The 288,358-nt window shown below is 42.8% G+C and overlaps 8 protein-coding genes, 1 long non-coding RNA gene and 2 pseudogenes across 13 annotated transcripts; 5 read left to right on the forward strand and 6 right to left on the reverse strand.

Annotated features, from left to right (window-relative positions):
- Positions 1 to 14,775: 14,775 nt before the first annotated feature.
- Positions 14,776 to 54,108, reverse strand: LOC106585357 (cell surface hyaluronidase). The gene is made up of 24 exons (XM_014171452.3): positions 53,889 to 54,108; positions 47,639 to 47,982; positions 47,303 to 47,443; positions 46,541 to 47,108; positions 37,370 to 37,539; positions 36,534 to 36,722; positions 35,152 to 35,321; positions 33,235 to 33,444; positions 32,610 to 32,815; positions 30,934 to 31,003; positions 29,890 to 30,018; positions 26,521 to 26,609; positions 25,719 to 25,850; positions 25,290 to 25,325; positions 25,009 to 25,164; positions 20,578 to 20,755; positions 18,912 to 19,127; positions 18,578 to 18,789; positions 18,153 to 18,335; positions 17,719 to 17,941; positions 17,494 to 17,595; positions 17,063 to 17,208; positions 16,643 to 16,749; positions 14,776 to 16,413 (listed from the first exon to the last, which is right to left on the reverse strand). Exons 2-24 carry the CDS (start codon positions 47,961 to 47,963, stop codon positions 16,220 to 16,222), a joined length of 4,152 nt encoding a protein of 1,383 aa, XP_014026927.3. The 5' UTR covers positions 47,964 to 47,982; positions 53,889 to 54,108; the 3' UTR covers positions 14,776 to 16,219.
- A 1,647-nt stretch (positions 54,109 to 55,755) lies between these two features.
- LOC145863972 (uncharacterized) lies at positions 55,756 to 60,599 on the reverse strand. Of its 2 annotated transcripts, XR_014382544.1 has the most exons (9): positions 60,441 to 60,599; positions 59,860 to 59,994; positions 59,601 to 59,723; positions 59,432 to 59,497; positions 57,784 to 57,845; positions 57,602 to 57,659; positions 56,481 to 56,553; positions 56,333 to 56,379; positions 55,756 to 56,129 (listed from the first exon to the last, which is right to left on the reverse strand). It is a non-coding gene; the product is annotated as an uncharacterized LOC145863972 (long non-coding RNA). The 2 variants fall into 2 exon arrangements; XR_014382545.1 differs by lacking the exon at positions 57,784 to 57,845 and having other exon boundaries at positions 60,441 to 60,597.
- A 7,427-nt stretch (positions 60,600 to 68,026) lies between these two features.
- f108b (Abhydrolase domain-containing protein FAM108B1) lies at positions 68,027 to 85,083 on the reverse strand. 2 transcript variants are annotated; one of them, NM_001173759.1, is made up of 4 exons: positions 84,670 to 85,083; positions 80,663 to 81,138; positions 70,292 to 70,471; positions 68,027 to 69,013 (listed from the first exon to the last, which is right to left on the reverse strand). In NM_001173759.1, exons 2-4 carry the CDS (start codon positions 81,127 to 81,129, stop codon positions 68,788 to 68,790), a joined length of 873 nt encoding a protein of 290 aa, NP_001167230.1. In that variant the 5' UTR covers positions 81,130 to 81,138; positions 84,670 to 85,083; the 3' UTR covers positions 68,027 to 68,787. The 2 variants fall into 2 exon arrangements, with proteins under 2 accessions (NP_001167230.1, XP_014027520.1); XM_014172045.3 differs by having other exon boundaries at positions 80,663 to 81,141; positions 84,670 to 85,069.
- A 326-nt stretch (positions 85,084 to 85,409) lies between these two features.
- Positions 85,410 to 99,630, forward strand: ci085 (CI085 protein). The gene is made up of 4 exons (NM_001141657.2): positions 85,410 to 85,546; positions 85,754 to 85,860; positions 94,774 to 94,887; positions 99,201 to 99,630. Exons 1-4 carry the CDS (start codon positions 85,445 to 85,447, stop codon positions 99,409 to 99,411), a joined length of 534 nt encoding a protein of 177 aa, NP_001135129.1. The 5' UTR covers positions 85,410 to 85,444; the 3' UTR covers positions 99,412 to 99,630.
- Positions 88,176 to 89,162, reverse strand: LOC145864003 (uncharacterized; annotated as a pseudogene).
- A 251-nt stretch (positions 99,631 to 99,881) lies between the features above and the next one.
- On the forward strand, positions 99,882 to 120,479 carry LOC106585711 (guanine deaminase). Of its 2 annotated transcripts, none has more exons than XM_014172232.3 (14): positions 99,882 to 103,248; positions 103,908 to 103,990; positions 104,117 to 104,288; positions 106,232 to 106,319; positions 108,808 to 108,913; positions 111,968 to 111,995; positions 112,188 to 112,295; positions 112,460 to 112,567; positions 115,021 to 115,118; positions 115,580 to 115,647; positions 118,713 to 118,859; positions 119,243 to 119,364; positions 119,573 to 119,600; positions 119,828 to 120,479. In XM_014172232.3, the coding sequence occupies exons 1-14, from the start codon at positions 103,120 to 103,122 to the stop codon at positions 119,896 to 119,898; spliced, it is 1,356 nt and encodes a 451-aa protein (XP_014027707.2). In that variant the 5' UTR covers positions 99,882 to 103,119; the 3' UTR covers positions 119,899 to 120,479. The 2 variants fall into 2 exon arrangements, with proteins under 2 accessions (XP_014027707.2, XP_045563164.1); XM_045707208.2 differs by having other exon boundaries at positions 111,968 to 111,990; positions 112,186 to 112,295.
- Positions 120,480 to 122,186: 1,707 nt separating this feature from the next.
- LOC106585353 (AN1-type zinc finger protein 5) lies at positions 122,187 to 135,520 on the reverse strand. Of its 2 annotated transcripts, none has more exons than XM_014171445.3 (6): positions 135,260 to 135,520; positions 129,557 to 129,721; positions 129,206 to 129,308; positions 129,026 to 129,102; positions 126,608 to 126,721; positions 122,187 to 126,207 (listed from the first exon to the last, which is right to left on the reverse strand). In XM_014171445.3, exons 1-6 carry the CDS (start codon positions 135,267 to 135,269, stop codon positions 126,059 to 126,061), a joined length of 618 nt encoding a protein of 205 aa, XP_014026920.1. In that variant the 5' UTR covers positions 135,270 to 135,520; the 3' UTR covers positions 122,187 to 126,058. The 2 variants fall into 2 exon arrangements, with proteins under 2 accessions (XP_014026920.1, XP_014026921.1); XM_014171446.3 differs by lacking the exon at positions 135,260 to 135,520 and adding an exon at positions 134,993 to 135,082.
- A 33,763-nt stretch (positions 135,521 to 169,283) lies between these two features.
- Positions 169,284 to 197,424, forward strand: LOC106585352 (transmembrane channel-like protein 2-B). Its single transcript, XM_082968382.1, has 19 exons — positions 169,284 to 169,320; positions 173,396 to 173,879; positions 182,696 to 182,845; positions 183,305 to 183,395; positions 186,058 to 186,139; positions 186,241 to 186,347; positions 186,512 to 186,610; positions 187,722 to 187,864; positions 187,980 to 188,127; positions 188,370 to 188,564; positions 188,985 to 189,164; positions 189,309 to 189,467; positions 189,686 to 189,814; positions 190,243 to 190,310; positions 190,408 to 190,647; positions 190,721 to 190,846; positions 190,947 to 191,025; positions 191,194 to 191,320; positions 196,783 to 197,424. Exons 1-19 carry the CDS (start codon positions 169,284 to 169,286, stop codon positions 197,010 to 197,012), a joined length of 2,874 nt encoding a protein of 957 aa, XP_082824508.1. The 3' UTR covers positions 197,013 to 197,424.
- Positions 197,425 to 207,282: 9,858 nt separating this feature from the next.
- Positions 207,283 to 218,558, forward strand: LOC106585708 (cytochrome P450 1A1). The gene is made up of 6 exons (XM_014172227.3): positions 207,283 to 208,163; positions 214,432 to 214,555; positions 214,919 to 215,008; positions 215,834 to 215,957; positions 216,105 to 216,191; positions 217,053 to 218,558. Exons 1-6 carry the CDS (start codon positions 207,303 to 207,305, stop codon positions 217,333 to 217,335), a joined length of 1,569 nt encoding a protein of 522 aa, XP_014027702.1. The 5' UTR covers positions 207,283 to 207,302; the 3' UTR covers positions 217,336 to 218,558.
- Positions 218,559 to 248,150: 29,592 nt separating this feature from the next.
- LOC106585300 (uncharacterized) lies at positions 248,151 to 249,286 on the reverse strand (annotated as a pseudogene).
- Positions 249,287 to 269,162: 19,876 nt separating this feature from the next.
- On the forward strand, positions 269,163 to 282,471 carry LOC106585707 (annexin A1). The gene is made up of 13 exons (XM_014172225.3): positions 269,163 to 269,306; positions 270,079 to 270,150; positions 270,537 to 270,627; positions 271,281 to 271,375; positions 271,553 to 271,666; positions 276,671 to 276,761; positions 276,855 to 276,934; positions 277,025 to 277,081; positions 277,167 to 277,260; positions 280,525 to 280,620; positions 280,994 to 281,052; positions 281,345 to 281,467; positions 282,067 to 282,471. The coding sequence occupies exons 2-13, from the start codon at positions 270,091 to 270,093 to the stop codon at positions 282,124 to 282,126; spliced, it is 1,020 nt and encodes a 339-aa protein (XP_014027700.1). The 5' UTR covers positions 269,163 to 269,306; positions 270,079 to 270,090; the 3' UTR covers positions 282,127 to 282,471.
- The last annotated feature ends 5,887 nt before the right edge of the window (positions 282,472 to 288,358 follow it).

Below are 288,358 nucleotides of genomic sequence, written 5' to 3' on the forward strand. Positions count from 1 at the left end.
TTCGCTCAGTGCGGATGTTGCCTGTAATCCATGGCTTCTGGTTGGGGTACATACAGTCACTTTCGGAACTACGTAATCGATGCACTTATTGATGAAGCCAGTGACTGATGTTGTGTACTCCTCAATGCCATTGGAAGAATCCCAGAACATTTTCCAGTCTGCACTAGAAAAACAGTCCTGTAGCTTAGCATCTGCTTCATCTGACCACTTTTTTATTGACCGAGTCACTGGTGCTTCCTGCTTTAATTTTTGATTGTAAGCAGGAATCAGGACGATAGAATTATGGTCAGATTTGCCAAATGGAGGGCGAGGGAGAGCTTTGTACACGTCTCTGTGTGTGGAGTAAAGATGGTCTAGAGTTTTTTCCCTCTAGTTGCACATTTAACATGCTGGTGGAAATTTGTAAAAATGGATTTAAGTTTCCCTGCATTAAAGTCTCCGGCCACTAGGAGTGCCGCCTCTGGATGATCGTTTTCCTGTTTGTTTATGGCGGCATACAGCTCATTGAGTGCGGTATTAGTGCCAGCATCGGTCTGTGGTGTTATGTCGACAGCTACGAAAAATACAGATGAAAATTCTCTAGGTAGATAGTGTGGTCTACAGCTTATCATGAGATACTCTACCTCAGGCGAGCAAAACCTTGAGACTTCCTTAGATATTGTGCACCAGCTGTTGTTTACAAATATACATAGACCGCCACTCCTTGTCTTACCAGAGGCTGCTGTTCTATCCTACCGATACAGTGTAAAACCAGCCAGCAGTATGTTGTTCATGTCATCGTTCTTCCACGACTCGGTGAAACATAAGATATTACAGTTTTTAATGTCCCGTTGGTAGTTTAACCTGTTGGGGCTAGGGGGCAGTATTTGCACGGCCGGATAAAAAAACGTACCCGATTTAATCTGGTTACTACTCCTGCCCAGAAACTAGAATATGCATATAATTAGGAGATTTGGATAGAAAACACTCTAAAGTTTCTAAAACTGTTTGAATGGTGTCTGTGAGTATAACAGAACTCATATGGCAGGCCAAAACCTGAGAGGATTCAATACAGGAAGTGCTCTGTCTGACAATTTATTGTCCTTCTGTAGCCTCTCTATCGAAAATACAGCATCTGTGCTGTAACGTGAAATTTTCTAAGGCTTCCATTGGCTCTCAGAAGGCGCCAGAACGTGTAATGAGATGTCTGCAGTCTCTGGGCTAAGTACAGCAGCAGAGTTTGTTACTGGCCTGCCTGGGGACAGTGACACTGGAGATGCGCATTCATGTGAATTCTCCATTTTGTTCTTTCAGTCTTTGAATGAATACAACGTCACCCGGTTGGAATGTTATCGCTATTTTATGAGAAAAATCGCATAAATATTGATTTTAAACAGCGTTTGACATGCTTCAAAGTACGGTAATGGAATATTTTGCATTTCTTTTTCACGAAATGCGCTCGCGCGTCACCCTTTGGCTTGTGACCTGAACGCACGAACAAAACGGAGCTATTTGAATATAACTATGAATTATTTCGAACCAAAACAACATTTATTGTTGAAGGAGAAGTCCTGGGAGTGCATTCTGACAAAGAACAGCAAAGGTAATCCAATTTTTCTTATAGTAAATCTGAGTTTGGTGAGGGCCAAACTTGGTGGGTGTCAAATTAGCTAACCGTGATGGCCGGGCTATCTACTCAGAATATTGCAAAATGTGCTTTCGCCGAAAAGCTATTTTAAAATCTGACACCGCGATTGCATAAAGGAGTTCTGTATCTATAATTCTAAGAAGACTGTGTTTGTCTATCGGTGACCAAGATGAAGAACAGATCAAATTTTATGACCAATGTATGCAGAAATCCAGGTATTTCCAAAAGGTTCACATACTTTTTCTTGCCACTGTATCTGAGAATGAGGGAACCTACAGCTTCAGTTGGTTATATCACTGGAAATAGAAAGACAAAATGATTTAGATAGACATGCCTAGATCTAGCCTATATGCCGAGACATCCCATCCATTAAAGACATTAAGTATAAGATAGACGATACTCCTTACATCTTTGGATCAATTCACGGATAGCTACATGAGCTCCTGATTCTGCACTCTCTTTCTTCAGTCATAGTCATGAAAAAATATTCTTCCCAGGGTTGAATAAATGGCCCATTCCAGAGAACCTGGCCAATCGTAGCTCTTTGTGTAAGAACAGTCAAATGGCCATAACATAATGATGAGATAATATTAGGAATAATGAGATGATGCAATGGCTGAATTGCCTTTGCTCTAGGAGCTGATTGGGGCCGTGGGAAGGAGGGCCTGATGGAGACCCCAACACTTCAGGAAAGCCTGGTCACTGTTATGACCAGCTCTGGAACCTATAATCGACACCATGTGTAGGCTCTTTTCTCTTTCTCGGTCTTTCACCTAGTGCCACAGAAAATATATCCTTTTCAACTATACTGAACAAAAATGTATACGCAACATGCAACAATTTCAAAGATTTTACTGAGTTACAGTTCATATAAGGTAAAAAAAAAAGGAAATCAGTTAACTGAAACAAATTCATTAGGCCCTATTCTATGGATTTCAAATGGCTGGGCAGGGGTGCAGCCATGGGTGAGCCTTGGAGGGCATAGGCCCACCCACTTGGCAGCCAGCCAAATTCTCTGGCAACGGCTCTGGTGGAAATTCCTGCAGTCAGAATGCCAATTGCACGCTCCCTCAACATTTGAGACATCTGTGGTATTGTGTCGTGTGACAAAACTGAACATTTTAAAGTGGCCTTTTATTGTCCCCAGCACCTGTGTAATGATCATTTTGTTAAATCAGCTTCCTAATATGCCACACCTGTCAGGTGGATGGATTATCTTGGCAAAGGAGAAATGCTTACTAACAGGGATGTTAAACAAATGTGTGCGTATGGAACATTTTTGTGCTTATGGGACATTTCTGGCCTTTTTTATTTCATTTCATTAAACATGGGACCAACAATTTACATGTTGCTTTTATATTTTCAGTCAGTGTATGTGTGGGATAAACATAGTGTAGCTGATGACAGGTAGATTGGGACATGGATTGGATGGTTTGCTGTTTCAAATTTCAGATTGGATTTACAGATATGATGTCTGAGTTGGTAGACGACATTATTCACACAAAATAGTGACATTCTGTAGATGTCCTTATGGAGATAATCACAAAAACCCTTCTTTCAGCATTGTCGACAAAGAGCAATGACAAATAATTACATTTGTATTAAGTTACTGCTGGCCTAATAAACTGGTCTCATCTTGTTTAAGGACAGGGTAAAGTATTTAACAGCCTGAGTCCCTTTCAGCTACACTGGCTGTGCTATGAGTGTCTAATACATCTCCATTAGCAGGTAGATAAGGTTAATGCACTGGCTAATGGGGTAGGGGAACTGATGAGGCATTTGATGTTAAAGGGTAATTGAGTAGCCCTGTCTCTCTCTCTCACACACTGTGTGTGTGTGTGTGTGTGTGTGTGTGTGTGTGTGTGTGTGTGTGTGTGTGTGTGTGTGTGTGTGTGTGTGTGTGTGTGTGTGTGTGTGTGTGTGTGTGTGTGTGTGTGTGCTCAAGTGCAAATGTGTGTGTAAAATCGAACAAGATTTGTATTTTTTTTTTTTTATTGAATTAAATGTATTTAAAACGACTACAATACAATTCAAAGACAATATGAATGTTCGCCCCTACCTGCACCGAGACGCTGGTAATAAGTCAACACTCAACCCCTCTGACGTTAAAAACTACAGACCGGTATCCCTTCTTCCTTTACTTTCCAAAACACTTGAGTGTGCTGTCTCTGACCAACTCGCTCGCCTTCTCTCTCAGAACAATCTTCTTGACCCTAACCAGTCAGGCTTTAAGACGGGTCACTCAACCGAGACTGCTCTTCTCTGTGTCACGGAGGCTGGACGCTTTGCCAAAGTTGAGTCTCTCTCCTCTGTTCTCATCCTCCTAGCTGCCTTCGACCCCGTGAACCATCAGATCCTCCTCTCCACCCTCTCAGGGCTGGGCGTCTCAGGCTATCCAAACTCTAGGATTGCATCCTACCTGGCAGGCCGTTCCTACCAGGTGACGTGGACAGGATCTGTGTCTGCACCATGTACTCTCACTACTGGTGTCCCCCAGGGCTCGGTTCCTGGCCCTCTCCTCTTCTCTCTATATACCAAGTCACTAGGCTCCGTCATATCCTCATATTGTATCTCCTATCATTGCTATGTGGATGACACTCAACTATTCTCCTTCCCCCCTTCTGACACCCAAGTTGTGACACATATCTCTGCGTGCCTGGTAGAGATCTCAACTTGGGTGTCGGCCCACCACCTCAAGCTCAACCTCAACAAAACGGAGCTGTTCTTCCTCCTGGGAAAGGCTTGCCCAATCCAAGACCTCTCCATCACGGTTGACAACTCAACGGTGCCCCCCTCCCAGAGTGCAAAGAACCTTGGCATGACCCTGGACAACACGCTGTCGTTCTCTGCAATCATCAAAGCAGTGTCTCGCCCTTTCAGGTTCATGCTCTACAACATCCGTAGAGAATGATCCTACCTCATACAGGAAGTGGCACAGGTCCACTTCCTGTGCAACTCACTGTTGGCTGGACTCCGCGGTTGTGTCATCAAACCCCTGCAACTTATCCAGAACGCTACAGCCCACCTGGTGTTCAACCTTCCCAAGTTCTCCCACATGTCACTGGTTTCCAGTCGAAGCAGAAAGAGGAACTGCCAATCCCTACCTTCAGGCAGGCTATGCTCAAACCCTACATCCCAACCCGAGTACTCCATTTCTCCACCTCTGATCTCTTGGCCCTCCCACTCCTTAGCTCCTGCTCAGCCCAGTCCAAGCTTTTCTCTGTCCTGGCTCCCCAATCCTGGAACCAACCTCCCGCTGAATCTAGGACAGCAGAGTCCCTGCCCATATTTCTAAAACATCTGAAACCCTACCTCTTCAAACAGTATCTTAAAAAAGCACCTCACACTGCACCTCCCCTCACACAGCACCCCCCCTCCTTCCAACCCCCAAAAATATTAAAATAATTTTGTGAACTAACACTCGCACTTGACTTTTTCCCCCTTACTAGCTTGGACTTTGCTGATAGCTATTTTATTTAAGAGAAATTGTACATACTATGACTGTGATATGTGGTTGTCCCACCTAGCTATCTTAAAATGAATGCACTAACTGTAAGTCACTCTGGATAAGAGCATCTGCTAAATGACTAAAATGTAAATGTAAGTCTCCTTTGAAAGTTTGAAACATTCTTCACATTGTGATTACAAAGAACTCAATAAACTAATATTATTTAGTATTCTGTTGATGTATCTTTGATTTGAGCTAAGACAGTTAGATAAAAATCCTTTCCTGGAGTCAAATGACCAAAGCGCCTTCTAGTGGCCTCATGGGTGGAATGCTATTAACATTTTTCATAATTTCATAATTAATAAAAGTTATTCTTTTTTTGTACAGAAAATATGGTGTTTCTATTTCAAACAGTTTTGTTATACTTCAGTCTTCTGTGATGTAGTATATAAAGTGTAATATTGGGATGCAAACAAAACATTTTGTAAATGTCAACTCTATATTTTTCTTAAGCCCATAACCGTGTGTGTGAGGTGTATACATTTGTTTCAAAGTAGATTTGTTTAAGACTACCAAGAAACACTCTGTGTGACCCTGATTTAACCCACTGCAGTAAAAGTTCATGGCTGTGTGAATTTGATGTTCCATTTTGCTCCCAGTGCAGATATACTTCCTGAAGAATCAATCTTGAGATACATGACATCACTGTTTTATAGTTGTTTATTTAGCCTAATCTGTAATAGGTATGAGAGGATTTCTGCGTTGACCATATGACAGGTCTTACAACATTGTACACTTATAAAGCTGTGAGTGGGTTGGCTACAACAGGTTCTCTGACTGCCATAATGCCATTCTGTGCCCTGTTCCAGAGAACAACCCTCCACTGACATTAAGCAGGGAAGAGATTTACATTACCCCTCAGTGTGGCATGTCCACGGGTGAGAGGGTGCCATGGAAACGCACCCGTGTTGCTGTCAGAACCATTTAATTATTCAGGACCTCACACATCAGCTAGGAAATTCGTAACACACTGCTTGTTGTACTCACAAATATGCATACATAACAACCTAGCAACAAATACAGACACTACTAGCAGCCTACAGCAGTTTCCACAACAGCATATATTTTTTGTTGTGGCCCTGGACAAGCACACCTGATTCTACTTGTCAACTAATCATCAAGCCCTTGACAAGTTGAATCAGGTATTTTTGTCTGGGGCTACAAAAAAAAAAAGTGTTGTTGAGGCTACCTGAGGACCAGGGTTGGGAAACACTGGACTACAGTATAGAAATAGTTTAGCTATGAATATCATGTATCAAGGTAAGACCCAAGTGCAAACAGTGTGAAGTAATATTGTTTATTGTAACACCGGGACAGGAAAACGACAGGTCAAGGCAGGCAGGGGTCGATAATTCAGAGTAGGAGCAAGGTACAAGACGGCAGGCAGGCTCAGGGTCAGTCAGAGTTCAGTAATCCAGAGGTAGAGCAAGGTACAGGATGGCAGGCAGGCACAGGCAGAGAGGTCAGGTGGGCGTGTACAGGGTCAGGACAGCCAAAGGTCAAAAACCAGGAGGACGAGAAAAAGAGAGGCTGGAAAAAGGCATGCGCTGACAGGACAACCGCTGGTAAGCTTGAACAAACAAGACGAACTGGCACAGACAGACAGAAAACACAGGTATAAAAACACAAGGGATAATGGGGAAGATGAGCAACACCTGGAGGTGGGTGGAGACAAGCACAAGGACAGGTGAAACAGATCAGGGCGTGACAATGAATATCGTCACATATGAGTGGCGATATATCGGTGTATCCATGATAGTCTAAAGGAGAATGATATGTCCAATAAATGGTTGTAAATTCATGTAAATTAGGTATCTAGAAGTTTACCGGTAATTAGAATAATATACACTACATGAGCAAAAGTATGTGGACACCTGCTCGTCGAACATTTCATTCCAAAATCATGGGCATTAATATGGAGTTGGTCCCCCATTTGCTGCTATAACAGCCTCCACTCTTCTGGGAAGGCTTTCCACTAGATGTTGGCACATTGCAGCTGGGACTTGCTTCCACTCAGCCACAAGAGCATTAGCGAGGTCGGGCACTTATGTTGGGCGATTAGGCCTGGCTCGCAGTCGGCTTTCCAATTCATCCCAAAGGTGTTTGACGGGGTTGAGGTCAGGGCTCTGTGCAGGGCAGTCAAATTCTTCCACACCTATCTGGACAAACCATTTCTGCATGGTCCTTGCTTTGTGTGTGTGGGGGCATTGTCATGCTGAAACAGGAAAGGACCTTCCCCAAACTGTTGCCACAGTCTAGATTGTGTAGCATTAAGATTTCCCTTCACTGAAACTAAAGGGCCTAGCCCAAACCATGAAAAATAACCCCAGACCATTATTCCTCCTCCACCAAACTTTATAGTTGGCACTATGCATTCGGGCAGGTAGCATTCTCCTGGCCATGGAAACCCATTTCATGAAGCTCCTGACGAACAGTTCTTGTGCTGCCGTTGCTTCCAGAGGTAGTTTGGAACTCTGTAGGGAGTGTTGAAACCAAGGATAGACGTTCCCGTTCTGTGCGCTTGTGTGGCGCTCTGTGCACTCGTTGTTGGTCCTAGACGTTTCCACTTCACAATAACAGCACTTACAGTTGACCGGGGCAAGTCTAGCAGGGCAGAAATTTACGCATTTACTTGTTGGAAAGGTGCATCCTATGACGGTGCCATGTTGAAAGTCACTGAGCTCTTCAGTAAGGCTATCCTACTGCCTATGTTTGTCTATGGAGATTGCATGGCTGGTGCTCAATTTTATACACCTGTCAGCAACGGGTGTGGCTGAAATATCCGAACCCACTAATTTTAAGGGATGTCCACATACTTTTGTATATACAGTGTCATTTTTATGACTAAAATAATGTATTAATCAGTGTATAGTCTAACATAAAACATGTGGTTGCCATTCTTACTGGCAAAGACAAAAAATAACCCCATGATGTTCATAAGGTACACTCTTAGAAAAAAGTGCTATCTAGAACCGAAAAGGCTTCTTTGGCTCTCCCCATACTTGAACCCTTTGAAATACCCTATTTTTTCCTGGTATAACCCCTTTGAGTTCCATTTAGAACCCTTTCCACATAGGGTTCTACATGGAATCCAAAAGAGTTCTACCTGGAACCAAAAAGGGTTCTAGCTGGAACCAAAAATGGGTTCTCCTATGGGGACAACCGAATGACACTTTTGGAACCCTTTTTTTCTAAGAGTGTATGTATAGGCCTAGTGTGTGTGTGTGTGTGTGTGTGTGTGTGTGTGTGTGTGTGTGTGTGTGTGTGTGTGTGTGTGTGTGTGTGTGTGTGTGTGTGTGTGTGTGTGTGTGTGTGTGTGTGTGTGTGTGTGTGTGTGTGTGTGTTAGAGTATATTACATGGCATAACCTTCAGTGCAAATGTGTTGTTGTGGGGCAGGGGCTGCTGCACACACTTAAGCGTGCACGTGACATACAGTTGACGTCGAAAGTTTACATACACTTAGGTTGGAGTCATTAAAACTTGTTTTCAACCACTTCCCAAATGTCTTGTTAACAAACTATAGTTTTGGCAAGTCGGTTAGGACATCCACTTTGTGCATGACACAAGTCTTAGTCACAAGTCACAAGTCTTCTGTAGCTTGTCAACTATGTGTCTGTCTATCCCTGTTCTCTCCTCTCTGCACAGGCCATACAAACGCTTCACACCGCGTGGCCGCTGCCACTCTAACCTGGTGGTCCCAGCGCGCACGACCCACGTGGAGTTCCAGGTCTCCGGCAGCCTCTGGAACTGCCGGTCTGCAGCCAACAAGGCTGAGTTCATCTCAGCCTATGCTACCCTCCAGTCCCTAGACTTCCTGGCGCTGACGGAAACATGGATTACCACAGATAACACTGCTACTCCTACTGCTCTCTCTTCGTCTGCCCACGTTTTCTCGCATACCCCTAGAGCATCGAGCCAGCGGGGTGGTGGCACTGGAATCCTCATCTCTCCCAAGTGGACATTCTCTCTTTCTCCCCTGACCCATCTGTCTATCTCCTCATTTGAATTCCATGCTGTCACAGTTACCAGCCCTTTCAAGCTTAACATCCTTATCATTTATCGCCATCCAGGTTCCCTTGGAGAGTTCATCAATGAGCTTGACGCCTTGATAAGTTCCTTTCCTGAGGATGGCTCACCTCTCACAGTTCTGGGTGACTTTAACCTCCCCACGTCTACCTTTGACTCATTCCTCTCTGCCTCCTTCTTTCCACTCCTCTCCTCTTTTGACCTCACCCTCTCACCTTCCCCCCCTACTCACAAGGCAGGCAATACGCTTGACCTCATCTTTACTAGATGCTGTTCTTCCACTAATCTCATTGCAACTCCCCTCCAAATCTCCGACCACTACCTTGTATCCTTTTCCCTCTTGCTCTCATCCAACACTTCTCACTCTGCCCCTACTCGGATGGTATTGCGCCGTCCCAACCTTCGCTCTCTCTCTCCCGCTACTCTCTCCTCTTCCATCCTATCATCTCTTCCCTCTGCTCAAACCTTCTCCAACCTATCTCCTGATTCTGCCTCCTCAACCCTCCTCTCCTCCCTTTCTGCATCCTTTGATTTTCTCTGTCCCCTATCCTCCAGGCCGGCTCGGTCCTCCCCTCCTGCTCCGTGGCTCGACGACTCACTACGAGCTCACAGAACAAGGCTCCGGGCAGCCGAGCGGAAATGGAGGAAAACTCGCCTCCCTGCGGACCTGGCATCCTTTCACTCACTCCTCTCTACATTCTCCTCTTCTGTCTCTGCTGCTAAAGCCACTTTCTACCACTCTAAATTCCAAGCATCTGCCTCTAACCCTAGGAAGCTCTTTGCTACCTTCTCCTCCCTCCTGAATCCTCCTCCCCCTCCCCCCCCCCTCCTCCCTCTCTGCAGATGACTTTGTCAACCATTTTGAAAAGAAGGTTGACGATATCCGATCCTCGTTTGCTAAGTCAAACGACACCGCTGGTCCTGCTCACACTGCCCTACCCTGTGCTTTGACCTCTTTCTCCCCTCTCTCTCCAGATGAAATCTCGCGTCTTGTGACGGCCGGCCGCCCAACAACCTGCCCACTTGACCCTATCCCCTCCTCTCTTCTCCAGACCATTTCCGGAGACCTTCTCCCCTTCCTCACCTCGCTCATCAACTCATCCTTGACCGCTGGCTACGTCCCTTCCGTCTTCAAGAGAGCGAGAGTTGCACCCCTTCTGAAAAAACCTACACTCGATCCCTCCGATGTCAACAACTACAGACCAGTATCCCTTCTTTCTTTTCTCTCCAAAACTCTTGAACGTGCCGTCCTTGGCCAGCTCTCCTGCTATCTCTCTCAGAATGACCTTCTTGATCCTAATCAGTCAGGTTTCAAGACTGGGCATTCAACTGAGACTGCTCTTCTCTGTGTCACGGAGGCTCTCCGCACTGCTAAAGCTAACTCTCTCTCCTCTGCTCTCATCCTTCTAGACCTATCTGCTGCCTTTGATACTGTGAACCATCAGATCCTCCTCTCCACCCTCTCCGAGTTGGGCATCTCCGGCGCGGCCCACGCTTGGATTGCGTCCTACCTGACAGGTCGCTCCTACCAGGTGGCGTGGCGAGAATCTGTCTCCGCACCATGCGCTCTCACCACTGGTGTCCCCCAGGGCTCTGTTCTAGGCCCTCTCCTATTCTCGCTATACACCAAGTCACTTGGCTCTGTCATATCCTCACATGGTCTCTCCTATCATTGCTATGCAGATGACACACAATTAATCTTCTCCTTTCCCCCTTCTGATAACCAGGCGGCGAATCGCATCTCTGCATGTCTGTCAGACATATCAGTGTGGATGACGGATCACCAGCTCAAGCTGAACCTCGGCAAGACGGAGCTGCTCTTCCTCCCGGGGAAGGACTGCCCGTTCCATGACCTCGCCATCACGGTTGACAACTCCCTTGTGTCCTCCTCCGAGAGTGCTAAGAACCTTGGCATGATCCTGGACAACACCCTGTCGTTCTCCACTAACATCAAGGCGGTGACCCGATCCTGTAGGTTCATGCTCTACAACATTCGCAGAGTACGACCCTGCCTCACACAGGAAGCGGCGCAGGTCCTAATCCAGGCACTTGTCATCTCCCGTCTGGATTACTGCAACTCGCTGTTGGCTGGGCTCCCTGCCTGTGCCATTAAACCCCTACAACTCATCCAGAACGCCGCAGCCCGTCTGGTGTTCAACCTTCCCAAGTTCTCTCACGTCACCCCGCTCCTCCGCTCTCTCCACTGGCTTCCAGTTGAAGCTCGCATCCGCTACAAGACCATGGTGATTGCCTACGGAGCTGTGAAGGGAACGGCACCTCCATACCTTCAGGCTCTGATCAGGCCCTACACCCAAACAAGGGCACTGCGTTCATCCACCACTGGCCTGCTGGCCCCCCTACCTCTGAGGAAGCACAGTTCCCGCTCAGCCCAGTCAAAACTGTTCGCTGCTCTGGCACCCCAATGGTGGAACAAGCTCCCTCACAACGCCAGGACAGCGGAGTCAATCACCACCTTCCGGAGACACCTGAAACCCCACCTCTTTAAGGAATACCTAGGATAGGATAAAGTAATCCTTCTAACCCCCCCTTAAAAGATTTAGATGCACTATTGTAAAGTGGTTGTTCCACTGGATATCATAAGGTGAATGCACCATTTTGTAAGTCGCTCTGGATAAGAGCGTCTGCTAAATGACTTAAATGTAAATGTAAATGTAAGTCATTTTTCCAACAATTGTTTACAGACAGATTATTTCACTTATAATTCACTATATCACAATTCCAGTGGGTCAGAAGTTTACAAACACTAAGTTGACTGTGCCTTTAAACAGATTGGAAAATTCCAGAAAATGATGTCATGGCTTTAGAAGCTTCTGATAGGCTAATTGACATCATTTGAGTCAATTGGAGGTGTACCTGTGGATGTATTTCAAGGCCTACCTTCAAACTCAGTGCCTCTTTGCTTGACATCATGGGAAAATCAAAAGAAATCAGCCAAGACCTCAGAAAATAAATTGTAGACCTCCACAAGTCTGGTTCATCCTTGGGAGCAATTTCCAAACACCTGAAGGTACCACATTAATTTGTACAAACAATAGTATGCAAGTATAAACACCATGGGACCACGCAGCCGTCATACCGCTACAGAAAGGGACGCGTTCTGTCTTCTAGAGATGGACGTACTTTGGTGCGAAAAGTGCAAATTAATCCCAGAACAACAGCAAAGGACCTTGTAAAGATGCTGGGGAAACAGGTACAAAAGTATCTATATCCACAGTAAAACGAGTCCTATGTCGACATAACCTGAAAGGCCGCTCAGCAAGGAAGAAGCCACTGCTCCAAAACTGCCATAAAAAAGCCAGACTACGGTTTGCAACTGTACATGGGGACTAAGATCGTACTTTTTTGGAGAATTTTCCTCTGGTCTGATGAAACAAAATAGAACTGTTTAGCCATAATGACCATCGTTGTGTTTGGAGGAAAAACGGGGACGCTTGCAAGCCGAAGAACACCATCCCAACAGTGAAGCACGGGGGTGGTAGTATCATGTTGTGGGGGTGCTTTGCTGCAGGAGGGACTAGTGCACTTCACAAAATAGATGGCATCATGAGGGAGGAAAAGTATGTGGATATATTGAAGCAACATCTCAAGACATCAGTCAGGAAGTTAAAGCTTGGTCGCAAATGGGTCTTCCAAATGGACAATGACACCAAGCATACTTCCAAAGTTGTGGCAAAATGGCTTAAGGACAACAAAGTCAAGGTATTGGAGTGGCCATCACAAAGCCCTGACCTCAATCCTATAGAAAATCTGTGGGCAGAACTGAAAAGGTGTGTGCGAGCAAGGAGGCCTACAAACCTGACTCAGTTACACCAGCTCTGTCAGGAGGAATGGGCCAAAATTCACTTATTGTGGGAAGCTTGTGGAAGGCTACCTGAAACGTTTGACCCATGTTAAACAATCAAGGTAATGCTACCAAATACTAATTGAGTGTATGTAAACTTCTGACCCACTGGGAATGTGATGAAAGAAATAAAAGCTGTAAATAATAATTCTCTCTACTATTATTCTGACATTTCACATTCTTAAAATAAAGTGGTGATCCTAACTGACACTAGGATTAAATGTCAGGAATTGTGAAAAAAATAGTTTAAATGTATTTGGCTAAGGTGTATTTTAACTTCTGACTTCAACTGACTTCTTATTACATTCACACAGAATTTAAAAGCCTAATTGGAACCTTAGCAACATAATATTCACGATTAGGAGGGAAATTAGACTACAAATGAATGAGATCAGTTTAACCTACTAGCCTGCCTATGAAATGATTTGGCCTACACCTGCGCTCAACTGTAATGGAAGACCGAATAATCAGCAGCTAGGTGTTGCTTCTGTGATTGGTGGCCATTTTGACAGTAAGTGAGAAGAACTGCAATACTTCAATAGCCATAATACAGAGAAAAGAAACAGTGAGTACACAGATACAGTGAGTACACAACAGTGAGTACACACCAACAACCTTTACAAAGGTTGTTGGTCTTCCAACAATTCAGTGCTCAAATTAAACGCGCAATCGGAGGTTCGCGCTAAACTATAAATTATGTAGCTGTGCGCTTGGGCGGACAGAAATTACGAATGAGTTACGTGTTACGTGACAAAAAGGCCATGTGGCGCTAGATTGACCTCTGTTTGTCCCTATTCAAAAAAAGTAATTATAAAAAAATACTTTAAAAAAACTATGATGGCATCATTGCAGTGCCCCTAACGAGCGGACACGGACTTCCTGCCCCCCAGACAACTCTGTATTAACTACGCAGTCACAGTGTTAGTACAGCCTCTGTGTGGCACAGTTGATAGAGCATGGTGCTTGCAACGCTAGGGTTGATTCCCACAGGGGACCAATACAAAAATGTATGTATTCACTACTTACTGTAAGTCACTCTGGTTAAGAGCTTCTGATAAATGCTTGAAATGTAGCAGGACCCATCAATCACAAATTAAGTATATGGAATTGCAGCCATGACCAGGTCAGCAAGAGAGCCTCTACGTGTAACGCTTATGCAAGTCAAATGACTGACTTGTGAAAGTCAAATGACTGACTTGTGAACCGATGCAGGTATACAGTATTGATTTCAACGGTGTAGTGGTAGTGTTGACGATGGGGTTTCAAGCCCCCTCTACCACGTTTCTTCCTCTCTCCTTTCCTACTATCATTAAAATATAAAACCTTCAATAATATTATGCGTATTCAAAGGTTCAGAATACTGTTTTGAACAATGAATGATCCCACATTAAGTCTTTGTGTCAGTTCTCATAGGAGTTTCATATTACATCTGTAGCATGAAAACTCATGTTTCAGATTGATGGCATGGCTTTGGTTAGATAGGACTTCCTAACTATTAGAACAAGCCTGCTCCCAAGTGGTAAGATTGTCAAGTAGCAAGTACATCATTAAAAATGCACTGTTCTTGATCGTCTCCCTACCTAAACTTTCTTGCCCTCTATAACCCAAGTCGACTCTATACAGCTGCCCCATTAGTCTCATAGGCTAGATCAGAGATTTCAGTCATCTGATTCCTTTGTGCATAACATTAAGTCATCCTAGAGGCATCCTTGATTTTGTTGAATACATCAGCTAAAATAATGACAAGACAATGATGACAGGACACTTTATCACAAAGTTATCATCTCTGCAATTTCAGAGGAGCACTGAGGATGTGAGAATTCAAATATAAAGGTTTGATTAAAGAAATAAACTCTCATGAGTATAGTGATTCAACATTTCAAATACAACTCACAGCAAATTGAAAGGCACTCCCACAGTATACAGACAGCTTCTCAATATCCCTCAATACTCATTCCTATTCAAAGTGCTCTATTTGGAGTGTGCATCTTAAAAGCATTGAGGGATAAAAAAAATTACATATCAAAAAACACTTATTTACAACAGAACAGTGGTTAAAAAGCAGGTCCTTCTCTTCGGAGGCTCTCTCACAATGGTTGCATTAATTTTAGCTCGTCCAGGGCACTGGGTAGGCGGAGTTTGCACATTTTTGACCATTTCTTCGATCTTAAAGTGAAATCTTCACCGGGTGAGCTAAAATGAATGCACCCAATCACATATAGAAAGTCACTAATCACCGGCACAGTGGGGGAGCCCTGCTCAAATCACCTGCTGAGGCCACAGAGGTACAGTAAGCCATGGTTTTGGTATGGACTACTAGTCTGTGTTCGTTTTAAGGCAATATTTACCTTGTAAAATGTCCCCCCGTAACACATACTTTTGGCATTTATACGTAATAAACAACATACATTACCATACTAAAAGGTAAATTAGTTGGAAACGCAGTTTCAATGGTAAGATAATGAGAAGAAAAAGAGAAACAAACCATCTCTGCTGCATGCGTAGCCAGCCCTAGGGGAAAGTGTCACTGTGTAGAGATCAAATAAATATGGAACAAAAAAGGACACATCCTGGGGAAAAAAGTTTGTTGGAAATACAACAATCTCAATGGAATCCAATACAAAAGGTTTTCATTAAGATACAGCTGCCCTTAACAGATCTAGTCGCTGAACAAAATGCCCCCAGGGACATGCAAAAACTGCAGAAAAAAGGAGCGAGGAAACAGACTGAAGTTTTTCCTTTGATTTGCTAATTCAGTCTTCTTCTAAATGATGTGTTTCATCTATGGATGTGGTGAGCAGCAGACAGGTCAAACGCTGGCCTGAACCAAAAACCCATCAGGGGTAACTGGATAGAAGTGACAGACCACACAAGTTTGATGTGGTTACTTACTTTGTTAATCTGCTCTTATAGTTCCATTCTGGGTCCATCCCCATTGATTCCCAGTTCCCAGTCAAATATAACACAAACACACACACACACACACACACACACACACACACACACACACACACACACACACACACACATACATACATACATACATACATACATACATACATACATACACACACACACAGTAAATTACCCCCCAAATTATTAAACATCTTTGCCAATAAAATAATAAATAAAAGTTCAGCAGTTCACATTCATTTGCTGGTTGGTTGTGTTTTGGTTAAATTGTGTTCACATTTGTCATTGTGGTCCTGTGGCGGTCCTCAGTAGCTCCAGGTCTCTGCGTGTGCTGGTCTGTGTGCAGCCGTAGGCCTCCAGGCCCAGGGGGAGGTAGCGCTCCTGCAGCCCCAGCCCCTCCTCACCCTGCCCAACCAGGATGGAGGCCCACGGAGGGGGGGCAGAGCCACCCTGGAACCCCCAAAACACCAGGCTCTCTGTGAGAGAAACACAAAGTGTCATGTGGAAAATACTGTAATGAGGTGAGCAGAGAAAGAAGAAAAAGTATACATCGCAGAGAAAATACATAGTTGGAGAGACAGCAGGAAGAAAAGAGGAATGAAAGAGGAAAACAACAATAACGAGGAACAGAGAATTGGATAGAAAAACCAGACCTGGCCTACAGTAATAGCACCCGCAACAGGGAACCATTTGAGTGACACCTACCTTTACTCTGCAGATCTGGTGCCTTAGTCATGCCCAGGGGGACCAGATATCGTGCAACACTGACCAAGCCATCGGGCTGCCCTCGTGTTCCCAGAAGCACTATTGACCTAGTCATGAGAAAATATAAGCAATTATGATTCATCGATTCCCCATCAAGTCAAAAACCTCTGATCAAAATGATAGAACGTCTACCAGACAAAGAAATGCTACCTCTTACAATTCTCTTAAAGGCACCTTGTTGCAACGAAACCAATAGAAAAGTGCCAAAAGCGCAAACCCCACCCAACTGGCACTCCAGGTTGACTAAAGCAATGCTCAAAGTATTTGAAAGATTTCAAATAGTATTTGAACCCAGGTCTGCAACAGACCACCAATCGCGTTCTAATTCCAACTAGCAAGGGCCTAATTCTTCCCCCTCACCTCTTTGGTAATCCAGTTTTAAGATACTCCTCCATTTTGGAGTCCATTTTGGAGAACGATCTCTTATTTGTGACTTTTCCAGAGCAGGCATCAACAGAGACCAGGAAGATGCCTGGCTGTGTGAAGGAGAATGTCTCACTGTTCACCTGAGAGAAGAAGACGTTGAAGAAAAGTGGGTAAGAGATACAGCTGGCATGCTACAACCACAAACCGATTCAAAATATGGGTGGTGCTTTTGTATTGATCAATAGTGTGCATACTATTAATAAATTAGTATTTCATTCATAAACATTTATAATGGCCGTTTGATGGAAGTTAAACAACAGCACACCAACAACATGCAAACACTCATTATGCACACTGTGATCGGTGGCACCGGGACACTATTCTATAATGTAATACTGTGTTATAGTTAAATCTGTGGCACTCACAGTGATAAAGGATTGTGTGTCTCCAGTCTGCTGCTCCTTGCTGCTGACCGATTTGATCTGAGTTTGGAGGTAGGAGTTCCACGGGTCACTGGAAAACACCAGCTACCAGAAAACACAGATTAAAGCAGGGCTTTTATGTCAGACAATACAACATGAGCTCATTCCTTTTCCAACAGAATTGCATACTAATGGAACAAAGACAGTGTGGGGGACTAGTAGGCTAACCTGGGAGGCCCCACAGTCCTTGCATGGTTGGGTGCTGAGGGTGGGCATGGGGACCACTGCCGAGGGAGTCTTGGTGTATTTGGGGTAGGCCTTGGCCGTGCAGTTACAGGTCAGTTTGGAGGACGACGTGCTGGCCATCACCTTCACTCTCTCGCAGCCCTTAACCGAGCAGTAACTGTGGCCATCGCGCCCCTGCCTCGCCCGCAAATACAGCCACAGCAAGCTGGGAGAGGAGAGAGGCCGGTGTTAATTGATGAAGGAGAGCGAGACGGACAGAGGGGCGAATCCTAACTTAAGCAAAATGTTCACTTAAAAATGTTACTTAGTCATACATTGAAGTCAATAGGAGACTAAGTAAAAATTCTAGAGGGAGAGAGAGGTACAGTAGATATAGCCATATGGATAGAGAGACATTAGGGTATAGTGACTCTCACCCCACACTGCGGTCAAAGAAATACTTCCTCTCCAGCAGCCTCTTCTCCAGGTCAGCGAGGGAGAACACAGGCCCATAGTCGCTGATGTCATCGAAGATGTTACTCTGGCGGTCGTTGATGTCAGCCATGACCTGGAAGGTGGTGTCATACGGGTAGCAGAGACCCACCAGCACCCAGTCACCTCTGGAGAGAAAGGAGGAGTCAACAGGTGACAATGAAGGTTAGAGATCTGTCTTACAAACTGACAAACACATCCTCTTATCGTACACACATTCAAACACACAGCAGAAAAATCAGAGACGTCCTGACCCAAATTCTGACCCAGTGTATCGAGACTGGAACGAGACCAAGACCAGTTTCAATGTGGACAAACACCCAGACCAACCACCTTAAAAGACACACATCAGTCCCAGTATGCCACTCACTGGTTGAAGTTAATGAGGGAAAGGACAGTCTCTCTGGGAGCTGGGCCGTTCCAATGCAGGGTATAGCTCTTGCTCATCATGAGGATAGGCTGGTACTGCTGGGACAGCGCCCCCTGGCTGTTAATACCCCTCAGCACCAGAGGAGCCTCAGGGTAGTCATCTCTACTGATGGACAGACTGAGGCTGGAAGCTCCCTGGGTCTGGATATACACCTGGAGGACACACATTAAAAAATGATAGACCAATAGAGCTTGGTCACTTCTATGCAGTGTATATCCTAAGCAGTGAATAAAGTCACTGGTGATAGGCATTAGGGCCACTGTCCCATCCGTACCTGAGAGTAGGTGCCACTGCAGACCACTCCGTTCCACTGGGTGATGTTGACACAGCCGGGGTGACGGATCAAGTAGTTGTCTGCTCTGCCTACATACGTGTCCCTGTAGCCCGTCACAGAGCCGTCCACGTCATGGAAGATGGAGTTCTTATCCCCGTCCAGATCATTCTCGTCGAACCACTGTCCCGGACGCCCGAAGAATGCCCTTAGACCCACCTGTCACAAACAATAGGTTTTAAAAGACAGACATGACAAAACACAATCAGTGACTTACAAAGACATGTATGGCCTAAAAAGTGATGACGCGCAATTTGGTGTGCAGGTTTCCTAACTTTGATCTTGTAGGTCTATAGTATTTGAGAGTTGAGCTGAATGTATATTATGCTCGTATTCATTAATATAGACTGCAGCAAAACGTTTCTAATGAATTCAACCCAGGTGTCAGTGATGAGCGTTCAACAAAAGTCCTTGAAAGCCATTTTGAAAAGGGATATTTTGAGTTTAGTCCAGCTTGAAAAGTTGAGTCGAGCTTGTCACCACATCCCCAACACTAGAGGGCTCTCCAATTCAGAATGACTTTCATCCAGAACCTCCCCTTCGCTCTCCCTATCTCTCAGCATGGGGTCTCCACCCAACCACTGCTTCCAGTAAAATGCCAACTCAGTAACTCTGAGCTCTCTGCTGTGTTCCAGGACAACAGAGATTCTTCCAACAGATTGGACCGAACGGCCACAATGGAAACAGACAGAGGGAAAGAGTGCATGCAGGAAAACAGTGTCTGATCCCTGCACTTCAAAATCAAAGCTTTCGATGTAAACACAAGTGGCATAAAAACTAAACTAGGCCCATCAGAACGGAATCATGACAATGTGCAAACAAGCAGACGGACGTTTCAGATGGATATTTTGCCTGATTTGGCAAAGGAAAACTCCATAGACACTAATGTTTCAGTCAGTGACCTTTATCAAATCATATCAAATATAAGTTTATTGGTCACGTACACGGTGTAGAAGATGTTATAGCGGATGAAGATAAATGCTTATGTTACTAGCTCCAAACAATGCAGTAAAATGTCAAACATATACACTAATAATACAATTTTATTCATTTTTATCTTGAAATGTCAGAACGAATCCAATGAATCCAAATAGCACATAACAGTTATGCAATCTATATGTATATACACCGGATTAATCTACTAAGAATGATATAGGGTGAGCTATGTAAAAAATCCAGTATATATAAATACATAAACGGTGTGTAGAAACTGTGTAACTAAAATGCAATGTACAGTAGTAGAAATATTAGAATATATTATTTAAATACATAGTACAAAACCCCATGGCAAAATGGATAGAATTGCAGGAATTTTGCTTCCGGACCAGAGTCCGGATATAATTATCACATTCTTATCCGACTTTTTGTTTGTAACATCATTATTACATCAGTATTTGAGAACAACAGAGAAGAGGCAATGGCCCTTCTCCTGAAGTGTGCACTCGTAAACTCCCCCTCGTAGATTTAAAAGGAAAGGACTGGTCTAAGGAATATGGCAGAAACTCCCTACACCATGCTTACACCAATCCAATGCTTTTCAATGCATGAGGGTCAGAGAATGAGTGTGCACTTCTAGGATGAAAGGTGGAGTGATGTGATGGCTACTCACAGTGGGCTGGAAGCTGAGCTTGGACAGGTTGTTGCGTGGCGTGAGCTGCCAGGTGTTCTTTAGGTTGAAGCCCACCGCGCTGGTGAAACGCTCCTTCGTCGGGATGTAATTTCGGAATGTGCTCTGAGTGATCCGCACAGGACCGTCATAGATCTGGAAGCCGCGGATCGGGAACGTCCTTTAAAAAATCCGTATGAGAGTCACACAACAAACATGACTAGAATCACACCGAGCTAACACAAACAAAACAAGTCACGTTACAGTCAAGACAGCATCAGCTGATCCAGAGCATCTACATTGAGTGTACAAAACATTAAGAATACCTGCTCTTTCCATGACAGACTGACCAGGTGAATCCAGATGAAAGCTATTATCCCTTATTGATGTCACTTGTTAAATCCACTTCAATCAGTGTAGATGAAGGGGAGAAAACAGGTTAAAGAAGAATTTTTAATCCTTGAGACAAGACATGGATTGTGTATGTGTGCCATTAAGAGGGTGAATGGGCAAGACAAGGCAGCAGCTACTCTTCCTGGGATCCAAACATAAAGCACTTACATTACATTAAATCAAATCAAAAGATAAAACAGTACATCATATAACATTATTACACTACTACATATCTACAATACAAAATGTTTGATACCACTATACAACAGTCACGCCCTGACCTTAGAGAGCCTTTTTATTTCTCTATTTGGTTAGGTCAGGGTGTGATTTGGGTGGGCATTCTAGTTTTTCTATTTCTTTGTTGGCCGGGTATGGTTCCCAATCAGAGGCAGCTGTCTATCGTTGTCTCTGATTGGGGATCATAATTAGGCAGCCCTTTTTCCACCTTTAGTTTGTGGGATCTTGTTTTTGTACTGTTGCTTTCCAGCCCTACAGAACTGTGCGTTTCGTTTTGTTTTTGTATTTGTTGTTTTTTCGGTGTCATCAATAAAAGAAAGATGTACGCCTACCACGCTGCACCTTGGTTCAATCCTTCCATCGACGAGAGTAACAACAACAACAACAATATCACAATGCATGTGTGTCCATGTGTCTGTGTCTCTTCACAGTCCCCGTTGTTCCATAAGATGTATTTTTTTCCTGTTTTTAAATCTGATTCTACTGCTTGCATCAGTTACCTGATGTGGAATAGTTCCATGTAGTCATGGCTCTATGTAGTACTGTGCGTCTCCCATAGTCTGTTCTGGACTTGGGGACTTTGAAGAGACCTCTGGTGGCATGTCTTGTGGGGTATGCATGGGTGTCCGAGCTGCGTGCAAGTATTTTAAACAGACAGCTCGGTACATTCAGCTTGTCAACACCTCTTTCAAAAACAAGTAGTCATGAAGTCAATCTCTCTTCCACTTTGAGCCATGAAAGATTGACATGCATGTCATTAATGTTAGCTCTCCATGTACTTTTAAGGGCCAGCCGTGCTGCCCTGTTCTGAGTCAACTGCAATTTTCCTAAGTCCCTCTTTGTGGCACCTGACCACACTACTGAACAGTGGTCCACAACCCGAAGAACATCCAGCCAACTTCACACAACTGTGGGAAGCATTGGAGTCAATATGTGCCAGCATCCCTGTGGAATGCTTTCAACACCTTGTAGAGACCATGCCCCGATGAATTGAGGCTGTTCTGATGGCAAAAGGGAGGGGGGCAACTCAATATTAGGAAGGTGTTCTTAATGTTTTGTACACTCAGTGTATAGCTACTTATAACACTGGAGAGAAACATTAGGCCTATTGCTAGCTTCATCAGCTTGTTGTCTTATCAGCGGGGAAAAAATGGTCATTGAAGTCTAACTAGATAACAGAAGGATATGTTGTTTTGTCTCACTGTGAAAAGCCTGGCTGTGACCAAACATCTAGCCGTTAGTGTGGTCAGGAAGTGTGTAAAAAGGACAGTACATCCCAGAGAGGGATGACAGGGCCGTCATGAATGAGAGAGTAGCTGGAGAAATCAGGGCATGCAGCAATTAGCTGTTACCATGATTTACAGCCTCCAGAGAAGGGGATATGCAAAGCAACAGATGTTATGAACTTTTATATCACCCTTTATGTAGTATAAATTTGCTTATAAATCATTTTGTAAATCAAGCAAAATGAACCCTAACTCACTGTGTGTCACTTGAAAAAACTACAGGCACCAGATTTTCATTTCCTGGTTGTATTTTTCTCAGGTTTTTGCCTGCCATATGAGTTATGTTATACTCACAGACACCATTCAAACAGTTTTAAAAACTTCAGAGTGTTTTCTATCCAAATCTAATATGCACAATCTAGTTTCTGGGCCAGAGTAGTAACCTGTTCAAATAGGGTACGTTTTTCATCTGGCCGTGAAAATACTGCCCCCTAGCCCCAACAGGTTTTAACTTCTACGGGATCGGTGTCCCCCTGGGACGGTTGAGCTAATGTAGGGTAATGTGATTAGCATGAAGCTGTAAGTAACAAGAACATTTCCCAGGACATAGACATATCTGATATGGGCAGAAAGCTTAAATTCTTGTTGATCTGGTTTTGCACCAAGTTTGGCGTGGATAATACAGGATCGGAGTCCCCCCGCGGGACGGTTGAGCTACTGTAGGCTAATGTGATTAGCATGAGGTTGTAAGCAACAAGCTTAAATTATTGTTAATCTAACTGCACTGTCCAATTTACAGTATCTATTACAGTGAAAGAATACCATGCTATTGTTTGAGGAGCGTGCACAATTATGAACTTTAAAATGTATTAATAAACCAATTAGGCACATTTGGGCAGTCTTAAACAGGTTAACATTCACAAGGCCGCTGGGCCAGAGTGATTATCAGGACGCGTACTCAGAGCATGTGCTGACCAGCTGGCACTGACATTTTCAACCTCTCCCTGACCCAGTCTGTAATACCTACATGTTTTAAGCAGACAACCATAGTCCCTGTGGCAAAGAACACTGAGGTAACCTGCCTAGATGACTACCGCCCCGTAGCACTCACATCTGTAGCCATGAAATGCTTTGAAAGGCCGGTCATGGCTCCCTCCAATTTGCATACCGCCCCAACAGATCCACAGATAATGCAATCTCTATTGCACTCCACACGGCCCTTTCCCAGCTGGATACAAGGAACACCCACCTGAGAATGCTATTCATTGACTACAGCTCAGCATTCAACACCATAGTGCCCTCCAAGTTCACTAAGCTAAGGACCCTGGGACTGAACACCTTCCTCTGCAACTGGATCTTGGAGTACATCACTGGGGCCGAGCTTCCTGCCATCCAGGACCTCTATAAAAGGCTCCTTAACAGCTTCTACACCCAAGCCATAAGACAGTTAATCAAATGGCTACACAGACTATTTGCATTGACCCCCTTTTTTAATCGGATTTGTTATATATTTTTTGCACCGACTCTCTTGCACAGGCTCGATGTACACTCACTGGACTCTAACCACACACTCACACATATTACACTGACACTCCAACACACACACACACATACACATATTTCTTCACACTCCACATACGCTGCTGCTATTCTGTTTATTATCTATGTATAGTCACTTTACCCCGAACTACATGTACATATTACATCAATTACCTCAACTAACCCGTAACCCTGCACATTGACTCGGGTACTGGTACACCTTGTATATAGCCTTGTTATTGTATTGTGTTACTATTTTTCCTTTTGTTTATTACTTTTTTTGTTGGTTAAAGGCTCTTAGGGATAGGCATCCCGTCAGCGGGACAGTTGTAAATCATGCAGCGCCGTGTGTCACGCTTGCAGATTTTAGAGAAACAACAAATGTCGGTCTTATGTCAGCTGTAAGCTTAAATTCTTGTTAATATAACTGCATATCCTTGCTTCAGGGCCTGAGCTACTGGTAGTTAGATTTGGGTATGTCATTTTAGGTGAATATTGAACAATAATGCCTAACCCTAATCTTAAATTAAGACCAAAAAGCAAATTTTTGTTCTCATTAATTCTTTTACATATAGCCAATTTTGACTTTGCAGCTAGCGGAAATCGCTCAGTTCTTCCTCAAGGACAAGACACATCCCAATAAACATTCAATGCTCTCTTTTTTTCTACTGAAAAATGTTTTCCGTTGCATACCTTAATGAACCCGAACCTGAGGACTGTCTCTCTGACTGTGGGTGGGTTACAGCCTGCTCCCTGTCCCTGATCCGAGTGCTCTTCCGAAACTGCTCTCCGTGACTGTAACTGTTTCTCAGACTGTAATTTCGCATTGGTCACTGTAAGCAACGCTTTGATTAATTTTTTCCTTTCAGTCACTGTTTATCAAAGGAGGCTTACTATGCGGATGGAGGAAATTGGTTCTCAGGAAACACAGAAGTGATAGAAACATTTAAAAAAAAATATCCTATTACAGGAAGTTAGTTAAAGCACACACACACGAGAACACACACACGAGAACACACACACACGAACACACACACACCTGTTCCTGGGTAGTGTCCTCATCTTGCCGTCTGCTCCTCCCTGGCCCCAGTACTTGTTCTGGCCTCCGTTGAAGCCACGGTTCCGGCTCTCTCCCACAAACAGAGACTGAGTCACTTCCTGACTGGAACCCTCGTCCTTAGGATAACTACCGTCACTGACGGAGGGAGAGGAAAGGGACAGGATGTGTTTTTGAGCATAAGTGTATGTGTAGTGGGGGTGTTAGGAATGTACAGACAGAAACACAGGTGTAGAAACAGACACAGGAGCCTTGGTACATACCTCGCAAAGGAGAGTCCCACCCCATTGTCTGCAAATCTATAACCAGAGAGAATGAACGTATCATTCATTCTGCATTGTAGATGTGCACTGTGTGAGAGCTCCACTGAGTAGGGCTAACCCAGAAGTGTAGGAGTCACCAGTTCAATGTCATCCATAGCCTTGAGGACTGAGAAAGAGGAACTCCTGGCCCTTTGCCACATCCGAGATGGCCACTTGATAACATGTTAGCTTAGCATGCTAGCTACTAATTCTAATGCAAGTTACCTACAGTAAAACCTGAGTCACTTCTGAGACACACTTCTCTGTGCGAATCATACAGGGACATCGAAAGACAGAAGCGATGAGATGTGACTACTGCACAGCACATTGATGAACAAGGATACAGTAACCACATTCATGGGCTCAGTGAGATGACATCACATCACTCACCCAGAGTTCTGAATGGTAATGTCACCGCCTCGTATCCAGGCTCCGAGGTCGTTGTTCTTAAAGGCGATGAGTGTGTCGATGAGAGCAGCCACCCTGGGACGGTTTGGGTCTGCATTCTCATGTGGACGGAACCTGAAACAGACCCATGTGTAATATGAGTATAGAAACACACACACTCTTGATCTCTCTTTCTGACACACAGATACACAGCACTCTCTTAGAAAATCCACACAGACAAACACTACGCACACAGACAAACACTACGCACACAGACAAACACTACGCACACAAACAAACACACACAAACACTACACACACAGACAAACACTACGCACGCATACAAACACACACAGACAAACACTACGCACACAGACAAACACTACGCACACAGACAAACACACACACACTCAGTCCTCACCTTCACACACAAACACACACAGCATAAGCAGTGGTCTTAGATGGCCTAAGCTATTTTCTTTCCATCTGTTGAAGAAGAGGCTTGTATTTGGACAGACTGGTGCAGATTGGAGCCTTGTTTTGTCTGTAAACACAAACCTGCCAGATCCTCCAGACTACTGTACAAGGAGAGTACCAACCAGTACAGACTATCAAAGTACAGTACAGACCAGTATAGACCATATAAACTACATACCATCTACAGTAAGTGCTGTAGAGATAGATACTAACTAAACCACAGCCTACTAGACCAAGTAAATATATAGACAATGATTGATCCAAATGATTGATCCCTGCATGTCGAAATGTAATTCTAAATGCAATGTAGTTTGACGTGTATTCTTACCTGGCGTTGTTGTCCAGACACAGGTACTCCCGGGGGTCTGCAGCACTGGCATTGGTGGTTTTCACACCTTTATCAATGAAGAGCCCAGCCTGGGTAACACAAACAGGTATGGGAACTACGGTCATAAAGGAGTCGGACAGTTTTACATGTTTTGCATGTGAGTGTTATAATAGCAACAGTAGCAACTCTGTAAAATAGATATATTGTCAAATGTACGGGATATAAGAATGTAGTGTGTAATGTGCAGTTCAAGTGTGAATGCAATGTAATGAGACTGTGTATATACCATAGGTATACACTACTGGTCAAAAGTTTTAGAATACCTATTCATTCAAGGGTTTTTCTTTATTTTTGCTATTTTCTACATTGTAGAATAATAGTGAAGACATCAAAACTATGAAATAACACATGTAGTAACCAAAAGTGTTAAACAAATCAAAATATATTTAATATTTGAGATTCTTCAAATAGCCACCCTTGGCCTTGATGACAGCTTTGCACACTCTTGGCATTCTCTCAACCAGCATCATGAGGTAGTCACCTGGAATGCATTTCAATTAACAGGTGTGCCTTCTTAAAAGTGAAGTTGTGGAATTTCTTTCATTCTTAATGTGTTTGAGCCAGTCAGTTGTGTTGTGACAAGGTAGGGTTGGTATACAGAAGATAGCCTTATTTGGTAAAAGACCAAGTCCATATTATGGCAAGCACAGCTCAAATAAGCAAAGAGAAATGACAGTCCATCATTACTTTAAGACATGAAGGTCAGTCAATCCGGAACATTTCAAGAACTTTGAACGTTTCTTCAAGTGCAGTTGCAAAAACCATCAAGCGCTATGATGAAACTGGCTCTCATGAGGACCGCCACAGGAATGGAAGACCCAGAGTTACCTCTGCTGCAGAGGATAAGTTCATTAGAGTTAACTACACCTCAGAAATTAAAGCCCAAATAAATGCTTCACAGAGTTCAAGTAACAGACACATCTCAACATCAACTGTTCAGAGGAGACTGTGTGAATCAGGCCTTCATGGTTGTATTGCTGCAAAGAACCCACTACTAAAGGACACCAATACGAAGAAGAGACTAGCTTGGGCCAAGAAACATGATCAATGGACATTAGACCGGTGGAAATTTGGTCTTTGGTCTGGAGTCCAAATTGGACATTTTTTGGTTCCAACCGACGTGTCTTTGTGAGATGTGGTGTGGGTGAACGGATGATCTCCGCATGTGTATTTCCCACCGTAAAGCATGGAGGAGGAGGTGTTATGGTGTGGGGGTGCCTTGCTGGTGACACTGTCTATGATTTATTTAGAATTCAAGGCACACTTAACCAGCATGGCTACCACAGCATTCTGCAGCGATACGCCATCCCATCTGGTTTGGGCTTAGTGGGACTATCATTTGTTTTTCAACAGGACAATGACCCAACACACCTCCAGGCTGTGTAAGGCCTATTTTACCAAGAAGGAAATTGATGGAGTGCTGCATCAGATGACCTGGCCTCCACAATCCCCCTACCTCAACCAAATTGATATGGTTTGGAGTGAGTCGAATCACAGAGTGAAGGAAAAGCAGCCAACAAGTGCTCAGCATATGTGAGAACTCCTACAAGACTGTTGGAAAAGCATTCCAGGTGAAGCTGGTCATCAAGGCAATGGGTGGCTATTTGAAGAATATCAAATATTAAATATATTTGATTTGTTTTACACTTTTTTTGGTTACTACATGATTCCATATGTGTTATTTCATAGTTTTGATGTCTTCACTATTATTCTACAATGTAGAAAATAGTAAAAATAAAGAAAAACCCTATAAGCTCACTCCTTATGAGAGAGGCATTTGTGGTCAGAGTGGACAATGGGCTCCCAGTTCACCTAACCTCATTTTGCTATTAAGCCAGAGAAACAGAAGCCTATTACAAATGCTAGTGTGCGTGTCTGTGTGCGGCGAGTGAAGTGGGTGTGCATGTGGAGTCCTTTTTATCCTCTTAAGGATCCGACCCTTTTTTCCCCCTGCCTAAAATGACAGTACTGGCTGTAGCTCAGGACCTGAAGCAAGGATATGCATATTCTTGATATCATTTCAAAGGAAACACTTTGACGTTTGTGGAAATGTGAAAATAATGTAGGAGAACATAACACATTAGATCTGGTAAGAGAAAATACAAAGAAGAAGACATGCATTTGTTTGCATTTTATTTGCCAACTGAGCCACACGGGCCCGTGTGGCTCAGTTGGTAGAGCATGGTGTTTGCAACGCCATGTTTGTGGGTATAATTCCCACGGGACCAGTACTGTATGAAATGTATGCACTCACTACTGTAAGTCGCTCTGGATTAGAGTGCCTGTAAAACGACTAAAATGTAAAATGTATCTTTGAAATGCAAGAGAAAGGCCATAATATATTAGTCTAGCCCAGGTGCAATTTAGATTTTGGCCACTAGATGGCAGCAGTGTATGTGCAAAGTTTTAGACTGATCCAATGAACCATTTCATATCTGTTCAAAATGTTGTATCAAGACTGCCCAAATGTGCCTAATTGGTTTATTAATACATTATAAAGTTCATAGTTGTGCACTCTCAAACAATAGCATGGTATTCCTTCACTGTAATAGCTACTCTAAATTGGACAGTGCAGTTAGATTAACAAGAATTTAAGCTTGTTGCTTACAACCTCATGCTAATCACATTAGCCTTCGTTAGCTCAACTGTCCCGCGGTGGGGACACCAATCCCGTATTATCCACGCCAAACTTGGTGCAAAACCACGCCCACGGGTAACCTAGCAACATTCAAAGCCACGCTGATTGGTCAGAGTTCGGACGTTCCCTCGTGCCTGCCATGCAACCGACTGCAGGAGACGAGCAGTTTCGCAGAATCGTTTGAAATGAGCTAAACGAAAGGCAAGAAACATGTGACTGTAGAAAACTAACATTACATGATTGTCAGTAATAGTGAATCAATGGCAATTCGGGAAAATGCAAGTATGGATGGCAATGTTTTGTTTTGGTGGGGATTCCATCTCTAATGTTCCTCCTTCTCTCGCGCGCCTTTGCTTCGTCACAGGAAACAACCGAACTCTGACCAATCAGCTCAGCTTTTAATGTTGCTAGGTTTCTTGTGGGTGTGGTTTTGTACCAAGTTTGGCATGGATAAAAAGGACGCGTGCATGTGTAAGGTTTTGAGTGAGAGCTGGCATACTGTATGGGGGAGAAATCAGACAATTGGAAGAGCTCTTACTACTTCGTGTATGTGATCCCTGCGGGAATTTAACGCCAAGACCTTGGTGTTGTTAGCGCCATGCTTTTACCAGCTGAGCCACACAGAATCACAGTGTGTTTGTCTTTCACACAGTGCTGCCAGTGAGTGGTACCTTAAAGTTGGAGTGCACACGGTTGTTGTAGAAGATCCCCAAAGGGGTCAGCTCTGCCCGGGTCTCTGGAACCAGCCCATGAGAGTCCCCTGTGGATGAGCTGTGGAACACATACCATATCCCAGCATCCTTTAGGATGACATGGGGAGTGGGGGGGGGGGGGGTGAATGGAGTGAAAAATAATAATGCTCCTGGAGTAATAATCAATCAAATGTATTTAGAAGCTCTTTTTACATCAGCAGATGTCACAAAGTGCTTATACAGAAACCCAGCCTAAAACCCCTAAGAATAAGCAATGCAGATGTAGAAACACAGTGGCTAGGAAAAACTCCCTAGAAAGACAGGAACCTATGAAGAAACCTAGAGGAACCAAGCTCTGAGGGGTGGCCAGTCCTCTTCTGGCTGTGCCCGGTGGAGATTTTAAGAGTACATGGCCATTAAGGCCAGATCGTTCTTCAAAATGTTCATAGATGACCAGCAGTGTCAAATAATAATCACAGTGGTTATAAAGGGTGCAACAAGTCAGCACCTCAGGAGTAAATGTCAGTTTGCTTTTCATGGCCGAGCATTCAGAGGTCAAGACAGCAGGTATGAGAGAGAGAGAGAGAGAGAGAGAGAGAGAGAGAGAGAGAGAGAGAGAGAGAGAGAACTGCACAGAGAGAGTACTGTCATTGAGTATTGCACAGAGAGAGTACTGTCATTGAGTATTGCACAGAGAGAGTACTGTCATTGAGTATAATGTATCAATATACAATTGTGCTTGAACTAGAACAGTAAGGTCTTGATGTTGAACTTAATCTCCTGGTTGAAGCCATCATTTATTGCTGTTGATGTAAAAGTAAGAACCTAATATCTCCCCAGATTTATCACTTCATCACATGAGATGAACCGGTAAGCCACAGCCTTAGATCCTTATGAGTGGCTAAACCTTAAAGCTGGGGGGGCTCACCAGATGTACAGTCTCAGTCCCCTGCTGATCGTTATTTATTCATTATTAAACAGTGTTGTTTTGTTGGTAGGCAGAGATGCTTATTACAGTCATACCTGGGAGCCTGCAGCAGCGTTGCTTATGAGGTTATTATTGGGGTTGGCGATCCAGAACGTAGACACTGCCCTAAAACAACACACACACACACCGAGCAGACACAGACAGACACACAGGGAGGATGAAAGGGCATTAGAGGAGATGTCTCCAGGCTAACTGATTGTTAATATAAGGATCTATTAATTTAATAAGAACAGTGACTCCTGTTATCCATGGAAAAATCCACCTCTCCCACATAAATCCTGTCCAGGGACAGTTCTGCCAACACACACACACACACACACGCACGCACACGGACACACACACACCTGTACTCTCTCTCTCTCACACACACACACACACACACACACACACACACAGTCCTCCAAAAACCTTGCCTGCTGCTCCCCAAACAGACCTCCTTTTCAACCTCCCCCAGAAACAGAAACACATCCCATGCAGCGGGGTGGTTGATTTTGCAGGGATAAGACGGCCCTATCACTCTCACACAGAGGACATGAACCCTTTCTCTTCTCTCAAGGTAGGCCTGTCCAACCCAGTAAAACCTGACACACCACACCCCACAGTAGACCTGTCCAACCCAGTAAAACCTGACACACCACACCCCACAGTAGACCTGTCCAACCCAGTAAAACCTGACACAACACCCCACAGTAGACGTGTCCAACCCAGTAAAACCTGACACACCACACCCCACAGTAGACCTGTCCAACCCAGTAAAACCTGACACACCACACCCCACAGTAGACCTGTCCAACCCAGTAAAACCTGACACACCACACCCCACAGTAGGCCTGTCCAACCCAGTAAAACCTGACACACCACACCCCACAGTAGGCCTGTCCAACCCAGTAAAACCTGACACACAACACCCCACAGTAGACCTGTCCAACCCAGTAAAACCTGACACACCACACCCCACAGTAGACCTGTCCAACCCAGTAAAACCTGACACAACACCCCACAGTAGACCTGTCCAACCCAGTAAAACCTGACACACCACACCCCACAGTAGACCTGTCCAACCCAGTAAAACCTGACACACCACACCCCACAGTAGACCTGTCCAACCCAGTAAAACCTGACACAACACCCCACAGTAGACCTGTCCAACCCAGTAAAACCTGACACAACACCCCACAGTAGACCTGTCCAACCCAGTAAAAGCTGACACACCACACCCCACAGTAGGCCTGTCCAACCCAGTAAAACCTGACACAACACCCCACAGTAGACCTGTCCAACCCAGTAAAACCTGACACACCACACCCCACAGTAGGCCTGTCCAACCCAGTAAAACCTGACACACCACACCCCACAGTAGACCTGTCCAACCCAGTAAAACCTGACACAACACCCCACAGTAGACCTGTCCAACCCAGTAAAACCTGACACACCACACCCCACAGTAGGCCTGTCCAACCCAGTAAAACCTGACACACAACACCCCACAGTAGACCTGTCCAACCCAGTAAAACCTGACACACCACACCCCACAGTAGGCCTGTCCAACCCAGTAAAAGATTTTACCCTTACTTCCATTACTCATTCTTCTTGAGCTATATTTTTTTCTCATTTCTGCCTCTTTTCACTTTCATTCTGTTCCTCTAATTTCCCCTCTGTCACTTGTTTACTCTTTTTATCCGCGGCCAGACGGGTGTTTTCTGAGTCTTACTTGCACTCCATGCTCGGCGAAGGTGTATAGTTCTTATACACTTTGTCTCGGATGCTGGTGCACATGGTCTCGTTGCGGTCGGTGGGCAGGAGCGTTCCTGGTCGGGTCACCAAACCCAGGTTGTGGAAGAACGTGTTCCTCTGCTCCATCCCATCCTTCAGGAAGAAACAGTGACCCAGGGTGTCATAGCCTACAGTGTCCTTCACCTGGAGAGGAGAAACATTTGGGAAACGCTACACACCAATGACAGGAGCAGAGCAGGAAAGCAGCTGGGAGTTGCTGCATCATGTTATCTGAATGTTGGTCGATTCACTTTCTCAACGCATTTGACATTCATTTATTTCATGACTGGCGTCATATGGTCCTCATTTCCCCAAGTTTTATCACACATACAGCACATACACACACACCAGGGCTGGAGTCAATTCGAATTAAAGACAGTCAATTCATGAAGTAAACTTAAATTACATCTATTTTCAATGACATCAATAAACTGAGAAGTTTTTCAAAAGTTTTTTATTTTTAAATATTTGTTTTTTTAAATCACTTCCTGAATTGACTGCCTTCAATTATAATTGACCCCAGCCCTGACACACACGTGCACACACATACAGCACACACACACCAGCAGGCCGTTGGTGGCGTGAATGGTGATGCAGCGGGAGAAGGAGTGGTGGATGGAGAGGCCGTCCACGTAGGCTGGTTCCCGGTAGCCCCCTCGCCAGTCAACATCCCCACAGCGGTGGAAGTGGACCGGGTAGCGACCCTGCTCCTGCTGCCCCATGTTCCTCAGCTCCACGTGGGACAGGTGCACCGAAGTGAAGTTCCCAAATATCTGAGGAGAAATGGGGTAGAGAGGAGAGAGAGAGAGAGAGAGAGAGAGAGAGAGAGTAAGCTGTGCTGTGTTGTGTTGTGCTGTGCTGTGCTGTGTTGTGTTGCATCATATTACTCTGGTTCTGCTGATCTATTGGTGGCTCTATTTTACAGTTACATCTGCTGATGAATGGAACATCATGCAACAACTGAGATGATCTGAGCACAAACAATGCTATACAGAGAGAGAGAAAGAAAGAGAAGAGTGAAACAGAGAGAGAGAGAGGGACAGAGAGACAGAAAGAGAGAGAGAGAGTGACAGAGAGAGAGACAGAGAGAGAAGAGCGAGACAGAGAGAGAGAAAGAGAGAGAAGAGTGAAACAGAGAGAGAGAGGGACAGAGAGAGACAGAAAGAGAGAGAGTGACAGAGAGAGAGACAAAGAGAGAGAAGAGTGAGACAGAGAGAGAGACAAAGAGAGAGAAGAGTGAGACAGAGAGAGAGACAAAGAGAGAGAAGAGTGAGACAGAGAGAGAGGGACAGAGAGCGAGAGAGAGACAGAGACAGAAAGAGAGAGAGTGACCGAGAGAGAGACAGAGAGAGAAGAGTGAGACAGAAAGAGAGAGTGACAGAGAGAGACAGAGAGAGACAGAGACAGAAAGAGAGAGTGACAGAGAGAGAGAGAGACAAAGAGACAGAAGAGTGAGACAGAGAGAGAGGGACAGAGAGAGAGAAAGACAGAGAGAGAGACAGAAAGAGAGAGAGAGAGTGACAGAGAGACGAAGAGTGAGAAAGAGAGAGAGAGAGAGATACACACAAATATGACCTAATGAGCAAATAGACACAAACACATGCAGTAAACTCAGGGAGGTCTTTCTTAGGTATATGGCCTTTTCCACATTGTCTGTTTTGTGTTAAGGAGATATTGGCCAATCCCTCAAGCTAACTGTAACTCACTCATTCACTCACCCAAACTCTCTCTCACACACACACACTACACTTGGACAGAACTCTCTACAGTCAAGAAACAAGGTTTTTTTTCCATTTACTGCAAAGGGGCTGCTTTTACATAAGGCAAGAGGAATGTTATTATGTATTTATCAGAAGAGGGCATGAGTATGTAACACATTATACAGGGCAAATATTGTACTTGTGCATCCTGGATACAGAGAATGTGTGTGTGTGAGGGAGGGGTATGTGCATCGACGTTGGTCTGAGTAAGTGTTTGAGGTTTCTGTGTGCTCAGTGGGGTTGTGAAATATACAGAGTAAAAAAGGACAAAGAAGGATTACAATACTGAAACACAAAACATTAAGAGTAGTGAGTGTTGCTCATCCATGCCCCCTCTCTCTCTGAGTGGTGCCTGGGTTGTGTTCATTAGGGCATGCAACAGAAACCATTTGCAACCAACATTTTGAAAACACACATTTCTTATTGGAGAAGGCCAGGTAGTCCCTCCCTGTTTCAGTCTGTTTTCTTCCATTAAGTACCTAATGAAAATTACATGTTGTTAGATCATGTGTGAATGATGAATGTCCTCAGTCATTCAGCGTCTGCTGAATGCTCTAATGACCCTCCGCCACAGCAATATGGTAATGTTCAACATGATTACACTAGACTGAATGGCATTAAATAAGCATATAACTCAGGCTGAAATGCACAGGGCAGGCAGGCTCAAGGTTCAACACAGACCCTATACTCACAGCTACACACGGTTACATAAGCACACACCTTGATGTGTCCGCCGTATGTGTCGTGGCCAAAGAACTGGCACCAGTTGTTTCCATAGCAGGTGTTTTCCATCTCCCCATAGATGAGTATGTTCCTGCTGAGCAGTGCCACCTCCGCTCGCATGTCCACCCCGTCCACAATCTCCCCCATGTGACCAAACTGGGGCTTCCCTGTGAGAGGGGACACATAGAACACAAACTTCATAGCATGTACTATTGTCATATATCACTGAAAGCAACAAATCCATTGTTGTATGTAAACATTTAGACATACATATTAATATGATATTTAAAGGTGTTCATATTAACAACAGTCAGCCAAATATATGGTTGTTTCGATACAGTAGGTCTAGATTTAATTGGATGGGGCCAGGTGAGTGACCTTAATCCCAAACAGAACAACGTCAGCACCTCTCTTTCTAGCCATGAAAACAATGAGATGAGAGAGATGAGATGAGACTGTCGGTTTGTCATTATTGTCTCCCAATATGGCAAGCCAACTGCTGCCATTGCGAACCACAGGACGTGTGCTTCACCTCACAAACATTGAGAGAGAGGAGAGAGAGACAGAGACAGAGACATACACCACACACAGCCCTTGCTCCAGGAAGGGAGGTGGCTTTTGTCGACATCAGAGCAGTAGGCCAAAACAGAGGTGTTGGCAGACAGGGGACTACACAGGGTGGAACGCCAGACCAGATTACAACAAACTGGTCTTTGTTACAACCAGGTTATGATGTCCTTTTCATAACAAGATCAAGACGTCATATTTTGGCTGTTATCTGGTCAAATTACAACCAGATGAGGACTTTTTTTTGGTCGTTATTGCTAAAAAGAAGTGAACAAAAATTCCTTACAACCAGTATACAATCTGACCATGATGTCATTGCAACCAGTTTTGCTCGCTGGGCTTGTGACACCATGGACAGTTTATAAAACCAGACTGTCATCCACACACACAGCAGAAAACAGGGTGATGGAGGGAGGGACAGAGAGAGAGAGAGAAATAAGTACATCTGAAATGTAAACTTTTGTGAGTGTAATGTTTATTGTTCATTTCTTAAACTCAGAGAAATAGGCAATGAGCCAGCAGGCCCCCTGTTTACCAATGGGGAGTGTAGCTGAAATTAAGAGAGAGAGAGAGAAAGAGAGAGAGTCCGCGAGAACAATACAGACTTACAGGCAATTTTCTTTCCCAAAATTGAAAACAAATACAAACATTTTGAAACCAAAACAGAAAAGGAGAAAATCCAATATCTAATATCTAATGATACTTATTTTTATATCATACCATATCCAGTTAAAAACACAGCAGTGATACTCAATATCAGAATTAAAGTAAGCCCCCATAAATGTACAAACACTACCTTCGTTTTCACTCACCTTGAACTCTGACCTGTCTGCTGGTGCAGTGGGGGCAGGGAAGGAGTGTGAACTCCTCTGCCTGATGCATGGAATAGTCAGTACTGGCAACCACAACATGGTTCCCGGGTTGCCAGGTGTGTACATCATCTTGCAGGTTGAGGACTACCTGGTCCACAGCATCCACCTGGAACCCAGATATGGGAAAACCTGGAAGAGCACAGATAAGATCTGTTGGATTAGCAGTTTTCTACCTGCATACCAAATAACTAATGGCGAAAACAGGATCTAGAGTCAGAAAAAGTCAAATTTTCCAGGCAATTTGGCTAAAACAAGGATTTGTGTGGTTTAATGAGATAACAAATCTGAACCATACCATACACCCAACATTCAAGCTAAAAGTTAGACGAAAACAATAACAAACTTCCATAGTGTATCTTGAACTGACTCTGTGGACCATTGAAGTGTGAGAGTAAGACTGTATGAGAACAAACATCCCAGCTTACTGGACATACCACTACCAAACCCAAACCCCCTCCTGGTGAGCTGCTGTTTGCCCTGGTGACAGGAGGACCCTGCCCGCACACGCTCAGGAATGTTCAGTCCAGCTGACTGATCAAGCCTGTAAACACTAACCACTTGAACCCCCCACACATACACCATCCAGGAAAAGCTGCAAGATCAGAGAATCTGAGTGTAAGCTTTGCTTTTACATGGCATTCCTGACTACTTAAAGCCTGTAGGTATAATGCACTCTAATGCGGTTATGGACATTTTAAAAGATAAGAAATGTAACAAGTTATAAACCATTCTAGCTGCAGGGTTTAAGTAAAGCCAAACTGGTTATAATGACCCACCGTTCCTCCATTCGCTGTACGCGGTGACAGAGAAGCCGACCCCGTCCACAGTGCTGAAGTTCTTCCGGGCCAGCGCCTTTCCTCCCGTGTCATGGTTCTCATGTTCCCGCACGTCCTCGGAACACGAGCCATTCCCTCCACCAATTACAGATACCAGTGCCCAGGCCTGCCTATGGGCAGAGACACAGAGTTTGAGCTTTATAGGTTGTTAAGAAATCGAGGTAACACTTAAAGCATCCAGGCAGATATGCTCTATAACTTGTTATAAGCCGGTATGAGCCTTTTTATTGTTTTATAATAAGGCTTGTTGTTATGTTATTTGTCTCTACACTCTTACAAAAAAAGGTGCTATCTAGAACCTAAAAGGGTTCTTCAGCTGTCCCCATAGGAGAACCCTTTCAAGAACTCTTTTTGGTTCCAGGTAGAACCCTTTACACAAAGGGTTTTACCTGGAACCAAAAAGGGTTCTCCCATAGTCCCAGTCGGTATTCACATAATAATAAGGAATTCCCCTCGACCATGCCCACAAATTGAGGAAAACAAACATTATTTCCTATTGTAAAAGAGGCAACTTCATAGTCAATTTGTTGTTATAAAGAAATAACAAAACATGCTGAAAAGCTGCTGTGTTATTCAACATAAATGCAACCAGGTAAAAAATCCCAATCTACGGATTGCAACGTCCCACGTAGGGAAATAGAGCCTGTGAGAAGAGCCCTGTGGCTTCAGGCTATTGGGCGTGGGAGACTGGGAGACTGGGAGACTGGGAGATGTGGGGACCCGGTGTCCAAGTAAGCTACACGTAGCTATGTGTGTGGAAAACATTTCATCACAGGTAAGACATTTAACTTGTTTAGTATAGTCCCTTTGTAACTCCACTCATTACTTGTAGCTGTATAGTCCTTTTTCTGTTGTTGTTGGTCTTGGCTAGCTAGCTAGCACTCCCTCACATGGCTGCAAGCACCATCATAAAAAGGGGGGTGAGTAGTGAGAACACTATGGAGTAGGCAATGTTGAAAAGTAATCTTTACAGATGTTGTACTTTTCTTAAATATAGTTTTGAAATTGACTAAAACAAACAGATATGACAAGAAAATGTAGCTTGAAAAACGTCACGTTTTTGCTGTGAGTCAATCGAGTAACCTAGGTAACCACAGGTTATTTTCCCCACAGGCGGGCAGGGCCGCAACGTTCTATCTAATACCGACTGGGACTATGGGGAGAGCCGAAGAACCCTTTTGGAACCTTTTTTTCTAAGAGTGTATGCATAACATATTTAACTGCACATTATTGTAGTCCTGTAGTCCTGTAGTGACCACTGTAAAGAAAGCATTGGGAGTATCAACAGGACAACATTCTTATGTATGATTTAGCATCTGTGTAAGGGCTAGTCAAGCAAAGGGTGTGACCAAACTGACATGAATAGTGTCAGTGTGTGTGTGTGTGTGTGTGTGTGTGTGTGTGTGTGTGTGTGGTCATCACATTCACCTCAATCATATAGACTGAGAATTGACATCAGAAATATTCGGGAAGTATTCGAGCGAGATAGCAGTGGATATCTCAGTCCAGCACACCACAATACCCACAAGGCAAAACGCAATCTGCCTCTGAAGTGGAGATAAGTCTATCAATCCCCTGGTTCAAGGCTTGGGTGTGGAGCAGGGGTCATGCAACTCTGGACCAGTGAAGGGTGTAGTGTGAAATGTCAGCATCAACACAACGTCAAAACAATGTCAAAATAACTACAAAACAATGTCATCACCTTTCATAAAATAATTTTGTTTTGTTACTCCTTAAAGAGTCTATTGACATGCATCAATCTAAGCAACATATTAAAAAAATCCCCATAAAAAGCTGTCAGTTTAAGTTAGAGATATGTTTTTTGTGTACGGGCTGCATCCGCCTATGTCGGCCTTACGCATCTGCGGTGAAAGATGGCCGATCTACAGCAGTGTTTGTCAGACAATGAGACATCCTGAAAACCGGACTTCTAACGAAACCATCTGTAGCGCCCGAATATGACCACTCTATGGAAAGATGAGACTCTCACGAACACGATGGTGTTCTCTGTTTTGCTTTACTTCCCACAAGTGTCACGGGAATCGTCTGAAGGTAACCCGTACAAATGAATGGAAGTATTGAGGTAGACAGACTTCTTACATCTCCTAGATACGGTATAGGACAGACTTACATCTCCTAGATACTGTATAGGACAGACTTCTTACATCTCCTAGATACTGTATAGGACAAACTTCTTACATCTCCTAGATACTGTATAGGACAGACTTACAACTCCCAGATACTGTATAGGACAGACTTACATCTCCTAGATACTGTATAGGACAGACTTACATCTCCTAGATACTGTATAGGACAGACTTCTTACATCTCCTAGATACTGTATAGGACAGACTTACAACTCCCAGATACTGTATAGGACAGACTTACATCTCCTAGATACTGTATAGGACAGACTTACATCTCCTAGATACTGTATAGGACAGACTTACATCTCCTAGATACTGTATAGGACAGACTTCTTACATCTCCTAGATACTGTATAGGACAGACACTTCAAAGCCTTGTTCTTTATGATTTCTTTTTTAACTGTCTTTTTTGCCATTTATGAACATGTTATTCAATGTGTTTCTATGGGCTATAGTAGGTAAGACCAAATTCTATATTTTATCAAATAATTGTTTTATTTTTATTCATAAAGGAGTCCTACAATTCCAAATCAAATAGTTAAATGATCCATGGTATGACCATCTTAAAACAATTCCATATGTTAGTGTCACAATGGGTGGCTTGAGGAAGCAGGAGAGGTGGAGTCAGGCGCAGGAGATAGATGATTCCGGGAATAATACTTTTAATAAATATTCGCACGGAAAATACAAGCACGGCGTGCAGGGTGTGCAAAATCGAAGGCACCACCCTCTAAGAAAGAAAACTAGGGATGCAGCCCAACAATAATTCCGTGGAAAAACACAGACCCTCACTAGCAACATCAGCCCAGACAATAAACAATCCCGCACAACCCACAAACCTAACTAGCTAGCCTAAATACCCCTCCCCACTAACAACTAATACAAAACAGGTGTGTAACTAACCTAGACCTAACTAACAGAACGTGAAACAGAGATCAGTGGCAGCTAGTAGGCCGGCGACGACGACCGCCGAGCGCTGCCCGGCCGAGGAGGGGCGCCACCTTCCGTAGGTGTCGTGACAGTTAGCTTAGTAAAACCCCCCAATGGCTTAGACTTTTAAACATCAAATAAGCTTTATGCCCCGTCATCAGAAATTCTCTCTTCACAATCACACAGTCATTATCTTCAACCATCATGTACCCTTTTCAGGCGTGGTAACATTTTTAAAACCTTTCCCCTTGTGTTACCTTTTTAAAACCTTTCCCCTGTACTTCTTTGGGCTTCACATCTGACAGGGCACTCCATACGATGACGTCTGGAAGTAGGCCCGACTGTCAGCTCTCTGTTGAGGCTGGTCCTAACGACACAATCACGGGCCAATACGCCATTCAGCAGATCAAAGAGCCTCTCTACCATTTACCCGCTGAAATACAAACAGGAACCATCTGTGAAAGCACCCTGTCCTCCCAGCAGCTATTACACTCAATGTGTGTGTGTGTGTGTGTGTGTGTGCAACTTCTGGTGTGCGTTTACTGTGAACACTGAGGCTGTACCTGCTTTAAGTTACAGTTATAACAGTGGCCAAGTAGGCTACTGTGGCTATTTGATCATAATGTAGCTCTACCAGAGTGGCCTACCATCAACAACAATGGAGAAAATGCATCCTATAACATTTTAACATTAGAAATAGCTGTTCTATCATTCAGCCTACAGTAGCAGCCAATGTGTGGTGTTCAATGTAGGCCCACATTCCATTAGAATTTTGGAAAAAACATGCAGGGCTTGACATTATCCTGTTTATCCACTTGTCCTACAGACAAGGAGGTGACTGAAAATGTGTTGTTTGATGCAAGAAACCACTTTACAAAATAAAGTTAATTAATATTCCCATACCATTATTACAGAGAATCAGACAAATTATGCCACCCTCTGCCTATTGGCTACTTAGATTATTAAAGCCTGTCTCAAAATACAACACTGCCCCTTTAAGACAGAAAAAAAAGGCTATTTACCTGACTTGCTTTTCAAAAATGTCAAGAAATGTACACGTTTTGTGCTCTTGTAGGAAGTAACCACTCCCCCATTGCTGACTAGAAATGAGCTATAACTGGGCTAATAACTCACTAACTAGCAAAGAATATGAACAAATGTGTACGTGTGGCTACAAGCAGCTCTCGTTTTGATCTTAAAACAAGCGCATCTACACACGACCTCTCATGCTGTAAACACAGTCCAGTTTGGCACAGATCCATATATGGTAATGGTCTATTTGCATATAAGGATACTGCAGCTGGTTATTGGTTATGCCACACCAGTCTGTAGAATAAGGGCTTAGTGTGCCTGTCATTGCAAAATAATCCTATTCCAGTGTGTTCTGCCTATAACAAAATCTCATGCATAGTTAATTTTGCATAATAAGTTTTGCATAGTTCGTTTTGTTTCGGTTTGTTGTGCTGAAAGTGGTTAATATTGGCAATTCACACAGTAGAGTGAAACGTTGATAATGTTAACTAAAGGGAAAAACTAGAGAGTTGAGTGAAGTTCAATCTCGTGCTTTTCTGCGCAAGCTGATATTTCTTCTGCACAGAAGTCCCAGGGGAGCTGCGCCGCACACGCACACAGCTTAGAGGGTACATTAGTCATTACCCTCACTGTATGGAATGGGTGTGTTTGATCATGGTGTGTGAGTTTGTGTGTGCGGGCTTGAAATTCATGATTGTTGCTGTTTGTTTCAGGGGTTCACCTGCAGGACTCTGGGGGCATGGTGGGGATAGGAATGCCCATAGGCAGTGTGTGTGTGTGTGTGTGTGTGTGTGTGTGTGTGTGTGTGTGTGTGTGTGTGTGTGTGTGTGTGTGTGTGTGTGTGTGTGTGTGTGTCTGTGTGTGTGTGTGTGTGTGTGTGTGTGTGTGTGTGTGTGTGTGTGTATGGGAGTGCCTACATCGAACACATTTCCTGTGTGTAGAAAACATTTCCTCTGTGCAGTTCCTGGTGTTCTCCTGCTGTCTGTCCACTTTTGCCCAGCCAGATTACATCCTGGGTTGTGTTCAATAAGCAGCAAAAGGCGCGAAACTGAAACAAATAGGTACTACCTGGACTTGTCTTTTAAGAAACACATTTTGTTTTCCGTAGCAAATTATTATTATTTTTCCGTTGGGTGCCATAATGATCACGACCCAGATGACCTCCTGCCCAGTACTTTCAATCATGTCTCCCTCAGTCACATTAAGACAGTATGACTGTAACTGACACAAGTCTCAAATACCCTGGACCCTGCTAGCTAGCTCACACAGACAGACACACACATACTAGACACAGACAAACACAGACACACACATACTACGCACAAACAAAATCAGTGTGTAATCAGAAAGCATAACAGTCCCTGTTTATCGTGCCTAGGTAGCTAGACTGAATTGTGATCCATTTATGAAAGTGTCACGCTATGGATTTGATTAGATTTGGGGCTGGGGACCGCAGCGTTGCCTTGGCGACAACTCCACGTGTGAAACGTGACACTGTGGATTGGTGTGGTTTGGGTTTGAGACTAGAAAGCTGCCCAGGCCAGGAGTGCCCAACAAATAACTAAAAATCTAAACTTTCTATTCCATTGGGCTAAGTTTGTTTGTGTGTGTGTGTGTGTGTGTGTGTGTGTGTGTGTGTGTGTGTGTGTGTGTGTGTGTGTGTGTGTGTGTGTGTGTGTGTGTGTGTGTGTGTGCGCGTCTGTGTAAATAAGGCTTCATGAGCTCTATGTCTAAAATTGTGAGATGCTCAAACTAGAGTGTTGGAATGGTTTTACAGCAGAGCACCAAAAAATAACATAAAGTGTATTATCAACTGTACTGTATACTGTCACACCCTGATCTGTTTCACCTGTCTTTGTGATTGTCTCCAACCCCCTACAGGTGTTGCCCATCTTCCCCATTATCCCCTGTGTATTTATACCTGTGTTCTCTGTCTGTTGCCAGTTCATTTTGTTTCGTCAAGCCTACCAGTGTTTTTCCCTCTGCTCCTGTCTCTCGATTGTTCCTGTTTCCTAGTTTTCCCGATGTTTCTGCCTGCCCTGACCCTGACCCTGCCTGCCGTCCTGTACCTTTGCCCCACCTTTCCGGATTACTGACCTCTGCCTGCCCTTGACCTGCCTTTTGCCTACCCCTGTTCGATTAATAAACTGTTGTTACTTCGATGTTGTCTGCATCTGGGTCTTACCTGAAACGTGATAGTATACAAGTCACTGGCATTGCTAAAGATCTGTATTCAAATGGACATTATATGTGTCCCTCTGTGTTCAGGGGACAGTGTGTTTTTGACCTGTTTGACCTGCCTTGTGCAAAGGCGAAAAGTACAGAGTCAGCTCATTTTGCACAAATCCTGGAAGCAAGCCTGCTTATCCCTCAAGCCGTGCACTTTCTGCCGGAATATGGTCTCCGGAAAAACAGGAAGAAACGACTCTGAATGTTTCACTGGAATCGTGTTGACAGTATTTGCAGGGAGGAGATGAGGTTCTGCTGGCATGACATGAAAGATTAGGCTTGATTTTGAAGGACGTAGTAAAACAAACCCTCTCAATCACTCCCATGAGATGGGTAGTATAAACTGTTACACACTGCTCCAGTGACACAGCTTCAGATTAGCGATGCACAATATATCGTGAACATATCGGAATCGGCCGATACCGATGTTGGCATTTGTAGCAAATATCGGACGATTCCGATATGTTCACGATATATCGATGTCTAGTTTAACGCCGATGTGCAAAACCTATGTCAAAGCTGACGTACATAGCTATATAACGAAGGTACATGACGCAATGACGGCACACAAAATGTTGCGCAATACGTGCAACACAGCATTCCTAAACCAGCCCACAATGTCTGCCAGTCAACAAGTCAAAATTTCAGCGAGACAACTCAAAGGTGAAATCCATTAAAGCCAAGATAATGGAATTCATTGCCCTTGATAATGAACCGTTCTCTGTCGTGGGTGATGTTGGCTTTTGCTGACCGGTCGAACACCGGTTAACACTACCAAGTGCGCTATTTTTCCAATGCTTTTTGTTTTTTTTCTCAATGTTTCCCTACCGGAGTTACACAGTAATAGCGTCACTGCTATTAGCTTCACAACATACATACTATGGAATGCCGTTTGAGTCTTTGCGTGTCAAAAAAGATACAGTAGCACTGTCAAAGCTGTACAAAAAAGTCAGCAAACAAGAAATCACCGGCCATGAACGATTAGCTAGCTAACTATAGCTACTGAAACAGATTATGTTGTGTTATTTGATACGTCAAATAGTGTTATTTGACGTGTATCTTTTTTGACACGCAAAGACCCAAATGGCGTACCATAGAAATCCTGGTTGAGAATTAAACAACTGAACAATGAAACAGCACAGCAAGTAAGTGAAAGAAATAGGTTTTGATTATGTTTTACTGGTAATGGGGACATACGTAAATGCCAAAAGAATAACTTTTTGGTCAGTGTGGTGTGTGTGTAACCTTTTTTTAACTACGCAAGTCAGTTAAGAACAAATTCTTATTTACAATGACAGCCCGGTGTCACATCCTGACCATAGAAAGCTTTTATTTTCTATGGTAGAGTAGGTCAGAGCGTGACAGGGGGTTTTGTCTAGTTAAAATGTTCTATGTTGTGTGGTTCTAGTTTCTGTTTTTCTATGTTGTTTTTTGGGGGGATGATCTCCAATTAGAGGCAGCTGGTCATCGTTGTCTCTAATTGGGGATCATATTTTAGTTGTTGTTTTTCCCACTAGGTTTTGTGGGAGATTATTTTGAGTTAGTGTATGTTTCACCTCTTCGTCACGGTTTGTTGTTTTTGTTTATTAGTTTATTGTATGTCTTGCATAGTTTCACAGTTAAATAAAGATGTGGACCGATACACGCGCTTTGGTCCGCTCCTTCATACGACAATCGTGACACCCGGATGACGCTGAGCCAATTGTGTGCCGCCCTATGGGACTCACAATCATGGCCGAATGTGATACAGCCTGGATTCGAACCAGGGACTGTAGTGACGCCTCTTGCACTGAGATGCAGTGCCTTAGAACGCTGTGTCCATGTGTGTGATAACTATTTAACTGTACTAGAATGCTTAAAAGGCTGCTAAAAATATTAATATCGGTATCGGGTTTTTTTTTTGGCAAGGAAAATATCGGAAATCGGTATCGGCCACCTCCTTGCACCTCCTACGACTCCATCTCTAATCATTATCTGTCTATTCTTTACCAAATTAATTTGGTAATACCATAATTTCTGGACTATTAAGCGCACCTGAATATAAGCCGCACCCACTGAATTTAAAATAAAATATTATTTTGAACATAAATAAGCCGCACATGTCTATAAGCCGCAGGTGCCTACCGGTACATTGAAACAAATGAACTTTACACAGGCTTTAAAGAAACACGGCTTGTAACAAAAATAAATAGGCTTTAACGAAACACGGCTTTTAACAAAAATAAATAGGCTTTAACGAAACACGGCTTGTAACAAAAAATAAAACATTTGCAGTAAGCTTTAGTTGTCTTTTTGCACTGAGTCAATTCCTCACGCTGCTGTTTCCAACGTCTTATCATCGACTCATTAAGACCAAGCTCCCGTGCAGCAGCTCTATTTCCTTTTCCAACAACCAGATCAATCGCCTTCAACTTGAAAGCTGCATCATATGCATTTCTCCGTGTCTTTGCCATGATGAGGGTGACAAAATGACTACCGTAATCAGAATGATGGGAAGTTTGAGATCGCTCGATTTAATCTAAACAGTAAACAAAAAAGTTGTTTGACCTTAACCCGTTCGGCAATTTCATTGGTCTAATGAAAGCTTCATGCCGCCAAAAAACTGAGCACGTCACAGAATGTGTTTATTTTTATTTTTTTTAAATGAAAGCTGGAAAAATCCATATATTAGCCGCGTCATTGTTTAAGCCGCGAGGTTCAAAGCCTGGGAAAAAAGTTGCGGCTTATAGTCCAGAATTTAAGGTATTCATATTATATTTAACTGTATTTTTACCTGTATTTGAGGTCATGGACGTAGGTACTACCCAGCAGGCTCTGGATGGTTCTCTTGGTCTCGTCCAGCAGGTTCTTGGTGGCAGAGTCTCCCACGGCCAGCGTGACGATGCGCCCTACAGGCAGCGACTGGAGAAGCTGCATGAGCCGCCGGCTGTCGTTCCGTGACTCATATGTGTCGTAGCGCTCGGTGAACAGAATGGCGGCCGTGTCCTGGTCCACCACACGCAGGTTGATGCCACGGCTAAAGTTGCGCTGAAAGGCATAGCCCCCCGTGGCTAGGCCTGAGGAGGGGACGCTGCGGGTCAGGAGGGTCCACGACAGCCTCTCTGCCCCGTGAAGCTCCAGGGTTGCGCCTCCACGCACCCCAATGAACTTCCGGCCCAGTTCCGGTACTTCCGCTACGGCCTTCTCGTCTGAACGGCCCAGAAGGGTGATGGTGGCCCGGGAGCGGTAGCGGCATTTGGGGGCACCAATGTGCAGCGAACCCCCGTCTTCAATCAGCACATAACGCGTTCTGAGAGTGATGTTTTTGGAGCCCTCAGTATTGTCTGCAAAGACCACTCGGCCTGTGGGAAGACAGATATAGGCTAAAATACAAAACAATCACTTCATCAGAGGCCGTATTCTTTATGATACTTTCTAGAGAAAGCCACATTATTCTGAACTTAATCTCGGAACCCAGTGCCAAATACTGCATGCTCTGACTCTATTTACTTCTGGTGTGGAAATGTGTTCAGATCAGAGAGAGGACCTAACCTACCTCCTGATTGGATGGTTAGCGAGTAGAAGGTAGCAGAAGAGTCCAATCGAAACAGATCTCCCCCTCGGACGACCATGGCCTTCTCTGGGTTGTGACCTGGGTTCCAGCTGCTCAGGGAGGGGCTGTGGTCGGGACAGTTATCTGTGCACACAGACAGGACCAATCAAAGACAACATCACATCACTGACACAGACATAGATAGAGAAGCTCTGAGTCAGAGTAAAACAGGGTATGATAGAAAACTATGAGTACTGTGGAGCAATGGGCCTAAGTAACTTAGCCAAGTCCGTATTAACAGCTCATAACATCCTTATACTCACACAAACACACACTCACCGTCCAACACGTCTCCACTGGTGAGGCTGAGGATGAGGATGAGAAAGAGGAAAAAGGCCCCCAGGGAGACACTAAAGCAGATGAAGGTGTTCTTCCTCAGAATCTGAGCACGCTCCCGGTGCTGGCCCTCCTCTGATAGATTAAAGGTTGCCCGGCACTCAGGAGGCGGGCCAATGGGCTTCAGGGGGGGAGGGGGTGGGGCCTTAGCCGGAGGCGGGGAGCGGACAGGTATGACCCTGCTGGGGACGCATCCTGGCGACCGGAGGTTACCGTTGGGCGGGGCCACAAAGACAGGGACGCGACTGGGGCCATCACTCATCTGCATGGTATCTGTCTGCTACCGACTGAGAGAGATAGAGAGAGAGAGAGAGAGAGAGAGAGAGAGAGAGAGAGAGAGAGAGAGGTGAGAGAAAGAGAGACTTTTTGACTTTCTTTAATGAAACATTCTCATTTCATTAACCCCCCCACGCCCCCTTAAAATAAAACACCAAAATATATCCTGTACTGCATACATGTACCATACTCACCTTACCCTCGACCCCACGATACAAAACAACACCACACATCACAATAACCAAAAACCGCACCACTTCTACAACCGTATATCCAAAACATCTTCCCCAGCTATACAGACAACCCCCCCAACACACCATATCTCCTGAAACATCTCCTCACTTTTTAACATTTTATACAACTCAAATTCTACCCTAAGGCGCGCAGAGACCATCCCATTAAACAATTATAAAGGGTCTGTTATCCCCCCACCTTTGACCCTGTTCCTCCTTGTTAGCCAAATAGCCAACTTTGCACAGAAAGGACACCCCTGCCCGACTCCCGGTTCAACCCGTGCCAACCAGCTGTTAGTGGCCAGGGCTCCATGTAGAACCCTCCACTGGAGGTCCCCTGACCTCTTTGGTACTGGGGGTTTGTTGAGCCCCCTCCATCTAAAACCCACCATAATCTCCGCCCCACATACCCCCTGCCACTGATGTGCCTTCACTCCTGTTAGGCTCCTAATGTTCCTTACCTTAATGCAGAGGTTGTAGAGGGCTTTGCCTCCCACCCCCTCAAAATCCCCCAGGCTCAAAGTGTTAAAATTGAACAAGTCTTCCAGACCCCCTAACCAGTCCCCTGTCTCTGCCGTCACCTGCAGTGGCGGAAACATTGGTGGCCCCTCCCCCTTTGGTCGCTCAAACACCCCCCTTACCGGCTCAGAAAGTGCCTCCTGGACCTCCTCCAGGAATCTTTCCAGCAGCCTAAGAGATGTTATTCCTGTTTGTTGTGCCAGGACAGGGATTTCCACCCCTCCTTTCCCAGCAGTCGCAGGTCACCCAGCCTTAGTAAACCCGCTGCCATCAGTTGCCTCTGCAGGGTGGCCGACTGAACCGATCTCAAAGGGATGGCTGGGTTGTGGAAGATAGGCTCCTTCCACACCCACAACCCAAGCTCCACACCCCCTTCTCGCGTGGGCCTTAGCAGCTGCCAGGTCCTCAGCACTGCAGAGTAAAAGTCTGAGAGACCTGCTGTACTCAGCCTTCCAGCTTCATGAGGAACAGCTGCCGGTCCAACCCTAATCCGCCAGCTCTCCTCAGCAGTGCACATGCTGGTTCCCTCCAGCCGACATCAGTATTGTACAGCAGTCTCTGCACTGCCAACCAACAATTCACAAAATGGGACAAACACCAAATTGACACTCTGCATGCAGAATTCTGCAAAAAAATATCCTCTGTGTACAACATAAAACACCAAATAATGGATGAGGAGCAGAATTAGGCCGATACCCGCTAATTATCAAAATCCAGAAAAGACCCGGTAAATTCTACAACCACCTAAAAGGAAGCGATTCCCAAACCTTCCATAACAAAGCCATCACCTACAGAGAGATTAACCTGGAGAAGAGTCCCCTAAGCAAGCTGGTCCTGGGGCTCTGTTCACAAACACAGACTCCACAGAGCACCAGCGCAGCAACACAATTAGACCCAATCAAATCATGAGAAAACAAAAAGATAATTACTTGACACATTGGAAAGAATTAACAAAAAAAACTGAGCAAACTAGAATGCTATTTGGCCCTAAACAGAGAGTACACAGTGGCAGAATACCTGACCACTGTGACTGACCCAAACTTAAGGAAAGCTTTGACTATGTACAGACTCAGTGAGCATAGCCTTGCTATTGAGAAAGGCAGCCATAGGCAGACCTGGCTCTCAAGAGAAGACAGGCTATGTGCACACTGCCCACAAAATGAGGTGGAAACTGAGCTGCACTTCCTAACCTCCTTCCTAACTCCCATATCTACTGGGTGAAATACCACATGGTGCCATCACAGCAGCAAGATTTGTGACCTGTTGCCACAAGAAAAGGGCAACCAGTGAAGAACAAACACCATTGTAAATACAACCCATATTTATGTTTATTTATTTTCCCTTTTGTAATTTAACCATTTGCACATCGTTACAACACTGTATATATACATAATACAGCATTTGTAATGTCTTGATTATTTTGGAACTTCTGTGAGTGTAATGTTTACTGTTAATTTTTATTGTTTATTTCACTTTCGTATATTATCTACTTCACTTGCTTTGGCAATGTTAACATATCTTTCCCATGCCAATAAAGCCCCTTGAATTGAATTGAGAGAGAGAGAGAGAGAGAGAGAGAGAGAGAGAGAGAGGTGAGAAAGAGAGAAAGAGAGAGAGAGAGAGAGAGAGAGGGGTGAGAAAGAGAGAGAGAGAGAGAGGGGTGAGAAAGAGAGAGAGAGAGGGGTGAGAAAGAGAGAGAGAGAGAGAGAGAGAGAGAGAGAGAGAGAGAGAGAGAGAGAGAGAGAGAGAGAGAGAGGATAAATAAGGCAATGAGCCAGCAGGCATGTACTGTTAACCCCAGGTAAACTGTGGGGGGTTATCTGAAATTGACAATGATTCTGTCCATCCAGGACAATCCCCTGGGATTGTTTATTTAGAGGGAGCGACCTTGTCTGCCTTTGTCCAGAGTAATGAAGGAGATTTTCAATGGATTTCTACATTCTGAAGCCATGTTAAAATAGCAGACAGATGGCACCAATTTGAGTGTTAGAGGAAAATGCCCCCACACGCACAAACGCACAAACAGTCACACACACACACACACACACATGCACAACAACACACACAGACGCTTCGTGCACACACACACACATAGAGGAGAGGACATTACACTACTAAAAACGAGTCTGTGGCACTCCTCTCCAAAACTCCCTTTTTGACACCTCTGACACAGCCATGTCAGCACCAGTCCCATGCATGAGCATCCAGCTGTCTTCTTTCAATGGGAGGAACATATTAACGATACATGTACAGTTAATTCGGAAAGTATTAAGACCCCTTGACTTTTTCCACATTTTGTTACGTTTAAGCCTGATTCTAAAATGTATTAAATAAAAAAATGTCTATATAAGGTCCCACAGTTGACAGTGCATGTCAGAGCAAAAACCAAGCCATGTGGGTGAAGGAATTTTCCATAGAGCTCAGAAATGGGATTGTGTTGAGGCAAAAATCTGGGGAAGGGTGCCAAAACAGTTCTGCAACATTAAAGGTCCCCAAGAACACAGTGGCCTCCATCATTCTTAAATGGAAGAAGTTTAGAACCACAAAGACTCTTCCTAGAGCTGGACGCCCGGCCAAACTGAGCAATCGGGGGAAAAGGGCCTTGGTCAGGGAGGTGACCAAGAACCCGATGTTCACTCTGACAGAGCTCCAGAGTTCCTCTGTGAAGATGGGAGAACCTTCCAGAAGGACAACCATCTCTGCAGCACTCCACCTATCAGGCCTTTATGGTAGAGTGGCCAGACTGAAGCCACTCCTCAGTAAAAGGCACATGACAGCCCGCTTGGAGTTTGCCAAAAGGCACCTAAAGGACTCTCAGACCATGAGAAACAAAATTCTCTGGTCTGATGAAACAAAGATTGAAAACTCTGGCCTGAATACCAAGAGTCACATCTGGAAGAAATCTTACACCATCCCTACGGTGAAGCAGGTGGCAGCATCATGCTTTGGCGATGTTTTTCAGCGGCAAGGACTGGGATACTAGTCAGGAACAAGGGAAAGATGAACAGAGCAAAGTACAGAGAGATCCTTGATGAAAACCTTCTCAGGACCTCAGACTGGGCGAAGGTTCACCTTCCAACAGGACAACGACCTTAAGCACACAGCCAAGACAATGCAAGAGAGGCTTCGGGACAAGTCTCTGAATGTCCTTGAGTGGCCCAGCCAGATCCCGGACTTGAACCTGATCTAACAGCTCTGGAGAGACCTGAAAACAGCTGTGCAGCAAAGCTCCCCATCCAACCGGACAGAGCTTGAGTGGATCTGCAGAGAAGAATGGGAGAAACTCCACAAATACAGGTGTGTCAAGCTTGTAGCGTCCTACCCTCGAAGACTCGATGCTGTAATCGCTGCCAAAAGTGCTTCAATAAAGTACTGAGTAAAAGGTCTAAAATACTTATGTAAATGTAATATTTCATTTTTTTATTTTTAATAAACTTGCAAAAATAAAAAAATTATAGTTTTGGCTTTGTCATTATTGGGTATTGTGTATAGATTGATGAGGGGGGGAAACAATTTAAACCATTTTAGAATAAGGCTGTAATGTAAAACAAATTGTGGAAAAAGTCAAGGGGTCTGAATACTTTCCGAATGCGCCATATATATGCTTCATACAATCAATACTTTCCTTTTATCAGAAAGTATTTCAACAGACCACCCTCTAAGTATGGCCACAGATGTGACCCACCCAACTCAGGTACAGAGAGAGTTGAGTGATAGTCTGAGGTCAGCACAGGTGGGCCTATCGCTCTGTGTCACTGTTCTGACCTTGTAACCATGCTGGTTTAGCTGAGGTGCACAGTTTGTGTTCTGAGCAGCACCAAGAGTAGAGGAGCCCTCTTCTCTTTGGAATAATGACTCAGCCTTTCAGTCCTTAGATTAAAGCTGGTAAACCTCACAATTAAAGCTTGAGTCTGTGATAAAAATGTAAAATATAACAGGGCAGGTGTTTTGGTATACAGCTGAGAGATGGGGTTAAGGAACTGTAATCCCTCTTAAAATGAATAGACAGTGCTCTATATGCAAGGACTGACAGTACATGACATGTACAGATCGTTTTAAACATATTTTGTTGTTTGTAAACAATTGAGTAATAAAACCTAATATTTTAGGTTATGTTAATGACAGACATGCTAAGCTCATGAGGCATTTATAAATTCTTCAAGAATCAATAGGTTTCAATGAAGAATTGAAATGACCATTGAACAGCGTCCCAAATCCCAGAAAAAAAGCTTTACCCACATCAGTTAATTAGCTAGCCAGTTAGCCTATTACAATGCAATAACACTGTCCAACTTTGAGGTAAACATAATAATAAAATATCTGAAATTGAAAGTCCTACAAACTATCACTCATAGCACAGTACCACATGTATTATTGCAACAATGTTTCAACCCAAAATCTTTATAAAGTCAAACTTTTAACCATTATTCCCATCACGGTCAACTAAGTGAAACGCCACCAGGTAAAGCCATCAGTGTATGCTCTCTCCAGGCTATTGGTATTGGTTTTATACAATACCCTTATTTAAATAAATTGAGCTGCACACTCATACGTTTTTTGTCAATAAAGATACGTCGTGGAGTTTATGAGTGTGCGGGCTCTATTTATTTTATACCGACTTTTTGCGGCCCTGCACGCAACTTAAGGATGTGCGTTTGATTACATTTTACTATTGAGTAATAAACTCTGCAGTAAAAAGTGGGATCAATCAAATACCTATTAATGGTTTGATTGGATTGGTTGATTGACTGGGTGAACAGTAGGCCTTCATCAAATGTCATGTCATCATTTACAAGACAGGAAAGGATTAAAGAAGCTGACTGCGTTAATCGTACACCTCTGCAACCAAGTATAGTGAAATACAGTGAAATAGTTGAGTAGCATGAAAGATGTAGGGATGGATTTTGGTCACATTTCTATTTTAAACACTGCTTTACTGGCACACGGTGGGACCTTATATAGAACAACGTAACTTTTCAACAACATGGGTTTGGGTATAACAACAAAAAAGAAGCAAGACAGCGCCAAGCACCTCTTTTCACCATACAATAATCACATTATTTTGTTAAATCACACAGCAGCTAGGCTACACTATAGACCGTTTGCTAAATACTTATAGTAAATATTCTATAGTGGTACCATCCGAACAATGTGAGGACTCCTACCTTTCACGGGATTACTCTGTGCCTTCACTGGCCATTCGCTCTCTTCCAAACAGCAAGCGTTTTTACGATGCGTTGACTGACGGAAGTCATGGAACGAATACTTAGAAAAATGTACAGTTTGCGTTGTGTGTTCTTTTTATACTTTTACATTGTGTTTTCTTTCGGGGCTGTAAACTGCCAGCCCCCGTCCCAGGCGCGGTTTGGAGAGGAAGTGAGCTGAGAGTACGGGCTCGTGGGAGGGGCTTGAGTTGACTCCCACTGCCTCCGCCACCTGCTGTCAAGTACCCCTGACTGCAGTGTGCAATTCGGGGCGGGGCTCAATGTGGGCGGACTCAAACGTTTGACTCCTCCCACGTTTGACCACGCCCACTGTTTTGGGGGGGTTCATCTGAGGTTTGACAGTCACACTGAATACTAACACACACGTTTGTGCCCCTCCCTGGATTTTGTGCTAAATGCTCTACAACAAAGCTTTCTCAGTGTCCATCAAGCTTTCTCTTCCCTTAACCTTGTTCTGAACTCTAAAACAAAGGTCATGTGGTTTGGTAAGAAGAATGCCCCTCTTCCCACAGGTGTTATTACTACCTCTGAGGGTTTAGAGCTTGAGGTAGTCACCTCATACAAGTACTTAGGAGTATGGCTAGATGGTACACTGTCCTTCTCTCAGCACATATCAAAGCTGCAGGCTTAAGTTAAATCTAAACTTGGTTTCCTCTAACGAAATCGCTCCTCTTTCACCCCAGCTGCCAAACTAACCCTGATTCAGATGACCATCCTACCCATGCTAGATTACAGAGACATAATTTATAGATCGGCAGGTAAGGGTGCTCTCAAGCGGCTAGACGTTCTTTACCATTCGGCCATCAGATTTGCCACCAATGCTCCTTATAAGACACATCACTGCACTCTATACTCCTCTGTAAACTGGTCATCTCTTTATACCCGTCGCAAGACCCACTGGTTGATGCTTATTTATAAAACCCTCTTAGGCCTCACTCCCCCCTATCTGAGATATCTACTGCAGCCCTCATCCTCCACATACAGCACCCGTTCTGCTATCACATTCTGTTAAAGGTCCCCAAAGCACACACATTCCTGGGTCGCTCCTCTTTTCAGTTCGCTGCAGCTAGCGACTGGAACAAGCTGCAACAAACACTCAAACTGGACAGTTTTATCTCCATCTCTTCATTCAAAGACTCAATCATGGACACTCTTACTGACAGTTGTGGCTGCTTTGTGTGATGTATTGTTGTCTCTACCTTCTAGCCCTTTGTGCTGTTGTCTGTACCCAATAATGTTTGTACCATGTTTTGTGCTGCTACCATGCTGTGTTGCTACCATGTTGTTGTTATGTTGTTTTTCTACCATACTGTGTTGTCATGTGTTGCTACCATGCTATGTTGTTGTCTTAGGTCTCTCTTTATGTAGTGTTGTGTTGTCTCTCTTGTTGTGATATGTGTTTTGTCCTATATTTATATTGTATTTCTTTATTTTAATCCCAGGCCCCCGTCCCCGCAGAACGCCTTTTGCCAGGCCGTTATTGTAAATAATAATTTGTTCTTAACTGACTTGCCTAGTTAAATAAAGGTTAAATAAAATAAAATAAATATTGTTGCCGTGAACAGACTTATGTATGTCATGTGCTGTTAAAATTGTTTTGATAAATGTTATAACTTTGTAATTGTATTATTTAATTGAGCATATATATACAGTTACTACCTATCCTGATTTATAGTGCCATTTACTTTCCTCATGAGAATGGAGACAGACTATACCATATAGATATACTGACATGCTGAATGTGCTTTGTACATGAAGTTATACCAGCTCCAGTAAATCATCAGAGATCAGAGATCATAGACTCGGGTGAGTTCTATGTCATCTTTACTAAACAACATAACACAATTAACAATTGAAACAATTAACACAGCAGACAAAAACAAGTTTTGACCACTCCTCAAAAATGCCTTCACTCCTGCTCCTCAGAAGAGGCAGACAGTCATTTTCTTGTCAACTGCCTCCACATAGAACATCTCTCTGTAACTGGAACATGAATGGTTCCTTGAGGATAATATTTTCCTCTTCAACCAGGCCATAATACAACCGTTGTTCTTTAAGGGTTGTAATGTGGTCTTCCCGTCCATCCTAATTACACTAGGGAGGGAATCAATGCCTTTAAATGCTTTGTCGTTCGCACCTCCTTGCTGCCTCTAGGGTGTCTCTTTGAAGAACATCTGCTTCCTTGAAGAAAAAGGAAGAATAAATATGAGTAGAGTCTCATTGGGTGATCAAGTCAAATTACACCCCACTTTCACAATACCACCATACAAACAAAAGCCCCTATTACTAAAGGGGTTTTATCTATAACTACTCAACAAGTTATCACAACTATTATATCTTGTCATGCATCATGCCTTCAGCCTTACACACAGTTGACTACAAACCCAGTTCACAGCTCCCAGTTCGCCGTGCATTTTGTTTTCAGTATCGTCTAGACAGAAAACAGATGGTGGTCATTAAGTAATGTAAGGGAACCTCTCGGGATGTGTGTACAAGAATGCACCTTACTTTAGCTAATAGCCTATACAGTACCTGATCCTGCAGAGCTGGATGCTGATGAGACATGCTGGGACTTCTTGGGGGGGGGGGGGGGTGTCTTGAAATCCTGAAATATATTGGAGGGGGGGTTAAGTCTTTAAACATTGGTTTAAGACTATACCGCTCATCATATGAGAGGGGGGTTAAGTCTTTAAACATTGGTTTAAGACTATACCACTCATCATATGAGAGGGGGGTTAAGTCTTTAAACATTGGTTTAAGACTATACCACTCATCATATGAGAGGAGGGTTAAGTCTTTAAACATTGGTTTAAGACTATACCGCTCATCATATGAGAGGGGGGTTAAATCTTTAAACATTGGTTTAAGACTATACCACTCATCATATGAGAGGAGGGTTAAGTCTTTAAACATTGGTTTAAGACTATACCACTTATCATATGAGAGGGGGGTTAAGTCTTTAAACATTGGTTTAAGACTATACCACTCATCATATGAGAGGAGGGTTAAGTCTTTAAACACTGGTTTAAGACTATACCACTTATCATATGAGAGGGGGGTTAAGTCTTTAAACATTGGTTTAAGACTATACCGCTCATCATATGAGAGGAGGGTTAAGTCTTTAAACATTGGTTTAAGACTATACCGCTCATCATATGAGAGGGGGGTTAAATCTTTAAACATTGGTTTAAGACTATACCACTCATCATATGAGAGGAGGGTTAAGTCTTTAAACATTGGTTTAAGACTATACCACTCATCATATGAGAGGAGGGTTAAGTCTTTAAACATTGGTTTAAGACTATACCACTCATCATATGAGAGGAGGGTTAAGTCTTTAAACATTGGTTTAAGACTATACCACTCATCATATGAGAGGAGGGTTAAGTCTTTAAACATTGGTTTAAGACTATACCACTCATCATATGAGAGGAGGGTTAAGTCTTTAAACATTGGTTTAAGACTATACCACTCATCATATGAGAGGAGGGTTAAGTCTTTAAACATTGGTTTAAGACTATACCACTCATCATATGAGAGGAGGGTTAAGTCTTTAAACATTGGTTTAAGACTATACCGCTCATCATATGAGAGGAGGGTTAAGTCTTTAAACATTGGTTTAAGACTATACCACTCATCATGACACTTCCTACCTGTAGTGTGTTTTGTTTTCGCTGCCCTTTTCGATCTTTCAACCTCCCTTCTTCAGACCTTAGTGACATACATTACATACATTACATACATTCAATATGAAAATATATTCAGGTCAGTCTGGCTACAGTGAAAGGGATTTTAAGGATGAAAATTATACATTTTTATAATGTTCAACACTTACGACATGGGAAAGTTTTGCAGGAGAACTAGGCACCACCATCGCCTAATTTGCTGCATGTTTTCCTTTGAAAAAGAAAATCACACAATCGGATAGTAATCTCAAAAAACATTATATCCACTAGTGATCAGAATTTCAAAATGTATACATACCTCAGTGAAATCACACTGTGCTTCCATTGCAATGTAAACAGTGTACTGTAAGTTAAGTAGTTTGATAGTTATGATAACAACAATAATGAGAACCCCCCCCCCGGATATATATTTCAGGATGTAGAAGACATCCCCCCGGGATATATATTTCAGGATGTAGAAGACATCCCCCCGGGATATATATTTCAGGATGTAGAAGACATCCCCCCGGGATATATATTTCAGGATGTAGAAGACATCCCCCCGGGATATATATTTCAGGATGTAGAAGACATCCCCCCGGGATATATATTTCAGGATGTAGAAGACATCCCCCCCGGGATATATATTTCAGGATGTAGAAGACATCCCCCCGGGATATATATTTCAGGATGTAGAAGACATCCCCCCCGGGATATATATTTCAGGATGTAGAAGACATCCCCCCCGGGATATATATTTCAGGATGTAGAAGACATCCCCCCGGGATATATATTTCAGGATGTAGAAGACATCCCCCCCCCGGGATATATATTTCAGGATGTAGAAGACACCCCCTCCCCCCCCCCCCCCCCGATATATATTTCAGGATGTAGGAGACATCCCCCCCCCCCCCCCCGGGATATATATTTCAGGATGTAGAAGACAACCCCCCCAAGAAGTCACAACATGTCACATCAGCATCCAACTCTGCAGGAGTTTGATGTATGAATTGTGTATGTAGTGTAAAAACTTTAGGAAATAGGTCCCAAAAAGTGTCAAGAATAATAAACAAAAAAAAGTGTGAGCAATAACAATAGAGTGCTTTGCATGCTGCAAGCACAGAAATAATAATAACTTTTCATATGTTATAACAGAAAATAGGACTAATATAATATGCTGAATAGCCAGCATCTTACCATCAAAACAAACACCCCACAGTTGTTTGAGAAACCTTGCTTTGGTAGCACCTAGAGGCTCGAACGCATTTTTTAGGGGGGTCATAATGGGTTCAAAGAGAACTGCCCCAACTGATAATGTTATCTATGGTTCTGTTTCCATCTGTTTAATGCACAAATGGGAAATTATGTATCGTACATACATATTTTACATATTACATTTTACTTTAAATAAAACAGAGCCATATTTTATTTTTTTTTAAATTAAAAAATCATGGATAAGTGGTCTAAAACTGAACTACCACTATCCAGATGGGATGAAACCGGGTGCCCTAAAAACCTGAATGGTTGGGTGCGACTTTCATCTCTCCAGCCAGTGCCATGGAAAGATCTAGAAAGAAAATCTCCCTAGCTTGTGGCCTCAGTATCTGTTAAATGTGTTCAAATATGAACAGACACATTTTGACATACAACCTTTAAACCTATGACTTTAAAGTTGTATGATTTATACTGAAAGAAAGGTAGTGGTAAATGAAACATAGCTATGACGCATTATAATTCTAGCAAAGAATAAGATCGGCAATGAGCAACTTCGTTTTACAGTAAACAAACAATAACAAAGGCAAAACTAAATTTACTTACACATATTGTCCAATGTCCAGGTTCTCATACTGAAATAAGAATCCACTGCAGACTTGCTGCATTCTCCTAGGAAAGGAAAACAATCGTTGAATATAAAACGTGAGTACTTCGTTATTACAAAAATAATAGCCAACACAATAAGAAATGGATGAATCATTAAAGAAATTACCGGCAGGTGATCCATGGGGTTCAATGATGCTGGTGGAAACCAAGTAGCAGTGACATGGCTGTTTGAAGCAAACACAGCGTGTCGCATTTCTACAACTGAAGCCACACTTTATGATTGTGAACTCTGAAAGAGAGGAATAACAGTAAAGTCTCAAGTTATACAATTAAACTAAATACACCTATGTAACTGAAAAAAAATAGGGCAAATAAAAAAAACGTGAACGTCAAATATATTCAATAAACAAAGAAAGAAATAGTACCTTTGTGCCACACTGAAGCATGACCTTTGATGCGGTTGTTGGCCATATATTGTTCAGCCTTATATGTGCAGAAGGGGCAGTGATGAAGTTGACTGCTGCTGCATTTTTTATTTTGGGACTCGCCCTCCAATAACACTAACAAAGAAAATAAGGATCGACATAAATGGCATGATAATTAGAAAGGCATAAAATAAGCAATAGGCATTTAATTTCATTATTGTATATACTATGTCTAGGCTGTGTAGACTCACTATGTGTAACTTAGGTAATGGCGGTCGGCATCAACGATACACATTTAGAGCCAGCCAAACACAAGGCATACATTGAAGAAACACAAAAAAAATCAATGATCAAATCGATTACATAACTGTACATGTAAACCTAGGCTTACTGCTCAAGTAGGCAAATTTGTCCAAATAAGATTCGCTCATTGTGAGCAATTAGCTAGCTCACGTGCAAAAGGCTGCTAATTAGCACTATGCTAACATCGGTGCGGTAGTTGGTTACATAAAAATATACCACTGCACTGGTATAACATGAATATTACAAAGTACATTATGCATATTGACAGTCTCACTTACTTCCATGGTTTATATTTTAATCCATGTAGGTTAGGCTCGATTAAGATTCGCTTTCGTTGATATTGATACTTTCAACGTTTACCTCAACTTGGGTGACCTTTAAGGAGACGGGAAGGGTTCAGGTTAAATGCGTTTGACTCCTCCCACATTGAGCCCGGCCCCGACGTTTGACTCCGCCCACATTGAGCCCGGCCCTGAACTGCATGCTGCAGTCAGGGGCTTCTCCCTGCTGTAGCGCGATTGGAGGACAGAGCACATGGCACAGGCACTTAGCCAGGGAGTCAGTGATAACTCATAAATAATTAACGGTAAATATTAAACGATCAAGTGGAGTAATAGATAAATATATTAAACCCTATCCATAGCCTTATCAGTTCAACCCATAACTAAACATACACTAGCCCTGATCATCTCCAACCCCTAGTTTATCAGAACTCAAACCAAGGCCTAACTTTATTTCCAAATCTAATCCTAGGGCAGCCTCATTTCCAACCCTAATCCAAATGTGAAGACAGATTTGAGAATAACAACCTAGGCTAATGCAGTCTATTCATCTATCATCATATACTGTATGTATCCGAATTCGGGGGTAGCCCCTCGACTGGGATTCAAACTCAGGCCCGACTGTCAACCCAATACCTTAGCCATTATGCCAAGAGATCCAAACCCATTGACAAGGTTGCTAGGTGTTGCGTTAAGGTCACTGCACTACCCCCTTCCTTCAGGAGCTATCTTGTCCCTACACTTCTCTATACCAAGTCCCTCACATCAAGTATACATGCCTCTGCAATTGCCTCACAAGTGCCATCCCACTTCTAACACAAATTTAGTGAATTCAGGGGTTTGCCCTGACCAGGACTCAATCGCGGGTCCAGCGACTGTCAACCCAACACCTAAGCATTTACGCCAAGAGATCTGAACCGCTTGACGAGGTCCTGATATGTGGACCCAAAACAAGAAATGGGATGATGATATTTGGTAGTAGGCCTAAACACATCCAGGAAGGAGCAGTTTGGCATTAACTTTAATGTAAGAGTACATTTTAGTCAATTAGCAGACTCTCATCCAGAGCAATTTACAGCAGTGAGTGCATACATTTTCATATGTTTTTGGACTGGTCCCCCATGGGAATCGAACCCACAACCTTGTCATTGCAAGCACCATGCTCTACCAACAGCACACAACTGACAGGAAGGACTCCTGGGAAAATGTCCTGATATGCGGACCCAAAACAAGGAATAGGCTGTTCAGATGGTATTTGGTAGTGTGCTTGGAAAGGGATAGAAAAGTTAACACAAACAATAAATACAGTTGGGTTTTCTATTTACTGACAGTGGTGGAAAAAGTACCTAAGTGTCATACTTGAGTAAAAGTAAAGATACCTTAATAGAAAAGGACTCAAGTTAAAGTGAAAGTCACCCAGTAAAATACTACTCGAGTAAAGGTCTATAAGCATTTGGTTTTAAATATTCTTAAGTATCAAAAGTAAATGTAATTGCTGAAATATACTTAAGTATCAAAAGTAAAAGTACAAGTGTAAATCATTTCACATTCCTTATATTAAGCAATCCAGACCGCACCATTTTTATATATTTTTTAAAAATGAATATCCAGGGCACACGCCGAAACTCAGACATAATTTACAAAAGAAGCATGTGTTTAGTGAGTCCGCTAGATCAGAGGCAGTAGGGATGACCAGGGATGTTCTCTTGATAAGTGTGTGAGTTAGACCATTTTCCTGTCCTGCTAACGAGTACTTTTTGGAATCAGGGAAAATGTATAGAGTAAAAAGTACTACATTTTCTTTAGGAATGTAGTGAAGTAAAAGTAAAAGTTGTCAAAAATATAAAAAGTGAAGTACAGACACCCAAAAAAACTACTTAAGTAGTACTTTCAAGTATTTTTACTTGAAAGTACTTCACCACTGCTGAAGTCACACCTTTTTTATTTACAAGTGAATACAGTATGTGCACATCAACACTAGAGGGTGGTGTAGTCTCTTGTATTGACCCTTACGGCAACACTTTACCTCAAGCCTGCTGATATAATGCTTTATAAATTGTTACAAGCATCTATGAGCCTTCAATGTCTTATGGTGAGGCTTATGATATGTCTCTCTATGTATCAACATTTCAACTGACAAAAAATGACTGGTACTTAGTCAGGCTCATTATTAGAAAGCATTACAAGGGAGGTTGTTGTCATGTCTTCTAATGCATTACATCTGCAGGTGTTGCAGATTAACATGTTACCACACTTACTCTACAATAGGCTTTCATTGAGCGATCACAATCAGTGTCCCATGCACCATGGAACTATCAAAATCAAATCCGATTATATTTGTCACGTTCTTCATAAACAACAGGTGTAGACTAACAGTGAAATGCTTACTTATGTGCCCTTCCTAACAATGCAGCGAAAATAAAAAAATAAAAAATATAACACGTAATAATAAAAGTAATAATAAATACACAATGAGTAATGATAACTTGGCTAAATACAAAGGGTACCAGTAATAAGTCGATGTGCAGGGGTACGGGGTAATTGAGGTAGATATGTACATGTAACTATGAATGAAGTGACAAGGCAATAAAATAGATAATAAAAAGTAGCAGGCAGCAGCTTATATGAAGAGTCAAAAATGTTAGTGCAAAAAGGGTCAATGCAGATAGTCTGGGTAGCTATTTGGTTAACTATTTAACTAACTAACTTAACTTCCGATCAGTCTTATAGCTTGGGGGTAGGAGCTGTTCAGGGTCCTGTTGGTCCCAGACTGCATCAGTACCGCTTGCCGTGCAGTAGCAGAGAGAACAATCTATGACATGGGTGGCCGGAGTCTTTTATCAGAGTCAGTGTGCCATGCACCATCAGCTATCCCAAACAGTGTGCCATGCACCATCAGCTATCCCAAACAGTGTGCCGTGCACCATCAGCTATCCCAAACAGTGTGCCATGCACCATCAGCTATCCCAATCAGTGTGCCATGGACCATCAGCTATCCCAATCAGTGTGCCATGCACCCTCAGCTATCCCAATCAGTTTGCCATGCACCATCAGCTATCCCAATCAGTGTGCCATGCACCATCAGCTATCCCAATCAGTGTGCCATGCACCATCAGCTATCCCAATCAGTTTGCCATGCACCATCAGCTATCCCAATCAGTGTGCCATGCACCATCAGCTATCCTAATCAGTGTGCCATGCACCATCAGCTTTCACAATCAGTGTGCCATGCAAAACATGCCATGTACTATCCCTCTCAGACTACCAAATACCATCAGAACATCCCATCCCTTGTTTTGGGTCCACATATCAGGAAATTGACCCAGGGGTCATTCCTGTCAGTTGTGTGCTGTTTACTCATGCATAAAGGTTAATGGAAAAACTGCTCCTTCCTTGATGTGTTTATTATTATTTTTATTCAACCTTTATTTTGTAAGATGGTTGCCACCAAGTTGTCTGGGTTCCAGTCTTTTCCAAATCTTTGGTAAATGACAGAAGTGGCAAGGAGTGGAATGTAATAGCTGAACAGATGTGTTAATCAGGCTAAGTTTCATGCCCACTAGTGTCGACAACATAGAGCCCCACAGTGGAGGTGTCATAATACCCATAAAACCTAGCGGTCAAACAGGGAAATGGTTCCAATCATTTTAACACCATTCATTTTTCCCATAGGGGATTTTAGAAACACTTAAAATAAGGGTTGTGTTTAGTGTAGGCTTACCCTGGCATAACATTTTGATAACCATGTAAATCTCTCTCAGACAAGGAGACTTTTATCAATATATTTGACTTTATTTCATCATATTCGAAAATGCTAATTAGCATCAAAGTAAACATCATGCAAGACTACAAATCGCTGCAAGCTCCTGCTCGTCATCTCTAGCTGACACCTTTGCTAACAGGTATTATGTCAATTTAAAACTTGCATAAGACCGTTCACAGAATTGTCAATTTTTCTGAAATGTAGCCAATAATGAATTACTAAATTTAGCTAACATTAGATAGTAAATTCAGAGATTCTTACCTTTGCCTCGATTCAGCAGTTTCATTCAGATCATCATGTAATTTGCAGTTCTTTATGATTGCCACATAAGCAGCTAATTAGATATACATGGTTATCAAAACATCACGTCAAGGTAAGCCTACACAAAACACAGAACTTATTTTAAATGTTTCTAAAATTCCCATATGGGAAAAATGTATGATGTAAAAACAATTGGAACCATTTCCTTCTTTGACTGCTAGGTTTTATGGGTATTATGACTCATACTGTTGTACTCTATCCCTGTGGGGTGTGGCACCATCTTACAAAATCTCTACTTTACAATAGGCTTTCATTGAGCAATCACAATCAGTGTGGCATGCACCACTAGCAATCACAATCAATGTGCCATGCACCGGGTATCACATTCAGTGTGCCATGCAACGGCAATCACAATCAGTGTACCATGCACCGACTATCACAGTCAGTGTACCATGCACCGACTATCACATTCAGTGTGCCATGCACTGTCTATCACAGTCTGTGTGCCATGCAGCATGCACCACCAGCTATCACAATCAATATGGCATGCACTACCAGCTATCACAATCAGTGTGCCATGCACCGGCAATCACAATCAGTGTACCATGCACCGACTATCACAATCAGTGTGCCATGCACCGAATATCACAGTCAGTGTACCATGCACCGACTATCACAATCAGTGTGCCATGTACCGACTATCACAATCAGTGTTCCATGCATTGACTATCACAATCAGTGTGCCATGCACCGACTATCACAGTCAGTGTTCCATGCACCGACTATCACAGTCAGTGTGCCATGCACCGACTATCACAGTCAGTGTGCCATGCACCACCAGCTATCACAATCAATGTGGCATGCACCACCAGCTATCACAATCAGTGTGACATGCACCGACTATCACAATCAGTGTGACATGCACCGACTATCACAGTCAGTGTGCCATGCACCACCGGCTATCACAGTCAGTGTGCCATGCACCACCAGCTATCACAATCAATGTGGCATGCACCACCAGCTATCACAATCAATGTGGCATGCACCACCAGCTATCACAATCAGTGTGCCATGCACCGACTATCACAGTCAGTGTGCCATGCACCGTCTATCTCAGTCAGTGTACCATGCACCACCAGCTGTCACAATCAGCTCAAGAAGTGATTAAAGCATTATTACACAACGGTGCATGTCATCTTGTGAGTCTGTCTAGTCTTGATGACTACAGACCAGTCACCTTGACCTCCTTGGTCATGAAGTCCTTTGAGAAACTGATTAAGAAAGCTTTTGGACAAGACACAGCACCATCTTGATCCGTTTCAGTTTGTATATAGGGCTAAGCTGGGTGTACAGGATGCTTGACACCCTACTTGATCTTCTATGCAAACATCAAGAGTACCAAAACTCATGCCAAGCTGCTATTTGTTGATTTCTCGTCTGCTTTTAATACCATTCAGCCCCATCTGTTAGTGAACAAACTCACTAATAATTTTGGAGTAGACTCATATGGATGGATCCTTGACTTTCTAACCAACAGAACACAGAGGGTGAAGGACGGTGAATGGGTGCTTGTCAGGGGAGCTATCATCGTAAACAGGCTCACCCCAGGGGTGTGTCCTCTCGCCATTCCTCTACAATATATCCTGTACACTGATGATTGTCGTAGCCAGAACGAGAACAGACACATCCTGAAGTTTGCGGACCACTCTGTAATAGTCAGTCTCCTTCATGATAATGAAACTGCCCATGGCCCTGTTGTTGATGATTTTGTACATTGGTGTGACAGTGCATTCTTACAACTGAATGTGACAAAAAACAAATATGTGTATTGATTTCAGGTGTCAACCCCCTACCCCTCAGAACACTTTCATCAAGGGCCAGAAGGTAGACACTGTTGACAACTACAAGTATTTTGGCACAAATTATTGATAATAACGTTGATTCTAACACTGACATGTATAAGGGCCAGCAATGCCTTTTTTTGTCTCAGACAACTGGCAAAGTTCCAGGTAGAAAGGACCTTGATGAGTCTTTTATAAGTCGTACATAGAGTCTGCCTTAACATTTTCTTTGATTTGCTGGTACGGCAACCTTGGTGTAAAAGTAAAAAATGCACTAGCTAGAAATAGTGAAAGTGGGCAGTAAGATCACAGGAGTCCAGCAGAGTAGTCTGTCTGATCTGTACAACAGACAAGTGGCGAGGAAGGCAGAATTCATCCTGTCTGACTGTGCCTACCCCCCTACACCATGAGTTCCAGGTCTGGCTCCTGGTTTAGATTCCCCACTGTTAAGACTAACAGGTGCAAGCACTCCTTTACCGCTATGGCCATTGCCCTTTTGAATACAGAGAAGAGGTAGGCAGGCTAGGGATGATGAAGATGTTGAGGATGATGGTGATGTTTTTTGTTTTTGTCAGTACATTGACACATTGTTCACGAGATGATCTAAGAATGCACGGAGCACTTCACTTATTAGGCAACTTTGATTGTTATACTTGTGTACTGCTGCTAATGTCGATCACTAAAGTCTACTGTATATAATTGGCTGTCAGGCCAATGACTTGGACAAGCCCATTGTATTACCTACAACTGTGTCTCATTGTGATCCATGTGGATTCTATATGTTCAATGTTGTTATTTATGCACATATACTGAAAAACCAAGTGTCCCCTGGGACAATATACTTGAACTTGCCAAGTACACATTCAGTACACTAGCAAAAAAAAAGCAGGCATATTTTGTTTTGTTTTTGTCTATATCCATTTTATTATAACTATTATCAAGAACATATTATATAATTTCCTTCAGTAATGAACCTTCTTAGAAAATAATAAAATTACATTAGTCTAGGTGACCAAATTTAGTTCAACAGTCATCGGAATAATTCAAAATGGTCTCACCACAGATGGATGCGTAATTCTCATATGAACAGTTAAAGTACTAATAACTTACATTTAGATATTAGAGGCTAGTGAAAGAAATACAAATGTCCAGCACAAAAATTATCTATAAAGTCAAAATGGATGGAAGTATTAGTACTAACAACCAAAGCCTAACAATTTTTGATTACTCTAGTAACAACACCCAATCAAAATATTTCAGTTAATCAGACCTGGTTTTCAGTAGCACCCATGGGCTAAAGCTAGACAGCATTTACCCAGCTAAAAGTAAGAAAACTATAGTCTATTATAGCATTCAGTAGCACTTAACATCTGCTTCTATAGGCTTAGTCAGTGCCCTACTAATACAATAAAGTATGTGATTGGTAAATGTTTCACCTCGTTCAGCGTTAAGTGTTTCTCAAAGAAAACAAAGGCTCCAAAATATCATATGAGTTAAGACAAAAGCAAAAAGTGTGCAAAAAGAAGAAATCGTTCAGTTGCGTCCTCGGTAAAACTGTCATAAAAACAGTTCCCAATCAATCATGAATGATTTATACTGTTTTTCTATGCTTTCTTACAGCATCAGTGGCATGAGTCTTTATGACGTAGCTTGATTAAGAGCTACCAGGTGTACAGGCAGTTTGTATACAAAAGAAATATCTAGAAATACTATTCCTCTGAATTGGTAAGTAAGCTTTATTATTAACGTTACATGTACATTATACAGCTTTAAATTGGAAATATCCAGCATGTCACTGGTCTGAAAAAAACGTTCTTCATACTACGATGGAGTCGTAGTAGCTTACTGAAAGAATACATGAAAAACAACATAGTAATAACAATAACAAAAACTTTGTACAGCTTAAACAACTTTGGAGATATTTCTAGGATGTTGTACGTACAATATAGTTGCATGCCATTTTCTTCAATATGCTGAACTTTTGGCAACACTGGCACTGCCATCTTAAAAATGTCAGACTTGTCTCGTACAGTTCTCAGTCACGTGATACATGCAAACTTTATATATTTAAAATAGAAACAAATACACAATAACAAAATATCCACGTTGACTACATTGAATCAGACTTGGCTCCTTCGTCAAGATGGACTGGGATGAGTTGCGGTCCAGTCTTCGATCCAGCATGGCTGCTCGACACAAACCTCTCAGATATGCTCAAAAATCCTTACAATGGACCAGGACGGCATTCTTCTAAAAGGCAGAAAATGTGTGACACACAAAATCCACTGCTCTTCTATGCACAAAACACACAATCCCCTTGAGCACATATCTGTCCATTGTCCGTCCGACTCCCCAAACACACACACACACAGTGCAATTCCAAATTATAAAAGAAAAGAAAATACAAATAAAGAAAAAACAAAAGGGTGGGTATTTGAGAAGTTCACAGTTGCAGCAGGTGTGTGATTGAGGGGTGAAGTCAAGTTGACAAGTTGACGAGCTCGTGGGCCACAAACTGTTTCAAGCGCTCCAGGTACTGTCCGTAGAGCTCCACATCGTTGTGGCCGGCGCCCTCCACCCACAGGGGCTCCACGGGCCTCTGGCAGCGCTCGTACAGCGCCAGGCCGTGGGAAAAGTCGATCACCTCATCCTCTGTCCCGTGAATCACCAGCACTGGAGAAGTCACCTTGGAGATCTTGTCAATACTTTGGGAGGCGAGTTTAGATGGGCAGACGCACCACACACGAGGGAAAGAACAGAGGAAAGGAACTGTTAGGCAAGTATAATTTCCAAGCAATGATAAACAGATGACAGGAATAGGATTTAAAATAACTCAATGTGGTAATTTCAACAGCAGGCAGTTTACCCTTTTAGACTTGTCAACAGCGCAATTCTCTACGGCTGGCACAATTACCGTATAGCCAACGGTTATGAAAATAAAATAACCATAGAAAAAAAATACAATTCATAGGTACACTCGTAATGGCTGCCTGGTATTGTGATGCAATAATTTCCATGGTAATGTAGAATGTTCATTCAAATTATAATAAAACCTCTTGAGAATCCGACCCCTTTTCTCCCAATTTTCGCCTAAAATGACATACCCAAATCTAACTGCCTGTAGCTCAGGCCCTGGCAAGGATATGCATATTCTTGATACCAATTGAAAGGTAACACTTTGAAGTTTGGGGAAATGTGAAATTAATGTAGGAGAATAACACATATCTGGTAAAATATAATACATCATCTTTGAAATGCAAGAGAAAGGCCATAATGTACTACTCCAGGGTAGGTGCAATTTAGATTTTGGTCACTAGATGGCATAAGTGTGTGTGCAAACTTTTAGACTGATTCAATAAACCATTGCATTTCTGTTCAAAATGTTGTATCAAGACTGCCCAAATGTGCCCAATTGGTTTATTAATACAATTTCAAGTTCATAACTGTGCACTCTCCTCAAACAATAGCATGGTATTCTTTCACTGTAATAGCTACTGAAAATTGGACAATGCAGTTAGATTATCTGATGTGGGTCATGCAATGGAATGTATTTTGTGTAATGTCAATTGAGTTTAATCAACAAATCACAGCACATATTGATGAGTATACTTCCTGCTTTTACTTCCTGCTTTGCTCTATGGGTAGACTCGCAATGGCCACCCATTATGCCGTCATTGACTTGAATAGGGACACCTGTTCTATTCATCCTATTTCTATGGCACAACATGCAGTCGGGAGTGGAGGAGATGAGAAAATGTGTCTTTCTTTTTTTAAATACGCACTTTCCCAAAGGTTATTTGAACAGTTATAATGGTGACTATGGTCATTTGGCTGACCAATAAGCGTCATCCAAAATTCCATGACAGTCACAGTCCTACGATTCGCCATAACCTGGCAGCAACCAAGGACCACCAGATGGAGCATTTGAGTTCAGAGTGACTCAAACATGACTGCTTTATGCTCTGTGTGTGTGTGTCACTCACTTGGGGAAGGCGTCAAAGCAGTAGGTTTTCTTGGTGTCTGGGAAGGCCACTCTCATGCCAGAGGTGAGGGGGGAGTGCAGGACAACCGCGGCGCTCTCGTAGCGTGCCGCCAGGTCCACGGAAGGGACCGTACCGATACTCTGACCATACACAATCACAGTCTCTGGCCTAATACCATACCTGGGGGCACAAACACAGAACATTATCATCAGCTACACAGCATCAATTTCCTGATACTCTGAGTAAGGACGATGACAAGGTAGGATGTCGATGATGATGATGATGTAGACCTAGTCAAGAGAAGGATGATGACAGTTTGTCAGTCAGTCGCTATTAACAAGATTCCATCACCCCACTCAGGTCAGAAGTCCAGTAGTCAGGAGGGAGCTTAAGTCTAGGATCAGTCGGTGTGGGAGCATTGACGTGTCAATAAGGGGTGTGGTGGGACAAGCAGAAGATAGATAGAAAAAGAGAGGAGAGCGAGAAAGGCATTCCACAGCCGATTATGGAGAATGTGACCAACACAGCCAGTCAGCTGACTTTCCCGGCTATAAACCGCTGCAGGACTGATCACACAAACATCACCAGTTCTACCTAGTCCAGCCTGTAGAACACTGACACAAGGGTAGGTCATCCAACTGGTTGGAGAGTGACAGCACAGACATATGATGCATGGAGGCTCACAGGAGGTCAAAACCTTCTGATGACAGAGTGGACTAAGTAGGCGCACAGGGCCCATAGGAACTAGACTATATTAAGAACTAGAATCCTCAAATGTGGGTGAGGAATTTTAAATTCAGCCTCTTCTTTGCCGGCAACTGTTCTGAGCAGCAGCATTACCTCAAACAGACTAGCCAGGCTAAAGCAGGCTGGCCAAAACCTAACATATGTCAAAACACACTGTGTGTAATGTTTATAACAGTTCATGTAAAATATATGATATAAAGTACAGCCAGGGACTGTAACACTAGTGGATCAGGTGAATCTAAGTGACTGTGTGTGTGTTGCCAGGCCAACTTAGGGCCAATTTCAGCATGAACTCACTTTACTTCACTGAGCACGCTCCATGGTTATACAAGCTCTCCACTACCCAATCATCAATTTATTCCCTGAGACCAATCCAATCTATAACGCAGAGAGAGAGAGCGAGAGAGAGCAAGAGCAAATGAAAGTGCAGAAATAAGGGAAGAACAGAACCACTGACAATAGATGTCAAGAAGGGAGAAGCAGCTAGGCTATAAGATAATTGGGTCTCGTGTTCTATACTGGGTCATATTTTTAACTGAGGAGGACCCGCTGCTACGTACGTTAATCACTGCTCTCTCTCCTGCCCTCAGTCATGTCAGTCGGAACTGAAAATCGAGTTACACTCACTACAACCCATACCATACCAAATGACATTAAAAACGACTTACTGTGTTGGCTGCCATGGGCACTACTGTGTGTGTGTGTGTGTGTGTGTGTGTGTGTGTGTGTGTGTGTGTGTGTGTTTGCTGAAGGGACCTTCATTTTGTCTCCAATCAATAATATGATTGATCAGGAAGTTTGTTGTTTTCACTTCCTGGGGCAGAGGCTGCAGTGGGTATCTGTCTGAAACCTCATTGGAAATCTGTTACTAGGCTACCAGTCAATATTAGACTTGGAAGGATTGACTGCTGGAACATGTCCAAGTGAAAAGAAAATGAAACAGCACTATTCTATTTGAGTGGACATCCCTCACAGCAGGTTCCCACTGACAAAACCCAACCCTTTTAGTTCCACAAATAGTGTGCGCTCTCGCTCTCTGTGTGTGTGTGTAAAAATACATGTTAATAGTTGATCAATTAACACAATGCAAAGTGATTGAACAGAAAAATATACATCAAAACAATACTTGGTTTGACCACCCCTTGCCTTCAAAACGGCATCAATTCTTCTAGGTAATTTTGCACACAGTTTGAAGGAACTTGGCAGGTAGGTTGGCCCAAACATCTTGGAGAACTAACCACAGTTCTTCTGTGGATTTAGGCAGCCTCAGGTGCTTCTCTCTCTTCATGTAATCCCAGACAGACTCGATGATGTTGAGATCAGGGCTCTGTAGGGGCCATACCATGACTTCTAGGACCCCTTGTTCTTCTTTACACTGAAGATACAGCGAAAGTCATTAAGAACTATGTTTGGGGTCGTTGTCATGCTGCAGAATAAATGTGGGGCCAATCAGATGCCTCCTTGATGGTATTGTATGATGGATAAGTTCTGTACTTCTCAGCATTGAAGAGACCATTCATTCTGACCAAATCCCCAACTCCATTTGCAGAAATGCAGCCCCAAACTTGTAAGGAACCTCCACCATGCTTTACTGATGCCTGCAGACACTCATTTGTGTACCCCTCTCCAGCCCTTCAGAGAACAAACTTCCTTCTGCTACAGCCAAATATTTCACATTTTGACTCTTCAGTCCAAAGTACCTGCTGCCATTTTTCTACAACCCAGTTCCTGTGTTTTCGTGCATAGTTGAGTCGCTTTCCATGTCAAAGGTATGGCTTTTTTGGCCGCAAGTCTTCCATAAAGGCCGCTTCTTACCAGACCTCTCTGGACAGTAGATGGGTGTACCAGGGTCCCACTGTTTTCTGACAATTCTGAGCTGATGGCACTGCTGGACATCTGATTGCGAAGGGAAGTAAGCATGATATGCCTCTCATCTGCTGCAGTAAGTTTACTTGGCCGACCACTGCATCTACGGTCCTCAACGTTGCCCGTTTCTTTGTGCTTCTTCAAAAGAGCTTGGACAGCACATCTGGAAACCCGTATCTGCCTTGACATTTCTGCCTGGGAGAGACTTTGCTGATGCAGTATAACTACCTTGTGTCTTGTTGCTGTGCCCAGTCTTGTCAGAGTGTATGACTTTTGACAGTAAACGGTCTTCAGCAACCTCACCTGGTTAGCTGAGTTTGGCTGTTCCTCACCCAGTTTTATTCCCCCTGTTCCAGTTCATGATTGCGTTTCAACCTACATATTGAATTGATGATCATTAGCACCTGTTTGGCATAATTGTTTAATCATACACCTGACTATGTGCCAAACAAAATCCCTGACTTTGTGCAAGTGTACCTACAATAATTGATGTTGTTTTGAAGGCAAAGGGTGGTCACAACAAATTTGCATTTAGTTAATTGATAAATATAATCTATTAACATGTCTATTTTTGAAAGCATTCTTACTTTACAGCATTTTTTCACACCTGCCTAAAACTTTTGTACAGTACTGCATGTACCAATAAAGTGTGTCTGCTGATGGTGTGGGACACACCTGCTGACTCATGATTGAGTCACCTGAACACGCAGGTAAGACAGGACCTCCCCCTGCACCAGAACATAGGAACACGAGCGCGTGCAAACACAAACCATTTTCCTCTCTGACATCAATGCAAATGCAACCTAAAATCACAAACACTTATCATTAAAACAGTATCTGCTTTTAAAACTCACCTCAAAGTGATTGGTCAATTTGAAGAACAAGTTCAACAACAGGTTGAAACGGAGTGAAAAAACATGTTGTTTCAAAGCCTAACAACTAAAATGGACAGCGCTTTCTAAGGTGATGACTAATTCAAAACACCATATGCATATTAGAGCTTATGCATTAGCATAGCCTATATATGAGCTAATAAAATACAGATTTCTTTAGACCTGGCTAAAATAAATCATGGATTTATTATGACTGTGTATATTACACTTTTTAAAATGTAGACGTTCCAAAGGCGCGCATCAATGGCTTGTATGCATGCAGGCCTGGAGATGCTAAACGTGTTTATGATAATTAAGTGTAAATTACCATGATACCGGCAGACTTTTGCATGACAATAACCGGCTGACAACATTTCATGACCGCCACAGCCCCATCTCCAGCCCTCATTTAACTTGCAAGAGAAACACACACATAAAACAGAGCGGCAGGATGCTAAAGGGGAGGCATCGAGAGAGAGCTTTTAGATATGATAAATAGATAAATAATTCACGTTCAAAGTCAGTAGGCCCACAGCTTCCTTTCGCACAAGCCAAACATCTCATATAGACTATGACCTGTAGTCAACCACAGGCAAAACACAGTCATGTAGTGAGTCAAGTCTATCATACCTGGGTCAACATTTTTTTTATGGGTTTCCCCACTCTTTTTATACACTGCTCAAAAAAATAAAGGGAACACTTAAACAACACAATGTAACTCCAAGTCAATCACACTTCTGTGAAATCAAACTGTCCACTTAGGAAGCAACACTGATTGACAATACATTTCACATGTTGTTGTGCAAATGGGATAGACAACAGGTGGAAATTATAGGTAATTAGCAAGACACCCCCAATAAAGGAGTGGTTCTGCAGGTGGGGACCACAGACCACTTCTCAGTTCCTATGCTTCCTGGCTGATGTTTTGGTCACTTTTGAATGCTGGCGGTGCTTTCACTCTAGTGGTAGCATGAGACAGAGTCTACAACCCACACAAGTGGCTCAGGTAGTGCAGCTCATCCAGGATGGCACATCAATGCGAGCTGTGGCAAGAAGGTTTGCTGTGTCTGTCAGCGTAGTGTCCAGAGCATGGAGGCGCTACCAGGAGACAGGCCAGTACATCAGGAGATGTGGAGGAGGCCGTAGGAGGGCAACAACCCAGCAGCAGGACCACTACCTCCGACTTTGTGCAAGGAGGAGCAGGAGAAGCACTGCCAGAGCCCTGCAAAATGACCTCCAGCAGGCCACAAATGTGCATGTGTCTGCTCAAACGGTCAGAAACAGACTCCATGAGGGTGGTATGAGGGCCCGGCGTCCACAGGTGGGGGTTGTGCTTACAGCCCAACACCGTGCAGGACGTTTGGCATTTGTCAGAGAACACCAAGATTGGCAAATTTGCCACTGGCGCCCTGTGCTCTTCACAGATGAAAGCAGGTTCACACTGAGCACGTGACAGACGTGACAGAGTCTGGAGACGCCGTGGAGAACGTTCTGCTGCCTGCAACATCCTCCAGCATGACCGGTTTGGTGGTGGGTCAGTCATGGGGTGGCATTTCTTTGGGGGGCCGCACAGCCCTCCATGTGCTCGCCCAAGGTAGCCTGACTGCCATTAGGTACCGAGATGAGATCCTCAGACCCCTTGTGAGACCATATGCTGGTGCGGTTGGCCCTGGGTTCCTCCTAATGCAAGACAATGCTAGACCTCATGTGGCTGGAGTGTGTCAGCAGTTCCTGCAAGAGGAAGGCATTGATGCTATGGACTGGCCCGCCCGTTCCCCAGACCTGAATCCAATTGAGCACATGTCATGTCTCGCTCCATCCACCAACGCCACGTTGCACCACAGACTGTCCAGGAGTTGGCGGATGCTTTAGTCCAGGTCTGGGAGGAGATCCCTCAGGAGACCATCCGCCACCTCATCAGGAGCATGCCCAGGCGTTGTAGGGAGGTCATACAGGCACGCAGAGGTCACACACACTACTGAGCCTCATTTTGACTTGTTTTAAGGACATTACATCAAAGTTGGATCAGCCTGTAGTGTGGTTTTCCACTTTAATTTTGAGTGTGACTCCAAATCCAGACCTCCATGGGTTGATAAATTGGATTTCCATTGATTATTTTTGTGTGATTTTGTTGTCAGCACATTCAACTATGTAAAGAAAAAAGTATTTAATAAGATTATTTCTTTCATTCAGATCTAGGATGTGTTGTTTAAGTGTTCCCTTGATTTTTTTGAGCAGTATATATATATTATTTTTTACTTTTTCCCCTTTTTCTCCCCAATTCTGTGATATCCAAATCAGTAGTCACAGTCTTGTCTCATCGCTGCAACTCCCGTAGAGTCGAAGGTCGAAAGCCGTGCATCCTCCGAAACACAACCCAACTAAGCCGCACTGCTTCTTGACACAATGCCCGCTTAACCCAGGAGCCAGCCACACCAATGTGTCAGAGGAAGCACCGTACACCTGGCGACTGTGTCAGCGTACATGCGTCCGGCCCGCCACAGCAGTCACTACAGCGCAATGGGACAAGGACATCCCTGCCGGCCAAACCCTCCCCTAACTCGGACGAAGCTGGGAAAATTGTGCGCCGCCCCATGGAGAGACATGTCTCTGGAATTCAAGTCAAACACGGGGCAGTGAAACACAGGACCAAGATGAACCATTTGACTGTTAAATAAAGGAGGCCAGGGCTCTCTGTAGAATGGAGAATAGGATCATATGCTGCGTTGATAATTGTGTCTGGCAGTGGCATGGCTAAGAGGCAGCAAGGTGGAGGTAGAAGTTTCCCATTGCGCTGATCTGAGGTCTGTGTCTTTTTGCCCTCTTTATGGTTACAAATAAGACTTCTGGGAAGGGTGGGATGATCTTGGATCTGCCATTAGGGTCAGCTTCTATCTTGAGGGTGTCAGTCAGTTTGGCAATTATGGGACAGAAATTACATGAATCTTTGGATTACCAGTGGATGGGTGACAAAGTGGGGCAGAACCTGGCATAGATTTGGGGTGGAATACTATGTGATGTTGGAGACACCAAGCCCTGGCCAGTTGAAAACGTGCAGGGTTGGAAGCACCCAAATCGGGCACAGAGCTGGGCTATACTAAGCCTTGGGCCAAATTAAAAGTAGCACAGCCTCTTCTTACCTGATCATGTAAATTAGGCTATTGTCAATCAACATGGACTACAAACCCCACCACCTATGTTGTGCGGTCTCACGGTTCTCCCCTCTGGTTCTGACCAATGGGAGCCGACGCTGGTAGATGGGATGGCAGTACTATAACTGTTGATGTTGCTTCATTCTTCATCCTTAGAGATTTGTTACGGAATTTGCAATGCAAAGAGTCTGTCCCACAGACGTCCAAACTATTGTAGCCTTCATGCATGGAAACAGGCAGTGACTCTACCCCTCACTGATGTGCAGTTTAACACTCTGCCAGAGACAAAGCTCTGCTGATCAGTGTCACATTACTGTCTGAAGCCATAAGCCAGATTGTGATGTTGAGTTCAGTGTTGTCCTCCTGAATATTTTATCCGTATCTATGTAGCTACACTGCAGAATTAAATGTGAGCAGAAGATTTTCACACAAAACACCCCTAATAGCTAATGGTAGTGCAGCCATGCAAATCCAGACCACCCACCCAAAGCCAGAGTTAATAACAATCCTTCATTTGTTTTTCAGTCTAAAGCAGTTCCGCCACTGGGTTAAAAGCTGAGGGATGGTGCTTGTAGAAATGTAACTATTCTCAAAAAGGGTAGCCTACATAAAATGAATCTATGGATGCAAGAACTGAGAGTCCATGATCATTTCAATATCTAGGGCTAGTTCCTGTATGTGTCATTTAGGCCGACTGAATTAGCCACATCACATTATGGAACCACTATGCAATCATATTCCCATTCCAATAGTAAGTTGTTGGGGTCTATGTTTTTTCTAGTATTATATTGTTGTTGATTATTGCATTGTTGGGTTTGAAAGAAAGGCATTTACTTGTGCATGTGACATTAACTTGAAACCTTCCTCAGTTAGTTAATAGGTATCTAGCCTATATGTTGGGCCACGAGAAACCCCCCATATTTTGTATTTATTTTTAAATAGATGACACAGACACACAAAGCTAGAGCACGACCAATATGCGTTTTTTTGGTCCGATGCAGATTCCGATTTTGGGGGGACAAAACTTACCGATAGTTATATCTGCCAATATACTGTTTTACAGCAGGGAAATTAAAGTCACATTTTTTTCACACTGAGTTCTCATACACTGTCATCCAAAAAACAATTGTCCAAGAAATATGCTTCAAATGTTGATTTCTTACATTGTGACAATGACACATCATGAGAATGGTGTCCAGAGAAGTTTGAGATGACCTCTTTCACCCTATGTGTTGAAAATCAGTCAATGGAATTGTCGCCCGATATCCATTCATTGGTAACTGAGACAGTAGCTGCTTCAAACAGAAATCAGTGTGCAGCATATGCATCAGATTTCCAAAGCAGGGGAGAGGGGGGGGGGGGGTCATAGAGGACAACGGGAGGAAGAGAGGAGGAGAGAAATCAGGTCAGTGTGTCCAAGAAACAAAAACTATTGGCTACCATAGCAATAAAATTATTGTGTAATTTACAATCAAATGAACTCATCTGAAGATTTAATGTTTTTGCTCCTACTCTTCGATCTCTCTCTAACCCCACCCCCACCTCTCTCTAACCCCACCCCCACCTCTCTCCAACCCCAGCCCCACCTCACCTCTCTCCAACCCCACCCCACCTCTCTCCAACCCAACCCCTCCCCCACCTCTCTCTAACCCCACCCCCACCTCTCTCCAACCCCAGCCCCACCTCACCTCTCTCCAACCCCACCCCACCTCTCTCCAACCCCTCCCCAACCTCTCTCCAACCCAACCCCTCCCCAACCTCTCTCCAACCCAACCTCTCTCCAATCCAACCTCTCTCCAACCCAACCTCTCTCCAACCCAACCTCTCTCCAACCCAACCTCTCTCCAACCCAACCCCACCTCTCTCCAACCCAACCCCACCTCTCTCCAACCCCGCCCCACCTCTCTCCAACCCCACCTCTCCAACCCAACCCCTCCCCAACCCCACCTCTCTCCAACCCAACCCCTCTCCAACCCAACCCCTCTCCAACCCAACCCCTCTCCAACCCCACCCCTCTCCAACCCAACCCCGCCCCACCTCTCTCCAACCCCGCCCCACCTCTCTCCAACCCCGCCCCACCTCTCTCCAACCCCGCCCCACCTCTCTCCAACCCCGCCCCACCTCTCTCCAACCCCGCCCCACCTCTCTCCAACCCCGCCCCACCTCTCTCCAACCCCACCTCTCCAACCCAACCCCTCTCCAACCCCACCTCTCTCCAACCCAACCCCACCCCACCTCTCTCCAACCCAACCCCACCCCACCTCTCTCCAACCCAACCCCACCTCTCTCCAACCCAACCCCACCTCTCTCCAACCCAACCCCACCTCTCTCCAACCCAACCCCACCTCTCTCTTACCCCACCTCTCTCTAACCCCACCCACATCCCACGACATGCATCCTCCTCTATCGGAGGATAATTCGATCAAGCCTGATTCTGTTGTGCTTTGACGAAATTCCATTTTAAAGCTGATTTTCTGAAACGGTCACTGGTGACAGTGTGTGTGCGCGCATGTTTCCACAGGACTGTGGTTGTTTCTTGTGTGTGTGTGTGTGTGTGTGTGTGTGTGTGTGTGTGTGTGCAAAAGGAACAAGTAGGCTAAGACGAGGAAAATGGCACACAACACACACACAGGTAATATGTGTAGGAGGGAGATCAGCAACAGAAGAGAATGGCTACAGTCAAACGGATGTGAGATTTGCAGGAGAATCACACAGATGGTAGCAGGCACACATGTTTCTCAGCCCCAGCTACAGTATGTCTGTCTGTATGTAGGCTAGTCCCTGTACGGTAATGGTTTCCTGTTTAACTTTACTCTCAGACCTGTCCCATGGGGGCGAGGGGGCCTACTATATGGAGAAACACTTATTCTTGTCAATGTCATCACAGTGGGCAATTTGGGTCCGAGTGACCTCTGTGTTAGTTACCCTCTTCCCGTTTGTGTATTTGGATGTTTCTTCCTTTCTCTGACTCATTTGTTTGTCCCTTTGATTTGTTGTCATGATGCAGGAAATAAGTCTGCACTTTTATTCCCCCCAAAACTGTGCATAAACAATATGTAGCCGAAACATCTCACATACGCTCGGACACACACATAAAAGACTCAGCTGAGAATGAAGGACAGGACAGAGGGGAAGGGGATGTGTAGAATCCATAGAGGGAAGCTCTCTCTGTCTGTGTCTGTGTGTGTGTGTGTGTGTGTGTGTGTGTGTGTGTGTGTGTGTGTGTGTGTGTGTGTGTGTGTCAGTGCGGGACCCCACCTGGGACATAGAGCAGAGCTGCCAGTAAAAGCTAGCAAGAGAAAATAAAACGGGAGAGGGGGAAGTCATAGAGGACAAAGGGAGGAGAGAAGCGAGATAGGAGGGAGAGAGAGGAGAGTGTTGGAGACTAGAGGTTACGTGGGGATCGATTCATTGATAGATGGATGGCCAGAGGGATTGGGAGAGGAACTGATGAACAGAAAACCATTGCCTTGGGGGGGCCGGGTAGAAGGTTGAGGAGAAAGCCCCTATCCTACACATTTTCAAACACATAATTTAATGTAAAGAAAAATAAATGCTTTCTCCACTTCGCTTTCCAACCAAGGATGTTTAAGCCATGGTGCGAGCTTTAGGTGGAACGATAGTCAGCAACTCTTGGTAGGACACATCAACGTCACAACCAGCCACTTCTTTGCCATCTCACTCCTCCACCATCACCTATCACATCTGCCCTCCTCCCTCGTCCCCTTACTCACCGTGTCCTGAGTGCATGCCAGGCGGCGTCCACATCAGCGTACAGGTTCTTCTCAGAGGGTTTCCCCGAGCTGGCCCCGTAGCCAGAGTAGTCGTAGGAGAAGACGTTGCAGTTGATGCGCGAGCCCAGGCCGATGTAGAAGCTGCTCATCTGGCCCAGGTCCACCGCGTTGCCGTGTGAGAAGAGGAGTGTGAAGCGGGCGTTGGGTGAGCAGCGCACAAACATGCACGCGATGCGGTTCCCGCGTGAAGTGCGCGTCATGAAGCACTCGATGGCGTCCTTCTCACGCGCTGAGTATTGCCAGTCTGCGCGCTCAGACAGGTGCAGGGTCCAGCGGCTACCGCTCTCATCACACATGAGGGTGTAGGTGGGCTCCGGGGGCAGGAAGGCCAGCTTGGAGGTGATCTTGCTGGGGCATGGAGGGCAGCAGAACAGGCAGCACAGCTCACTCAGGGACAGGTGGTTCATCCTCAAACACTGCTGGGGGAAGGGGGAATGAGAGGAGACATTACCATTCACTATTACTAATAGGGCATTATTGACATGGCACATTCAATAGCCTACATTAGCTTGATCTCACCAAGACTGAGGATAAATGAAAGAGGGTTTAAGGTATGTGTGTGCGGTCTGTACGTGTGGTTAGGTTAATTGTCTCATTTCCAGCTCGGTGCACAAGCACACCCCAGTTATTGACAGCCATTTTGAAAAATATGCTCAGACACACACACAGACATACAGCTGCGGCTCACGGCAGTCTTGACCACTGATGCATGCCTCCCACAAACAGACCAACAGACTGAGCCACATACGTTAAAGCCTATAACCAGACTTCACCTCAGCTTAAACAGAAACCCCTTATCAAATATAGAGTCTTATCTAAACACGTTGAGGCTAAAAATGTATTTGTGCTTCGTGACTCGAGCTCGAGAAAAAGCTATAAAATAGCATTACTGTGTTTAGGTTACTAGGCTGGTGTGCAGCGATTCTCAAAGTTCTCTACCCACCCTGTTAGACATATGGGCAAGTGGGAAATGCACATGAACTCCTCTTAGGCCTGCCCTTAACACAGAGCTGGTTTTACATACACTATCGATTCCCTTCTGCATGCATGGCCTCCCTTGGCCCCGAGATCATTCGACAGCTATAGCACTGATGAGCATTTATTCTGTCTGCCTCAAAGTGTCAATCCTAACTTCGGTCCATTGCTATATAATGCTTCATTCTATAGCTTGAAGACTCCTGATACCTCCAGGAGTGATAAGTATAATTTTTTGTCTTCATCTGTTGTAGTCTAGTACTGTCTTTTTGCTAGCTAGGGCCATCTACTTGAAGTGTTGCCTGTCTTCCCAGTAGCCTACTTGGTGTGTGAACTAATGACTGCACAGAACTTTCTGTTGATCGTTGACACATCAAATAGGATTAAGGGGCAGGGCAATTTGTGACTGTTGTGGTTTAGGTAGTCAGTGACAGCGGCTGTCTCATCGTCAAAACTAAGACGGTTCTGCTGAGTTATTGGAGGAAGGAAAGAGAGGAAGGCTCCACACCACTCTCTTGAGTATTTCACCTAGTTACTTTCAGATCTCATTTTGCTCTTTTGTAGCTTTGGCAACTATGTGTGTGTTTTCGATCCCAGTTTGCTCCTCTCCCTGTAGGCTTTACAGATGCTCCCCACCCCTTGGCTGCAACCCTTCTAATTTAGTGTACCCTGCGCACAAAACCCATGTGGAATTCCTGGTCTCCGGCAGCGTTTGGATCTGCCAATCTGTGGTCAAGAACGCAGAGTTCATCTTAGCCTATGCTGCCCTTCAGTCCCTAGACTTTTTGGTCCTGGTGGAGACATGGATCACCCTAGAGAATACTGCTACTCCAGCTGCTCTCGCTTCATCTGGCTAGTTCTCTCTCATAGTCCGAGCGCATCTGGTCATTGCGGTGGTGGCACAGGGCTGCTCATTTCTCCTAAGCTGAGATTTTCTATTTTCTCCACTCAAGCTTAACATTGTTGTCATCTATCGCCGACCAAGTGCCCTTAGAGAATTCCTTAATGAGCTTCAGCTCATTTCCTGACAATGGCTCACCGCTCTTCGTACTGGGCGACTTCAACCTCCTGATGTCTGTCTTTGACTCATTTCTTTTCATCTTTTTATTTCCCCTCCATGCCTCTTTTGACCTCACCCTTTCCCAGTCCCCTTCCCACTCAAAGCAGGCAATACGCTTGATGTCATCTCTACTAGATTCTGTTCGGCTACTAACGTCACGGCAACCCCTCTTCAGGTCTCAGGTCACTAAATTGTTTCCTTTTCTGTCTCCTTCTCCAGCCCTAGCCACTCAGATTGTCATGCGCCATCGCAATCTTCGCTCCCACTCTCCCACTACCCTGTTCTATCCTATCATCTCTCTTCTTCTAAATCCTTCTCCCTCCTGTTCCCTGATTCCACCTTTTCGACCTTACTATCCTCATCCTATGACTTGCACTGTCCCCACCACTCCTGCTCCGTGGCTGAGTGACTCATTGCAAGCTTATAGAACAGGGCTGCAGGGAGCTGAGCGAAAATGGAGGAAAACTAACCTCATGGCGGACCTATCATCCTTTCACTCCCTCCTCTCTACCTTCTCTTCCTCTCTATTCGCTGCTAAAGCCACTTTCTATTACTCTAAATGCCAAGCTTTTGCCTCGAACCCTAGGAAGCTATTTTCCACCTTCTCCTCCCTTCTTAATCCTCCATCCCCTCCCTACTCCCTCTGCAGACAACTTTGTCAACTACTTTGAAAAGGAGGTTGGCGAAAGCCACTCCTCATTCACTCAGCCTATTGAGTCCACTGGTCCTGCTCACACAGAACTACCTTACGCCTTGACCTCTTTCAACCCTCTCTTTCTCCAGATGAAATCCTGTGACTAGTGAGGTCCGGCCGCCCGACAACCTGCCAGCTCGACCTCATCGACGTTCTCCCATTCCTCATCGCTGACCAATGGCTGTATCACCTCTTACTTCAAAATAGCCAGAGGCACTCCTCAAGAAACCAACACTCAACCCCTCTGATGTCCAAAACTACAGACCGGTATCACATCTTTATTTTATTTCCAAAACACTTAAGCATGCCGTCTCTGACAAACTCTCTTGCTATCTCGCTCAGGACGGTCTTCTTGACCCTAACCAGTCAGGCTTCAAGACTGTTGACTCAACCGAAACTGCTCTTCTCTGTGTCAAGGAGGTTCTCCACACTGCCAAAACTGACTTTCTCTCCTAGGGGAAAGAGTATTTAAAATAATCCCACAGCACCTCCCCTAGCACTCACTTGTCTTGTCATTCTTGCAAGCAATCTGGCCATCCAGAATAACAACAGGCTAAGTTCTACCCCATGGAAGCGCACACATCTTTTTCATGACTTGTCAGCCAACACATCTATAAAAACAATTCAGATTCTAGGGGACCCCATAACGTTACACATCAGCTAGGGTTTGTTTAAGAGACTATCCAACAAGGCCTGGCTATAGACATCCTGATAAATTTAGCTACAACGTTAGTTTACGGTGGTACTGGAGATTTAGCAACGCCTGTCAAGTAGTCTGATTAATCAGGCTGTAATACACAATTAATTGGTATATACCGTTTGATTAATCTTTCTAGTCGGAGGTGCTTGCCAGAAATTATTCGTAGCGATTATATATTAACGTTAAAGAAAATAAATGGTAGGGCCACCTTTGCCAGCCTATGATGACTGAAAAGTAAACAGTGGTCGGCAAAGGTACAGCAACACGTCGTTGTGTTACGGATGTAATCGTTGCTCTGAGTAAAGTAACGGGTCGCCAAACGACCGATGGGAACTCCTTCCCCCTTCTTCACGCGACGTGATTGAGATGCATAATATCGAAGATGTTTACGCCACACCCTTAAACGAAAGAGAAGTACTTCCTAAAGGCCAATAATTGACGTTATTAATGAGCTAATAGTCAATAGAAAATCTTTGATAGTAGCTAGCTAGGCTACCCGAAGAGGATCACACACATACCTGGTAATGTTGCGGATTGTAGTTAGTATTTCGATGATTCTGGCGAGTAACTTAGCTAGTTAACTGCCGTAGACAGATAACGCGTACAAGTAGCTAACGTTAACCAGGCAGTTTGACTCGAAAATGCCTTCGCTTATCTTCCCTTCGTCCACTCTGGTTAGCAGGGTAGCTATGAATCTTCTTGACGTTTACACACGACTACTGTCTACCCAAACCAAGCTCCAACTATTTGACACTCAGTCTTGTCCATGTGGTCCGGATATTAACTTAAATGCCTCCACAAGACGTATGTAAAATAAATATGTTATATAATGTTGACTTCAGTCACAGGTTCAATACTTGTAGCTAAACCACTGTTGCTTGCTGACTGTCTTCTCTACGGAAAACCTAACAAAAAAAACATCGAAACCGTAGTGACGCCGGTATGATTGGATTGGCTTATAAGAAAGCCAATTAGAAACTACTATTTTCTAACAAAGGCCAATCAGGTTGCTGAAGGCGTTACCTCTTCGGTGTAGAATGACGTAATTATTTAATTTTGTTTCGGAATGGGATAAGGGAAATGCGTTATCTAAAAGAGAAAGTGTCAATACGATATTTCAATTAGAACAATACTATATTCACATGTGGATCTTTATGCTATTAAACGTTGATATTGAGATTTTGCAAAGTTAAATTGTAACTCTTTATCCGACGTCACTCATGACGAGACATATTCTTCCGGGTTATTTTGTCATGCCATGTGTTGTGGGATCTGAGTTCTGATTTTAGCAAAATGAGTTCTCAAAAAGGCAACGCATCTCGCTCGCGAGGACAGAAGCACCAAAACACGACTGCTTACAAGAACGACAAATATGGAGCAAGTGTTCAAGTAAAGGTACGGTGTATGACTGACTAACGTTCCATAGCGCCGTCATTAATACAAGACATGATGGCAGTATGTTAGCAAAACAGTTGGCTAGCTAGCAAACCATTTGGATTCATTCTGTCTGGCAACTGTCTACCATCCGTATGGATAATGCTGGGCTGATTTTAGGTCTGTTTTACTTTTCCCTGTGTAAATCTGGTGCTGATATTGTTGCAGATAGCAAACTCAAAGGTCCACGACGGGTTGTGCCAACGCTGCAAGGAAGTTATTGAGTGGAAAGTCAAGTACAACAAATACAAATCCCTCACCCAACCCCGAACATGGTTAGTACGTTACACACACATGTTAAAAATATATGCACTCAGTGTCGTTTGAGAACATTTTGATCCAATAGAGAGCCAAGTCGAGGTAGGATGTACCAAGGTGCATACATTTACCCCACGTTATCTATGGTACACCGTTTGGGTCTTTGCGTGTCAAAAAAGATACAAGTCAAATAACACTTTTTGACACGTCAAATAACACAATACTATTATAGAACGTTGTGTGTGCTGAATTTGCACGTGCAAGGCAAGCGCCACCACAACTATCAGTAACACTGTCAAAGCTGTACAAACAAGTACACACTGGTTGTTTCAGGTTGGATATTCGCACTTGAGCCAGACTCCAAATAAGTATGAAGTTGGAAAAATTGTGCACAACATTGCACAGGTCTTATTTTCACAATTTGGACATTCATTTGCTTTCCCAATCTAATAAACGTGTGGAAATCTGAGCAGCATTTTGTATTCCCAGTTGAAATAGTTAGGGAGTGTAAACAAAGTACAAACTTTTACATTTGAATTTCAATAGCTCCTTGGTCATGTGACCTACTGACCTCAACCAAGGTTCAGAATGTCTGCTGACTACCCTTCTATATCGCACACCCTTTAGTTTGTCCAGTTTCATCTCCCACGATTTTACATACATTTTTTAAAATGTTAATACCTCCTTGGTCATGTGACCTACTGACTTCTAACAAGGTTCAGAATGTACACTCAGTGGACCTACACATTGCACACCCTTTAGTTTGTCCATTGTCATCTCGCATGTTTTTACATTAATTTTTAAAACTTTGTAATTTCAACAGCTCCTTGGTCATGTGACCTACTGGACTCAACCAAGGTTCAGAATGTCCACTCACTACCCTTCTATATTGCACACCCTTTGTCAATTATCGTCTCAGGTGATTTTACATTTCAATTGCTCCTTGGTCATGTGAACTACTGACCTGAAACAAGGTTCAGAATGTACACTCAGTGGGCCTACACATTGCACACCCTTTAGTTTGTCTGTTTTCATCTCATTTGATTTTATATTCATTTTTTAATTTTTCAAAATATCAATAGCTCCTTGGTCATGTGACCTACTTGACTCAAACAAGGTTCAGAATATCCACTGACTAGCCTTATACATGGCACACCCTTTTGTTTGTCCATTTTAATCTCACACAATTTTACATGAATTGCCTGCTCTGTTCCCCTGAAGGACAGTGTCACTCACACACTTATTCACTTGGGCCTTCTCCCTGAGGCCTTCCTGACTTCCAGGCAGTCCCCCATTGACCTGGTGACCTCTGACTGCTGGCCTCTAGGCCTACACTCCCCGCCCTCTCCCTGGGCCTGAGAGTGTATAGTTTACTCCCTGGAACTACAGACCTCCACACCTGCTCTCCCTAATTTGGGGACAGGTCGAAAAGCATTAAACATTTATGGCAATTTAGCTAGTTAGCTTGCACTTGCTAGCTAATTTGTCCTGGGATATAAACATTGAGTTGTTATTTTACCTGAAATGCACAAGGTCTTCTATTCCGACAATTAATACACACATAAAACAGTCAACCGAATCGTTTCTAGTCATCTCTCCTCCTTCCAGGCTTTTTCTTCTTTGAACTTATATGGTGATTGGCATCTAAACTTTCATAGTATTACTACACCGACCGGCAACACAGTTGTCTTTCAATCACCCACGTGGGTATAGCCAATGAGGAGATGGCATGTGGGTACCTGCTTCTATAAACCAATGAGGAGATGGGAGAGGCAGGACTTGCAGTGCGATCTGCGTCAGAAATAGAAAGGACTTGTTATTTTAGCCCTTGGCGACGCGAACGGTGTGGTCAGCCTGTTAAAGTATAGCTTACTCCCTGGAATTACTAAGACATCTATAGTCCCGCTGTCAGGAACCACGTGCTCCTGGTAACCCGCCCACTTTTTTCCACTCAGAGACTGTCCCCACTCCAACCTCCACAGCCTGAGTGCTGCCCACAGCCCCCTGAGTCTGAGATCTGAGGAAGTCTGAGTCAAAGTGTCACCAGGACTCTGAGTGCCCCCCGCCTTGGGAGGCCTCCTCGTGCACCTGGTGACACTGACTTCCACAGCGAGTCCCAACCTGAGTCACATTCCCCGAGGATGGGCCGGGCAGATGGGCGACCACCACCTAGCCCCCTACCTATCCAGAGCCCAATGTCTTACGCCTTCTACCCACCTGAGCTCTCACACTCTGTGTCCAGCCTCTGTCCCCTGGACCTTCTGCGTGCACCTGGTAACCCGTAAGTAATGGAGGAGCAGGATGGTGGAGGAAGAGGCCTTCCGTCCCCGACAAAAGCTTGGATTGAGGGCTGACTTTCAATAGATCGCAGTGAGTGAGCGGCTCTGCTACGTACAAAACCCTGACCCAGAATCATGTCGTCTACAAGTGATTTAGCACCAGGTTCCCCACAAACATGGAGTGCGCATCAGTAGAGAGGTGTGGCAACTCATCCGGCCACACCCCAACCCAGTCACAAACGGCTCTACTCACCTGCCAAAAGAGGCAGGCTGTCCCGGGCTAACCGAAGATCTGCGGCGCTACGGTATTGTTAAGTTTAGGGGGGATTCTGACTTGGAGGCGTTCAGTCATAATCACACAGATGGTAGCTTCGCACCATTGGCTCCTCAGCCAAGCACGTACACCAAATGTCTGAACCTGCGGTTCCTCTCGTACTGAGCAGGATTTCTAATGCAGCAACACATCAGTATGGTAAAACTAACCTGTCCCACGATGGTCTAAACCCATGTCACGTTCCCTATTAGTGGGTGAACAATCCAACGCTTGGTGAATTCTGCTTCACAATCGTAGGAAGAGCCGACATCAAAGGATCAAAAAGCGACGTCGCTATGAACGCTTGGCCGCCACGAGCCAGTTATCTCTGTGGGAACTTTTCTGACGCCTCCTGCTTAAAACTCAAAAAGTCAGAACGATCGTGAGTCCCGCTTTCACGTTCTGTATTCATACTGAAAATCAAGATCATGCGAGCTTTTGCCCTTCTGCGCCACGGTAAGTTTCTGTCCTCCCTGAGCTCGCCTTAGGACACCTGTTACCGTTTGACAGTTGTACCGCCCCAGTCAAACTCCCCACCTGCCACTGTCCCCGGAGCGGGGAGAAGCACGAGCTCGCTCAGGGCTTGCCTCACTGGGTAAGTGAAAAAATGATAACAGTAGTGGTATTTCACCGCTGGCCGAGGCCTCCCACTTATTCTACATCTCATGTCTCTTCACAGTGCCAGACTAGAGTCAAGCTCAAAAGGGTCTTCTTTCCCCGCTGATTCCGTCAAGCCTGTTCCCTTGGCTGTGGTTTTGCTAGATAGTAGGTGGGGAATCTCGTTCATCCATTCATGCGTGTCACTATTTAGATGACAAGGCATTTGGCTACCTCAAGAGACTCTTATGTCCTGCTGTTTACACCCCGAAGGTGGTTTGAGTGCAACCACGAAGGGTAGCATGCAACAGTCAGATATCATCAAATTGACATCCAGTCCAGTCACGTCCGGCGGTATCATCAGAGGCTATTCTGTCTTACAAACTGGACATAAGTTGCCGCTACTAACCTACAGCGGACTTTAACTGTTTTTTTTTTTTACACCCAATCGACATCAAGTGCCAGCACAATACTTATAGGATTGAAAAACAAATACTTGTCGCAGTATTTAGCGGCACCATCAACCAGGTGTCGGAAGAAGCAACAGAAAATCATCCCCTTTCAATCATTTACTTTCCCAGTCAGCCCTCTGGGACACAGCCATAGGAACCACCTTTACCAGTGCTTCATCAATATTCCTTACTTGACATGAGCGGGTCACAGTCACCCCATGGGTGATTTGAGTGCGACCGCGACAGGTGGGTACGCTCCTTTTGAATTTAATCAAGTTGACATTCAGTGATCCGTGCCCAGTAGGAACCTAGGCTTCTTCCATCCATTTTTGGGGTCCACAGCAAATCACTGGGCATGGATGGTACTACCCACATCAGGTGTAGGGCTCCCTCCCCAGACAAGCTGGAGATACCTCTCCCCACTTCGTAGGGCATAAGCCAGATCCATGCAATTCCCTTTCACTGTGGGGCCAATGTGTTTAGTCTCCGCCTCGAGTCTAGTGAGCGTAGAGGAGACCTCCCCACCTACAATGTGTGGTGTCCCGCACTCAGGCAAGCCTGAGGCCTGGTAGTGTCAGCTAATGGTAAGGCACATGCCATCTCCACTACATGCTCCAAGGAGTGTGGAGGAGAGCTCCCACATAGAATGTGTAGAGTCCGGCACCCAGGCGGACCTGAGACCTGGCAGTGTCCATAACCGCTAAGCAGATTCCATTTAGTGCTCCACTGTTAGCGGGACCAGCCGAAACCAACGTTGGATTCAAACCTTTGCGGTTTAGAGTTAGCTAAGTATACAGGGGACGTGTGTTTTTAAATGTTTCATCACAGCTACTCTGTGATCCGACTGATGTCAGTAGTACACTTTCATCATCTGTCTCCCAGGACTTAACTCCCCCCTCCCAGCCAAAGCCAGGGATGCGTTCGCGCCATCATTCTCTCTGGCTTCCTGTCAAGGTAGGATTAGTTTACAAGAGCCCTACAGAAAATCATTGTCTGGTGGAACCGCCCTCACATTTTCATGCTTGACCAAAAGCCATATTCCAGGACCGAGTGCTCACAGGACGCCACCGGAACCGCAACGCTTTCCAGGGAATGGGCCCGTCTCGGGGCAAACCCATTCCAAGGCGCCCTGCCCTTCATAAAGAAAAGAACTCTCCCCGGGGCTCCCGTCATCTTCTCCTGGATTGGTCACGTTACCTCACTAGACTCAACGCGCCAGTCCGTGGACATTCTGAAAGTAGTTTGAGGTCAGTAGGTCACATGACCAAGGAGCTGTTGAAATTAGGAAGTGTGAGAAATTCATGTAAAAACGTGTAAGATGAAAATGGACCAATTAAAGGGTTTGTAATATAGAAGGGTCAGTGGACATTCTGAACCTTGTTTGAAGTTAGTAGGTTACAGGTTGTTTTTCAATATTTCTAATTTCATTAAATTCATGTAGAATTGCGTGAGATGAAAATGGACAAACTAAAGGGTGTGCAATGTGTAGGCCCACTGAGTGTACATCCTGAACCTTGTTTGAAGTCAGGTCACATGACCAAGGAGCTATTGAAAATAAATAATTGAAAATGGTGCGAGATGTAAATCGACAAAAAACAAAGTGTGTGCAATGTGTGTCTATTCCATCGGGTTAGCTAGAACCAGTTTTGAAAGTTTTAGTAGTAATGGTCAAAGAGCTATTGCAATTTCAAAAATGTGATTTGTCACTATGTTGACAGTCCCTAACCGCTGTTGGTGGACATAAGGAAAACTACAGGCGACTATCCAACCTGAATCTCTTTACCTCGGTCCACGAACAATGTTTACAATACCGCGTTGGTAATAAGGCATTATTTGTTTGACCACTACTTCTGGGGTAGCTAACTAGCTTTAGCTTGGTACCTAGCTAGCACCAATACAACCAGCCAGAAAACACTGACCAGTAGAAACTTCAGTCATTTTCAATATTCTTAGCAATGATTTAGGAATCCTTTGTAAGTATTAGCTAAGTAGCCACTTGTTGTTCGCCTATTGAAATTGAACTTCAGTTCATGAAAATAAATAACTAGCCAACTACTTAGCTTTGGGCAACATGGTTAACGTTATAAGCAGCCTGCTAGCTTCATCTGGCTAGTGAGGTTCGACTGGGTTATATGTTGTGAAGCTAGCCACAATAAGGAGTAGGCACATTAGTGGAATTTGCAGTTTGCCTTTGAATAAAAGCACCTCTTTGAAAGTGATGCAGAATTTTACAATTGGTGGAATCATGCCATATTTAGACTAGATAATGTTAAACAAGGTTGGAATGTGAAGCAATGAAATGGGGTATCAGTCTACTTGCTGACACCCACAGAACACAACTGTGAAGAGTTTACGCAAATATTACCGTTGTAGCTCTTATCGCGGGACTGTGACTGTGAAATCACCTCCCCAGTCAGCCTATTGTGTGTATTGACATTCATATTGCACTGTACAGCTTTACCTAAGGATTGGGTATCAGTCTACTCAATACCCAAGATATCCTCAGTTATCAGACTTAAACATCTGTGCAGTATTGTTTTTCCTCAGGAATCAATCAAATGCATTTATATAGCCCTTCTTACATCAGCTGATGTTACAAAGTGCTGTACAGAAACCCAGCCTAAAACCGCAAGCAATTTCTATTTTTTTATTTTATTTCACCTTTTATTTAACCAGGTAGGCAAGTTGAGAAAAAATTCTCATTTATAATTGCTACCTGGCCAAGATAAAGCAAAGCAGTTCGACACATACAACACAGTTACACATGGAGTAAAACATAGTCAATACTATAGTAGAACAATAAGTCTATATACAAAGTGAAATAAGGGAGGTAAAGGCAAAAAAAGGCCATGGTGGCGAAGTAAATACAAGATGGCAAGTAAAACACTGGAATGGTAGATTTGTAGTGGAAGAAAGTGCAAAGTAGAAATAATGGGGTGCAAAGGAGCAAAATAAATACACTAGGGGAAGAGGTAGTTGTTTTTGGCTAAATTATAGATGGGCTATGTACAGGTGCAGTGATCTGTGAGCTGCTCTGACAGCTGGTGCTTAAAGCTAGTGAGGGAGATAAGTGTTTCCAGTTTCAGAGATTTTTGTAGTTCGTTCCAGTCATTGGCAGCAGAGAACTGGAAAGAGAGGCGGCCGAAGGAGGAATTGGCTTTGGGGGTGACCAGAGAGATATACCTGCTGGAGTGCGTGCTACAGGTGGGTGCTGCTATGGTGACCAGCGAGCTGAGATAAGGGGGAACTTTACCTAGCAGGGTCTTGTAGATGACTGGAGCCAGTGGGTTTGGTGATGAGTATGAAGCGAGGGCCAGCCATCGAGAGCGTACAGGTCGCAGTGGTGGGTAGTATATGAGCCTGTGCCCTGAAGCTGCAATGCAGGTGTAGAAGCACGGTGGCTAGACAAAACTCCCTAGAAAGGCCAGAACCTAGGAATAAACCTAGAGAGGATCCAGGCTGAGGGGTGGTCAGTCCTCTTCTGGCTGTGCCGGGTGGAGATTATAACAGAACATGGCCAAGATGTTCACATTTTCATAGATGACCAGCAGGGTCAAATAATAATCAGTGGTTATAGCGGGCGCAACAGGTCAGCACCTCAGGAGTAAATATCAGTTGGCTTTTCATAGCTGATCATTCATAGCATCTCTACCACACTTGCTGTCTGTCTCTGGAGAGTTCAAAACGAATAATGTTCAATATACATAGTAGGTTGACATTAAATGTGGCTCAATTAAGTTGTTTCAGAGTCCAGCAATAAGAGCTACAACGCTAATGTTCTCTGGGTGTCACTGAGTAGACTGATAACCCATGTCATTGATCCACAATCTGTAGGTAAGGCTGTACAGTGAAATAAGTATGGCCCCCAATGCAATTCTAGTCTAATACATCCAGTGTGATTTCAACAGATTTTTGTCAAATGAACAAGTAGTATTTTGTTGATTCTTATATAACATTCCAACCATTATTATGGCGGCATTCTACTATTTGTATTGATTTGCATCACTTTCAATGACATACTTTTATTTTGAAGGCTAACCTCAAAGTCCACTATTGTGGCTACCTTCACAGATGGGTCCGACCACCATTAATCAAATAAGAACTGTCTTATAAATTAGGGTTATTTTAGATGACACCTAGCTATATAGTTAGCTAGCTAACTATATAGCTACTGAAACAGATTGACGTTTTGCTATGTTTTTGGGGAAGAACGTTGTTTGCATCCATCAGCTAGCTAGCTTTTTTTATGACCAGCACTGTAGGTGCGCGAGAGAACTTTACCAGCATCATAGCATACGTATTGATGAATCGTTGTGACTGACATATGAAATACGAGTGATAGTGTAGTCAATGTGTAATAACGACGTAAAAAAAAAAGATCAACACTTTGTGACGTGCAGTCATATTCAGGTCGTGATTGGTCAACAAGTTTATTTGACACGTCAAATAGTGTTAATTGACGTGTGTATTTTTTGACACGCAAAGACCGAAACGGCGTTCCATACTTATCTAACCCTACAAAGCTTGACGTCATGTTTACAGTTGATTGTTTTACATTTAGCTGACACTCTTACCCCGACCGTTTTACAGGAGCAATTAGTGTTAAGTGCCTAGATCAAGGTTTAGGGTTATTTTACACCTAGTCGGCTCGGGGATTCGAACCAGTTACCTTACCGTTACTTTACGGTTACTGGCCTAACACTCTCAACTACTAGGCTACCAGCTGTACTTAATAACAGTAAGTACAGTTATTTTAACAGTAACATTCCGTCTTAGGACATAAGTGTTGGCGTTAAGTACATTTTACATTTACATTTTAGTCATTTAGCAGACGCTCTTATCCAGAGCGACTTACAGTAGCGAATGCATACATTTAATTTCATGCATTTTTTTGTACTGGCTCCCCGTGGGAATCGAACCCACAACCCTGGCATTGCACACACCATGCTGGTGCTGTAAACACCATGCTCTACCAACTGAGCCACAGGGAAAGCTAAGTACTCGGCAAATGACTGTACTTGTTTTAGCAGTACGCATCCCGTGTTGGAAGGTATATCTGTAGACTGTTCTGATTGGAAAGTCGTTGTTTGCAGTGCCCAGGAAATAAGTAAATGCACTTGTTAGATGCTACCACTCCAAATCAAAACCAAACATGGATGTCCAATTTAATTGTGTTTTAGTAGGAAGACCAAGGGAAGCTTTTGGGGATATGTATGGGTGAAATGTTGGCTAGTGAAGGGGTGTGAGAGAAGGACATGGGTATTCAGGGAGTGTTTCTATGTGTTTCAGTGTGAAATGTTCTCAGAAGACCGTGAAGGATGCGTATCACGTCATTTGTAAACCCTGTGCCCTGAAGCTGGAGCTCTGTGCCAAGTGTGGGAAGAAAGAGGACATCGTAATTCCGTGAGTGTTCCTACTTCCTACTCTATGGTGTGTGTGAGTCTAAAGCCCACAAGCAGTGGGCTAAGCTGGCAGAGGTGTTGCTTGGGAACAGGGATGTCTGTTTCTACTGCCGTCTACTGGGTGAAAACAAGTAGTACACATTTACCTTAGTTATTATTTAGCTTACAATGAATATGTTCTCATTTAGCATGTAATTTGGTGTTTTGAATGACCGCTATCAACATACTACATGACACTGTCCTTTTGGATTTAAGAAATGGAAACTACACTGAAAAATATAAATGCAACAATTTCAAAGATTTTACTGAGTTACAGTTCATATAAGGAAATCAGTCAATTTAAGTAAATTCATTATGCCAAAATCTCTGGATTTCACATGACTGGGAATACAGATATGCATCTGCTCGTCACAGATGCCTTAAAAATAATGTAGTGACATGGATCAGAAAATCAGACAGTATCTGGCGTGACCTCCATTTGCCTCATGCAGCGCGACACATCTCCTTCGCATAGAGTTGATCAGGCTGTTGATTGTGGCCTGTGAAGTGGTGTCCCACTCCTCTTCAATGGCTGTATGGAGTTTCTGGATATTGGCGGGAACTGGAACACGCTGTTGTACTCCTCGATCCAGAGCATTCCAAACATGCTCAATGTCTGAGTATGCAGGCCTTGGAAGAACTGGGACATTTTCAGCTTCTAGGAATTGTGTACAAATCCTTGCGACATGGGGCTGTGCATTATCATGCTGAAACATGAGGGGATGGCGGGGGATGAATGGTACGACAATGGGCTTCAGGATCTCAACACGGTATGTCTGTGCATTCATATTGCCATCTATAAAATGCAATTGTGTTGTCCATAGCTTATGCCTGCCCATACTATAACCCCACTGGGGCACTCTGCCATCTGCCCGGTACAGTTGAAACCAGGATTCATCCGTGAAGGGCACACTTCTCCAGCGTGCCAGGGGTCATCGAAGGTGATCGTTTGCCCACTGAAGTTGGTTACGACGCTGAACTGCAGTCAGGTCAAGACCCTGATGAGGACAACAAGCATGCAGATGAGCTTCCCTGAGATGGTTTCTGACAGAAATTTGCGGCACAATTCTTCGGTTATGCAAACCCACAGTTCCATCAGCTGTCCGGTTGGCTGGTCTCCGATGAGCCCGCAGGTGAAGAAGCCGGATGTGGAGGTCCTGGGCTGGCGTGGTTACACGTGGTCTGCAGTTGTGAGGCTGGTTGGACGTACTACCAAATTCTCTAAAACGACTTTGGAGGAGGTTTATGTTAGAGAAATTAACCTTAACTTCTCAGGCAACCGCTTTGCAGTTAACATACCAACTTTACGCTCCCTCAACTTGAGACATCTGTGGCATTGTGTTGTGACAAAACTGCACTTTTTAGATTGGCCTTTTATGTCCCCAGCACAAGGTGCACCTGTGTAATGATCATGCGGTTTAATTAGCTTCTTGATATGCCATGCCTGTCAGGTGGATGGATTATCTTGGCAAAGGAGAAATGCTCACTGACAGGGATGTAGACATTTGTGCACAAAATTTGAGAAGCTTTGTTCAGTATAGCATGTTAAAGGGATCGTTTATTTAAAAAAAATACCAGTCTTAATTGTTTTCATACCTCGAGATTAGCTCTATGTATAAGTCATGTTATAATAAAGGCATGAGAGGGTGGCCAACAGAATATTACTGCTCTCCAGTGCTTTATTGGGACACCATAATTACAGCATTTCGACTATACAGAAGTCTTTGTCAGAGAAGTCATGATAACACATTATTATGAAATGCGTGTGAGAATTCTGGCAACTTTAAATGGCATTCAGTGGTGAAAACCCTTCGTGTTCAAGTACTTATGAATTTGTTTCAGTACTCATGTTAGCGCTTTAAATCTGGATCAAATTAAATTTTATTTGCATGTCTATAGCACATTTCTTACAACAAATGCATTTCAAGGTGCTTAACAAATAGAAAATAAATGAAATGGGGGTGAAGGCAGAAAGTTCTGTTCCAATTACTGGTTGTTCTGAAACAACTAAACATATTTTCACTGCACTTGACATGAACACATCTTAGTGTTTGAAATTGTCTGCTTATAAATGTAACCTAGTAGTAATCGCTAATAACATGAGTGCGTAGAAACTGACAGGCTATTTCCCCGGTCTTCCCCATCTCCAATCAGGAACCAGCTAGAATCATGTGATTCACCGTGCACGTGCTCAGTTTAGTCACAAAGTAATGTGAAGAGGCAAGTCACTGTGCCACGCTCAGCAAATTTTATTTCCCGAAATAGTTTTATGATCAATAAAATGTATTCATTCTTGAGATGCACGTGTTAATTATAGGATATTTTTTTGTTTCATTTTACCACAAACACTGTTTACAGTATGTTACAATTGACCCTCAGTTGTAACTCTCCTTGTTTGAGAAAAAATTATGCATTCTGTTTGCTTTAAAATGATGGCTATAGTTGAAGTCGGAAGTTTACATACACTTAGGTTGGAGTCATTAAAACTTGTTTTTCAACCACTCCACAAATTTCTTGTTAACCAACTATCGTTTTTGCAAGTCGGTTAGGACATCTACATTGTGCATGGTACAAGTAATTTTTCCAACAATTGTTTACAGACAGATTATTTCACTTATAATTCACTCTATCACAATTCCAGTGGGTCAGAAGTTTACATACACTACGTTGACTGTGCCTTTTAAACAGCTTGGAAAATTCCAGAAAATTGTCATGAAGCTTTCTGATAGGCTAATTGACATAATTTGAGTCAATTGGAGGTGTGCCTGTGGATGCATTTCAAGGCCTACCTTCAAACACAGTGCCTCTTTGCTTGACGTCATGGGAAAATCTAAAGAAATCAGCCAGGACCTCAGAAAAAAATTATAGACCTCCACAAGTCTGGTTCATCCTTGGAAGCAATTTACAAACGCCTGAAGGTGCCATGTTCATCTGTATAAACAATAGTATGCAAGTGTAAACACCACGGGACCACGCAGCCGTCATACTGCTCAGGAAGGAGACTCGTTCTGTCTCCTAGAGATGAACGTACTTTTGTGCGAAAAGTGCAAATCAATCCCAGAACAACAGCAAAGGACCTTGTGAAGATGCTGGAGGAAACGGGTACAAAAGTATCTATATCCACAGTAAAACGAGTCCTATATCGACACAACCTGAAAGGCCGCTCAGCATGGAAGAAGCCACTGTTCAAAAACCGCCATTAAAAAAAGCCATACTATGGTTTGCAACAGCACATGGGGACAAAGATTGTACTTTTTGGAGAAATGTCCTCTGGTCTGATGAAACAAAAATAGAACTGTTTGGCCATAATGAACATCGTTGTGTTTGGAGGAAAAAGGGGGATGCTTGCAAGCCGAAGAACACCATCCCAACCGTGAAGCACGGGGGTGGAAGCATCATGTTGTGGGGGTGCCTTGCTGCAGGAGGGACTGGTGCACTTCATAAAACAGATGGCTTCATAGGGAGGAAAATTATGTGGATATATTGAAGCAACATCTCAAGACATCAGTTAGGAAGTTAAAGCTTAGTCGCAAATGGGTCTTCCAAATGGACAATGACCCCAAGCATACTTCCAAAATGGCTTAAGGACAACAAAGTCAAGGTATTGGAGTGGCCATCACAAAGCCCTGACCTCAATCCCATAGAACATTTGTGGGCAGAACTGAAAAAGTGTGTGCGCGCAAGGAGGCCTACAAACCTGACTCAGTTACACCAGCTCTGTCAAGAGGAATGGGCCAAAATTCACCCAACTTATTGTGGGAAGCTTGTGGAAGGTTACCCAAAACGTTTGTCCCAAGTTAAACAATGTAAAGGCAATGCTACCAAATACAAATTGAGTGTATGTAAACTTCTGACCCACTGGGAATGTGATGAAAAAAATAAAAGCCGAAATCATTCTCTACTATTATTCTGACATTTCACATTCTTAAAATAAAGTGGTGGTCCTAACTGACCTGAGAGGGACTTTTTAATAGAATTAGATGTCAGGAATTGTGAAATACATTTAAACTCAGTAAGGTGTATGTAAACTTCCAACTTTAACTGTACATCAATTTGTAGCAGACAAATCTAAGTTGTTTGTATCACATTTTGAACTCAACTGGCCAAAAGTAAAACAAATGTGTTAGAATTGTCCCCGATCCACTATTAGTTCAATAGGCTTGCGTCTGAATAACCACGTGCTGTTGGTCTACTACTTTCAGACTGTAAAAATCTAAAGGGTTACATTTTACATGATTTTTTTTTTTTTTTTTTCATTCTGCTTTCACCTAATAGGGTTGACACAAAGAAGCAGGAAGAGGAGGAAGACACCAATCAAAAGAAGACAGGATGCACTCTGAGGAAGAAAGACTTAGATGAGTTTGACAATGAGGATTTTGGCAACTTGAGCAGTGACTTTGAGGACTTTGCAAGTGACTCAGGTCTTGAGAATGCAGGAGGCAAGGCCCCTATTGCTGATGTGGCACATGTTCGTTTCAAAGACTAAAGACAGCCAAACCAAGATCACCCTTACTGTACCTCTACTGTATTCATTTAAATGTATTAATATACATATCCTCTGATTATACATACTTTTGCATAGAAGGCTCTTCACTGTAGATTTCACCACTCTCATACAACAGCCTACTTGTATTTGGGGTTGGAACATTAAATGAACAAAGCCCACTTTCAATTAACTGTTTTGTAATAAATCCTCTGGGATATCAATTGTCATGTTTTGATAGGTTTAAGGAAGCGTTGTCCTTTAAAACACGATAGGATAATTGACACGTGTTACTGGGAAAGTCATTATGGTGACCCCGCAGCATTTCCCATTGAAAAAAGATAACCAGTGCGTTCAGTAAGTATTCAGACCTTAACTTTTTCCATTTGTTACGTTACGGCCTTATTCTAAAATGGATTAAATTGTTTTCCTCCTCCCTCTATCTACACACACAATACCCCATAATGACAAAGCTAAAACATGTTTTTAAAAATGTTTGCAAGTTTATAAAAAACTCAAACGGAAATTTCACATTTACAGAAGTATTCAGACCCTTTACTCAATACTTTGTCGAAGCACCTTTGGCAGTGATTACAGCCTCGAGTCTTCTTGGGTATGGTGTACAAGCTTGGCAGACCTGTATTTGTGGAGTTTCTCCCATTCTTTTCTGCAGATCTCCTCAAGCTCTGCCAAGTTGGATGGAGAGCGTCGATGCACAGCTGTTTTCAGGTCTCTTCAGAGATGTTTGGTCGGGTTCAAGTCCGGGCTTTGGCAGGGCCACTCAAGGACATTAAGACTTGTCCTGAAGCCATTCCTACATTGTCTTGGCTGTGTGCTTAGGGTCGTTGTCCTGTTGGAAGGTGAACCTTCGCCCCAGTCTGAGAACCTGCTCCAGAGCGCTCAGGACTTCATCAAGGATCTCTCTATACTTTGCTCCGTTCATCTTTCCCTCGATCCTGACTAGTCTCCCAGTCCCTGCTGCTGAAAAAGATCCCCACAGCATGATGCTGCCACCACCATGCTTCACCATAGGGATGGTGCCAGGTTTGCTCCAGACGTGACACTTGGCATTCAGGCCAGAGAGTTCAATCTTGGTTTCATCAGACCAGAGAATCTTGTTTCTCATGGTCTGAGAGTCCTCTATGTGCCTTTTGGCAAACTCCAAGTGGGATAGTCATGTGTCTTTTACTGAGGAATGACTTCTGTCTGGCCACACTACCATAAAGGCCTGATTGGTGGAGTGCTGCAGAGAAGGTTCTCCCATCTCCACAAACTAACTCTGGAGCTCTCAGAGTGACCATCGGGTTCTTGGTCACCTCCCTGATCAAGGCTCTTCTCCCCCGGATTGCTCAGTTTGGCCAGGCATCCAGTTCTAGGAAGAGTTTTGGTGGTTCCAAACTTCTTCCATTTAAGAATGCTGGATCCACTGTGTTCTTGGGGACCTTCAATGCTGTAGATATTTGTTGGTGCCCTTTTTAAGCCTTGAGACAATTGAGACATGGATTGTGTATGTGTGCCGATCAAGGGGTGAATGAGCAAGACAAAAGATTTAAGTACTTTTGAACTGGGTACGGTAGTAGGTGCCAGGTGCACCGGTTTGTGTTAAGCACTGCAACGCTGCTGTGTTTTTCACACTCAACAGTTTCCTGTGTGTATCAATAATGATCCACCACCCAAAGGACATCAGCTAAATTTACACCACTTTGGGAAGCATTGGAGTCAAACATAGGCCAGCATCCCAATGGCACGCTATCGACACCTTGTCCTGAAGAATTGAGGCAGTTCTGAGGGTAAGGGAGGTTATTATATATTATTTCAGCTCTTTGCTTCCCTCTGTTGGCCATGGTGGGACATCGTCTCTCAGTTCTCTCACTTTCAGGTTAAGGCTATGGGGACATTGTGAGTCATGCTAACTTGTTACCATGCTGTTACCAGAATTCATTGATGATCTCAGAGAGGGTTTTATTTAGTGCCTTTAGTAATGCTCACATGGGTTTGTTCTGCTTTTTCAAACACACGTAATCGCAAACGCATGATCAAAAGTCCAGTGACATGCTTTATCTAACTTAAAGGGACAAACCCAAATAACAAAACTGTTTCCTTACCTTGAAAGCATAGTCTAATATGCAAATGCAGTCCTTCTTTGAGCACAGTCTGCTTTAAAACTACAGTGACTAGTGTTAATATGATTGTCTTTTCTGTCATTTCATTTGAATATGTTGGTTAATTTACATGACCTACTGGGCCATACATCATTAGTATCCTACCAATCTCTTAATATTGCTTCAAAATATGGTTGAAACTATACTTTTTTTTACAAGCATGTTTAAGTAACCTAAAATGTATAGTTATGACGGGGTTAGTCATATGAACTAAATTCATGAGGCAGTTATAAGTGATATCCTTTTGAAACCAAGTGGCTATCATTGGGATGTTTTTCAAATTATGTAGTTGGCATTTAATTATTAACTTGACCATTTAACGGGGTATTCGATGTCTTTAACACATCATTCGGTTCCCTTCCTAAGTCATTGGAAAAGCTCCTTGGTCTTTGTGGTTGATTATGGGGGTATAAGCCTATTTAAAAACCAAACTTGACTAATGAACTAATTTAGGCGTCTGCAACAAAGGTGGTGAATATTATTCAATATATTTCTTTACCTCCCTCCCCTTTACAATTTTGTTTAAAAGAAATGTTGAGTCCCTGGGAGGGACGGAGGTAAGTCTATAGTATATAGGCTATACCTCACTCTCCTCTCACCTGTTACCATGTCTACGCACACCTTGGATAACACGTCTAGGCAATTCCAAAAATTGCTTACGGAGACTGGAGAGCGACACTATGATACGAAAATGACTAATGCATCATTGCTCATGCATAATAACCTAATTTGATAAGCCTGCTATAAGCTAATAATACATTAATGGCGTAAGTTTCATTATTTTACAACCAACACCATTTAAACAAGACGTGTGCTTAACAACTTCTTGCGATGTAAGCTAAATAGTTGTAGGCTAGATGTAGGAGTGTGTAATATCTTAATAGCCTCATTGTACAATGATTTGTTTATTGTAAAGAGACTACATCTTGGCGACCTGTCAACAAACGAATGAGGGGATTCTGCCCCGGGTGATTCGCGTTAGCGTTGATGGCATTCGTTTTGTAACCGCCTTGCCTCCCGGGTGTGAACCAGGTGTCCCGTTTTGGACTGCGAAATCGGCTCAAAACAAAAGTTCTGTAGAGTATGTGTAGGATTTTGGGTTCACATGCAAAATCGATGGCTTTGGATAACCACTTAATCTGCCTTCCCAATGAGAACTAGTTTGAAAATGCTATTATATATTATGGAAATTATATATACGTTTATGAGAAGTTGCATCATGCTGTCTTGTTGACAACATTTAACGAGTGGAGCAGATTTGCCTATACTGTTCGATTTGAGACAGGTGCTCCTCCCTCACCGCTTTTATCCGTTTATGTCACGGGCCGTAGCCCGGTGCACTTAATCATGTCCCTCAATATGTGGAGAAAAAAACCCCGCTATGACTGTCCATGCGGGCGCACGCTTATTGGCTAGTCTCATTGTGCCAACAGGTGGAGTCGCTCCTTGGTGCGCAGATAACTGCCCACTATCATCGCCGAGTATAAAACTTTGACGCGATTCATTTTATTATCAGACTGCTCGACCCTGCTCTTTGCCATTTACCAAGATGATGAGCTCCAACGAATCCGCTGCGGGAATTGCGCACGTCTACAGGGGAACATTTGTGCACGCCACCTATCACACAGCCGTGGAAATTCTGGAGGATAGGCTACTGGGAGTGGACACCGAGGGGAAGGTCTGTCACAGAAGGAAACTGTATTTTAATATCTTTTACGAGCAGCATTATGTCAATTAATTTAGAAATGGGCGGGCAAAGGTATGTAGGCATGAAGAACTTGTATTTTAAACCTGATTAGCCTAATTTACATAGTACACTTAAATGTTTTTCTAGTCTTGTATGCATTATGTATTTGTTGTCCGAGTCTGTACATTTTACAAACATGCATCGGCTCCGGGAAATATTTTCTAAATACTCTGACAAGCTTTGGCAAACACAAATTCCCCCACGCCAAAATTATATTTAGCATTTTTGTGTGATTTACACAAATAACCTTGTCTTACAATTAAACTGGTTTGTCTTCTTTTATCTATTATAATTGTGCGATGTGTAACTCGAATATAACTAGGGTTATGCATGAGCGGAAGATGTATAGGCTCCAAAGGACCTGTGTGAAATGTAGTCAGACTTTGTAACTATATTTTGCTTGGTCATGGATGTGATGCAAGACACCCTACATGGGGGGGGGGTGTGTATTGATGTGTAATCTAATACCCCTGATGTGTTACAATAGCTTACATAACAATCTATGGATAAATTATATTTAAAAGAATTGAACACCTTGTTGAGTCTAGCTGGCTCTGTTGCTCTAATCTGTTTGGTTCTCATGTTGACAGATTGCTTTCATTGGGAGTGGGAAGGAAGTGGACCGTCTGTCACAGAAGTGGGGTTTTGAGGCTGTTACACAGCTTGGACAGCAGTGAGTGAAGAGTCCTTCCTATGAGAGTAACACTGATTCCAAATACTTCATTACATCTGTTTGTGACAGAACACATCCTCCCAGTTATTATCCTAAAGCCCATTTTGTTGTCGTCGTTGTCTGTAGTGAGTTCTTCATGCCAGGGATGGTGGACACCCACATCCACGCATCTCAGTACAGCTATGCAGGCACAGCCCTTGACATGCCCCTGCTACAGTGGCTCAACATGTACACCTTCCCAGTGGAGGCCTGCTACAAAGACCTGGAGTTCGCCCGCAACGTCTACACCCATGTTGTGGTGAGCTGTCTGGGCCACACTAACACACCTCAGCCCATAGAAGTCATCAGTGCCCTGTTCAGTATGCACCAAATGCAAGAAAACACAGAAGGGACAACCTGAACTTGTCTAATAAGAAACTCACAATGTTTTAAAACGTATGTTGTTGCACATCCAAATGCACACGACCCACTAGTAGATTTCAGATTAGCATAGAAGATCCTAGACAATTTTTATCCCCATTTCCTATTCTAAATGTTTGTAAGACTAACTTTATCATTTTAAAGTCTTGTGTGGCAGAGGTTAATATGGCAGTGACAAAGGACATGCAGGAGCAGCAAACATTTCTCGCTTTTTGGAATTCACTGCTGCGCAGGGATGTAGTTCCCTTGCACGAGGAGAATATATGTAAACCCTCCCACTTGATGGCTAACATATTTTCTCAGCGTTTTCATTCATTCAATGGGGTTTTCAGTACATTTGGCTTAAACCATTCCTTTTAAATACCTTTTAGTTTGAAGTTTGTCGACAGACTCACTAGAATATATGGAGAGAAGGGGTTCAGAATATCAGGAATCAATGAAAGAAATCCATCTAAATGTATGCATATTCATCTGTTTCACCACCAATTGGTAGATTTAAAAAGGCTTTGATTTTGTAGATTATTTAGGGTTAGGAAAGTATTTTTAAGAATCATAAACTGGTTTAGAGAGCCTTTATGTACTAAGTGGTTTGATTCATTCTGGAAATTGCCACATTTTTTAAACCCATGGTAATGTTGGAAGATTAGTGTACATGGAATTAAAATAAGGAGAATAGTGTACTATAGTAGGCTATACCCACTTATATTGCCTGCACTAACCATTGAACTGTATAATGACAAGTACTGCGCCATCCGTCGGGTTCAAACTGTTAGTCTGCCCTCTGCTCCATAACGACTATACTATCCTACCTGTCATTTAGTTTTCTTTATTTATATTATCAACCTTTACTAATGATCCTCAGCAGAAAACACATGGCTGTAATGGCGTTTAGAGGATGCAAATGAAGGTAATTGAAGAAATGTAATTAAATGGAATGAAAATGTAGGCTATACCAACTGAAGGGGACTAACAGTAAATTCACAGTTGAATATGTGTGGTTATTAGGCCTACTGACGGTCGATACTGATAGTGGCTAATATTTAACATGATAGAAGTAGGAAACAGAAAGTCGGGGTAGCCTATAATTAAGACATTCTAGAGTTTCCATCCCTGCAAGTTAAAAGGCTGTAAAATGTTTATTCTGCATAATAGCACGGGATATAAAATGTAATGTGGGAAAGTTTGCTTCAGTTTGTTACTATATGACTGGTTTCACATTTTCTCCAGCGCATTTTAAAATAAAAATGTGTAAAAAAAAAGTCATTTATATTTACAATTATCCAAATGGATTACTAATTTAACTAGCTGTTATCAAGTTGTAAATTACAATGCATGGAGAATGGTATTATTTCTATCTGAAAAAATAAAGTTGATGCTTTTTACACTTGGAACCAACCGGTAGGTTCGCTATACCTTTTTCATGGTTTCCTCACGTGTAAAGTGGTGGAATTATGTCAGAATGAGGCGTATCTGTAGACACACCTCCGCTACAACTTAATTTATGCGATCGCCACCCAAAACGAATAGCAGGTGAATAGCATGATATTCTCATGCTTAAGTTTAGGGTCAGAAAGCGCATAGAGAAGTGCATGAAAGGGAATTACGTTCCATTTCCTCGTGCTTAACTTGGGTCGGAATTGGCCCTATGCCTTTAAGGTTGCTTCCTTGGCTACCAAAAGGAAAGCTCACAGTGGGACAGTGGCATAGAAAATCTGAAATCTAGATACATTGTTACACACAGTAGGCTTGGGCAGGTGACATTGCAGTGAGAGAGGGGTGTGAATACGGTCTGAATACGAATGCTATACCTGTCTATTTCAGAAAAGAACCCTGAGAAATGGAACGACTACGGCCTGCTACTTTGCCACCATACACACCGACGCTTCTCTCCTGTTGGGCCAAATCGCAAGTGAGAACACATAAACACTCAAGTGCACACACACACTCTACTGCTCAATTGCACATTTGCTGAGGTTGAATTTTGCCCAGACATTTGTGTGATTTTAATCAGTGTGGTTGTATATTGAACTTTGACCTGTTACCAGTCGTCTCCTCTCCTTTGGATAACTATTGTGTTTATTACGTAAGTAAAAATTGATGAGGAAGGAAAGGACCCAGGCATGTTATATAGTTAGAGTATAGGAGGTTATTGAACTGGACCTAAACATTAACCTTAGTCACAAAGTGTACAACTGTACCTGGAATACACACATGCTTCCATGAGCAAGTTATGTAAAATAGTATCAATCCCAGTCTCTTGTTTAAAATGGGAATTGAACTCCACTGCTCTTTCGTATGTTTTCTTTAGACAGAAAAGTAGGTAGACCGATAGCAGGGGATAGACAAAATCAAAGATGGCTGTGTGGGGTTTCTAACACTCGCCGCAGGAGGATCCCAGTTATCTGGAGGAGGCTGTCTTGACCGCTAGGCCAGCCTCTGGCGCACATGCTTTATGTTTTGTAGTTAAGCAATTGGCAATGTTTCATTTCTTATGTCAGTTTGAGCTGTCAGTTAGGGGAATCTAGTGTGACCGTTTTGTTAATTTGCTCCATGCCGTCATTATGGTTACCTGCTGTAATGAAAAGTATTTTTACAAACACCAGCGCAGAACAATAAATTAACATAAGGTTTTGTATGTGGAGGAGTGAGTAGAATTTGTCACTTTCTCATCCACTAACTGTATGCCTGGAATGTTTATCCTTTGGTGGTTGCATCACTCATCCTAAAAATCCTCCAAAGATTACCCTTCTATCTGTGGATTAATTGTCAGGGGTAGAGGACCTTGTGCATTTCAGCAACCCAATGTTTATCTCAGGACAAATTAGCTAGCAACAGCAAGCTAGCTAGCTAAATTGCTATAAATGTTTAATGCTTTTCGACCTGCCCCCAAATTAAATATAGTTGGTTCACAGGCTTGGAGTAACTAACTGTAATCCATTACGTTACCAGCAAACAATATTGTAATCAGATTAAAGATACTTAAAACATTTTTTTTGATTACTTCTAGGATTACTTTTAAAATAAAGGATGTTTGCCAACAAATCCTTGGACCCCTTTTTTTTTTTCTTCAATAAAATCCAAATCAGCATTGAACAAAGTTGAAGTTTGTTCAGCCTGAGCAAGTCTGACCACAAGTCAGAGACCACTATGATGACACACCAAAGGAGTTTCAATGGTGTGACTGCTGTCGGTATCCAAAGATTATCCAACTTGAATAAACACTTGGACGACAGCAGTGGTGTAGCCTATGGGTGATACAGGTATCACTTATTGATATCTACATAGCGCATTGATGTGAATCAGACTGCCTACCAAGCATTGTTTTTGCGACCAGTGGACAGCCAGTAAAAAATGTGCTCTTGCAACAGCTGCATAGTGCAGATCCCATCCTTTGGAATAAAAGTTTGCTGGAGGTTCTCCCAACTCCTCTGTGCTATTGTGCTCCATACTGTGGGGCTTTTATTGCTATATCTAATTCATGCTGATTCAAAAACCTATGTCCATAGGTCTAACGGACACATCCTCAAACTCGCGCCCTTTTGATAGACTTAAACTGCAAATTATCGAGTATTCAAAGTGTCACCAACAATTTAAACAATAGGCTTATAGCAAATGCAGCCTATGGCATACATTTTTCACATGCAAATAGCACTTTTCAGTAGTGCTCAAAGCATGTCATTCTATGAGCAATATTTCTCGACACAATCAAACCTCCATGAAAACAAAATCATATCATAAACAATAGGGTAGGCTAATAACAATTTGGCTAATCTATATTTCCAAGTCCTATTCTTGAAGATCAAGGGGTAATAAATTAATTGTTATTACTGGAAATCTGATCGACTTTGGTTTTTAATGTAAAGATATAGCCTAATCTTATTCTTTTCTGGAGTAAAAAAAAAAAATGGGTTAGAAGAAGCCTATGGCCAGCTATGTAAACTCTAACATTGATTTATCCTGCAATAGATGTCATTCAATTGGTAATATTCATTTTTGTTGTCTTCTAATGCCTCTTAAGGGGAAAGTAACAAAGTAATCAGATTACATTACTGAGTTTGGATAATCCCAAAGTTACTTTACGGATTTCAATGTTGGTCAGGTAACTAGTAATTGTAACGGATTACATTTAGAAAGTAACCTACCCAACCCTGTTGTTTCAGAGTTCGTTTTGATATTTCAACCTACGTGTCCTGATAGCATAAGGTGTGGGGTGGACAAAATCAACATGCGCACGTGTGGTCTGGTCAGCATGTTAGCTTTTGTTTATTATTTAAGTTATTCCGCAATGCCTAATGAACAACATCACAAAGGTCACTTCTGAGTCCAGTCTGATAGTCATGACAAGTGCTACTCATAACGATTTTGGTTACCTTTGCCAATGTTTCTTGTCATTGCAGACGATTTTGGACAGCGTGCCCTTGTGGGCAAGGTGTGTATGGACACAAACAACTTTATCCCACATTACAAAGAGACGCCAGAAGAGTCCGAAGGGGAAACTAACAGGTGGGTAATAAACTCAGCAAAAAAAGAAACGTCCCTTTTTCAGGACCCTGTCTTTCAAAGATAATTCGTAAAAATCCAAATAACTTCACAGATCTTTATTGTATAGGGTTTAAACACTGTTTCCAATGCTTGTTCAATGAACCATAAACAATTAATGAACATGCACCTGTGGAACGGTCGTTAGTGTCTTAACAGCTTACAGACGGTAGGCAATTAAGGTCACAGTTATGAAAAGTTAGAACACTAAAGAGGCCTTTCTACTGCCTCTGAAAAACACCAAAAAAAAGATGCCCAGGGTCCCTGCTCATCTGCATGAACGTGCCTTAGGCATGCTGCAAGGAGGCATGAGGACTGCAGATGTTGCCAGGGCAATAAATTGCAATGTCCGTACTGTGAGACGCCGAAGACCGCGCTTCAGGGAGACAGGACGGACAGCTGATCGTCCTCACGGTGGCAGACCACTTGTAACAAAACCTCCACAGGATCGGTACATCCGAACATCACACCTGCGGGACAGGTACAGGATGGCAACAACTGCCCGAGTTACACCAGGAACGAACAATCCCTCCATCAGTGCTCAGACTGTCCGCAATGGGCTGAGAGAGGCTGGACAGGGCTTGTAGGCCTGTTGTAAGGCAGGTCCTCACCAGACATCACCGGCAAAAACATTGCCTATGGGCACAAACCCACCGTTGCTGGACCAGACAGGACTGGCAAAAAGTGCTCTTCAATGACGAGTCATGGTTTTGTCTCACCAGGGGTGATGGTCGGATTTGCGTTTATCGTCGAAGGAATGAGCGTTACAAGGAGGTCTGTACTCTGGAGCGGGATTGATTTGGAGGTGGAGGGTTTGTCATGGTCTGGGGCGGTGTGTCACAGCTTCATCGGACTGAACTTGTTGTCATTGCAGGCAATCTCAACGCTGTGCGTTACAGGAAAGACATCCTCCTCCCTCATGTGGTACCCTTCCTGCAGGCTCATCCTGACATGACCCTCCAGCATGACAATGCCACCAGCCATACTGCTCGTTCTGTGAGTGATTTCCTGCAAGACAGGAATGTCAGTGTTCTACCATGTCCAGCGACGAGCCCGGATCTCAATCCCATTGAGCACGTCTGGGACCTGTTGGTCTGGAGGGTGAGGGCTAGGGCCATTTCCCCCCCCAGAAATGTCAGGGAACTTGCAGGTACCTTGGTGGAAGAGTAGGGTAACATCTCACAACAAGGACTGACAAATCTGGTGCTGTCTATGAGGAGGAGATGCACAGCAGTACTTAATGCAGCTGGTGGCCACACCAGATACGGACTGTTACTTTTGATTTTGACCCACCCTTTGTTCAGGGACACATCATTCCATTTCTGTGGAACTTGTTCAGTTTGTCTGTTGAATCTTATGTTCATACTAATATTTACACATGTTAAGTTTGCTGAAAGTAAATGCAGTTGACAGTGAGAGGACATTTATTTTTTTGCTGAGTTTACATATGGGGGGCAAGCTGTATACATAAATAGCTAACAAGTAGAACAGGAAGAGTTTACAGACTCACTGCATCTGTATTAGAGGCGTCACTACAGACCATGGTTCGACTCCAGGCTGTATCGCAACCTGCCGTGATTGGGAGTCCCATCGGGCCCAGCGTCTTCCGGGTTAGGGTGTGGCCGGGGTAGGACGTGACTATAACAATTTGTTCTTAACTGACTCACAATGGCCTTTTGACTCTCTCATGACTCAAGACCGTAACTGTAAGGTGTCACGGAAAATAATTTCCTTGGAGGAAGAGGGCGATAAACTTTTCTTTACTATTTAATAATATTGTATTCTATGTATAAGCAGGTGATGGAAGCCTACATTGGGTGCACTTCACTTGAATGCTCCAAGCCTTTTTTGCATGAAAATTGAATCAATGAAGAAAAATAACATCATTGCGTCAATGGCTGGCTCGTTCTAGACTTCACAAGTCTGCATTGCATAATGATTCAAATAGGCTACATGTCCCAAATGAATGCGCAACTAATATGATCAACTATTGCTAGCGATCCTCAAGAACAACCACACGAACGTGACAGAGGAAAGAAAGGTAAACGAACGCTGTAATAGAATGATGCAAAATGTAAGGAAACTAACACTAAAGCCACAGCGGATATAAATGCATGTGGGTATAACTGACGGTGGCTACCAATAGTGGCTAATATTAAACACGATATAATCAGAAATTAGGTTTGGCGCTATATGTTATTTGCGTATGGCTACAGAAGCCTATAGCTTGGGTGTCCCAAATTTCTTCCCTAGTTATTAGTCCAGCATTTCATAGACTTTATTGTAGAAAAGGTGGTATGTTGATATGCTTCAGTTTGCTGCCATATGACTGGTTTCACATTAGTCTCCAGCGATCATATGGTCAAATGGATCCAAAACAATTCATCTATTTTCCATCCCCTTATCCAAACAGTTTACTCATTTACTTATATTGATGAGAGCTATCTTATCAATTTAGAAATAACACCACTGCAATTTATATCCGAAAAAAATTAAGTAGATGTTCCGCTTGTAACCGACAGTTTGCTAGACCTTATTAATTGTTTCATTGTGTGTAAAGGTGGGGTATTTGAGGGAATTAAGTTACGGTCAGAATACGGTGTATCTGTAGACACACCTCCGCTACACCTTCATTTATTTGATGTCCACCCCAAACAAATAGATGGTTAATATTCTCATGCTTAAATTCATAAAAACGGAATTAGGTTACATTTACGCATGCTTAACTTGGGTCGGAATTCCCCCTAGGAACCAAACGGGGAGGGACCTACCATTAATTTGTACAATAGAAACATGTTTTTGTAGTAAAAACAACCGTTTAGAGTAATTGGTTTCTGTTACACCATTTTTTGCCATGGTCGAAGATTTTTCTATTTTGCAACGGTGCAACATTTGCGCGATTAATAACTACACCTCAGCAGTCTTAACTCCTGTCAAGTGTTTACTTGGTTGTGTCTGGTAATACAGCATTCTTTTGAAGAAGGAAAAACACGTTGAAATATTGTTTTGTTGCTCTAGGTTCATTGGTGAGCTCTTGAAGAAGAAGGTAAGACTCCTTTGCCTCGCTAGAACATAATCTAAGGGAACATGTACAAGTCAGTGACAAACCCATGTAGGCATTGTATCCCATTCCCTCAATACAAACCAAAATGGCACAAGCACATTTGTGATCAGAATCTGTGAAAGGAGCTTTTTACGGTGTTTCTCACTGGGTGTATTTCTGTTTTGTTTGGGGCAGTACCCCCTTGTGAGGCCAGTGGTGACCCCGCGCTTCGCCCCATCCTGCTCCGCCGCTTTGCTGGGCCACCTGGGAGAGATCGCCCAGAACAACGACCTGCACATCCAGGTGAGCCTTGCTCGCCTGTTGTCACGGCAACCAAGTCAAGAGGTTCCAATGGAGTGTTGCTTTGATGATACTTTATTTGTCTCTACCCTTCTCTCTCTTGCTTTCATACACATTGATAATCACCTGAACATTCAAACAATTAATTGATCTTCTGTGATCCCCAGAGTCACATCAGTGAGACAAAGGAGGAGGTGAATCTGGTGAAGGAGCTGTTCCCAGACTACGACTCCTACACAGATGTCTACCACAGACACAACCTTCTCACAGACAAGGTTAGCCTATCGCGCGCGCACACACACACCACCTCACCACAAGGACGTTCTATTGATAATGAAATCATAATATTGCTAATGATGATAATGGTGGTGGCGATAGCTCTAAGGATCATGATGATATTGGCGATGGTGAAAATGATGACAATGATGAATAGTGCATTCAGAAAGTATTCAGACCCCTTCACTTTTTCCACATTACAGCCTTTAAAAAAAAAAAAAGTGTAAATCTCCTCAATCTCCACACAATACCTCATAATGACAAAGCACAAACTGGTTTTTAGAAGTTATTGCAAATGTATTAAAAATAAAAAACTGATCAAATGTACATAAGTTTTCAGACCCTTTACTCAGTACTTTGTTGAATCACCTTTGGCAGCAATTACAGCCTCGTCTCTTCTTGGGTATGACGCTACAAGTTTGGCACACCTGTCTTTGGGGAGTTTCTCCCATTCTTCTCTGCAGAGCCTCTCAAGCTCTGCCAGGTTGGATGGGGAGCGTTGCTGCACAGCTATTTTCAGGTCTCTCCAGAGATGTTAAAGTCCGGGCTCTGGCTGGGCCACTCAAGGACATTCAGAGACTTGTCCCAAAGCCACTCCTGCATTGTCTTGGCTGTGTGCTTAGGGTTGAGGTCCTGTTAGAAGGTGCACCTTTGCCCCAGTCTGATAACCTACTCCAGAGCGGGCAGGACATCATCAAGGATTTCTCTGTACTTTGCTCTGTTCATCTTTCCCTCAATCCTGACTAGTATCCCAGTCCCTGCCGCAGAGGGCACGACAAAACCTATTCCCCCTCAGGAGACTGAAAATATTTGGCATGGGTCCTCAATCCTCAAAAGGTTTTATAGCTGCACCATCGAGAGCATCCTTACAGGTTGCATCACTGCCTGGTATGGCAACTGCTCGGGCCTCTGACCGCAAGGCACTACAGAGGGTAGTGCGTACGGCCCAGTACATCACCGGGGCCAAGCTTCCTTCCATCCAGGACCTCTACACCAGGCAGTGTCAGAGGAAGGCCCTGAAAATTGTCAGACCCTAGACACCCTAGCCATAAACTGATCTGTCTGCTACCGCATGGCAAGCGGTACCGGAGCACCAAGTCTTGGTCCAAGAGGCTTCTAAACAGCTTCTACCCCCACGCCTTAAGATTCCTGAACAGCTAATCAAATGGCTACCCAGACTATTTGCATTGCCCCCCCCCCCCCCTCTTTACACTGCTGCTACTCAGTAATTATGTATGCATTGTCACTTTAACTCTACCTACATGTACATATTACCTCGACACCGGTGAACCCGCACGTTGACTCTGTACCAGTACCCCTTGTATATAGTCACGCTATTGTTATTTACTGCTGCTCTTTTAATTATTTGTTATTCTTACTTTTTTGTGGTATTTTCTTAACTGCATTGTTGGTTAAGGGCTTGTAAGTAAGCATTTCACTGTAAGGTCTACATCTGTATTTGGCGCATGTGACAAAAACTTATTTGAAAAACATCTCAACAGCATGATGCTGCCACCCATGCTTCACCGTAGGAATGGTATTGGCCAGGTGATGAGGGTTGCCTGGTTTCTTCCAGACGTTGCCCTTGGCATTCAGGCGAAAGAGTTCAATCTTGGTTTCGTCCGACCAAAGAATCCTCATGGTCTAAGAGCCCTTTAGGTGCCTTTTACTGAAGAGTGGCTTCCGTCTGGCCACTCTACCATAAAGGCCCGATTGTTGGAGTGCTGCAGAGATGGTTGTCCTTCTGGAAGGTTCTCCCATCGCCACAAAGGAACTCTGGAGCTCTGTCAGAGTGACCATCGGGTTCTTGGTCACCTCCCTGACCAAGGCCCTTCTCCCCCGATTGCTCAGTTTGGCAAGACAGCCAGCTCTAGGAAGAGTTTTGGTGGTTCCAAACTTCTTCCAATTAAGAATGATGGAGGCCACTGTGTTCGTGGGGACCTTAAATGCTGCAGAAATGTTTTGGTACCCTTACCCAGATCTGTGCCTTGACACAATCCTGTTTCGGAGCTCTACGGCGTGTTTTTTTGTTCTCTGACATGCACTGTCAACTGTGGGACCTTATGTAGACAGGTGTGTGTCTTTCCAAATCATGTGTGCCATTCAATTGAATTTACCGCAGGTGGACTTCAAAAGTTGTAGAAACATCTCAAGGATGATCAATGGAAATAGGATGCACCTGAGCTAAATTTTGAGTCTCATAGCAAAGGGTCTGAATGCTTATGTAAATAAGGTATTTCTGTTAAAAAAAAGAATAAAATAACACTTTTTCGCTTTGTCATTATGGGGTATTGTGTGTAGATTGATGTGGGAAAAAAATGTATCCATTTTAGAATAAGGCTATAACGGAACAACATTTTGAAGTGAATGGGTCTGAATACTTTCCAATGCACTGTAATGTGGTAATGGTAGTAAGGATGATGATGATGATGATGATGATGATGGTTCCCAGACGGTGTTGGCTCATGGTTGTCACCTGACCGATGGAGAGCTGAAGCTGTTCAGGGAGACAGGGGCGTCCATCGCTCACTGTCCCAATTCCAACATCTCGTAAGTGTTTCTCCTTCCACACCTAAAGTCTAGGCTCGGCCTTAATTTAGGTGCTCTCTGACACATGGAGTTGCATGGGAAATTGTCCAGGAGTACAAGGAAGATCAAGGACAATGCCAAAGGATTAGTCAGCCTTTCGCCCCGAGGGACCAAAATGTATCTCAGTTACAATATCCGGAGGACTGACTATTGAATAATCCTATATTATCCATGTTTGGTATCTATCTGAAACTTATTCACTGAGGATAACTCTGATGCTATCTTTTTCTTGTTCTCTCGCTCTCTGTGCTATCTTGAGTGCTGATAGGATATTGAGTATCACTGCTGAGTTCTTAACTGGATAGGGTAAAATTATATAAAATAAGAATCTTATTTATAAATCCTCAACCATTGTCTTTCACCTGTCCATATTCTCGGTTTCTTTATTTCTTTCTCTCATTTCCCTATATTTTCCTCTCCAGGTTGTGCAGTGGTATGCTAGATGTCCGCAGGGTTTTGAACCACAAAGTAAAGCTAGGGCTTGGCACAGGTGAGTCCATGACAACACACTACAAAACAGATAATGTTCCTTTTACCTGAGAGCACAGGGTTCTGTATATTTTTTTTTTTTTTTTTTTATCTATGTGTATTGTATCCAAAAAATGATTACAATGTTGAAATATACAGTTGAAGTCGGAAGTTTACATACACTTAGGTTGGAGTCATTAAAACTAGTTTTTTTCAACCACTCCACATTTCTTGTTAACTAACTATGGTTTTGACAAGTCAGTTAGGACATCTACTTTGAGCATGACAGAAGTAATTTTTTCAACAATTGTTTACAGACAGATTCATTTCACTTATAATTCACTGTCATAATTCCAGTGGGTCAGAAGTTTACATACACTAAGTTGACTGTGCCTTTAAACAGCTTGGAAAATTCCAGAAAATGTCATGGCTATAGAAGCTTCTGATTAGGCTAATTGACATCATTTGAGTCAATTGGAGGTGTACCTGTGGATGTATTTCAAGGCCTACCTTCAAACTCAGTGCCTCTTTGCTTGACATCATGGGAAAATCAAAAGAAATCAGCCAAGACCTCCACAAAAAAATTGTAGACCTCCACAAGTCTGGTTCATCCTTGGGAGCAATTTCCAAACACCTGAAGGTACCACGTTCATCTGTACAAATAATAGTACGCAAGTATAAACACCATGGGACCACGCAGCTGTCAAACCGCTCAGGAAGGAGACGCGTTCTGTCTCCTAGAGATGAACGTACTTTGGTGCGAAAAGTGGAAATCAATCCCAGAACAACAGCAAAGGACCTTATGAAGATGCTGGAGGAAACGGGTACAAAAGTATCTATATCCACAGTAAAACAAGTCCTATATCAACAACCTGAAAGGCCCCTCAGCAAGGAAGAAGCCACTGCTCCAAAACCGCCACAAAAAAGCCAGACTACAGTTTGCAACTGCACATGGGGACAAAGATTGTACTTTTTGGAGAAATGTCCTCTGGTCTGATGAAACAAAAATACAACTGTGTGGCCATAATGACCATGGTTATGTTTGGAGGAAAAAGGGGGAGGCTTGCAAGCCGAAGAACACCATCCCAACTGTGAAGCACGGGGGTAGCAGCATCATGTTGTGGGGGTGCTGTGCTGCAGGAGGGACTGATGCACTTCGCAAAATAGATGGTGAAAGATTAGTGGAATCTGTGTGGGTAGCTGGACAGGTAGGCTGACTGACAGTGAGGGTGAACAGGTGGTCACGGGTCAGGTGACAGAGGAATGGATGAGACTGAGGCAGGAATTCCTTTAACCATAAAGTGGTATATTTACTGAGTAGTCTGTGCTGCATAACAAAGGAAACAGAATAACGTGTATCCAATCAAATCCATCATCACAAAGATCTAATCATAACAATCATTCATTGTTAACATCATTTAGGGAATTCAACAATCCAGTTAATTAATAAGTCAATAGGAATCGTCGGTGAGTAATTTAAGCTCGTAACTATTTATCATGAAAGAATAATACAAACAGTGATCGGTTATTCAATCTATAAATCGCCATTAGTTGGATATCAGAGCCGATCAGTTCAACAAACAATTACTTTCTTATTTCACCCTTTCAAGTGTCTTCATGTATACACGGAATTTCATTACATATTAACCATACCAATTGCATAATTGTCCTATTATGATCCGTAGGGCCGGAATCATTGACCATTCACATTAGACAAAATGTTTGAAGCGTGCGCTCCAAGCCACGCGATAATAACTTCAAACAACAACTGATGGCCCACTCTCCCGATCGCAACAGATAGTTCAGATGAAAGGTAACAGAGTCGGTGGACTTACGTGGATTCATGGACGCACAGAACTTCTGGATTTGACAGAGTGAAGGAAGAGAAAGCAGCGCGATCAGGCGATGGTGATTTCCTCATTTTATGGAGTGGAGATCTGTCGGACATTTCCACCTGACCTAATTAAAGCGCCCCTGGCCCAGCTGAGTAAGTGGCAATGAATTAAAGGATTATTCCACCAACTCCATGGGCTTTTTCTACAGATGGCATCATGAGGGACGAAAATGATGTGGATATATTGAAGCAACATCTCAAGACATCAGTTAGGAAGTTAAAGCTTGGTTGCAAATGGGTCTTCCAAAGTGACATTGACCCCAAGCATACTTCTAAAGTTGTAGCAAAATGGCTTAAGGACAACAAAGTCAAGGTATTGGAGTGGCCATCACAAAGCCCTGACCTCAATCCTATAGAAGATTTGTGGGCAGAACTGAAAAAGTGTGTGCGAGCAGGGAGGCCTACAAACCTGACTCAGTTACACCAGCTCTGTCAGGAGGAATGGGCCAAAATTCACCCAACTTACGGTGGGAAGCTTGTGGAAGGCTACCTGATACGTTTGACCCAAGTTAAACGATTTAAAGGCTATGCTACCAAATACTAATTGAGTGTATGTAAACTTTGACCCACTGGGAATGTGATGAAATAAATAAAAGCTGAAAAAAAAATCATTCTCTCTACTATTATTCTGGCATTTCACATTCTTAAAATAAAGCGGTGATCCTAACTGACCTAAGATGGAATTTTTACTCTGATTTATATGTCTCAGGAATTGTGAAACTGAGTATAAATGTATTTGGCTAAGGTGTATGTAAACTTCAGACTTCAACTGTACCTGAACTTTCCATGTTAGAAATTTGCAACTAAATCAAGGCAATCGTGATTGCTTTATATGATCTGATGTGTCCAAGTGCTTCTCAAGATGTATTTTTCAAGTGACACAGATTATATTATTTTGATTAAATGTTTTATGAAATATAGGCTTACGTTCATATTCTTACAATGAGTATTTTACATTCATTACGGGTTTGAATGATCCCAATAGGTTGTTTTTTTCATTGGGGGCGGCATTAGAGAACCTAGACGAAAGTTGCCGATTTCTGGTATCAAACTGGCATGACACTGTAACGTTAAACTAATCTGAGTTTATTTTAGCACACAGGTACATGTAATCTCCCGTTAGTATAGTTTTAAGAAAAACATGGTTTTATCTGTGTATGCACCTGTGCGTGTGTCTATGTCCGACCTTGTAGATGTGGCAGGAGGATACTCTCCTTCTATGTTGGATGCTGTGCGGAGAACACTGGACACCTCTAAAGCCTTGACCATCCAGGACACCCAGTACCACACGCTCACATTCGAGGAGGTCTTCAGACTGGCCACACTGGGAGGCAGCCAAGGTGGGAGACTTGTCTGGAGGGGGGTGAGGTGGATGGGCTGTTATCACTGTCATTAAATCAATACATGAATGATCGGATACATGAGGATTTATGAATTGATACAGATGCATGCGCTCAAAAGTTACTTTTTCAAAACGCCTGTGCTGGAGCATCGCTACATCGACAAACTCTTGCAGGGGGACGTCAAGCAAACAAAATTGTTTGCAATCATCTAAATTGCAATGAAATACATAGACATTTCTGAAATATGACGCTACAGGTATATCCACTTTGCGCTACAGTCAAACATTTGAATGCACCCAATGGTTTATTTGTTTCATTATTGATGAATTTTTAATAATTGATTAATATTCTGAGCTCTGGCTTGATTGTTTGGTTTGTAGCCCTGTCCCTGGATGAGAATACAGGAAACTTTGAGGTGGGGAAAGACTTTGACGCTCTGCGGGTGAACACAGATGCAGCAGGAGGACCCATTGACCTCATCAATCACGAGGAGGGGCCTAAGGTAGAAACCAATACATAGAGCAATCTTTTGGCCTCCAGTGGTGTGGACATATTGAGTCATTGTATCTTAACCAAGTCAAACCAGGTCTTATTAAATGTGTGACTTGTATCAGACTTAAATCCAAATGACAGGATTCTAATCCACAACTCAGAAAGTGACTGATTCACTCACCGGACATGACATTCATCTTGGCTCCATGTGATTTCAGGTGCTCCTGGAGAAGTTCTTGAATTTGGGTAAGTGTTTCATCTCTGTTACTGTGTCTCTCACACAATAGGTTGCATGTATTCAGAGTTTGGTAGTTGGGGCTATGACGTGCCATGAAAGTATTTTTGGCAAATTTGGGGATAGCCCCATCCGGGACTAAAAACTGGGTCCTTGATTTCTAAAACTCTTGATGAGGTTGCTAAGTGTTGTAAGTTCTTTTTTATTTCTTTGTTCCCCCTTTCTATTCCTCCTTCAGGAGATGATCGTAATATTGTGGAGGTGTACGTGGCAGGGAAGCGAGTGGTCCCATTCGTAGAGGGCCCATAGATCTGGGATTTGTTGTTGGCTTGTCATCTGTCCATTTTCCAATCCTCTACCAGTCTACCTGACTGCTTTTGTAACAGGATAGGTGATTGGAAAATGTGTTCAACTGGAGGGATTATTACGATGTGTGTTCAATCATCTAATGTACTTACATACAGTACAATCCAATATTGCTGTTAAGTGATACTTGCGAGAGCAGTGTGCAGGTTACGGTTTTCTTTGAAGTTGTCACATTGTTTCTCATGCACCTGCGTCTTTTTTTAAATTTCTAAGTCAAGTAAAATATGTGTGTGTTTTTGAATGCATGTGTAGCTTTGTATGTGTCCAGCTTAAATTCTTCTTAAATGTAAAACCCACGCAATTTAGCTTTAGGAGACATTCTAATATATTGAGTCTAATACATGTATAATGTATCCTTGTTGATTATGATCATTGACTGTATTTAAATCTTTATGTACTTGGTTTTATCCAATGTTATTGTGTCACTGCTGTTCTGTGCTACAGTGCTGAGTTTTGTAGCAAAAGCTACAAAGTAAAAAGGGAAAAGATTTTAGAAATATTTTATTAAAGAGTATTTGCAAGATTTTAAGTCTAAATGTGTCTTTTGTTTCTTTACATTTAACACATTATCAATAAGTCCCCACGATAAAACAATCGATTCTATTAAAATATTCAATGCCCCCAGACCCACCTGCAGAGGCTGGTCCCCTGTAGCTCAGTTGTAACTCAGTTGGTAGAGCATGGCACTTGCAAGGATAGTGGGTTTGAATTTCGCACCCACAAATAAAGTTTATTGCCTACAACGGGTCTAATCCTGAATGGTTAAAACCGCATTCCAGCTGGTGTCTATTCCACAAGTTACCACCAGTTAAATCTGACGTTAAAATGCCTATTTACTCTAGTGGATTGCGCAGTCGGATAGAACAATCTCCACATTTTTTAGACTAACATTTCGTTTTCAACAGCAGATATATATGAATATTGCAGTCTGTCTCTGACATGTGCAACATTGTTTCAATATTAAAATTCGAGCTCCAGCTGTCCCATAGTAATGAACGGAGTCAGGATGAGTCAGCGTTTCTCAGCCAGGCGAAATCATGAATCAGCTGGCACTTTTAATGGATATATACAGTACAAAGACATGTCAATTGAAAAAAAGTCAAACGACACTAAGTGCAGCTAGTTTTAAGTCTTTCCGGGTCCAGTTTGAAGTATGTTAGCTGTGTTATTGTCTAGCTCCTCCAAACACCGGCTTCTTGTACATTATCACTTAATTGTAGGTTTGGTCTATGAATGTGCTGTTTGTTGACAACGGTAGCCCTAAAGTCAAATGTTTATTCAATGTAGCCTACATTTGATACGTGTTTTATTATGGACTTGTCTGTGTGAGGTAATGTGTAAGGCTATTGAAAGGTGTTTGTGTAAACTGTAGATTTATTGGAACGTTATTACACTCTCCAACAGTATCTTTACAATACCTGCAAGAACACAACAGTGCCATTATTCTAGATGACATCTCTCGAATCAGCGAAACACCAGCTGAGTCAGAGATGTCACTTCCGTGACATGATCGAGCTCAGGGCTGAGAAACGGTGAGTGAGGAAAATTTGAGGATGATCACCCTCCCCCACTGACCCAGGTGTGTGTCTATTGTCATTGGTATGACCTGGCGGAGAACATGAAGTGCCGACAACCACATGGATCAGTACTCCTTCAGATGCGTCATGGGCCCCTTTTTTAACTTGCTGTGTGAGTCTATCACGGGAACTGGAAGCAATTGTGTATGCTGTCAAATCTGTTCATTTCTAAATGTGCACACGATTTGACCAGTTGTTTGCCACCTCAACCTGGTCCCGTAGTGATGTCTCCATGGAGACGGCGTCGGGCCTGATGACCGCCAGCAGGCTTCTGAGCAGCCTGAAACTGAGCAGCTGCTGGGCAGGGAGCCCGGACAAGATGACAGTTACAGAGGATGGACACCAGGAGGCGACGTATCATCACTTGGACATGATGTGCTTTACATCTAACAGGCACACTCATTCAAACATATAATGTTATTGTAGAACAGTGGTTCCCAACATGGGGTACTTCGCCTGTCCACTGGGGGTACTTGAAGACTCATGAGACCATAGGCCTACTGGTAAAATGCACATGAGGGGGTACTTCAGGGCAGAGCAAAATTCAGTTGTTACAATAACCAAAAAAGCTTTGGAACCACTGTTGTAGAATATACTGTAGATTCTATCCACTAATCACTATAGTTCGTTATAAAAATACATTGTAAACAAGAATTTCTTTGTCGTAGCTTTTTAATGACTCATTTATATTGTATGAAATGACAATACTGCATTGAGTCAAATATATTTTTCACCTTTAAAGTTGGCGACTTTGTGGTTTATTACTTGACTTTCGCTGCTGCCATGACTCCAATCATTTCTGGGACTTCCAGTCAATTCAAAAAGTAAACTGAACTCCAATTCCATTTTTTCCACATTGTAGAGAATTGGAATTTCAGCGTACTTCCTGAATTGACTGGAATTGAAATGGGAATTCACCCGAACCCTGGTTACCAGTTTCAAAGTGTAGTAATGTAAAACTAGGGAAGATCTCAAATGCAATATCCTTGCATCCTCTCTCCTCATCAAAGCCCAATGGAGGAAAAGGTCAGGGGTGGGACCTCAGAATTTCTCATTCAATGGGTTTTGAGAAGATGAGTATGCAATTGAGATCTTCCCTATGTCAAGACGAATAGCACTTTCCTTTATTTCCCAGTCAGTGAAAAGCTGTGACCTCTGGACCTACCATTGGCCTTTTAATCATGTTATTTCAACACTTGACTTTCAGAATTGGTTATTTTTGCCCCATCCCTGCTTACCCAGTCTTCAATCATTCATCCACTGATTTGTCTACATGCACACCATTTGTCAATCTTCCCCTTTTTCTCTCTCTACCCTCCACTCTCTCTCAATGACACGTATCCTGTGACCACTCCTATTCTTCCTGTCCTCTCTTCACCTCATTCTCAAAACCCATTGGAGGTCAGAGGAGGAACATCTGGCTTTCTCATCCAATGCATTTTTAGGAGGCGAGGAGAACGCAACAGATTCTCCCTCTGACTTAAAGGAAGCTTCCTAGATGGCTACTGACACGTATTGTTAAACCTAGGTCAATAGCATGCCTAAAAACTCATGACTCCCTCTCCCCTTTTCTCTTCATCCATCCATTCTGGGCTAAAGTGGGGGACGCCTGTCTTAAGGGAGATGATGAAGTAGAACAGGTTCAAAAGGATGAATGGGACAGTGAGCAAGTATTCCTCTGACTGTTTGTTTAGTGTTCTGTATAGTAGAGTATTTATTTCTAGGAGTGTCTTTAGTGTTCTGTATGGTAAGGGAGTGTCATCGTTGGGACCAGGCTCAGACTGGTCACACAGAGTTCAGTGATGGTACCTCGGGTCAACCCTTCAGAATCTCAAACATGTCCATTCCCTATGTTCACAGTGAACTCGCCCTGACCTATCAAAATGCTCCCCTATTGCCCTCACACCCTGGATTAAAATCCAACTCCTAAACCATCCTGTAGAACTGAGAGGATTGTATAGATAGAAGCAATATATTTCCACCCAGCTAATCTAAAAGGCAAGACGAAGCTACTACCATAATGCTTATCCAATCCCTTCAGATCTACAGGAGTGCCTTGGTGTAGGGGCTAGAGGTTGATTTGGAACAATCTCCTTCCTACCGTAGTTGCCCTAGCTCTCCCGTTGTCCCCTCGCAGTGTTCTTAACTCCCCACAGTAGACTAAGGTGCATTCATGTTAAATCCACATCTGTCACACTGAGCCAGCTTTCCAGACATATGCACACTCACTAACACATGGCAAGCGAAACAGACACATTAGACAGGGGTTCACCAGGGGGTAGATGTGCGTCTGTCCCAACCCTCAGAGGTAGGCTACAGGACCTCCCCAGCTGTTCCTGGGTCAGGTTGAACAGAACACATTGGTTCTCTGATGCTCATGTCCCACATCAGCTGTCCTCGTTCTTCTCCCTGCTCAGACGGAGGGGTACTGGGGCAGGGAGTTGAGCTTAGTAGTCGTCATCTTCTCGGTCTTCCTCTCTGCCCCGGCCTCAGCTGTCTGAGCAGCTGCCAGCGTGACACCATCTGCCAACACACTCCCCCAAGCATATGACAGGTGTGCAAAAAAAGTTTGAAAAAGATAGTGACTGGCACACATTCACCTTTACCCAGGCAATCCTTTTTCCTTAACACTCCAACCTCTACTTGTAATGCTATAGCATAGTTGAGCTCACAGGCGCAATAGACAACAGATGCATGTATATACAATGTGGGATCCTGATCCAAATGACATCGTTGATAACAAGTGAAGCTGTAATCCAAACCACCAATACCAGGCCTTGTACTGTCTCTCTGTACAGTCTATTTACATGATACAATGCTGCTGTAATGCTGGGTAGCAAGATATGTAATACATAAAACAGTTTTGTACAAATTTGCATATAAACTAACAATCAAAAGGGGAAACCGAAATTTCTTACAAAAAAAAAAAAAAAACTCACATCCCTACAGAACAAAAATAAGATCAACACAGCCCCCCCCCCAAAGAAAAGACACGGCTCGATCACACACACACACACACACACACACACACACACACACAGAGCGGATAGAAAGCTGAAAAGAGAAGTTGTCCAACTCTGTAATCTCTTTTTCAAACCGTAGCTCTGGCATGCTCCTGTAGCTTGTGCTGTTTAACCCATATTGCTTCAGACTAAGGAGGGGGGCGCACACACACTGACAACCATGTGCTCACACACACACACAGCATGGCTGGATCACATAGCCTAACTACACTGAATACATGTGCTAATGTCTGAGGATTCACAAAAATGACCTAGCACTAGTCGAGTGATGCCAATTCATTCAGATATTTTACACAACTGCATGGGTTGCGCTATCCCATTCATACCCCCATATATCAGGTAACATAGACGGGTAGTGCCCAAGCCTCACTCAGAACTGCACCAGGGTCAGTGTACGCAACCCTCTGCATGAGAGCCAGTTGGGAGATTCTGATGGAACTCCTTGACTAAAAGTTCAGTCCCACATGATAGCTGGTTAATTAAACGTTTTTTTGTCCCCGTTCTCACACCTCTTATGACTGTCAGTCACTTGATCAAAAGGAAACGGTGCCCGATGACCAGGTTACCTAAAAATGGCCTATCGAGGTAACCCCCTCACCTGGAAATAACGAAGTGATTTTAAGAGAAGGCTTCACACGCACAATGCGATGAGGAGAAACATGTCCTGCTGCGAGGTAGGCAGGTCGGAGAGGCTTACGTGTCTTTGTCATGCAAGACAGCGAGGGTACAACACTGTGTACAGACAGAGCCCTCTGCCATATTACCTTTTGTGTTCAATACAAATTAGTGAACAGCTGTTTTCCCATGAATATGTTTGCAATTGCATGCACGCTAGGGTAGCAGCTGTGAGAGAGCACTGTGGCAGAAGTGCCCAGTGGCGGAAACGGTCACACAGAAGTTTGAAACAACGACCACATGCATTTTGGAACAGTTTGCAGTTCGAGCGGTCATACCTTTCGGACAACTGACCCGACCAACTGATGTGAATGGAGAGTAGAAATGGAGACAACTGAACTCGTCGGGATACTGCACGTGCATACAACTTTAGACAAAATGTCCGTTGTCTATTTGGCAACAAAGCGGCCAAACAGCTCAGGGGCTGTATTCAGTGGGGCACAACGTTGTGATGGAACGTCCAGATAGAAATAGGTTCCGCAGAACAGACATGCCTCTGACCTGTTGAAGGGGTGGATCATGGTGGCTCTATTTATGGCATTTCTATCCATCTCCCACATTCACTACGTCTCATCAACAGGTACCCTGGGATTCTTTTTAAAAGACAACAAAAAACAGAATATCGGCAAAGACACAGGAAAAACAAACGGAAACATAAAAAAACAAGACAAATAGTGATCGTTCATGCATCTCCCCCTCAGGCAAGGTCTCTTTCACTTTTCTCAAGGTTGTGATTTTAAAAACGAGTCCGATATCCTTTTGCCACTCATGCCAATGTTCATGTCGAGGGTCCAATCATACTTCAGTCTTTGTGGATGGTTCTTAACCCTATATTCTCTGAATCTTGTCGGCGACCACTACAGGGTTCTCCTTGCGGATCTTGGCAGCTGCCTCCGCCTTGTAGTCGTAAGGGCAGTTGTGCTTGTCGGAGTACCGATGGAGACCGCAGAACAGGTTCCCACAGCGACAATCGAACCCTGGGGTAGAGTTCAAAGGTCAGAAATTAGAGGGAAACCACTGTAGGAACCAAACACCAACTCAATAAAAAAAAAATGTGCCTCTTAAGACCAGACACACAGGAATAAGAGTTACATTCCAAACTCCCTACATTGCAGTTGCCTTGTGCAGATTATTAGATCAATATGTGACATTGATGGGGTTCCTGCCATGTTAGACACTACTTATACAGTCATAAAGATCTGAGACCATCACAAATGTGAAAGAAGTGTTTTACATTGCATGAACCCCATCAATAGTCAATTTGTGCATGCGGCCTCAAACATGGCCAATCTCTTCAGCAAAAACAGCATACATATTGCTCAATCCTGTCATTCCATTTCTTTGAAAAAGCACCACATCCTGCTCTGGCATGCTCACCTGTTAGGCCCACCCTCTTGCGGCACATGAAGCACCTATTCTTCTTGGGATTGGGGGTGTCTCCCTTAGCCTTGTCACCAGTGGCAGGGCTAGAAGCAGTAGGCTCAGTCACAACTGAAGGAGAAAACAGAGAAAAGCACTTAAATATACACTTCTTTCAGTCTGGAGATTCAAATGAAACAGAGTTCCTGTGTTTTAGCACTCAAGTACAAGGACTTAAGTCAGGGTGCATCTAAATACACTGAGTGTACAAAACATTCGGAACACCTGCTCTGTGCATGAAAGACTGACCAGGTGAAAGCTATGATCCCTTATTGATGTCACTTGTTTAATCCACTTAAAAAAATTAAAAAAATACACAAAATAAATCAGCGTAGATGAAGGGGAGGAGGCAGGTTAAAAAAATATATATATATATATATTTAAGCCTCGAGACAGATTGTGTATGTGTGCCATTCAGAGGGTGAATGGACAAGACAAAATATTTAAGTGCCTTTGAACAGGGTATGGTAGTAGGTGCCAGGCCCACCGGTTTGTGTGAAGAACTGCAACGCTGCTAGGTTTAACGCTAAACAGTTTCCCCATGGACACTACCGTTCAAAAGTTTGGGGTCAGTTATAAATGTCCCTGTTTTTGAAAGAAAAGCACATACTTTGTCCATTAAAATAACATCAAATTGATCAGAAATACAGTGTAGACATTGTTAATGTTGTAAATGACTATTGTAGCTGGAAAGGGTAGATTTTCAATGAAATATCTATATAGGCGTACGTCAACAATGAAGAGGCGACTCCGGGATGCTGGCCTTCTAGGCAGAGCTCCTCTGTCCTGTGTGTGTGTTCTTTTACCCATCTTAATCTTTTCTTTTTATTGGCCAGTCTGAGATATGGCTTTTTCTTTGCAACTCTGCCTAGAAGGCCAGCATCTCGGAGTCGACTCTTCATTGTTGACGTTGAGACTGGTGTTTTGCAGGTAATATTTAATGAAGCTGCCAGTTGAGGACTTGTGAGGTGTCTGTTTCTCCAAATAGACACTAATGTACTTGTCCTCTCTCTCTCAATTGTGCACTGGGGCCTCCCACTCTATTCTGGTTAGAGCCAGTTTGCACTGTTCTGTGAAGGGAGTAGTATATCCTACCCGTTTGGCCCTGTCCGGGGGTTTCATCGGATGGGGCCACAGTGTCTCCTGACCCCTCCTGTCTCAGCCTCCAGTATTTATGCTGCAGTAGTTTGTGTCAGGGGGCTAGGGTCAGTCTGTCACATCTGGAGTATTTCTCTTGTCTTTTCCAGTGTCCTGTGTGAATTTAAATATGCTCCCTCTAATTCTCTCTTTCTCTCTCTCGGAGGACCTGAGCCCTAGGACCATGCCTCAGGACTACCTGGCTTGATGACTCCTTGCTGTCCCCAGTTCACCCGGTCGTGCTGCTGCTCCAGTTCCAACTGTTCTGCCTGCGGCTATGGAACCCTGACCTGTTCACCGGACGTGCTACCTGTCCCAGACCTGCTGTTTTTAACTCTCTAGAAACAGCAGGAGTGGTAGAGATACTCTCAAAGATCGGCTATGAAAAAGCCAACTGACACTTACTCTTGTGTTACCGACTTGTTGCACCCTCGACAACTACTATGATTATTATTATTTGACCACGCTGGTCATTTATGAACATTTGAACATCTTGGCCATGTTCTGTTATAATCTCCACCCGGCACAGCCAGAAGAGGACTGGCCACCCCTCATAGCCTGGTTCCTCTAGGTTTCGGCCTTTCTAGGGAGTGTTTCCTAGCCACCGTGCTTCTACACCTGCATTGCTTGCTGTTTGGGGTTTTAGGCTGGGTTTCTGTACAGCACTTTGAGATATCAGCTGATGTAAGAAGGGCTATATAAATACATTTGATTAGTACACAGCGTTGTACGAGATCTTCAGTTTCTTGGCAATTTCTCACATGGAATAGCCTTCATTTCTTTTCTTTTTTTAAATCAGCCATTTCCAGCTACAATAGTCATTTACAACATTAACAAATGTCTACAATGTATTTCTGATCAATTTGATGTAATTTTAATTGGCAATTTCTTTTTTGATTTTGAAAAACAAGGACATTTCTAACTGACCCGAAACTTTCGAACGGTAGTGCATGTCAAGAATGATCCACCACCCAAAGGACATCCAGCCAACTTGACACAACTGTGGGAAGCATTAGAGTGAAAATGGCCAGCATCCCTGTGGAACGCTTTCGACACCTTGTATTACCCATGCCCCGACAAATTGAGGCTGTTCTGAGGGCAAAGGGGTGGGGACTCAATATTAGGAAGGTGTTAATGTTTTGTACACTCAGTGTATACGCTAATGCTAGTGGGTTGAACAGAGCAATGTTTCCCTCTAGAAGTGCGTTTTATATCAGGCTCTAGAAGTGTGCGTTTTACCAGGCTCTGCTTTATCATCTCTTGAGATGCTCATCTCTGTCATTTGTTGAGTCACTGGAAGAGAGCCTTGAATAGTTCTGCAGAGGGGGCAATTGATAGAAAATAATAAGTTAGAGATATGAGAGAGCAAAAAGTAATGAGACATCCATTGTATCACATGCGGGGACACACACCCCTTACCTAGCCATGTCTGCAGCAGAGCCAGATGAAGGGTCTTCTTTGGCTAGACTGGCCTCTAGTCGCTGGATGGCTGAGGCATCAGGGGTAGGACTACCAACTGTTCCTGAGAGACAGCAAAAGTAAGACATCAACCTCAGATGGGATAAGATACTTTGTTGTTCAACAGTTTCCTCAACAGTGCAGCTGGCCCATAATGTTTATGCTAATTTTAGCAGAGCGAAATAACTTCCCTATGCAATGTAATGCCGCTTTGGTGAGAGTCTGGTTTTGGGGACGACAACGACACACTGTTTGGAGTAGATTTGGGTTGTGTGTGTGGTCAGTAAGAAACAGGGTGGAGGAGGAACTTACCCATTGGGCTAAGTTGACTCAAGCCGTGGGTACTACTCTGCTGACGGTTCAGGTGCTCCTTGTAGCAGACCGAGCACATGCCGTTGTTCCTGGGGTTGCCATAGAAACCACAGCCAGTGGTACAAAGCACAGGCGTCAGGCTTGGGTTAGTCTCTTGGGCCATCGCTGTTGACAAATGGGAGCAAGGTATCTTGTTAGAGTACATGCGTGACAGCGAGTGTGAGACCTACAGTACCAGTCAAAAGTTTGGTGTGTCCAAACTTTTGACTGGTACTGTAGGTTACTAGATGTCAGGGTGGTGGTTGGGCACATATATTTGAAAATAACATACCAGAAAGGAACATTAAGACTAATAAAGAAACAGGGGGGAAATCGAAAAGACATCCCCTGAAGCAAGGATTCTACTATCGAAGGGGCAATAAGCAGTTGAAACAAAGCGTTCTTCCCACCACCGTTTCAGTAAAAAGCGGGGAGGGGTGGGGCTGGAGAAATGTAATCACTCAAATTCAAAGAGAGCTATGGATGCAAGGTCTGACCATCCATGATATCAAAATTAGCTTTAATCACGTTGAGGCTATACAGTGCTTGTTTACAAACAAAGGAATAAAACATAGCTTATACTTTGGGTTTTGATGGGGTACGACAGTTGAACTAAGCTCATGAGGCATTTATAAGTTGTATATCCTTCAAGAATCAGTGGGTACATATCAATTTCAGAGGCCTTTGAAGCCCCCTCCATCTGTGCAGAGGTCATTACAATACAGTAAGCCCTGGATTCATCTCTATTTTGAACTGATATGCAATCAGGACACTTCAATTGTAAATGACCTCAATAAGAAACAATATTGTTGCTACGATCACATAAGATATCCTCCTCGCAATCTCCAAAATACAACAGCCACAGGACAACTTTGTTTGGATGTCGTAAAGGACCATTTGTCAAAACTGAAGAAATATAGCTAGCTAACGATTTCCTTTTCCACATGGAAAAAACATGGACAGAGACTTGGTAGCTACGTTAGCTAGCTGGGATTTTCTACAAGAAATCTGCTTCCCGAAAAAAAACTTCTCCCAAGTGAGTGTGACACCTACTCCCGTTGCCTGCTGCTTGGATTCCACCTGGCGATCTGTTCACCGTCTGTCCTGGCCCACCTCCCCGTCTGCAACAGGTATCCCCGCCACACTCCCGAGCTTTCGCTTGCCTCCAGCACACATGCACTGTTGGGGAGTGACTCTGAACTTTCAATGGCCCCAAGTTGTTATATTTTTTTCTTGCACTTTATGCTATTTGCCTCATGACTCCTGTGTGCTTTGTTGACCATGAACTTGCTTGTTTCCCCAAGTGTGGGAACAAACAGTCTGTCCCACAGTTGGGTACTCTGACTCTCTATTGGTTATACAGACTCTTGGTCCCCCATCCTATTCTAACCACCTCTCGCCGGCTTTGTATTCATGTTACCTGATGAAATTGCTGTACAATATGATCTTGTTGCCATCTAATGCACATTCAAATGTCATAAATCAACACTGCAGAGCATTCCCTGTCCTCTGTTGTGCCCCGATTGTATTACTTCTGATGATATATGGAAATGTGCATGTACACCCTGGCCCATCTACTGTTGCTAGCCCCAATTCTGACTTGGATATCTGCTGACTGTGCTTGGATATCTGCTTCACTGATTTCTGCTCTCGTAAAAGACTGGGTTTTCTGCACATTAACACTAGAAGCTTATTCCCTAAAATTGATCAAATGAAAAAAAATTGTTGGTTCACAGCTCCAATCCAGATGGGTTGGTCATTACTGAGACGAGGTTAAGAAAATGTGTTTTGAACACTAATGTTAACCTTTCTGGTTATAACCTTTTTCGGCATGACAGATCTTCCAAAGGCGGTGGAGTGGCAATATTTGCCAAGGATCACCTTCAGTGATATGTTGTCTCCACCAAGTCTGTTCCCAATTTGATTTGCTGGTTTTAAGCATTAAACTTTCAAATAGCTCTTTGTTGACTGTTGCTGGGTGTTATCGTCCTCCATCAGCACCGGCCTGAACCGTACCTGCCCTAAGCTCTCTCCTGGCCCCTTACACTAAGTCTGAATCTGTCCTGCTAGGTGACCTAAACTGGGACATGCTTAAACCACCATCCTAAAGCAATGGGACTCCCTAAATCTTTTTCAGATTATTACCAATCCCACAAGGTATGACTCCAAACACACAGAAAAGGCTACTCTCCTTGATGTTATCCTCACAATCAATCCTGATAGGTATCCGTCTGGTGTTTTCTGTAATGATCATTGTTTTACAGACTGTGTTCGTAATGGCTGCTCAATGAAATGACCTGTCCTGATTTGTCATAGACGTTCGCTAAAAATCTTTAATGAGCAAGCCTTCATGACTTGGCCTCTGTAAATTGGTATAGAATCAGCTTGATCCCTGTCGAAGATGCTTGGACCCTTTTTTCCTTATATTTTCAGTGGTATTGTTAACAAACACGCCCCCGTATAGAAAATGAGAGTTAAAAACCAGGTCAGCCCCTGGTTCGACCGTGATCTGGCAGAGTTACTCCATTTCAAGAATTCCATTTGGATAAAAGGCTCAGCACACACCTACTCAGGCTGACTGGCTCTCGTTAGGGCAAATGAGAAATAAGTGCACTCAGGCTATTCGGAAGGTCAAAGTCAGTTACTTTAAGGAGCAGTTATCCATGTGGGTCTAACCCCAATAAGTTCTGGAAAACAGTTAACCTGGAGAATAAACCCTCCTCCTCACAGCTTCCCATGTCTCTTAATGTTGATGATATGGTTGTTACTGGCAATGAGCACATGCCTGAGCTCTTTAAAATCACCACTTCATAAATCAGGATTCATATTGGACTCAGCCATGCCTCATTGCCTGTTCAACATGTCCTCATCTCCCACCCCTTCTAATGCGACTAGCCCCGATGCTCCTACCTATTTTTCCCCTGCCACGCTACAAACTTCCTCCCTGCAGGCAGTCAGAGTCCAAGGAGCTCCTTAAACTTGATCGCAAAAAAACATCTGGGTCAGATGGTTTAGACCCTTTCTTCTTCAAAGGTTGCTGCCCCTATTGTCACCAAGCCTATTGCTACCAAGCCTATTGCTAAACTTTTTAACCTGCCTCTCCTCTCTGGGAAGGTTCCCATTGCTTTGAAGGCATCCACGGTGTGTACTTTATTTAAAGGGGAGATCAAGCTGATCCTAACTGTTATAGGACAATTTCTATTTTGCCCTGTTTATCAAAAGTGTTGGGGAAAAAAATGCCAATAATCAACTGACTGGCTTTCTTGAGGTCTATAGTATTCTCTGGTATGCAATCTGGTTTATATGTAAAATTGATGATGAAATTCTTCATTGTGCACAAGAAAACAGGAGAACAAATAGTGAGAAGAACAAATTGAGACATGTTCTCCTTGGCCGCAGCTGAGCGTGTCAGCAAGACACTCAAGGTAACGAACAACCGGTAACTTCCCCAAGACGAAGTAGGCTTCAACACTTTGCAGGGAAATAAACATTAAACCAAATTGAATATTACATTAAAGATCTATGATATCGCTCACAAAAATAAAGCTAAAATGAAACAGGTGGCACTTGACACCTCCAGTCCCTAGGGGAGCTTATCCCATTGTAGTCATGACCAAAACATGTCAAATGCTCTGGGAAGGAGCCACAGCAGCCTACTCAGAACCTTCTGAGATGTCAGTGTTATTATGGCCCTGCGATCAACAAACAATATGCCTGTCAGCCTTTGCACTTAACCACACGTGTATGCTGTAGTCTCCAACCCCCCCACACAAGGATTTCCTTAAAGCCTCTTCGACTGCATCAGGTGTCTGCCGGCTGACTACACAGCAAAGTCTCTTGAAAGCACCAAAATTGTTGATGTTGCCTGGAGAAAATGTTTGAATGTCACGAGCTGTAAGATGATCGTGACCTGCTCAACGCCCGACAATCTATATTTTCCACCTGGGCATGTTTGGAACACGAACGCTCTCACGCATCTTCTCACAGAGAAAGAAATAGCATTTGCAAGTCAACATTATTTTTATTGGACAGACAAAGGTGGTGAGTATTTTGCTCTACTGCCATCCAGGCCCTGCTGCTCTCCGATAGAATGTCAGTTAGGCCATATGTCAAGCAATGTACTTCAAGTGGATAAATTCAGAGTCTATAGTGACTATATATTTAAGCAATAAGGCCCGAGGAGGTGTGGTATATGGCCAATATACCATGGATAAGGGCTGATCTTACGCACGACGGAATGCCTGGGCACAGCCCGTAGCCGTGGTATATTGGCCCTATATCACACCTCCATACACCCGAGGAGCCTTATTGATATTATAAATTGGTTACCAATGTAATTAGAGCAGTAAAACTAAATGTTTTGTCATATCCGTGGTATACTGCTGATATACCATGGCTTTTAGCCAATCAGAATTCATGGCTCAAACCACACAGTTTAGAATTTAAATCAAACACCAGCTAGGCTAATTTGTTTCGTGACTGTAGCCTATCCTACAGTTCATCACACCATTTGGGGGAAATGGCTTGGCACAATGTGCTTTTTAATCACGAGGATAGACCTAACCAAGGCTGCACAGATTTGCCTAGCTTTACCTCAAATGTCGCTAATACAACTAACAAGTAAGGTCTACTACAGATAATCGAATCTGAGCAGTGCCTTGTTTAGTTAGGTCAACCGTCATGGAACACTTTCATGATGTTCACCAGCTGGCAAAACGCAGTATCTAGATTTTTAATCAGGCTAGGCTATCCAATGACTCATATCATGGTCAGTGACATTAATCAACAACCTCTTAAGGAAACAAACAGCTAACAAAGAAAACACTGAAATACATTGGATGTGGCCCAAAAATCACCGAGTCACGCTACAGTACAGAAAAAAAATGCTACCAGACAAGACCTAGCTAGACAAGTAACATTGCCGAGACCAAAAGCAATAATAGTGCTAGCAAGCCATCTTTGTCGCACACAATGTATTGTAACTAGATTAATGAAGTAGCTAGCTAGACATCAATCATCCACGTTTCGACCCTTGTTCTTTTGTGCTTTCTTTGTTTGCTACTCATCTCTTCCTGTTGTTTGGACGTCGTTTGATAGCTCCCATAACGTTACTAGTTACCTATAATGACTCTTTGCATAGAATGTTGTTAGCAAGGTAACCAGACAAAGAATGTCTGAACTCAATGTCGTGTTCAATGGAACATTCATTTGTCGTTCAAATCTAACATGGAACTCATTTTAAAATCAACCAGTCAACTCATCCGATCAAAACACGAACAATTCGGTTAGTAATAGCAACTAGTTAGGTAGCTAACTGATAACGTACGTACCATTTTAAAATTATCTTTAGACAAAACACAAATACGAAAAAGTACCTTAAATATATCACTAGTTTACCTTTTTTTAAATATAGAAAACCGATAGCATAACCTTCGGTTGCTGTAACGTTAGCGACCCTGCTTCCTGTCTTGTTTTTCCCCTGGCACAGCTAGACTAACACGTTCGAAGGCTTGTGATATTGTCAGTGAGGTGGTGACAACTTTACCTCGCTAGACCTTGTTTACCAGGCATAAAGGATAACTAGGCTCTCCCCTATACAATACACAGATTTATAAAGTTAATTGATTATATTAAACAAATAATAATAATAATAATAATCCTTACGAAATTCCATATTACGTTGATGTTGATCCAATTCTTCGGTGTCCCTTTTTTCTGTCTTCAACCATACACCAAGACAACCCACCGTTTCAAATCTCGATTCTCACCTGCCCAAATTGATCGGAATCACACAATATGTATGGTCTGGTTAAGCAGTCGTTTTTAAACAAATCCTCTCCCCAAAATGTATTTATCGCTCTTTTCTCTGACGGAGGCTGTGCCTTCTCTTCCTTTCTCTCTCTCGGTCGTTTCATTCTATAGTAAGAGGAGTGGCGGATGATGTCACCGGGAATAGAACGTACTGTGATTGGCTACCCGAGAACCCCTGGCCGGAGTGTCTCACACCGTACGGTACAAGGGGTTGGGCATTCATTCGTCATCCACCCACGTATAGTCTGTGGGTATCGAGCCATAACATTAACTTTATTCATGTATGTGTCTAAATTAGTCATTCAAATAACGTTGACAGGCTTGTGATAACATATGCGTATTTAATATGTGAGAATATCACAGATTTATTTGTCCACCACAGACAGCTTCTTGAAGCATTGAGGCTATCCAGCCAATTGTGTCGAAAATAGGTTCATTACTCGAGTCTTTAGTCAACATAGTGTAGGCAAGTGGCACATTCTGGTCAAAATAATTTAGAGAAGCCAAATTATTATAGATGACGTCCCACACACCGGAGATCGCCTTTTGTCTTCAACTGAAACTAATATCAAACAATGCAGGTGGTTGTTCGACAAAAACGACGCTTCTGACGTCATTGAGCACGTGCTTCTAATAAAGCGATACAGGCGTCCTCACACTGCTTCGCAGTAGTCTGTCTATACACTGCAAAGCCAGTTCCAAGCATTACTCGGTGCTCCGGTATCAAACGTAACGTCACTAGCTGTGTGGGTGTTGCAATGCGGGCTCGTTTCCTCTCCCCACCCCAGTCAAGAATCAAGAAGAACAGCAAAACAAATCTAGGGGTGACATCAGGGGCGAAAATCTGATATCAACTTTGGAGGGGACAATTACATGAAATTTTCTCAAGAGCAATTCCTGAGGGGGACACCAAAAGTAGTGCTGTAACACATAGCCTACATTGTAATATGGTAAATGTATATTGAGGAACCAAAGAAATAAGGTGTTTGCCGTACTCCTAACTACCGGTACCCAAAACTACACAACTAATCACAACAGCAATACCATTGCCTTTAACAAATCTTAGTTCAGTCACCAGTTTAAGTTGAGAGTGGGGGTATCCATGGCATTTTCCAATTATGTTCCTATTTTACAAGTCAAAAAAATTTAGAACCTTTCATAATGTTGCCAAACAAAGACTCAACAAACTTACCTGAGACTCCCTGTCTCTGCCAGTCTGTCCCTGCAAATCTGTCCCCAACTCTGCTGTCTGTGTGCCATCTGTTGCCTGCTCTGCCCAATGACATCATTGTGAAACATTTCCATTAGAATTTCATTTCTTTCTTATGAACATTTTATCAACTAGTCTTTGAGATATTAGGCTACTAGGGTTCTTACTTTGCGTTTTGGTGTACTGAAAAATACTCTGATGTCCGTCTTTTATTTTTCTGCCATTTTTCTACCTGGCTGGCTGGCTACACACACACAGTGTGTGTGTTATTAACAGTAGGAGATGGGCTTCTATCATCTTATCTTTTATCATTCTATTTGGGCTTCGATCTAAAAGGTAGCTAGCAAATGTGAAACGGATTAAAATGACAAGAGTTGACAGCTGTATGAGTTCACCATTTACACAACATATGCTGCAACCTTTTGTAATTTTAATAGTTTGTTTCATATTGGCTGGCTTCCAACAATAGCTGAATTTGCAAAGCTAGCGAGCACCAATTCCGTTTCAGTGGTGTTTGCTATAATCTTTGCTACCCGGGTTAAATAAAGGTGAAATAAAATAAATAAATAAAAGTACTCATGCGACAATTTAGCTTTTGCAACGAGACCATTAAATATATTTAAGACAATGGTAGAAGAGAGTGTAGTTCTGTTCAGTTTGGACTTCAGTTTATCGCTAACCTTATCACAGGGACTTTGAAGCACTAACTTACATCATCTGCATGCTAATCTTGGAATAAATTGACGATAGCAAAGATTCCATCTTTGACGAGGCCACATAAATGGAATAATTACTAGCTAGCTTAATAGTTAATATTTGCCTGCTAGCTCTGCATATTCAGCTAGTGTGTGCGCGATTGACTGGATTAACCTCACGTCAGTTACGTTCATTGAGTGCCTTTCAGACAGTGGATACGACCCCTCTGTTACCTTGCCAACTAAGGAACTGGCAGTGGATCAAACCATTGTGAGGCAAAGGGTGGGGCGGTCGCAATCTTTTGAAACTTAAAAACGCGCTATTAAGTGTCTATAATCAGCACAATTGCTTTCATTGCGTATTATTAATATTATTTAAATTACATAGTTATGTTTCAGTGATATATTGGGGGGACAAATCATATTTTTCCCAGGATGGGGGGGTCGTGTGTCACCCGTCCCCCCCGGGATTTCCGCCCCTGGGTGACATACCCATCAGACACACACTATCTGTTTGTCGGGAGGTACTGACTCCTATGCTCTTTCATGATAAACTTGTCTGGTATGTGCAGTAAACGTAATTCTGGAGTGAGAATCTTGCCAAGGAGGTCGAGATCCTATAGTCTGCACACACAATGAAACCAAAAACAGCATTAGACACTGGGGTATCCAGACATTGACACACTACATGGCCTACCACTCTGCTCCCTATGTGAGAACATGTTTGTGGTTTCAGTGGATGTGTATTTGCCCTGTGGCTACACACCTTCCACGTCCAAAACATCACTCCTTCTATCACCATACAGAACGTCCCAGGCTGAAGAAAAACATTGGGGTGGGATATCGTGTGTTTGTGTTAGGTGCTCTTTGCTGGAACCCTAGATTGGTGGTGAGGGGAGTGTGTTCGCCCAGGATTTATCATCACACAAGCTGTAACACACAAACAAACAATGATAGATTAAACAGCACAAATAGACGCCCACCAAAATGCATAAATAGGGGAACAGACGGAACCCCCCCACAAGCCCCATTCTGGCCAGATTGTAAAGTAAACTGACAGTTTTTTCTCCATGAAAACAGTAAATAGTTGGGTGTATTTGCAAATCATTTGCGTCATGCCTTTCAAAGACGCCGAGGAACATCCGATGAACAATATTGTGGGACAACAAGTGTTTAATAAAAATGTTTGTAAAACAAGACCAATAATTGAAACTTTGCCTCTCTAGCGTTTGCTTTTGGCATAACAGAGCCTTTCAAGGGCCACTGGGTCCAATACGGAGACTGATAATGTGCCTTTATCATACAATTGTGGTGTTGTGTGCGTACACTGAGTCTCCCATTCCCTGACAATAAAACAAAATATGTTTGTGCTCAAGCCCTGTTTATGTGTGTGGCTGGGACATACAGTACATGTGAGACACAGGAGGCTGCTGATGGGAGGACGGTTCATAATAATGGCTGGAATGTAGTCAAGGGAATGGTATCAAACACATGGAAACCACATATTCGATGTGTTCGATACCATTCCATTAATTCTGTTCCAGCCTTTACTAAGAGCCTGTCCTCCCCAATTAAGGTAACACTGGGTCACTGGGGTGTGAGATCTGCATTTGCTCAGTCCTGAGAGTGCGAAAGAAGGAACATATTTTTAGCCTTAAAAGTGATTTATGAGGGGTTTTGTATGTGGAGGTTAAAGGGTAAGGTATAGAATATCCTATCCCACCCCCCAATTTTGACAGGGGCATGTGAGAAACTGTGAGTTGACAAAGTAGCAATGACAACAACAACATACAGATGTGTCTGTTTGTACAGTATCTGGAACTGCCTGCCTGTACAGCCCATGGGCTAAGATAGGTATACATACATAGATAGATGAAAAGAAAGAGGGAGAAAAAGGAAGGGAGAAAAAGGAAAAGAGACAGGGCAGCGGTCTTATGAATCATTGTGTCAATGTCCTCTATGTGTTTATGTATACAGTGTGATAGGCCTACTGTTTTAATGTGCATGATGTTCAAAATACACATTCAAATTACATTCTACTCACACACAGAGGGTGATACACACACAGATTTATTTCATCTTTATTTAACTAGGCAAGTCAGTTAAGAACACATTGTTATGTTCAATGATGGCCTAGGAACAGTAGGTTAACTGCCTTGTTCAGGGGCAGAATGACAGATTTGTACCTTGTCAGCTCGGGGATTTGAACTTGCAACCTTTCGGTTACTAGCCCCCCCCCCCCCCCCCCCACACACACACACACACACACACACACACACAGACAGACAGACCTTGTCTGTCTAGCGTCAGTGTATAACACTGTTGATCAAGGGGTTGGTGAAATGGCAGCTTAACCATGTTGTGTTGTGCATGATAAGCTCTTTACTGCACAGGACAAATGCCGCTGCCACAAAAGTTCATCCACACCCCACTCTGTTTATGCAGCCTCAGTCTGAGAGGGGTTATGGGTGGTGGGGACACATTAAAGGGGGTGCAGAAAGGGTTCAATATGTTTAATCAGATTACAGAGGGGGTCTGTTCATTTTGATCATTGGCTTTATGAGGGAGAGCATGGTTTTTATAACTAAGGTGTTCTCCAGTGCATTTTTCATTCAAGTTTTTTTTATTCTTGCACAAAATAAAAGGTTAGACATTCCTTGTTATGGCAAAAGAAAAGAAGAGAGCGCTTGTCAGAGTGAGAGAGAGAGAGAGAGAGAGAGAGAGATAGCCAGTGAGTACATGTGCTTGTGAAAGAGAGACAATTATATCTGAATGGAATGTGAATTGCTGACTCGGCACCACTTGATCAGCCCTCATCAATTTGTTTTCTGTTTTTTTTTTTTTTCAAAAGGGAGGAGTCCAAAGCCTCAGTCTTTATGCCTACTGCCCTCCTCTCATCCCTCCCATATACTCACCACCAGGACTGGAGGTTTGGGGGAATAACCATGATCATATTACACTGGGGCAAGTTTGGGGAAGTCCAGCGACGGAGCAGCACTGGGTATATGAGTGTGCTTGTTCACTGTAATTTGAGGTATATTTCAGTGAAATATAATACAAGTTGTGAAGTAAAGTGAGAGTATTATAGTGTCTCTTTTTTGTGTGTGGTATTGTGCAGGTAGGCTATGTGTATTGGCGTGTTTTATTTGAGGGAATTCTTATGGAGTGAATATGTGTGTGTGTGTGTGTGTGTGTGTGTGTGTGTGTGTGTGTGTGTGTGTGTGTGTGTGTGTGTGTGTGTGTGTGTGTGTGTGTGTGTGTGTGCATGCATGTGTGTGTGTACGCGTGCACATTTGTGAGTGCAGCAGGTATCCTCTGTTCTCCAGACTGGCTGGTCTTTGTTGCTGCTTCCTCGTGCAGATGGAAATGGCCACGTGTGTCTGTGTCTGCTGAGTACTGCTCCGCCTCCATCAGGGTGTGAGCTGTCAATCAGAGCCCTTAATCTCTAATCCCGCCCTCTTACTATTGGTTCTTGTCCCTGACGCCTGTGACGCTGCCTTACTCACCACACACTAACCTCTCTCTCTCTCATCTAGAAACAAACAGCAGAGTTTGTTTGCCGCTGGGAGGAAACCCTCCCTGCTTCTTCATGTTTAGTGTCAACAACTCTTTAGCACTGCATTCCACAGTGAAAGGTCACTGGTTATGAGGTCCCTAACACGCAAAGAAACACTGGCATACACATAGACTCACACAGCAGCCCCGACACTTTGCTTTAAAGGCAGCAAACGGAAGAAAATGAACTGAAACAGGGAGGGACAATCTTAACATAAACAAGAAGATGCTCATTTATTTTTCATGGCAAAATGTTTCCTAAGTTTTCAATTGTGTGCCCTAATGAACACCAACCTGTTTTCTTTGAATCTGTGTACACCACACACCACCTTTTTCTGTCGAAGTTTATTCAAGAAAGAGAAAGTCAGTAAGATAGTTCAAAGTTGTTCTTCCCCCCTCCAAGGAATTGATATGGCCTTTTTAGAAAAACTAGACTGGTTATAATCCAACCAAGAGTTTACTCTGTTAGAGTTAAGTGACTATTTAGGAAAATGCCTAAAGGGTAAACTGTTCCCTGTAACAGATCTGTTGACACTTTTAACTCCTTTAATCAGTCCACTGATGACTGCGTCTTGTTTTTCTATTGATCTCACTAAGATGCAATATTCAAAATTCACAGTATTGACTCTCTGTGTAGTTGTGATGGATTCTATTGCCACTGTGACCCATGTCGTGAGATATATGTGAATAACAACAAATCTGTTGTTTGAGTCAGTTACCACATTCATTATGCAGTGATCACTACCCTCTAAACCCGCTTATATGATCTAATGATTCACAATGTATCACTTACACACACACACACACACACACACACACACACACACACACACACACACACACACACACACACACACACACACACACACACACACACACACACACACACACACACACACACACACAGTTGATGTCTTCACTATTATTCTACAATGTAGAAAATAGTAAAAATATAGAAAAACCCTTGAATGAGTAGGTGTGTCCAAACTTTTGACTGGTACTGTATGTATGTGTGTTTTGTATTTGGCTAAGGTCATAGGGGTTGTTGTGGGATAAAGGGCTCAGGTTGCATTGAGGACCTCGCTCACCTATCCCAACATGGATTCCCCTATGTTTGTAGCTAAGTTTACCTGCACACAATCTCTCCAACCAGAGTAATATAAGACAAACTTTTTAGCCTACATACTCATGCAACATCATAGTACGGTCCAGAGGTGTATTTTACAAAGAACAAAACAGTAGGTTACATCCAAAGTTCAAGGATAGGTTCTTTGTTCTATCATATCTACACTCAACACAATAGGTATTTGGACAGTGAAGCTAAAATATTAAATGTATCTCTATACTCCAGTATTTTGGATTTAAAATCAAATGTTTCATATGAGGCGCTAGTACAGATGTCACTTTTTTTTTTGAGTATTTTCATGCATACAGTACCAGTCAAAAGTGTGGACACACCTACTATTTCCAGGGTTTTTGTTTATTTTTACTATGTTCGACATTGTAGAATAATAGTGAAGACATCAAAACTATGAAATAACACATATGGAATCATGTACAGTAGTAAACAAAAAAGTGTTAAACAAATCAAAATATATTTTCTTCAAAGTAGCCACCCTTTGTCTTGATGACAGCTTTTTACACTCTTGCGGTTCTCTCAACCAGCTTCATGAGATAGTCACCTGGAATGCATTTCAATTAACAGGTGTGCCTTGTTAAAAGCTGTGGAATTTCTTTCATTCTTAATGCATTTCAGCCAATCAGTTGTGTTGTGACAAGGTAGGGGTGGCATACAGAAGATAGCCCTATTTGGTAAAAGACCAAGTCCTTATTATGGCAAGAACAGCTCAAATAAGCAAAGAGAAATGACAGTCCATCATTACTTTAAGACATGGAACATGGAACATTTTAAGAACTTTGAAAGTTTCTTCAAGTGCAGTCGCAAAAACCATCAAGCGCTATGATGAAACTGGCTCTCATGAGGACCCCCACAGGAAAGTAAGACCCACAGTTACCTCTGCTGCAGAGGATAAGTTCATTAGAGTTACCAGCCTCAGAAATTGCAGCCCACATAAATGCTTCACAGAGTTCAAGTAACAGACACATCTCAACATCAACTGTTCAGAGAAGACTGCGTGAATCAGGCGATACCCCATCCTATCTGGTTAGCGCTTAGTGGGACTGTCATTTGTTATTCAACAGGACAATGACCCAACACACCTCCAGGCTGTGTAAGGGCTATTTGACCAAGAAGGAGAGTGATGGATGACCTGGCCTTCACAATCAATCAATATTTATATATATTTTAGTTGTCTCAATATTTGTAGAATGGCTGCTGGAGGTGTTGACATATGGCATTGTGTCCAAGTCAGGAAACACTCATCTCTGCTGTCCACTCTTATTGCCTACACCCTTGTCACACGACACTGTGCACTCCTTGGTCCACCTCTCACGACCTGTGTCCCCAATTACCACCAGATTTTAACAGGGATCTCTGACAACAGCCTGCATCTGAGAGGGAGGGAGAAAGAGGGAGGGAGAAAGAGGGAGGGAGGAATGGAGGTACGGAGGAAGAGAGAAAGAGAGAGAGAGATTTTGGGAGGGAGAGAGAAGAAAGAGAGGGAGAGAGCTAGGGTGGGTGGTATGTGAAGGGATAAACTAAAGTGACCAACATGGACAGGAGTTGCAGTAGATATGTCACCTACTGGCGCCTCTATCTTGCCTACTGTCCCATTAGGATCATGTGTCCTACCAATTCATTTGTTTCCTGTTTTCTATTGTTTGATATAATATTATTGTTTGATTATAATATTATTGTTTGATTAAAATATTATGAAGACGACTACCAGATCTCTGTTTTGATGAAGAGGACACAGTTATTGATGTGAGTGTCACAACATCCACAGAAGGTGGCGCCTCTCCCCGTTCGGGCGGCGCTCGGCGGTCGTCGTCGCCGGCCTACTAGCTGCCACCGATCTCCTTTTCTGTTTCTTTTGGTAATGTCTGTGTAGGGTAGCACCTGTTTTGTGTTTAGTAATTAGTAGGGTATTTAGTCTGTCTGTTTTGGTTTGGGGTTGTGCGGGATTGTTTCGTGTCAGTGATTGTATGTTGAGGATTTATCGTTTCTCAGGCCGTTACGCATTTTTGGGCATTTGGGTTGCATTAGGGTTGCTGGGCTGCGTCCCGACTCGTTCCAGGACTGAGGGAATTGATTTACCCTGCCTTGTTTGTTCGGCATTGTGGACTGTTGTTTAATTAAACGTGTGTCCACGTACTTGATTCTCCTGCGCCTGACTTCACCCCTCCTGCATATCTATTTGTGTGACAATGAGGCAGAAGAGGGCGAAAGATGAGGAGAGAAAGAAAGAGAGGGACAGAAAGAAAATAATAAATGGAAGGAATTGGAGGATAGACCAGAAAGAGACGAGAGGAAGAAAAGAGGAATAAGGAGGGGAAATGGAAAGGGGAGAGGATGAGAGGCAGGAAGAAGTAAAGAATGATACAGTTGCCAAAAATACAAAGAATTTCAGGAATGAAAGAATGAAAAAAAATGGCGCAAGAAGAGATGGAGGTTGTGGGAGAGGAGGATGGGGATGTGAGGGGAAGAGGAAAAAAGATGAGAAAAAGAAGGGACCAGGGAGCTTGTTTAGGATGTTGGAGAAGCACATAGTAAACCAGAGCATCGTGTATGGTGCAAAAATAATTATGGTTATTTGAATTGTACCAGTACCAGTACCGGTAACAGTAACTAATCCTGCCACATATTTCACAGGGAGTCCCAGGAGTTTGTGGAGAAATATGAGGGATCTCTTGGGAAAGGAAAGTGCAGAAAGCTGTATGCGTATAAAGGCATGGTGTGGGGGGAGGACAGAGTCGTCGGTTGGTGACAACCCACTGGGCACACACTGGTTGTACCAACGTTGTTATCATGTCATTTCAATTAAATTACGTTACACCAACGTGGAATAGATGTTGAATTGGCGTCTGTGCCCAGTGGGAAGGACATTGATTTGTTGATACTTGGACCAAAGTTTTGTGTGTTCTTTATTGCGTGTCATATTAATTGTACCAGTTATCTATGATCCTTTACAACACAATTATAGTCAGCAGACCTTTGTGGGATCTATTTCATGACATTGCTAGTTTTGCCGTTAGAAATATTAACTTTCAGCGGGACTTTGAAAACGTCAAAACTGCTTGCATTCCATGGGAGATGAAAATCAAAAAGATTGAGAGTAAGAATGTATTTTACCTCTCCCTGTCTTTTGTATCCCTGCAAGGTTTTGTTTGTCCTCCCTGAATGTAATTTTGTTTCAACTTCCCTTAGCACACACTTACATCTGTTCCTCAAGTCTGACAACAATTTTGGCTCCTAATTTATCCCGTTTCACCCTCCTAATTTGGGTATCACTTTGTTGAGGGTCCTCTTGCCGACCTCCTTGGAGTCTTTGTAAGTCACTCTGTGAACCCCTGTTTTAACTCATTCTCCTCAGTGTGAAGAAACACAGTACCATGACTGTTTTTGTGCCTCCTAAAGGCCATTTTGGCTCCTCGGTTGCCTCCTACTTCATATTCCTGAGGTGAATGTATGGCATCAACATTATCCTGTTTGGGCTGTTTGGTCATGGTGCCAGAGGTAAGAGGCTGACGTTTGGCCTGGTCATGGTGCCAGAGGAAAGAGGCTGACGTTTGGCCTGGTCATGGCGCCAGAGGTAAGAAGCTGATGTTTGGCCTGGTCATGGCGCCAGAGGTAAGAAGCTGATGTTTGGCCTGGTCATGGTGCCAGAGGTAAGAGGTTGACGTTTGGCCTGGTCATGGTCCCAAAGGTAAGAGGATGATGTTAGGCCTGGTCATAGTGCCAGAGGTAAGATGCTGATGTTAGGCCTGGTCATGGTGCCAGAAGTAAGATGCTGATGTTAGGCCTGGTCATGGCGCCAGAGGTAAGAGGCTGATGTTAGGCCTGGTCATGGTGCTAGAAGTAAGATGCTGATGTTAGGCCTGGTCATAGTGCCAGAGGTAAGATGCTGATGTTAGGCCTGGTCATGGTGCCAGAAGTAAGATGCTGATGTTAGGCCTGGTCATGGCGCCAGAGGTAAGAGCACACTTCATCTTCAACTCAGAATTGGGGCCAGTATTTGAAAACAAGGATGGTCCAACTTGGGCCATCATGGAGTTACAGTCAAGCCTTACAACTTCTCCTGTATCACTCCTGTGCTCCCCACTGCCCATGAACCTTGGCACCCATGTTTTGAATCCCATTGTCAAGAACTCCCTTAAATCTGGTCTCAATTCCGAAATCACTTTAGCCTTAAACAAGCAAGTTGCTTCTCTCCATTAACATCTAATCATTTCTTCTCAGCGTCACAGATTGACAGATTGATCCAGTTCTGGCATAGGAATGGTCTGGTGACCTATTTGTTGATAACACATTAGTCTCATGCGATACTCTGGTGGTTGACCATAATATTCCCAATACCCACTTTTTTTTAGATACCTGCAAACTCGCAGCTTCGCCCAAAAATATTTCCCTAATTTCCACTCAAGCCCACAAAGTGTCCAGTCGAGAGGTGCTTAGATCTTAACCCGTATCTGATGGGCACAATCTCCAGATTATATGACATAATACAAAACAATGATCCGCCTTCCTTGGCAAATACAAAATCCGCATGGGATCACGACATGGGTGGCGAGCTACCCGATGATATATGGCAACACAGTATTAAGCGTATCCACACCTCATTATTTTGCATAAGTCATAGGCTCCATCAGTTCAAAGTTTTGCACCGTCTCCATTACTCAAATGACAGATTGGCAAAAATATCCAAATGTTGACCCCAAGTGTTTGAGATGCCACCAGTCCAGAGACTACGGGACATGTTTTGGTCATGCCAATCTTTGAGTGGCTTCTGAGACCCCATTTTTGAGGCACTCTCACATATGTGTAGTACAACTGTTAGCCCCAACCCGTTCACTGACATTTTTGGGGTACTTCCCCTAGACCAGAATCCTACCACACATCAGGCGAATGCAATAGCATCACTGCTAGCTCGCCGCCTTGTCCTCTTTCACTGAAAGTCTGCAAAGCCACCCTTCTTGCAATGGGTTAAGGAGGTCATGTCATCTCTGCCTCTTTTACATTTTTTATTTTATTTCATCTTTATCTAACCAGGTAGGCCAGTTGAGAACAAGTTCTCATTTACAACTGCGACCTGGCCAAGATAAAGCAAAGCAGTGCAACAAAAACAACAAGACAGAGTTACACATAAACAAACGTACAATCAATAACACAAAATAAAATAAAATAGAAAAATCTATGTACAGTGTGTGCAAATGTAGAAGAGTAGGGAGGTAGGCAATAAATAGGCCCTAGAGGTGAAAATAATTACAATTTAGCATTAATACTGGAGTGATAAATGTGCAGATGATGATGTGCACATAGAGATACTGGTGTGCAAAAGAGCAAGAGGGTAAGTAATAATATGGGGATGAGGTAGTCGGGTGTGCTATTTACAGATTGGCTGTGTACAGGTACAGTGATCGGTAAGCTGCTCAGACAGCTGATGCTTAAAGTTAGAGAGGGAGATATAAGACTTCAGCTTCAGAGATTTTTGCAATTCGTTTCAGTCATTGGCAGCAGAGAACTGGAAGGAAAGGCGGTGACAAGTGAGCTGAGATAAGGCGGGGCTTTACCTAGCAAAGACTTATAGATGACCTGGAGCCAGTGGGTTTGACGATGGAAATGTAGTGAGGGCCAGCCAACGAGAGCATACAGGTCGCAGTGGTGGGTAGGATATGGGGCTTTGGTGATAAAACGGATGGCACTGTGATAGACTACATCCAGTTTGCTGAGAAGAGTGTTGGAGGCTATTTTATAAATGACATCGCCAAAGTCAAGGATCGGTAGGATAATCAGTTTTACGAGGGTATGTTCGGCGGCATGAGTGAAGGAGGCTTTGTGTGGAATAGGAAGCCGATTCTAGATTTAATTTTGGATTGGAGATGCTTAATGTGAGTCTGGAAGGAGAGTTTACAGTCTAACCAGACATCTAGCTATTTGTAGTTGTCCACATATTGTAGTTCAGAACCGTCCAGAGTAGTGATGCTAGTCGGGCGGGAGAGTGCGGGCAGCAATCGGTTGAAGAACATGCACTTAGTTTTACTAGCATTTAAAAGCTGTTGGAGGCCACGGAAGGAGTGTTGTATGGCGTTGAAGCTCGTTTGGAGATTTGTTAGCACAGTGTCCGAAGGTTAGGTACACTGTGCATGGGTTCTGACAAAAGTTTGACTTAACCTGGTCTCCATTAATACAATACGTGAAGAGCCTGTATTTTACTTAGTGTAACTTGCATATTTTGGTAAGCAGTCATGTCTGCTCTAGTGGACATATATTGTGCTGATAAGATTCATCTATAATTATGACACCGATTTTATTTGTATTTACATTTTTCCATTGTTTTTGTTTCTATTACTGTTTATGTTTCTGTCCTATTATTATTATTTTTTATATATGTTATCCTTGTATGATGCCTTGGTGGGTGGGTGGGTGGGTGGATTTGGAAGGAGGGGTGGAGGGAGAGGTGGAGGGAGGGATGAGGGAGGGGTGGAGGTCTGGAGGGAGGTGTGGAGGGAGGGGTGGAGGGGTGGAGGGGTGGGAGGGAGGGGTGGAGGGATGGGAGGGAGGTGTGGAGGGAGGGGTGGAGTTGTGGAGGGAGGGGTAGAGGGAGGGGTGGAGGGATGGGAGGGAGGGGTGGAGGGATAGGAGGGAGGTGTGGAGGGAGGGGTGGAGGTGTGGAGGGAGGGGTGGGAGGGAGGGGTGGAGTTGTGGAGGGAGGGGTAGAGGGAGGGGTGGAGGGATGGGAGGGAGGGGTGGAGGTGTGGAGGGAGGGGTGGTGTTGTGGAGGGAGGGGTAGAGGGAGGGGTGGAGGTGTGGAGGGAGGGGTAGAGGGAGGGGTGGAGGGATGGGAGGGAGGGGTGGAGGTGTGGAGGGAGGGGTCGAGTTGTGGAGGGAGGGGTAGAGGGAGGGGTGGAGGTGTGGAGGGAGGGGTAGAGGGAGGGGTGGAGGTGTGGAGGGAGGGGTGGAGTTGTGGAGGGAGGGGTAGAGGGAGTGGTGGAGGTGTGGAGGGAGGGGTGGAGGGAGGGAGGGAAGGATAGATGGGGGAATGAGGGGTTGGGGTTGTACTGTTTTTATGTTCTCATATCTGAAAATCTATAAGTAAAAAATATATCATAAATTGGGCCCAATTTTTTGGTGCGACTTGGGTGTGGACATGATATAAACCACATTTCCTCATATTTGATCATACGCAGACATATTGTATAAAAACTAATATTTTATATTTTTTTTATAAATGAGGCCCCAGGCTTTTGAAGCACCTCAAGGACCTACAGATACTGTAACTCTAACTTGATTTATTTCTGTCTCTGATGGGCAGGCTGTATGGCAGCATGCCCAGAAAGACTGTCACTAGAGTGGAGGAAGCCAAAGCCATAGACTTTGCTGTCTTATGGGACTTTGGGGGTCATTCATAATTTTTTTCACTTGTGTAATGTGTTCACTGTGTAACGTTACCACTAACATGACTCTTCTAATGTGTGTGTGCGCCACAGTGTGCGTGCTTTGTTTTTTAAGTTGTCGAGAAGTTGTTACTACTAATTGAAATCTGAATCATATTTGTGTGTCCCAGGGCAACGCCCAGTATTCTGTACTCTTCTATATATGGCTAATACAACAGCCAGCGCACCATCGCTGGCTCATGTTCTGCATGCCCCTCTCCTACTTCCTGGTTGCCATGGGAACTGTGGCCTACAGCTACATGGTGGTGATAAGGAAGTGAGTACCTTTATGACTACTGCTCTCATTGGTCCTCAAAGTGGCCCTCAAAAATAAAACAAATGTATTCATTAAAATAATGTATTTAATGAAAACATGTCGTTAATCATTTTATTAAAATGTTGGCAGTCATTTAGCCTAATGATAAAATGGGTTGTTTGGATCCTGGATGCTGATTGGTTGATAGCAAGGAGTTGTCCGTGATAATCCCTGGGTAATGCCTGTTTACAGTTCCTTTTGAATTATTAATGCAAAATGTTCTTACATGTCTCTGTGTTTGAGTGTACATTAATGTATTAATGTATAGAGAGCAATAGTGTCTTTTTGTAGGCACTAACTCCACCATGGTTCATTAGACAAGGCCTATGGGAAAACATTTTTTTTGTAGGGTTTTTGGATAAACGCCAAAAACAAGGTCGGTGGTAAACACAGGTTTAGGAGATCTTAAACATTTTGTGCTATGCGATCATTTGAATCAGCTAACATCATTTTGTGAATTTTTAAGCATTTATGTGATTTTAAAAAGCACATAAATCACAAAGACTTCATAATTCATAAAGGTCATATTAACTGACTGATATTATCTCATAGAACAAAACGTATAAGATCTCCTAAACCTGTGTTAACCTCAGACCTTATTTTCGATGTATATCCCAAATCGAGAGTGGTACTCAGTAATATGTTATTTTTGGGTGAAATCCAAAACACTTTGTATTCAGGACAAAAAGTAAATTGCTTTGTCACATTTATTCCAGTATTTTGTGCCTTGTTGCAAACAGGATGCATGTTTTGGAATATTTTTATTCTGTACAGGCTTCCTTCTTTTCACACTGCCAATTAGGTTAGTATTGTGGAGTAATTACAATGTTGTTCATCCATTCTCAGTTTTCTCCTGTCATAGTCATTAAACTCTAACTGTTTTAAAGTCACCATTGGCCTCATGGTGAAATCCCTGAGTGGTTTCCTTCTTCTCCTGCGACTGAGTTAGGAAGGATGCCTGTATCTGTAGTAACCGGGTGTATTGATACACAATCCAAAGTGTAATTAATAACTTCACCATGCTCAAAAGGATATTCAATGTCTGCTTTTTTATTTTTACCCATCTACCAATAGCTGGCCTTCTTTGCGACGCATTTGGAAAACCTCCCTGATCTTTGTGGTTGAACCTGTCTTTGAAATTCACTGCTTGACTGGGGGACTTTACAATTATCTGTATGTGTGGGGTACAGAGATGAGGTAGTCATTCAAAAATCATGTTAAACACTTTTATTGCACACAGAGTCCAAGAAACTTATTTTGTGACTTGTTAAACTAATATTTACTCCTTAACTTATTTAGCCTTGCCATGTCACGGTTGTCGTCGGTGAAGGAGGACCAATACGCAGCAGGTACGTGTATGCTCATCTTGATTTTTATTAACTACAAAAATGAACATACAAAATTACAAAACGAAACAACTACAAACAGTCTGGTAAAGCATACGGCTTACACACAGAACAATCACCCACAAATAACACATACAAACACACCCTAATATATGGGACTCTCAATCAAAGGCAGATAGACAACACCTGCCTTCAACTGAGAGTCCCAACCCCAATCAACCAAACATAGAAACACACACACTAGACTAACCATATAATTAACTAAACATAAACCAAAACCCGGAAATACTAAATCAAACACCCTTTACACAAACACACCACCCCGAACCACATAAAACAAATACCCCCTGCCACGCCCTGACCAAACTACAAAACAATTAACCTTATATACTGGCCAGGACGTGACATGCCATAACAGATGGGTTGAATAGTTATCGACTCAAGACATTTCAGCTTTTCATTTTTTATTAATTTGTAAAGTAAAATACAGATACCCCAAAAACAACTTAAGTAGTACTTTAAAGTATTTTTACACCTCTGATTGAGACGGCATGTTTCAATGTACCTGAGGTGCTGGGCCGTCATGTGCTGTATCGTTCCCTAGGAGAGGGTGTACAAGGCCTCAGGTTCCAACAACTTCTACATGGCTATGCTACTGGTCACCCTCTTCCGCTCAACGCTGCCTCCATCTATACCATAGTCACCATCCCCTCTTTCCACTGTGGCCCCTTCATGTAACAGAGAAACACCTGTATTCTGTATATGACAAAACACGCATGTAAACATGCGCACACACACATGCAAGCACGCTCGCACGCACACAGGTTTCAGTCTGGGGTGTGGGTTATTCAGTAACCTTTAGGGGCAGTTTCCCAGACAAAAATGAAGCCTGGCCCTGGACTAAAAACATAATTTTCAATGGAGATTCTCAAAAGAGCTTGTTTTTTAGTCCAGGACTAGGCTTAATCTGTGCACGGTAAACCGCCCCTTAATGTTCAGAATCATGCTTTCCTAGCCTGACAGCCTGATTGCCAGTTGTTGTGTGATGACAGTTTCTCATCTCTGATTGCAGTGGGAAGAGCCGCATGTTTGATGTGATCCAGGAGATGCTGGAATCTGATCTCCCAGCCTGGTTAGGGAAGGTGTTCAGCTACACCTCCAACCCTGGCCTGGTGCGTCCTTTCCTGCTGCTCATGGTTTGAGTAGTCAGGGCTATTGCTTCACATGGCAGTCCCCAGGCTATAGACTGTCTACCTATTTTATGTGGAATATATACAAGATAGCAATGTAAAAAATAATATTTGGTGTTTGTCTCCCCCCCACACAGTTATGCCATTTATTTCAGCAGTCTATATCCAAAAGCTACAAATAAGCCAACCAGGAGTTAAGGAAGAAACTTCAAACTGGTAGTCTTAATGAAAAGGTTCTCACACTGTCTTTTTCTATTATAGCCCGTGTGTGGTACTTGCACTGACATAGTCTGTCCATGAGAGAGCAGCAACTGCCAGAGTATTTAATTTCACTGGTCAATAACAAGGGTCCCACAGTTTACATTATCTGATAGACAGCCCATTTCGCTGCGATTTTAATAAACATTTCAAAATGCAGTGTTGGGGAACCTACTCTGAAAATAGTTTATAGTTTACCAAGCTACCAATTACTTCACCCTGGAAGAAGTTAAGCTACCCTTAAGAAAAATATAGTTTAATTAACTAAAACTACTTTGAATGTCATAGACTACAAATTGCAAGAACAGAGCACTCTGGAGTCAGATGTTTACATAATGTGTAGTTTAGCCTATTAAACACAAACGTTTCAAGTGAGAATTAGGCAGGTCTGACGGCGAAAAAGATAGGAAATTCTTACCTACTTCCCTCATATTTTATTTTTGCCAAAAAAGTAGTGTAGTTCCAGTAGTTATAGATACACCACTACATGGCAAACAAGTAATTAACTACTGAAAACACTACCTAGATTTGAATTGAGTTAAACTACCACTAAGCTTCTGCAAAATGTAGTTACATTACTAGTTGAACTACATGTTATAGGGAATAGCCAGGGATTTAGGCTATGACAGTATATCTAAGCTACAATATTACAAATATCAAAAACATAAGCAGGAGGCAGACAAGTAGCATTTTGACATTTTTTTGGGTGGGGAATTCGAGGAAGTTACGGAACCACAGCCACTGCGTAAACAAAACATTATGTGATCCCTGTAATATCGGTCATAAAGTTTGGTGCCATTCCTGTACAGTAGCTGCTTCTGCCCCCCCAGCAAAATAAAGAGAGCAAGAAGAAGAGTAATATAGCAGCACTGAAAGGAGGCTTGAAAAGCTGGGTTAGAATTGCCACGGCGACAGCGAAACAATGCCTCAGCAATCTCATAGGGGTGAAAAGAATAGTCCGCCACAGTGGACATGTCATAATACCAATAAAAACATGGAAATCGTTCCAATGGTTTTTCCTCCATTCATTTTTCACATTATGAATTTTGCAAAAAATGTGAATTAATTGTGTGTTTGGTGTAGGCTTACCTTGGCGTGACATTTTGATAGCCGTGTAATTCTCTCTCGGACACGGTGACTTATAAATATATTCGCCTCAATTGACTTTCAAATATTCTTAATGCTAATTATTGATAAAAGTTACCTTGTCTGACAGAGATTTGCATGTTATCAAAACATCACGCCAGGGTAAGCCTACACGAAACAGACCGTACATGAAGTAGTTCTAAAATCACAGATGGAAAAATTAATTGTGAAAAAATGCTTAATTAGCATTTTTGTTTTGTTTCTGAAACTTTGATTCACACCAAGTTATTACATAATTCATGTCCTCTCCTCTGTTCCTTTCTAAGGAGATAGAGGAGAAAATGAGGGTGGAGAAAGAGTGGCTATCATATTCCCCCTCCTGCCACTAGATCCACAGAATGCCTGAGACCCTACCAGGTAATCAACTGCAACCAGCACCCAGAGTTCAGAGGGTCCCAAACTCAGAGACACAGAGTATGACTGCTGTCACAAATGTGGAAATGGCAAGTACTTTATAGAGACACACACACACCAGCCCTGCATTCTCTGATGTCAGAGACAGAAAGTAAAAGACACTTAAAGTGACTTTAAAATCAGCAACCTGTTCTCAGAGCATTTCGTATTATTATGTACATAAATCCGTGACATTCCATTTAGTATGGTATGTATTAATTTGTGGATGTCCATCATCCATTTTGTATGATATGTTACGAATTGCAATTCGTACAACATGCTACAGATTTTCAAAACGTATGATATTTATTTAACCTTTATTTATATGTTACAAATTCCAATTTGTTGTTGCTAACGTTAGCTAGGTGGCTAATGCTAACGTTAACTTAATGGATAATGTTAGCTAGGCTAGGGGTTAGGGGTTAGGGGCTGGGTTAAGGTTAGGAGTTATCCCTTTAACCTAAGGTTAGGGTTCGCTAAAAGGGTTAAGGTTATGGTTAGGGGAAGGGTTAGCTAACATGCTAAGTAGTTGCAAAGTAGTAATTATTTAAAATCCCAAAGTTGAACGTGATGACATTCGAATACTTTTGGATTACTAGACATTTGCGTTATTCGCCCGACCAACCACCCTCCTTTTGTTTTTGCCTTAAGTAACCTTCTCTCTCATGTAACCATACCAAACGTAACATATCAGACTAATTTGAGTGTCCCGGATTTACATTTACTATGTTACGTATAGTCTTTAAGACCAGACTGAAATCAGAGATATTGCATCTGGTAATAGGGATTCCTTATTACCAGGTACAGTTCTAATGGACCTTTTTTTTCAAACAGTGTTATGTGAACTGTGACTGTACCAGTGTTACTTTTTGAATTGGTGCTAAATTCATTTGTACTACTTTCTAATTAATTTGTTCTAACTATTCTGCACACTAAGCAACATAAAACATTTTGACACTGACAGGTCAAAATGTTATTGACCTGATAACATTATACTAACTAATGAATCTATCAAGTTCTTATATTATGGAAACAAATATTATCTTAATAACAGTTTTATTATATTATCCAGAAATTTATTATTATCCAGTTCTATTACATAAAAAATTATGTTTTTTTTTACATTATGATGAGTTAATACATTATACAGTGTAATACTCCAATACTCGATATTCACGTGATAGTAAGGAATTCCCCTCGACCATGCCCACAAATTGGGAAAACAAATTATTTCTTATTGACCCCCATGGCATTGTTGAATACATGTTTCTGATTGGCTTGAAGGGCATTCTAGAGCATGCGTTATTTCCCTATAATGCATGGTATAATTCAATGGCTATGAATTCCATTCTTGCATGTTCTATGTTTGAGCTGCTTTTTAAAGCAAAAGTGGAATTGGCATTGTTGAATTACATTGTCATAATAGCAAGCTAGGACTGTTACCAATGCAACTACTGTATAAACTTGCTAGCTACTTCAGTGGATGTTGAACACATTTCTACCGATAGGATCATTCCTTCGATGCTGTGCCTTTTCTGTCCCCAGGAAATATCTGTTCTTATTTAATGTAAAATGTGGATTCCAAAAGGCTTTAAATATAAGGTCAGGTGTCCTTTACCTTAAAAACACCAAAATATGGAGCCTGAAAGGGAATTTTATGCATTTTAAACACTTTTTGTCAGTGGATGTAGGCGTTTTTGCCATGTCCCCAGGTGTCATTTATCAACTTATAAGCCATAAATATATAATAAAATATTTCATCATTATGTTTTAGTCCTATCATCAATTACGTTTTTTTCATGATTATCATCTTTATTTTAATTTTATTAAAGATTTTCTGTATGTCCCTGATACCACTTTTCACCCTGTTAGTTTGTTGTCATTCTCCGTTTAAGAAAACACCCCCTTCCTACAATGACCTGACATGCAGGAAGTGTCATAATTTCTTTGGTGGGAAAACTATGGTGCAAAGCTGAATAAAAATAAACAGATTTATCTATATTTCATGTTGTTAGTCTGTAGGTTCCACTCATAAATGCCCACCCTGTTAGACTATATTGTAGAGAAAAAAAGTTAAAACACAATGATTCGGAAAGTATTCAGACCCCTTGACTTTTTCCACATTTTGTTACGTTATTGCCTTATTCTAAAATGAATGAAAAACATGTTTTCCTTATCTACACACAATACCCCATAATGACAAAGTGAAAACAGTTTTTAGAAAACAGAAATAGTATTTACATTAGTATTCAGACCCTTTGCTATGAGACTCAAAATTGAGCTCTGGTGCATCCTGTTTCCATTAATCATCCTTGAGATGTTTCTACAACTTGACTGGAGTCCCCCTGTGGTAAATTGAATTGATTAGACATGATTTTGAAAGGCACATGTAATGCAGGTCAGCTAATGTTGAATACTTATCGTTACTAGTGCGATTCCAGTAACCAAACATATTATACTATATTGCTATTAAAATGTTTAAGTTGACAGATATTACAAATCAGCTGTCAGAAGATGCATGACAAGCAGTTTATTTTGAGCCAATAAAAACTCAATATTCTCTTAGTCCCTCTCCTAACTTCACGTTATACACCAGTCGGCGCCAACATGCTGAAAAAGAACTAGAACGGAGCGTGAAGAGGTACCGCCATTCCATGGAAGAAAAACTATGTTTCAAATCGTTGAAGTTATATAAAACTGAACTAAAAGAGAGAACTATATATTAACACTCACTTATCTTCAATGAGGATACAAACGTGCTGTGAAGGGCTTAAGGGAAAGATTGACGCCGGGATTTGGTCAGGATTTTTGAGTATGGACTCAGTTCCACCAAGGATGGTGAGCCGCCCGAACCCAGGACACCAATACGAAGATTTGCATGCGAAGATTTCCTTTCCTTGGAGAACACTGAATTTGCACTGCCATACTACGGTGTGGTAGGATTTTTCTTGCAAGACATCATTGCATCATACATTGCAGTGGGATTGTTCTAAGCACATGCTACACTTCAACACCTTAGTGTTTATTGATAGGCTAGCGTTAAGGAATTGTTACACACACCTGTCTATATAAGGTCCCACAGTTGAAAGAGCATGTCAGAGAAAAACCAAGCCATGAGGTCGAAGGAATTGCCTGTAGAGCTCCGAGACAGGATTTTGTCGAGGCACAGATCTGGGGAAGGGTACCAAAAAAAAAAGTATGTATGCGGCATTGAAGGTCCCCAAGAAAACAGTGGCCTCCATCATTCTTAAATCGAAGAAGTTTGGAACCACCAAGACTCTTCCTAAAGCTGGCCGCCTGGCCAAACTGAGCAATCGGAAGAGAAGGGCCTTGGTCAGGGAGGTGACCAAGAACCCGAAGATCACTCTGACAGAGCTCCTGAGTTCCTCTGTGGGGATAGAAGAAACTTCCAGAAGGACAATCATCTCTGTAGCACTCCACCAATCAGGCCTTTATGGTAGAGTGTCCAGACGGACACCACTCCTCAGTAAATGGCACATGACAGCCCGCTTGGAGTTTGCCAAAAGGCACCTAAAGGACTGACCATGAGAAACAAGATTCTCTGGTCCGATGAAACCAAGATTGAACTCTTTGGCCTGAATGCCAATCACATCTTGAGGAAACCTGGCACCATCCCTATGGTGAAGCATGGTGGTGGCAGCATCATGTTGTGGGGATGTTTTTCAGTGGCAGGGACTGGGAGACTAGTCAGGGTTGATGGAAAGATGAACGGAGCAAAGTACAGAGAGATCCATAATGAAAATCTTCTCCAGAGCACTATGGACCTCAGACTGGGGCGAAGGTTCACCTTTCAACAGGACAACAACCCTAAGCACACAGCAAGGACAACACAGGAGTCGCTTCGGGACAAGTCTCTGAATGTCCTTGAGTGGCCCAGCCAGAGCCCGGATTTGAACCTGATCGAACATCTCTGGAGAGACCTGAAAATAGCTGGGCAGCAATGCTCCCCATCCAACCTGACAAGCTTGAGAGGATATGCAGAGAAGAATGGGAGAAATTCCCCAAATCCAACTGTGCCAAGCTTGTAGCCAAGAAGACTTAAGGCTGTAATCGCTGCCAAAGGTGCTTCAACAAAGTACTGAGTAAAGGGTCTGAATATTTATGTAAATGTTATATTTCAGTTTTGTTTTTAATACATTCGCAAAAAAAATCTAAAAACCTGTTTTTGCTTTGTCATTATGGTGTACTGGGTATAGATTGAGGGAAAAAAAACTATTTAATCTATTTTCAAATAAAGCTTTAATGTGAGAAAATATGGAAAAAGTCAAGGGGTCTGAATACTTTCCAAATGCACTGTAGCTGTAGCTAGCTCAATCTTGCTCACTCAGAGAGCTAATTTAGGCTCAAAATGTCAACCTTGTTAGGTTCCACCCTGTTAGGATTAGGCCCCTAACAAATTGGAAAATGCACCCAAAAAACATATTGGCCAAACTCAGTTTTCTGATAGAATACAAAAAAATAAATAAAACATGTTTTGAGGTCCAAATGATTGTAGGAGTGACCTGGCAAATGAGCACATGTAAAAATAATTGCACAATTTAAAAAGAAATGCTGCATACAACCCACAATTCTATGCAAAATGAGAATTGTTGTTCAATGTTTGTTTATCAATACATGATTGTGTTTCTATCTCCGGCCTTGGTATAGACTCTGAGATGAAATACCTTAACTTCAATTAATAGACTTGGGTGTTTATTTGCTTAAATCACTGAACACAACAGGCGCTTATTTTGGGGATCCTGAGTGGTGCAACGGTCTAAGGCACTGCATCTCAGTGTTTAGACTACTAATCTTTACTAACGACATGCCACTGACTGAGTAAAGCCAGAGTGTCTATGTATGCGGATGACTCAACACTATACACGTCTGCTACAGGCACCCCAATGGTGAAACAAGCTCCCTCACGACGCCAGGACAGCGGAGTCAATCACCACCTTCCGGAGACACCTGAAACCCCACCTCTTTAAGGAATACCTAGGATAGGATAAATCCTTCTAACCCCCCCCCTTAAAAGATTTAGATGCACTATTGTAAAGTGATTGTTCCACTGGATATCATAAGGTGAATGCACCAATTTGTAAGTCGCTCTGGATAAGAGCGTCTGCTAAATGACTTAAATGTAATGTAAATGTAATGCTACTACAGTGACTGAAATGACTGCAAAACATAACAAAGAGTTGCAGTTAGTTTCAGAGTGGGTGGCAAGGAATAAGTTAGCCCTAAATATTTCTAAAACTAAAAGCATTGTATTGGACAAATCATTCACTAAACCTCAACAAAATCTTGGAATAAATAATGTGGAAATTGAGATGACTAAACTGCTTGGTGTAACCCTGGATTGTAAACTGTCATGGTCAAAACATATTGATACAACAGTAGCTAAGATGGGGAGAAGTATGTCCATACTAAAGCGCTGCTCTGCTTTCTTAAAACCTCTTAAGGATTACCTCCTTTTTTCAATTTTCGCCTAAAATGACATACCCAAGTCTTACTGCCTTTAGGTCAGGTCCTGAAGCAAGGATATGCATATTCTTGGTACCATTTGAAAGGAAACACTTTGAAGTTTATGGAAACGTGAAAGGAATGTAGGAGAATATAACACAATAGATCTGGTAAAAGAAAATACAAAGAAAAAACCAACCATTCTTTTGTACCATCATATTTGAAATGCAAGAGAAAGGCAATAATGTATTATTCCAGCCCAGGTGCAATTTAGATTTTGGCCACTAGATGGCATCAGTGTACGTGCAAAGTTTTAGACTGAGCAAATGAACCATTGCATTTCTGTTCAAAATGTAGTATCAAGACTGCCCAAATGTGCCTAATTTATTTATTAATAACTTCTTATGTTCAAATTGTGCACTCTCCTCAAACAATAGCATGGTATTCTTTCACTGTAATAGCTACTGTAAATTGGACAGTGCAGTTAGATTAACAAGAATGTAAGCTTTCTGCCAATATCAGATATGTCTATGTCCTGGGAAATTTTTTATATTAGTTTTTTTATTTCACCTTTATTTAATCAGGTAGGCCAGTTGAGACCAAGTTCTCATTTACAACTGCAACTTGGCCAAGATAAAGCAAAGCAGTGTGACACAAACACAAGAGTTACACATGGAATAAACAAACGTACAGTCAATAACACAATATAAAAAATCTATATACAGTGTGTGCAAATGAGGTAAGATTAGGGAGATAAGGCAATAAATAGGCCATAGTGGCGAAGTAATTACCATTTAGCAATTAAACACAGGAGTGATAGATGTGCAGAAGATGAATGTGCAAGCAGAGATACTGGGGTGCAAAGGAGCAATAAAATAAATAACAATATGGGGATCAAGTAGTTGGATGAGCTATTTACAGATGGGCTATGTACAGGTGCAGTGATCTGTGAGCTGCTCTGACAGCTGGTGCTTAAAGTTAGTGAGGGAGATATGAGTCTCCAGCTTCAGTGATTTTTGCAATTCGTTCCAGTCATTGGCAGCAGAGAACTGTAAGGAAAGGCAGCCAAAGGAGGAATATGCTTTGGGGGTGACTAGTGAAATATACCTGCTGGAGCGCGTGCTACAGGTGGATGCTGCTATGGTGACCAGTGAGCTGAGATAAGGCGGGGCTTTACCTAGCAAAGACTTATAGATGACCTGGATGTCACGGTAGTCGTAGAGATTTGACCAAGGCGCAGCGGGTTGCGTGCTCATAGTTATATTTATTATAGCGAACACAGAAAAAACAATAAACAAAGTACGACAGCTTAACAGATTTGCAGGCTAAACAAACAGCAGTGCAAATACAACTACCCACAAACAAACAGGTGAAAACAAACTCCCTAAATATGACTCTCAATCAGGAACAACGATGTACAGCTGTTCCTGATCGAGAGCCACACAGACCAACAAAGAAATACACAAACTAGAAAAACCTAGAATACCAAAACAAGAACATACACCAAAAACCCCGGAACACATAAATACAACACCCCTCTACATACACATAACCCCCGAACCACATAAAACAAATACCCTCTGCCACGTCCTGACCAAACTACAATAACAAATAATCCCTATTACTGGTCAGGATGTGACATTACCCCCCCCCCCCCCCCCCCCCCCCCCAAAGGTGCAGACCCCGTATGCACCTCAAAAAAAAAAAAAAGTAAACCCCTAACTAAAGGGAGGGAAGGGAGGGTGGCTGCCGTCAACGACGGCTCCTGTGCTACACCACCCCTCCCCAAACCTCCTACAGTGGAGGTGGCTTAGGCTCGGGCCTAAGATCACCCCCTGACCAGTCCACTCCTCCCAAATACCTCGGCCTGACTTGTGTCCCTGTAGACCCTGGACTGTACTCTCGGAGCTCCGGACTGTAGAGCGATTCTGGAAGCTCCGGACTGTAGGGCGACTCAAGGAGCTCCGGACTGTAGGACGACTCTAGGAGCTCTGGCCTGTAGGCAGACTCACTCGGTTCCGGACTGTAGGCCGTCTCACTCGGTTCCGGACTGTAGGCCGTCTCACTCGGTTCCGGACTGTAGGCCGTCTCAACAGGTTACGGACTGTAGGCCATCTCACTCGGTTCCGGACTGTAGGCCGTCTCAACTGGTTCTGGACTGTAGGCCATCTCACTCGGTTCCGGACTATACACTGTTGCCGGATACTCTGGACGGGGTACTGTTGCCGGATACTCTGGACGGGGTACTGTTGCCGGATACTCTGGACGGGGCACTGTCGTCGGACACTCTGGACGGTGTACTGTCGCCGGACACTCTGGACGGGGCACTGTCGTCGGACACTCTGGATGGTGTACTGTCGCCGGACACTCTGGACGGGGCACTGTCGTCGGACACTCTGGACGGGGCACTGTCGTCAGAAGCTCGAGACTGAGCTGACGCACTGCAAGCCTAGTGCGTGGGGCTGGTAGTGGAGGTACCAGACTGGAGACACGCACTTTAAGGCTAGTGCGAGGAGCGGGCACAGGACATACTGGACTGGGCTGATGCACTGGAAGCCTAGTGCGTGGGGCTGGTACTGGAGGTATCAGACTGGAGACACGCACTTCAAGGCTAGTGCGAGGAGCGGGAACAGGCTGAATTGGATTGGGCTGACGTACTGGAGGCCTGGTGCGTGGTGGCGGTACTGGATATACCGGGCCATGGAGACGCACTGGCGGTCTTGATCGCACATCCTGCACAACCCGTCCTGGCTGGATGGAACTAGTAGCCCTGCACAAGCGAAGTGCTGGCACAGGGCGAACTGGGCTGTGCAGGGGCCTGATGGTTGCCGTGCGTAGAGCGGGCGTAGGGTAGCCTGGACCTAGGAGGCGCACCGGTGACCAGATGCGCTGCACAGGCATCCTCCTACCAGGCTGGATGCCCACTCTAGCACGGCACTTGCGAGGGGCTGGGATCACTCGCACCGGACTGTGCGTGCGTATGGGCGAGATCGTGCGCACTTCAGCATACCTCGGCGCTCTCCACTCCATATGTTCCCCATAATAACCACGGGGAGCTGGCTTAGGGCTCACCCTTGGCCCAGCCAAACTACCCGTGTGCCCCCCCCCCCCCAAAAAAATGATTGGGGGTGCCTCTCCGGCTTCCCCATCGGCGCGTATAATGCCTCATACCGGCGTCGTTCCGCCTTGGCTGCCTCTATTTCCTCCGGTGGGCGGCGGTATTCCCCAGCCTGATGCCAAGGTCCAGCCCCGTCCAGAATTTCCTCCCATGTCCAGGTTTCCAGATAGTCCATATAATTCTTCTCCTGCTGCTCCTTTCCCCGCTGCTTGGTCCGTGGTTGATGGTGGGTAGTTCTGTCACGGTAGTCGTAGAGATTTGGCCAAGGTGCAGCGGGTTGCGTGCTCATAGTTATATTTATTATAGCGAACACAGAAAAAACAATAAACAAAGAATGACAGCTTAAAAGATTTGCAGGCTAAACAAACAGCAGTGCAAATACAACTACCCACAAACAAACAGGTGAAAACAAGCTCCCTAAATATGACTCTCAATCAGGAACAACGATGTACAGCTGTTCCTGATCAAGAACCACACAGACCAACAAAGAAATACACAAACTAGAAAAACCTAGAATACCAAAACAAGAACATAATCCAAAAACCCCGGAACACAAAAATACAACACCCCTCTACATACACATAACCCCCGAACCACATAAAACAAATACCCTCTGCCACTTCCTGACCAAACTACAATAACAAATAATCCCTATTACTGGTCAGGGCGTGACACTGGAGCCAGTGGGTTTGGCGCCGAATATGAAGCGAGGGCCAGCCAACGAGAGCATACCGGTCGCAGTGGTGGGTAGTATATGGGGCTTTGATGACAAAACAGATGGCACTGTGATAGACTGCATCCAATTTGCTGAGTAGAGTGTTGTAGGCTATTTTGTAAATGACATCGCCGAAGTCAAGGATCAGTAGGATAATCAGTTTTACGAGGGTATGTTTGGCAGCATGAGTGAAGGACGCTTTGTTGCAAAATAGGGAGCCGATTCTAGATTTAATTTTGGATTGGAGGTGCTTAATGTGAGTCTGGAAGGAGAGTTTACAGTCTAGCCAGACACCTAGGTATTTGTAGTTGTCCACATATTCTAAGTCAGAACCGTCCAGAGCAGTGATGCTGGACTGGCGGGCAGGTGCGGGCAGCGATTGGATGAAGAGCGTGCATTTAGTTTTACTTGCATTTAAAAGCAGTTGGAGGCCACGGAAGGAGAGTTGTATGGCATTGAAGCTCGTCTGGAGGTTAGTTAACACACTGTCCAAAGAAGGGCTAGAAGTATACAAAATGGTGTCGTCTGCATAGAGGTGGATCAGAGAATCACCAGCAGCAAGAGCAACATCATTGATGTATACAGAGAAAAGAGTCGGCCCGAGAATTGAACCCTGTGACACCCCCATAGAGACTGCCAGAGGTCCGGACAACAGGCCCTCCGATTTGACACACTGAACTCTGTCTGAGAAGTAGTTGGTGAATCAAGCGAGGCCGTCATTTGAGAAACCAAGGCTGTTGAGTCTGCCGATAAGAATGTGGTGATTGACAGAGTAGAAAGCCTTGGCCAGGTCGATGAAGACAGCTGCACAATATTGTCTTTTATCGATGGCGGTTATGATATCGTTTAGGACCTTGAGCGTGGCTGATGTTCTTGTTACTTACAGGCATCACATATCAATCACCCTTAAAGAAGGGTGACGTGATATGTCAGAGCATCACAGGCACTGATATTTCTCTCCCACGTTTTCTTGCTCACTTGGATATTATCAGAGGTTGTGTGTGGAATTTCATACATTTTCAACAGGTCTATGAAAAGTAGTTGTAAAGAACTTCTGGTAAATGGAACCATGATCCCCAGATCAAGTGGTCCTGGAAAGCATGTTGAACTTCTCAATCGAACCATAATGAACTGGAATGACTTTTAGAGGCCAATCCACTGACTTCAACGAACACTGGCAAACACCATACTTTGTTTCCCACTCGTTGTCATCATCCTCATCAGTACTTGATAGATACTGTCCTTAATATTAAAGGATATAATCATAAACACAGTAACTAATTTCCCCCTGTAAATATGCTTTGCTGTCCTCTTTGATCTTACAGGGAGCATAAGTCACTGTGTACTGTTCAGCTACAGTGGTGTCTTGAAGGGAACTTGAGAAGGACAGAGGGTGGGAGAAGAGCTACCCAGAGGAGGAGCGATACAGCGAGGCTTGGGTTTCAGCATCATGCCCTAATAATTGCAGGAAGTGTGGCATTAGCTGTGTTAACTACATAGAGCCCATGTCTCTGGTTACCTTGCATTATTCACCAGGTCAGCCCTGAGAATGAAATTAGGTTCTCGCATCTCAGCCACACCGGCCCACTACTGCTGTACCACCCCAGCCCTAGCCCCAGCCACCTCCCCCACCCGCCCTCTACCATCCTAGCATTATGACAATAACATTACAAACACCTTGTGATTACTGATTATTGCTTCAAAATGTAAGCAGTATTTGCTACTGAGACATATGCAATAGGCTGTATAGTAGACAGCGCTAGAACACACAAACTGAGCAAGTAGACGGCGCTACATGGTCTACAACGCCAGCACTGTACAGTAGTCCTATGGCAGAAAACAGAATAAAACACCACAAATTGAAACACTTTCTATCATCCCACTCTAGTCTGAATAGGCTTAATCAGTTAGAATCTAGGCCTACATCGATTTATTCATAGCCAAGGTTTAAGATTTTTATCAGTTTGTAACTCTCAAAATTACACCTCTTTAAAATTATAGATGAACAAAATGTGATGTCCTTTGGGTCCATGTTAATGCAAAACCATAGGAAAAACTACATTTTTATGGTCTGGAAAATGTTAGATTTTTGAGTTTAATTCCCCTTTAATTGTTTACCTAGTGAGAGAGGACTGTGTTTGCCTTGGACAAGATATCCGAACAATGACCGCATGGTTCTTGATTACCGGATATCTCAATGTTATAGTACTACAGACAGGCATCACTTATTAACCACTGGCAATTAAGGGCACTGATTTCTCTCTCCCACCTTGCCATCAGTCAGCTTTATTTTCTTGCCCAATTTGATATTATCAGAGGTTGTGTGTAGAATTGCATACATTCTCAACAGGTCCATGAATAGTAGTTGTGAAGAAGTTCTGGTAAATGGAACATTGGTCCCCAGATCAACTGGTCCAGGAAAGCATTTTCAACTTCTCAATCGAATCATAATGAACCATGTTGGAACCACTTTTAGAGATCAATCCGCAGACTTCAACAAACATTGGCAAACACCTTACTTTGTTTCCCACTCATCATCATCATCAGTACTTGATAGATACTGTCCTTAATAATAAAGGATATAATCGTAAACACAGTAACTCATTTCCCCCTGTAAATATGCTTTGCTGTCCTCTTTGACCTTACATGGAGCATAAGTCACTGTGTGTACTGTTCAGCTACAGTGGTGTCTGGAAGGGAACTTGAGAAGGACAGAGGGTGGGAGAAGAAGAGCTACGCAGAGGAGGAAAGATACAGCGGGCTTGGGTTTCAGCATCACACCCTCATAGTTCCAGGAAGTGTGGCGGTTCCAGGAGTTTGTTCAAGATGGCGCCGACGGAGATGGTCGACATCTTACGTGCTCCAACCGACTTTGCTGTCTTGTGACTTTTTTCATGTTTATCCTTACTTTTTTGTAGAGAAAACTCACACCATTATCACCTATGACCGTCAAGTTCTTTCAAACTATTGTTATTCATTGTGTTACTATTTAAAATATGTATTTACACATGTTCTTTTTAACTCTGCTTTGTTGGGACTCGCCCGAGATCCCTAAAGATTGCAAAGCTGCCGTGGTCATCCCCCTCTTCAAAGGGGAGGACACTGTAGACCCAAACTGTTACAGACCTATATCCATCCTGCCCTGCCTTTTTAAAGTCTTCGAAAGCCAAGGTAATAAACAGATCACTGACCATTTCGAAACCTACCGTACCTTCTCCGCTGTGCAATCCGGATTCTGAGCTGGTCACAGGCGCACCTCAGCCACGCTCAAGGTACTAAACGATATCATAACCGCCATCGATAAAAGACAGTACTGTGCAGCCGTCTTCATCGACCTGGCCAAGGCTTTCGACTCTGTCAATCACCGTATTCTTATCGGCAGACTCAATAGCCTTGGTTTCTCAAATGACTGCCTTGCCTGGTTCACCAACTACTTCTCAGACAGAGTTCAGTGTGTCAAATCGGAGAGCCTGTTGTCCGAACCTCTGGCAGTCTCTATGGGGGTACCACAGGGTTCAATTCTCGGGCTGACTCTTTTTGTATATATCAACGATATCGCTCTTGCTGCGGGTGATTCCCTGATCCACCTCTACGCAGACGACACCATTCTGTATACATCTGGCCCTTCTTTGGACACTGTGTTATTAACTAACCTCCAAATGAGCTTCAATGCCATACAACACTCCTTCCGTGGCCTCCAACTGCTCTTAAACGCTAGTAAAACCAAATGCATGCTTTTCAACCATTCGCTGCCCACACCCGCCCGCCCCACTAGCATTACTACTCTGGACGGTTCTGACCTAGAATATGTGGACAATTACAAATACCTAGGTGTCTGGCTAGACTGTAAACTCTCCTTCCAGTCTCATATTTAACATCTCCAATCCAAAATCAAATCTAGAATCGGCTATCTATTTCGCAACAAAGCCTCCTTCACTCACGCCGCCAAACTTACCCTTGTAAAACTGACTATCCTCCTGATCCTCGACTTCGGCGATGTCATCTACAAAATAGCTTCCAACACTCTACTCAGCAAACTGGATGCAGTCTATCCCAGTGCCATCCATTTGGTTACCAAAGCCCCTTATACCACCCACCACTGCGACCTGTATGACCTAGTCGGCTGGCCCTCGATACATATTCGTTGCCAGACCCACTGGATCCAGGTCATCTATAAGTCTTTGCTAGGTAAAGCTCCGCCTTATCTCAGCTCACTGGTCACCATAACAACACCCACCTGTAGCACGCGCTCCAGCAGGTATATCTCACTGGTCATCCCCAAAGCCAACACCTGCTTTGGCTGCCTTTCCTTCCAGTTCTCTGCTGCCAATGACTGGAACGAATTGCAAAAATCACTGAAGCTGGAGACTTATATTTCCCTCACTAACTTTAAACATCAGCTATCTGAGCAGCTAACCGATCGCTGCAGCTGTACATAGTCCATCAGTAAATAGCTCACCCAATCTACTTACCTCATCACCATATTGTTTTGATTTACTTTTCTGCTCTTTTGCACACCAGTATCACTACTTGCACATCCTCATCTGCTCATCTGTCACTCCACTGTTAGTCTGCTAAATTGTAATTACTTCGCTACTATGGCCTATTTAATGCCTTACCTCGTCACGCCATTTGCACACACTGTATATAGGCTTCCTTTTTTTCTATTGTGTTATTGACTGTACGCTTGTTTATTCCATGTATAACTCTGTGTTGTTGTTTGTGTTGCACTGCTTTGCTTTATCTTGGTCAGGTCGCAGTTGTAAATGAGAACTTGTCCTCAACTAGCCTACCTGGTTAAATAAAGGTGAAATAAAAATAAAAAAAATAAATAGATAGTGCTATGGTTTCAAATTTCAGGGTAAGAGTTGCGTATATGATGGAATTTATTGGTGTGAATTTTCCAACTGTTTGTCAAAACTATGTACTGCTGCAAAACAGGTGACTAATGGTTTATATGTACACATTAAGGCACTAATTCAAGTGTCTAAGGTGTGTGAGTATAAGTGCTTGTGTGTGCGTGTGCGAGTGTATTGTATCTGTGTCTACACACATGCTGTAAGTCAGAGATCAACTGACTTTTTGATTGACACACTTTTCTTACCACTTTATTGTCTCTTTAGATTTCGTCTTTCTTCTTCAGGCCTAAATATTATAATCTCTTATCATTGGTGGTTGTCAGGGAGACAGCAAGTCTAGTAGCCCAAACACTGGTGCACCTGTCAGAGTGTGTGAGTACCTGCACAGGTGTGACAGCTGTCTGCTTACCTGAGATCTACCTGCCGTGAGAAGGAGAGAGCAGGCTGAACTGAAGAGCTTAATAAGAGGACAACACTGAGCCAAAATGCCTCCTCGGAAGAAAAATGACATTGCAATTAAAATGGAAGAGGGTGGGTAGGATTTATCCATTTTGTTTTCCAGAGTGGAAATATTTATTCTTTTGAATTTCTCTTGAACACTGAAGAGTATTCAGTTTTTCTCTTTCTTTGATGTGTTTGTAGTAAATATGGAACAGATGTACTAACTACTACAGATCTTACTTTGAGCCAGTTTTCTACAACAGGAAAATAATTCTGCATTAACAAGAAATGTAAATTATTATGTGGATTATAATTAATGGACATTTTTGAAGGGGTTGATACATTTTTCATTAGGTCAAATCAAGTCTGAAATTTCAAAGTGGAAATTACAAACATTAAAATACTTTTCAAACCTCAAATACACTACAAGTTTGCATTTCTCAGCAACAAAAGAGTGCTCAAATTAAGATCCTATCTGTAGATGTACTATAACATGGAACATAATCCATACTGTTAAACATGAAACAGTAAGATTGTGAGATTTTTCATGGTTCAAAGACAAAGCACAATATTTGTAGAGCTTTTGACTGACAATGTATATATATTTTTTATAGTGGGAATGGATATCGATGGAGAGTTAGACAGTGGGAGTGAGGGTAAGTCATAAGAAGGAGAAAGTGTTTGATGTGTGTGTGTGTAATACGCCTGTGTGTAGCTGGTGTAGAGGAGTCAGGCGCAGGACAGCAGATATGAGTAAACAACGATATTTACTCAAAGAATCAATAATACAAAGGCAATAAACTAGCCCACAATAACGGACCGTATTACATACAAACAATCACTCACAAACAAACACGGGGGAACAGAGGGTTAAATAATGAACAAGTAATTGGGGGATTGAAACCAGGTGTGTAAAACAAAGACAAAACAAATGGAAAATGAAAAGTGGATCGGCAATGGCTAAAAGGCCGGTGTCGTCCACCGCCGAACGAACAAGGACAGGGACCGACTTCGGCGGAAGTCGTGACAGTGTGTTTATGTGTGTATGAGTTTACCTGTTTGTTTAATTGTCCAACAGCTGCAAATGTCGGATTTTGGAATAATGTGTTATTCTGAAAATATGACGTTCTAAAGGGGAGACACTGTGTAAAAGATTATGACATTTACTATTCTAAATGATGAGTTCAAGGATGCAATAACCTCGAAGAATTCAAGTCCCACTCCAGCTAATTTTGAACTTTTCCCGTTGCATAACGATATTCAACATATCAATACAGTAAAGTTCACACACTTAAGGGTAAAAATATATGTTTTGAGCAAAATAGTGTTTTTTAGACATATTTGCGAAATTGGATTTGGCAATTCAAGGAGTTGGTTTGATGGTGCACTCTGATGTCATTGGCCTCCCCCCTTGCTTGCGGGAACAATAGAGGAAAAATGTAAGGCTAAAAAGAGGAAAGACCCAACCCCCTCACTTGTACCATGTCAGAGGACACCTGGACCACGTATGGAGATGTGCTTTTTGTTAAGTAAGTGTAGGCCGTCATTGTAAATAAGAATTTGTTCTTAACTGACTTGCCTAGTTAAATAAAGGTTATATAAAATAGGTGATAAATTATGTTCTAGGGAGGCTGGAGTGGGACTTTTAGGATAGTCATAAACCAGTGATGTAGTGGTAAAAAGAAATAGGTGGGAAAACTCTAATTGCCAGTAGCGGTGAAAAAAGTAACATCTTAATTTGATCACCCTGTTACAGGATAACTTTCCTGCAATGCAGGAGATTTAAAATGTGTAGTGTATTTGAGGTTTAAAAATGCTTATGAAGTTTGTAATTTCCACTTAGAAATTTCTGTCTTGATTTTTCCTACAAAAATGTCCATTCATTAAATCCACATAATAATTCACATTTCCTGTTGCTGCAGGATTATTTTCATGCTGTAGCAAACTGACTCAAATTAAGATCCTTCATCTGTACTTCCAATGCATTTTTCCACAAAAGGTGGGTAAACTAAATCATCAAATCAAAATGTGTTATTTGGAACATACAACAGATGTAGACCTAACCATGAAATGCTTACAATCCCTTAACCAACAAGGCAGATTTTTAAAAAGTAAGTATGAAAATATTTGCTAAAAAATAAATAAATAAAAAGTAAACTAAACTAAAATAAGAAAAAAAGTAACACAATAAAATAACAATAACAAGGCTATATACAGGGGTACCAGTACCGATGTGCGGGGGTACAGGTTAGTCGAGATAATTGAGGTAATATGTACATGTACAGTGGGGAGAACAAGTATTTGATACACTGCCGATTTTGCAGGTTTTCCTACTTACAAAGCATGTAGAGGTCTGTAATTTTTATCATAGGTACACTTCAACTGTGAGAGACGGAATCTAAAACAAAAATCCAGAAAATCACATTGTATGATTTTTAAGTAATTAATTTGCATTTTACTGCATGACATAAGTATTTGATCACCTACCAACCAGTAAGAATTCCGGCTCTCACAGACCTGTTAGTTTTTCTTTAAGAAGCCCTCCTGTTCTCCACTCATTACCTGTATTAACTGCACCTGTTTGAACTCGTTACCTGTATAAAAGACACCTGTCCACACTCAATCAAACAGACTCCAACCTGTCCAACCTCTACAGGACAATAGGCAAGCAGCTTGGTGAGAAGGCAACAACTGTTGGTGCAATTATTAGAAAATGGAAGAAGTTCAAGATGACGGTCAATCACCCTCGGTCTGGGGCTCCATGCAAGATCTCACCTCGTGGGGCATCAATGATCATGAGGAATAATAATAATAATCATAGTAGTTGTCGAGGGTGAAACAAGTCAGTAACACAAGAGTAAGTGTCAGTTGGCTTTTTCATAGCCGATCTTTGAGAGTATCTCTACCGCTCCTGCTGTCTCTAGAGAGTTGAAAACAGCAGGTCTGGGACAGGTAGCACGTCCGGTGAACAGGTCAGGGTTCCATAGCTGCAGGCAGAACAGTTGGAACTGGAGCAGCAGCACGGCCAGGTGAACTGGGGACAGCAAGGAGTCATCAAGCCAGGTAGTCCTGAGGCATGGTCCTAGGGCTCAGGTCCTCCGAGAGAGAGAAAGAAAGAAAGAGAAAGAGAGAATTAGAGAGAGCATATTTAAATTCACACAAGACACCGGAAAAGACAAGAGAAAATGTGGTCATGTGGTCTGATGAGACAAAAATAGAGCTTTTTGGTCTAAACTCCACTCGCCGTGTTTGGAGGAAGAAGAATGATGAGTACAACCCCAAGAAAACCATCCCAACAGTGAAGCATGGAGGTGGAAACATTCTTTGGGGATGCTTTTCTGCAAAGGGGACAGGACGACTGCACCGTATTGAGGGGAGGATGGATGGGGCCATGTATCACGAGATCTTGGCCAACAACCTCCTTCCCTCAGTAAGAGCATTGAAGATGGGTCGTGGCTGGGTCTTCCAGCATGACAACGACCCGAAACACACAGCCAGGGCAACTAAGGAGTGGCTCCGTAAGAAGCATCTCAAGGTCCTGGAGTGGCCTAGCCAGTCTCCAGACCTGAACCCAATAGAAAATCTTTGGAGGGAGCTGAAAGTCCGTATTGCCCAGCGACAGCCCCTAAACCTGAAGGATCTGGAGAAGGTCTGTATGGAGGAGTGGGCCAAAATCCCTGCTGCAGTGTGTGCAAACCTGGTCAAGAACTACAGGAAACGTATGATCTCTGTAATTGCAAACAAAGGTTTCTGTACCAAATATTAAGTTCTGCTTTTCTGATGTATCAAATACTTATGTCATGCAATAAAATGCAAATTAATTACTTAAAGATCATACAATGTGATTTTCTGGATTTTTGTTTTAGATTCCATCTCTCACGGTTGAAGTGTACCTATGATAAAAAATTACAGACCTCTACATGCTTTGTAAGTAGGAAAACCTGCAAAATCGGCAGTGTATCAAATACTTGTTCTCCCCACTGTATGTAAGGGTTAAGTGACCATGCATAGATAAAACAGTCAGTAGCATAAAAAAGGGGGTCAATGCAAATAGTCTGGATAGCCATTTGGCTAACTGTTTAGCAGTCTTATGGCTTGGGGGTAGAAGCTGTTAAGGAGCTTTTGGATCTAGATTAGCCCCGCCGGTACCCCTTGCCGTGCAGTAGCAGAGAGAACAGTCTATGACTAGGGTGGCTGGAGTCTTTGACAATTTTTAGGGCCTTCCTCTGACACCGCCTGGTATAGAGGTCCTGGTTGGCAGAAAGCTTGGCCCCAGTGATGTACTGGGCCGTACACACCACCCTCTGTAGCGCCTTGCGGTTGGATGCCGAGCAGTTGCCATACCAAGCAGTGACGCAACCAGTCAGGATGCCCTCGATGGTGCAGCTATGGAACATTTTGAGGATCTGAGGACCCATACCAAACCTTTTCAGTCTCCTGAGTGGGAATAGGCATTGTCGTGCCCTCTACCCAACTGTCTTGCGTTTACCCTCCATTACACCACTAGCAATAACCATGGGGAGGCTGGCAACCTGGCTGATTTAGATGTTTGTTTAATTGTTCAGGTTTTAATGTCATTTATGGATATACAGAGCCTTTGTCTGTCTGTTTTTATTTCTATGAAATATATAAGTGTGTGTGTGTGTGTGTGTGTGTGTGTGTGTGTGTGTGTGTGTGTGTGTGTGTGTGTGTGTGTATGTGTATGTGTGTGTGTGTGTGTGTGTGTGTCAGATGAGATCAGGTGGAGAGACAGAAACAGGAAAGTCAAACTCTCTCCACGAGCCGGGGGACGGAATGGCAAACAGGCCACCAGCGATGAGGAAGAGAAAGAGGAGGACGAGGCACAGAGGAAGAGGGCTCATAAGAAAAAGGCCAAGGTCCAAGACAGCGAGGAAGAGGAGGACGAGGAACAGGGGAAGAGGGCTCATAAGAAGAAGGCCAAGGTCCAGGACAGCGAGGAAGAGGATGAGGAAGAGGAGAAGAGCATCAAGTGGAAGGGCCAAAAGGCTGCAGGCAGAAAGAAAAAGGCAGTCAAGCAGGAGACTGAGGAAGAAGAACGAGGGAAGAAAAGGAAAGGCAGAAAAGGGACTAGCAAGAACCAGAAAGAAGGGCAGAACAAGGAGAAGAAGGGCGATGCCAAAGGGAAAAGTGACGTTAAAGGCAAAAGAGTGAAGGACAAAGGGAACGAGAAAGACAAGAAAATGAAGAACGCAAAGTACAGCAGGTGCAGTATCCTTTGAGAGGGCCATCTCTCTCACATATCTCCATGTTCAACACACCCTCATGTATGAAGGAGGAGTCTGACAGACTGTATTGATTAATTAGTTCAGGGAGTTGAGTCATGAAATTGGGTTATAGGGTTGCACAAAAGTGTTACAAAATGCAACGACAATGACCTTAGCTCACTATCTGTCAAGCACTGAAACAATACATTTCACACAATAACACTATTTCAATGTGGTGGTTCTTTTCTTTACTATCAAATGAGGAGAGACAAACTTATCACACAAGTCAGAGTTATACTTAAACTAAATCTTTAATAATGAGAGCTTTGCAATAGCAATGACTTGTCAACGATTCACCATTTCTAATGATCCGTTGAGAATGGCGAGACAAAAGTACAAAGGTCTTTTATAGCCAAGATACACCCCTTTCAACGTACATGACGAACAACAGATATATAGAATGGGTCACAAGGTTAAGATTTGTATGAAAGATACTTATAATACATAGCAGACAGCATCTGCTGTGTCAACAGTTTTCATTGTATAGACCAGTGTCTGTCCCTCCGACTCCAAACTGGAAGCATCTCTCCCTGGTACGGGATAGAGCAGAAACATTAACTCATGTTCTGGAATGCTCTTTAGGTTTTATCACCCAAAGACATCGTAAATCTCCTCTGTCAGTGTTATCTCATAGAGGCCCATCATCAGTAGAACACACACACAATAGTTAACAGAATACTCTATTCTGTCGAATAAAACAACCGTTCGATGCAATAAAAGCATTATAACATAATCTTGCAATTTTTCCATAATAATAGTGTATTACTGATTTGTAAGATACATATATAAAAAGGCAACATTTCCTCTCAGCATATATATATATATATATATATATGTATATATACAGTGCATTAAGAAAGTATTCAGACCCCTTGACTTTTTCCACATTTTGTTATGTTACAGCATTATAATAAAATATGTATTTTTTCCCCCTCATCTAGCTACACACAATATCCCATAATGAAAAAGCAAAAACAGGCTTTTTTGCAAATTTATTGAAAAAAAACAACAACTGAAATATCACATTTGCATAAGTATTCAGACCCTTTACTCAGAACTTTGTTGAAGCACCTTTGGCAGTGATTACAGCCTTGAGTCTTCTTGGGTATGACGCTACAAGCGTGGCACACCTGTATTTGGAGAGTTTCTCCAATTCTTCTCTGCAGATCGTCTCAAGCTCTGTCATGTTGGATGGGGAGTGTCGCTGCACAGCTATTTTCAGTTCTCTCCAGGGATGTTAGATCGTGTTCAAGTCCGAGCTCTGGCTGGGCTACTCAAGGACATTCGGAGACTTGTCCCTACTCCTGCATTGTCTTGGCTGTGTGCTTAGGGTCGTTGTCCTGTTGGAAGGTGAACCGTCGCCCCAGTCTGAGGTCCTGAGCACTCTGAAGCAACTTTTCATCAAGAATCTCTCTGTACTTTGCTCTGTTCATCTTTCCTTCGATCCTGACTAGTCTCCCAGTCCCTGCCACTGAAAAACATCCCCACAGCAGGATGCTGCCACCACCATGCTTCACCGTAGGGATGATGACAGGTTTCCTTAAGACGTGACGCTTGGCATTTAGGTCAAAAAGTTCAATCTTGGTTTCATCAGACCGGAGAATCTTGTTTCTCATGATCTGAGAGTTATTTTGGTAAACTCCAAGCGGCCTGTCAAGTGCCTTTTACTGAGGAGTGGCTCCACCAATCAGGCCGTAAAGGCCTGATTGGTGGAGTTTTGTGGAGATGGTTGTCCTTCTGTAAGGTTCTCCCATCTCCACAGAGGAACTCTGGAGCTCTGTCAGAGCAACCATCGGGCGGCAAGCTCTAGGAAGCTCTAGGAAGAGTCTTGGTGGTGGCAAACTTCTTCCATTTAGGAATGGGAAAGGGGGATACCTAGTCAGTTGCACAACTGAATACATTCAACTGAAATGTATCTTCCGCATTTTACCCAACCCCCCTGAATCAGAGAGGTGCGGAGGGCTGCCTTAATCGACATCCACGTCTTCGGCGCCCGAGGAACAGTAGGTTAACTGCCTTGCTCAGGGTTAGAACAACAGATATTTTAACTTGTCAGCTAGGGGATTTGATCCAGCAACCCTTTGGTAACTGGGCCAACTCTCCTACACGCCAGGCTGCCTGAATGATGGAGGCCACTGTGTTCTTGGGGACCTTTAACGCTGCAGAATTTTGATAGTACCCTTCCCCAGATATGTGCCTTGACACAATCCTGTTTCAGAGCTCTATCGACAATTCCTTCAACGTCATGGCTTGGTTTTTGCTCTGACATGCACTGTCAACTGTGGGACCTGATATAGACAGGTGTGTGCCTTTCCAAATCATGTCCAATCAATTGAATTTACAAGTGGACTTAAATGAAGTTGTAGAAACATCTCAAAGATGATCAATGGAAACAGGATGCACCTGAGCTTAATTTTGAGTCTCATAGCATAAGGGTCTGAATACTTATGTAAATAAGGTGTTTCTGTTTTAACATGTTTATACATTTCTAAAAATGTCTAAAAACCTGTTTTCGCTTTGTCTTTATGGGGTATTGTGTGTAGATTGATGAGGAAAATGTTTAATCCATTTTAGAATAAGGCTGTAACGTAACAAAATGTGGAAAAAATCAAGGGGTCTGAATACTTTCCGAATGCACTGTATGTGTATATATACATACATACATACATACATACATACATACATACATACATACATACATACATACATACATACATACATACATACACATACATATATATATATATATATATATATATACACATACATATATATGATGAAATTATGAAATGTTGCCTTTTTAAAGCTAATTTCCTAAAATTCTGCACATTTTGCCATGAGGCTGAGAGAAAATGTTGCAGATTTAAAGCTAATTTCCTGTAATTGAAAACAATATGCTATAGCCTATTATGTGCTCATATGCTATCTGGGCAGGGCCTCCGAGCTTTAGGGGGCCTTCCCACCTCGTGTGGGCTGCGGGGGTGTGGGCTGCGGGGGTGTGTGCTATGCTACTGTATATTATATATCTTTAAACTAGGGATGCACCGATATGACATTTTTGGCCGATACCGATATCAGAAATGTTCCTTGCCAAAAAAAAAACGATACCGATAACCGATATTTAATTTTTTTGCTGCCTTTTAAGCATTCTAGTACAGTTAAATAGTTAACACACACACATGGACGCAGCGGTCTAAGGCACTGCATCTCAGTGCAAGATGCGTCACTACAGTCCCTGGTTCGAATCCAGGCTGTATCACATCTGGCCGTGATTGGGAGTCCCATAGGGCGGGGCACAATTGGCCCAGCGTCATCCAGGTTTGGCCAGGGTAGGCCGTCATTGTAAATAAGAATTTGATCTTAAATTTAGGGCTAGGCGTCCCGTCAGCGAGACACCTGTCGACAACATCCGGTGAAATTGGAGGGTGCGCAATTCAAATAAATAATCGTAATATTAAACATTTATGCACATACAAGTATCTTATATTGGTTAAAATATTAAATTATTGTTAACCTCTCTAGGGTCGGCGGGACAAAATCGTCCCACCTACTCAACAGCCAGTTGAATCCCATGGCGCGTTATTCAAATACCTTAGAAATGCTATTACTTCAATTTCTCAAACATATGACTATTTTACACCATTTTAAAGACAAGACTCTCGTTAATCTAACTACACTGTCCGATTTCAAAAAGGCTTTACAACGAAAGCAAAACATTAGATTATGTAAGCAGAGTACCCAGCCAGAAATAATCAGACACCCATTTTTCAAGCTAGCATATAATGTCACATAAACCCAAACCACAGCTAAATGCAGCACTAACCTTTGATGATCTTCATCAGATGACAACCCTAGGACATTATGTTATACAATACATGCATGTTTTGTTCATATTTATATCAAAAACCAGCTTTTTACATTAGCATGTGACGTTCAGAACTAGCATACCCACCGCAAACTTCCGGTGAATTTACTAAATTACTCACGATAAACGTTCACAAAAAAACATAACAATTATTTTAAGAATTATAGATACAGAACTCCTCTATGCACTCGCTATGTCCGATTTTAAAATAGCTTTTCGGTGAAAGCACATTTTGCAATATTCTCAGTAGATAGCCCGGCATCACAGGGCTAGCTATTTAGACACCCAGCAAGTTTAGCACTCACCAAAATCAGATTTACTATAAGAAAAATTTTATTACCTTTGCTGTCTTCGTCAGAATGCACTCCCAGGACTTCTACTTCAATAACAAATGTTGGTTTGGTTCAAAATAATCCATAGTTATGTTCAAATATCCTCTGTTTTGTTCGTGCGTTCAAGACACTATCCGAATGGTAAAGAAGGGTGACACGCACGACGCATTTCGTGACAAAAAATGTCTAAATATTCCATTACCGTACTTCGAAGCATGTCAACCGCTGTTTAAAATCAATTTTTATGCCATTTTTCTCGTAAAAAAGCGATAATATTCCGACCGGGAAGAGTCAAGAAGCCCAAGGAATGGTCAGAGAGGGCACTTCCTGTACAGAATCTTCTCAGGTTTTTGCCTGCCATATGAGTTCTGTTATACTCACAGACACCATTCAAACAGTTTTAGAAACTTTAGGGTGTTTTCTATCCAAAGCCAATAATTATATGCATATTCTAGTTTCTGGGCAGTAGTAATAACCAGATTAAATCGGGTACGTTTTTTATCCGGCCGTGTAAATACTGCCCCCTAGCCCTAACAGGTTAACAAGAAGTTTATCTTTAAAATGGTGTATAATACTTGTATGTTTGAGGAATTTTAATTATCGGATTTCTGTTGTTTGAATTTGGTGTCCTGCAATTTCACTGGCTGTTGTCGAGGTGGGATGCTAGCGTCCCAATGATACCAGAGAGGTTAAAACAAGTCAAACTACATTTCTATATAATCCTCAGGTACCCTAAAATGTAAATAAACTATAATATTTCATTCGGAAAGAGGTATGTTCAATAGAAAAGTAAAATTAGCAAGTGTGTGTCCTCTTCGTCGCGCGCCCACAGACTGACTTCCAACTGTAACTCCCTGCACCAAAACTCAAAATTCTTCCTCGTTTTCGAAGAAACAAGCCTGAAACCTTAAACAAAGAATTTTGACATCTAGTGGAAGCCATAGGAATTGCAATCTGGGAGCTGGAATTGCATAGGACCCATAGCTTTCCATTGAAAGTGCATGGGATCTAAAGAAAAAACTAATTTCCGGTTGGTTTTTCTTTGGATTTTCTCCTACCATATCAATTGTGTTATAGTCTCATACATTCTTTAACATTTCTACAAACTTCAAAGTGTTTTCTATCCAATGCTACCAATTAGATGCATATCCTGGCTTCTGGGCCTGAGTAACAGGCAGTCTACTTTGGGCACGTCAGTCAAGCAGAAATTCTGAAAAAAGGACCCTAGCTCTAAGAAGTTCTGACTTGCCTAGTTAAATAAAGGTCTCACACACACACACACACACACACACACACACACACACACACACACACACACACACACACACACACACACACACACACTGACCAAAAAGTTATTTAGTTGGCATTTACGTATGTCACCATTACCAGTAAAACATTATCATCAAAACCTATTTCTTTCACTTGCTGTGCTGTTTCGTTGTTCATTTGTTCAGTCGTGAATATCATTCTCACATAGGTGTTCCTTTTGTCCAGGTAGGAAAGGGCAGTGTGGAGTGCAATAGAGACTGCATCATCTGTGGATCTGTTGGTGCGGTATGCAAATTGGAGTGGGTCTAGGGTTTCTGGGATAATGGTGTTGATGTGAGCCATTACCAGCCTTTCAAAGCATAACATGGCTACAGACGTGAGTGCTACGGGTCGGTAGTCATTTATGCAGATTACCTTAGTGTTCTTGGGCACAGGGACTATGGTGGTCTGCTTGAAACATGTTGGTATTACAGACTCAGACAGAGAGAGGTTGAAAATGTCAGTGAAGACACTTGCCAATTGGTCAGCGCATGCTCGGAGTCCACGTCCTGGTAATCCGTCTGGCCTAGCGGACTTGTGAATGTTGACCTATTTAAAGGTCTTATTGGCTGCGGAGAGCGTGATCACACAGTCATCCGGAACAGTTGATGCTCTCATGCATGTTTCAGTGTTACTTGCATCGAAGCGAGCATCGAAGGTATTTAGCTCGTCTGGTAGGCTCGTGTCACTGGGCAGCTCTCGGCTGTGCTTCCCTTTGTAGTCTGTAATAGTTTCAAGCCCTGCCATATCCGACGAGCGTCGGAGCCGGTGTAGTAGAACTCGATCTTAGTCCTGTTGTCACGGCTGTCGAAAGGAGCGGACCAAAGTGCAGCGTGGTTGTAGTTCCACATTTTATTAAATCCTTGAAACTTTGCAATACATAAATAACTGACTTGACAAAACAACAAACCGTGACACAAAGAGAAACAAACACTACTCAAAATATAATCACCCACAAAACCCAGGAAGAAAAAACCCTACTTAAATATGTTCTCCAATCAGTGGTAACGAGGACCAGCTGCCTCCAATTGGAGATCAACCCAAAAAACAACAACATAGAAATAGAAAAACTAGAACTTACACATAGAAATAGAAAACATAGAAAAACACAAACACCCCCTGTCACGCCCTGACCTACTCTACCATAGAAAATCACATCTTGCTATGGTCAGGACGTGAGACCTGTATTGACACTTTGCCTGTTTGATAGTTCGTCGGAGGGCATACCGGGATTTCTTATAAGCTTCCGGGTTAGAGTCCCGCTCCTTGAAAGCGGCAGCTCTACCCTTTAGCTCAGTGTAAATGTTGCTTGTAATCCATGGCTTCTGGTTGGGGTATGTACGTACAGTCACTGTGGGGCAGTGAAGTTTCAGCTCTGTCTGTCCGTGGCCTCTCTTCCTCGGTGCGCACTGTCACTGTGTCCGTTTCCATCTTGTCCAGCTGTGATTGTAATATTTCACATAAGCTCTGATTCTTGTCTGCATCGAAGTAACGGTCCTTGTACCTAGCACCGAGCATGGTGGCGACACAGTACAGAGGCTCAGAGAGAATGCCACCGAATCACTTGTTCACAGCCTCGAGTACTTTTGTAAGTTTTAACCCCACGGTCTGTTGGCAGTTTTGTTGAGCAGTTTCAATGGGTATCACGTCTGTTGCAGACGCAGTTGAGCTTAGTTCTCGAGTCAGTTGTTCAAATGGAGTCAGGAGTGTTCATGTTTCCAAGTTTCAAACATGTTCTCAAATGCCATGGAAATGGCAGCAGCGGCACGAGAACCAGCACATTCTTGAGCATGCAATACGGCTTTCCTCAGTACGAAATCCAGTACGAAATAGTGTGTACCAGGGCTCGACCAGTCGGCGAAGCCAACATCATCCATGACAGAGCATGGTTGATTGTCAAGGGCAATGAATTCCATTGTCTTGGCGTTAAATTATTTCGCCTTTGAGTTGTCTAGCTGAAATGTCCTTAATCTTTCAAATGACTGCTGGACTTAAACTTGTTTAGTTGTTGGAAGCGTGCGCTTAGTACTTTTCTGTGTAGTGATGTATTTTTCATGGCGTGTATAGGTATGCACGTCAGCTTTGACATCGGTTTTGCACATCGGCATTAAACTAGACATCGGGCCGATGCCGATGTTGGCATTTTTAGATAATATCGGCCGATTCCGATATATCGTGCATCCCTACTTTAAACTAATAAAATATCTATAAACCACTTATAAACCATCTACAAACTTTTACAATCCGCTTTTAAACTCTAAACACATTTTTATTTCAAAACATAAACCCACATTTTACATGATTCTGGATTTTAGGCTATTGGGCTATGGGGATATTAAAACTTGATACTTTGAGAAATATGTCTCATCCCAGCAAACAGTGAACGGTCCTATAATGTAACGTTCCAATTGAGTCCCAGTTAAGTCCAATTGGTTTCCAGCTAACTTTAGCATGACAACATTCCTGATTTATTTATTTTTTAAATACAGAAAAAAATATTTGATAAACATTAGTAGAAGGAGATGCTGTAATGGTTATAAGAACGTTTGGGGAAATAATCCAATTATGGTCGTTTTCAAGGTTTCTAGAATGTGTTAACTAAATGTTAATTGGAGAAAACGTATAGTCATGTGATGGGACATCCCTTGTGTCATCCCTGGGAACCTCTGTCAAAAGTGTCAAACCATTTTAACATTCTCAAAATGTCCCCACTAAAGTTTTGGTAATGCATAAACAGTATTTTTCACCAGAATAGAGTTGGGTTGTAGTGGTATTTGTGCTGGCTCAATCATGGGGTAGTGTTGGTTCATAACATTGAGTTGAGGGATTACATGGTCAGAATGGGGTTTGAGTTCGTGTCTGGTTGGGTCGATGGGAGGACCAGGTTACTGGACTATTTTAGGATATGTTATTTGACTTGCATATGTCCCCTTTTGTCTCCTCATTTCAATTCAATTCAATTACATTTAAGGGCTTTATTGGCATGGGAAACATATGCTTACATTGCCAAAGCAATGTTCTCTTTTTGTATTTTCTGTTGGTCTGCCAGATGCATTTCAACATAATGTGACTAGTTCAAAGTTTGTACCATGATAATTGGGCACTGTGTAAAGCCTCTGGCCACACAGCCCACTATTAGCAAAGACAGTCTGACCGGAGCTATAACTCTACTCTGGTTGACACATGGTTGACCCTGACTTGACCCCTGGTGCTTGGTAACAGCTCTTTCTTCTGATAGCTCTTCTTCTTCAGGCGAGTCAGGGGACGAGGATTCTCTGTCAGAGGGGGAGATGGCTGCTCAGAAGGAAGAGGTGGAGGAGAAGAAGAAGCTGATAGCCACTCTAAGGAACAAACCGTGGCGCATGAAGAGAAGGCTTAAACTCCTCAAGTAAACAAAATGGCCACCATCATGTGTATTCCTCCACTGATTTCCCATTGGCTGATTGCCTTCACATAGGGACTTGCTCTTGCTGTGCTGTTTTCTCTTTTTTCTTTAACTACAGTACTTTACACATTCCTTAAGGCTTATACAATAACTCATGTATCACTTGTGATGTCATCTTATTTAAAAAAAAATTCAATTCAAATATAATTTTGTCTTTGATGCTACATTGCCTGATCCAATGTCCATTTATTTTGTGAAATACTTTAATTAATTTATGGAACGACAAAGTAGATAGATTGTCCATTACCCTTTGAACTATTTACGAGTTCTGTGCATTGGCTTTGCTGATTGATGTTCTTTGACCAGCTTCTAACTGATTTATTGGTGGGTGGTTTATCAAACCAGTGATTGATACTTTTTGTTGGTTGATGGGTCATTATTCTTTGTGGGTTTGAATTGTAGGGAATGCCAGGCGTTTGTGGAGAAGTTTGAGGGGGCTCTGGGAAAGGGCAAAGGGAGGAAGCTCTACGCCTACAAAGTCATAATGGCTAAGGTAACTTTTCCTAGGCCAAGTGTTAACTTGACAACTGAGTCCACAGTCTTAAAGAATAGTTATGTCCTACTGAATCATTATGAATAATTCACACAAATTATGCATTTATAACTTCAATATGTTAAGACTTAAGTTAGCTGCCCAGTGACACGAGCCTACTAGACGAGCTAAATTACTTCTATGCTCGCTTCGAGGCAAGCAACACTGACGCGTGCATGAGAGCATCAGCTGTTCCGGATGACTGTGTGATCACGCTCTCCATAGCCGATGTAAGTAAATCCTTTAAACAGGTCAACATTCACAAGGCCGCAGGGCCAGACGGATTACCAGGACGTGAACTCCGAGCATGAGCTGACCAATTGGCAAGTGTCTTCACTGACATTTTCAACCTGTCCCTGACTGAGTCTGTAATACCAACATGTTTCAAGCAGACCACCATAGTCCCTGTCCCCAAGAACACTAAGGTAACCTGCCTAAATGACTACCAACACGTAGCACTCAGTTCTGTAGCCATGGAGTGATTTGAAAGGATGGTCATAGCTAACATCAACACCATTATCCCAGAAACCCTAGACCCACTCCAATTTGCATACTGCCCCAACAGATCCACAGATGATGTAATCTCTATTCCACTCCACACTGCCCTTTCCTACCTGGACATGTGAGAATGCTATTCATTGACTACAGCTCAGTGTTCAACACCATAGTGCCCTCAAGCTCATCACTAAGCTAAGGATTAAACAGCTCCCTCTGCAACTGGATCCTGGACTTCCTGATTGGCCTCCCCCAGGTGGTAAGGTTAGGTAACCTAGTGATTAGAGCATTGGGCCAATAACTGAAAGGTTGCTGGATTGAATCCCCGAGCTGACAAAGTAGAAATCTGTCGTTCTGCCCCTGAACAAGGCATTTAACCCACTGTTCCCCGGTAGGCCGTCATTGTAAATAAGAATTTGTTCTTAACTGGCTTGCTTAGTTAAATAAAGGTTAAATACAATGTAAAAAAATAACAACACATCTGCCACACTGATCCTCAACACGGGGACCCCTCAGGGGTGCGTGCTCAGTCCTCTGCTGTAGGCACGACTCCAACAGCGTCATTAAGTTTGCTGACGACACAACAGTGGTAGGCCTGATCTCCGACAACGATGAGACAGCCTATAGGGAGGAGGTCAGAGACCTGGCCGTGTGATGCCAGGATAACAACCTCTCCCTCAATGTGATCAAGACAAAGGAGATGATTGTGGACTACAGGAAAAAGAGGACTGAGCACACTCCCATTCTCATCGAAGGGGCTGTTATGGAGCAGGTTGAGAGCTTCAAGTTCCTTGATGTCCAAATCACCAGCAAACTAACATGGTCCAAACACACCAAGACAGTCGTGAAGAGGGCACGACAAAGCCTATTCCCCCTCAGGAAAATGAAAAGATTTGGCATGGGTCCTCAGATCCTCAAAAGGTTCTACAGCTGCACCATCGAGAGCATCCTAACTCGTTGCAACACCGCCTGGTATGGCAACCGCTCGGCCTCCGGCCACAAGGCACTACAGAGGGTTATGCGTATTGCCCAGAACATCACTGGGGCCAAGCTTCCTGCCATCCAGGACCTCTATACCAGGTGTCAGGGGAAGGCCCTAAAAATGGTCAAAGACTCCAGCCACAGACTGTCATAGACTGTTCTCTCTACTACCGCACTGCAAGCGGTACTGGAGCGACAAATCTAGGTCCAAAAGGCTTCTTAACAGCTTCTATCCCCAAGCCATGAGACTCCTGAACAGCTAATCAAATGGCTACCCAGACTATTTGCATTGCCCCCACCCCCCCTCTTTTTACGCTGCTGCTACTCTCTGTTCATTATCTATGCATAGTCACTTTAACTCTACTTACATGTACATATTACCTCAATTACCTCGACTAACCTGTGCCCCCGCACGTTGACTCTGTACCAGTACACCTTGTATATAGCCTCGCTACTGTTATTTTACTGCTGCTCTTTAATTATTTACTATTTCGTTTTTTACTTATCTATTATTTACTTAACACATCTTTTTCTTAAAACGGCATTGTTGGTTAAGGGCTTGTAAGTATTTTTACTGTAAGGTCTACACCTGTTATTTGATGTTATTTGATATGGCATGTAAAATACACATTTAACCCTCTAAGAGTCTAAGCCCTGTCTAAACCAGGGGACGGGGATGGGAAAGGGGGGACGGGGGGTCTACACTAACATATGGAATTGTTTTAAGATGTAATACCAAGGATCATTTAGCTATTTGATTTGGCTTTTTATTTAAAAAAATATATATATTGGATGAAACATTGAAAAAAATAATCGAAAGGAAGTATGTTCTGAAGTTTCGGGATGTCACATGGTCTGACAAACACCACTCTATCTCTGCCACCTTCTCTGCAATCATGTCGGCAGATGTGGTGGATTGAGACGCAGCCCATGCAAAAACTGATATCTCTAGCTTAAAGAGACGGATTTTGATGGGGATTTTTTTATTATGTTAATTTGATTTCCGCTGGAGCACAGAAATTGTAGGCTAAGGGTTAAATCATAAGTGCACCATAATCTTCATGATTTTTTCTCATCAGGAACTACACAGTACTTCTGTGATAAACTTTTATTTTCAAATATTCTCTCTTAACCTTTTTTGTTTCAGAAAATGATCAAGTTCAACCGTGACTTTGACAATTTCAAAACAGCCTGTATTCCATGGGAAAGAAAGATTAAAGAGGTTGAGAGTGGGTACCATTATTTAAAGCTATGAGTTTCTGTCTTGTTCATGTAATGTAGTTCTATCTATTCATTATGTAACTTTTGGAGTTTGAACTCTAACCCTCAGGTCACTTTGGGTCATCTGTGGCTTCTTACTTCATCTTCTTGCGGTGGATGTACGGTCTAAACCTGGTCCTGTTTGGGTTAATGTTTGGTCTTGTTGTTCTCCCAGAGGTGAGCAGCTTTTTCCCTTAAGCACATAAAAGCACATTGTTTTGCAAAATATTTGCAGTACATTTGGTCAGCATATGGAGAGATATCGAAGGAGGGACTCACTGTCTCATTCTTACAGTCTTTTCCCCACTTCCCTTTCATTTTTCCTTTCTTTCTGTCTGGAGGTGATGATGGGTCTTCCGTATGGGTCTATACCCAGGAAAACTGTTCCCAGAGCGCAGCAGGCCAAAGCCATGGACTACTCCGTCCTCCTTGATTTTGGAGTGAGGATCTTTGGAGTGATGCCATATTTAAACACCTTGTTTAGTTTACTTAAGGTTCAGGTTTATTTCATATGATTGTACATATGAAACAAACATACATAAAATGTGTTACAGTACATACAGTACTTTTAAATGATTGATTTTAAGACATTAGGGGTCAAACATGTTCATGAATAACAGCATCATATTTCATTATACCTGTATTGTACCTAAACATCCACACCAGTAGAAATCCACTTTTTCAAGCTGAAAGACGATGGCCAGAGCTTACCCATGATGTTGCACAACAATTTAAGTCAATAAGTCGTCGTTTTAGTCAAAGTATTATATATTCGGGCTTGAAGTGACAAATCCGTACTGCCCACTTCGTACAAATCCTATAGGACAATCAAATTATTTTCAGCCTACGTTTAGTTTCAGGGCTGGGTTTTACTTGAATGTTACCACCCACCAGCGTGGCATTATTTATTAATCAGAAACAGCTGCAAAGTTATTCCTCTTTGCGACTGAGATGAGCCAAACAGCCTTGTGTCCACTTGGCTGCCTGAGCAGCTGGTTGAGAAAATGCCAAGAGTGTGCAAAGCTGTCATCAAGGCATTGGGTGGCTACTTTGAATAATAATTAATATAAAATATATTTTGATTTGTTGAACACTTTTTTTGGTTACTACATGATTCCATATGTATTATTTCATAGTTTTGATGTCTTCACCGTTATTATGTATTCCCCCCGAAGATGAATGCTTTGATTTGTGTAACGATAGCTAGAACCCACAAGTGGCTGTTCAGATAATGCAAAGGAACCCGCAAAAGAAAATTCAAGAAACTTATAGTTACATGTTACATGTCATTTGCGGCATGAATGATTATGAGCAAAGCTATTGTAGCCTATCAATTCAATGAATATGTATATTTCAATTTCTGAATATGTGTAAGTAGCCTTCGTCATTCTTCGGACAGGAAACGGCGTCGAAATAGTGGCGGCAACTTGTTATGGGGGGTCCTTTAAAGTGTAACACATTTTCAGTATGTCAATTGTACTTGTCACTGTCAGCTTAAATTCGGATGAATGACTTGCATATGAACATGATTCTTTTTCTTAATTTCACCAGGGCTACTGCAAGTACTCTATTCTGTTCTATGGCTACTATAATGACGAACGCACCATCGGACTCCTCCAGTTCAGACTGCCACTGTCCTACCTACTGGTCGGTGTTGGCATCTTCGGCTACAGCCTGATGGTGGTCATTAGAACGTGGGTAAAACACACACACGTGAACGTACACATATGCACAAAGTAAATACAAACTAATCCACATACACACAAACAGTATCTGAAATATTGATGCCAGCAACACCCCCCCCATCAGGATGGCCCGTAACTCGGATGAGGGAGGAGATGGTGGGGACGATGGACAGTTTACCTTCGCCTTTAAGATGTTCACCAGCTGGGATTACCTCATTGGAAACCCAGAGACAGCTGACAACAAGTATGCCTCCATCACCACCAGCTTTAAGGTAAACACAGCAGCAGATAACACTTAGGCCTATCCATAGCTAGTATACCGACCTTCCACTAGCTTGGCACAAGATACTGTTGTTTATGACATAACTAATATCCATTGTTCTTATCTTTAAAAATCTTCAATCTCCCAAGAATCATATATATGTAAAAATGTACTACATGTACGGGCCTAGACACTTACTATTTTCAACCATAGTATCGACTGTGTTTCTCACTAATTGACTGTTCTCAGTAGGAATCCATAGTAGACGAACAGGAGAACCAGAAGGATGAGAACATCCACTTGCGGAGGTTCCTGCGGGTTCTAGCCAACCTTTTCATTCTCTGCAGCCTGGGGGGCAGTGGCTTCCTCATCTATTTTGTGGTCAAGAGGTCTCAGGACTTTGCAAAACTAGATCAGAATACGCTCTCCTGGTATGAAAAGAACGAGGCAGGTTGAGTTGTTATGATCAGATACATGCTGTGCTATGTTTCATCTAGTCAAAAGGAGTGAGCCAGAAATGTACATTTGGTGTTTGTCCTGTTTTCTTCAGTTGTAGGTTGTTGTGCTATTATCTGGGTTGTCATGATAGTCAAAATTATAACATTTATAAAAAATATATATCATACCACAGTTGGGTTACACTTAATAACTTTCATGAATAAGCTGCTAAAAATTATTACATGTTTATAAATGTTATGATACATGTTATACATGTTTATGAATGTAATGCTTATAATGCTTATAAATGCTAATACATCTTTATAATGATATACTAATTTAACAATAGTACGTTCACTATTTAATGCTTATTTATTAAAGTATTTTTTCTGTCTTCATCCTGGTGATTGGTTGTGTTTTACTTTCCAGGTGGAGGTTGTGATGTCACTGCTGGGGCTGGTGTGCCCCCCTCTCTTTGAGACTATCGCTGAGCTGGAGGAGTACCACCCTCGTATCGCCCTCAAGTGGCAGCTGGGCCGCATCTTTGCCCTGTTCCTCGGGAACCTCTACACCTTCCTGTTCGCCCTGTTTGATGATGTCAACGAAAAGGTACCAGACAATGTGTCAGTGTTATGTACCTGCAAATGGATGTTTGTGTGTTTATTCACCTGTGTGTGTGTTCAGTACATATTGTATGAATGTATATTTTACTTACTGACCTGAACCTGTCTTTGTGTGTTAACATGTGTACAGTTGGAACAGGAGAAGAATATTAAGAATGCCACTATCTGGGGTCTGAAGGAGTACTATGCCAACTACAGCACCTACCACAACACTACTGACATCCCCCCTCCGGAGATCCCTCCTGCTGATGTCATCAGAGGGCCGTGCTGGGAGACCGACGTTGGCATAGTGAGGACGACCCGTGTTCTTCCTCCGTTTTCCCTTTATCACTGAACATAGCGGTGGCAGACCACCGTTTTTATTCTTTTGTTTTTCCTCCTGGTTTTTCCTCCACCTGACCTGGGCAGCCCATAAAGTTCCTGTCATTATGCACCAGTGATGAGACTGAGGCTGTGTGACATGCTGGGCATTTCATGTTTAGTTTCCCTTCTGTGCTGCCCCTCTAGGAGTTTGTGAAGCTCACCGTCTCTGACATCCAGGTGACATATCTGACCATCCTCATTGGTGACTTTGTGCGAGCCGTGATTGTGCGTTTCCTCAACTACTGCTGGTGCTGGGACCTGGAGGCTGGATTTGTACGTGCTAGGCTTCCGAAGCATAACTTAACTACTGTTCTACTGTGTGTGTGTTCCCATTGTATCGTAAGACATTTTGGTAGCACTTTACATTACAGTATGGGATAAAGTGGTATTAACATGTATGGTAGTATGGTAACAAGGTATAGTTACTCACTATCAATACAATCCAGCACTACTATATTGCTCTTTACTTTGTTTTTCTTTGCTTATTGTATGTGTGAGAACAAGTAAACTTGATACCACACAGTGACATCTGGCACGATAGGTGATCCTTCACATTCACCAAGACACAGGACACTGCCCTGGGAAGTTAATTACTGAGAGAGAGGAAGAGGGAGAGAGAAAGGGGGGACGATGAACAGAATTACGTTTACATTATTTATATCATTCATTGCACTATTTAAAATATATATATGTGATTCTAGCCGTCTTATGGAGAGTTTGACATCAGCGGCAACGTGCTTGGATTAATCTTCAATCAAGGAATGATTTGGTGAGGAAATATGAGACACCACATAAACCATCAACACATTTCCACTTACCCTGTAAGTTGTGTTTATCACATATTTCTGTGTCTGTGTTTGTTTCAGGATGGGTGCGTTCTATGCCCCTGGCCTGGTAGGGCTGAACGTCCTGCGTCTCCTCTCCTCGATGTACTACCAGTGCTGGGCCGTGATGAGCTGTAACGTTCCCCATGAGAGGGTCTTCAAGGCCTCCAAATCCAACAACTTCTACATGGGCCTCCTCCTCCTGGTGCTCTTCCTCAGCCTTCTGCCTGTGGTTTACACCATAATGACCCTGCCACCCTCCTCTGACTGTGGCCCCTTCAGGTGTCTCTCATGCACACACACACGCACACATACACACTAGGCACACATCTAATGCTGGTTTCTTGTCTACTAGTGGAAGGGCGCAAATGTATGATGTTGTTATGGAGACAATAGAGAAGGACCTACCAGCGTTCATTGGTAATATCTTCACCTACGCAACTAATCCTGGGCTGATCATACCAGCTGTGCTGCTGATGGTGTATGTACACACACACACAAACACACTAAAGCAAACACGCATATGGTCATAGCAACATACACATGCTCATAATATCAAGAGTTCTGTGATCCTGTGTCAGGTTGGCCATCTACTATCTGAATGCGACCTCCAAAAACTATCAAAATGCCAACCTGGAACTGAAGAGGAAGATGCAAATGGTAAATGACCATGAGCAACTGAGTTGCCGTCTCTCATGACTTAAATCCTATACTGTAAATAATGACATGTTATTCAGTACTGTAAGTTAAATGCATGTAAGTAATGCTGAGGTGGTGTGTAAATATGAATACAGCAACACCGACAGTACAATATGTGGTTGTGTTTAGGCTAGAGATGAGGAGAAGAACCGGAGAAACAACAAGGAGAGTACCAACCAGGTGATGCATGACCTGGTTGGCCTTCTTCCCAACCGCTCTCTAATCCCCCCTCCTGCGGAAGAAGCACCCCCACCAGGTCAGTTCATATAGCCTACTCTACCTTCCTACCATCTCCACTCAGCGCCACCTGGTGGTTAGATGTTTTTTTGGCATTAAGAAAAAAATGTGAACCCACTTCAAAGAACAATAGAAGAAAGAGTTTGTTTTGAGTGAATTGTATCATAATATCATTCCTAAGCAGAGCTGTCAAAAAGTATTCACACGACTTGGACTTTTTCCACATTTTGTTGTGTTACAGCCTAAATTTAAAATGGATTAAATTGAGATTTTGTGTCACTGGCCTACACACAATACCCCATAATGTCAAAGTGGAATTATGTTTTACATTTTTTTAAGCAAATTAATTAATAGTGAAAAGCTGAAATGTCTCACTTCAGTAAGTATTCAACCCCTTTGTTTTGGCAAGTCTAAATCAATTCAGGAGTAAACATTTGATTACCAAGTCACATAATAAGTTGCATGGACTCACTCTCTGTGCAATAATAGTGTTTAACATGATTTTTGAATGCCTACCTCATCTCTGTACCCCACACATACAATTATCTGTAAGTCTCTCAGTCGAGCAGTGAATTTCAAACACAGATTAAACCCCAATGACCAGAAAGGTTTTCCAATGCCTCGCAAAGAAGGGTACCTATTGGTAGATGAGTAAAAATAAAAAAGCAGACATTGAATATTTTGAGCATGTTGAAGTTATTAATTACACTTTGGATGGTGAATCAACACACACAGTCACTACAAAGATGCAGGCGTCCTTCCTAACTCAGTTGCCGGAGAGGAAGGAAACCGCTTAGAGATCTCACCATGGTGACTTTAAAACAGTTACAGAGTTGAATGGCTGTGATAGGAGAAAACTGAGGAAGGCTCAACAACATTGTAGTTACTCCATTAACCTAAATGACTGAGTGAAAAGAAGGAAGCCTGTACAGAATATAAATATTCCAAAACATGGATCCTGTTTGCAATAAGCCACTAAAGTAAAACTGCAAAAAATGTGGCAAATAAATTAACTTTATGTCCTGAATACAAAGCGTTATGTTTTGGGCAAATCCAACACAACACACCACTGAGTATCACAGTAGCGATGCGTGGGTAAAATCACTGGGGAAGAAAGAAAAAATGCCATATTGCAACCTATGGGTTGTGATGATGCATTATTTGCTCGAACACCTGTTAGTTTATACCGTTCTTTCAGAAAGTATTCAGACCCCTTGACTTTTTCCACATTTTGTTACGTTACAGCCTTATTCTAAAATGGATTACCGTAAATTCCGGACTATAAGCCGCAACTTTTTTCCCAGGCTTTGAACCTCGCGGCTTAAACAATGACGCGGCTAATATATGGATTTTTCCCGCTTTGAATTTATTTTTCTCCAAAAAAACACATTCTGTGACGTGCTCAGTTTTTTGCCGGCATGAAGCTTTCATTAGACCAATGAAATTGCCGAACGGGTTAAGGTCAAACAACTTTTTTGTTTACTGTTTAGATTAAATTGAGCGCTCTCAAACTTCCCATCATTCTAATTACAGTAGTCATTGTGTCACCCTCATCCTGGCAAAGACACAGAGAAATGCATATGATGCGGCTTTCAAGTTGAATGCGATTGATCTGGCTGTTGGAAAAGAAAATAGAGCTGCTGCACGGGAGCTTGGTCTTAATGAGTCGATGATAAGACGTTGGAAACAGCAGCGTGAGGAATTGACTCAGTGCAAAAAGACAACTAAAGCTTACTGCTAATTTTTTATTTTTTGTTACAAGCCGTGTTTCGTTAAAGCCTATTTATTTTTTGTTACAAGCCGTGTTTCGTTAAAGCCTATTAATTTTTGTTACAAGCCGTGTTTCGTTAAAGCCTGTGTAAAGTTAATTTGTTTCAATGTACCGGTAGGCACCTGTGGCTTATAGACATGTGCGGCTAATTTATGTTCAAAATAAATAAAAAAAATAAATTCAGTGGGTGCGGCTTATATTCAGGTGCGCTTAATAGTCCGGAAATTACGGTACATGTTTTTTTCCCTCATCAATCTACACACAATACCCCATAATGACAAAGCAAAAACAGGTTTTTAGAAATTTGTACAAATGTATTAAAAATAAAAACTGAAATTTTACATTTACGTAAGTATTCAGACCCTTTACTCAGTACTTTGTTGAAGCAGCTTTGGTAGCAATTACAGCATTGAGTCTTCTTGGGTATGACGCTACAAGATTGGCACACCTGTATTTGGGGAGTTTCTCCCATTCTTCTCTGCCGAACCTCTCAAGCTCTGTCAGGTTGGATGGGGAACGTTGCTGCACAGCTATTTTCAGGTCTCTCCAGAGATGTACGATCAGTTCAACTCCAGGCTCTGGCTGGGCCACTAAAGGACATTCAGAGACTTGTCCCAAAGCCACTCCTGCGTTGTCTTGGCTGTCCTGTTGGAAGGTGAACCTTCGCCCCAGTCTGAGGTCCTGAGTGCTCTGGAGCAGATTTTCATCAAGGATCTGTCTGTACTTTGGTCCTTTAATTTTTCACTCGATCTTGACTAGTCTCCCAGTCCCTAAAAAACATCCCCACAGCATGATGCTGCCACCACCATGCTTCACCGTAGGGATGGTGCCAGACGTGACATTTGGGATTCAGGCCAAAGAGTTTAATCTTGGTTTCATCAGACCAGAGAATATTGTTTCTCATGGTCTGAGAGTCTTTAGGTGCCTTTTGGAAAACTCCAAGCAGGCTGGCATGTACTTTTTACTGAGGAGTGGCTTCTGTCTGGTCATTCTACCATAAAGGCCTGATTGGTGGAGTGATGCAGAGATGGTTGTCCTTCAGGAAGGTTCCCCCATCTCCACAGAGGAACTCTAGAGCTCTGTCAGGGTGACCATCGAGTTCTTGGTCACCTCCCTGACCAAAGCCCTTCTCCCCCAATTGCTCAGTTTGGGCGGGCGGCCAGCTCTAGGAAGAGTCTTGGTGGTTCCAAACTTCATCCATTTAAGAATGATGGAGGCCACTGTGTTCTTGGCCACCTTCAATGCAGAAGAAATGTTTTGATACCCTTCCCCAGATCTGTGCCTCGACACAATCCTCTTTCGAATCTCTACGGACAATTCCTTTGACCTCATGGCTTTGTTTTTACTCTGACATGCACTGTCAACTGTGAGCCCTTATACAGACAGGTGTGTGCCTTTCCAAATCATGTCCATTCAATTGAATTTACCACAGGTGGACTGCAATCAAATTTTAGAAACAGGATGCACCTGAGCTCAATTTCGAGTCTCAGAGCAAAGGGTCTGAATACTTATATAAATAAGGTGTTTCTGTTTTACAAATTTGCAAAAATGTCTAAAGACCTGTTTTCTCTTTGCCATTTTGAGTTATTGTGTGTAGATTGCTGAGGATTTTTATTTATTTAATCAATTTTAGAATAAGCTGTAACTTAACAAAATGTGGAAAAAGTCAAGGTGTCTGAATACTTTCTGAAGGCACTGTATGCCTTGCCACCGTGATATATAGGCCTAAGGTCGAGCCAATAAGAAGAGTGGGACAATGAATTCAACAACACCTTTGTTTAATCACAAAACGGAGAGCAACATAGTTCAGGTGGAGTCCACAATGCATATGCATATTGCACGTAACAAACAGTTACATGGCCTACAGGAAGGTCAATGAAGTTAATGTTTCCGACATTTTCGGGCTACTAAACAGCTATTGATTTTGAACAGTTATCGCAAGTCACAAAGAAAACAGCCCTATTTCAACTTCAACATCATCAATCAAATCAATTATGCTTAGTCTAATACAGTGACAACTAGATTCCCAAAACAATTTAGTCCAATTGATGTAAGCTAAATATCAGGTGGCTGTCCATGTTACTGATTCCTGTGTGTGTGTGTGTGTGTGTGTGTGTGTGTGTGTGTGTGTGTGTGTGTGTGTGTGTGTGTGTGTGTGTGTGTGTGTGTGTGTGTGTGTGTGTGTGTGTGTGTGTGTTTGTGCATAAGTAGAAAAAACATGTTGACTCACCCTACTTGTAGAGAAATGCCAATGCCATCCTCCTTTCCTTCATGTTGCCAAAACGGTCTATTAGCCTGTCATACAGGACACACTTTTAGTTTGTATTGTCCTAGACTGCCTGACTAAAATGCTTGCTCGCAAGGCTAACTTTCTTTTATTGGCAACAATGAGCCAGCTAGTTAACATTAGCCTACTACATCTAGCTACATATTGAACTTCAAGCCTCTCAGGCCAGGGGCATAATATATGAATTTATAGTCGGATCCCAATCGCCGTTATAATCATTGGTCATTATGGAGAATTAAGTAAAACTACAAGTCCAAATCCCTATCTCCATCCATGGCTAATTTAGGAAAGTGCCAATTTTAACTAGCTAGCTATCCACCATAGTACAACAACACAACAAGATGCAACAATTCAACTTTTCTCTGTCAATGATGTTTGGCTTTTGATGTTTTACATCTGTGATATGATTGGTGTGAAGCCAAATCCAAACGGATTTCCCATAACACTTTTTTTTGGTGCGCCAAGATCATTCACAGTTGAGCTCGCTCAGTTTAGCTAAATGCTGATTGGCTATTCATTTATACTTTTTTAATCAAGGGAGGCCACATGCTCGCTGGCTTCCCTTACATTCAATGCTACTGGTGGCAACAATATCCTACTATTTTTGACCAGACAGCATCAGATAGATGGGCTACACATACAGAGACAAAGGGGAGATGTTTCGCTCGCTTGGATGCTTTCTCTGATGAGATACATTCAGCCTCTTACAAATTGGAGGGAAATTCTGAAACACAGAGAGACAAAAGATACATCATTTTATGTATTTGTTACTTTGTTCTTTTTTGGTGGTGGCTGCATCATGTTATGGGTATGCTTGTCATTGGCAAGGACTAGGGAGTTAAAATAAAAATACATGGAATAGAGCCAAGCACAGGCAAAATCCTTTAGGAAAACCTGGTTCAGTCTGCTTTCCAACAGACACTGGGAGACAAATTAACATTTAAGCATAGCAATAACCTAAAACACAAGGCCAAATATACACTGGAGTTGCTTACCAAGACAACATTGAATGTTCCTGAGTGGCGTAGTTACAGTTTTGACTTAAATCAGCTTGAAAATCTATGGCAAGATTTGAAAATGGCTGTCTAGCAATGATCAACAACCAACTTGACAGAGCTTGCATACTTTTTGAAAGAATAACGTGCAAATACTGTGCAGTCCAGGTGTGCAAAGCTCATAGAGACATACCCAGAAAGACTGATTATAACATGCGTTGAATCAGGGGCGTGAATACTTATGTATTTATTTTGTTTTATGCAAAAAGAAATCTAAGAACATGTTTTCACTTTTTCATTATGGGGTATTATGTGTAGGTGGGTAAGAAAAATAAATATTTGATCCATTTTGAATTCAGGTTGTAACACAATAATATGTGGAATAAATAGCTGTACATCCACCCCGTTTTTGTCTTTTGCTTTTTCAGACAACATGAGCGAGAAGGGCAGCAAATATTCCAAGGTGGCAAAACGTCCAGGAGCAGCTGTCAATGTCAAGGGGGTTAACCTTCAGAAGGATGTTTCATTGGCAGCACCAAACTCCCAAGCGGCTGTGACCCGCGCCCCAGGCCCAAGGGGGTCGCCTGGAAACGCCAGAGGACCACCCCCAGGGCCGGGAAGGGGCAGAGGGAGGGGTGCACCTCCTCCTAGATGCTAATTAGGTGAAAAACAGGGTGCCAAGATGGCCACACCACCTTCACAAATCAGGCTTTACACAAGCAAGAAAACGGACTAAAACACTTGGACTTCAGAAAAGTTTCTTGTCGTTTTCCCTTCCAAAACGTTTTGTGTTGCATGTTCTAAGGAAAAAGACCCTAGGAATCTGGCCAAAGGTCTAAAGCCTGTAGGCAGTATTTGTAACACCCTCACAATCATGACATAACAGCATCCTAAATCCTATTTACAAACAAACAGATGATCAGATTGTCTGTGACCAATTTAGGGAAAGCTTATTTAGACTACTGAGTGTCTCAGCATGCTGTAAAACATTAGTTAATATTAGCTTCAATATTTGAATATCTTACTCCTTATTTATGTGTTTAAAAGGCATGATATTCAGAAATGTTATTTTAATGAAATATACTGCAACATCTGAACGTTTATTTGTGAGTAAAAACTACAACAAAGGAAATTGTGTTTAATTTACTCCAGATACATAATATTTCTATCAACTTAACAATTGTACGTTTTTGCAACAACTTGCCATTTGGTCCCGTTTGTAGAGGATTGTGGGTCATTCAAATCTGTTAGAATTTATAATACTTTTACACAATGTTGTATGCATGTTTGAAGTATATTTCTACATTAGTGTTAAAGCCGAACTGTAAAGCTCAAATCAACATACAACATTGATTTACACGTCGATGTTGGGTAACTTTGTTGAACGTGATGTTCTAAAAATGCTTTTAGAACATAACATTATACATTAGGGCCGTTCCATGTCATTTCTGCAACTCATGACACCCACCCAATCTCAGATTGTTAGAACAGATAAGATTAACATTCCTGCAACATTATTTGGTTGAAATATAATTAGATCTCTGAAATATTAAGCTAATGGATTGCACCCAAATTGGCCATTTTAATTGATAGGATTCATATAATATTCAATAAATATAGTACCTAACATCTGATTTGGACAAAACTTGGTTCTAACATTGAGTAAGACATGAGGAATCCAAATAAATTGTCAAAAGCCACCGACGGACCCCCACATCAATCCCACCCTAACAATGAGTATACAGTATCAGTTTTCTATGTCTGACAAGTAGTATGGAACTGTGGCTTGGAGTATTGTTTCTTCATCCTATGTAATGTATTCTCAGTGTGTCACGTTCGTCGGAAGGATGAGACCAAGGTGCAGCGTGGTAGGCGACATTTTTTTTTCCTTTAATAAAATGAACACCGTCAAAACAACCAAATACAAGAACGAACGTAAAGTTCTGCAGGCTACACAGTAGCTAACAAAAACAAGATCCCACAAAAACCCAGTGGAAAAAGGCTGCCTAAATATGATCAGAGACAATGAAAGACAGCTGCCTCTGATTGGGAACCATATCAGGCCAACATAGAAATACAATAATCTAGAATGCCCACCCAAATCACACCCTGACCTAACCAAATAGAGAAATAAAAAGGCTCTCTACGGTCAGGGCGTGACAGTACACCCTCCAAAGGTGCAGACTCCGGCCGCAAAACCTGACTCAATAGGGGAGGGTCCGGGTGGGCATCTAGCCTCGGTGGCAGCTCCGGAGCAATAGACCCCGCTCTCTCGGGACATAGACCCCGCTCTGCTCGCGGATCTGCCATCCTCGGTGGCAACTCTATTTCGGGGGACATCGCCAAAAGCTCCAGACCGTGGATTGTCCCCGGAAGCTCCGGACCGTGGCTCGTCGCCGGAGGAACGGACCGTGGATCGTTGCCGGACGGACCGGACCGTACCGTAGATCGTCGCCGGAGGCTCTGAACTGGGAACCCCCGCTGGAGGCTCTGAACTGCTGACCGTCGCTGGAGGCTCTGGACTGTCGACTGCCGCTGGAGGCTCTGGACTGCCGACCGCCGCTGGAGGCTCTGGACTGCCGACCGCCGCTGGAGGCTCTGGACTGCCGACCGTCGCTGGAGGCTCTGGACTGCCGACCGTCGCTGGAGGCTCTGGACTGCCGACCGCCGCTGGAGACTCTGGACTGCAGACCGTTGCTGGAGACTCTGGACTGCAGACCGTCGCTGGAGACTCTGGACTGCAGACCGTCGCTGGAGACTCTGGACCGTCGTTGGAGACTCTGCACTGCGGACCCTCGCTGGAGGCTCTGGACTGCAGATCGTCTCTGAAGACTCTGGACTGGGGACCCTCGCTGGAGGTTCCGGACTGGGGACCCTCGCTGGAGGTTCCGGACTGGGGACCGTTATTGCAGGTTCCGGACTGGGCACCCTCGCTGCAGGCTCCGTGCCATGGATCATCACTACAGGCTCCGGGCCATGGATCATCACTGGAGGCTTCGTGCCATGGATTATCACTGGAGACTCCGGGCCATGGATTATCACTGGAGGCTTCGTGCCATGGATCATCACTACAGGCTCCGGGCCATGGATCCTCACTGGAGGCTTCGTGCCATGGATCATCACTGGAGGCTTTGGACCATGGATCATCACTGGAGGCTTTGTACGTGGAGCCGGAACAGGTCTCACCGGACTGGGGAGATGTACTGGAAACCTGGTGTGTGGAGCAGGCACCGGATACACTGGGCCGTGGCGGCGTACTGGAGGTCTCGAGCATAGAGCTGGCACAACCCGGCCTGGCTGGATGCTTATTTCCGCCCGGCAAATGCGGGGCGCTGGCACAGGACGCACTGGGCTGTGAAGGCGCACCGGAGACATCGTGCGCAGAGCCGGCGCAGGATATCCAGGGGCGAAGAGACGCACCGGAGACCAGGAGCGCTGAGCCGGCACAATCCATCCTGGCTGAATGCCCACTCTAGCACGGCAAATGCGGGGCGCAGGCACAGAGTGCACTGGGCTATGAATGCGCACTGGAGATACAGTGCGCATCACCGCATAACACGGTGCCTGACTGGTCACACGCTCCCCACGGTAAGCACGGGGAGTTGGCTCAGGTCTAAACCCTGACTCCGCCAATCTCCTCGTGTGCCCCCCCTCCCCCCCCCCCCTTTTTTTTGGAGCTGCCTCTCGGGCTTCCGTTGTTGCGCTAATTCCTTGTATCGTTGCCGTTCCTCTCTTGCTGCCTCCATCTCCTCCCTTGGACGGCGATACTCTCCACTCCACGTCCAGGGTCCTTTGCCGTCCAGGATGTCCTCCCATGTCCACTCCTCCTGGCCACGCTGCTTGGTCCGTTTTTGGTGGGATCTTCTGTTACGTTCGTCGGAAGGATGAGACCAAGGTGCAGCGTGGTAGGCAAAACAAAATTCCTTTAATAAAGTGAACACCGTCAAAACAACAAAATACAAGAACGAATGTAAAGTTCTGCAGGCTACACAGTAACTAACAAAAACAAGATCCCACAAAAACCCAGTGGGAAAAGGCTGCCTAAATATGATCCCCAATCAGAGACAACGAAAGACAGCTGCCTCTGATTGGGAACCATATCAGGCCAACATAGAAATACAATAATCTAGAATGCCCACCCAAATCACACCCTGACCTAACCAAATAGAGAAATAAAAAGGCTATCTACGGTCAGGGCGTGACACAGTGATTTTGGTTAAGTTTTTTTCCCTTGTTTCCGAGAAATTGGTCATTGAAGTTGTTAGGTTTTCTCGATATTTTTGTTGTTATTCTGTCTCTCACTGTTCAAATAAACCTACCATTAAAATTATAGACTCATCATTTCTTTGTCAGTGGGCAAACGTACATAATCAGCAGGGGATCAAATACTTTTTTCCCCCACTGTACCTTCAAAAAGTTACTCTATATTGTTATTTCCAATCTCTGTTGGATATTCTTCAATATTTATTAAATGTCAATTTTTTTAGGATTCATATGTAATTCCTTGGAGGGATCATTATGTACTAACTGGGTTGCACTGTCTCCGTCCCCAGGAGATGTCGCACTTGGTCCATAATAAGTTTGGCACCTGAGATAACAGGGAAACAGATGCAGTATCCATTTTGCCTACTCACGAATTGGTTTAGAATGTCATCATTTGGGATATTAAAAAAACTCCATCAGGAGTACAATAAATTGAAGCCTTTTAAGTTTAGTTAACAGAAAATCATGTTCAATATTCATTGGTTCTATTTGACAGGGTATGGTCTTATTTCAAAATGCATTACCAGAGAGGAGGAAATCTTCTAAGCATTTATTAGCTCTACCGGTTAGGAGTAAGTCAAGTCTTGTGCAATGCTTTAATTCTTATCATTTCTCAAATAATCCATAAAGGGACCACTCTGTACATTCCTCAGAATACTTTGTCTATCAGAACTCAGGATAAGACCCAGATGTAGACAGCTAGAGTCACAGATGTTTATTGACCCAAACAGGGGGCAGGCAAAAGACAGGTCAAAGGCAGGCAGAGGTCCGTAATCCAGGGCAGAATCAATAAGGTACAGAACAGCAGGCAGGCTCAGGCTCAGGACAGGCAGAAACAGGAGACAAAGGGCTCTGAGACATAGGTTTAATCCTAGACACATGAAAAGTGGGATGGATACGGAGGGTATGGGGCAACAGAAGACAAACAGCAGAGGGGCTAATGATCTTGGAGATGGTGAAAGACCCGATGAAGCAGGGGGAAAGTTTGTGGGACTCCACACGGCCGTTGGACTGGTGGTGGAACCCAGAGGACAGGCTGGCCGACGACCCAATGAGTGTGCAGAATGCCTTCCAGAACTGGGACGAGAACTGAGGACTCCGGTCTGAGACCACGTCCACTGGCAGTCTTTGGATCCGGATGACGTGCCGGCCAGTTCATACTATCACATTTCAGGTAAGACCCAGATGCAGACAGTGTTGAAGTAACAAAAGTTTATTACTAGTACAGGGGCAGGGAAAACGACATTTCAAGGGCAGGCAGAGGTCAATAATCCACATAGGGTGCAAAAGGTCCAAAACGGCAGGCAGTCTCAGGGTCAGAGCAGGCAGAAGGGTCAAAACTGGGAAAAACTGGTAAACAGGAACTAGAACAGACAGGAGCAAGGGGAAAAATGCCGGTAGGTTTCACAAAACAAAACGAACTGGCAACATTCAACACAGGTATAAATACACTGGGGATAGTGGGGAAGATAGACGACACCTGGAGGGGGGTGGAGACAAGCACAAAGACAGGTGAAACAGATCAGGGTGTGACACCCTAGGTGTAAAATAGTAAATCATGCTACTTCTCAGAAAGTTGAAAACTGTGAAGAGGGTAAAAGTACTTACTATATTTCATATTGGATCACTAACATTTTTTACTTCTACATTATCATGTAGTAAACGGGCCTATTTATATAATGAATATGAATTCGGAGGGCAGAAAAGCATTGGTCCTCTCACTAAAGGCTTCAGTCATACAAAAGTTATATTTAAATCCAAACTGGTTCTCTAGAAAATTAGTAAGAATGTCTCACCCTATGTTCAAGAAAGGCCTTTTCCCCTTTATTCAGTTTACAACCTCTCACTATCAGTTATTTGAAAAGGAAATAATCTCCCAAATATCGCTATTTTTAAAACAATCCATAGAAAGGTTGCAATTTCAATTTAATCCACCAGTAAAGACAGACAAATAATACAAAAATATTGTGTTTAAACTCAAATATACTAATTGATTAAAAAAAACATTCTTTGAAAAAACATTTAAAAAAGGTATAATCTTCGTAAATTATATCATAATTACGACTGTTGGAGTTATGTCACACATGCAGCTAACAAAAAACATATGGAAATGTCTGCTCTACTCAAAATTATAACCAACTAATTGCAACATTACTGCAAAAATGGAAGAGGAAATTGGACAGCGAAAAAAGTAAGGAACTTGTCTGTCGGCCCTGCATTAAAGACCATAATTTGTTAAAGAAAATCGTGATCGATAAGAATGTATACCAGCTTAATTTAAGGACCAAAAAAATTGACAGCCATGCCACATAGATTGCAAAATAGTTGGGAAGAGATTTTTGACATGGTTCATGAACTGATACACAAAACGACGCCGGATTCAAAACTTAGAATTTGTAAATTATTATACAAAATTCTTGCAACGTATAGAATGTTATTTATATGGGGGATACAACCATCCCAGCAATGCAGATTTTGCTGCGAAGTGGCAGAATCATTAGATCATTTGTTTTGGTACTGTCCATATGTAGCTTGTTTTTGGTCACAGGTCCAGGAATGGCTGAAGAATTGCAACATTTACGTGGAGCTAACCCTGCAGATAGCACTACTGGGCGATTTGAAAAGTCATAGTCAATCAATCAATAATATAATAATACTTTCAGCAAAAATGTTTATTTTCAATTTACAATCTGTAGAAACAATGAGAATAGAAAGGTTCAGAACTTTTGTGAAACATCACAACACAGTTGAAAAATATATGGCAAATAGAAATCCAACATGGATGTTGTCACGTCCTGACCAGTAAAGGGTTCTTTTGTCATTGTAGTATCGTCAGGGCATGGCAGGGGGTGTTTGTTTTGTGTGTTTTGGGGTTTTTGGTTCTAGTTTCCATTTTCTATGTTCCGTTTTCCAGGTTTGGCCGAGTGTGGTTTCCAATCAGAGGCAGGTGTCTTTCGTTGTCTCTGATTGGAAGCCATACTTAGGCAGCCTGTTTTCCTTCGGGTTTTGTGGGTGGTTGTTTTTCGTATAGTCCTTGTGTCCTTACGGAACTGTTGTTTGGCGTTGGTTTATTTATTTTGTTTAAGTGTTCACTCGTAATAAAAAAGAAGATGAGCACGATACCCGCTGCGCCTTGGTCTGTCCTTTACGATGCCCCTGACAGATGGTGTGAAGAAATAGATGGGACGCATTGAGTGGAGCTGAAGGTTGGGACTAATAACAACTAATAACAACAAGCTAACTAATGTAAAATATACTGTGCCCGTAAAACGTATACAGGTTGAGAACTTTTTCGAAAGCGCACAATTGGAAAGATATGGCAAATAGAACCAGATGAATTCAGAAATAGATGGGAGAGGTTGAGGGTAGAGGAAGGACAGGAGTAAAAACAAACAAAATAGAACTATTGTAAAAAAAAAACTGTGCCCATAAAATGGATATACAGTTGAAGTCGGAAGTTTACATACACTTAGGTTGGAGTCATTAAAGCTCGTTTTTCAACCGCTCCACAAATTTCTTGTTAACCAACTATAGTTTTGAGAAGTCGGTTAGGACATTTACTTTGTGCATGACACAAGTACTTTTTCCAACAATTGTTTACAGACAGATTATTTCACTTATAATTCACTGTATCACAATTCCAGTGGGTCAGAAGTTTACACACACTAAGTTGACTGTGCCTTTGAACAGCTTGGAAAATTCCAGAAAATGATGTCATGGCTTTAGAAGCTTCTGATAGGCTAATTTACATCATTTGAGTCAATTGGAGGTGTACCTGTGGATGTTTTTCAAGGCCTACCTTCAAACTCAGTGCCTCTTTGCTTGACATCATGAGAAAATCAAAAGAAATCAGCCAAGACCTCAGAAAAACAATTGTAGACCTCCACAAGTCTGGTTCATCCTTGGGAGCAATTTCCAAATGTCTGAAGGTACCACGTTCATCTGTATAAACAATAGTACGCAAGCATAAACACCATGGGACCAAGCATGCCGTCATACTGCTCAGGAAGGAGACGTGTTCTGTCTAATAGAGATGAACGTACTTTGGTGCGAAAAGTGCAAATCAATCCCAGAACAACAGCAAAGGACCTTGTGAAGATGCTGGAGGAAACAGCTACAAAAGTATCTATATCCACAGTAAAACGAGTCCTATATCGACATAACCTGAAAGGCCGCTCAGCAAGGAAGAAGCCACTGCTCCAAAACCGGTTTGCAACTGCATATGGGGACAAAGATCATACTTTTTGGAGAAATGTCCTCTGGTCTGATGAAACAAAAATAGCACTGTTTGGCCATAATGAACATTGTTATGTTCGGAGGAAAAAGGGGGAGGCTTGCAAGCCGAAGAACACCATCCCAACCATGAAGCACGGTGGTGGCAGCATCATGGTGTGGGGGTGCTTTGCTGCAAGAGGGACTGGTGCACTTAACAAAATAGATGGCATCATTAGAAGGAAAACTATGTGAATATATTGAAGCAACATCTCAAGACATCAGTCAGGAAGTTAAAGCTTGGTCGCAAATGGGTCTTCCAAATGAACAATGACCCCAAGCATACTTCCAAAGTTGTGGCAAAATGGCTTAAGGACAACAAAGTCAAGGTATTGGGCTGCACAGCAATTTTCAGGTCTCTACAGAGATGTTAGTTCGGGTTCAAGTCCGGGCTCTAGCTGGGTCACTGAAGGACATTCAAAGACTTGTCTCGAAGCCACTCCTGCATTGTCTTGGCTGTGTGCTCAGGGTCATTGTCCTTTTGGAAGGTGAACCTTCGCACCAGTCTTAGGTCCTGAGCGCTCTGGAGCAGGTTTCATCAAGGATCTCTCTGTTCTTTGCTCTGTTGATCTTTCCCTTGATCCTGACTAGATTCCCAGTCCCAGTCCCTGCCACTGACAAACATCCCCATAGCATGATGATGCCACCACCATGCTTCACTGTAGGGATGGTGCCAGGTTTCCTCCAGACCTGACTCTTGGCATTCAGGCCTTAGAGTTCAATCTTGGTTTCATCAGACCAGAGAATCTTGTTTTTCATGGTCTGAACCTCCTTTAGGTTCCTTTTGGCAAACTCTGAGTGGGCTGTCATGTGCCTTTTACTGAGGAGTGGCTTTTGTCTGGCCACTCAACCATGAAGGCCTGATTGGTGGAGTGCTGCAGACATTTTTTGGTACCTTTCCCAAGATTTTTGCCTCAACACAATGATGTCTCAGAGCTCTACAGACAAATCCTTCGACCTCATGGCTTGGTTTTTGCTCTGACATGCACTGTCAACTGTGGGAGCTTATATATGTTTGCCTTTCCAAATCATGTCCAATCAATTGAATTTACCACAGGTGGACTCCAATCAAGGATGATCAGTGGAAACAGGACGCACCTGAGCTCAATTTCGAGTCTCATTGCAAAGGATCTGAATACTTATGCAAAAAAGGTATTTCTGTTTTTATTTTCTAAAAACCTGTTTTGGCTTTGTCATTATGGGCTATTGTGTGTAGATTGATGAGCGAAAATGTATTTATTCAATTTTAGAATAAGGCTGTAACGTAATGAAATGTGGAAAAAGGGACGGGGTCTGAATACTTTCCGAATGCACTATCGTCCAATTCCCTTGATGCATATCTATGCATGAATATCCTGTCTGTGGAAGTGGGAAAGTGGAGAGAGAGGTGGAGTTGGGAGAGAGAAGAGGGAGAGAGAGGAGGGCGAGAAATAGGTTAGAGGGAAGAAGGAAAGATGAAAGTAGGTATAATGGAGGGGGAAGGGGGAGAGAGAGGGGAGAGAGAGAGGGAGAGGTTGAAGAAGGGAGGTGGGAAGAGAGAGATAGACAGGAGGGAAAATAGATTTTAAAAAAGAGTGAGAGAGACAGAGCGAGAGAGTAGTGTGTCTTTTCTGTGAGGCCTTTCTCTATGTATCCATATTATGGTGCTATTTTCCCATTTACTGCAATTTATTGACATAAGATTAAATTGGCTGATGCTTATCTTTTCCCATTAAATGCAATGTACTGAGATAAAAATCAACCCTGTGACACATCTTTTTCCATTAACTGCATTGTATTGAGAAAACATCAGCTACTGTGACATTTTATCTTTTTGCAAAAACGTGCCAGGGTGACATTTTCAGGCTGATAATGGGATGCTAGATCAAGCTCTATGAAGTTGTTCAATTGAATGTACACCAGTTTGCAGTGTCTGCTTAAATGGGCTGATCTTGTCGCTGCCTCTCGTGGTACTTGGTCCTGCCTAGCGCCAGTCCTCTTGCAAAGTGTATCCAGTTTTGCGTCCCCCGGAAATTTGCATTGCGGTAGGTCAAACTGCACTCATTAGAGAGTCTCCAACTTCAGAGAACTTTCACTGCTCGCGTCTGGTGAGTAACATATCATTGTCTTTTGATTGTCATCAAATTTATGCATTGACTACTTGTTAAACAAAAGTAGGCTACATGTTGGTAGTTCATTGGGAGATACCACATTATTTTCTTATTGCCATAAAATCATAGATTCTTATTTCTGTTAAATAAAAACCTAAACAGTTGTGTTCTCATACAGGACTATTCTGAACAGATTATCTTTCTTTCTTTCTTTTTCTTTCATGTTTATGAAAGTGATAAAGTATTTGTTTTCACTCTCTCTTCCAGATTCTAGTTTGTGTCTTAGTGCTTCTGTCCTGGCTGGGGAGCTCTCAGAGGGCAATATGAGTCTGACATTTGGGATATTCCCCAAGGATGGACTCAGTATGTCCCTCTCCGGAGTCACCATGGCTCTCTGTACCCTCACCCTGCTTCTAGTGGCTCTCAGGGGCCGCAAGCGAGAGGGCGCGGGACACCCAAAAGGCACCCTGCCACCGGGGCCGACTCCCTGGCCCCTGGTGGGTAACCTGTTCCAGATGGGCGACCAGATCCACCTGTCACTGACGCAGCTCCGGCTGCAGTACGGAGACGTCTTCCAGATGCGTATGGGCTCCCTTGTGGTGGTGGTGCTTAGCGGCTATGCCACCATTAGGCAGGCGCTGGTTCGGCAGGGCGAGGCTTTCGCTGGACGTCCTGATCTCTTCACCTTCTCTGCCGTGGCCAATGGCACCAGCATGACCTTCAGTGAGAAGTATGGCCCCGCCTGGGTGCTCCACAAGAAGCTCTGCAAGAACGCCCTACACACCTTCTCGCAGGCAGAGCCGCGGGGTCCCGACACCACCTGTCTGTTAGAGGAGCACGTGTGCGCTGAGGCAGCTGGGATGGTGGAGGCCATTTGGGAGCGATCAGAGGCGAGCGAGGGGCTAGGTCTGGACCCTGTGGTCCCGCTGGTTATGTCGGTGGCCAATGTGGTGTGTGCTCTATGTTTCGGGAAGAGGTATGACTACAATGACAAGGAGTTCCTCACTATTGTGCACATCAACAACGAGGTGTTGCGGATCTTCGCTGCAGGCAACATGGCCGACTTCTTCCCTGTGTTCCGCTACCTGCCGAGCCCGTCCCTGCGGAAGATGGTCCAGCACATCAGGAGAATGAACAGCTTCATGGAACACAACATCGAGGAGCACCTGGAGACCTTTGACAAGGTTTGAGCCACACCTGAGTCATGCAAATTAGAGCATGCCACAGAAAACATTTTCTACAGTTTTTCAGTGGAAAATTTCAAATGAGTCCTTTTTGGGACAAGTCCACGTAGTCCCTCCCTGTTTCAGTTTTCTTCTGTTTGGTGTTTACTGAACAGACCCTGAAAGCAGACGGTATGATAATATTGCAATGTATGATAAGATATCCAACTGACATTCAACCGTTCTACTGTTACAGCTTGAGGCAGAGGTAAGATATGTTGATAGATGTGTTATTAAAACTATTGCCTGGAGGCGTATATTCTATAATGTGTATTCACTGAAACAGAAAGTTGACGGTAATGTCTATTTTCATATGACATTTAAGCTGAATTTGGTAGATAAGTAAACTGTTAGAAAGATATGATCTGTGCAATCAGCTTCTGGTACAGAGGCACAGAAAACCAGCCAGCCATTGAGGGATCTGTTTCAGTGCTAGAGGGATAGACAGAGAGAGAAGGAATAATGCAGGGGGATAAGAAAGGAAGAGATGGGATAGAGGGAGGGAGATATAGCGTGAGCAGAGGTACATTAGGTAGAAAGGAAAGTTCCTTTTTGGAAAGCATGTTTTTGCTTGTGATTTTAGGTTACATATAACAGATTGTATATGACAGCAGGGAATACATTGAACAGGCAGTTATTTGAAATATTGAAATAGTTGAGCTACAATATAAGAGACCTATACTCTAGGTAGGAGGACAGGCCAGACCAGGCTTATATATATCGGGTGAGGCTAAAGTGAACCTTTGTTCTTGCGCAGGGGCTAAAATGCTCGCACGCACTCTTTAATGAGGAATTATCAATCTGGTAGAAGACACATGCTCACATGTTTTCTAGAAGATGCTGTCATTTACTGTCAGTTTCACTCTCACAATTTGATGGTACATTTGATTGGCGAGTTGTGTATTAGGGTTTTGTGAATTTGAAAGGATTACATTTAATTAGAAATCAGTATATGGAATATGACACAGATATAACCTGGAGTGGCTAGGTTAGGACTCCCCCCTGCACATGTATAGGCTTCCTTAGAGAGACATAACATATAAGCCTTATTATTAGACATTATAAAGGCTCATACAGTACCAGCCAAAAGTTTGGACACACCTACTCATTCAAGGGTCTTTCTTCATTTTTACTATTTTCTACATTGCAGAATAATAGCAAAGACATAAAAACTACGAAATAACACATATGGAATCATGTAGTAACCAAAAAAGTGTTAAACAAATCAAAATATATTTTCTATTCTTCAAAGTAGCCACCCTTTGCCTTGATGACAGCTTTGCACATTCTTCTGGTTCTCTCAACCAGCTTCATGAGGTAGTCAGCTGGAATGCATTTCAATTAACAGGTGTGCCTTGTTAAAAGTTAATTTGCGTAATTTCTTTATTCTTAATGCGTTTGAGCCAATCAGTTGTGTTGTGACAAGGTAGGGGTGGTATACAGAAGATAGCTGTGACCAGTAAAAGGGGTTATTTGTTATTGTAGTTTGGTCAGTGCGTGGCAGGGGGTGTTTGTTTTGTGTGGTTCGGGTTTTTTGGTTTATGTTCTACATTTTCTATTTCTATGTGTTTATCTAGCTTTTCTATTTCTATGTTGGGGTTTTGGTAGGACCTCCAATTAGAGACAGCTGGTTGTCGTTGCCTCTAATTGGAGGCCATATTTAGTTGGGGTTTGTTTCACTTGTGTTTTGTGGGTGGTTGTTTCCTGTATAGTCTGTGCACCTTACGGACTGTTTTCGTCGTTTGTTTTCTTTAAGGGTGTTTTCTTTAATAAATAAGAAGATGATCACTATACCCGCTGCATTTTGGTCCACTCCTTACGACGACCGTGACAATAGCCCTATTTGGCAAAAGACCAAGTCCTTATTATGGCAAGAACAGCTCAAATAAGTAAAGAGAAACGACAGTCCATCACTACTTTAACCTGTTAGGGCTAGGGGGCAGCATTGACACGGCTGGATAAAAAACATACCCGATTTAATCTGGTTACCACTCCTAGCCAGTAACTAGAATATGCATATACTTATTACATATGGATAGAAAACACCCTAAATTTTCTAAAACTGTTTGAATGGTGTCTGTGAGTATAACAGAACTCAAATGGCAGGTCAAAACCTGAGAGATTCCTTTACAGGAAGTGGCCTGTCTGACCATTTGTTGAACTTCTTTTCCATCTCTATCATTTACTAAGGATCTCTGCTCTAACGTGACACTTCCCACGTCGTCCATAGGCGCTCAGAGCCCGGGAAAAAACAGAATGTCGTCATTCCAGCCCCAGGCTGAAACACATTATCGCCTTTCTCAAGTGGCCGATCAAGGGACACTAGCTTATGCGCATGACCCCGACCGCCCCCGCCTTTGGGATTTTTTCCTCTGTTTGCCGAAAAGGAGATTCCCTGTCGGAATATTATCGCTTTTCTACGAGAAAAGTGTCGTAAAAATTGATTTTAAACAGCGGTTGACATGCTTCGAAGTACGGTAATGGAATACTTTGAATTTTATTGTCACGAATTGCGCCAAGCGCGTGACACTTCTTTACTATTTCGGATAGTGTCTGGAACGCACGAACAAAACGCCGCTATTCGGATATAACGATGGATTATTTTGGACCAAACCAACATTTGTTATTGAAGTAGCAGTCCTGGCTGTGTATTCTGACGAAGACAACAAAAGGTAATGACATTTTTATAATAGTAAATATGATTATGGTGAGTGCTAAACTTGCCGGGTGTCTAAATAGCGAGCCCGTGATGCCTGGGCTATGTACTTAGAATATTGCAAAATGTGCTTTCACCAAAAAGCTATTTTAAAATCGGACATATCGAGTGCATAGAGGAGGTCTGTATCTATAATTCTTAAAATAATTGTTATGCTTTTTGTGAAAGTTTATCGTGAGTAATTTAGTAAAATGTTAGCGAATTCCCCGGAAGTTTGCGGGGGGTATGCTAGTTCTGAACGTCACATGCTAATGTAAAAAGCTGGTTTTTGATATAAATATGAACTTGATTGAACAAAACATGCATGTATTGTATAACATAATGTCCTAGGGTTGTCATCTGATGAAGATCATCAAAGGTGAGTGAAGCATTTAGCTGTGTTCTGGGTTTTGGTGACATTATATGCTGGCTTGAAAAATGGGTGTCTGATTATTTCTGGCTTGGTACTCTGCTGACATAATCTAATGTTTTGCTTTCGTTGTAAAGCCTTTTTGAAATCGGACAGTGTGGTTAGATTAACGAGAGTCTTGTCTTTAAATGGCTGTAAAATAGTTATATGTTTGAGAAATTGAAGTAATAGGATTTTTAACGTTTTGAAAATCGCGCCACAGGATAGCAGTGGCTGTTACGTAGGTGGGACGAATTCGTCCCGCCTAGCCTAGAGAGGTTTTAAGACATGAAGGTCAGTCAATTCGGAAAATGTCAAGAACTTTGATACTTTCTTCAAGTGCAGTCGCAAAAACCATCAAGAGCTATATTGAAACTTGCTCTCATGAGGTCCGCCACAGGAAAGGAAGATACAGAGTTGCAGACAATAAGTTCATTAGAGTTACCAGCCTCAGAAATTGCAGCCCAAATAAATGCTTCACAGAGTTCAAGTAACAGACATATCTCAACATCAACTGTTCAGAGAAGACTGCGTGAATCAGGCCTTCATGGTAAAATTGCTGCAAAGAAACCACTACTAAAGGACACCAATAATAAGAAGAGACTTGCTTGGGCCAAGAAACATGAGCAATGGACATTAGACCGGAGGAAATCTGTCCTTTGGTCTGATGAGTCCAAATTTGAGATATTTGGTTCCAACCGGCGTGTCTTTGTGAGACGCAGAGTAGGTGAACAGATGATGTGTGGTTCCCACCGTGAAGCATGGAGGAGGAGGTGTGATGGTGTGGGGGTGCTTTGCTGGTGACACTGTCTGTGATTTATTTAGAATTCAAGGCACACTTAACCAGCATGGCTACCACAGAATTCTACAGTGATACGCCATCCCATCTGGTTTGCGCTTAGCGGGACTATCAATTGTTTTTTAACAAGACAATGAACCAACACACCTCCAGGCTGTGTAAAGGCTATTTCACCAAGAAGGAGAGCGATGGAGTGCTGCATCAGATGACCTGGCCTCCACAATTGAGATGGTTTGGGATGAGTTGGACCCCAGAGTGAAGAAAAAGCAGCCAACAAGTGCTCAGCATATGTGGGAACTTCAAGACTGTTGGAAAAGCATTCCAGGTGAAGCTAGTTGAGAGAATGCCAAGAGTGTGCAAAGCTGTCATCAAAACAAAGGGTGGTCATTTTGAAGAATCTAAAATATAAAATCTATTTTGATTTGTTCAACACTTTTTTGGTTACTATATGATTCCATAAGTTTTATTTCATAGTTTTGATGTCTTCACTACTGTTCTACAATGTAGAAAATAGTAAGCATAAAGAAAAACCATTGAATGAGTAGGTGTGTCCAAACTTTTGACTGGTACTGTACATGCTTTTAACCTTTCTGGCGCAGGCGTTCCGCTAGCGACCCACCTCAACAACATCCGGTGTAATTGCAGAGCGCCAAATTCAAAATACAGAAATAGTCATAATAAACATTCATAAAAAATACAAGTGTTATACATCGGCTTAAAGATTAACTTTTGTTAATCCAGCCGCTTTGTCAGATTTCAAAAGGCATTACGGCGAAAGCATACCATGCGATGCGATTATCTGAGGACCGCTTACAAAAGCATACAAACATTTTACAACCAAGTAAAGGAATTACAAAAGTCAGAAATAGCGATAATATTAATCACTTACCTTTGAAAATCTTCATATGGTTGCAGTCACAAGAGTCCCAGCTACACAATAAATGTTTGTTTTGTTTGATAAAGTCCCTCTTTATATCCCCAAAACTCTGTTACGTTGGAGCGTTTTGTTCAGTAATCCACTGGCTCAAAGGCGGTCAAAACATGCAGACGAATACATCCTAATAGTACCGGTAAAGTATGTCGAAACATGTCAAAAGATGTTTATAATAAATCCTCTAGTTGTCAATTGTCTAAATAATCGATAATATTTCAACCGGACAATAGCGTATTCAATAGAAAGGAAAAACAACGAAGGGCGCACACTCGGTCACACGCGCAAACCAGCACTGCATGATTCTACAGTTCATTGACAGAAAGGTCCCATGTGGCTCAGTTGGTAGAGCATGGTGTTTGCAACGCCAGGGTTGTGGGTTCGATTCCCACGGGGGACCAGTACGAAGAAAAAAAAAATGTATGAAATGTGAATTCCTACTGTAAGTCGCTCTGAATAAGAGTGTCTGCTAAATGACTAAAATGTAAAAATGTCTCATTTTTCAGAAAACAAGCCTGAAACAATGTCTAAAGACTGTTGACATCTAGTGGAAGCCATAGGAACTGCAATATGGGTCCTAACCCATTAGATACTCTATAGGCATTCAATTGAAAATACCCACATCAAAGAAATCCCACTTCCTGGATGGATTTTCCTCAGGTTTTTGCCTGCCATATCAGTTCTGTTATACTCACAGACATTACTTTAACAGTTTTGGAAACGTTAGAGTGATTTATATCCAAATCTACCAATTATATGCATATCCTAGCTTCTGGGCCTGAGTGACAGGCAGTTTACTTTGGGCACGCTTCTCATCCAGGCGTCGAAATACTGCCCCCAAGCCATAAGAAGTTTTAATAAGTTTTAAAGCATTACAGCATTAAACTGTCATGTTCAAAACATATTGGTGCAACAGTAGCTGAAATGGGGAAAGGTCTGTTCATAATAAAGCATTGCTCTGCCTTCTTAACAACACTATCAACAAGACAGGTCCAACGGGCTCAAGTTTTGTTGCACCTGGACTACTGTTCAGTCATGTGGTCAGGTGCCACAAAGAGGGACTTGGGAAAATTCATCACTACTTGTTTTTGTAAGAAGTGTTGATGAGCTGAATGCACTGAGCTGTCTGTTAAAACTACTAGCACACAGCTCGGACACCCATGCATAACACACAAGACATGGCACCAGAGGTCTGATGTACTGTTTGATGTACTGTTTTATCTTTTCTTTTATATGCAATGTAATTGTCTTAATGTGTTTTAACCACAGGAAAAGTTGCTGCTGCCTTGGCAGCAGATAATGGGGATCCCTAATAAATACAAATACAGCTGCAGGTATTAAGTAGAGTGTAAAGTACAGTGTTAACTAAAGCTGTGATGATGTGTGTGTTTCCAGGACTGTATACGTGACATCACAGATGCTCTGATTGCGCTCTGTGAGGAGCGGCAAGAGGATGAAGACACTGCAGTGCTGTCCAACTCCCAGATCATACACACTGTCATCGACATCTTTGGCGCAGGTGAGAGAGATGGAACAGAGAAGTTTGGCAACAAATGATTTGAAGTTCTGCTTATAAACAGCATATTAACACTAGGCTATTACACAGTACGTTAATTCTTTACGAGAAGTTTATAAACAGACCTTGGTATTATGGTGATTTCAGGGCTGTGGCTGTAGTATGTTTGCTGAGACTCAATTTCCAAATCCAGATGCATTTTTCTTCTGGAGGATCACCAATCCCAGCAGTGATGGGTTGAACAATACGTTTGAACAGACCAACTCTAGTGCAACTTCATTAAGTTGGCGTTCATAGCATAGATACGACGGTGATAACGATGATTGTAACTAACGTTACATATTCATTTTTTTTTTTACATTACAGGATTCGATACCATCATAGCTGGTTTACAGTGGAGCCTCTTATTCCTCATCAAGTTTCCTGACATCCAGGTCAAAATACACCAGGAGATTGGTACTGTACATCCTCTGTGTAGTAATAATTCTTCCTGTATGACTGAAGAGTACTTTTCCTATAGAAAACTGTAATACTGTACAGTCTGCCCTTGTAGCTCTAAATAGACTTCTTGTCTTCTTATACTTAGTCTCTTTGTACGCCTGCTTGTGTGTCTGTTTTACTTGTTAAGAATAATCACTTTGTTTTATAAAAATAGGTGAGAGTTCAGGAGTTTTATGAATGAAAGTACTTCCTGTGTTGTCAAACAGCACATCCTAATGAGCAGAGTCTCCTACAGTACCAGCCAGTTTGGTAGGCCGTCTGTGCAGATCCACACAATGATCTAATCTTTGAGCGACACGTCCCCCCCACCCCCCCATTCCGTCCTCAATGGCTAGAGACCATTGCTCGCCATGGTAACACGCAAAAGGTCATGAATTCGCCAACGCCGGAGCTATTTTTGAAGTGGGCTGAGAAAACTGGTACAGTCTGTTCAGTAAGCACGATTCATTCACAGAGACAGAGAGAGAGAAAAAAGAGAGAGATTTTGGATACTTGGACAGTCTACTCTGACAGGAACAAAGGGGATCACACGCAGGGGTATTGCACCATACGAGAATCACGCCACGCAAATCATCTCCTTACTTGCGAATGGAAATGTAAGACAAGATGCCAATAATTCAACCGTCTTTCTTTCTTCCTTGGTCTCACTTTTTCTGATTGCCTCTGTAATGTCTCTGATCCTTTTCTCTTTATTTTCACTTTCAGGTACATTATTTTGTTGTCACTTTCTTCACCGAGGTATTTTGATTGTGACTATGTTTTTGCTTTTCTCTGATTCAGACGACCACATTGGCCCAGCCAGACTACCTCGGTTTGAAGACAAGCCCAAGATGCCTTTTACTGAGGCCTTCTTATACGAGGTGTTCCGTCACACATCCTATGTCCCCTTCACCATACCACACTGGTGAGGCTCTGATAACAGTCACAGTAACAATTTGCAATATTTACATCTGCATGGTGCCTGTCTGTTAGCATGTTCAGGTCAAAGCGTTATCTCTGAGAAAGTTGATATTTACATAGTCTTTTTCCCCCGTGCTTTTCTTCCCTTAAGCACCACACAAAACATCACACTCAATGGATACTTCATTCCAAAGGACACCTGTGTCTTCATCAATCAGTATCAGGTTAATCATGACATGTGAGTGTTATCTGTATGTGTTTTAAAGCACACATCTCAATTTATGTTACATTTTAGTCCTTTGTGCAGAGTTGGGGAAGTTACTCTGAAAGTAAAGCTGGCCAAGTTACCAATTACTTCAGAATGGAAGAGGTTAAGCTACAGTAAAGCAACCCTTAAGAAACATATAGTTTACTTAACTGAAGTTACTTTGGAAAAGTAGTTCACTATATCCAAACTACTTTGTGAAGAATTTTCATATCTAAATCTGAAATGTCATTGACTACAAATTGCAAGAACAGATCACTCTGGAGTCAGATTTTATCTGATTTTAGATGTTAACAGAATGTGTAATTTAGCCTATTTAACAAAAATATATATATATTAATTGAGAATTTAACAGGTCTGATGCCGAAAAAGAAAGAACATTCTTGCCTAATTCACTTTAAAAAATATATATTTTTAAGTAGTGTGTAGTTCCAATAGTTATAGTTACACCACTACATGGTAAGCAAGTAATTAACTACTGAAAAGACTACCTAGATTTGAATTGAGTTCAACTACCACCAAGCTACTGCAAAATGTATTCAAATTACTTGTTGAACTACATGTAGTTCACTACTCCCCAACACTGAGGAGGTGACATTACATTTTGGAGATGTCAGCTCTCTCACAATCTATTTGAATGTGTTTGAGTGTTCAACTGATCTTGGTCATGTTCACTAGGCACCAACCAGCAGGGAGGGACTAAAGTGAGGGACTGACTATCTGGACTCTGCTAATTTTTGTTTCCAAGTTACGAAACGTTTCCCTTTGTGTGCTCTAATGAACACAACCCTGTTGTGGTTGTGAATGGTTGGCTGTCATTTTCTTCATTTGTAGAGATCTGTGGGGTGACCCAGACGTGTTCCGCCCCGAGCGCTTCCTGGGTAAAGAGGGACTGCTCAACAAAGACCTGACAGAGAAGGTCATGATCTTCGGGATGGGGAAAAGGCGTTGCCTGGGTGATGGGTTCGCCCGGTTGGAGATGTTTGTATTCCTGACAACACTCCTCCACCGGCTGTGTATCGAGAATGTTCCGGGACAGGAGCTGGACCTCAGTACCAACTTTGGGCTCACCATGAAGCCCCGCCCCTATAGGATCAGTGTCTCGTCACGCCTCTAGATCCGTCCTGTCCGTTAAGCTATACGGCACCAACCACAATAAGGCCACAACTGGCTTGACTGGGCAACACCTTGCCCACATCATCATAACGCACAGAAACCATGGAAACTCAGACACCAAAACATATTTACTATACAGACTGAACACAAAATCTTTACCTGGCAGTGGCGTCATTACCACTGTAAACACAAACGCAGTTCCTAGCTGTGAAGAGTCAAGACAGAGTTAAGCCGGTACAAAGTGTGCAATAGTATTAAGTAGCCATAACCAAGGATTTGTTCAGATACATTTCCTCGTTGGTCATCAAATGGATTGATATTTCCCTAGAAGCTGTTAAGATTTTAGTTGAAGTATGTTATATCCTATTGTAGATATTTAAGATACATATAGAATAGGTTTAACTTGAGCATTTTTATGATATCTCAATATGCATGTAATGTTAGAATATCTATGCCTATTTGAAAACAGTATTTATACAGGGCAATTCCCAGTATTATTTTAACTATTAGGGACAGTGATTGGTCCTTCCACCTTCATCAAGTGAAACATAATTACAAATGCCTTTTATTAAAATCCTTATCTGTAGTTATTAATTCAACTAAATGCTTAGGGAGGGAGAGAGGAAGTGTTGTTTTATATAAGTGATCAGAGCCTTGGGCACTATGCGGCGTTCACTCAGGGTTCATTACTACTCAACGCATTCTTCCACCCCCTTCTCTTCATCTGTAACTCTGGGGTTTAAGAGAAGATCTCTTTCTCACTTTCTCTCTCCTTTCCCCTTCCTACTGTAAGTAGTTGCCAGCATTTAAATATGCTCTCCCCTCTCTCCAACAGACTAGATTAGACACAGTTTTTGGATTCTACCAGACTTCTTCCAGAGGTTAAGGTGAAAGATGAGACACGTCTGTAAAATTCAAATTTTGATGCTGTGATGTTCTATTTTATGAGATAAAACTAGCACTGAAAAGCCATGACTATAAGTGTTTGAATGAGATATGTTTCTTACATTATCTAAACTTGATTGCCAGTATATGTTCAAAGAAGAATTCCACAGATGTCACAGCAGTGAAGCCATTTGAGAGACATGTCTTTATTCAGACTACAATAGACCCCTTTTTGAAATCCGATATCAATTATGCCTGTTAACACGTGTCTTGTGAAAATTACATTTTTTCATTTGTTAGTCTTTTTTTGTCTTAATTTAGCATCTGAAAGTGCGACTGAGAATAAAAACTGATGAAAGTTTGTGTATGTGGTTATTCTTTGTTTGTTTTTGGTCACAATCACTGGCATTCTCTCCAGAATGAAAGGTACAATCCTTAATTCGTGTTTCAGCCAAACGGCAGCCCTACCCACTTGGTTTGGTACAAAGCTGTGGGATGGAACTGGAGATATGTGGCCACTTTCAAATTCATAGATTGAGATAAAAAAAGAAAGAATTTTAAACACATTTCTAAGCTATACACTGTTAACAAAGACTGATTCTTGAAGAATGTAACTTGCCTCAAAAGCTTAGCATAACTGCCTAAACCCAACTGAAACCAAAATAAATTTGTTTTACTCCATTGTTTGGAAATATGTAATTGTAAACAAACATTGTATAGCTTCAAAGCATCTCATGGTTAATTTGTCCTTGCATCCAAAGCTCCATCTATGAATTTGAGTGGTTACATCTCTCCTGCCACATCCCTCAACTGTTTACCAAAACAAGTGGTGGGGCGGCCGTTTTACAAAACTCACACTGTGAATTTTTTTTGAACCTTTATTTAACTAGGGAAGTCAGTTAAGAACAAATTCTTACTTACAATGACGGCCTACCGGGGAACAGTGTGTTAACTGCCTTGTTCAGGGGTAGAATGATAGATTTTTACCTTATCAGCTCTGGGATTCGATCCAGCAACCTTTCGGTTACTGGCCCAATTCCTCTAATCATTAGGCTACCTGCCGCCCCAGATTGAATACAGTTGTATAAGCTCAAGTAATTTATATATCAATTAAATTAATTCAAATTTGAACTGGTTTCAAACCTCTCTAGGGTATGTGGGACGAAATCGTCCCACCCTAGTCAACAGCCAGTGGAATCCCGTGGCGCGATATTCAAATACCTTAGAAATGCTATTACTTCAATTTCTCAAACATATGACTATTTTACACAATTTTAAAGACAAGACTCTCGTTAATCTAACCACACTGTCCGATTTCAAAAAGGCTTTACAACGAAAGCAAAACATTAGATTATGTCAGCAGAGTACCCAGCCAGAAATAATCAGACACCCATTTTTCAAGCTAGCATATAATGTCACATAAACCCAAACCACAGCTAAATGCAGCACTAACCTTTGATGATCTTCATCAGATGACACTCCTAGGACATTATGTTATACAATACATGCATGTTTTGTTCAATCAAGTTCATATTTATATAAAAAAACAGCTTTTTACATTAGCATGTGACGTTCAGAACTAGCATACCCACCGCAAACTTCCGGTGAATTTACTAAATTACTCACGATAAACGTTCACAAAAAACATAACAATTATTTTAAGAATTATAGATACAGAACTCCTTTATGCAATCGCTATGTCCGATTTTAAAATAGCTTTTCGGCAAAAGCACATTTTGCAATATTCTGAGTAGATAGCTCGCCATCACGGGCTAGCTATTTTGACACCCACCAACTTTGGCACTCACCAAACTCAGATTTACTATAAGAAAAATTGGATTACCTTTGCTGTTCTTCGTCAGAATGCACTCCCAGGACTTCTACTTCAATAACAAATGTTGGTTTGGTTCCAAATAATCCATAGTTATGTTCAAATATCCTCTGTTTTGTTCGTGCGTTCAAGACACTATCCAAAGGGTAACGAAGGGTGACGCACCCTGCGCGTATCGTGACAATTTTAAAAAAAATATTCCATTACCGTACTTCGAAGCATGTCAAACGCTATTTAAAATCAATTTTTATGCCATTTTTCTCGTAAAAAAGCGATAATATTCCAACCGGGAAACCCTGTTTGCGTTCAAAGACTCAAAATCTAAAATGGACTCTTCACGTGCACACGCGTCCCCGTCTCATTGTTCTCAGATCGACCACTTACCAAATGCGCTACTGTTTTTCAGCCATGGCCTGCAAAGTCATCATTCAACGTTCTGCCGCCTTCTGAGAGCCTATGGGAGCCGTAGGAAGTGTCACGTTACAGCAGAGATCCTCAGTTTTCAATAAAGAGAGTGTAGAAGGCCAAGAAATGGTCAGAGAGGGCACTTCCTGTACAGAATCTTCTCGGGTTTTTGCCACCAATATGAGTTCTGTTATACTCACAGACACCATTCAAACAGTTTTAGAAACTTTAGCGTGTTTTCTATCCAAATCAAACAATTATATGCATATTCTAGTTTCTGGGCAGTAGTAATAACCAGATTAAATCAGGTACGTTTTTTATCCGGCCGTGCAAATACTGCCCCCTACCCTAGAGAGGTTTTAAGGCTCCATGTCATCTCTTACATGATAGATCCTGTTACAGTATATGAGCCATAGGATAAACTAATGAGCATGATTGGAATGAAGAATGGACTCAACTCAACTTTAGACCACTTTCAAGGTGAACATATCAGAAAAAATTACTTTCATTCAATTTGGACAAAGAAAGGCTCTCAAATATTGACCCTAAGTGAGTTTTAACCACATTCCTCAGGCCTCAGTATAGAGGCACCAGTGGCCACCCGACAGTGGCGACCTGTTTAGCTAAATAAAAAAAATAAAAAATTATTGTTGTTGCCTGTTTTGCATTGTTATTTTGCCCATAATACGTTTCACATATCAGTTTCCAAACAATGTAAAAAAAAAAAATGGAGTTAATAAAGCCGCATACAAACATGGTCTCTTTTTTGCTTTCTTGAGTAAGGCAGCTCCAAAATGCAGGTGTTTCAGCCTAGCTCAGTGCTTTCTGTGGTGGTGGGGCAGCCAGCGGAAAATACAGAGCGTAGGGTTTGGTAATCTTCTTTAGTTGCGCCGTGATTGGCTCAGTGTTCTGTCAATCATGGGGACACCACGTCACTGCAAAATCTGCAGGGAGAGCTTGAAAGTTCAAGCCCCCTTGGGTGATGCCATAGATTTACATTAGAAATGCCCATCCAAGAAGAATCAAGGTCATTGGACTGCTTTGCGTGATGTTTTGTTGTCTCTACCTTCTTGCCGTTTGTGCTGTTGTCTGTGCCCAATAATGTTTGTACCGTGTTTTGTGCTGCTACCATGTTGTCATGTTGTGTTGCTTTCATGCTGTGTTGTCATGTGTTGCTGCCATGCTATGTTGTTGTCTTAGGTCTCTCTTTATGTAGTGTTGTGTTGTCTCTCTTGTTGTGATGTGTGTTAGGTCCTATATTTATATATTTTTATTAACTTTTTTTTTTATCCCAGCCCCCTTTCCCGCAGGTGGCCGTTTGCCTTTTGGTAGGCCATCATTGTAAATACGATTTTGTTCTTAACTGTCTTGCCTAGTTAAATAAAGGTTACAATTATGTAAATTCACGTTATATCTACTGTAGCTTTGATTGGACTGATCATGTCAACATACTTTCAAAATCTTAGCTAGCAAGCTAGACAAGCAGTCATCATCATGAATCACGTTGACAATCTACTGGCAAATTGTCATGGGTGTCGTAGGGTAAAGACCAAGACGCAGCGGGAAAATATATACTCATCTTCTTTTTATTAGGTGAAGAAGGAAAACACATAAACGTATCCAAAACAAAAACGAACTTGACAGTCTCGTTTGGCAAAACAGCTAAACAAGAACAATCTCCCACAAAAACCCATGAAAACAAACTCCTAATTATAGGACTCTCAATCAGAGGCAACAATAACCAGCTGCCTCCAATTGAAGGTCCAACCCCAATTAACTACACATAGAAATACAAAAGACTAGATAGAACATAGACTAACAAACCCCGGACTAATAAATCAAATACCCCCTCTACCTAAACACATACACAAAACACACCCTGAACCACATAAAACAAACACCCCCTGCCACGTCCTGACCAAACTACAATAACAAATAACCCCTATACTGGTCAGGACGTGACACAAATATTTTCAATCCTTGTCATATGAAGAAAAATTACAGTGCCTTCAGAAAGTATTCAGACCTCTTGACTTTTTCCACATTTTGTTACGTTACAGCCTTATTCTAAAATGGATTAAATCATTTTTTGTCATCAATGTACATACAATACCCTATAATGACAAAGCAAAAAACAGGTTTTTAGAAATGTTTGCTCATTTATAAAAAATAAAACTGAAAAATAACATTTACATAAGTATTCAGACCCTTTACTCAGTACGTTGTTGAAGTACCTTTGGCAGAGATTATAGCAGCGAGACTTCTTGGGTATGACGCTACAAGCTTGGTACACCTGTATTTGGGGAGTTTCTCCCATTCTTCTTTGCAGATCCTCTCAAGCTCTGTCAGGTTGGATGGAGAGCGTTGCTGCACAGCTATTTTCAGGTCTCTCCAGAGATGTTCGATCGGTTCAAGTCATGGCTCTTGCTGGAGCACTCAAGGACATTCAGAAACTTGTCCAGAAACTTGTCCCCCAGTCTGAGGACCTGATCGCTCTGGAACAGGTTTTCATCAAGGATCTTTCTATACTTTGTTCCGTTCATCTTTGCTTTGATCTTGACTAGCCTCCCAGTCCCTGACACTGAAAAAACATCCCCACAGCATGATTTTTTATATTTTTAATTTCACCTTTATTTAACCAGGTATGCTAGTTGGGAACAAGTTCTCATTTGAAACTGTGACCTGGCCAAGCTAAAGCAAAGCAGTTCGACACATACAACAACACAGAGTTACACATGGAATAAACAAACATGCAATCAATAATACAGTAGAAAAATCTAAATACAGCATGTCCAAATGAGGTAGGATAAAGGAGTAAGGCAATAAATAGTCCATGGTGGCAAAGTAATTACATTATAGCAATTAAACACTGGAATGGTAGGATGTGCAGAAGATGAATGTGCAAGTTGAGGTACTGGGGTGCAAAGGAGCAAGATAAATAAATAAATACAGTATGGGGATGAGGTAGATTGGATGGGCTATTTACAGATGAGCTATGTACAGGTGCAGTGATCTGTGAGCTGCTCTGCTGGTGCTTAAAGTTAGTGAGGGAGGTAAGAGTCTCCAGCTTCAGAGATTTTTGCAGCTCGTTCCAGTCATTGGCAGCAGAGAACTGGAAGGAGAGGCGGCCAAAGAAAGAATTGGCTTTGGGGGTGACCAGTGACATATACCTGCTGGAGCGCGTGCTACGGGTGGGTGCTGCTATGGTGACAAGTGATCTGAGATAAGGCAGGGCTTTACCTAGCAGAGACTTGTAGATGACCTGGAGCCAATGAGTTTGGCGACGAGTATGAAGCGAGGGCCAGCCAACGAGATCATACAGGTCGCAGTGGTGGGTAGTATATGGGGCTTTGGTGACAAAACGGATGGCAGTGTGATAGACGGCATCCAATTTGTTGAGTAGAGTGTTGGAGGCGATTTTGTAAATGACATCGCCGAATTCGAGGATCGGTAGGATGGTCAGTTTTACGAGGGTACAGTATGTTTGGCAGCATGGGTGAAGGATGCTTTGTTGCGAAATAAGAAGCCGATTCTAGATTTCATTTTGGATTGGAGATGTTTAATGTGAGTCTGGAAGGAGAGTTTACAGTCTAACCAGACACCTAGGTATTTGTAGTTGTCCACATATTCTAAGTCAGAACCGTCCAGAGTAGTGATGCTGGACGGTCGGGCAGGTGCGGGCAGCGATCGGTTGAAGAGCATGCATTTAGTTTTACTTGCATTTAAGAGCAGTTGGAGGCCACGGAAGGAGAGTTGTATGGCATTGAAGCTCATCTGGAGGTTAGTTAACACAGTGTCCAAAGAAGGGCCAGAGCTACACAGAATGGTGTCGTCTGCGTAGAGGTGGATCAAAGAATCACCAGCAGCGAGAGCGACATCATTGATGTATACAGAGAAGAGAGTCGGCCCAAGAATTGAACCCTGTGGCACCCCCATAGAGACTGCCAGAGGTCTGGACAACAGGCCTCCGATTTGACATACTGAACTCTATCGGAGAAGTAGTTGGTGAACCAAGCGAGGCAATCATTTGAGAAACCAAGGCTGTTGAGTCTGCCAATAAGATTGTTGTGATTGACAGAGTCGAAAGCCTTAGCTAGGTCGATGAATACGGCTGCACAGTAATGTCTCTTATCGATGGCGTGGCTGAGGTGCACCCATGACCAGCTCTGAAACCAGATTGCATAGCGGAGAAGGTACGGTGAGATTCGAAATGGTCGGTAATCTGTTTGTTAACTTGGCTTTCAAAGACCTTAGAAAGGCAGGGTAGAATAGATAGGTCTGTAGCAGCTTGACTCTAGAGTGTCTCCCCTTTGAAGAGGGGGATGACTGCGGCAGCTTTCCCATCTATGGGAATCTCAGATGATACGAAAGAGAGGTTGAACAGGCTAGTAATAGGGGTTGCAATAATTTCGGCAGATCATTTTAGAAAGAGAGGGTCCAGATTGTCTAGCCCGGCTGATTTGTAGGGGTCCAGATTTTGCAGCTCTTTCAGAACATCAGCTATCTGGATTTGGGTGAAGGAAAAGTGGGGGAGGTTTGGGCGAGTTGCTGTGGGGAGTGCAGGGCTGTTGACCGGGGTAGGGGTAGCCAGGTGGAAAGCATGGCCAGCCATAGAAAAATGCTTATTGAAATTCTCAATTATTGTGGATTCATCAGTAGTGACAGTGTTTCCTAGCCTCAGTGCAGTGGGCAGCTGGGAGGAGGTGCTCTTATTCTCCATGGACTTTACAGTGTCCCAGAACATTTTTGAGTTTGTACTACAGGATTCTGTTTGAAAAAGCTAGCCTTAGCTTTCCTAACTGCCTGTGTATATTGGTTCCTAACTTCCCTAAGAAGTTGCATATCACGGGGTTATTCGATGCTAATGCAGAACGCCACAGGATGTTTTTGTGCTGGTCAAGGGCAGACAGGTCTGGAGTGTACCAAGGGCTATATCTATTCCTAGTTCTACATTTTTTGAATGGCGCATGCTTATTTAAGATGGTGAGGAAAGCACTTTTAAAGAATAACCAGTCATCCTCTACTGACAGGATGAGGTCAATGTCATTCCAGGATACCCCGGCCAAATCAATGAGAAAGGCCTGTTCACAGAAGTGTTTTAGGGAGCGTTTGCCAGTGATGAGGGGTGGTCGTTTAACCGCAGACCCATTACGGATGCTGCTACCACTATGCTTCACAGTAGCAATGATGCCAGCTTTCCTCCAGACGTGACGCTTGTCATTCAGGCCAAAGAGTTTAATCTTGGTTTCATCAGACCAGAGAATCTTGTTTCTCATGGTCTGAGAGTTTTTAGGTACCAAGCGGGCAGTCATGTGCCTTTTACTGAGAAGTGGCTTCCGTCTGGCCACTCTACCATAAAGGCCTGATTGGTGGAGTGCTGCGGAGATGGTTGTCCTTCTGGAAGGTTCTCCCATTTCCACAGAGAAACTGTAGAGCTCTGTCATAGTGACCATCAAGTTCTTGGTCACCTCCCTGACCAAGGCCCCTTTTCCCTGATTACTCATTTCTAGGAAGAGTCTTGGTGGTTCCAAAATGCTTCCAATTAAGAATGATGGAGGCCACTGTGTTCTTGGGGACCTTCAATGCTGCAGACATTTTTTGGTAAACTTCCCCAGATTTGTTCCTCGACACAATGCTGTCTCAGAGCTCTATGGACAATTCCTTCGACCTCTGACAATGTAATAAGATGGCGCCTACAGAGAGGGCTGCCGTGCTTCTAGCTCATAGGAAACTTTGCAGTATTTCGTTTTTTTAATGTTTTTTCTTATATTATTTACCACTGGAGGACTCCAGTCAAGTTGTAGAAACATCTCAAGGATGATCAATGGAAACAGGATGCACCTGAGCTCAATTTCAAATCTCATAGCAAAGGGTCTGAATACTTATGTAAATACATTTTGCAAACATGTAAAAAAACAAATGTGCTAACATTTATAAAAACCTGTTTTCACTTTGTCATTATGGGGTATTGTGTGTAGATTGTTGAGGAAAAACAATGATTTAATACATTTTAAAATAAGGCTGTAACGTAACAAAATGTAGAAAAAGTCAAGGGGTCTGAATACTTTTCGAAGGCACTGTATAGATACAAATGTCTCAGTGCTCATCGGCCATTAGACATGAGCATTACACAACAAGTTGGAAATCGCAAATTCAACAATGAGTGGTTTGTAAGGAATCAGTGGCTAACTGCAAGCATTGCAAAGCAATCCCTATTTCGCTTCCCTTGCCTGCTATTCGGTCTGGTCCAAGTCTGGGTTTAAGGGTCTCTTTTCCAAGCTTAAAGGGATAAACATTCACATGCAACACCATGGGCCAGAAAAGGTTGAATACATTGGCCATGCTGGTCAAGACAGTATCACTTCTGCCGCGTTCAAAACAACGGGAAACTCGGAACTGGGAAATCTTAGACTTCAGTGAGTTCAAGACAACTGTGAACTCTGAAAAAAAATCTCTCTGACTAGGAAAATACATTTTGAACCATCAACCAACATGGAATTCCATGTCAGGAACTCTGGCCTCTTTCTAGAGCTCCGAGCTGGAGATCACTGACGTGATGATTTGACCCTGTTTTTTTTCCAGAGTTCCCAGTTGAAAGCACCATACATCTAGAGAATGCCAGACTTTGATGATAAAGTTTTATGACAAAATTTGCCCACAAGAAGGACTGCCACACCACCTTCCTTTTCAAGTGAGCACAGAACAACTGTGAGTCCAAAAATGTCTTGTATGCTTCTGCATAAATTGTGTATTATTCCCGGGAGATATGTAAACTGTAGCTAAGAAAGTAATACTAAGTGTATGTTGTGTATTAAGCTGTTTCCCCCTCATACTGTAAATTAGCTTACTGTTCTCACTTGGTGGTGCACATGTAGCCTATAGCTTGTTTTAGAGAAATGTCATCATCAAATATTGTAAGAGCTTTCATTGTCTGCTTATATGCCCCCTTTATTTATCATACAGTTCTGACTTGGTGTACAGGTAGAATACCGTAAGAACGTCCCATGTTCTGAAATCTGTCTCTGTACATTTCAAAAGTGCTGAACAAATAGTTATATTTACTATGTCCGTCTTAGCTCACTCATTGTCTTAATCAAAATTACGGATCATCACTCCCTTATGCCATGGTACACAGTTTGTACATCTCAATTGTCAGTAGAAACCCCATATGTTTAAGCAAGTCAGCCATATTAGCTATGTTTTTTAAAAAGGTTGCAAATGAGGTTGAATTAACAGTTTAACTTTCAGATAAGGCTCCGCTGATAGCCAGGTGTAGCGGGGTAAGAATTCAATCTATGGTGCTTAAAATGAAGCTCTGCTGTTGGGACAGCTTTATGTAGACCCTAACAGTTTGTCACCTTCATAGTGCAATTCATGTATTGTGGCTTTGCTGGCATGCATCTAAAACAAAAATGTTGATTTTGCCCCACCAAGATTTACATGCTAAAATGCCACTGAGAGGCACAACGGGATATGCAACTTGATCTTATAACAAACACTCACATTGGCCAACAGCCAGAGAAACACTCATGCTCTCTGAATTGCAAATGTACAAGCATGGCAGTTTAGGAGCACTTTTTCTTTATTTTATTTGAAAGGACATCTGGAAATGGAGAGAGGGAGATACAAGGTTTAGAGGGGCATAGACTGAAGTGGCCGATATGGGGGCTTGAACCCCCATCGGGACGGGAGCTTGTGTGGTCTGGAGTAGTGAGTGTTATCTGCTACTGTACCTCAGACTCCGGCAGACAGTTTAGACAGTTTTTTTAAAGCTCATGACTTACCCACATTTTTAATGTATTCGCCTGTGTGTGGTCATAGGAGAGACTCCGACAATGTCTGTTAAAGCAGAGATCATTTTGGTGGTTGAAAGAACGGTTGTTAATTAGCAAAATACGAGACCCCCCCCCCCCCCCACCACTCATCCCATTTCCCTGACTGCCTCTGCAATGTGATCAACCCTTTGTCTCTCACTTAGTTCTAGTCCACAGAGCTCATTGTATGGATTAAACTATGGAGTTATTAAGAATAACAAACCAGGGTGAGCGTGTGTAGAGACAGCTCTGATCTGAAGGGGCAAATACAGCAGAAATGCACGAAAGGAATCGGTAAGTAATGCGGTGGTAAACACTCAGGGTTACAGTATGGTTTAAAAATGTTACTCAATTATGATTGACCCCATTCTAGACAAAGGGAGGTCTACTTTTAGAATGGTGGCCTCTTGGCTCGGTATATGGTTCTTATTTACACTGGACTGTTCTAGGTTAGGGTTAGACCAGGGTTAAACACCAGGGCTCCGAAAGCATGGTAGAGCTAGTCTTAGCCTAAGGCTGTCTTGGCTCATCCCTGGACATATATCACAGGCAAGCCCAGGGTTCCAATAAAGGGTCAACTACTAGACTGGTTATTCCTGGGGCCATATTTATAATAGGTTTTTATGCACTAAGGGGACAATTCAAATTTATGAATTTATGCCTTTCCTACTCACTTCTCAGTATTTGTTATTCAAACGTACCTTATTTATTTGCGTAACGCGCTCTGCAGGTGTGGATATCTTCCATGCCAAGAGTGTGCAAAGCTGTCAACAAGGCAAAGGTGGCTACTTTGAAGAATCTAAAATATATTTTGATTTGTTTAACACTTTTTTGGTTACTACATGATTCCATATGTGTTATTTCATAGTTTTGATGTCTTCACTATTATTCTACAATGTATAAAATAGTAAAAATAAAGAAACACCTTGAAATGAGTAGGTTTTGTAAGGTCCTGTTTTTCTTTTCTTAGTCAACCTTGTGCTCTTTTTCTTTGTGTTCTTGAACGTAGCCCTGTTTCTTTGTGTTCTGGAACGTAGCCCTGTCTTTCATTTTTGTTAATTGATTTCACCTGTGTTCGTTTCTCACCTGGTCTCATTAGCTCCCTATTTAGTTCAGTTCTTTCTGTTTGTATGGTTGTGAGGTATTGTTTGTTTTTGAATGCCTACCTGTGTTTGATTCTTGCCTTCTGTGAAGGCTTGACAAACATCTGCCACGTTCGTCGTAATGATTGGACCAAGGCGCAGCGTGAGTAGCGTTCCACATCTTTATTATAACGTTAAACTTCAGCAAAATACAAAAACAATAAATGAATCAAACGAAACGTGAAGTGCAAACAGGCACCTACACAAAAAACAAGATCCCACAACCACAGGTGGGAAAAATAACTACTTAAATATGATCCCCAATTAGAGACAATGATTACCAGCTGCCTCTAATTGGGAATCATACAAAACACCAACATAGAAAAAGAAACTAGAACACAACATAGATATACTAGATCACCCCCTAGTCACGCCCTGACCTACTACACCATAGAGAAACAATGGCTCTCTATGGTCAGGGCGTGACAGCCGCGCTCTGCGTGTAAATCTACACCTTTTTCTCCCTGAGTATTCATTACAGAATACCTCACCTAAAAACGGAATGGATTCAGCGGAGCTACAGCGGTGCCTAACCCAGCAAGAGGAGCTTGTGGAGGAAATTTGCCAGCCTATCCCTAATCCTCCAATACCAGGTATCGTAACCCATAGCTCTCCTCTGTTCATACCCATGCCTGGAAAATATGATGGTTTGCCTGGGAAATGTTAGGGATTATTGATGCAATGCAGCAAATACATTGAGCACAACCCCACTAACTTTGCCACCGACAAGAGCAGGATGGATTGTATTGTCTCTACTCACAGGCAAAGCCCTGTATTGGGCCACCGCCATATGGACTGCCAACAGCACAGAACTCGGATCCGAGAACCATTTCCACACCCTCTTCAGAGGTATTCGATCACTCTCCCTCCAGTCGTTCTATAGGAGACCTCCTCATAGAACTTCAACAAGGATGCAATTCAGCTGCTGTGTATGCACTCGATGGACTGAGGCTGCTTTTCTTACCGTCTACCAAAGAGGGCTCAACAGGGAACTTCAGATGGAGCTGTCCTGTAGAGGTGACTTCGGGATTTAAATCAGTACATTCATATCTCCATCGACCACTTCATCACCGACCACCGAAGACCTCTACCATCCAGGAACCTGAAACCTTCTCTTTCCATGATTACGTCATCCCGTCCGAGTCTTCCAGTGCCCATGCAGTTGGACCATACTCCTCTCCCGTGTATCGAACGTCAAAAGCGAATCCAAGAAGGACTCTGCCTATACTGTGGAGGGACAGATAATCTACTCAGCCATTGCCCTGTTCGCCCCCCCACGGAGGGATGACAAGGATCCCCCCGCTGCCATGCAGGATTAACACCCTGGGCGAGCAGCCATTGGGCACGGGCCTCATTGCGCACCTGACACAGAGCGTCACCCTCCAGATTGGAGTTTCACACTCATGGAACTCTCATTCCTCAAACAGCCACTCATCCTCGTACACCCCTGGCTTTGTCGTCATGACCCTGCCATCTCGTGGCAACAAGGTGAACTACTGTCCTGGTCTTCTACCTGCTCCTCCAGTTGTCTCAGCCTACCCTGCAGAGCCACCACCATTGTGGAATCTGCCTCGGCAGTGCCACCCACCATACCATCTGAATACGCCCAGTACAGCAATGTCTTCAGCAAAACCAAGGCCTCCACTCTGCCACCTCATCGCCCAGGAGACTGTGCTATTGACTTACTCCCTGGAGTGTCCCCACCGAAGGGCTGTGTTTACCCCCATCTATCCTGGAAAATGAGGCAATGGAGAACTACGTTGATCACAGCGGGTATGGGAGACCGCTCACCGGCATCTGCAGGAAGCCTCTAATACCCAGAAACGTTTTTTCTGACAGATGCTGCTGACCTACGCCACTCCTTCACCCCGGACAGCATGTGGCTCTCTACCAGAGACATCCGCCTCCCCTACAAAAAGTTCTGTCCTCGCTTCATTGGTCCCTTCAAGATGACCCATCACATCAACCCTGTCACGTACAGCCTCCAGTTACCCCGCCTGTATAAAATCTCATCCTTCCATGTGTCTCTGTTAAAACCGGTCACCCACAGTCCTCTTCATCCTCCAGTCCCTACCCACAGTGCGCCCCCACCGTTGGATGTCGGAGGGGAACCTGAGGTTGTGCAAACATCTGCTGTGCTCTGCACATCAATCTACACCTCTTTCTCCTGGTGTATTCATTACAGGTGTCCAAACTTGATTGGTAGTGTAAATTTATGCTTCATCCAGTATAAACAAATGTATAGAATTTATTATACAAGAGACAAAATTCAAATTCTATAGCACAATGGCAGAGTCATGTCTCAAGTGTAAAACTAATAATGACTCAATCCATGCTTTCTGGGAATGCTATGAAGTCCGGAAGTTGTTGGTGGCACTAGAAAGTTGGCTGTCAGAAGTATTACAATGTACATGTACTTCTAATCCTTCTGTCTGCATGTTTCAAGACATGGCATGTGGGGGTGTAGTGAGAGACCCAATGGGCTGGACAATTCTCTGATCTTGAAAAAACATACAGTTGAAGTCGGAAGTTTACATACACCTTAGCCAAATACATTTAAACTCCGTTTTTCACAATTCCTGACACTTAATCCTAGTAAAAATTCCCTGTCTTAGGTCAGTTAGGATCACCACTTTATTAAAGAAGGTTAAGTGTCAGAAAAATAATAGAGTGATTTATTTCAGCTTTTATTTCTTTCATCACATTCCCAGTGGGTCAGAAGTTTACATACACTCAATTAGTATTTGGTAGCATTGCTTTTACATTTTTTTACTTGGGTCAAACGTTTCGTGTAGCCTTCCACAAGTTTCCCAAAATAAGTTGGGCGAATTTTGGCCCATTCCTGCTGACGACAGAGATGGTGTAACTGAGTCAGGTTTGTAGGCCTCCTTGCTCGCACACACTTTTTCAGTTCTGCCCACAAATTCTATAGGATTGAGGTCAGGATTTTGTGATGGCCACTCCAATACCTTGACTTTGTTGTCCTTAAGCCATTTTGCCACAACTTTGGAAGTATGCTTGGGGTCATTGTCCATTTGGAAGACCCATTGCAACCAAGCTTTAACTTCCTGACTGATGTCTTGATGTTGCTTCAAGGTATCCACATAATTTTCCTACCTCATGATGCCATCTATATTCTGAAGTGCACTAGTCCGTCCTGCAGCAAAGCACCCCCACAACATGATGCTGCCACCCCTGTGCTTCACGGTTGGGATGGTGTTCTTCGGCTTGCAAGCCACCCACTTTTTCCACCAAACATAACGATGGTCATTAGGGCCAAACAGTTCTATTTTTGTTTCATCAGACCAGAGGATATTTCTCAAAAGTACGATCTTTGTCCTCATGTGCAGTTGCAAACCGTAGTCTGGCTTTTTTTAATGGTGGTTTTGGAGCAGTGGCTTCTTCCTTGCTGAGCCGCTTTTCAGGTTGTCGATATAGGACTCATTTTACTGTGGATATAGATACTTTTGTACCCGTTTCCTCCAGCATCCTCACAAGGTCCTTTGCTGTTGTTCTGGGATTGATTTGCACTTTTCGCACCAAAGTACGTTCATCTCTAGGAGCAGAACGCGTCTCCTTCCTGAGCGGTATGACGGCTGCGTGGTCCCATGGTGTTTACTTGTGTACTTTTGTTTGTACAGATGAACATGGTACCTTCAGGCGTTTGGAAATTGCTCCCAAGGATGAACCAGACTTGTGGAGGTCTACAGTCAATTTAGTGTCTAAACTTCTGACCCACTAGATTTGTGACACAGTGAAATAAGCTGTCTGTAAACAATTGTTGGGATGCACAAAGTAGATGTCCTAACCGACTTGCCAAAACTATAGTTTGTGAACCTCTTTAGGGGGTGTGGGACGCTAGCGTGGCCAACATCCAGTGACATTGCAGAGCTCCAAATTCAAAAACAGAAATACTCATTATAAAAATTCATGAAACATACAAGTGTTATACATCGGTTTAAAGATTAACTTCTTGTTAATCCAACCATGGCGTCAGATTTCAAAGACTTTACAGCGAAAGCAAACCATGCGATTATCTGAGAACAGCACCCAGCAGACAAATCATTAAACAGTAACCAGCCAAGTAGACGAGTAACAAGTCAGAAATAGCGATAAAATGAAACACTTACCTTTGATCTTCATATGGTTACACTCAAACTCCCAGTTACCCAATAATTGTTTCTTTTGTTCGATCAAGTCCCTCTTTATATCCAAAAACCTCCATTTTGTTAGCGCGTTTTGTTCAGTAAAACACTGTCTTAAACAACATCCGGTGAAATTGCAGAGCGTGAAACTCAACAAGACAGAAATTCTCATAATAAACATGCATAAAAGATAAATGTTATACACCAGCTTAAAGATTAACTTCTTGTTAATCCAACCGCTGTCCGATTTCAAAAAGGCTTTACGGCGAAAGCAAACATGTGATTATCTGAGAACAGCGCCCAGCAGACAAATCATTAAACAGTTAGCAGCCAAGAAGAGGAGTAACAAAAGTCAGAAATAGCGATAATATGACTTTGATCTTCATATAGTTGCACTCCGACTCCATGTTACACAAATGTTAGTTTTGTTCGATAATGTCCCTCTTTATGTAATCCAATGGAACAAAGCGCGTTCAGACACATTTGTTTTTAAGTACCATAAGAATTCTTAGAAACATGTCAAACGATGTTTAAAATCAATCCTCAGGTTGTTTCTGTCATAAATAATCAGTCATATTTCAACCGGACAATAACTTCGTCAATAGAAAAGGAAAAACAAAGGCACGCTCCCGGTCACGCGCTGGACTCATGTCTGGAAATTTCCACTGTCCCTCTCATTGAAAGTGCTGTTTCTCCCTCATTTTTCAGAGTAAAAGCCTGAAACAATGCCTGAAGACTGGCCACATGCTGTAGAAGGCATAGAGATCGTGAACTGGGTCCTTAGTCTTTGTATGGGGGATAGGCTTTCAATGGAAAAACAGCAATTTCAAAATAAAAGCATTTCTTGGATGGATTTTCCTCAGGTTTTTGTCTGCCATATCAGTTCTGTTATACTCAAACATTATTTTAACAGTTTTGGAAACTGTTCTATCCAAATCTACCAATTATATGCATATCCTAGCTTCTGGACCTGAGTAGCATATCCTAGCTTCTGGACCTGAGTAGCAGGCAGTTTACTTTGGGCACGCTTTTCATCCATAATTCCGACTGCTGCCCCCTACCCTAGTGAAGTTAATAAGAATTTTGTGGAGTTTTAATGACTCCAACCTAAGTATATGTAAACGTCTGACTTCAACTGTATTTTGTTCAGCATATTTTCCACCTGCATAGTTATAGAAATAGCGATTGTGTCTTAACTGAAACCTTGCCTTCTTCGATTGGAGCAGAATCACACACACACAATTCACACGGCAATACAATTAACATGCACATTACATTTATACTTTTTTTTAATTAGAATTTTGTACATTTTCACAGAATAACCTCTAGGAAATGTGGGACGCCCCGCCAACAGCCAGTGAAATAGCAGCGCGCCTAATTCAAAACAACAAATCTCATAATTCAAATTTCTCACACATACAAGTATTATACACCATTTTAATGATAATCTTCTCGTTAATCCAACCACAGTGTCCGATTTCAAAAAGGCTTTACGGCGAAAGCATAGCATTAGATTATGTTAGGACAGCACCTAGACAAGAAAAACCACACAGCCATTTTCCAAGCAAGGAGAGACGTCACAAAAACCAGAAATACAGCTAAAATGAATCCCTAAACTTTGATCTTCATCAGATGGCACTCATAGGACTTCATGTTACACAATACATGTTTTGCTCGATAAAGATCATATTTATATCCAAACACCACATTTTTACATTGGCATGTAATGTTCAGAAATGTTTTGCCTCCAAAACGTCCAGTGAATGAGCACATCAATTTACAGAAATACTCATCATAAACTTTGATAAAAGATACAAGTGTTATGCACAGAATTATAGATACATTTCTCCTTAATGCAACCGCTGTGTCAGATTTCAAAAAAGCTTTACAGTGAAAGCAAACTTTGCAATAATCTGAGTACAGCGCTCAGACATCAAAACAAGCCATACAGATACCCGCCATTTGAGACAACAGAAGTCAGAAATAACATAAATATTCACTTACCTTTGATCTTCATCGGAATGCACTCCCAGGAATCCCAGTTCCACAATAAATGTTTATTTTGTTCGATAAAGTTAATCTTTGTCCAAATACCTCCATTTTGTTCGCGTTTAGTCCAGCACTCCAAATTCACTAAGCGAGTTTAGTCTAGACAAAGTCAAAATTGTTCCATTACAGTTCGTAGAAACATGTCAAACGATGTATAGAATCAATTTTTAGGCTGTTTTTTATCATAAATCTGCAATAATATTCCAACTGGACAATTCCATTGTCTTTAGAATTGAAAGGAAAGGCAGCTCACTCTCACGCATGTTCGAGCTCATGCCAATTTTCCAGACATGACTGAATCGGCTCTTATTCTCTTCCTATTCACAGTAGAAGTCTGAAACAAGGTTCTAAAGACTGACATCTAGTGGAAGCCTTAAAGTGCAATATGACCCCACAGACACTAGATAGGCATTCACTTGAAAAACTACAAACCTCAGATTTCCCACTTTCTGGTTGGATTTTTTTCTCAGGTTTTTGCCTGCCATATGAGTTCTGTTATACTCACAGACATCACTCAAACAGTTTTAGAGACTTAAGAGTTTTCTATCCAAATCTACTAATTATATGCATATTCTCTTTTGTGCCTGAGTAGCAGGCATTTTACTTTGGGCATGTTTTTCATCCAAGCTACTCAATACTGCCCCCCTTTCCTAGAGAATATAAGGTACAATACCTGCATATAGAGCTATAGAAACATTCAGTTCAATGTCTCTTAACTGTATCCATGCCTGTTGGATTTTAAAGCAAAAACTCTCCAGTGCCTCAACAGTGAGAATATAATGCAAGTTTGTTTACCTGAAATAACAGCACAGCTGAAATGCTAACATATAATGCTAATAACAACAGAGCTAGCAGTTCGTGCTCAACATTATATGGTGAACATTCATTTACATTTACATTTAAGTCATTTAGCAGACGCTCTTATCCAGAGCGACTTACAAATTGGTGCATTCACCTTATAATATCCAGTGGAACAACCACTTACAATAGTGCATCTAAATCTTTTAAGGGGGGGGGGGGGTTAGAAGGATAACTTTATCCTATCCCAGGTATTCCTTGAAGAGGTGGGGTTTCAGGTGTCTCCGCTGTCCTGGCGTCGTGAGGGAGCTTGTTCCACCATTGGGGTGCCAGAGCAGCGAACAGTTTTGACTGGGCTGAGCGGGAACTGTGCTTCCTCAGAGGTAGGGAGGCGAGCAGGCCAGAGGTGGATGAACGCAGTGCCCTTGTTTGGGTGTAGGGCCTGATCAGAGCCTGAAGGTATGGAGGTGCCGTTCCCTTCACAGCTCCGTAGGCAATCACCATGGTCTTGTAGCGGATGCGAGCTTCAACTGGAAGCCAGTGGAGAGAGCGGAGGAGCGGGGTGACGTGAGAGAACTTGGGAAGGTTGAACACCAGACGGGCTGCGGCGTTCTGGATGAGTTGTAGGGGTTTAATGGCACAGGCAGGGAGCCCAGCCAACAGCGAGTTGCAGTAATCCAGGCGGGAGATGACCAGTGCCTAGATTAGGACCTGCGCCGCTTCCTGTGTGAGGCAGGGTCGTACTCTGCGAATGTTGTAGAGCATGAACCTACAGGATCGGGTCACCGCCTTGATGTTAGTGGAGAACGACAGGGTGTTGTCCAGGGTCACTCCAAGGTTCTTAGCACTCTGGGAGGAGGACACAAGGGAGTTGTCAACCGTGATGGCGAGATCATGAAACGGGCAGTCCTTCCCCGGGAGGAAGAGCAGCTCCGTCTTGCCGAGGTTCAGCTTGAGGTGGTGATCCGTCATCCACACTGATATGTCTGCCAGACATGCAGAGATGCGATTCGCCACCTGGTTGTCAGAAGGGGGAAAGGAGAAGATTAATTGTGTGTCGTCTGCATAGCAATGATAGGAGAGACCATGTGAGGATATGACAGAGCCAAGAGACTTGGTGTATAGCGAGAATAGGAGAGGGCCTAGAACAGAGCCCTGGGGGACACCAGTGGTGAGAGCACGTGGTGCGGAGACAGATTCTCACCACGCCACCTGGTAGGAGCGACCTGTCAGGTAGGACGCAATCCAAGCGTGGGCCGCGCCGGAGATTCCCAGCTCGGAGAGGGTGGAGAGGAGGATCTGATGGTTCACAGTATCAAAGGCAGCAGATAGGTCTAGAAGGATGAGAGCAGAGGTGAGAGAGTTAGCTTTAGCAGTGTCGAGAGCCTCCGTGACACAGAGAAGAGCAGTCTCAGTTGAATGCCCAGTCTTGAAACCTGACTGATTAGGATCAAGAAGGTCATTCTGAGAGAGATAGCAAGAGAGCTGGCCAAGGACGGCACGTTCAAGAGTTTTGGAGAGAAAAGAAAGAAGGGATACTGGTCTGTAGTTGTTGACATCGGAGGGATCGAGTGTAGGTTTTTTCAGAAGGGGTGCAACTCTCGCTCTCTTGAAGACGGAAGGGACGTAGCCAGCGGTCAAGGATGAGTTGATGAGCGAGGTGAGGTAGGGGAGAAGGTCTCCGGAAATGGTCTGGAGAAGAGAGGAGGGGATAGGGTCAAGTGGGCAGGTTGTTGGGCGGCCGGCCGTCACAAGACGCGAGATTTCATCTGGAGAGAGAGGGGAGAAAGAGGTCAAAGCACAGGGTAGGGCAGTGTGAGCAGGACCAGCGGGGTCGTTTGACTTAGCAAACGAGGATCGGATGTCGTTAACCTTCTTTTCAAATTGGTTGACGAAGTCATCCGCAGAGAGGGAGGAGGGGGGAGGGGGAGGAGGATTCAGGAGGGAGGAGAAGGTAGCAAAGAGCTTCCTAGGGTTTGAGGCAGATGCTTGGAACTTAGAGTGGTAGAAGGTGGCTTTAGCAGCAGAGACAGAAGAGGAAAATGTAGAGAGGAGGGAGTGAAAGGATGCCAGGTCCGCAGGGAGGCGAGTTTTCCTCCATTTCCGCTCGGCTGCCCGGAGCCCTGTTCTGTGAGCTCGCAGTGAGTCGTCGAGCCACGGAGCAGGAGGGGAGGACCGAGCCGGCCTGGAGGATAGGGGACAGAGAAAATCAAAGGATGCAGAGAGGGAGGAGAGGAGGGTTGAGGAGGCAGAATCAGGAGATAGGTTGGAGAAGGTTTGAGCAGAGGGAAGAGATGATAGGATGGAAGAGGAGATAGTAGCGGGAGAGAGAGAGCGAAGGTTGGGACGGCGCAATACCATCCGAGTAGGGGCAGAGTGAGAAGTGTTGGATGAGAGCGAGAGGGAAAAGGATACAAGGTAGTGGTCAGAGACTTGGAGGGGAGTTGCAATGAGATTAGTGGAAGAACAGCATCTAGTAAAGATGAGGTCAAGCGTATTGCCTGCCTTGTGAGTAGGGGGGGGGGGGTGAGAGGGTGAGGTCAAAAGAGGAGAGGAGTGGAAAGAAGGAGGCAGAGAGGAATGAGTCAAAGGTAGACGTGGGGAGGTTAAAGTCACCCAGAACTGTGAGAGGTGAGCCATCCTCAGGAAAGGAACTTATCAAGGCGTCAAGCTCATTGATGAACTCTCCAAGGGAACCTGGAGGGCGATAAATGATAAGGATGCATCTAGACGTTCCGCTAGCGGAACACCTGCTCCAATATCCAATGATAGGCGTGGCGCGAATTACAAATTCCTCAAAAATACAAAAACTTCTATTTTTCAAACATATGACTATTTCACAGTATTTTAAAGATAAGACTCTCCTTTATCTAACCACACTGTCCGATTTCAAAAAGGCTTTACAACGAAAGCAAAACATTAGATTATGTCAGCAGAGTACCAAGCCAGAAATAATCAGACACCCATTTTTCAAGCTAGCATATAATGTCACAAAAACCCAGAAGACAGCTAAATGCAGCACTAACCTTTGATGATCTTCATCAGATGACACACCTAGGACATTATGTTATACAATACATGCATGTTTTGTTCAATCAAGTTCATATTTATATCAAAAACCAGCTTTTTACATTAGCATGTGACGTTCAGAACTAGCATACCCCCCGCAAACTTCCGGCGAATTCACTAAGAATTTACAAAATTACTCACGATAAACGTTCACAAAAAGCATAACAATTATTTTAAGAATTATAGATACAGAACTCCTCTATGCAGTCGATATGTTCGATTTTAAAATATCTTTTTGGTGAAAGCACATTTTGCAATATTCTAAGTACATAGCCCAGGCATCACGGGCTAGCTATTTAGACACCCGGCAAGTTTAGCACTCACCAATATCAGGTTTACTATTATAAAAGTTTGATTACCTTTTGTTGTCTTCGTCAGAATGCACTCCCAGGACTGCTACTTCAATAACAAATGTTGGTTTGGTCCAAAATAATCCATCGTTATATCCGAATAGCGGCGTTTTGTTCGTGCGTCCCAGACACTATCTGAAATGGTAAATCAGGGTCGTGCGCATGGCGCAATTCGTGACAAAAAAAATTGAAATATTCCATTACCCTACTTCGAAGCATGTCAACCGCTGTTTAAAATCCATTTTTATGCCATTTTTCTCGTAAAAAAGCATTAATATTCCGACCGGGAATCTCCTTTTAGCTAAACAGAGGAAAGTAAACAAAGCTTTCGGTCGACGCGGGCACGAGCCTGAGTCTCACAGTACTGTAACCAGCCACTACCCAAACGCGCTACTTTTTTTCAGCCAGAGGCTGCAAAGCCACGATTCAGCTTTTTACCGCCTTCTGAGACCCTATGGCAGCCGTAGGAAGTGTCACGGGACAGCTAAGATCCTCACTCTTCAATAAACAGAGACAAGAAGAACGACACCTTGTCAGACAGGCCACTTCCTGCCTGAAACCTTGTCAGGTTTTTGCCTGCCAAATGAGTTCTGTTATACTCACAGACACCATTCAAACAGTTTTAGAAACTTTAGGGTGTTTTCTATCCATATGTAATAAGTATATGCATATTCTAGTTACTGGGTAGGAGTGGTAACCAGATTAAATCGGGTACGTTTTTTATCCAGCCGTGAAAATACTGCCCCCTAGCCATAACAGGTTAAGCTTGAAAGGGCTGGTAACTGTGACAGCATGGAATTCAAATGAGGAGATAGACAGATGGGTCAGGGGAGAAAGAGAGAATGTCCACTTGGGAGAGATGAGGATTCCAGTGCCACCACCCCGCTGGCTCGATGCTCTAGGGGTATGCGAGAACACGTGGGCAGACGAGGAGAGAGCAGTAGGAGTAGCAGTGTTATCTGTGGTAATCCATGTTTCCGTCAGCGCCAGGAAGTCTAGGGACCGGAGGGTAGCATAGGCTGAGATGAACTCAGCCTTGTTGGCCGCAGACCGGCAGTTCCAGAGGCTGCCGGAGACCTGGAACTCCACGTGGGTCGTGCGCGCTGGGACCACCAGGTTAGAGTGGCAGCGGTCACGCGGTGTGGAGCGTTTGTGTGGCCTGTGCAGAGGGGAGAGAACAGGGATAGACAGACACATAGTTGACAAGCTACAGAAGAGGCTACGCTAATGCAAAGGAGATTGGAATGACAAGTGGACTACACGTCTCGAATGTTCGGAAAGTTAAGCTTACGTTGCAAAAATCTTATTGACTAAAATGACAAATGATACAGTACTGCTGGCTGGTGGAGTAGGCTAGCTAGCAGTGGCTGCGTTGTTGACTTAGAACGTGTAGCTGGCTAGGTAACCTCTAGTTTCAGTACTACACCTTGTCATGATACAAAAGCAACTTTGTAGCTAGCTAACATAACACTAATCAAGACGTTCCTTTGTAATGTATTTAGTTTCTACAATGCTGCTCGTCGGTAATAGTAGGTAATAGCGGGGGACGGAAATAGCTGGCTAGCTAACCTCGATAATTACTAAACTACACAGTTATCAAAGACAACTATGTAGCTAGCTAGCTAACACTGCACTAGTCAAATCGTTCCGTTGTAAAGTATTAGTATCTACAGCGCTGCTAGTCGGTAACGGTTGGCTAGCTAGCAGTGGGTTAATGATGACTAGGTGTGTTGACTAAGTCTGGCGTCGCGTCGCGGCTGGCTAGCTAGCCTCGATAATTACTCTAACTACACAATTCTCTTAGATGCAAAGACAGCAAAGATAACTATGTAGCTGGCTAACTAACACTAACACTACTCTAATCAAGTCGTTCCGTTGTAATGTAATAGTTTCTACAGTGCTGCTAGTCGGTAGAAGTTAGCTGGTTGGCTAGCTAGCAGTGTTGACTAGCTAGCTAGCAGTGATGACTACGTTAGGAGGACGAAGATAGCTAACCTCGATAATTACTCTAAACTACACGATTATCTTTGATACAAAGACGGCTATGTAGCTAGCTAAGAAAAATTGCTCAGATCAAACAAATCAAACCGTTGTAATGTAATGAAGTGTAATATTACCTGTGGAGCAAAGCGTAGTGCGACTGCTCGCTCCAAACCGCACATTCCATTGAGGTTGTGCAAATAGAGTGCATTCGGAATGTATTCTGACCCCTTGACATTTTCAGCATTTTTTCCCCCTCAATCTACACACAATACCACATAATGACAAAGCCAAAGCAAAAAAGGGTTATATATTTTTTTCAAATGTTTAGAAAATCGACCTGAAATCAGTTACATAAGTATCCTGACCCTTTACTCAATACTTTGAAGCACCTTTGGCAGCGATTGCAGCCTCGAGTCTTCTTGGGTACAACCTTACAAGCTTGGCACATTTATTTGGGGAGTTTCTGGTCTCTCTAGAGATGTTCGATCGGGTTCAAGTCCGGGCTCTGGCTGGGCCACACAAGGACAGTTTTTGATGTCACGTTGGTAGGGTATTCGTGATCGTACCTTGTCTAATTTATTGTCCAATGATTGTATGTTGGCAAGTCATATTGATGGTAATGGCAGATTTCCCACTCGCCGTTGGTGGATCCTTACGAGGCACCCCGCCCTGTGTCCTCTATACTTGCATCTTTCTCTTGCCAATGACGGGGATTTCGGCCTTGTCGGGTGTCTGACACACATCCTGTGCGTCCTGCTTGTTGAAGATACATCGAAATAGACAAAGATTTTAACTGCTCGCTGTCCTGATATGCAGAAGTTCTTTTTTGCCGTAAGACACGGTGAGAGAAACATTATGTACAAAAATAAGTTACAAATAACGTGAAAAAAAAACAATGGCACAATCGGTTAGGCGCCTGTAAAACGGCTACCATTTTTTTCCCGCCGCCATCTTGTTCTACCTTCACCCCAGTCTGAGGTCCTGATTGCTCTGGAGCAGGTTATCAAGGATTGCACTGTACTTTGCTCTGTTCAGCTTTCCCTCAATCCTGACCAGTCTCCCAGTCCCTGCCGGTGGAAAAATGTCCCCACAGCATGATGCTGCCACCACCATGCTTCACTGTAGGGATGGTGCCAGGTTTCCTCCAGACGTGACGCTTGGCATTCAGGCCAAAAATAGTTCAATCTTGGTTTCATCAGACCAGAGAATCTTGTTCCTCATGGTCTGAGAGTCTTTAGGCAAACTCCAAGTGGGCTATCTGTGCCATTTACAGAGAAGTGGATTCTGTCTGGCCACCCTACCATAGAGGCCAGATGGTTGTCCTTCTGGAAGATTCTCCCATCTCCACAGAGGAACTCTGGAGCTCTGTCAGAGTGACCATCGGGTTCTTGGTCACCTGTCTGACCAAGGCCCTTCTCCCCTGATTGCTCAGTTTGTCCGGGCAACCAGCTTACGGAAGAGTCTTGGTGGTTCCATACTTCTTCCATTTAAGAATGATTGCGGCCACGGTGTTCTTGCGGACCTTCAATGCTGCAGACATTTTTTGGTACCCCCAGATCTGTGCCTCAACACAATCCTGTCTGAGCTCTATGGACAATTCCTTCGACTTCATGGTTTGGTTTTTGCTCTGACATGCACTGTCAACTGTGGGACCTTATATAGACGTGTGTGTGCCTTTCCAAATCATGTCCAATCTATTGAATTGACCACAGGTGGACTCCAATCAAGTTGTGGAAACATCAAGGATGATCAATGGAAACAGGATGAACCTGAGTTAAATTTAGTCTCATAGCAAAGGGTCTGAATACTTATGTAAATAAGGTATTTCTGTTTTAATACATTTGCAAAAATGTCTAAAAATCTGTAGATTGAGTACTTTTTTTATTTAATGCCTTCTAGAAGAAGGCTGAAACGTAACAAATTGTGGAAGGGAATGTACTGTATAACATTCTGAACAAACAAATTTCCAACTCAATGTATGACAAGTTTAAAACAAGTAACATATTTCACAAATAGGGTGGCATTACACTGTCACAATTACAAAGTATAGCATAAAAAAAACTATCTTCGAAAGGAGCAGAAGGAAAGAACATATTACTGGTTCACGAGAAACAGACCGAGCCATTCTAGTCTTGATCGTAATGTTTAATACCAGCTCTGCTAAACTCATTACTTGTAGTTTGGTGAAAACACAAAGTCATGGTAAATAATAATAATAATAAAGCAATAACACCAAAAGAATATTAATTCAGAAATAGAATTACCCCTAAAGTAACCTGATTGACCCAGTCCACTCTGCTGTATTAAAGTAAGACTGCGCCAAGAACCAGTGTTATACCAAAGTAAAAACTATCTTTTTCATAACCTAACAACATCAGACAAGCCCATTTTGAATTTGTACTTTTATTGACACCTGCTGGGACATGTGTGTGTGTGTGTGTGTGTGTGTGTGTGTGTGCGTGTGTGTGTATATCTCACCAGAAGAGAAATTAGTGAAAGAAACCAGTGGTAACACAGTTTCCAGAAAAATGCCAGTTCGTACCCAATCCACTCCCCTCAAACCACTAAAACTCAGGCATCCTTTCAGCCCCCACCCACCCCTCCTCCTGTTGCCTGTTCCGAATGCTCTAATTTTATTGGACTCCCCGTCGTTCTCAAAACCAACATGACAGGGCCTTTGAGTGTGACCCTGTCTGTTCCCTGCTATGGGATCTGACTGCGTGACAGTGGCTGGCCATGGGCTGCTCAGTGCGGGCCTCTACCTGCCAAGCGAACGCTAATGCGCTTCACACTGAATGATTTTCCCACAATAGAAGCACAAACTGGCCAAGTGACTTCCTAATTGCCCCGCTGGTCCTCCGGGGGCCCATGTGGGCCCCATTCTGCTGGCCAGGGGCTCCCATTAACACCCTGCACGCAATGCCGCCCCCCCCCCAGCCATAAACCTTGCCCCCAGCCAGACAGTAAACATACTGTACACACATACATACACACGCTCAGACATGCTCACACACATGCATGCAAACACAGTACACATAGGTCCAATCCCAAATGGACCCGTAAGCCCTACACCCTATGCACTAGTGGAGAGCTGAGAGGATTTGACAGGTGTAATCAAGAGCTCCACCTTGCCCTCTAACAGGCTAGGTGGAAGTTTCATCATATTGCGCCTTACACTGATCAAATCCTCTCACTCTGTCATACAAAGAAAAACCCAAGCAAGGGTTGCCTTTTCGGACAAAACCATGATACTATGCAGAATGGTTACCTATGTTTTGCATACTACAGTTTATCCATTTCCTGGGGCTCCAGCCAGGTAAGGATGAAGAGATGTGATTTCAGCATTTTGTACCCATATGGGCATGGGCCATTTTGTTTATTTTCTTATAGGTGAGTATGTTTATAGGTCTGTGTTGTTGTCCGGGTGTTTTGGGGTGTGTTTGTGTGTAAGTATCTCTCACATGAGGGAGATTAGCATGGTCAGGGGTCCTGAAACATAATTACAAATAATTTACCGCAAGAAGCCCAGTTATATTATCGGCCTTTAATGTAATCATTTCAAACCTTGACATTTGTAAACGATCATCTCTCTTATGGGGGAATACTTTGGAACAGATTTCTACAATTGTTTGCTAGTGTTATTAGTCTTTTAGGTCAAACAAATAAAATAAAAAAACACCCCCGGGACCCAGTTGGGCAATCCTGCTATAGTGGATATAGGGCAGTTCTGATGACATGGCCGAGATCACATCTCCCAGAGCACTCAGAGACTTGTTAATTAATGGAGCTAGCCTCTTATAGAATTAGCGGGAATGGAGGGACAGAGGGGGAGCGAGAGAAAGATAGGAGTATTCAACAATGATATCCATGGGGGAGATAGAGATATATATATATGGACACCTACTCATTCAAGGTTTCTTTATTTTTACAATTTTCTACATTGTAGAATAATAGTGACAACATAACTATGAAATAACACATATGGAATCATGTAGTAACAAAAAAAGTTTTCAACAAATCAAAATATATTTTCTATTCTTCAAAGTAGCCACCCTTTGCCTTGATGACAGCTTTGCACACTCTTGGCTTCTCTCAACCAGCTTCACCTGGAATGCTTTCCCAAAAGTTTTGAAGGAGTTCCCACATGCTGAGCACTTGTTGGCTGCTTTTCCTTCACTCTGAGGTCGAGTGTTTGTGAAGGCCAGATCATCTGATGCAGCACTCCATCACACTCCTTCTTGGTCAAATAGCCCTTACATAGCCTGGAGGTGTGTTGGGTCATTGTCCAGTTGAAAAACAAATCATAGTCCCACTAAGTGCAAACCAGAGGGGATGGCGTATCGCTGCAGAATGCTGTGGTAGCCATGGTGGTTAAGTGTGCCTTTTGAATTCTAAATAAATCACTGACAGTGTCACCAGCAATGCATGCCATCTCCACCTCCATGCTTCACAGTGCAGAGATCATCCATTTATCTACTCTGCAACTCACAAAGGCATGGCGGTTGGAAACAAATCTCAAATTTGGACTCATCAGACCAAAGGACAGATTTCCACCAGTCTAATGTCCATTGCTCGTGTTTCTTGGCCCAAGCAAGTCTCTTCTTATTATTGGTGTCCTTTAGTGGTGGTTTCTTTGCAGCAATTCAACCATGAAGGCCTGATTTCATGCAGTCTCCTCTGAACAGTTGATGTTAAGATGTGTCTGTTACTTGAACTCTGAAGCATTTATTTGGGATGCAATTTCTGAGGCTGGTAACTCCAATGAACTTATCCTCTGCAGCAGAGGTAACTCTAGGTCTTCCTTTCCTGTGGCGGTCCTCATGAGAGCCAGTTTCATCATAGCACTTGATGGTTTTTGCGACTGCACTTGAAGAAACTTTCAAAGTTCTTAATGTTCCAAATTGACTGACCTTCATGTCTTAAAGTAATGATGGACTGTTGTTTCTTTTTGCTTATTTGAGCTGTTCTTGCCATAATATGGACTTGGTCTTTTACCAAATAGGGCTATCTTCTGTATACCACCCCTACTTTGTCACGACACACAACTGATTGGCTCAAACGCATGAAGAAGGAAATGAATTCCACAAATGCAATTTTAACAAGGCACACGTGTTAATTGAAATGGATTCCAGTTGACTACCTCAGGAAGCTGGTTAAGAGAATGCCAAGAGTGTGCAAAGCTGTCAAGGCAAAGGGTGGCTACTTTGAAGAATCTCAAATAAAATATTTAAAATAAACACTTTTGGTTACTGCATGTGTTATTTCATAGTTGATGTCTTCCCTATTACTCTACAATGTAGGAAATAGTAAAAAATTATGAAAAACCCTTGAATGAGTAGGTGTCCAAACTTTTGACTTGTACTGTATATAGATATTTTATTTCTCAACTTAATTTTCAGCTCAATGGGAACTATTTCACAACCAAAATATTTTATAAATTTTTGAGATATGGAGTGGCGTGAGCGTTAAATGTGCACCAGCCATTGCGAGGGCATAGGCCTATAGGTCTCATTGGTAGTAGACTACAACTAAAGTTTTTAGGACATTACATTTACTGTTGGATTACTACTTAGCTACTAGCAGTGGGTATTAGTTAATGTGTTTTGATTTTCCACTTCCTCAGGTGTTGAGCCCCAAATGAATTAGCCTATGATATTAGTTAGTGTACATAAAGATGTACACTATACATATACATAAGTATGTGGACACCCTTTTAAATTAGGTTCAGCTATTTCAGCTAAAACCGTTGCTGATAGGTGTATAAAAATCGAGCACATAGCCATGCAATCTCCATAAACAAACATTGGCAGTAGAATGGCCTTACCAAAGAGCCCAGTGACTTAACGTGGCACCGTCATAGGATGCCACCTTTCCAACAAGTCAGTTCGTCAAATTTCTGCCCTGCTAGAGCTTCCCCGGGATAACTGAAGAGTGTGCAAAGCTGTCATCAAGGCAAAAGGTGGCTACTTTGAAGAATCTCATTAACACTTTATTGATTACTACGTTTCAATGTGTTATTTCATAGTTTGTCTTCACTATTATTCTACAATGTAGAAAATAGTACAAATAAAGAAAAACCCTGTAATGAGTAGGTGTCCAAACTTAACTGGTACTGTATATATATTTATTACTTTTTTCTCTGCAAAACAGCATTATGACATGAGGGAGAATTAAGAAGGATGGTATCAGGGTTGTCACATTAACCCCTGAAGTACATGAAAGAGCCAGTCATTGTGCTTAGACCCCGCGATCTCCTCTTACGTATGCCTTGCTTGGCAGCTATCCCTCTCTGAGCCCGGGTCTGTAATGATGTACCTACTATTCACTCACTCTGACTAAACCAATTTAACAGGGCCCCTTTGAAATGGGGCGCGGGCGTTTGGGTGTACTGGTGGCTGCGATATGGCGGTTGGCGCTGGCCTGCTGAAACATGGTGAAGAGTTCCCCGGCGCTGGGGACCTCCTTTGACTCTGCTCCCTGGGCAAACACAAGCCCCTTTCTGTTCCTCTTAATCTCCACCCGCCTACTCAGGACCTTGGTCCACTTACAAAGAGGTCCTGGAGCCAGTCATTATACAGCTCCAGCACGAAGAGGAGAAAGGAGACAAGGGGGAAAGGAGAGAGGACAGGGGAGAGGAGAAAAAATTTGATGGTTTTTTTATGTTTACTGTAAGGTGTATTTGCTTCTTGTTGCTGATGTACAATAGGCAAATAGTTTCTCCTCGCTCAGTGAGACTTCTCAGCCCTCACCTTAAAGTCAAACTTGGTGGCATTCTCCTGGAGGATGTCAAATATGGCGCTGAACGCTCTCAGCATGCATGATGCCTGGGCTACTCTGGTCTGTCACCCCCCATGGTGAATGTCTTTCTAGAGCCTGTCTGAATGTACGCAATGATACACACGTTGTAGCCGTCGATGGCTGACTGGATCAGGCTGGAAACATAACTGGTTCAAACAGGTATGCTTAATGTCCTCGAGCTACTGTGGGCCAGCGAAAACATTGGCAACAATCAAGAGCAGGAGGTTGGGTTTAGTTAAACAATGATGCGCACAAGAAGATAAATTCTCAATTAAAAAAATACCTTTGAGTACATTTCCAGTTCCACCACCTCAACTGAACCTATTCAACCCCTGATTACGCTCAAGCAATCTCAGTGCTGTATTTCGTGACAGTCTTGCTGAATCTGCGATGGGGTAAAGGGATTAGGGATGGGCTTTGGCAGAGGCTTTCCTCCTTTCTTGTTTCCTTTAGTTCACTTTTAACCAATAAAAGGATGTGAAGATTGGCAGCATCACATGTTGGTGTTTTGGAACACATCTTCCTGGGAGCTCTCACCACTGAATACCCAGTCGAACCGGAACTCTTGGCCCCCTTGGCGTTTCCCCGGTAACAGAGTAATCGTCCAGATGCTCCACGGTAATGGCCCCTCCCTGAGCTGGCTTGGCCTGGCTCATTGGTCGTATCCGACAGAACACCAACATGTAATCTGCACCACGACAAAACAACTGCAAAGGTCAAGCTGTACAGTACTGAAATTGCACTTAAGCTCAGCTGAAATAGTCTTTGGGCACGTAGAAGACCTGCGTTCAAACCTAGTCAGTCCCAATGATAACTACATTTCATGTCCTCCATGTTGTTGTATTTCTTCCTCATGGTCCTCTGAAGTGTAGTTCTCCACGACTTTCCTATTCTCCTCTCTCACCTGTTTTAGCTCTAGGAAGAGTCTTGGTGGTTCCAAACTTCTTCCATTTAAGAATGATTGAGGCCACGGTGTTCTTGAAGACCTTCGAAGCTGCACAATCCTGTCTCAGATCTCTACGGACAATTCCTTCGACCTCATGGCTTGGTTTTTTCTCTGACATGCACTGTCAACTGTGGGACCTTTATATAGACAGGTGTGTGCCTTTCCAAATCATGTCCAATCAATTGAATTTGCCACAGGTGGACTCCAATCAAGTTGTAGAAACATCTCAAGGATGATTAATGGAAACAGGATGCATCTGAGCTCAGTTTCAAGTCTCATAGCAAAGGTTCTGAATATTATGTATTTTTATAATTTTTATTTTCTAAAAACCTGTTTTGGCTTTGTCATTGTGGGCTATTGTGTGTAGATTGAGGAGGGGGAAAAATAAGGCTGTAACGTAACAATGTGTGAAAAATCAAGACGTCTTTCCGAATGCACTGTATACTACCATAAAAACTCTTTCATGTTAATTTTCCCCAGATATTCTCTGACATATGAATGTCACTGTATCTGCATAATGCAGTTCAGCTGACTCGTAGGGGGATGTAGATCTGGTCCTCCATGACCCCTCTGCTTCCACCCAGAGGGCAGAGATTCAGAGATGCTTGTCAGCGGTAGAGAATCCACACACAGTCTTTCCTAAGAATTCTAGAAAAAGTCATAGTTTAATTTCCACCCACTCGCTCCCTAATTCTCTCTACACCAAAATATACCAATCCTCTCCAACACACTCCCTTTGCTACTCCCATAGAAATAGAGGGACTAGAATGGACATTTTCGTTCAAGTCACCGTTCTGTGAAGGGTGAACCTGTGGCCATATTGAGTGTAATGCCGAAATGTCTGTGTACGCTATCCCTGATGCAGTAAAAAAATATACAGTACCAGTCAAAAGGTTGGACACACTTACTCATTCAAGGGTTTTTCTTAATTTTTTACTCTTTTCTACATTGTAGAATAATAGTGAAGACGTCAAAACTATGAAATAACTCCTATGGAATCATGTAGTTACCAAAAAAGTGTTAAACAAATCCAAATGTTTTATATTTGAGATTCTTCAAAGTAGCCACCCTTTGCTTTGATGACAGCTTTGTAAACTCTTGGCATTCTCTCAACCAGCTTCAAAACTTTTCCAACAGTCTTGAAGTTCTCACATATGCTGAGAATTTGTTGCCTGCTTTTTCTTCACTCCGCGGTTCAACTCATCTCAAACCATCTCAATTGGGTTGAGGTTGGGTGATTGTGGAGGCCAGGTCATCTGATGCAGCACCATCACTCATCTTATTGGTGAAATAGCCCTTACACAGCCTGGAGGTGTGTTTTGGGTCATTGTCCTGTTGAAAAACAAATGATAGTCCCAAACCTGATGGGATGGTGTATCGCTGTGGTGGCCATGCTGGTTAAGTGTGCCTTGAATTCTAAATAAATCACTGACAGTGTCACCAGCAAAGCACTCCCACACTATCACACCTCCTCCATGCTTCACGGCGGGAACCACACATGCAGAAATCATCCGTTCACCTACTCTGCATCTCCCAAAGACACAGCGGTTGGAACCAAAAAACTACAATTTGGACTCATCTGAACCAAAGGACAGATTTCCACCGGTCTAATGTCCATTGCTTGTGTTTCTTGGCCCAAGCAAGTCTCTTCCTCTTATTGGTGTCCTTTAGTGGTTCCTTTGCAGCAATTCAACCATGAAGGCCTGATTCATGCAATCTCGTCTGAACAGTTGATGTTGAGATGTGTCTCTTACTTGAACATTCATTTGGGCTGCAATCTGAGGTGCAGTGAACTTATCCTCGGCAGCAGAGGTAACGCTGGGTCTTCCTTTCCTGTGGCCGTCCTCATGAAAGCCAGTTTCATCATAGCACTTGATGGTTTTTGTGACTGCACTTGAAGAAACTTTCAAAATTTTTGAAATGTTCTGGATTGACTGACCTTCATGTCTTAAAGTAATGATGGACTGTCATTTCTCTTTGCTTATTTGAGCTGTTCTTGCCATAATATGGACTTGTTATTTTACCAATAGAGCTATCTTCTGTATACCACCCCTACCTTGTCACAGCACAACTGATTGGCTCAAACGCATTAAGATGGAAAGAAATTCTACAAATGAACTTTTAACAAGGCACACCTGATAAGTGAAATGCATTCCAGGTGACTACCTCAGGAAGCTGGTTGAGAGAATGCCAAGAGTGTGCAAAGCTGTCATCAAGGCAAAGGGTGGCTACTTTGAAGAATCTCAAATATAAAATATATTTTGATTTGCTTATCACTTTTTTGGTTACTACATGATTCCATGTGTGTTATTTCGTAGTTATGTCTTCATTATTATTCTACAATGTAGAAAATCTCACTGTCAGCGCCTGTCGAACACTGCTTTCCCACAGTTCTGTTAACTTTACCGCGAGCGAAGCACCAGCTAGCTAGTGCAGCCAATGTATCAAGGTGACTGCTAAAGCACAACAAACAGTTATGTCAACTATGGCATTAACATTGTATCCAAAAATGATACAAACTAAATTAAACCTTAACACTTAGCTAACTCTCCCAACTTCACACACGCACACACAGGAGGTGGAAGCAGCAGCGGTGGGATCAAACAATTGTAAAGTAGGGAATCCCATACATGCGCAGAAGGTTTGACGTCCGATGTTTTCGGCAACACAGCCACTACAAATGTATTTATGGTCACCGCCCACCCTGCTTGTCTTTATACAGCACCTTTCTCCACAGTCCCACCTCCTGGCTCTTCTCTGCAGTCAGCTCTAATCCAGCAGCAAAATGCAGCCCACCACTTTCAACAACAATACTTAGTTGTCACGGATCCCCCCCGGTACTGTTGCTCATTCCGTGCACCAGCTCCGGAGGTCTACGTCACCGGCCTTCTAGGCGTCACTGAACTGGATTCATTACCACCAACCCCAGACTGTCTTGTCTCATTACGCACACCTGGTTCCCATTCCCCCTGATTAGTATGTTATATACAGTATGTGCCCTCTGTTCCCCATTGTCCTTGTCGGTTATTGTTATCATGTCCATTGATCGTGTGAGTACCTGTGCTGTTGTATCGGCTTCCATGCTACATGCTATTGTGCACTTATTTTACGGGTCTCGTCCCGTGTATTATTTAGAGGTTTACACCTCACTCTTTTGTTTGGGTGGAGTAAATAAAAAAACCCTATTACGTATTCTTGCACCTGTCTCCAATCATTAGACAACGTGACAGAATAACCGACCATCTAATGGAGACAGTGGGAAAGGCCGAGCTGGCAACCATCGTAAGGACAGTCCAGCATCACGAGGACTGTCTCTCCAGACTCGGCAGTGCCATGGACAGCATACTGGCAACCGTCCTGCATTTAGAGGGGAATGTGCAGTCCCTCCAGTCTCCAGCACTGGTTCCGGCATCAGCCCCCACACCACAACCTGCCTCTGTCCCATCTGAGCCGGCCCGCGGAATACCCCTGTCCCTCCCGGAACACTTTGACGACGCGCCAGCGAGATGCAAGGGATTCCTTCTGCAATGCGACCTGTACATATTGCTCACTACGATAGGAGAGACAGGGTGGCCACCGTCATTTCGGCACTGACCGGACGGCCCTGGACTGGGGCGCCGTGGTCTGCGAAAAGGGCGGACCTGAGGTCGAGTCCTACGAGATCTTCACTCTCCTCTTCAACTCGGTGTTTGATCATCCTGTGGAGGGCCGAGAGGGGTGTGAGCACCTACTCCGACTACTCCAGGTATCTAGGACCACCTCAGAGTTCGCCCTGGAGTTCCGGACCATCGCGGCCTCCACCGGATGGAACGAGTCGGCTCTGGTCACCGCATTCTACTGCGGGAGGAGGTACAGATGGAGTTAGCCTGCCGTGACGACAACCTGTCACTCGACCAGCTCATCAGCATGGCAATTTGTTTGGACAATCTCCTGCGGTCCTGACGAAGATCAATGCGGAATCCAGAGCCCTTGACTACACCTGCTGTCATGGAAATATTGGTTCAATAATATCTCTCAGATACCGGAGCCTGTGAATTCAAATAGACTCTATTACAAAGTAACAAGCCGAGTTGGTCCATGGAGCAACTCGGCTTGTTACTTTGTTATAAAGTCTATTTGAATTCACAGGCTCTGGTATCTGAGAGATATTATGAACCAATATTTCCACGACATAAACGGCGAGCTTGCCAGGAGTGGCAAAAGGGGACCAGAAACGGTGAAAATCTGTAGTTGTGGACGCTTTTGGATGAACTACACAAACGTGGCCACTTAAAAGGTAAGCAAAGTTCTTGCTTAAATAGTATAGAGTTTTGTGTGGTTCGCTCCAGGACACGGCCTCAGTGGTAGGACACCAAGTGGGTCTCTCCAAATTTAACAAACTAAAGATATTGGGAGCTTTTGAATTCAATAAATGCATGAAAATAATGAAAAAAAAAAGGTGAAAAAAGCTTTGAGGGTTGCAACAGTGAAAATATAGTAGTAACATTGGTGCGACCACTGCAATCGGGGAGTTGTGTGCCACATCTGTTTGTATTGTTTTGTCTGATTAAATTTGGCCGGACTTGTTTGTTCAACCTGTTTGAGGTTGCGATCGCAATTTGTTGCGAGCGCAATTCATTCATCTTATTCAATCAGTCTGAGTCAGGTGGGTCATTCAATTCACTCAGCCGCTCATCTGGGGCATTTGTTCGATCTCGTTCAATTAATCTGTCTGCCCTGTTGACGGTTCTGCTCAATCCATTTTGGGGCAGCAACTGTCCGTCTGCATGGTCGAATAAAATTAAATAAAAGTCCTATGGATAATGCTCTGGTGTGTTGAGGAATTGTATCACAAGGGGACTGCATGGATAGGCAAAAAGACCTCCAGACACCACTTTGTGTCGGAGAAGTGTATCAATAAACAGCTACATACGCAGGCAAAAATCCTGCGGTTACCGTTGTGTTGTGTTGAAGTGAATCAGCAAAGGACTGCTCAGACAGGTAAAAACCTGTATAATACCGCTTTTCTGTGTCGAGGAAGGGTAATCAGAAAAGGGATGAATTTGCAGGTCGCTTAGCGTAAGAAGTGTGTAAAAGTGAGTGTGAAAGTCTTCTGTCGTTGGTGGAGAAGGTATCACGCACCTCTCCTGGATCGCTGCTTAAGAGTAAGGTGGGTATTTTACATTTTTACATTTTAGTCATTTAGCAGACGCTCTTATCCAGAGCGACTTACAGTAGTGAATGCATACATTTCATTTCATACATTTTTATTTTTTCTGTGCTGGCCCCCCGTGGGAATCGAACCCACAACCCTGGCGTTGCAAACACCATGCTCTACCAACTGGGTACAGATAAGAACCCCTCAATTTACCATTCGGAGATGGTGGCGTAAACCAGGAGAAAGAATAACGTTTAAAACACAACTGATTAAACAGTGGTGGGCACAGGAAATAGTAATAATAGAAATTTGGGCAGGGGAATTCCGGATATGGACTTGCCGTCCGGACATAAATGATAGAAAAATATAAAAGTGAATGGTGGAACAGAATGAAAATAGGGAACAAAGAATAGTACGGACACTATAAGAAGCTAAATTGATAAAAACATATTGTTGGGAAAATTATAAGAATACGAGGATTTGCTTGAACAAAAACACAATTTAGCAGAGGAAAAGAAAATTCCTTATTAAGAAACTGGACAGAAAAAAAATGGAATCTAGGAGAGATAAAATAAACTGAATGTCTAGACTAGGGCAATGAATTAAGAGCCAAACAAAACAAAGAATACCCCATTGCAAGACAGAACATTCTCTGGGTCAAGGAAATAAAATAAAAGTTGTGAAAGTGGAAGTATTTATGCAACGAGAGAATAGGTATCTAAATAAAGAGACGGAAAAAGCAACTGATGCTGGGTGCAGCACAGTAGTTCGAAAATTTAAAGTAACCTGGATCGATGTAGGATGAAATAGGGTGTGGTCTAGTCACCCAGAGCTAAACGAAACTGTTGGAAGATACTTAATAAAAGCAGAGAGAGAGTGGTTTTAGGAATTAGACAGTAGGGCAAATTGGATGTACATTAGAGGAACTAGCACAATCAAGGAAATTACATTTTGTGTTGGTACCCATAGACATTTAAGTAAAGCCTTGGCTGAGATTGGGAGAAGAGCAGGAGTTTGAGAGAGGGAAAGGAATAACCGGACAACAAATAAAAGAACCAGAAGTTGAAATTTCAGTAGCACTGAGATAAGTAGAGTGGATAACAAATAGAAGATTAATGATAATAAAAACAGACTGTTACTAGATTAACATTAAGGAAAATATTGGTAACAATAAAACCAAGGCTGGCCGTAGAGAGACCAAGAAAACAAGCGGTAGAAATGAATAAAATGGCAGTAGAAATCCTGACCACCAGGTATCCCCTATGCAGGGAAGAATTTACTAAAATATCTCAAATGGGAACAACGCACCAAGAAAATGGGCACGAGATGGCGAGAAGGAGGAACGTTTGATGTCACGGTGTGTGAGGAAATGGAGACGCTGGTAAAAACATATAAGACAAGTGACACAGGGAAGAAGAGAGAGGACAAGAAAGAAAGAGAAGGGGGTCCTGAGGATGTTTAAAAAAGGAGAAGGATTGTTGAAAGGTATATAGACAGCTAGAGGAATGTTGAAGAAAGACAATGAAAAGTCAGACAGGAAGGTGGAATGGTTTGAAAAACCTCCACCATACACCAGTGGGCAATAGCCCCTGGTGTCAGGAGTGGTGGAAATAAAGGGAGAAATAGCGGTGGAATAGGAGAGGAAGACTCCCTCTGTGCCCTCTCAGGTAAAATAAAAGGACATAGAAAGGACAGGGGAGACTGAGCAAGGTGCAGGAAGGAACCCAGAAAAGTTGAACTGTTATGAAGGATTAAGTGAGGCCTTAGCAAAAATGCAGGTAAAAAAAGATGAAGATGAATCACTGGAAGATGACATAATAGCTGAAATGGAAGCAAAAAGCAAGAGAGTGGATGGAGAAATAAGAAGGCTAGAAAAACTCTTAATTGAAAAGAGGGAGAGAGAAAAAGAGCGAAAAGAACAGGCGTGTAGGGAACGAGATGGGGAGAGCGAGAGCCAGAGGATGGTCTATGACAGGGAAAGAAAAAAAAGAGAGCTGCGGAGTAGGAGGAAGATGAAAGAACCTGAAAGATATTGTGCAGAATGTCCAATTTTGATGAAAGGAACTCAAGGGCACTATATTCCACATGCTTCAAGATGGCAACCATTGTTCCTGTTCCCAAGAAACCTAAGGTAACTGAGCTAAATGACTACCGCCCTGTAGCACTCACTTCCGTCATCATGAAGTGCTTTGAGAGACTAGTCAAGGTCCATATCATCTCCACCCTACCCGACACCCTAGACCCACTCCAATTTGCTTATCGACCCAATAGGTCCACAGACGACGCAATCGCCATCACATTGCACACTGCCCTAACCCATCTGGACAAGAGGAATACCTATGTAAGAATGCTGTTCCTCGATTACAGCTCAGCATTTAACACCATAGTACCCTCCAAACTCGTCATTAAGCTCAAGACCCTGGGTCTCAACCCCGCCCTGTGCAACTGGGTCCTGGACTTCCTGACGGGCCGCCCCCAGGTGGTGAGGGTAGGTAACAACATCTCCACCCCGCTGATCCTCAATACTGGGTCCCCACAAGGGTGCGTTCTCAGCCCTCTCCTGTACTCCCTGTTCACCCACGACTGCGTGGCCATGCACGCCTCGCCTCCAACTCAATCATCAAGTTTGCAGACGACACTACAGTGGTAGGCTTGATTACCAACAACAATGAGATGGCCTACAGGGAGGAGGTGAGGGCCCTCGGAGTGTGGTGTCAGGAAAATAACCTCACGCTCAATGTCAACAAAACAAAGGAGATGATCGTGGACTTCAGGAAACAGCAGAGAGAGCAGCCCCCTATCTAGATTGACGGGACAGTAGTCGAGAGGGTGGAGAGTTTTAAGTTCCTCGGCGTACACGTCACAGACAAACTGAAATGGTCCACCCACACAGACAGCATGGTGAAGAAGGCGCAGGAGCGCCTCTTCAACCTCAGGAGGCTGAAGAAATTTGTCTCGTCACCAAAAACACTCAAACTTTTACAGATGCACAATCGAGAGCATCCTGTTGGGCTGTATCACCGCCTGGTACGGCAGCTGCTCTGCCCATAACCGGAAGGCTCTCCAGAGGGTAGTGAGGTCTGCACAACGCATCACCGGGTGCAAACTACCTGCCCTCCAGGACACCTACACCACCCGATGTCACAGGAAGGCCAAAAAGATCATCAAGGACAACAACCACCCGAGCCACTGCCTGTTCACACCACTATCATCCAGAAGGCGAGGTCAGTACGGGTGCATCAAAGCTGCGACCGAGAGACTGAAAAACAGCTTCTACCTCAAGCCCATCAGAATGCTAAACAGCAATCACTAACTCAGAGAGGCTGCTGCCTACATTGAGAACCAATCACTGGCCACTTTAATAAATGGATCACTAGTCACTTTAAACAATGCAACCTTAAATAATGCCACTTTAATAATGTTTACATATCTTATATTACTCATATCACATGTATACCTATTGCCTACCACATGTATATCTATTGCACCTTGCTTATGCCGCTTGGCTATCGCTCATCCATATACTTATATGTACATATTCTCATTCACCTGTGTCTTAGGTAGTTGGGGAATTGTTCGATTACTTGTTAGATATTACTGCACTGTCGGAACTAGAAGCACAAGCATTTCACTACACTTGCATTAACCATGTGTATGTGACCAATAAAATTTGATTTGATTTGCCATATGACTAGTGTTTGCAGTTGATGTTATTCTTTAACAACACAGACCCCAAAGCAAATCAGGGGGAGGAAAATAGGTTTATTCAACTAGGACAAATCATGCTTGGAAGTAAATGGTCATTCTCCCCTGTCCTCAGTGATGCTTTCCAGTGATTATCTCCCGTGAACAAAGGGACAGGATGTAGTTTATAACCCAGCCCTAGCCTGTGCTTGACCAATTACAATTCCTTGCAATAAAACTGGGGCCAATGGCCAAATAACAAGTATGCTATTTCAGACTCAATATATAGTCAAATTCCTCCCATGTCTCTGCATTAATCCCCTATTACAGAAAAAACACTTTCCATTGATCGTTAGTATTCTATTGACTCTCGCCCTCTCGTACTCTGTCTCTGCGTTTTGTATTTACCTTCGAAATATTCCTACACTAGTTACAACTCCCTCAAAGTGTTTGTGCATGCACAAGTGTTTGTGAGTTGGCGGCATACTTACTTTGTTTTGATGGCAGGGCGAAAGAGCAGTGCCTCCCTACTTCGTTCCCCAGAAACTTCAGTGACACGTTCTCAGTTCACGAAGAGTTAACGTACATGATGTATTGGTGTGTGCATGTATGATTGTTTGAACCCTGTCCCAAGCTGCAAAAGATGTATAAACATAGATTCATGAAAAAACCACATGCAATGCCTATTATATAAAGACCATAATTTGATTACATGACACACTCATGCCCTTCATAACCTTAGTAACTGTGTGTGTGTGTGTGTGTGTGTGTGTGTGTGTGTGTGTGTGTGTGTGTGTGTGTGTGTGTGTATACAAGACAGCAGTTTACACTAACTGTTTGTCTGTCTATGCAGCAACAACAAAAATAGCATCACAAGTTAATCAAGCTCAGAGCATTCTGGAGATGTCCAACAGCTCACAGAGCACATTCCCCCAGTGAATGGAGCACATTCCCCCAGTGAATGGAGCACATGTGTCCATCTCACCAGCTAGCCTGAGCTACTTTACACTGAGGTTGGTCCAGACCATATAAGATTGCATGCTGAGTCCTAGAGAGGCTCTGCGGATATGCAAAATATTCCAGTCATGGAGTTCTCTCCATATCATTTAGCGTAATACTTACAGTTACACTATCTGTATGCTCAAAGTAATTCACATTGTAACACTATGCAATAGCACATTTTCAAATAGTATCATCAATAACCTACACAGCCTAATCATTTTTATCTGTACTTGTAGGCCTACTGACACTCAACTACAGTATGAAATTCATTCACACGTTTAGCTTATTAATGACATTAAGCTAAATGAAGCGTCACAATAAAAACAAACAATCAAATCAAATATTGGATTGATTATAAATGAGCACTTTAAATTAGATCAGATCCCTGCTGTGGCAATGTTGGAGACCTGCTGCTGTCCAGGTAGGTAGAGGGAAAAGCTGTCTAGAAGAAAAAGAAACGCACACCTATTAAGGCGAGGTGCTGGCTAGCGGAGTAGAAAACTTGAAAATAAGGGAGAGCCGCACACCCTAGGAGCTCAGATGCAAAAATGTAATGTCCAACGTTTCGACAGCCAAGCTGTCTTCATCAGGGAATCATCACAAACACTGCGAGATGACTCGTTTATATAGTGTCAGAAGACACACAGGTGTCTGTAATCATGGCCAAGTGTGGCCTAATATCATTGGTTAACTCTGAAATATTAAAATGGCATACAAAGAACATACAAAAAACAAATGGATAGCATACGATCATAGATTCATTTTAGACTACACAAGCTTACAAACAATTACAATGGCAAAGTCACAATAATCACAAGAATGGCTTCAGATCAAAGTCTACATTGAGACCGAAGGGAGCAAGGGTCTTTAAGTTAAAGATCCAGGCAGCCTCTCGTTTTAACAATAAATTGTCGAGGTCACCCCCTCTCCTAGGGAGGGTGACATGTTCGATGCCAATATAACGTAGAGACGAAATCGAGTGGTTTGCTTCCAAAAAGTGGGCCGCAAATGGGTAAGTCAAGTTTTTGCACCTAATGGTGCTACGATGCTCTGAGATACGTACTTTTAATTCACGCTTTGTTTTACCCACATTTTTACCACAGGGACAAGTTATAAGATAAATAACTGCCTTAGTGGTGCACGTGATAACACCTTTGATTGGGATGGATTTCCCTGTTTGAGGATACTACATTTATAAGTGCCATTGCATTGAGCACAGCCATTGCACTTGTAATTTCCATCCAGTAGGGGCGCAAATAGACGTTGTTCAGGAATATCTTGGGGTGGTAAATCAGAGTGTACCAATTGGTCTCTGAGATTTCTGCCCCGTGAGAATACGACCAAGGGAAGGTCCGAAAACACATTACCGAGACTATCATCGGATTTTAGAATGTACCAATGTTTGTGAACGATTCCCTTAATTTGTTCAGAGCGCTTTGAATAGCGGGTAGTTAGAACGCAAGAATGCGTCTTTTTGCGAGACTGACCTTGAAAAAGGTCATGTCTCGTTTTATTTTGAATTTTCTCAATGGCAATATTAATCTGATCATTTTTGTACCCCCGCTCCTTGAACTTTCTGTGCGTCTCAGCCATATTTCTGTCGAAATCTGATTGTTTTTTGCAAATTCTTTTGATTCGACAGAATTGGCTGTAGGGCAAACTATTTTTCAAGGGAAGTGGGTGACAACTATCAGCCCTCAACAAACTGTTACGATCAGTAGGTTTCGTGTAAAGATCAGTGTATAGAACATTATTTTCACACAATATCAAAAGATCAAGAAAACTGATTTGACGTGTATCAGATTGCATAGTAAATCTCAAATGTTCAGAACAGGAGTTAAGAAAAGCATGGAATGCCTGGAGCTGTTCTGCATCACCCCTCCATAGAACAAAAATATCATCAATATACCGTTTCCAAATAATGATGTTAGGCAAGAAAACATTTTTGAGAGGATTGAAAATAGACTGTTTCTCCATGTAACCCACATACAAATTAGCATAGTTAGGAGCCATGGGGGATCCCATAGCAGTACCCTTCGTCTGAATAAAGAAATCATTTAGAAACATGAAATAGTTATGTGTGAGTACTATTTCAGCCAATGTTATAATGCAGGCACTGGAAGGTAGTTCATTAGGGTCACGTTGCAGAAGAAAATGTTCCATAGCTTCAATACCGCCCTCGTGTGGAATATTTGTGTATAACGACTCAACATCAGAAGTAACTAATAAGGTATTCTCAGGGAGAGGATCAAGAGATTCAATGATAGAGATCATACTGCTGGTGTCCTTTACAAAGGAGGGGAGCTGTTCTGCGAGTGGTCTAATAAAAAAGTCAACAAAAGTAGATAGAGGGGCCGTTACTGCGTCAATGCCCGCTACAATAGGGCGCCCTGGAGGGTTTGTAACATTCTTATGTAATTTCGGCAAAGTATAGAAAGTGGCAATTTTAGGGTGTTGAATAGCCAGAAAGTCATGTTCTTTTTTGGTTATCTGACCAGAATTTAAATACCCATCTAGGACAGTAAAGATAGTATTCAGAAATTGGGAAGTAGGGTCACTTCTGAGTTTCTTGTAAAAGGTGTTGTCAAGCAGCTGTCTATGACACTCATTTACATAAGCTGTCCTCCATGAATACCACCGACCCACCCTTATCAGCAGGACGAATAAGGACTGACGTATCGAATTGTAAATCAAGCAAAGCTTGTTTTTCATCCTTAGGTAAATTATGGAAAGATTTGGACTCCTGTTTGTTCTTAAGGAGATGAGCAACATCTTTTTCAACAAGTCTGAAATATGTCTCAATAGAGTGATTGCGATTGGCTGGAGGTATAAAATAACTCTTGCTTCTAAAAGGAGTCGGAGTATGTACAGGTGAGTAACCTACTGGTTCAATAGAAGTGTCAGGATTAGGGGAGCTAAAGTATTCCCTTAAACGGATGTTTCTAAAAAACTTGAACATGTCTACCTTAACATCAGAATCGTTGCACTGGGTTGTAGGCACAAAATATAACCCTTTATTAAGCAAAGAGACATGGGCAGGGCTCAATATCTTGCTTGATAAATTAAAGACACTCAGTCCCGTGGGTTCTGGGACCGTGTGAACGGTCTCCTCTGCCTCTGATAGTCGTTTCTTCTTACCCCGTCGGGTGCGGCATCTCGTCGATGCTTGCGGCCACCTGCGCCCTTCCGTCGGCCCAGTCTCTGGTTGAATAAAAGCTGAGGGAAAAGCTGTAACGCTGCTCGCTTTTCTTGGGACACAAACTCTGAAAACACTTTAAATATTAAACTTTAAGATGGGTTTTTACCACTTTGGTATTAGCTTGCCCCGTTCGCTGCAGAGGACGAACTCCAAACAATCATCGGGTTTCCAGTGTGTGAGTTAGAGATTGTAACTAGACTAAATGAAAAATCTGTTGATGTGCCCTTGAGCAAGGCACTTAACCCTAATTGCTCTAGATAAGAGCATCTGCTAAAATGTAGCATCAGGATTTTATTAATTATCATCTAAAAGGCTAAACTGATCCAAGATCTGAGATGCTTTATGAATAGTAACTTTCGCCAACTTTGTTATTGTTGTTGCTGTGGTTGTTGTCATGCCAAACAACAGCAGAGTTGTCCAGAGCAGAAACAGTGTGACCTGGCCAACAGGAAGGTCAGATGACTATTAGTGACTTACTTTAAAACCACAATCTGTAAGATTTGCAGTAATTAAGTTTTTCTGGTCAGGTCACATGGCCAGGAAAAAACTTATGAAACCACCCATGCGCCATCTAAAGATCTGAATTGAAAGGCACAAAGGGAGCATCAGCAAAGCATCTGATATAACCCAGATGCCCTAAACCCATACTTATGCCTTTTTAATGAACACCCTGACTTGGCAGGAAATGACTAATAGCATCCCTGCTTCTGCTTCCACTACCCAAAATACCCAGAGGACATCCATAGCCTGGCAAACAGATACAGACCTGTCAGTCAGTCACCAGTCACTCACTAACTCACAGTTGACAATGCATGCCAGGCACACATACATATATAAATATGTTGTATTGCCATACACACTGAGTATACAAAACATTGGTCCGCCACCTAAAGGACAACCAGTCAACTTGACACAACTGTGGGAAGCATTGGAGTCAACATGGGCCAGCATACCTGTGGAATGCTTTCGAGTCCTTGACCCGACGAACTGAGGCTGTCCAAGGGCAAAAGGTGTGTGCAATATTAGGACGGTGTTCCTAATGTTTGATATTCTCAGTGTACACACTGGATAGGTGCAGTGAAATATGTTGTTTTACAGGGTCATATTAGTAGTACAGTGCCCCTGGAGCACATTAGGGTAAAGTGCCTTGCTCAAGGGCACATCAGATTTTCACTTTGTTGGCTTGGGTATTCAAACCAGCAACCTTTCGGTTACTGGCGCTAAAATTCTAACCACTAGGCTCCCTGCCTCCCTGCCATGGAACTAGCAAGTAAGAGTGCCACAAAACTCTCCAAGGGCCACAGCTATGGGATGTTGTGTTTGGCGAGCCATCATCGGCCTGACTGCCTCTGCAATCTCAGTCTTATCCTCTTTGATTGTAACTGCCAGTGAAAGTTATTTCACTTTCTCTGATTCAGTCTTGTTACTCAGAGACAGAGCTGCTCACAACAACCCTACTGAAAGAACTGATCATTATAACTGATCATTGACAATTTTGTCTTCAGTAATGATTCTCATAACACTCAAACGGCATATTCTGAATCTGTTTGATAGGTTATTAATAGCTTTTGTTTTCATGGAGTCCATTAAGCCATGTCACAAGTAACCAAGTTATCTTGATGAAATAGGTAGACCAGGGATGGGCAACTACAGTCCTCGGGGGCCAGAGTGGTGTTACACTTTTACCCCAACACTAGCAAACACAGCTGATTAAATGTATTGCTTTCTAAACAGAAGATCATGATTAGTTGATTGTTGGAGTCAGGTGTGTTATCGGGAGCTGGGACAAGTGTGACACCAATCAGGCCCCCGAGGACTGGAGCTCCCAATCGCTGAAGTAGACTATAATAAGTGCAAGTTTTGAAGAGATTGTAGCCTAATCTTTCTGAGTAACTTGTCCAAACATCTCCATTTTATGAAGCATGGAATGTTCAAACAAGTTGAGCAGGTAGCTTACAGGTTGTGTCAGGTCCCAGACAGTCTTGTGGTGTTGACAACTGCAGGAATTAGCTAGTCAACCATATCCTTGAGGCACTCTTTACTGTCAGCGTCAAAGGAGGATCTCTAGAGCAGTGTTTTCCAACACCAGTCCCCCAACTGCACACATTTTTGTTGTAGACCCAGACAAACTCACCTGATTCAAATTGTCAACTAATCATCAAGCCCTGAATGAGTTGAATCAGCTGAGTTTTTCTGGAGTTACAACAAAATCGTGTGGTGTTGGGGGACTGGAGGACAGGAGTTGGAAATCATTGCTTGCACAGTCAAGGATGATAGGCTTACAGCAAAGATAATCAGGGGTGTTTGGTTTTTACGTACACCATAGACCTGAGATTACATAACCATTGTGGCCAGGTAGGTTCGATCAGATCAGTGGACAGTGACTGCTGGTTTCCTGCTACAGGTGTGTATGGACAGTCATTCATCATGCGCAGGAATGTGTTTTCAATTATGGAGAGCAGTGAAAAAGGGAGGTTTCCTCTCACTAACGTAGAGATTTATCAAAACTGTCGAAAGGAGCAGACCAAAGTGCAGCGTGGTTGTAGTTCCACATTTTATTTAATCCGTGAAACTTCGCAATACATAAATAACTGAATTTGACAAAACAACAAACCGTGACGCAGAGAGAATCAAACACTACTCAAAATATAATCACCCACAAAAACCCAGGAAGAAAAACCCCTACTTTAATATGATCTCCAATTAGAGACAACGAGGACCAGCTGCCTCCAATTGGAGATCATCCCAAACAAGCCAACATAGAAATACAAAAACTAGAACCTAAGAACATAGAAATAGAAAACATAGAACAACACCAAACACCCCCTGTCACGCCCTGACCTACTCTACCATAGAAAATCACATCTTACTATGGTCAAGACGTGACAAAAACAAACATATGTAGGTAACTCTTAAAAAAACATTGACACAGGCAATCCTCGATACCTACCTTTACAAAAATAAACTGTGTTAATTTCTATGAGTGGCGATTATAGCAAAGCCACAACACAAAAAATACATGAATTGCAGTATAACGGTGACAAACGGTGCCCACAAACTGTTAGGGCCTACAGAAAGCTGTCCCAACAGCAGTCCCAACACCTTACCACTGCTACACCTGGCTATCAGCGGAGCCTTGTCTGGCAGCGAAACAGTTCATTCAGCCTCATTTACTGCCTTTTTAAAAAACATAGCTGATATGGCTGACTTGCTTAAACAAATGGGGTTCCTACTGACAATTGAGATGTACAAACTACGGCTTAAAGGGACAACAAGCGGATAAGAGGCAATCCGTCATTTCGATTAAGACATTAATGAGCGAGCTAGGACAGACGTAGTCAATAATACTAATTGTTCAGCACTTTTGAAATGTACAGCGACAGAATTCAGAACATGGTCCGTTGAATAGCAGGCTAGTGATTGCTTTGCAATGCTTGCAGTTAGCCACTGATTCCTTCCAAACCACTCATTGCTGAATTTGCGATATCCAACTAGTTGTGTAATGTTTATGTCCCATAGGGCGGCGCACAATTTGCCCAGCGTCGTCCGGTTTTGGCCAGAGTAGGCCGTCATTATAAATAAGAATTTGTTCTTAACTGACTTGCCTAGTTAAATAAAGGTTAAATAAATTAAATTAAAATTAAAAATGTCCAATGGCCGATGAGCATCGATACGTTTTATCTATAATTTCTCTTCATATGACAAGGATTAAAAAGGATTTGCCAGTAGATTGTCGATTTGATTCATGATGATGACTACTAGCTAAGATTTTGAAAGTATGACGTTGACATGATCTGTCCAATCAAAGCTACTGTGGCTATAAAGTGATTTGACGTCCTTTTATCTGTGGCCAATGAAATTGACCCTTCTTTAATGGGAACTGTAACTCTATGGCAGCACCCAAGGGGCTTGAATTTCTAGCTCTACCCTTAGATTTGGCGGTGACATAGTGTCCCGATGAGTAACAAAACATTGAGCCAATCACAGCGCAACTAGAGAACATTATCAACCCCAGCGCTCCGTATTTTCCGCTGGCTGCACCACCACAGAAAGCACTTACTCAGGAAAGCAAAAAAGAGACCATGTTTGCATGCGGCTATATTAACTCAATGTATATACATATTTTTTTTACATAGTTTGAAAACTGATATGTGACACGTATTAATGCCAAAATAACATGCAAAGCAGGCAACCCCCACCCCCCCAAATGTGGGGCTAAAAATGTGGGGCTCAGTGGCGACCACCCTGAAGGACGGGTCGCCACTGTGCAGTATGTACTGCACTGTAACTGCAAAATAACTACAGTTAAACTGCAGTTTAATTACAAAATGACTGCACCACTACAGTTACAAAAGTGAGGATGCAGTAAATGTTAATTAATCTTTTGCTGCTGGGCGTAGGGAGGTGTGCCCCTTATTCTGTCCAATGAGGTATTTTCAGAAAATATATCTGTCCATTAAGGATCAATCTGGGATTCAACAACAAAGCGGACACCCCACCACTTTTTTGGTAAACAGCTGAGGGGGTGGAGAAATGTATCCACTTTCAAATTCATAGACAGATAAATGGATGCAAGGACTGACCATCCACAGCTGTGCCTCTGCAATCTCAGTCTTTTCCTCTTTGATTGTAACTGCCAGTGAAAGTTATTTCACTTTATCTCTGATAGTCTTGTTACTCAGGGTGACAGAGCTTCTCACAACAACCCTGCTGAGATAACTGATTATTATAAGAAATTACAAAATAAATACAATTTGGTCGATAACAAAAAAACATCCTTTCTGAATTTAAATGTCATCCAACAATGAATCATCTACAATATTACATGTAATCAGTTTCTCCCCAACCCTATTATGTGCATGCATTGAAAAGGTTGTAGCCTACTCTTTCTGAGTAACTTCTACAAACAGCTCCATTGTATGAAGCATGGAATGTTGAAACAAGTTGGAGAGGTAGCTTACAGGTAATGTCAGGTCCCAGACAGTCTTGTGGCCTTGACAACCACAGGAGATAGCTAGTAAACCACACCCTTGAGCCACTCTTTACCACCAGCCTCAAAGGAGGATCTCTGGGAATCACTGTTCACATAGTCATGGATGATAGGCATACGTTAAAGATAACCAGGCGTATTTGGTTTTACGTACACCATAAACCTGAGATGATATAACACTCGTGGCTATCTAGAACACAAAAATGTACTATCTAGAACCTTAAAGGGTTATTTGGCTGTCCCCATAGGAGAACCCTTTGTAGAACCCTTTTTGGTACTAGGTAAAACCCTTTTGGTTCCAGGTAGAACCCTTTTGGATTCCATGTCACAGAGGGAACCCAAAAGGGTTGTACCTGGAACCAAAAAGGGTTCTCCTGTGGGGACAGCCGAACCCTTTTGGAACCCTTTTTTGTAAGAGTGTACGCTCGAGCAGATCTATGGGCGGTGTCTGCTGGTTGCCTGCTACAGGTGTGGTACAGGTGTGGATGGACAGTCAGTCATCATGCACAGGAATTTGAGATGTTTTCAATGAGGCAAAGCAGAACCTAAAAGGTTGGAACCAAAAGGGTTTTACCTAGTACCAAAGAGAAGTGAAAAGGGGTGGTTTCCTCTCACTAATCTATAGAGATGTATCAAAACAAACAAATATGTAGGTAACTCTTAAAAAACATTGACAGAGGCAGGCACAAGCTTGGCAGGCAACTTACAGGTAGCATCAGGTCTCAGACTTGTGGCCTTAACAACCACAGGAGGTAGCTAGTAAACCACACCCTTGAGGCACTCTTTACCGCCAGCCTCAAATGAGGATTATACATGAGATTATACATGAGATAAAATTTATAGTTTAGTCATGTTTTAAAACTTTACAGCAGGGATCCACTAGATTCAGCCATTGCTTATTTTTTTCTTGAGCGGATGGTCGGGGGGCCGGAACGTAGACTGCAAATTGACCACAAGAAGTCCAAACAGATCATATCAAGCCTTGCTTATATTTGTTCACGTGTCTCTCTATTATGCATGGGAATACTCAGGAACAGATTTCTTAAATATGAATCACTTGGAGCTTATTTCCTTGTGTTTTTACAGTCTATTATGTTTGCTCATTAAACTTGGGGGGGGGCACATAAAACCACCCGGCCACCAGTTGGGGACCCTGCTTTACAGTGTTTGTTTACAATAAAAAAAAAATATTACAAACAATGTAGTAAAACAAACTTATATATTGGGCTCTGATGGGTAACGCAGGTCATGAAGTATTTATAGGTTATATTCTTCAAGACTCAATATCATTCATTTAAAAATCAAGGGAACCCCTTTTGGCCAACGGTAATTGTAACACCAGATCGAAGCACAACTTCCATAGGCTAAGAAATCACATTTTACTTTAATGTATAGTGTCTACATTAAATATTGAATTTGTTCATATCAACACAAGAGGGAACCTTACTAAACAATCCACATCTGTTTTCATTTAACCAAATTGTGTCAGGACTATCAGTTTTGTTCGACATGGCTGCTATTAATTTACTGACAACTTTATTGCGGTGCATGGAAACGTTTACGCAGTCTTGCAATCAGAAGTGCCTGTCCAATGGTACGAATTGCGAGTGTGGGCTGCACCGTTGCTACTGTAGGTGGGGTTTTTCGTGTGTATATATATATATATATATATATGGTTGTGCAAATTCCCAACCCCCGCAATCTCAGTCTGAGAAAGTTTCACAGTCCCTACCTGTGGCCAGCTGGTAAGATATCCAATTTTTGATTCAATATACCTTCTGCAGGAAATTGAGCACCTCGACTTCCAATCCTAGATAGCAATAATTTGTTGTTGTCATACCATTTATATTTTGCATTTAGGAACTCTCCTTTTTCGGGACGTTGAAAACGTGTTTAGATGGGGAAACTAACTTCCCTGTTTTTTTTGTCGCTCCGATCTGGTAGCCAGGGTGGCTGTGGCGTAGTAGTAACATTTCAGAATTATTTAGATGTATTATTTTCTGTATCGGTTGCATATACCTGAGTGAGCAGATCATGTTACGTCTTGAAAAGCATTGTGAACTAACTGAGTAAAAGTGACGAAACGGTTAAAGTTTTGAGTGAGTTCTAAATGATTCCAGTTAGGCGTGGTCATCACCAGATTTTTTGCTAACATTGTGTGGTAGATGGGGCAGTTTGTTCTGTAGTGACATACATAATCTGTACAGCCTCAAACACATTTATATCCAGTTGTTGTAGGCATATAATTGTATTCTATGGAATGATGATTAGCCGATCTAAGTGGCAGCCTATCATAGGCAGAGACATTTTACTTTTGTGTTGGGGATGAGTCCATGAAATACAGTTTGAGAAATATATACATGGTCTGGTACTGTTACTGTAGCATATTCTGGCATCAAAGAAGGAGCTTTTCAACTCAAATTATTTTAGAAATTCAATAGACTTTGGTGTCAATATAGAGGATATTATTAATAATGTACTGTGGTTATTACTGAATCGCCCTGTTTCTCTCTGCAGACCTGTTCCACCATGTCCTTCATTGCAGCCTTCCTAGAGCAGACCGTCTATCTGGGTATGCCCGATGACATGGTAGGGTTCTGTTCCACTTGCTTGAGGAATAGCCTTAAATCTGCAAATATTTACCAGACTGTGTTTGTACATTTCTAGCCAGATAGAGAGGAGGGGACAGAGTGAGAGCAAAAGTGATGGATGTTGAGGGTAAAGAAAGAGGGTCAGTCTGAGAGAGAGTCATGGGAGGAGAGATGGATGACCATACTTATCTTGTGATTCATAGAAGGAATATAGTAGGTGGAGCCCTTCGGTTCAGAAACATTAGAAACCAAAAATACCAACTGCACAATTCCTTCTCTTTCCCCCTCTATCCCTATTCCTTGTATGGAACTATTCTCTACATTTTGTGAAGGTATCCATTGATTCACTGCATGGCAGCTAAATGAAATTGTTCTCTGTCTCAGACTTTACTCAATCAGGGCACTGTGATCCCCTACCCGCATTTCAGTGCCGATGGGGATGCAGGCATCTTGGATAAGGCCATCAAGGCCAAAGGTGAGGTTGACACACACACACACACACACACACACACACACACACACACACACAAATAATGTTTGAATGGGTTTCATTGCAGAGAAGCTTAGTTGAATAGAACTCACTCTGTGTGTAACATGAGGCAGCATAGGGGGACATTCTGAGAGGGAATGGGAGCATGTGTGTACATGTCTGTTTTTATTGTCTTTTGCTGGGGAGTAGTCAAAGATTTCTCACCGTAAGCCTGGGGCCACACAGATTGTTTTGTGTTAGTTAAAAAATGGACAAAGGCTCATGGATAGGCTAGGCAATGGTGTTTCCTAGAGACGGGTTGGCTGTTTAACAACAAATCCGACGAGTGTACAGCTGTGGCAAAACAGATGGGATTGGCTATACTTCGTCTTAAGTTGTTGGTTAGCTATCTAGCGAATTTTAGCCATATTAGCATAGACAGGGCATTAGTCAAAACAAGACATGGTATCAATAAAAATATTAAACGAGACACCCACGATTCCCTACATGACAGCTTTTTGTTATTTGTTGCTAGCTATCTGACCATTCAGAATCATAATGCACACCTTCTGGCCACACCGATGCACGCTCATCATTTTCGTGACGTTGTCAGCCAACCCATCTATTGAAGAAGTCCTTCCATCTTGTCTCTGACCTAGGTGTAGATGAGAACACCATCATTGAGGTGCTGGTGAAGAGGAGCAATGCCCAGAGACAGCAGATCAAAGCTAGCTACCAAAAGGCTAGTGGCAAGGTAAGACGGGACACCCACTAGGTGCGTTTGGTTTAGCATGTGCGGGTGGCGACTCGTTGGAATTCGCACTTCAGGATCAATGGAACAATGCAAAACGTGCAAAATCCAGCCACCTGGAAAGCTAAGACACACACTTGTGTATGACTGTGGAAGTGTGTATCAACCCTCTATCTGCAGCCTCTGGAGACTGCCCTGAAGTCAGCCCTAAGTGGAGAGCTGGAGGATGTGGTTCTGGCACTGCTCAAAACGCCAGCCCAATATGACGCCCAACAGCTCAAACTGGCCATGAAGGTACACATGCACTCACTCACTCCACTCACTCACTCACTCACTCACTCACTCCTACTGAGAATATACAATACTACAGATGGTAACAGATACTGTATTGTACAAATGTTTAAAGAGTAATGAATTGTTTCTAAAGAGGAAGCTGTGATGACGTCATCCTGTATTCTTGTTCTGCCGTTCTTCCTAACACCCTACCCATAGTGACTCATTCTGCTTTATTATAGTGTTGTGTAATAACGGTGGGACTTTTAAAATGACAGTCTGTCTTCTTTATACAATGGGTGGAACTGTTTTAATATGTGAGGAGACGGTAAGAAAAGTGGTGATGAGTACCTACTGTAAATTTCACAGTACTTTAAGTTTCACGATACACAAGTCTGTGCATGTGCAGTGTGTGTGAGCCCAGCTAGCACATTTGGTTTCTAGGAAGTTGTGGGAATGTATGTTTTTGGTTTCCCATTGGTTGTGGTAACTAAGCCATACGTTTCCTGACTGGTAAAATGGTTGCAGGGAGGTTCCTATGGTTCCTTTAAAGTTTTCCTGGGTGGTTTTATTAATGTTCTGAGAACGTAAATTATAGGTTACTTGAAGGTAATTTAATAACGTTCTGTGAACATGTTTCAATTAGACTTTTTTATACTGAACAGAACTATAAATGCAACATGTAAAGTGTTGGTCTCTGTTTCATGAGCTGAACGCCCCCCCCCCCCCCCCAAAGTTATTTCAGATTTTTGGAACAAATTTGTTTACTTCCCTGTTAGTGAGCATTTCTCCTTTGCTTAGGTAATCTATCCACCTGACAGGTGTGGCATATCAATAAGCTGATTTAAACCGCATTATCATTACACAGGTGCACCTTGTGCTGGGGACAAGGAAAATCCACTCTAAAATGTGCCGTTTTGTCACACAACACAATGCCACAGGTCTCAAGTTTTGAGGGAGCATGCAGTTGGTTTGCTGACTGCAAGAATGTCCACCAGAGCTGTTGCCAGAGAATTGAATGTTCATTTCTCTACCATAAGCCGCCTCCAACGTTGTTTTAGAGAATTTGGCAGATTGTACAACCGGCCTCGCAACTGCAGACCATGTGTAACCATGCCAGCCCACGACCTCCATCAGGCTTCTTCACCTGCGGGATCGGCTGAGACCAGCCACCCGGACAGCTGATGAAACTCTGGGTTTGCACAACCGAGGAATTCCTGCACAAACATTCAGAAACCGTCTCAGGGAAGCTCATCTGCGTGCTCATCGTCCTCACCATTGTCTTGGCCTGACTGCAGGTTCGGCGTCGTAACTGACTTCAGTGGGCAAATGCTCACCTTCGATGGCCACTGGCACGCTGGAGAAGTGCGCTCTTCACGGATTAATCCAGGTTTAAACTGTTCCGGGCAGATGGCAGACAGCGTTTATGGTGTTGTGTGGGTAAGCGATTTGTTGATGTCGATGTTGTTGGGTTATGGTATGGGCAGGTGTAAGCGACGGACAACGAACACAATTGCATTTTATCAATGGTCATTTGAATGCACAGTAGATAAAATGACGAGCTCCTGATGCCCATTGTTGTGCCATTCATCCACTGCCATGTTTCAGCATGATAATGCACAGCCCCATGTCGCAAGGATCTGTACACAATTCCTGGAAGCTGAAAATGTCCCAGTTCTTCCATGGCCTGCATACACACCAGACTATTGAGCAAATTTGCGATGCTCTGGATTGATTTATATGATGGCGTGTCCTAGTTCCCGCCAATATCCAGAAACTTTGAACCGCCATTGAAGAGGAGTGTGACAACATTACACAGGTCACAATCAACAGCCTGATCAACTTTATGTGAAGTAGATGTTGTTCTACATGAGGCAAATGGTGGACACAACAGATACTGACTGGTTTTCTGATTCACGTTCACCTTTTTTGTAAGGCGTCTGTGACCAACAACTACATATCTGTATTCCCAGTCTTGAGACATTCATAGTTAGACCCTAATGAATTTATTTAATTTGACTGATTTCCTTATATGAACTGTAACTCAGTCAAATTGTTAAAACTGTTGCATTTTATTTTTGTTCAGTATAATAACACGGCTAACTTAGTTTGCGTTAACTCCAATCACAGGACACATGGAACTTCATTTGCTAAGGCATTATTAATCATGCAAACCCTTTTTTTTTTTTATTATTGTGGCATGGAGTCAGTCCGATTCGAACCTATAATCTTCTGTTCTCTATCCATGGAATTAGTTCATTGCGCCATGCCATATCTTTATAACGCATACAAAGTGGTTAATTTTAGTCTATTCAAACAAACACCATTTCAAACGAAAATAAGCACTCATTAAGATCAGGTGTGGCCAATTAATACATTTAAAGCTGCATTGTGTAACTTTTTGGGCGACCCGATCAAATTCACATATAAATGTGAGTTATGCATCTGTCATTCTCGTTGAAAGCAAGCCTCTAAGAAGCAGTAGATCTGTTCTATGTGCACTTTTTCTATGCTTACCGGTAAGTTTTGTTTTTGCATCTTACTTTTGTACACCAGTTTCATACGGCTGAAAATACAATATTATTGGTTATGGAAAATATATTTGTGACCCACCACCTCAATTCAGTCTTATGTGTCAACATTTTAAATTGTGTTTTTTTACATTGGATAAAAGTACAGACTCAGAGCTACAGTGGTATATCATACACTGGCAATTGAGAAACAATGGGAAAGTAATTCCGCATTGAGAAAATGGTCCTTGAATGTTTTGGTACACCTACTAGAGAGCTCTTTTTTGTCTACACCCATTCAGCATCGTTCACACCCTCTTAAGCCCCACCCATCTCTTTAAGGATTCACATGAGGCCATGTGCTAAACAGAGTGAGTAAGGTAGTGTAGTAAACATCCAAAGATTTCAATACTAAAAGTGCTGAAAGTAGTATCAAAAATAGTAGTAAAAATACACTCGAGTCCTTGGCCTATATCCTAATCTGACTTTGGTGCAGGTCCTGTTCTTCATATTGTCGTTTCTGGTAAATATACAGTATATTAAATCAAAATGTATTTGTCACGTGTACAGGATAAAGGTGTAAACGGAACAGTGAAATGGTTATACAAATATTGTCTAAATTGATGGTTCATGTGAAAGAAATGCTATAACCACCAACCCAGCCACATCTAGCTAAGTTGATGGGTCACTATTGTCTAGACATGTACACATGTTCATGAAATATAATGGATCACCATAATCACCCCCAGACTGTCACGATCGTCATAATAACATTCGGACCAAAGCGCAGCGTGATATTGGTTCCACATGTTTATTGAATGAAACACACAAAAAAAACAAATGAAGAACGAACGAAACATGAAGCAAACGAAGTGCTCACAGGCAACTACACAAACAAGATCCCACAAAACACAGTGGGGAAATGGCTGCCTAAATATGATCCCCAATCAGAGACAACGAAAAACGGCTGCCTCTGATTGGGGACCATACCAGGCCCACATAGAAATAAACAACCTAGATTACCCACCTTAGTCACACCCCGACCTAACCAAAATAGAGAATAAAAAGGCTCTCTTTGGTCAGGGTGTGACACAGACACAGCTGGCTAACTTGATGGGATATGTAATCGTCTGGCGAAGTTGAGTCTTTTGTTTAGACAGGTAGGTAGCTGAACAATAAACCATAATCCCAAGCCATAGCTACAGTACAAATGGATTGTTGTAGCTAGCCACCATGCATGAAATGCTGTAGTATGAATTTTCAGGTAGCTAAAGCGAACCAACTAGGTTCTAGCAATGGAAATGGATTGCAGATCATCCACCTAACGTTAGGTTGCTGGCTGGCTAGCTTTCTTTCTTTTGCAAGCTAGCTAACAGTACGCTTTAACTTAAAATGAAAACAACTCATTTATAACTAAATTAGAAACGCATAATACCTGAAAATGAAGCTAGACTCTTACCCGTATACATGGATGAACACTTGTTTGTCCTGTTGTCAAGTCACTCCGGTTTACACTGACTGTGCAAAAAGTAGTCCATCACAACCGTTTCCCACTGATCTTTGTCGATAGCGCCTGCTAAATTCAGGGCAGCAATGTTGTTGAGAGCAGTAGCAACACTTTTGCAGTTCTCCATGACTAAAATTCTATATAAAAAAAAAAAGCTGTGGTAGCAAGGATTATCGACACATACTGAGCAGCTCATGTTATAGACCGAAGCATGCTACATATCAGACCAATCAATCCGAACTCTTCTCTCAGCCTATCCATTATCTCAGCCACTCATGGCTAGCGGGAAGGTTCCTCACTTTTTCCGTGGCTAAACCAACTAGGCTCGTAATTTAAAAATTGTATTCGTATTTACAGATGGCATACATGTTTGTTAAGGCACGTGAAAGTTCACATGTTCCAGAAGACATTTCTGCCCAAAAATGCATTTTGAGAAAATGTATTTGTTTATATTGAAATGCCTCTCCTGTAGTGACGTGCGACATACGTTTAGCGTTCTGAAAAGGTCACATTTCATAGCGGTTTCAATGGTACAATGATTCTCTACGCTATAGTTGCTTGTTTTGTCACAAACTGAAATTAGGCCTAAATTCGATCTATAATGTTCTTTGAACGTTTCTGTTTTCTTGTGGTTTTAGTAAACGTTAAGGTAACGTTAAGGTAATGTCAAGTTCCTTAAATGTGCTGGGAATGTTCCAAAGCCAAGCAACTATCCTGCACCATTCGCGGAAGGTTGTATGCAAAATAACCATAGGACAACCACGTTCTCACCAAGCTCTAGGAAACATTTGGTTTTTACAATATTATATGCTAGCAGTGCGGTGTCTGGAATAGTGGTAGACTTGTAAGTGCAGGTAGTCCCCTGTTTTGTTCCGTTTGGGGCATAATTAACATGGCCCTGCTCTTTGTGTTTGTGTCATCCGATCCTGGGCTCTTTTGTCTCAGCTTTGACTGATGTGACCCTTTTGTCCTTGTTGACCCTTCGCCCCTCTCACCTATCTCTCTCAGGGATTGGGCACAGATGAGGATACTCTGATTGAGATTCTGGCCTCCAGGACCAATAAAGAGATCAGAGAGATAAAGAAGGTCTATAAGGAAGGTGTGTAATATGTTTATGTCCACAATATGTAAATGTCCTGTACGTGATGTGATAGTTACAACAAGCCAATAATCATGGCTTTTTTCTTGCTAGAATACAAAAAGGAGCTGGAGAATGACATCAAGTCTGACACAGGTGGAGACTTCAGGAATGCTCTGCTCTCGCTCTGCAAGGTGTGTGTGTGTGTGTGTGTGTGTGTGTTTAACTTCGGATGAATAGTTTGGAACAATAAACCCACCCCCTCCCCCCTTCACATACTGTAGGCTACTAGGAATGAGGACACCATGGTGAACCAGGAACTTGCTGACAGTGATGCCAGGGTATGGAGGAAAGAGAGAATTTAAGAAGTCAATGTGTAATGCGAATCCTGTATGTGATGCCTGTGCCTACTCTATCGGTCCATAGGCCCTGTATGAGGCTGGAGAGAAGAGGAAGGGAACAGACTGCTCTGTCTTCATAGACATTCTGACAACCAGAAGTGCTTCTCAACTCCGCCAAGGTGAATATGTGATGGCACAGCTCTGTGAGCTTAAGTCTAATCGAAACATGGAAAGTTATGTTGCTTTGAAAGTTGATAAACTTGTAAAACCACTAGGGGTGTCCCCAACAACAACAAAAATCTTGGTCGACCGAAAGATGTCCTTCAATTTAATGGATTTTCATTTATTTTTCCATATATACAGTGCATTCGGAACGTATTCAGACCCCTTGACTTTTTCCGGAATTTTGTTATGTTACAGCCTTACTTTAAAGTTAATTAAATATTTACACACAATACCCCATAATGACAAAGTCAAAACCGGTTTTAAGACAATTTTGCAAATGTATTAAAAATACAAAACAGACGTACCTTATTTACATAAGTAGGTATTCGAAATTGAGCTCCGGTGCATCTTGTTCCCATTGATCATCCTTGAGCTGTTTCTACAACTTGATTGGAGTCCAGCTGTGGTAAATTCAATTAATTGGACATGATTTGGAAAGGCACACAACCTGTCTCTTTAAGGTCCCACAGTTGACAGTGAATGTCAGAGCAAAAACCAAGCCATGAGGTCGAAGGAATTGTCCGTAGAGCTCTGAGACAGGCTTGTGTCGAGGCACAGATCTGGGGAAGGGTACCAAAGAATTTCTGCAGGATTGAAGGTCCCCAACAACACAGTGGCCTCCATTCTTAATTGGAAGAAGTTTGGAACCAACAAGACTTTCCTAGAGCTGGCCGCCCGGCCAAACTGAGCAATCGGGGGAGAAGGGCCTTGGTCAGGGAATGGACCAAGAACCCAATGGTCACTCTGACAGAGCTCCTCTGTGGTAAATTCACCGGAAGTTTCACCGAAAACTTCCGGTGAATTTACTAAATTACTCATGATAAACGTTGACAAAATGCATAACAATAGATACAGAACTCCTTTATGCAAACGCTATGTCAGATTTTAAAATAGCTTTTCGGCGAAAGCACATTTTGCAATATTCTGAGTACATAGCTCGGCCATCACAGGCTAGCTAATTTGACACCCACCAAGTTTGGGGCTCACTAAACTCAGAATTACTATTAGAAACATTGGATTACCTTTGCTGTTCTTCATCAGAATGCACTCCCAGGACTTCTACTTCAACAACAAATGTTGTTTTGGTTCCAAATAATCCATAGTTGTATCCAAATACCTCCGTTTTGTTCGTGCGTTCAGGTCACTATCCGAAGGGTAATGCGCGAGCGCATTTCGTGACAAAAAATGTCAAAATATTCCATTACCGTACTTAGAAGCATGTCAAACGCTGTTTAAAATCAATTTTTATGCTATATTTCTCGTAAAATAGCGATAATATTCCAACCGGGCAACGTTGTATTCATTCAAAGGCTGAAAGAAAAAAAATTGAGAAGTCTCGTGAACGCGCATCTCAGTCTCACTGTCCCTAGGCTGACCACTCACAAACAGAGCTGCTGTACTTTGCCCAGAGACAGCAGACACCCCATTCCACTTTCTGGCGGCTTTAGAGAGCCAATGGAAGCCTTAGAAAGTGTCACGTTACAGCACAGATGCTGTATTTTCGATAGAGATGCAACAGAAGGACAACAAATTGTCAGACAGGGCACTTCCTGTATGGAATCTTCTCAGGTTTTGGCCTGCCATATGAGTTCTGTTATACTGACAGACACCATTCAAACAGTTTTATAAACTTTAGTGTTTTCTATCCAAATCTACAAATTGTATGCATATTCTCATTTCTGGGCAAGAGTAGTAACCAGTTTAAATCGGGTATGTTTTTTTTTTATCCGGCCGTGAAAATACTGCCCCCTAGCCCCAACAGGTTTTAATGTTGTAAATGACTATTGTAGCTGGAAACGGCAGATTTAAAAACAAAAGGAAAATCTACATAGTAGTACAGAGGCCCATTATCAGCAACCATCACTCCTGTGTTCCAATGGAACGTTGCGTTTTAATTTATCATTTTAAAAGGCTAATTGGTCATTAGAAGACCCTTTTGCAATTATGTTAGCACAGCTGAAAACTGTTGTGCTGATTCAAAGAAGCAATAAAACTGGCCTTCTTTAGACTAGTTGAATATCTGGAGCATCAGCATTTGTGGGTTCAATTACAGGCTCAAAATGTCCAGAAACAAAGACCTTTCTTCTGAAACTCGTCGATCTATTCTTGTTCTGAGAAATTAAGGCTATTCCATGTGAGAAACTGAAGATCTCATGGATGCTGGCCATCTAGGTATAGTTCCTATGTCCAGTGTCTGTTCTTTTGCCAATCTTAATCTTTTCTTTTTATTGGCCAGTCTGAGATATGGCTCTTTCTTTGCAACTCTGCCTAGAAGGCCAGCATCCCGGCGACTCCGTCCCTTCTTCACTGTTGCCGTTGAGACTGGTGTTTTGCGGGTACTGTTTTAATGAAACTGCCAGTTGAGGACTTGTGAGGCGTCTGTTTCTCAAACTAGACACTAATGTAAAAAAAAATCTGCTGCTTTTGCGACGCCCCAATGTAGCACTGTTCGGCTGCTGGAATTCTGTGTTCAGTTTAAAAAAAAATCTCTTGCCTAATGGGACAACCACAGAGCCTGCTCAACTTGACTGGCTGCTGTAAATGCGATGAAATTGTCTATTTTTTGTTTAAACAATTTAACCACAAAGAGTAATTTTAGTTAGGCCTAATAGAATTCGTTGCTCCAGTGTACTCAGTACTTTGTCCTTGGCTAAACTAGGCTTGTAATTAAACATGTTTCAGATGTATTCATATTTTACAGAAAATATACACGTTTGTTATTAAGGCACATGAATGTTCACAAAGGAATTTCTGAAGAAATAATAATAATCCCTACTGTGAAGAGGGAACCAGCGCCAGATGACCAACTTCTTGAATCCCGTCTCTCTCTCTCACACACACACACACACAGAGAGAGAGAGGTTGTCTCAGATTTGGGATGTGCAAAAAATACATTTCCAAGTCACACATGCATCTAATATTCACTTGTACATGTGTGAACTAGGACGAATATAAGCACCCACCAAATTATTATTTAAGTACACACACACAAACACTTATTTTCTCACCACCTGTTAATTACATTAGTGTTCTTTATTTTTGTCATCAGTTAGACACTGAAGTTGGGCAAAATGTTTGTCAATGCAGCACAAATGCTACTCGAATATAGATGTGCGTGGGGTTTTCCCTTTTTCATACACTGTATGTGCAACCACACATGACTTGATACTGTGTGAGCGTTTCAAGTACATCATTATTTTTCTCTCTTTCTCTCTCAGTGTTTGAGAAGTACTCCAAGTACAGTAAGGTGGATGTGACAAAGGCTATCGACCTGGAACTGAAGGGAGACATTGAGAACTGTCTGACTGCCGTAGGTGAGATGGCACTGCCAGGACCAAGCCTAGTAATGTTCCAATGTCTTTAAATAATCTGTGCATCACTCTCAATCCATGTCTTCTGCTGTATCACACCCTTCACTGGGCATCAGTCCTGTAACATTACACTATGTCCTTCATTTTCCTCATGCAGAAAAAGCCCACGCTGTGAGCAAATTAACATTGGTCTCTCAAGACTAAAATAAGATGGGATGGCACATTATCCAAGGCACATTCACTATACTACAACTCCTGCAATGCACTGGTCACCTCATGGCCATTCCGATACCCTTGCGACAGCTTTGGAGAATGCTGCCTCTTGTCTATGCTGCTCTATGATGTCATCTGACTGGTTTTTCTATCTGTCTTTCAGTGAAGTGTGCTGGAAGCAAGCCTGCTTTCTTTGCTGAGAGACTCAACTTGTCCATGAAGGTCTGTTTACTGTTAAACATACTTACAGTGTGTTTTATGTACTAGACAAACATTTTCAAAGCAAAAATGTGTTTCTTATTGGACACATCCAGGTATTCCCTACCTGTTTCTGTCAATTTTCTACCTAATGAATACGTCTCAGTTTTAAGAGTTGACAATCCACAGAAGAACTAGAGAAAACGTTTATGCACATATACTGTACAAGACAGCACAATTATATCTCGGTTCAAGCTAAGGACCTTGCACTATCTGGTTATAAATCTTCAGTTTGTGTGCCTGTGCCATACCCCAGGGTAAAGGAACCAGGACCAAGATTCTGACCCGTGTCATGGTGAGCCGTTCTGAAGTGGACATGGCCCGGATCAAACAGGAGTACAAGAAGACGTTTGGGAAAACCCTCTACCAGGATATTCTGGTGAGCAAACATCTCCACTGCCAAAGTGGCAATAAAAGACAAGGAACTGTTTTCCCAAACCCAGATTAAGCATAGTACTAGACCTTAAAGCTTTTTCAACAGATCCTCCAATGAGAAAGAGATTAAACCCAGTTATAGGCTTAATCAGAGTTTTAAGGACATCACATTGTATGAAGTATTCCGATTTCTGGGTCCAATTCGAGATAGGATAGAAGACTGACCATGTGTGAAATGGAGAAATATGGAATCTGAAAATAATTGTCAAAATATGTTATATTTAAGCAATCAGGCCTGAGGGTGTGTGGTATATGGCTAATATACAATGGCTAAGGGCTGTTCTTACGCGCAACGCGGAGTGCCTGGACACAGCTCTTAGCCGTGGTGTATTGGCCATATATCACAAACCCCCAAGGTGCCATATTGCTATTATAAACTCTTTACCAACGTAATTAGGACAGTAAAAATAACTATTTTGTCATACCCGTGGTATACCTCAGCCAATCAGCATTCAGGGCTTGAACCACCCAGTTTTGTAATTTGGTGTCTAAACATTATTTATATTTTGTAAAGTAACTCTGTGCTCTCTCTTACCCCCTTAGGATGACACCAATGGAGACTATGAGAAGATCTTACTGGCCCTGTGTGGAAGTGACAACTAACTTTTTCCCTTATCTCACCAGGAGACAATGTCTACCACAGTGCATGAGTGCCAATGGAGAATAATGTACATGATGAAACATTCCCCTCCAATGCCTCAAATGCTCTTGCCAAATGCTGAATATGTTTCATGACAACTATCTGAAATGGCAGTCCTGATGTATTTTCGCTACATGCTAACGGCAATAAGCACAGTTAGCATGTTAAGCAGCATTGCATAATTTAGCCTAGCTTCAGCAGACTTGGTGATCCATAGTGCAATATATCGCACACCAAGAATATACAGTGGCATTGTACCCTGGTTGGATAACTGGTCCTTTGTGAAAATAAAGCATTTTGTGGATCCATATTGTCTGTTGAATTTGTGTGTATATATTTTTCATTCTATGCAACATTGCATGTTAATAATTAGGCTACAAAATAATGCTATCTATGAAAAGTTATAATTTGATAATGACCCATCGAGAACGAACCATGTCATGAGTTACATTTACAACATTGTAAAACACAGACATGGTGTGTAATACAAATTAAGATCCATCTCACTAGAATTTCGATAGACATGTGTATTAGGCCTACAGTAGCATGACAGGCTTTGGAAGGATGGTCCCATGAGACTACAGTTACATGTAAAGCCTTTCTTGAGGAAGACAGAAAAGTAGAAGACACCTTTTAAAAAAACGACTGACTTCTCAATCTTATAGACATAAGCCTAATTAACAATCGAACCAGGTCTCCTTTGAAAAATAGATTTTATCTCAATGAGGAAAAACCTGTATTAAAAAAAACACCAGAGGCAAAAGGTTACGAAAATGTGTTGTTCAGACCTGGAAGTCTAATCAGTAACACATTGTTAACCATGTGAGTAGAGAAACAACATTCAAACTCAACGAATTTCAACACAGTAGGTCTACATTCTCACGGACATGGAGGAATGCAGTGTCATGAACCACAGATATTGGCTACTGATAACCATTTTGATTAGGCCTAAATGGAGAAAGATGCTTGTTTGTGTCTTGATTAAAAGATGAAAAACTGCTACTTTGATGTTCCCGCATGAGCAACATACATGGTCACAAAAGAAAAAGGTATGGCGTGCCAACGCGGTGCATTTTTTGGATGGCGTTTCAAATAACAATTTGGGTTCAAAGAAGAAAGGGAAGGAATGTAACAGTTCAATGCAAACTATGTTTGCCCATGGTGAAAGCTGCTGTTGACATCCAGAGACTTGACCTCAAACCTGAAAAACACTTGGAGGTAAGAATGACGATTGGCAGGTGTGGCACGTTAGCTTGCTTAGCTAGCTAGTCTTTGGAGACAGACAGGTTGTCTTCTCAATGTTACCAATGTTCCAGCATATGTCGGGGATTTCGGACAGCACTAGCAAACTAGTTAGTCAGATTTCTAGCTAACTAGCCTGTTTAGTTTGCTAATTTGCTTGCCAACTCTCCTACACTATGTGGTATGCTGCTCACTTACCTTTGCACTGTCGGTTGCTAGCTACTAGTTAGCAAGATATCATAGCAATTGTGCTAATTTGTTAATTTCGCAAATTAAATCTATTTTAACAAAGAAATCAGTTGTAGATAGGTAAGATTCACTGGGCTACATAGCCTAGCTAGATAGCTAAATGAAAGGTTTGAAAAACATTTTGAAAGCTAGTTGTACCCTGTAACCCAGCATAGCAAGGTGCTTACTGTCAGGTTTAGTTAGCTAGCTAACTAGCTATGGTTTCAGAGTAACATGCTACCGAAATCAATAAAGACACTGCCGTTTTCCTGCTGTTCAACTGTTTTTTCAACCCAAGTAAATGCCGGTATTATTATTATTATTTTTTTTAAATGTATTTAACCTTTATTTAACTAGTCAGTTAAGAACAAATTCTTATTTACAATGACGGCCTACCAAAAGGCAAACGGCCTCCTGCGGGGAAGGGGGCTGGGATTAAAATGGTCTGTTATGGTCTGCCCATAACAGGAGCTTCATCGTTATGACATGACATTGGATCGAGGAGGAGACCTGAGAGGAAGTTAGCTGCTTTGGCTTGTGCGAGACTGAGAGGATGTCATACCTACAATGTGATTGCTGACACGGTAAGTGAAATACATGCAGACTTTAAAATTCAGCACAAAGTGAGGGCCACAGTGACAGACAATGGAAGTAACTTAGTAAAGGCATTCTGGGAGTTCAGTGGAAATGAAGAGGAGCGAGGTGAGATGAATGATGGAATGAGATTTGATGGTGGGTGCGATTCTTGAGGTTGAGCAACTTTTTTCTCCCTCCAAATTGTGGGGCACACACCCTCAACCTCATCGCCACCAATGAGGTGAACAAAGCTGCATCCCAAGGTCCATCCCGATTGTACAGAAGTGCAATGTCAAAATGTTTCCTCCATTTGGAACAAAGCACACTGGTCCACATTAGCTTCAGAGGTAATAGAGGACATTGCAAGCATGAAAGTAACATGTGACAAGATGGAGCTCAGAGTACCGTGCCATCTCCAAACTCATAGCCCTCACAGATGACCAGTTGGGGCAAATGTGTGAAGACCTGGGTGTGAGCAGCAAACTACATCCTTGTGAGATTGCTTTTCTCAAGGAGTACAGTACAGTCCTACAGCCACTCGCATTCTCTATTGATCTTCTTCAGGAAGAGAAGTGTTTTCTTGGCTTTCTTATCCCAACAATCCTAAGCTTAAAGTCTAAGCTCTCAGAGAAAATACCTCTCAACCCTTGAAAGATAGAGATGTGGAGCACATTAGTTAAAGAAGCAGCTTCTATGGAGAACACACACTCCGAAGAGGTTGATGAGGGAGCACAGAACCAGTCTGATGACTCAGAAGACAATGTTTTGGTGTTCGGAGGTGCAATGACAAGGGCCAGTGGCACTGCAGAGGATGTATTGAGGAAGTTCCTCAAAGACAAGTCTTTGGACTCCTTGAAATCATTCCCCACAGCCCGGAACTTGTTTCTGAACTACAACACGACACTGCCCTCCAGTGCCCCAGTTGAGAGCCTTTTCAGCTATGGTGGAAACCTCTTTACCCCTCAGTGAAACAGGATGTCTGATGCTCATCTAGAGCATGTCCTCTTGCTACAATACAAAAGCAATTTCTGCCTTCAATCAGCTGAGTAGGCTAGCTTCAAAATAGGCCTACTGCAATGCAATGTCTGATATGTGGGTTTATTGCACCAAGCTGCACTTTTTTTTGCTTAAACTTAAAAAACGACTTGGTGGACTAAATGTGTGATTACACTGTTTTCTTCATATTTCTATTTCTAATTTTAGTCATTTCGCTGACGCTCTTATCCAGAATGACTTACAGTAAAGGGTGCATACATTTTTATTTTTGTACTGGTGTCTCTTGGGATAAGTGTTTAGTATCATCCATGTTGCTGTGCTACTAAAGCCCTTACTTATTTAACCTTTTATTTAACTAGGCAAGTCAGTTAAGAACAAATATGCCAAGTTTTAACATGTATCCTTTGTCCTGCACGTTGTGTTTGTGCCCACATTTTTAGACAGGTGTACATGATTAAAAGACGCATTGTGGTCTGACTGTTATAAGATCTTTTAGGTGTAAATGGACAAGATCAGGATGCTGGATGCATGTTAGGCAGGTATACAGGGCTTAAATACATTTGTGTCACAATGTTTTGTGATGTGTTCTAATGTGGCTCAAACATCCTGCAATAAATGTTGTTTAATTGGTCATCTTTTTTTTCTGATGTGTTTTATGGGTGAAATAATCCAAAAGTAGCTGAAAGTAATCAGATTACGTTACTGAGTTTAGGTAATCTGAAAGTTACGTTACAATTTTAGACAAGTAGCTGTAACGGATTACTTTTTAAAAGTAACCCACCCAATATATATATATATATATATATATACTATATATATATATATATATATACTGCTCAAAAAAATAAAGGGAACACTAAAATAACACATCCTAGATCTGAATGAATGAAATAATCTTATTAAATACTTTTTTCTTTACATAGTTGAATGTGCTGACAACAAAATCACACAAAAATAATCAATGGAAATCCAATTTATCAACCGATGGAGGTCTGGATTTGGAGTCACACTCAAAATTAAAGTGGAAAACCACACTACAGGCTGATCCAACTTTGATGTAATGTCCTTAAAACAAGTCAAAATGAGGCTCAGTAGTGTGTGTGGCCTCCACGTGCCTGTATGACCTCCCTACAACGCCTGGGCATGCTCCTGATGAGGTGGCGGATGGTCTCCTGAGGGATCTCCTCCCAGACCTGGACAAAAGCATCCGCCAACTCCTGGACAGTCTATGGTGCAACGTGGCGTTGGTGGATGGAGCGAGACATGATGTCCCAGATGTGCTCAATTGGATTCAGGTCTGGGGAACGGGCGGGCCAGTCCATAGCATCAATGCCTTCCTCTTGCAGGAACTGCTGACACACTCCAGCCACATGAGGTCTAGCATTGTCTTGCATTAGGAGGAACCCAGGGCCAACCGCACCAGCATATGGTCTCACAAGGGGTCTGAGGATCTCATCTCGGTACCTAATGGCAGTCAGGCTACCTCTGGCGAGCACATGGAGGGCTGTGCGGCCCCCCAAAGAAATGCCACCCCACACCATGACTGACCCACCGCCAAACCGGTCATGCTGGAGGATGTTGCAGGCAGCAGAACATTCTCCACGGCGTCTCCAGACTCTGTCACGTCTGTCACATGTGCTCAGTGTGAACCTGCTTTCATCTGTGAAGAGCACAGGGCGCCAGTGGCGAATTTGCCAATCTTGGTGTTCTCTGGCAAATGCCAAACGTCCTGCACGGTGTTGGACTGTAAACCCCCACCTGTGGACGTCGGGCCCTCATACCACCCTCATGGAGTCTATTTCTGATCGTTTGAGCAGACACATGCACATTTGTGGCCTGCTGGAGATAATTTTGCAGGGCTCTGGCAGTGCTCCTCCTGCTCCTCCTTGCACAAAGGCGGAGGTAGCGGTCCTGCTGCTGGGTTGTTGCCCTCCTACGGCCTCCTCCACGTCTCCTGATGTACTGGCCTGTCTCCTGGTAGCGCCTCCATGCTCTGGACACTACGCTGACAGACACAGCAAACCTTCTTGCCACAGCTCGCATTGATGTGCCATCCTGGATGAGCTGCACTACCTGAGCCACTTGTGTGGGTTGTAGACTCCGTCTCATGCTACCACTAGAGTGAAAGCACCGCCAGCATTCAAAAGTGACCAAAACATCAGCCAGGAAGCATAGGAACTGAGAAGTGGTCTGTGGTCACCCCCTGCAGAACCACTCCTTTATTGGGGGTGTCTTGCTAATTGCCTATAATTTCCACCTTTTGTCTATTCCATTTGCACAACAGCATGTGAAATGTATTGTCAATCAGTGTTGCTTCCTAAGTGGACAGTTTGATTTCACAGAAGTGTGATTGACTTGGAGTTACATTGTGTTGTTTAAGTGTTCCCTTTATTTTTTTGAGCAGTGTATATATAATATATATATATATATATATATATATATATATATATATATATATATATATATATATATATATATATATATATATATTATTACAGCACAGTACTATACTTTAATACCCTTTAAATGCTTATATTTATAACTTTCTGTTGTAGGAAAGACTGTATTCATATAAAAATAAAAAACATTGTTTTAAAACAACTGCAGAGACACCCCCCCCCCCCAAAATTTTTTGGGGAAAACCCATTGTTTTGAAACACACACACACCTTTCCCAGAAAGCCTTTCTCCAAGACAGACTGAGAGAGAGAGAAACTGAGATTACATTCGTTAAAGGTGAGATACAATTTGAAAACCCTTTATTTAATTCTAAATATTTAGTACAGACCTTTTAAACATGTTATAATTAGTTAAGCAATTTTACTATTCCTTTCTTACAGAAAAAGGGGAGGCTATATGGTTAACCCAGACACCCGTCTGTGTCTAACTCCCCATCTTCCCAAAAAGTGTCTCTTCCCTGCACGATGTCCAGCACACTCCAGGTTCAGTATGTTTTCTTTACCAGGATAGATCAAACGTCTTGCCTTCAGACCCTGGGTCTGTCTTTAGAATAGAAGCGCCCAGCGGCGTAATTGTTCACGATGTTGGAAAAGATTGTCCAGCTGTTTCATCATGTCCAGGAATATATGACAATCGCCCCACTTAAAGGTAAAGACAGGCACAAAATAGTTCACATCCTTGCAGGCTTTGGAGA

Source organism: Salmo salar, chromosome 24 (assembly GCF_965601325.2).
Source record: "Salmo salar chromosome 24, fSalSal1, whole genome shotgun sequence".
Taxonomy (NCBI): Eukaryota; Metazoa; Chordata; class Actinopteri; order Salmoniformes; family Salmonidae; genus Salmo; species Salmo salar.

Coding starts and splice junctions, on each gene's coding strand:
- LOC106585352 (XM_082968382.1), top strand. CDS start 169,284: ATGGATATCGATGGAGAGTTAGACAGTGGGAGTGAGG. Junction 187,865..187,979: donor CTGATGGTGGTCATTAGAAC/GTGGGTAAAACA, acceptor CCCCCCCATCAG/GATGGCCCGTAACTCGGATG. Junction 188,128..188,369: donor CCATCACCACCAGCTTTAAG/GTAAACACAGCA, acceptor TGTTCTCAGTAG/GAATCCATAGTAGACGAACA.
- ci085 (NM_001141657.2), top strand. CDS start 85,445: ATGAGTTCTCAAAAAGGCAACGCATCTCGCTCGCGAGGACAGAAGCAC. Junction 85,547..85,753: donor GAGCAAGTGTTCAAGTAAAG/GTACGGTGTATG, acceptor ATATTGTTGCAG/ATAGCAAACTCAAAGGTCCA. Junction 94,888..99,200: donor AAAGAGGACATCGTAATTCC/GTGAGTGTTCCT, acceptor TTCACCTAATAG/GGTTGACACAAAGAAGCAGG.
- LOC106585707 (XM_014172225.3), top strand. CDS start 270,091: ATGTCCTTCATTGCAGCCTTCCTAGAGCAGACCGTCTATCTGGGTATG. Junction 276,762..276,854: donor AAAGAAGGTCTATAAGGAAG/GTGTGTAATATG, acceptor TTTTCTTGCTAG/AATACAAAAAGGAGCTGGAG. Junction 281,053..281,344: donor GACTCAACTTGTCCATGAAG/GTCTGTTTACTG, acceptor GCCATACCCCAG/GGTAAAGGAACCAGGACCAA.
- LOC106585353 (XM_014171445.3), bottom strand. Junction 129,309..129,556: donor GAGTCAACTTAGCCCAATGG/GTAAGTTCCTCC, acceptor GCTGTCTCTCAG/GAACAGTTGGTAGTCCTACC. Junction 126,208..126,607: donor CAAGAGGGTGGGCCTAACAG/GTGAGCATGCCA, acceptor ACTCTACCCCAG/GGTTCGATTGTCGCTGTGGG.
- f108b (NM_001173759.1), bottom strand. CDS start 81,129: ATGAACCACCTGTCCCTGAGTGAGCTGTGCTGCCTGTTCTGCTGCCCT. Junction 70,472..80,662: donor TGGCATGCACTCAGGACACG/GTGAGTAAGGGG, acceptor TTGTGCCCCCAG/GTATGGTATTAGGCCAGAGA. Junction 69,014..70,291: donor TGCTTTGACGCCTTCCCCAA/GTGAGTGACACA, acceptor CGCCTCCCAAAG/TATTGACAAGATCTCCAAGG.
- LOC106585357 (XM_014171452.3), bottom strand. CDS start 47,963: ATGCAGATGAGTGATGGCCCCAGTCGCGTCCCTGTCTTTGTGGCCCCG. Junction 47,109..47,302: donor GCTAACCATCCAATCAGGAG/GTAGGTTAGGTC, acceptor GTCTTCCCACAG/GCCGAGTGGTCTTTGCAGAC. Junction 33,445..35,151: donor CATACGGCGGACACATCAAG/GTGTGTGCTTAT, acceptor ATTTCTCCTCAG/ATATTTGGGAACTTCACTTC.
- LOC106585708 (XM_014172227.3), top strand. CDS start 207,303: ATGAGTCTGACATTTGGGATATTCCCCAAGGATGGACTCAGTATGTCC. Junction 214,556..214,918: donor CATCGACATCTTTGGCGCAG/GTGAGAGAGATG, acceptor TTTACATTACAG/GATTCGATACCATCATAGCT. Junction 216,192..217,052: donor TATCAGGTTAATCATGACAT/GTGAGTGTTATC, acceptor CTTCATTTGTAG/AGATCTGTGGGGTGACCCAG.
- LOC106585711 (XM_014172232.3), top strand. CDS start 103,120: ATGATGAGCTCCAACGAATCCGCTGCGGGAATTGCGCACGTCTACAGG. Junction 108,914..111,967: donor TCCGAAGGGGAAACTAACAG/GTGGGTAATAAA, acceptor TTGTTGCTCTAG/GTTCATTGGTGAGCTCTTGA. Junction 115,119..115,579: donor TGTCCCAATTCCAACATCTC/GTAAGTGTTTCT, acceptor TTTCCTCTCCAG/GTTGTGCAGTGGTATGCTAG.